General features: G+C 41.5%; 9 protein-coding genes across 12 annotated transcripts; 3 read left to right on the top strand and 6 right to left on the bottom strand.

Annotated features, from left to right (window-relative positions):
- The first annotated feature begins 10,170 nt into the window (after window positions 1–10,170).
- On the top strand, window positions 10,171–27,876 carry gsg1l2b (gsg1-like 2b). Its single transcript, XM_072373213.1, has 5 exons — window positions 10,171–10,650; window positions 11,551–11,598; window positions 13,957–14,109; window positions 24,365–24,476; window positions 25,671–27,876. Exons 1-5 carry the CDS (start codon window positions 10,350–10,352, stop codon window positions 25,969–25,971), a joined length of 915 nt encoding a protein of 304 aa, XP_072229314.1. The 5' UTR covers window positions 10,171–10,349; the 3' UTR covers window positions 25,972–27,876.
- A 3,073-nt stretch (window positions 27,877–30,949) lies between these two features.
- Window positions 30,950–45,574, bottom strand: hs3st3l (heparan sulfate (glucosamine) 3-O-sulfotransferase 3-like). The gene is made up of 3 exons (XM_072373255.1): window positions 44,706–45,574; window positions 32,966–33,195; window positions 30,950–32,266 (listed from the first exon to the last, which is right to left on the bottom strand). The coding sequence occupies exons 1-3, from the start codon at window positions 45,185–45,187 to the stop codon at window positions 31,878–31,880; spliced, it is 1,101 nt and encodes a 366-aa protein (XP_072229356.1). The 5' UTR covers window positions 45,188–45,574; the 3' UTR covers window positions 30,950–31,877.
- Window positions 45,575–73,679: 28,105 nt separating this feature from the next.
- dhrs7cb (dehydrogenase/reductase (SDR family) member 7Cb) lies at window positions 73,680–81,513 on the bottom strand. Its single transcript, XM_072373184.1, has 7 exons — window positions 81,362–81,513; window positions 78,929–79,085; window positions 77,373–77,485; window positions 74,836–75,046; window positions 74,628–74,720; window positions 74,160–74,321; window positions 73,680–74,028 (listed from the first exon to the last, which is right to left on the bottom strand). Exons 2-7 carry the CDS (start codon window positions 79,080–79,082, stop codon window positions 73,820–73,822), a joined length of 942 nt encoding a protein of 313 aa, XP_072229285.1. The 5' UTR covers window positions 79,083–79,085; window positions 81,362–81,513; the 3' UTR covers window positions 73,680–73,819.
- Window positions 81,514–83,952: 2,439 nt separating this feature from the next.
- On the top strand, window positions 83,953–123,547 carry mprip (myosin phosphatase Rho interacting protein). 2 transcript variants are annotated; one of them, XM_072374095.1, is made up of 24 exons: window positions 83,953–84,945; window positions 89,960–90,037; window positions 90,284–90,349; window positions 96,243–96,394; window positions 96,485–96,569; window positions 96,665–96,836; window positions 97,211–97,643; window positions 104,284–104,410; window positions 106,702–106,806; window positions 108,417–108,473; window positions 108,805–108,873; window positions 108,966–109,055; window positions 109,262–109,371; window positions 110,970–111,537; window positions 111,637–111,774; window positions 114,156–114,215; window positions 118,849–118,996; window positions 119,111–119,228; window positions 120,716–120,875; window positions 121,001–121,114; window positions 121,287–121,373; window positions 121,493–121,655; window positions 121,754–121,839; window positions 122,596–123,547. In XM_072374095.1, exons 1-24 carry the CDS (start codon window positions 84,823–84,825, stop codon window positions 122,665–122,667), a joined length of 3,381 nt encoding a protein of 1,126 aa, XP_072230196.1. In that variant the 5' UTR covers window positions 83,953–84,822; the 3' UTR covers window positions 122,668–123,547. The 2 variants fall into 2 exon arrangements, with proteins under 2 accessions (XP_072230196.1, XP_072230197.1); XM_072374096.1 differs by lacking the exon at window positions 114,156–114,215.
- A 1,724-nt stretch (window positions 123,548–125,271) lies between these two features.
- Window positions 125,272–135,658, top strand: LOC140278232 (uncharacterized). 2 transcript variants are annotated; one of them, XM_072373188.1, is made up of 6 exons: window positions 125,272–125,319; window positions 126,555–129,256; window positions 131,538–131,631; window positions 132,080–132,129; window positions 132,244–132,313; window positions 133,289–135,658. In XM_072373188.1, the coding sequence occupies exons 2-5, from the start codon at window positions 126,560–126,562 to the stop codon at window positions 132,289–132,291; spliced, it is 2,889 nt and encodes a 962-aa protein (XP_072229289.1). In that variant the 5' UTR covers window positions 125,272–125,319; window positions 126,555–126,559; the 3' UTR covers window positions 132,292–132,313; window positions 133,289–135,658. The 2 variants fall into 2 exon arrangements, with proteins under 2 accessions (XP_072229289.1, XP_072229288.1); XM_072373187.1 differs by having other exon boundaries at window positions 125,281–125,465.
- Window positions 135,659–137,194: 1,536 nt separating this feature from the next.
- On the bottom strand, window positions 137,195–153,073 carry bsk146 (brain specific kinase 146). Its single transcript, XM_072373820.1, has 5 exons — window positions 152,852–153,073; window positions 143,860–144,125; window positions 143,544–143,746; window positions 142,458–142,649; window positions 137,195–142,377 (listed from the first exon to the last, which is right to left on the bottom strand). The coding sequence occupies exons 2-5, from the start codon at window positions 144,029–144,031 to the stop codon at window positions 141,628–141,630; spliced, it is 1,317 nt and encodes a 438-aa protein (XP_072229921.1). The 5' UTR covers window positions 144,032–144,125; window positions 152,852–153,073; the 3' UTR covers window positions 137,195–141,627.
- Window positions 153,074–154,999: 1,926 nt separating this feature from the next.
- LOC140278883 (uncharacterized) lies at window positions 155,000–192,953 on the bottom strand. Its single transcript, XM_072373971.1, has 48 exons — window positions 192,918–192,953; window positions 192,176–192,302; window positions 190,549–191,360; window positions 190,161–190,350; window positions 189,694–190,064; window positions 189,376–189,495; window positions 189,094–189,291; window positions 188,474–188,614; window positions 186,750–187,010; window positions 185,913–186,093; window positions 184,561–184,727; window positions 184,275–184,415; window positions 184,011–184,189; window positions 183,567–183,739; window positions 182,293–182,517; window positions 182,075–182,184; window positions 181,359–181,574; window positions 181,071–181,197; window positions 180,740–180,962; window positions 180,518–180,665; window positions 180,101–180,278; window positions 179,784–179,961; window positions 179,275–179,401; window positions 179,045–179,164; window positions 178,555–178,702; window positions 178,350–178,462; window positions 176,737–176,887; window positions 176,393–176,641; window positions 176,017–176,226; window positions 171,671–171,852; window positions 171,344–171,527; window positions 168,008–168,150; window positions 167,041–167,222; window positions 165,387–165,646; window positions 165,071–165,302; window positions 164,809–164,992; window positions 163,773–163,899; window positions 163,457–163,537; window positions 162,743–162,919; window positions 162,367–162,647; window positions 161,905–162,053; window positions 161,370–161,454; window positions 160,514–160,628; window positions 157,565–157,696; window positions 157,254–157,472; window positions 156,000–156,114; window positions 155,693–155,858; window positions 155,000–155,621 (listed from the first exon to the last, which is right to left on the bottom strand). The coding sequence occupies exons 3-48, from the start codon at window positions 191,347–191,349 to the stop codon at window positions 155,208–155,210; spliced, it is 8,874 nt and encodes a 2,957-aa protein (XP_072230072.1). The 5' UTR covers window positions 191,350–191,360; window positions 192,176–192,302; window positions 192,918–192,953; the 3' UTR covers window positions 155,000–155,207.
- A 10,840-nt stretch (window positions 192,954–203,793) lies between these two features.
- LOC140278405 (sulfotransferase 2B1-like) lies at window positions 203,794–210,386 on the bottom strand. 2 transcript variants are annotated; one of them, XM_072373393.1, is made up of 6 exons: window positions 210,188–210,384; window positions 206,538–206,749; window positions 204,888–205,014; window positions 204,649–204,743; window positions 204,376–204,556; window positions 203,794–204,157 (listed from the first exon to the last, which is right to left on the bottom strand). In XM_072373393.1, exons 1-6 carry the CDS (start codon window positions 210,324–210,326, stop codon window positions 204,048–204,050), a joined length of 864 nt encoding a protein of 287 aa, XP_072229494.1. In that variant the 5' UTR covers window positions 210,327–210,384; the 3' UTR covers window positions 203,794–204,047. The 2 variants fall into 2 exon arrangements, with proteins under 2 accessions (XP_072229494.1, XP_072229495.1); XM_072373394.1 differs by lacking the exon at window positions 204,888–205,014 and having other exon boundaries at window positions 204,649–204,711; window positions 210,188–210,386.
- Window positions 210,387–217,947: 7,561 nt separating this feature from the next.
- radil2b (Ras association and DIL domains 2b) lies at window positions 217,948–248,099 on the bottom strand. Its single transcript, XM_072373900.1, has 18 exons — window positions 247,495–248,099; window positions 244,895–245,097; window positions 243,185–243,359; window positions 241,022–241,254; window positions 239,656–240,110; window positions 233,510–233,806; window positions 232,968–233,378; window positions 232,448–232,485; window positions 232,115–232,338; window positions 231,634–231,746; window positions 225,865–226,129; window positions 223,710–223,882; window positions 221,558–221,702; window positions 221,294–221,469; window positions 220,267–220,513; window positions 219,989–220,173; window positions 219,272–219,411; window positions 217,948–219,179 (listed from the first exon to the last, which is right to left on the bottom strand). The coding sequence occupies exons 1-18, from the start codon at window positions 247,620–247,622 to the stop codon at window positions 219,086–219,088; spliced, it is 3,702 nt and encodes a 1,233-aa protein (XP_072230001.1). The 5' UTR covers window positions 247,623–248,099; the 3' UTR covers window positions 217,948–219,085.
- Window positions 248,100–255,250: the final 7,151 nt, after the last annotated feature.

The following is a 255,250-nucleotide window of genomic DNA, read 5'->3' as shown; positions in this document are numbered from 1 at the left end:
AAAACGCTGCATAATCATATAATTTAATCCAACATCTATATATATATGTATATATATATACATATATATATATATATATCTGTCTAGTTCAAAGAGATAAGTCTGTAGCATTAGAGTTTTGCTCGTGCAAATGTGCTCTTGGCTGTATCATGAATTTTAAGGGCTGTGATCCCCTTGGACATCTCACAAATTTCCAATTATTTTTTAGGCAACTGGATCATTTCACTGCCTTGTCACTTCTGTTTAGGAGTCAAACTCTGCCAAACAAACTTGGTCGAGCACTGCCTTTTGCCCCCCGGGTGAGCACAGGAGGAGCTCTGACTATACCTGAGTTATTGAGTTATTTCAGCAGTGGAGCAGTTTCTCGGATCCCATAAAAAAAGCAGAGTGTCAGTAATCTGCAGGGAGTGCTGATTAACTTAGAGAGATAATGCAAGGAGTGCAGAGTCAGCTCAGAGTCAACTCTGGAGCAGGGGAATTCTACTAACTTGGTCATACACTTTCCCAAAAAGTTGCAGATAATCTTTTCAGTTAGCCTTCCTTCTAATGCTGAATATTACTTTGAAGTCTTGCCTGTGTTGTTTAAGCTAAGTTATCATGGCACAGGATTTGATAACAGTCTCTCTTCTCTTGTTATTCATTAGGCTGCATCTAAGAAGCAAGAGAGAACCAGGGACAAACGTTTGTTAATGCTGTTTAAAGCAATGAATAAAAAAAGAAAAGCACTTTTGGATGTGGATGAAGCCATTACTAAAATTTGAACTACTTTGTAGCTGAAGATATGATATAGGATAGTAGAGAGTATTCTCCATGCAAATTATATAGTTCCAGTTGACAATCTAATGATTATTGAGCCTTTTGGAGCTTCCGTTGCTTCTTGTTTGTCTTTACACTATCTATAAAGTATAACTCGTTCTTTTTTTATACACTGTTGTAGAGTTATTAGCAGCTGTGTAAACATCTCTACTTTCATATTTTGTGTTTAATTAATTAATAAAACAAAAGAGCAACAAAGAACTCACGATAATATCATCAAAATCTGATTTTGTGACACCCCTTCGCTCATCACAAATAATTGTTTGCTGCAATATCAAAGCTCAAGACATTGTCTGTTTAACCTTTAAAGCTAAACTTTGTCACACACCGCTCACGTTTGGTGTTGTATCCAAGATTTAAGTTCCAGTCACAACCTGAAAGCTAGCATACTTACAAAAGTGTGAGTAGAAAAGATTGATTTGTTCTAGTTTTGCCAACACTGGGGCAGTGCCTTCAGTTAGTGACTTATCACTCTCCTCCAGCAATTATTCCAGCCCAAGTTTCAGTTAAATGTTTGCAAGCTCTCACTTCTGGCATATGACAACATGTGAAATAATTATAAATCTTCCAAAAATAAAACTTTTTAAAAGTGTTTATTTTCATAAATCAAAACAAAAGAAACCATTTGCATAAGCTAAGTTTTGTTTAATTTACCACCAGATATATAGTAAATCCCATACGGTACAGTATGCATGTTACTTCTATACTATGAACATGCAGTATTTGAATATCTACTATAAGTCATGTACGAACATTCTGTAAGCAGCAGCAGTCAGTTTGTAATTCGGCTTCCATTGCTTTCATGATTAATGTTTCGTGTGTAGTTAAAGTATTTGCTCAATTTGTTCACAGTCAGCTGAAGCTGCAGGTGTGCCAGAGAGGGTTAAATTGAGAATAAGAGCAGAGATGAAGGATGAAGAGAGATGAGAGGAACAAGAATAGGTTATGCAGGCAGATGTAAGCATTTGAATTGGAGTGAGACACGGTCACCTGAATGCTGTATTAAACATGTGACCTGCGAGCAGTGATTTATGATATGAAACACAAGCACATAAATAGTCCCCAGATTTGAATTTAAACAGAACTTGTCATTCTGTTATCATGAATTCAAATGTACAGTTTAAGTGGAGACATATTCCATTTAAAGCATTCTACTCAGAACTAACAGAATTCGCGACAAACAGTTTTTCCAGCATGACAGGATTAAACTCCTGGATGGCCCCAGATGAGAAAAAGCTGCAATTCTTTCCTCAGGTCTTAATAAAATGTCTGTGACATGCTTTGGTCAAAATACCCCAGAGAGACAGCAAAGCACTATCCTTCAAAACCAGAAAAAGATCGCTCTCTTGATTCTAACAGGTTTCGGGAGTGACCAACTATACTCCAATCCCCACCTCTCTTCAGTAGCTTGTGTCTTGAGATTTGTCCTACAGCTTCGACGCAATTGTCCGCAACATTCACTTCAGACTTGTTGCAGAGATTTTCAACCCAGACCCCCAGTAAAATGTCCAGATCATCTGCAGTAGAGGTGACTTGCGAATACAGCAGTCAATATTCGAAAGCATTTACTGCTTCTAGGTAAATTGAGTGAGTGTGTGTTCTGGTGAGAGCTGCTACTGTTCACTCACTTCTTGCTACTATAGTGGATACAAACAGATACTTGTAGTATTAAAATGAACACAACAGAGGTCGTCCAGGAGCTTCACTATCTATCTTCAAGCAGCTACTAGAAATCAGCCATTTTAACAGTGTACTTTTCACGTTTTGCTTCCTCTTCACTCTAAACTGACACTTGCTATCAGCCCCCCATTTACCAGCCGTGAGAACGCATCTGCTACAGAAAGTGTCTGCAGAACTGAACTTTCCATCTCCAGTTTGGCTTTGTACAGCTTTGTTTCACTTCCTGCCTGCTTGAAATTAAAAGTCCTGTTTCAACATGACACAAACCTGTTCTCAACTAGATTTGTTTGTGAAACATTTGCATCAGTTCCGTATGCAACAGCTTATTGTCACAACCGGTGGATGGGGGTTGTGCGTGACGTGGTGGAAAGAGGACCCAGCTGCAGATTTAAAGGAATAAACTAGATTTATATTAATAAAGAACAAAAAACGCGACTGAGCCGGATAACAACAATCTAAACTGTGGGAAAGACAAACAAAAGCTATGGCTGTGGAAAAATGAGAGGCAAAAACCTGACCTGACAAAACCTGAAGAACGTGAAACTCGTGGCATGAAGTGAGGAAAAGAGAGGTGAGGATTTTTGCACAGAACTGAGGGAACCAGAACACTAAAATACTGTGGTGAGGTGATTGGGGATGGAGTGCAGCTGTGGAAACAAAGACAGGTGACTTAAATGAACCTAATGACATGACAAGGAAAAACATAGCAAATCCTAAAACCTAAAAAAAACAAGACATGACAAAAAACAAAACCCAAAACATGACATGACACGTATCACATTTGACAAATGCAAAATTCAACAACATTTAAAACAGCATGGTTATTTCATTGAAATGATTTGAGAAAAGTGTTGCAGAATGACCCTCCTCTATTTGTTCATGTCAGCTCCAACCTTCACCATTATAAGAAGCCTGGCTTTTAACCAAAACCTGGTTTTTATTTGAGGAAATAAAGTAAATAAAAAATTTTAAAAACTAAGATTTTCATATTAGACATATTTGCATTTGAACTCACCTGAGAACAGCATTTTTCAAATTACTTTAGCTGACTTTGCAAACTGAGATGTATGACTCAACTCCAGTATTTATCTCCCCTCCTCTTTTACCTGTCTCTTATGTATTTATTTATGCCGTCAGCACAAGGCGCGTGGGATTTTTTCTTTTATTTATCAGGGCCCCCACAAGGTCATCCAAGTGTTGAGACTGTGTGGCTGCACTCGTCCTTGGACTTTTTCCTTTTCCTTCCTCCGGGATAGAAAATGAGTGAAGCAGCTTAACTGGCCCCTGCAACTAGAGATTCCACACAGAGCAAGTCCTCATGTCACAACAGCACAGCAACAACATAGATCAACAGGAAGAAAGACAGAGCCTTGTATCAGGATAAGAAGGCCTGGGGATGCAGGATCAAAATGAGTGTGTGTGGTGGGGGGTGCGTGCGTGCGTGCGTGTGCGCGTGTGTGTGCATGTGTGTGTTTGTGGGGGCGTGCGTGTGTGTGTGTGTTTGTCACGTCCATGATCAGTGGAAACAACCTGATATTGAGCCTGATATCGATTGTGTCTTGTGTCCCGTGGGAGAGACGCTCACACACAGTCAGGTTATGCTAAATGTGACTGGAAGCAGAAGCGGTGCATACATCCCTCATATTAATTATGATGATGATAGTTCGGCTCTGGGAAGAAAATATGAAAGGGGCTGTAATGGAGGGAACTTATTGTATTGCTTCTAGAAATACAACAGCATATTTGTGTGTGTGTGTGTGTGTGGCATTGGTCAGAAGAAGGACACCTGAACGAGAGTATCATGAATTTTAATCTTTGTATTTCTTCAGTGCACTGCTTTGCTCAGGCAGACAAAATTACCATCACAAAATGCTGAAAACCTTCAGACGAGCACACCCTGTGCACATATAAAAAGGAAGTTTCAGATATAAAACCCATCATGAACAGTGACTCAGGACTGTCTGGATATCCTCGGCCCTACCATCACGGACACAGTTTAACTCCCCTCCTCGCCTCCCTGTGCATCTCTGACTGACGGAAAGCTGTCCCACTTACAGTGAGCCAATAGCAGCAGAGCAGTTGCACAAAGGTGCTAGCTGTCTGTTTGTGGAGCGATACAGTTTTGCTGTCTGCAGTTAGTTTCCCTCTTCTTTCATGGGAGGACCAGCTGTAGAAGGTCACAAATGTGGCAGCTCCAAAAAATAAATCATATGTTCAAGAGGGAAAGGTGTATGTGTTTGCAACCGCTCAGGTTTTTGGATTTTATGTCACACCTGTAGTGTAAAAGATCACCAGGAAGGGAAATCTTTGTTTACTCAAATATACAGTATTTAACATCTTTTAATCGGTGTAGTGCCGTTTTCGTAGCGTTTCTCTTGGCTGCACTGATAGATTTTTTTTGTCCAATGAGATTTTAACCTTTATGTGTTGCCAGGGTGAATCTAATATGCCCAGGTTCTTCAGAATCAGTATTGCCGGCTGATGTAACTTAAACTATATTAGCAATGAGACTGTTTCTTCAAACAATCAGATTTCAATTTCGACTTAGCTGGCCCACCATAACATCAGCATTTTTCCCTCCTCTGATTGGAAGGTCAGAGCAAAACTATTACCGCCAAGTTCGACTAGCAGAACACATCTACAGCGATCTGCACACAATCCATTTGAGATAGGATTTGTTACACCTACAATGGCTGACGGAGGAGGGGGGATTGGTTTGGTTTTGTAAATGCTTAAAAACCCAGAAAAGCTAAAGATCATGAGGAGAGGACGACCAACTCCGACGCTAACTAGCTTGTCTCAGTACTATTGATGGTTTCTATAACTGTGACGTCATAGTGGTGGTATTAAGAGGTGGATTAAGTTGGGTAAGTCTCCACTGAAGGCCCAAGATACCAAATGGCCCGTCACTGCTTTTAATTGATACTACATAATAAGATAAATTCTACTCCATCTTCCCAACATATGTCATAATATAGATATATATGAATGTTTTTTATCTGTATGATTTATACCAGGATAAAACAAGAATTTCTATATATAACCAAAAAAAATTTGTGTTGTCTCACTTTTCTAAAGTTTACCTAAATCCTAAACTGGTGATGATGTTCTCTTATACGTTCAGACACAGTGTATAAAACGCATGTTACAGCAGCACAGGGGGCCGGCTGAGAAGTAACAAAACAGATCATTATTTGAATTAACTGCAAGTCAAATAAAAAATCTTGAGCTTTGCTTGTTAGATTAGATATGTAATATTTGCGTTTCTATTATTTAACAGTCGTGACTACAAAGGAAATTTTTTTCCCTGAGTATGTTTATCTGACACTAGAAAAAAAAAATATTGTGTTAGTCCAACAAAAAACCCACCACATGTAAAGATTTTAGTCCAATAGAAATTATCCAAAACCGAGCCTCTCAAACTCAGACAATCACACCCAGTTAATATGGCTAGGTGTTGCAATGCTTAAACATGTACAGGTTCAGCTAGACTCACACTGTTCCAAAGAAGAAGAAGCAGCCCGTAGCAACAAAGAATAAAAATAAAACAGAACAAATGCAGATCAAAACATCCGATATCTCATTCACATATTGTTCAGTTTCTTTTGGCAGATGGCCAAACATGTCAGAAACTGCGACTGAAAATCATCCCTACATGTCAACTTGAGGTCACTTAAAGCCTTTCCAGACTGTTTTTCTGCTCAAAATAAATCCTGGTTTTATAGCTGCAGTGTCAACTGACATAATCAACATCCAAGTTACAGCAGAGATTTCAGCAACACTAGCATGTACGATTATTCCTTTTCACTGAATTTCTTTATTATTTGGGAACTGAGGGTACTAACTATTGCAGTTTTTCAGAAGAATCTCTTTCAAATCTAACTGAATATATGATTTCATCTGCTAAACAGTCTATGGTTGTTGTTTGGTTCTCCTCACGATACCTCTTACATTTTCAATAGGAGAGAGATGTGGACTTCAGGCAGGCCAGTCCAGCACCCTCTCTGTGTATGAAGCCCCTCTGCAGAAGTCGTGCAGAATTAGGTCTGGCCCTGTCCTGCTGGAGTAACCACGGATCTCCTGGGAAGAAACTTCATCTTTTTGGTAGCATGTGTTTCTCCCAGTATACACCCCTGCATCAAAAGGCACCTTCACAGAAATTAAGCCATGGACACTGATGCACCCCTATACCATCACAGCAGAGCCTTAAAGATGCTGACTTTTGTGCATCGCTCTAAAAACAGCCTGGATGTTTTTTGTTTTTTTTATTTTTGGCAAGTAAAACCAGACGTCGGGTTTTGTTTTTTTTTGCCCAAAATCAAATGAAATGTAGACTCATCTGATCAGAGAATATGTGTCCACAGCCTTTCTGTCAATCTGAGATGATCTCCTGTTCACAGAGCTCAGTAGTGTTTCTGTACACAGTTTATGAGCGACTTACAAATGAAGATATAACAAGCTATATAAAGAGCTAACAATAAACTACATAGAGGGAACCCACTAGTCCGACTCTGTCAGAGATGACAGAGTAGAGATAGAGTGCAGGCTTAGAAGGAAGTGCAGAAAGATAAAGTGCAGAGATAGAGGGGGTAGGGAAGTACAAGGTAAGTGCTAGGATAGGAGATGCTCTCTGAAGATCTGGGTTTTCAAGAGTTTCTTGAAGATAGACAAGGACGCCCCTGTTCTGGTGGCGCTCGGAAGGTCATTCCACCATCGTGGGACGACACATGAAAAGAGTTTGGATTGTCTTAGGCTTGGTGTAGGCACTGCTAGACGACAATCCTGGGACGAACAGAGGGACCGAGTTGTGACATAAGCTTTTGCAAGAGCATTCAAGTAGATGGGAGCCGTTCCATTAAGCACTTTGTAGGCTAACATCAGTGACTTGAATTTGATGCGGGCGGCTAAGGGCAGCCAGTGGAGTTCAATGAACAGAGGGGTGATGTGTGCTCTTTTAGGCTGATTGAAGACCAGACGTGCCGCCGCGTTCTGGACCATCTGCAGAGGTTTCATAGTACAGGCTGGGAGACCAGTTAGGAGAGCATTGCAGTAGTCAAGGCAGGAGATGACCATGGCCTGCACCAGGAGTTGGGTGGCATGTTGGGTTAGGTATGGTCTGATCTTCCTTATGTTTAGTAATGCAAAGCAGCATGAACGAGCAACCGAGGTAACATGATCTTTGAAGGTCAGTTGATCATCAATCATGACACCCAAGTTTCTAGCAACCTTTGATGGAGCAAGAGATAGGGATTCAGTTTGGATGCAGATGCTGTGGTGTATGGTTGGTTTGGTTGGGAAGACAAGCAGTTCAGTTTTTGGGAGGTTAAGTTGGAGGTGATGGGCTTTCATCCATGTTGATATGTCAGAGAGACAGTCTGAGATTCGTGCTGAGACCGTGTGGTCGTCAGGTGGGAATGACAGATAGAGCTGGGTATCATCAGCATAACATTGTTATGAGAAGCCATGTGATCGGATGATCTGTCCCAGTGAGTTGGTGTATATGGCAAAGAGAAGAGGTCCCAGTACTGAACCTTGGGGGACCCCTGTGGCGAGGTGGTGCGCTGCAGAAGTGTGACCAAGCCAGGATACTTTGAAAGACCGACCAGTGGGGTATGATTCAAACCAGGAGTGTGCTCTCCCTGTGATGCCCATGCTAGCGAGTATGGACAAAAGGATACTGTGGTTGACAGTGTCAAATGCAGCCGATAAGTCGAGCAGGATAAGTACAGAGGACTTAGCTCTGGCTTCTTTTAAGGCTTCTGTCACAGCCAACAGAGCCGTTTCGGTGGAGTGTCCACTTTTAAACCCAGATTGGTTTGGGTCAAGGAGGTTGTTATGTGAGAGGTAATCGGTGACCTGCTTAAAGACCGCCCTTTCAATGATTTTAGACAGAAATGGGAGAAGAGAGACCGGCTGATAATTCTCCACATGAGTTGGAGGGAGGGATGGTTTCTTGAGCAGCGGTGTAACCTGAGCTTGCTTGAATGTTGTAGGAAATGTGCCCCATGTCAGTGAAGCATTAATCACATGCGTGACTGCTGCAGTTACAGTAGGAAGGTACAGTTACAGTTGATGTATAAATTCCTCCTTATTTAATACCGTTTCTAGTTACAATACTGTATACAGCGCTGGACATGTTGAGTGAAAATAATTTTTCAAGGTATTCCTGAGTCCATGTGGTTATACTGATCATGGTGAGATGACCATGGTTTGTCATACGGTGCGGCCTCAGGGCTCCAAGATTATCCAACAGTGGTTTCTGTGATTGGCCTTGATGCACTGACATTTCCTCTGGCTCTTTAAGTCCTTTTTCAATATTTTGCACTTTAGATGTTGAAAGACCAAAGTTCTTTGTCATTTTGCAGTGGAAAATATTTCTGTGAACTGATCGATGATCTTCTCACAGGTTTTACACAATGTAGTGAGCCACAACCCATCCTTTCTTGGAAAGACTAAGCCTTTGGTGGATGCTCCTTTTATACCCAATCCTGGCACCCTCACCTGTCACCAACAAATCTACTGATTGTAGAATCTTGCTGGCATCAAATTTTGTTTACATGCTCTAAATTCAATGAAGTTGGATTTGTGTCTCTGAATTAGAAATAAAAATCGTCTGCCCTCTTTGCATTTGCATGCGTTTGGTGTAACTATTATTCCGTTACACATGTACTCTACATCGCCAACAAATTTAAATATATCAGCCATAAATATGACATGGACTTAAATTAAATATGCAAATCATGCAATGAAGAGTCTGCAGGGTATTTACTGCTGAGGACTTTTATATGAACTGTCAACCTGATCTACAAAATCCAGCATCAAATCTGAAAAAACGGAAAAAGGGATTTCATAAATTCACCTAGACTAAAAATGTTTTACAAGCAGAGGTCAAATTTTAGTGAGATTAAGAGATCCTTAAATATGGAACTTGTTTTCTGGTTAACATGCATCTTGCTTGAAATATATGACTTGTTTAAGAGAAATTAATTTATGCTTTTAGTTCTCTCCCGCGCCGGAATCTTAGTTGTATGATACAGATGTGTCAACAAGCAATTATTAAACACACTGTTTTCTATTTGGACATCAATTCAACATGTTTTTTGTTGTTGTTTTGTTTCATTTAACACTGAAGAAGGAGTGAAGAAAGAAAATGAAATGCTTAAAGGGCTTATAATTTTCTATTTTAAAGAAAAGATCAGAAGAAACAGTCGGATCTGGTGGATATCAACTTGAAGGTTTTAGGGTGATCTTTTTAGAGCTGGAGCCTGGAGGCTACAATTGATTGTGGTCTTTGTCTGGATCCAACTTTCTGACCATTTACAGGACGTTGGGTCCATCACAAAAGGAAAAAAATACAACTTTTTTGTTGTTTTTTTTCTCCAAAGAGAGTAATTGATGGCCTTCAGGAAGCCCATTGTTTTTGTGTAGCTGCTGAGGTCTAAACGTTCCTGAGAAATAAGTGCAGGAATTTGAATTGGAGACTTTGAAAAATGGCCAATGACAAAACTGTAAGAATGATAGTAAATGTTAATTTGAGCCCATGGAGGTACACACTCCGCTACTCATCTACGTCTTTGCGTGATGCTGAGAGTTGGTGGTGTGTGTGTGTGCTGAGAGGGTGGAGTGCATAAGTGGGGGGGGGGGCAATAAAATGAGAGTGAGCTGCATTGAAGGAGCAGATGTGCGAGGCGCACCATCTGAGCCAGACGCGCTCCGTTAATTAGCGGCGGAAATATTAACGGAATAACCGGATTATGAGGATTTGAGGAAGAGAAGTCACCTGAATCCAGTCTCATACAAGGTGGCCGGGGGGGGGATTAAGTTAGGCGTCGTCACTCCTCCGGGCTACTGTCATGGGGATAGACCGGCGGCGGAGAGCCTCTCTGGCTCTCACCTTGAACTTCCTCGCCTTGTTTCTGGCCGTGTCGGCGCTCACAACCAGCTATTGGTGCGAGGGGCTGCGAAAAGTGGTGAAACCGTTCTGCACCGGCCCGGTCACCACCAAGCAGTCGTTCTGCATCACGTTCAACAGCTCCAACATCAACGACACGCGGCTGGTCCAGTACATCTGGGAGACCGGAGAGGATAAGTACGTGATGAGGAAGTTTCACACCGGCATCTGGTTCTCCTGCGAGCAGAACATCAACATGACCGGTAAATTTGTGTGGGCACCGGGCTGAGTGATGGAGCGCCGAGCGGCGCGCGGGCACTGCGCGGAGAGAAAGGCGCGTTGGTCTATTAACCACTGAAAAAAAATATCTCAGCGTCGTTTTTCTTTTTTTCCTTCTTTTACCAGGACCGAGCAGATTCATGTATTAGCTAATTAGTTGTTGTTTTTTTAAATGACCAAACACATAAAATCTGCTCCTCAGCGTTGACGTTTTGTGGACATCCAAAACATAGTAGATACAGAACTTTTGTTTGGTCCTTGTATGTCCAAAATGCATCAGGTTTTTTTTCAGTAATAAATCTTATATGATGCTATCTAAAAAACTGACACCAGCTGACAAAGTATGAGTCATTATCTGAGAAATCCTTGCGCCTTGGTTTTAATGCCCCCATAAAAGCAAGGTTACTGGCACACTGCGCCTGATATTTCATTTTCTTCACTGTGTGTGTGGAACCTGCTCAGCTGATTTACAGGTCATCTGCAGAAGAGCCAGCTTTTGGCTGTATACACTGCATGTCAACAATATAGGCTACAGAGTTTGGTTTTTGTCTTCAAGGTGCCATAAAAGCATTTGTTGTGTTGACTGTTAGATTTTAGCCCAGCAAACTCCCACCAGAGATTTTCACTGATGGGAGGAGAATGTGTTACTGAAAACTCAGAAAATAAATCCCTTCACATTGGATCAGACTGTGGTTTATCTATTTATTTATTTTTGTATCTTTAAATTCTAAATAACATCTTTATCCCTGTCTCAGAGAGTCTGCCTGTGGCTCCTAACATCAGTCTGACAATATGATGGGATACAGATGAATTTATCAGAATGTTACAGTGTTGCCTGCAGTCAATGCGTGTCAGTTAAATGTCTCATTTACACTCTTTTTCAGGTGAGAAATGCAGAAGTTTCATTTATGTGGCACCACCAAATGAAAGAGGTAAGAATATATTTTATAAGATTTTGTATATAAACATAAAAACATGTTCAGTCATACAGAAAAATTCAGACTTCCTTGCAAGTCTGCAGTTGCCTCACTGGTGCTGAACAATGATTCAAGAATCATAAGAGGCTGAGAAAAGGGACCAAGCAAAGTCAGACAAAGCTGGTTTTTTTCACTTAGATCTGTTGGTTGACACATCTATATAACGCTTGTAATGATAAACTTCCGGTTAAAGTTATCAGGCAATCAGCTTGAAATCAGCAATTCCTTCCAAGCAACACTGGCAGGATTATGCTAATTCCCCTTTTATTAATGTTTCTTTTTCTAATGGGTTTAAAATACTTTAGCCTAACAAAAATGAATGGCTCTTGGGGATATTACACATCTCTGGGTGGAGTAATTACTTGCACCGCTGGGAAATAAGTACACATGTGTTCTTTAAAATCGATTGCTTTTATATCTTCATCTGGCAGCAAATCAGTTGCCTCGGCTCTCCTGCTTTGCTGAAACCTGATTCCTGCTGCATTCCTCTGTGCAAACAGTCAAGCATTGTTCTCATGCGGTCTCTTTTGTTTGGGCTGAAAAGATGCTGTTTTTGCCTGATGAATCTATTTTTTCAACAACCGCAAAAAGGTTTCAACTGAACCATACAAAGAAGAAACATTAAAACAAGATCCAGCAACATTTTCTGGGCGTGAGCTCGTTTAAGGTGGACTACAAAGAGGAAAACAGTCTGGTGGACCAAAATGTAACAGCCTTTTTGGAAATCATGGATGCTGTTGTTTAAAGTGGTCAGGAAAAACCTGGTGTGTCATTGACAATATTTGTTCCTTTGTTAATGGGTAATTACAGTAGATAAATGAAATCCACATTAACAACACATGGCCCCGAACTAGACAGAACAAATTCCTAAATCAAGCAGGAAAGATGAAAATATGTTTTGCTTTATCTTCTCAACAACAACAAAAAAGGAGGCTTGTAGATTTCATATTGGCAGCAGCCTCTAGTGGCCATAATAGTTATAACAGGTGAAGAAGAATATAGTAGTAAAGTAGTTATAAAATGACAAAGTTTGCATTAGGAGGAGGTTTGGGTGGATGGAGGGGCCAACAAAGCACTTGACTTCAATATTGAAACTGCTGTTTATAACTACCTTAACAATGATAATGAACGATTTATTTCTGAAAACCAAAGCCAGATTTAACTAAGCAGGCTGTTTATGTGCATAAACCTAAATAAAACAGAGGTTAAAGAAAGTATTATGTTTCCCCATCTAGAAGATGATCTTCAGATCGCCTTCAGAGGCAAGGCACCAACAATAATTCTTGAAAAAGGCAGTTAATTCCTGTAAGAACTTTTGAGACCCCATAAAAATTGAGAAAAAATTCAGCAAAGAGCTGCAACAGGACCTTCAGTTGATCCATCTACTGTTGGCCCAAGCCTCATTAGAAATGCTCTCCATGGAAGGGTGGCTGTCAAGAAGCCATTCTTAAGGAAGGGAAACAGGGATAATTAAAGAAACTAAATTAATTAACGAAAGAAATGTTCCCTGACCAGGAATCCAACCCGGGCCGCGGTGGTGAGAGTGCCGAATCCTAACCACTAGACCACCAGGGACATGGGCAGTATTAACTCATCCACCTCCAAGCAAGAGATTGTTAGTTTAACGTCCCTCCTCACTCTACAACATATCATATAAATAGAATAGTAGAAATATTGAAGAGATGTAAGAGGAAAGCATTTATCATATGTGCCTGTTTGCATGTAATTGCAATGCCTTAAATATGCACTCAGAACATTTCCTAAGCCTTTCCACAAGCCCACTTCAAATGCATGTAAAGAGATGTTTTACTAAAGTGTGACATTCCATTTAGCTGAAGGATGTAACTATATTCATGGAACCACAATGGGATACTTTGGGTGACAAGCATATTACATCTATTACACAACCTGTGATTAATTAACCACACAGTAACTTCCTGCCCTTGGGTGATGTGAACAATTCCACTGCAGCTTAAGTTTAAATCTGCCGATATTTCATTCTACCATCCACACAGACCTTTCTCAGGATGTTGTGTGTCTCTTAATATATCTTATTTATCCTTTCTCTCCCTGTGAAGGTTAATAATATGGGCTATGGGGGAACTGGTAGACCTTTCGTTACTCATTATTCCTCCCCCTCCTCCCTCTTTTCCATCCCTGCCCTCGTCCTTCACCATAGCTAAAGCTTATCTTTCTTCTCACCCTTGCATTGCACCTCATCAACCTCACATCATTTTCCCAACCATCATTGCGACATGGATGTCTCTCTGTGTTCTTCCTCTTTGCTGTTGCTTTACCAAACTGTCTTCACAGGAGTGCTGTGGCTGTGCATCGTGGCAGAGTGCCTGTACATCCTTCTGCTGGCCACTGGGGGCATCCTCATGTCTCTGGAAGTGTGTCACTTTGGTAACGTCATCGATGGCCTCAAGCTCAACGCCTTCGCTGCCATATTCACTGTGCTCTCAGGTGAGAGGTGTCATGATATTTACCATGTGTCACATAAAATGGAGTACATGAGTCAAGTTTTAGGATTTGGATGCATATGTTGTTATTATTCGTATTATTATAGAAGTAGAATTTGAATTATCTTCACATTTTAAGAAAATTTGGAATTACTATTGTACTATTTTGCAAAAGAAAAGACAAGAATAAACCTTTCTTGGACATTGTTTGTGAAACTGTGTCTACAGCAATATTGGTTGACTTATGCAAGTAGAGCCTATAAACACTGACACAAGTACACTTGTTCAGTTAAGTTTGGATTCTGCTTTTGAAAAAAATGCTAAACTTAGTTATCTTCTACCCAGAATACAGAAAGCCACTGATGTTAGCATGTATGACTCAGCAGAGAATGTGAGGGCACGTCACAATGGTTTGCATTATTATGAGGGAGCTCCATCTTCCATCTTTGCTGCCTGGTTGGCTTTGGTTTAGTTTGGCTATGAAATTGTTCAAAATGGTCAAATTGGTTAGAGAAAATGGAAAAAGAGAGAGATAAAGGTTCTTACCAAGAGAAAAAAAAATGCACTGCAGGAATAAGAGACAATGCAGATCTGTACAATGGACAGCATAAAACCATTATCCTGAAGGTTAGCATGCAGTAAAAAGAAGACAGCCTTGGTGCTAATGGTATCCTTCCAACATTAGGCATAAACAAACATCATTTTACCAACTTCAGTGCAGCCTGACACCAACTTCACTTTCTCACTAGCTGTGCATAGAAAATTGGGGCTATCAAGCCACGCTACCTACAGTATCATCTATTGCTAACATAAATGTTATTTCGACATTACCAGAGTCATTAGCAGCTCCTACACACTGTTGTCACAGTATTGTTAAGACCCATTTACATATCTGGTAATTCTTTAATTTTGTAAGTCACTTTGCTCCTGTTCACACCTACTTTTGAAGGAACTACCACTGTAACGATCCAGTCCAACAGTCTTTTTGCTCAATAAGGTTCCAAACTGAATGAAATGTCTAAGCAATGAATATCTAAACAGTAGCCATAATTAGAGCTGTTCGAATTATCCATTTGTTTAAAGAAGCTTTAGTGCTTCCCAATTATACCCTTTAGCACAGAAAACACTGGAGAATCTTTAATGCAATGAAAAAGGCCAAAATTCTTTCCAACAATCCCTTGCGTCCATTTCTTTCACAGTGAATGTGTCTTCATCCAGTCATACTCATGATATATCCTATTCTACTATCAATATTACCAATAAGAGGAGGTATCTTAAGCACTTTATGGATATCTGGGTACATGTATTGTCAACAGCACATAATCATGTACAAAACAGTTATGAAACAGGTATGTAACTTTACTTAGAGGAGCCGAGAAGGAGGAGTCATACCAGTAAAGTGTAGTATACTAACATTGTAGGAGGGGGGCCTATGACAAAGGGAATTTAGGTTTTCTTTAAGCTACAAATAGTACCGTTTAAAAGGGAAAGTTGTCAGACATTTCCACCCTCGAGATATTAAAGATGAGGGTAAAGCACACAGGTTCGAAAGACCACGAACAGATGAGATTTCAGTGCAAAGTCTTTATTATCTTTTATTTTAAGTCTTCTTTAAAAGAAACAGGAGTTTTCTGGAATAAAATGTAAAAGCAGTTACAAAACTTGAGGTGGGACCATCATCCAAAAAGCAGGTCGCTACCCCTCCACCAACCCCAGCTCAAGGACCATATGGTCAGAATGTATGAGCAGAGCAGACAATTTAAACAGCACATGTCCTGAATTGGGTTAAAGAAATGAAATATCTAAAACATGCAACACAAATTCTCAGAATTCTCTCTGCTGGGCCTTCTCACACCTGAACCTGATCCACTGTGTCCTGATAAAATTCGTACTTTTTGGTAGTAACAAATTTGGATTACTTTAAATATGCAATTCAGAAACAAAGTAAGCACATGTTCGTTTCCCGTTCATTTTAGTTCAACATCAAAATAATTCAGTGTTTTACCCCCCTTCCATGTTGGCATCTGTCCAGTCACACATTCAGGCCAGTTGCTGTCCCAAAGCCCCTGAGAAGATTTTCAGCTAGTTTGCAGTCTGCCTCCAACTCTCAGTGCAGGAATTATAACAATGACCTTCTCACTAATCCATCTATGAAAATGATGCCGACCACCACTCTCTGAGCAGGGAATCAGCAGTAAAAGATACTTGGCTCAAAAGCAGTGACTTGCAGCATTTTACTGATTCACCAGGTCAAATTCGAGGAAGTGTCTGAAACAGACATTTTCTGAAGAGTTGTGTCCCGTGTACAGCCTGGGTCCACGGTTTTACCCCATTCTGTCATATATAACATTTGTGAGATATACACTGTATCTTTTATTAGAAACCTTAAGGAAATAATTGAAGGTGGGTGCTACTGTACAACAACTTTTGAAATTATGATCAGGCAAGATATAAAACGTGACAATACCATTTATGTGAATTTATAATAGGTTTATGATTATTTTGACAAATATGACTCTCCCTCGATGTCCGCTAGCAGATCTGTAATTTACAACTTCTCAAGGGTATCAGTTTATCATAAAAACCAGAACCAGAAACAAACCTTCCTCCTTGTCTTCTTTTGGCCTAATTAAAAAAAAGTGTTAAAGTGGTGGTGTGACAAATATATTTTGACCAAAAGCCATAGTCAATAGTTGGAAAACTACACAATTTTTCCTTTATGTCTATTGTGATCTAAAAGTTGGTCTCTTTTTTGGACAACTTCTGGGAATTCCTTACAGAGACACATGGATATTTAAAAGTTGCTACACTCAAGGCTACATATTGATAAATTTGGTGTAAGAACTGGATTCTCCGAGGCCGACTACAGCTTTGATTTTTGACTCAGAACAAATAAATAATGAACTCCTGCCAGCATGTGAAGCAATGAACAGAACTGTGTTCATGCTCGTTAAATAACACTCAAACCTCTCACTTGCTATTCTCAGCTATTCAATAAACTGTCGATTAGATTTAAACCCAGGAGTTGATAATATTATTCAGTAATATTTACAGTCATAAGAGTTATGTATCCTTTTATTTTTCTAGGAAAAACTCATTGAGATTAAAATCTCTTTTCCAAGTGTGACCTGACCAAGACAGCAGCGTAAAACAAACAACACACACCAAGACCACAAATACACAAACACATAAACAGTTTCATGAAAAATACCCTGGAGATATTACAAAGCATTAAACATTAGTGCGATTACAGGAGCCAAGTGAGTTAATGTCTCAAGTAATTAAAGTAATTAAAAAAAAAAGCTAAAGTAATTACATGAACTAGTTTATAGTTTGCTTGTTTGACTTGTCATTACTTAATTTTCTATGCATTTATTCAGGTTGTATTCTGATTGATCAAAACAGTTTTTGATCAAATAATAAAAAAAAAAATTTAATTTGGTGTTTTACTGCTCATTGGTTTATTTCTCATTCTCACAATATACATTTTTTGACGTTTAACTACTCCTACATATTTTCACCGATTTCAACAAATTTGGTCTCAAATGTTCAGCTCATTCAGGAGATGGGTGCAATATCTTTTGGTATTACTGGCTTTTATACTTTTTAAAATACTTAACTTTTATTCTTCTTGGTTTTTATGAATGAGGAGCCAGCAGAGTGCCGCACTGATAAACTTCAGCTTTGTCTGATATTCAACTACATTTTTCAAACAAATTCCTCTAACTTTCATTCAGTTTGACTTGCAGAAATAAATTCTACCCTAAAACATAGGAGCATTTGTCCTCTTTCAGCCAATGCAACGACCAACGAGCTGACATTTACAGAATTTCAGCTATGAGCCTTGAAAGAAAGCGAAAGAAAGCGAAAGAAACTTTTCAAATTCTCTCAATACCAAACTCTCACTAATGGAAAGTTTGGTCTGACACAGCAGACACCTTCAACTGTGTTCAACTCGCTGCCGTTTCAACATCTTTCACTCCATTGAAATAAAAACTACATTACCTCGTTCCTCTAACCCTTCTGGTGCTGACGGTCTTCAAATTGTTTTCATGTATAATAGTTTTCTCACAGGAGGTCATAGTATCCCTTCAGCCATTTTCTCCTCCTTGTCCATATCTGCTGGATGTGAGCTCATTAAGCCGCAGCTGTTCACAAACTTTCCTATAACTGTGAGGACATCTCTCTTCCACTCCTCTGTTACATATTACACTGCAGCCATTTTAACAATTACTCACATGACCTTTGACCTTCTTTATAGAATATTGTGCTAATTACGGATTTAAGCAACTGCTTTTCTAATAAAATTCCACTTCTCTTTTGCTACTTTGGCATCTTCAGGTGTCTTCATTACTTCGACCTTGAAGTTGAATGTGAGCCCATTTCATTCCAGCCCATTGTTCAAATCAGCTGCTTTGAATGAAACCATATCTTTCTTTCTTCTCTGTGTGTTTCCTTGTTTCCCATTTAGCATCAGTGTTCTGGTGATCCATTTAACCTTTGACTTTTTTTTATGAGAACTGTTCTTCTCTGTATTGAAATGCTCTTTAGCTGCCACTTCTAAACTTTTAAAATTCAATTTAAGGTTCCAATTAAGCTGGCATATCCATTCCATTTTAACTTTTTAGAATGATTTAGCAAACTTTCAAGACTTTTCACTTATTTTCATTCTGCTTGAAATCCTTTTGTTGTTTTTAACCCTTCAGCTCTTCTTTGTTGACACTTCTGCCATTTTTCCAGCCATTTAAACAATTCTGCCTTTTTTCAATCAGCTTCAAATTGTTTCACTAATTTCTTTTTCAACTTCAAATTCCTTCAATCAAGACCTCAGCAAGTTTTTACTGCTAAATTGAATTGTTTTCCACTTTTTTAGCATGGTCAGCTAACCCCATTCAACATTCTCACTGCTGTTTCGCAGGAATAGCTCGGCTGGTGACCACCAATGGGAACTGTATGGAAGAAATAAACAATGGTTCATCACTTCATTTCATACTAAGCTGAATTGCAGAATTGCCCATCAATCACAGCGGCTTGCTTGAGTTCCAAACTTAGTATGTTAATACTTTATACACACACAAACACATCTACAGTGTTATAAAAACAACACTACAGTAAAAGTAAGCTTGCTGACATTAAAACTAGCTTATTAGTAAGCTAAGCTAACGCTGTTTGATTAGTTTAGCTGTAAATGTTAGCTGTTGGTGCATAAATTACTATAGTGGCTGTAAAAGTTATCTCAAGTGGACGACCATGCTGTCTAGTGCATAGGAAAAGTGCTAGTGATGTTGGTGATGTGGCCTGGTGTTCTGAGTGGAGGAATTTTGTAAAGGAAAGTTTCCTGAGCTGAAATGTCCTAGCAGGGCTCAGGGGGTAGGGGTTGTTGTCCATGTAGACTAAAGAACATCCACCATCCTGCCATCCACCAAGTCTTTTGCAAGAAATAGTTAGCTACCTTACAGCTAACTTACACAGATGCCACTAAAGCTGTTTTCACAAAAGAACACCAGAGATTTTCAGGTGAAGAAACAGACAATGTGGCCCAGACCTTTCTGCAGAACAGATAGCAGAAGTAAGGAACAGATAGATCAGGGAAAAGACCAAACACTCACCTGCCTGCACACGTGAAGTTCACAGAGCTGACACCATCTCAGCATATCACATAGCAGCTGTTGACAATCCATCAGTCATCCTGTTATGGTGTCCTCATTTTTGCATTTTCAGTTGACAGGAGTTGCACTCAGAATGCTCCTTTGTGGCAGGAACACCCTTAAATTCAAGTTGCTCTGAGTTTTGTTTTCGTAGCCATACTGAGGGTTTTCTTTCTCCATTCTGACTTTCTTTTGAATTGTAACCGATTCTCTCAACCTTGTCTGCATGTGTTGTATTTTATTTAAATAAAGCTCACCGTCTGGAGAAGTGAGCTGCGTAAACAAGGAACATGAACCTTTTAAAGTGTTGGGGTTTTATCTCTCTGCAAAAAAAAGGAAAAAAAAAGGTTCTGACATTTCATATTGCATCATCTGTCACGGTGTGTAGGCTTGTAAATAGCCTCCAAAGCATATAAGATTGCAGAGGGCTTGCTGTATTGAAATGTTTGAATTTGGAAAGGCATTTAAAAGTTGTTACTCCTTTTAATGGGGTGAGAAGCATGAGAGACACTATGGTAATGAGGTCTAGAGGAAGAATTCAAGGGGCTAGATTAAAGTTTATTACACTTGTCAATTATGCGGCATATAATGAAAATGGAGGAGCTTGGGTCTGAGGTGTCGATGGGAACAGTAGGTGTGTGGCAGCGAGACAAAAAAATCCCTTTATGATGTGAGGAAGTACCTTAAGCTACTTTTGCATGCTTTGCACAATACAGTTAAATATTTACAAATGAAAATGACAGGGAGCATAGCTTGTTAGTGGTTCATCTTGGTTTCCCTTGTCCATGCAACATAATACATTAGTTTAAAAGAATATCCCAAATGTAGTCAGCATGTACACATATTTATATTTGAAAAATAAGCAAATGAGGCACATGGATGCCTATTACAACGTACGATTACACTATTATACAACTGTATAGTGTAATATCCATATATATATATATATATATATATATATATATATATATGGCAACTCCTCCTTTGTTTCCCTGTGAAGGACAGCGTTGGGTCTCAGTGGATGGGGGAGCTGGGGGAGCATTGCTATTGTCATGGAGTGCTGCTGTAAAAACAGGGGTAATGTTGCTTCGCATATTTTTGCGGATTGTACATGTCAAAAAAAAAACATCACATGAGTGCCAGGAGCCAAGATTCCCAGTAGTGCATTGTAACGAGAACATCAATGCTACACATTTGACCTTTTGGTGTATTGGTAGATGTGTTGTTTATGTTTATGCATTTGGCAGATGTTTTTATCCAAAGCAACTTACATGTAGGCAGATAGGGTAAGGGCGTCTTGCCTAAGGAACCCCACAGGAGGTAGTACCTTTCATGAAGGGAATTTGAACACGTCTCCCACACGAAAGGTGGCAATCATACCACTACACTATCCAAGAGTGGTATTACTGTTCAAATGTCCAATGTCCAATGTCCAATGTCCAAAAGAACATTGTATTAGCTGTAGAAATTGAGAGAACAGAAGGAGTTATTCCTTATCACATTTGATGAGTTATTTACTTGTAGAGCTCAGATAGCCTAGGTAGGCCAATAACCAAGCTTGCAGATGGTTGGCACTATCTTGGATTTTACTTGCTAACACTAGCTGTTAACAAATCCCTGTTAATGTGCCTGGAACTTTGAATAAAACGTGGTGTTTATGTTTGGCATGAGAGCACTGAAGACTGATGATACATGTCAAGAGTTCACCAGGAGAAAAAAATGTGTCTGAATATTGATTTTCCAATATCAGTATTACTATCAATATTTGTAAAAGTTTAACTGAGGTTTGTGCACACGAGAAGAACAGATAAATGAGAAACAAGATCATATTTTTATTGAAAGTTCTTCAGCGTCTTATTCTGTAAATACCTCTTGTCTTCATTTTGGTTGATTTTGATGCCCCCTAGCGTAGAATAAGGCTAAATTGTGGTACACCTGAAGGGTATCGGGAGTATTACATCCCCAGTGTAACATGTCCCCATTAAGTGCTTTTTTTCTTAAAAAAAGATTAGTCGGATTGACATTTGCAACTTCACCTTACATGTACTGAAAGTGCATAATTTCCCATTGTAAAATGTGCTGAGACCCAGAAATGTTTCATTCATCCTGACACAAAGCTGTCCCTGATCTGCATATAATTATGATAATGTTGCTCAGGGATTGCTTTGAGAATAAACATGACCATTGATAGGGATGAAATGAGAATTTAGGTGTTTGCTGCTGAATCTGGTGCAGTCCAGGGATTTGGGCGGCTTATGTGGTAATCGGATTGGAAGGCTCCACTTGCTGATTTTTTTTCCTCCTCTATTTTTTGGGCGATACATGGTCGACAGTGAAAAACAAAAATGACATGTAAAAATGTCAAAGAATAACACTGACTGGAGATATGGACGATACAGTTGTAGTCATTAAGGTATGTCTACAATTGTTTCCAGTGCACGGTGGACTCTGACCACTCCATTGTGTTAAATGATTTGTGTGGAAACGTGGGAAAAAGTGGATACATGAGAAAGAGCCCACAAAAAGAGGATCAAAGCAGTTGTTGAGACTCTCAATTTCAAACTGAGCTGAAGTGAAACAAGTGCACAAACTTAATACTTGCCTTCCACTTGACTGAGTTAGCACACAGCTAACAATGTGTTGCTAAATGTTAGTGTTTGATAAATTGTCTTTACGATTGCCAGCCCCTAAAAGAATGCCTCACATTGCAAATTGACTGGATAGGTCTCTGGGGTGGGTTGTGTATTAAACCCAACCCTAGCTGTCATAGTTGTTGATGTGCAGGCTGTCACTTATGCACTGCAGTCCCTGCAGGTGTTTACTGCTTGTTCAACACATGATATATCTTTCTTCCATCCATTTTTCTATTTCTATACACACTTATATTAATGCAGGGGATTGGGGGCGCTGGACCCTATCCCAGCTGCTAATGGGCAAAAGGAAGGATACACCTTTGGATGGGTTGCCTGTCAATCACAGGTTCTTTTCTCTGTCATTAAGCATTTTAACTTGGTTTTAACCATTTCTGTCACTCAGTTTTTTTTCAACTATCATGCTGTAATCTCTACAATCTCTAGGCTACATGGAGCCATGGAATTTAGGTTGAGGATTTCTCCAATAAAGGATGTGTCCAAAAACTACCAACTTGATATAAACATTTGAAGCGAGCCATATGATTTACAGTGAAGAAACACTGCTTTCATTACAGTCATGGATATCAATTGGATTTGAATGAGTTATTTATTCATTCATTTTTATTATCACTTTGGTTTCTCTATGACATTGCAGTAACACCCTTTGCATGTGTATAACCTGGTTCTGCCAATAATCCTTTAGTTATATTATTGGCCAACTATAACTTCTAACCTCAACTAGGTTTTACACACAGTTTTGCAATCGCCTATTTACTCTCAGACAAATCAGCATCCTGTTATTGTGAGCACTGAAAACAATTATAATTGGTTTCATCAACACCCATAGATTTTACCACTGCTTATTTCTCAAAAACTTTTTAGCTTGGCCACAGCTCTTCAATCGTCTGATGTGCTTGGAGTTAGTGTTGCCTTAGTTAAAAATTGGATGGAATTGAGGAAACTTTGTGTTAATCTGCTGTAATGTTCACTCATCCCAGATTCACTCATCCCAATGAGGAACCTGTTGAAACTGACAAAGAAACACTGGCTGTGGCACACATAGTTGACCAGTATTATATTTTTTGACACCATAAATGTATATTGACAAGGATATGTGATCATGGTCAGATGATGTAATCATACACCATTTTAAAAAACAGCATTACCAGGTTTGACTCACTTACAAACCTCAGAATCTGCTGCTAATGTAGGATATACTTTGGCTGTTTCCCTATACCTGTCAGAAAAGGTACTAGCAGATCTTACAAATAAAACAAAACTGGAACTATATTACAAGTGAAAGTGCATTCTAAGGGTTGTTTTTTAAGTGTAATGTACTTTTGGCAAATTTCTGAGTAAGCATCCTTTCCATGTGTCATTCTTTTGAGATTATTAGATTGTTAAAAATGATGCGTTATTCTGCAACTTCTATACACTATCTTGTATTTAAAGAGTTAGCAAAGTGGACTGGATAGTGTAGTGGTATTTCCACCTTTTGTGTGGGAGACATGGGTTCAAATCCCCTGCATAAAAAGTGCTACCTCCAGTAGGGGTCCTTAGGCAAGACCCCCTTACCCTACCTGTAAGTTGCTTTGGATAAAAGCGTCTGCCAAAATGCATAAACATAATAGTAATTCTTAACCTGACCCACCGCAAAGTGTCATGAGTAAAATTTGCAGGATCATAGGGTGGAAATAACAAAAAAGAATACATTTCATATTTAAAATTGAAATATCTGATAACTTTAGAAGGGAAATCCCTTTCCATTAGTGAAGCTGTATAGTGTTTTAGTGGATGTAGAAAGCTGCATGAAGATAACATGTTTCATTCAGTTGATTTGGTTTTCCACATGTACAATTATGTAGTGCAGCTGCTGTTCAGCTTCATGTTGTGCTACACTGCCACCAAGTGGTGACAATTGAGAAGTGAACTGGTTGGTCAGAATTAGTTTCGCTCATTACCTCCTTACATGTTGCAGGTCTGCTGGGTATGGTGGCACACATGATGTTTACCACAGCCTTCCAACTGACTGTTAGCATGGGTCCAGAGGACTGGAAACCTCAAACATGGGACTACAGTTGGTCATATATGTGAGTGAGATTTTACTTAAGTTCTGCATTGCCCTGTTTCATGTCTCTTTGATTTGAGTCTTTAACAGCTTTCCAAAGACAAGCATTAACAACTTTGAGCCTGAGACGGTTTAATAACAATGCGGACAATGATTGATAAAACAGGATGCATACAAGACAACAAAGTCCTTTACATGCAAGGAGTCTTCAAAGTGACAGAAAAAAAACATCTGGGAATAAAAGCATAAAGTTACTCTTATCACAAAATGTGTTCCACGAAAGATGAAACAAGGATTTTTTAGAAGTATACTTCAGCACTCCATCAGCACTGCAGCACTGCAGCGTTGACCCTGAGTGACGTTGCCTGACCTCCAGCAGTTATTGTGAGTATGGAATGTCTTGACAAGGGACTGTCAAGGCATGAATGACACCCTCCAGGAAAGTGCTCACACTTTGCCAGTTTTGTTGCCAAAGGCGTCTGTGGCCCCGGAGGTGGAGTGGCCATCAATATATGACGGATTATAGAACTGAATATGCAGAGTAATAGGTACTGTATAAATTTGTGTGGGAATCAGTGAATGGGTCTTGTGCTGTAAAGCATTCATCAAGACTTCAAAAACACAATATAAATTCAGTACAAAGACACAATAACACAAGAAAGCACTTCCAGGAGCAGCCGTGTGAGGACGTAGACAGTGTGGAAGATGCAACAGCTGAATTATGTTAATATGAAAAGCTGTCCAAAGAGGCATTTTGTTCCTTTGGTTATTGTTTGTCTGCTAAACACTTGTCAAAACATACTTGTTTTTCCTGTCATGCACTAATTATTAAGTGACAAAACAGTCTTGACAACTGATTATGTTCTTGTAGCGTAATTGTTATGTCAGCATGCTGAAATAATGAGAGATCCTTTTTTCGGAAGTTGTTATTTTTGGGAAAACCATGGTTGTTGTGTCAGGATCGTTGAGGAAAAGCTTTCCTGACAATACAAAGTTTAAAAGATTATGCTGGTACTTGCTTATCTTCATCTTTGGCCTCCAGGTTAGAAGTTATTCTTGATATCATTTAGTCGTAGTAAGTAGTGAAATTAGCAGTACAAGTTCATATCTTTTGATCCAAGTTCTAACATTTCCATATTTCAACCTCTTAGATTCAAAACAATAATATCCTACTGAATAAAGTGGCTGACATGAATTTTTTGGCTTTTTTTCTTAGTTTGGCATGGAGCTCCTTCACGGCCTGCATGGCATCCTCGGTCACCACAATCAACCGCTACACCAAAACCATCCTGGAGTTCAAGCACAAGAGAAGGAACATTGAGAAGAACTTGAAAATCAAGCAAAAGCTGCTGGAGCTGGACTCTCCAGAGCAGGTGTGGGACATGTACATCAGCTCAGTGCCGAGTACAGCTGAGGAGCTGCTGGACCTGTCATCAAACGGCCGCAAACTTTCCAACACCTCCATTTTCCTGGACCTCAATGACCTGCCCGATCCACAGGGAGAGGAGTATTGTTAGACGAGTAGGGTGTAGCATTTTCAAACATCAGAATGTCATTGACATGTTCATGTGCGACACAGTGTAAATACTATAGAAATAGGTCATGACATCATGGCTGAGACCTCTGATGGTTTGTTTTTCCACCACAACCCGTGACTAAACACAACGTGACTAACATACTAGCTAAAAGTTAGTTATTTAACAGACACAGAACAAAGTGACCATTTAGTTGAAGTCATGTTTTGGGCCACCTGATTAATGCAAGTCTGACATTTATTTCTATTAGTCTTTACCAGCTCCTAGTAGGTACGATTGGGTCTTTAGCTTACGAGATGTTTCAGGTCCACCAGCGAGTTGCTGATGAAAGCTATAAAATCTTTTAAACTTCAACAATGAGCTAGGCAGCTTTAAAGCTGAAACTAAAGCCTCAATGTTTCTTCAAACTGATGTTTTTCCATCCATTTCTTCAGAAAACTTTATATCATTAGAGCATCATTGACTTTTTCCAACTGAGTCTGATCCAGAAAAAAGTGGTTTATGGCAGACTTTGAATGTTGGATACTGTGACAGTATTGTAATATTGGCTAAGGCACACATCTGTGGGTAGCAGTAAGGTGATGCAGCACTGCCAAATGTAGTTGTAAGCCTACATTTAGTCCAATCAAAGCAAGCCAGATGTAGAGAATCTGGTATAAAGGCGCCATTGTTTTTGTGGTTTCCAACACATGCATATTACACAAAGTAATAGTGGGAATGGGCAAAGTAAGTAGAGATGTCATTGTTTCCTAAAAACCCAAGTTTGCTAAGTACACACATATCCTCACTTTGAAATTTGTTTGTGAAAAGCTCAGTTTTATTACACCGTTTGCAAGTGAATGATAAGTGCAAATGCAGAAGATAAAGTTTGTTTTTGCATTAGAGTGAACTTTGGCCTAATGCTCTTGACACACAGTTGTCGGGCAAGACTAATGCGCCGTCATTAAAGTTGACATGTAAGCAATACAATTCCGAACAAGGGAGGTATAATGACATGGAACACAGGAAGAGGGAGCCACCATCGAGGAACATGCCGCTCTAACCAGCAACTATGTGGTCACCCACAATGCCAGTTTGCTGTGTGTAAGCACACACTGATGCGGCACTGATCCTCTCTATTCAAGTGGAGGTCTCTGTAGAACAGATATCGGCTTTTGTCAATTAAAATGGGATTTTTTTCAATCAGTTTTCTTTAACTTAAGTGATTGGTGGTTTTGGCAGATGATGCTGTGTTGCGCTTTCATTAGTGCAGAGCAAAAGCCACATGGTGTATTCAAAGGGACCGTGTGTGAACATGTAGTCTGAATGGGCCACTATTCATTCTCAATTTTAGAGTTGTTTTGCTGCCTGACAACAGAAATAGAAAAATATGTAAATGAGCAGCTTTTTTGGGGAATTTGGTTCTATTAAGATGCAATATCTATATATTCAATTCAATTATCTATATCATTTATAACTTCTCCTTCTTCGCATCTACAAACATCTATTTTTCCTGTAAGAACCAGTTCCTGCGCAGTTATCAAATGATTCTAGCCAAAAACATGTGACAGAAAAATGCCCACAGATTGAAAAATTCCTGCTTTGATTAACAAATGCCCACTTTCATACCCCAGAGAACCATTACTCCCTCTATTTGGCCTGTATGATTTACCAAAAGGGAACAGAGGCAGCTTAGAAAGGACCTCTTGTTACATTTAACCATTACGTTTCATATTTTGGCTTTCTTAAATGTCCTGAAAAGGCTCTTTATTCTTTGCAAAAAATCAGGGCAATAGCAACCATTGTTGCTACCGAATGTAGAGGGGTCACGACGCCCTGGTCCCACATTCTTTACTGGGATTCACATCTGAATAATTCCTTCAACTCTTTGAGTTCAGGTAAAATAAAGCAAGGCAAACAAAATCAGTGAAGATATTCAAATTTTAAAGTCTGCCTGCTTGTTTTTTTTTTCAATTTAAAAATAAAGATTAGATTTAAAGTATTAAAACTAAATTCTTACTTACTCATTACTTACTCATCATCTCATCTTACTCATTTTTCTCTACTGTCTTTATAGGAAGAGATCAGATCATTTGATATTTCTGGATTATTAGTCAGAGTTCTTGTTTCTATACCATTAACCAACAAGAAACACAATTATAGAACTCAGGTTATAAGGGCATTTCACAAAATGTTTTGCACCATCTGATACCATTTTGGCTCCTTCAGAAATAGATGATAAGTACCTAGACTTAGACATGGTTGTGTCAGCTTTAGCTCAGTCAGTTGAGCTCTTGTCCCTCAACAGCAGGTTAATACATTTGATCACATCTGTTCAGTTAGTAAAATTTTTCACATTTCATTTTTGTAAAAAGCATGCTCTGTTTCAAGGATTAGGTTGTGTAAAATATGAGTATTTGATTAATTATATCACAAATAATACTAAGGTTAGGCTTTAAGTTAAAGCACTGGCTTTTATAACATACTTAATACCTTATCCGAGGAGTTTTTCCAGGTCCTTCAAATATGCCAGTTTTGACTTACATACATGATAGCTTGCTAGGTTATAAAAAAAAACCTAGCTAGCTAACAAACAACATGCCAGGTTACAGCAAAACTAGTAAACATGTTGTTTGGTAGCTAGATTTTTGTTGCAAAAACTATCATTAAAATAACATTTAAAGAATATTTTATTTTCTTAACACCAATGCTTGCTAGGAGATGCTCTGTTGTGGTCAATTGTTTGCTAAAGAGTCAGAAACAACATTCTTTAATTGCAGACATTGTTCCTCCCACCGTCCAAAAACATACATGTTGGGTTAATTGGTGACTCTAAATTGTCCTTAGGAGTGAGTGTGAGCGTGTGTGGTTGTTTGTCTCATTTGTCTCTGTGTGGCCCTGTGATGGACTGGCAACCTGTCCAGGGTGTACCCCGCCTTTTGCCCGATGACCGCTGGGATAGGCTCCAGCCCCCCCGCGACCTGACCGACGGATTGACGGTATAGAAAATGGAAGGATGGATGGATGTTAGTAAGATTAACGTTCAGTAAATCTACTCCTAAGACATAATTGAAATCAAGCCCATGTAAATAGCAAGGTGAAGGTTTGCTATTTCTTCAGCTGTGGTCTAAGTTGTTTACATAGTTATCGAAATAATTACTGATTGTGTTTACACTGAAATAAGTATCCTGGTTTTGTGTCTTATCCTGGTAGGCTATTAATAATGAGTCCAACAGTATTCTGGTAATCTGTGTCTTCGTATCTCACAATTCCAGCAACTATGTCCAGTTACCAACAAGTGCAAGTACTTGGCTATTTAAAGTTTATTTATATAGTTTTACTTATTCAGTGTTTCTGAGGTCCAGACAAGATGTCTTCAAAGACAAAACATGGCCAGGATATTCCTTGCTACGATAATGCTAAATTTAAGCTCCTTTAATGTCTTGTTCTGAACCACGGTATGTCTCTGAGTCCTCTACATTGGCTTTACAGTTGTGTTTAAATGTGTAAAAGTACAGCATTTCTCTGCATAAGCAATACTGTCACAAAGCAAGATTGCTTAAATTGTGTGACTTCAAAAGAATGTGAAGCTGAACAACAAACCAAAAGCCAGAAAGCTCTGTGAAAAGTACACTGAGCTGATCATCTTCCCCTCCACCTTATCTATCAGCACAAGCACTCTCAAGAGTAAAGAGGCTTGGCCCATCATTGGATTTTACCCTCTGATTAAGGTACAAAGCCGCTAAAGCTGTGTGTCAGCTGTGGATTCACATTGTTTGATGGCCCAGTGATAAAGACACCCACATCCGGTAAATTGGAGTGATGATATACTGCCGCCCATGTGAACCACATAGCTTAAAACACACTTTATACCGTATAAAGTAACAAAGAGTCAAGCAGATCCTGGGTTGAAAGTAGTTTGATTGTAGCTACAAAGGAGAGACCTGGGGACTTTGCAGCTTTACCAAGCAAGGATCAAAAATTTGAGTGGAAAGGAAGTCGGTTCCATGGGTGGAGGATACCTGCAGGAATCGTTGAGTGCCTTTACATTCATGCAGCATGCCTCTGATCACACAGCATGCTTAATAAGGGCGACACTGTTTCTCCAACCAACTGCATCAGAAGAAATGTGTTACTGTCTGTGCAAACTGCCAAAATGCATCAGCAGGAGGAGCACATCTCTTTTGAAGCTGTCTGTATGTATTTTAATATTTACTTGATAATGTGGTACTTTAGTTGTATTGACTGTCCCAAATCTGAATCGTAATCTAGGGGTAATTTTAAGTGCATTTTTAAAAGTATTTCTTCACTTGTTCATTTCAAAGTGATTTGTGTCGTCAATAATTTTCCAATTTATTCTGCCAGAATTTAGACCCTGGATGGTGAAACCATTGATGCTGAAGCATGGATCTTTTTTTCTTCGTATGTGCATCTTAACTTATAGTATTTACAGTGGCTCATTCTGTGTAGTGTTCCTTAGTTGTTTAATGTTTTATGTACTATTATGTACAATCCAGTATATTGATATGAATAGAAAAAGTTTGCAAAGATTTTATTCAAAGATAAATAAGAAGCATATATCAAAATAAAGAACTTGTTTTTATCATGTTTGCTATGTTGTTTAAAGGGTTTCATTGATGACCACTAGATGGCAGCATAACCTTAAGTGTTTGGCATGTTACTTCTTCTCAGCATCTGCATAATTTGACCATATTTTTAGCTCATTCATACAGGATTTATCCATCTTTTAAAAAGTTATAATACAGTTACCAAAAAATAGCTCAAGCATTTTATGATATTAAAGTTATTATTCACATTGTTTACAGAGACCACCAGACTAAGCATTCAACAAAAGTTTGTAAAAATAGCAAATAATGAGCAAAAAGAATTGTGAGAAAGAAATGTCTTTGCTTAAAAATAGTTTTATTCTTATGCTTTCAAACTAGTGCAAATACATGCAAACTGAAAACAGACAACCCTGTAAGCAGAAGCTGGAAAGCTTCAAATATCATGTCCACAAAAACGGCAAGTTACGAACATCCCGGCGTTGATTTTTTCTTTTTGATCCTGTTTCAGTTGTCCTCCAGTGGTCCCTTCACTTGTCTAAAGGTTCGGCGCAGTAGACTTGACTTGCAGTGGGATGCTAACCAAAGCACGGCATGCAAATATGCCAAGCGATCCTCACCGGTTCCCCTTCATCCACTTATCCACATTCATTATTCAAGAATACAAAACCACTCAGTTACATCTGAGCTCGTAGAAAGATTTTCTCTCTCTCTCTGCTGTTGTTTGCCACATAAAAGATTCATCCCCCTTTCGTTTGGAAACAGCGCTTGCAGAACAGTACTCAATATGTATGCATTGATTGCCCCTTGAATTCTTAAAACTCTGCACGTTGAAAGCAAATTAGTTGAAAAACAAACTTATGGAAATTTGAGCTTGTAGAAAATGCTCCAGTTCTTGAGTTCCTTGTACAACTACAGCTGACAGCAGGTCAGAATTGAACTGCAGACACAGTTAAATTCTGACACACAAAGACACTAAAAGCTATATTTGTTGTCACTGTTCAACATTTATAAAGCCACATTCTATAACAACCACAGTCTCATTACAACCTCTGCACTGAAATGCTTTATTAAACCACCTCGACTGAACATCTATGATATATAAAATGGCGTGCTTGTCTTTCACATACTTGAACAGGATAACTGATTGATGGACTTGAATATATCGACAATAGCATTTTATTATCAAGTCTCTGAGATGCTGCTTGGCTGGTCAGAGAAATATAATTGGCCCTCTTTTGTGCACTCTTTAGTAGTCTCATCTGTCACAATCAAATGGCAGATTTGCACAGGCTTCTACCCAAAGCAGCCAACAGAAGCTTCTAGTTCTACGCAGTCAAAGGGTCACTGCCATCCAAAGTCTTGTCCTGCTATCTGATAGAAGCGCTGGTTATGGGGCTTGTAGAAATCCCTCAATAACTGAATGATCCCTGGGTCTATAGAGACGTGTGTCCTCCCTTTTGTCTTCCCTAGGCAGTGAGGTTTACTGCTGCCCTCCGGCTTCTTCAGGCAGGGAAAGCCCTTCGTTTTGTTAAAGTAGAAGTGCTTGTCTGTAACTATCCTCTGAAGACCCAGAAAGTCCTGGACTTTGCCCAGTTCTCCAGCCGGGTCTGATATGAGCCTCTCGCCACTGACCAGATGGATCTGAGTCCTGGGGAACCAAGCCAGCCAACGCTCCATGTGCTGAGCATACAGCCCGATCCACAGCGGGCTCCACAGAGAGTCAATCTGACCTAGAGACAAAGGTAGGGAACACAGGAAAAGTCTTTTTTCATACTTTTTTCACAAATGATCACCAGAGATTAAGGACAATGTGTGGAGATGTGGTCCAGTCGTTTTTCCACTTGCAGTTCACATATGTATTTCTGTATGATATATGTGGTATAGGGTGAGGGGAAGTGTCTTTCTAGAGCGCATAAGAAGGCAGGGTATTATTAAAAAAGTACAGACTGGAAAGCAATATACCAGTCACTGTTCCCAGCAAGTAGACTCGCTAACACAGCAGTAAATGCTCCAGAGGATTAGCTGCCACGTTTGCACACTGTCTTTTTTACTTTGGGGCTTAATATGAAACCTCTACTAGAAGTGTAGAGCAAATGCTGGGGACATTTGTGTTCTCACATGTCACCATTTCAGAACATTTCCAAAATATTTTGGAGCTGCAGAGCATGTGTGAAAACAGCTTTTGTTTTTGGAGGCTGTTATGGCGGCACATTAAGGACCAACATGTGAATGTTCTGTTGGATGAATACTTCTGAACAGTTTGACATTAAGGATGGTTGTCCAAAAATAGACAAAAACATTTTGAACCATCTGTTTTCTTTGCACTAATTAATGTGCTACTTTTTCTAAGAGAGAGCAAAGGATTGGTCGAGTGAAAAAAAACAAAACCTTAACCAAACTTGACCATAAACACCGGAATCATAGTGTACCTGTGGTGCGGTTTTTGAAGGCCAGAGACTCAAAGGGAGGGATGTCCGGGGTCTTGGAGATGATCTGCGTGTAATCAGATATGGCTCGAGTGACGGGGTCCCGCACGACCACAATCAGCTTCACATCCTGTGACATGGCATGAACTCTCGCCGGTGCGTCCACAGTAACAAAGTAACGTGGCGTCTTCTCCATGACAATCTGGCCGTCAAGGGCTTTAGGCATCATACTTCTGGAAGTAGAGTAAAAACAAACATGTTCATTTAGCTATCCTTGAATTAGGCTGTTAAAGAGTGACCTCACAGTATTCTAAAATGTACATTATTGTAGAGCTGATGCGAAACGATACAAACGTTTGGATTGAATTGCATTATAACGAATTGGGATCGCCGGGATAGGCACCAGGTATAGCAACGGAACGGGTATAGAAAATGGATGGATGGATAGATGAATTGGATTGACTGGATTATAGTTAGATTACAATCAATGTTATTTAACTGTATGTAATTGGACTTGTTTTTCTTTAAAGTGCCTTGAGATGGCTTTTTGTAAACTGTAAACTATGTTAAATAAAGATTAAATTGAACATAGATTCAATTAGTTGATTACATTTCTCATTCTCAGATATCAGAAGGCAGTTTGGAATCATTAAGATTTCAACCCCTTCTTAATTTAGGCTTTGCGACTTTATTTAAAATCAAAGTGAAGTCCTAGTGATTAATACTGAAATATAATGTGAAAGATTACCTTTGAGTTTTGTGGATGCACAACTCAGAAAGTACTCTAAGCACTAAGATTTTAACCCTAACCCTTACCAAATGATGAACAATGTACACTTTTGACACCCTTCATCTCATGGGATCATGGGAGCCGTTAATCCACAGATTAACCAAGACCAAGAGTTTTAAATTTTCTGTTGTAGTCACACATTTTACTATTCATGTGTAGTAGTTCTATATGTCACGTGAACACTATGCTACAAAAACAACAGCCTGAGCCCAAGGTTAATAATATGCTGCCTCACAGTTTAGAATGATTGATTGTGACACTACTACGATATGCATTAAATATTTCCTAGTGTGCGCACTTTCTGATAATATTTCTTTAAATTTTGATGAATTGCTTAAGTCAATGTAAAGAATAGGAGCATAAGGAAATTTTACAGAGGTGTTTTCATCTATAACAGATAAAAGAGTAATTGTAGTTTTTTAATCTCCTATTTGTGGATGCAGGGTTACATTTCTTCCATGAGTTCAGGGTACACAGATATTATCCTGTAAAGTTGAGTAAATGGTGAGGTTGCCCTGATCTCAGAACATACACTGATCACAAGCACACACGACCACAAACTAGCCCACACTCACTCATTACTCTCTGTGACATACATCATACAAACATTCATGACAGCATGGGGAGTGGCAGAGAGTCCAGTCATCCAGACAAACAGCAGCGCAACATAAACACAGGAGTCCTCCGTTGATGTGTCTCGCTCTGTTCCCGTCTACCTACACGCCAAAGGCCAGCAGATGGGACTCATTTAGAGGTAAATGATTCCAGAGGCCCCGCAGGACTGGCTGGGGCCTTGGGGACATCTGCCAGCACACCTGCCACACACCTGACCGACTGAGCAAACACACACCGCCACGATCACACACACCTCTGAATCAGCACCTCGGCTAATTTAAATTATAGATCAGCCTCGCTTTAACTGCAAGTCAATTCTTAGAATTTTAGATGTAATTTACCAACCTTCTGATACTCTGGCATTCCAGAAATTCATTGGTTCACTTTAAGTGAATAAATACAAAGCAGGAGTTTGCCAATAAAAAACTAATTACTCCTGAGGCATGGTTTAATTTATGTATGAATGGTGATCAGCAGCTGATAAAAATGGCATTTGGCTTTGTAAAAGCATAAAGTATATAAAAAAGTTACTTAACATACACTGAGTTGTACTTTATTGTCAAATAAAGACACAGACACAGTTTCAGTTCATATGGATTCATGAATATCAGATTTAATCCTAAAAAATCAGAACAATAAAGATGTTAAAAGAATCATATCCTCTTAAAACTCACAGAATTATATCAAAACAGTGTAACTATAATTGACCGCTGGCTACAATTTAGACCTTAGGATCGTTGAACTTTTTCAACAATTTTCCCACAACAAAAGTCAAGCTGCAAATTTCCTTAAAATGCAATTAACAAACATCAAAGTGTGTGAGTGTGAATGTGTGTTTTTGTCACCCTTGTGAATAATGGACCGAGCAGCACATTGATTTTTAAAGACATGCAAGTTGTTCCGGCTAACGGTATCAAACTGTATATCAGCATTCATTTCAATGTTTTCTTTGTGTCCCGCTGACACTCACTTTCCTTTTAGCTGTGCTTTGGCTCATCAACCAACTCTTGAGGAAAATATTTCAGTATTTTCACCAGCTTGTCGGCAGTGTTTGTCTTTGTGTATTCTCTGATAACGATGCCAACATAAACAGTGAGAATGAACTGCAAAAGTTCAATTGTTGCTGTGAAACACAACGTCGAATGCTCTATTTAAAGTTACTGATTGGTCATGAAAAATGTACAGAATTCACGCTCATCATCACATGTACAGTGTCTGCTTTGTGACAGCATTGCATTTTTTGGTTGGCTGTGAATGCCCTTGTCTTTTGTCATTTTTTGTGTGTTTGTTTTCCTTTTTGCCCTTATCTCCTATTTTAGGGATGTATCACAAAACTGAGTCCACGAAAATTGGTCTAATGTGTGCTAAATGAGACATTAATAAAAGAAGGATGGAGAGAGAGACCAGAGGAGACACACACATACACACACACAGCTGATAAGGACAGGATGCTCTGACTGTCCTCTGGTATCGCGTCAGGTTTCAGATGCAACTGAAACACAACCTCATATCAATAATATGCTCTCCCCCTAAATCTGACAAACACAAACGCACTCACGCTGCGATTTCATTTGATCTGATCGGTGTGAGGCAGTGCTCACCACCACTTAGCCTGAAGACTTCCCTTTTAACTCCAATACCATGAGCAGGAGGAGCCATGCAGTCTGCTACACACACATACACATACATGACTACATGTGCACACACTGCAAAACACAAACATACACTCATTATTCACTCATTAGTAAAGCCCTCGCTATCATGCTTCTGCTCTCCCCACGGACCCATTTCTCAAATTCTAACACACACACACACCCAAAGGAACATTTTTAAAAATCACACACACACATAAGCACACAAACAATTTGCGGACATGAAGGGTGGGTGTGGCGGATTTTTACCAGAGCCTTTAAAGACTTTGAGTGTGTGCTTGCAAATGTGTGTGAGTCTGTGTCTGTGTGTGCACATCTCAGAGCATTTGCTTAGAGTGTTTCAAATGAAAGGGGTGGGTGACTGATGAAGGAATGATGGGAGTGGATACAAACGCGCCTCCATTAGCAATCTGTCTGTGAATAGCCTCAGAGCCAAGAGCCCCATACCATTACCTAAGCACAAAGAGCTAATTACTGCCCCTAAGAGCACCATCAAAAGAAAAGATCTATTATAAATATGCTTCTTCTTTGAGGTTAGCACAGACGCACTAATTGACAGACAAAATAGCTGTTAGCTTTTCTAATAACTAAATATGCCCATATCATACTTCTGGCAAAGAGAACTTTGTAATCTTGAGGATATGTCTGTGACTTGAATTCCATTTTATGCCTGGATGAATGAGGAAAGTAATTAAGTTATGCAACATTTTCTCAGAATCACAGTGTCATTGGTCGTGTTAAAGGTCACTGGTCTAAGTATAGCGCATTAGTGAATACTTTCAGTGGACCATGATATTTTTAATTCTTTTTTCACTTGTGTGTTGATGCATAGTTACTCCCGAACTGTGTAATATTTTGGTGTTCATTGAAAGAACGGCTTTGTGATTGTACACCATAACTGTATCTCAGAAAGGTTCAGAGAGCTCCAATTTCATTCTTTTCCAGACCGGACCTGAGCAGCTCCTGCCTCACATGCCCTCCACCCTTCTTTCCTCTTTCCACATCACTGTGAGTCTGTCTGCTTGCCCACTTTTTGGAACTTTATGCAGTGAGGTTATTCCTCAATTTAGTGACTTAAATTCAGGCACTTAATTGCCCCAAGCCTATTAAATGAGCTCATGGGGTGGTGCGCTCCTGACAGCTTTAATTTCTTCACATCTTAGCAGCTGTTTCCAAATCGGCCTGTGTATTGGTTTAAACATGTTTCCTTTCAAAGGATAAAAATATTTTATACTTCTACTACTCCCCTACATTCTTCTCTTACCCTAAAGCCAATTACAAAACCTACCCAAACTCTAAGCACCAATGATAGTTGGGTGTGATTTCCACTTCATTCCTCCAGCTGACTCAATCCAAGATTGGCCACCCCACATTCAACGCTGGAGATATGCTGCTTGCCATAAACACCATCCCCTCAGTATTACTGTCCAAATTGAAAACTTTAACTATACCTCACATGCAACATATTTTGGAGAATTTTGTTTTTAATTTGGTATCAGATGGTTAACAGTTATATGATACAGACACTCAGTGAAGTTTGTTGTTAAGGTCGTTTTTCTTTTTTATTTGGTCATTTTAATGTTAAGTTCACATTGTAGTTAGCAAAGAGCAAGTTAGCAAGTATAAGCAGTAAGCACAACCTACTAATGAAAAACAAAGATGAAACAGTGCCAGGAGGCTAGCTGGCTAACAAAGGCAGAGCAATGGAGCTACTTGAGGTTAAAGTGATATCTGCTTGCAACTGGTCCTGGTAAAGGCTTTCCCACCTGTCTCTATAACACACACACTACAGTCACAAATAATGTCACCTGTGCAAAATGATGTCTGGTCTTTACATTTGAAAGCAGATTTTCGAACAGAACTAAAGTGAGCTGAAAAGTGGATTGGCAGCAAATAGTCATGGTTAAGAGACAACAGTTAGCAGAAGCAAAACATGACCCAAAGTCTTTCAAATCAGAGTCACTCACTTTGTAAAGCCAAATGGTTTTGTCACATTGATTCTGCCTTTGTTATTTAAACAAAGAAGTCAGAAGTCAGATTTTCTCCTTTTGCTACTGTAGTAACTTCTGTATGGATTGGGTGCATGCACAGTGATGGAGTAGAATAGGAGTAAGGGGGAAGTAATAACCGCCCCTTCAGTAGAGCTAAACATTAGCAGGTGAATAGGACCGTCTGGAGACACCATGTGTTACAGAGAAATCCCCCCAAATAAGACAACAAAATTAATTGTCAGTTTAAAACTTGTGGATTGGCTTTGTCCTTATACTGCTCATTTACTATTGAGTGTGAGATCAAACATCCAGTATGATGAACACAGGGATTATCCAGTAGCTTATATTAAGCCTCCCTTTGCCTTTGAGGAACCTCTCTTTCGTCGTCCATTTTCCAATATTTCAGCACACTTCCCCAGTGAATTACTTTAAGCCAGCCAAGGCCACTGGCTATTGATCCTAAGGGGGCTTAGGGTGACTTCATATATGTGGTTGCGTAGGGTACACAACTAGGAACAGTGAAGATTATATGTATTGGACTGAGAGTAGTATGAAGGGGTGTATGAAGAGTGGAGGTGCTTCTGACAATGGTAATGTAGTGGTGGGGCTCAGCTGGGACTGAGAGTGGCAGGTGGAGACTGAGGGAGCCAGAACCCTCTGGAGCCCCATCAGTGGCATGCTGTGTCATGTGATGTGTGTTGCGTGTGTGTATGTTAAAAAATGTGAAGCAATTACAATGATCATCACAAGTACAGCAGGACGTAGGCAGCAAAGAATTGGAGGGGGAGGGTGGTTAAGGGTGTGCTGAATCAAAAATGTAAAATCTGTCCTGTTCATCTTCAATGTTTGATCCCAAGATGAAACAATAGCCAATCAGAGAGTAACACCATATTGACTGTGTTCGTTATACACACCTGACTGCTTATTTATGTGTCAAATTTCAGTTGGTATTTGTGTGTTTGTGTGAGTGTGTTACTAGGGGACCACTCATCCATTTTCTCTGTATGAGGGACCATTAAGGGATCAGTCCATTGTGGCTGTGCCCTGCCCACTTCCAGGAGACATCCATCATAGAGGGCCCCTGGACCCCCCTGCCTGTGCTTTTGGTTTCCAAGTCCCAGGGGAGGGCCTTAATGATGGCCAAATCGCCCCACCCGTCTGGGCCTTATGGTGATCACCTTCGATACAGTACAGGAACAGGGCGGACCACACCTGAACCCCAGTGACAAACACAACAAATAATACCCGAACCAGGAGCCAAAATGAGATCTGATCCTATAGCTTTAGTCACCTCACCCACTGAAATGCTATCTCAAAGTCAATTATACAAAATATAGAACAAAAAAGATAAAGAAACCTGACTAAATATATCCACATTTTTTATTGGCTGCTAATTCCAGTCTGCTGCATCCTGCTGAACATTAAATGCTTTGGTGGCTAATCATCTGTGATTTACATGGCAATTTTATTCCAGTGTACAAACACAAAAACCCAAGTGACATCATGTGCTGTGTCATTGCAGGACAAAGCTATCAATGTATGGGTATGAATTTAAAAGCTTCCCATAATGAGTTCAATTTGAATTGCAAATTAATCAGTTCCATTGGAGCAGCTGACTCTGAAAAGACCTCCATTTATGTTACTGTATATGTTGACAGGAATGGTGACACAACTTTAATTCTAACCAATTAAGGATACTCTTTTCTGAGTATGAAGCTTGGGAAAAAGCTTGCTCTCATGAAAAGGCATGAGAGCACTATGTATAGTGATAAGATTATACCCTGTCCTATACTGTTTCTTAACCATAATCAATCTAGCGTAAAATAACACGCCAAAGGCTTAAAATATGAATAAATAACAAGCAAAAAGCACCTGAAATGGTCTACTGAGGATTTGCTGAGATTATGTTGTAGGAAATCCAAAGCATGAAATTGGAATAATTTTATAAAACTCTTTAGAAAGTGGTTTTAATAAGAACAATAAGACACCAGAGAGTACAAATATACTCAAAACCAACAAAACTCTTAAATTAAAATCCTCCTTTGCCATCTCTAAAGTATAGATCGTAGTGCTATTGAGCTCTTAAAATGTTACTAAAACAGTCGAAGAACGAGATGTTTTAAAGAGGAGAAGTTGATACCCAAAGGCACCAGAGGATTCTGTGACAGCATAAGTCATAAAATGAGGAATAGCTTAATCATTGGTGTGTTGGCCAAGTTTTTGTGTGAAGCTGTTGAAAGGCATATTTTGTGTTAGTGCAAACAGCAGTTGTATAGATATTGGTTTAAAAAATTCCTTACAGCTAACTCTGGTGAGATGTGATAGATAAGTGTTTGTCTATCTTTTATGTTCCCATTGTGATTGGGTGATCATGCCTGTATTTTCTTTTTTAATTCACCGCTTTGCCTTTGGCTTTCACCCACCTCTTTCAAACTGATGTTTTTACTAATATTCATATACTTTATGCAGAATATAATTAATCCTTAAAGGCTCATCCTATGCTAGGAAAACTGGTTTAGAGGAGGATGAAATTGAATTAATGATTTTACATGCCATCATCTCCAGCTGAACTTGGTGTAAACATTTATTTTTTGCCTAAGAACTCTTTGGTCATTCTTCATCCTCATCTCCATTTCTCTTTCAGCTTTTATCCTCTGTTTACAAAATATTGTACATATACATGGTACATGGTACAATACATGGTCATCTATGTCATCTATGTCTTGGTGTTGAGGTCATCGCACAGGATAAGAAATTATATGCAAGCCAGTCAAAAACTAAGTTTAAGCCTCGCTCGCTGCATGTCAGCCCTCTTATTCTTAAAGGGGTTGTTCAGATTTTTTTTTCACTGTGACTTCTTGGAAATAACAAGTTAAGGCCGTACCAGTAACTCAGTGTCAATAATATATTGACAAATCTTGCTGAATCTCAAGAGCAAAATACCAGCCTGGCTGTCTAGAGGACAAAACGGTCTCCAGACTGTGACAGAACCTGAAGAAGAGGTAAGGCTTACACACACACACACACACATGACCAGCTCTGATGACAGTCCCCCGGGTTGAAGCAAAGGTCAGTAGAGATGTGTGAGATTGTGGTAACACTGACTTCACCCCTTAACCCCCAGCTACTCTGAGTTTTATCTCTACTTCCTCCATTTTATCGCCCTTTTGTCACCGCTCACCTGTCATGTCATCTTTCAGCAGGAAACACTCATAAGTAAGACGTGAATTTCCAGCTGAGCAATTTTAATGGATTCCTTTGCAGCTGCCCCCCCCCCCCCCCCCCCCCAAAACAGAAGAAGAAAAAGCTCTGTGTAATATGACCCCCGGGTGCCAATGCAAGGGAGCTGGGATGGTTATGCCAATGTAGCATAAAGCTTCCTGCTAATTGTAACAGAAGCTGAGCTGACCAAAGCTAACCACTCTAATGCTGAAGTCAACCCAAGGTCAGGGTGAGGAGATAGCGCTATCGATCCCAGACAGAACAGTAAGGAGGAAACTTCCAGCCCATCTCAAGGCTCATCGCAGCAGTCTTTCAGATTCAATCTCCGCTCCAAACACCATTAGGGGATCTTTGTCAGGGACTCTGATATCAATTGCCTTGGTGAAGCTAAATGTAATTTTACTCTCAAAGAAAAGAGGAGGGATTCTGAGGAAGATACTCGATAGCTGGCCCACTTTAATTTAAAGCAATGTAGTTTAAAGGAAAAATTCTTACACAAAAATGTCACGCTGACCCCGCATGCACAATAGCTGACCCTCCATTTGCTGTTTGGTATGAAAAGTGCACTAATGTCTTCAGGGGTTATTTGGGCAAATTACAACCTGGATCTTTCATGTTCATACTCTTGCCCTAATTCATGAGTAACAATGGCATCATAATCAAGAAGTTTATTTCTGAAATCCATGAGCATGGCATGAAATACAAGCAATCAGACAAAACTACTTATTAGCTCTACCTGAAGAATAAAATGATTCCTCATCATGATCTTTTAAAAAATCTGTCACAGTTTGTGAGGCAATAGACAGATTTTCAATCACTACTGAAGTAAACCTGAAAAAAACCTTTTGAAAAACAGCAAAAAACTAAATGTGAATCAGACATGTTTCCATTGACTGGTTTGAGGTGGATAGTTGCGTGTTGCCAGAGTGCCATAGGTGACATTGTTAGTGTTTATAATTCTGTAGAAGAAGTAGTTTTCCCAACCAGAAACACACCTTGAGGAGGAAAAGACAACAACAAATGTGTTGGACATCCACAAGAGGTAATGGAGAGAGCTCTACTTCAGGCATTACTTACATCTCTAGGAATATCCAGGGAATTATATCATATGGGAAGTCAGTCAGTCAAGTGTGTTTAATGTTTGCTGTTTCAGACCTGAAACCTAATGCTAGTGGGTCATTTCACCTTAATCTAAGATGCATTTTTACGAACTTGTTTCCATTTGCCTTATCCACATCAAGTCTTCCTCCAAACAGACAAAAAAAACACCTCAAGAAACTGTACAAAACTTTTTGCACATTAGTTTTACAGATAACTCTGGCTTCCTCCCACTGTCCAAAAACATGTATGTTAGGTTAATTGGTGACTCTAAATTGTCCTTAGGAGTGAGTGTGAGCGTGTGTGTGGTTGTCTCGTTTGTCTCTGTGTGGCCCTGTGATGGACTGGCGACCTGTTCATTGTGAACCCCGACCCGACCGAAAGAATAAGCGGGTTTAGACATTTCTTTTTGCTAGCTTGGTGGCCAGCTTGTCTGTTTGAGCTGCACAAACGCTTTTAAAAAGCTGTTGTTTTATCCATATTTAGTATTCATGAGACCTGCTGCAAAAATACGTTGAGGATAAATAAATCTCAAGCTACAGCGTCCTCCCTCAACAACCTGACAAGAGTTGTTCCTGGAAATGTTTTGTTCTGGGTAGAAATGTTAGAAACACTCTCTTATCAGACACAAACAGATTAATTAATTTCTTAGTGAACAATTATCTAACTGACCTTTTTTCTTTGCTGTCTTGCCTATGTTTTTATTTGCTTTGTTTAGCATGATAACTGATAGAAATAGACGATTTGCTTCTACATTTACAGACATGATCTGAATTGATCATTGTTTCACAACAACAAAAAAAAACAATACATTTTTACTATTTTTTTTCCCCAAACATCAATAAAAATAGAAAAAGAAGTCCTTTGTCAGTCTGTGTTTATGGGGTGTGTGCTTTGTTATGAAGTGGTGTGAACACATCATTAACTCCCAGTGTAAAGTGACCTGGAGTCAGAGGTCAATTGACAGAGCTGACAGTGATGTCAAGTGGTTCAACACACAACGAGGCCCATCTGGCTCCAGGGAAAGACATGACAATCTGCTGTCACATACACATCACCTGGTGTGACACACACACACACACAAACACAACAGACGGATGGGCAACAGTGGCTTTCCAAGACTTTCAGGTAGGGATTTTCAGGCTCAGTCTTGATCCCACAGCTTTGGTAAGGTGTTTTTTTTTCTGTCTGTGCATGTAGTTAAATCAACGTATAATAACCACAGTGAAAAAAGATATTCATACTGTTGCTGTATCACCTTCATAGATTAAATTGTTACTACAAGTAAAACAGGCTCTCGGAGCTCAGTCAATGATACTATAAGCTGGTTAACAACATGCCACATAGTCACAGATTTGGATCCATTCCCAACTGCAATTTCCCCTCCTGGGCTCTATCACCTGAACCTACCCCTCTGTGTTGCTGAGATGAGGTGCCCCATTTCTTTTGAGATTCAAGAAGTAGCTGTCATACAGCCCAACCCTGCATTGGGTGTCATTTGAATGACTAGCTGACCATGACTGGTCAATTCCCACAAGAAAAGAGCCACATCACCATTGCAAAACAGAGAGATACTGTAGGGCGAATAAGAGAAGAACTTAAGAATCAGCCATAATCTGTCATGTGCAGTCATTCGTAGGTCTGTAGTTACATACAGAGGGCACAGGTTGAACAAGCTAAAGAAAGCCCAGATATCTGAAACCATGAATGTGTTAGAAACTGTTCATTTGTCTCCCCAAATTACCCTCAATCAGTTCTGAGGGGCATCAATCAGAACTGGTTCACTGAGCGTCTACCATGTGTGTACCTTGAACATTTACCAAGTTTTCTTGGAACAGGCGAGAATAGAGCCACATGACAACAGTAACATCTGGCTCCGGCTCCAGAGCTGATTACTCTGCTGCACTCTGAGAACTCATCCTACAGACCTAGTTCTATCTCGACTGTTCAAACACACACACGCACACACATGTACTGATTCACAGATTGACAAAGCCAGATGGCGAAGTCTCTTTGTAACCTAAACCGTCACAGAATAACTGCGGATATGTTAGGGTATGCATGTCTCCCCAAAATTGGGGTGTCGAAGTAGTTTTGTCATATTGATTGCAAATACAATAAAACTAGTGCTTGCATACGACAAAAAGAGATACAGTACGTTTCTTATGGTTTTAGTTCAGCTCTGAATAGATTTTTTTAAAGTGGGAAACACTGCATAAAAACTGGGAAATTGTCACTTCGTATGCTGAAAGTGCCTATTTCTACCATAAAAACACATATTCATATTTTGTAAAAATAAAGAAAGTGCAAACGGTTATCATTTCAGAAGATTCATTCGTAGATTTGGAGGCTCTTGTTGCGTAATGTGTCCATACCTGTACCAGTCCAGTCCTCGCGCATAATGCCGATCGAAGAAGTGTGGCTCGGACCCTAAGGCGCGGATGTCCGGATGGAGCCGCAAGAACTCCAACAGAGCCCTGGTTCCCCCCTTTTTAACCCCTATGATTAGAGCCTGGGGTAGTCTCCGCGTGGCCGTCCATTCTTTCCCCGAGCTGTTCGTCTCCAGCCCGGGACGACCGCTGCCGAGCGCGTTGCCACCTTCCCTGGCAACGCTGGATCCGTTTCTCTCGTATGGCCATCCTGAGCCAGACGCAATGAAATCGCGCGTGGATGACCTGCTTTCAAAGTTTTCTGTCAGTTCCGACTCACGGCCTCCAGTGAGAAGGTAGACCATGGAAAAGCAGAGGATGCTCAGAGAGGAGGCGATGGTGAGCCGGTGGAAGAGCCGCCGCAGGTCGGAACTCGGATGGTGATGATGCTGGGTAAGGTGGTGCTGGCGGTGGTGAAAAGCTGCCATCCCTTAGTCGTTAGTGCCAGATGAGGGGCCATTCTACAACAAGTTCAGCTCACATCCTAACGCCGTCAACATTCTTCTAACTCTCGGAGAGTCTCTGTCAGTGCGCTCCGCAGTTCTTCTCCTCATTCATAGTGCGCCTCTGGAGCGCACTGCGCATCCCCCGCCGGTCCCAAACCAGCTCACCAATTGGCCCGGTAGTAAATAAGCCAAAGTAGTTTTGGCGTGACCCTCAGTACTTGCGCTCACTTACTTGCCACATGGGGAGAAGAATAAAGCTGTGATATCCGAGCCGCGCTGCAAAGGGAGAGCTGTCTTTGTCCGTGTTTCTACTTCGCGGGAATAATCTGCCTCTCTCCACAACGGCTCATCTCACGAGGATTCCTATTCAGGGATATCTCTCCCTCCTCCTGGTGTTCATTCTCTCCCTCTCTCCCCCTCATATACCTTTGATTTGGAGCTCGTGTCCTTGGGTGCGTTTAATTCCACTATCTTTTTTTCTGTCTGGGGAACGCAATGAATGCACCACCAGTGCAAAGACCACCTCAGTTGTACCATTACCACTTATCTCTTGTGACTGATCTGTTGGGCTGGATTATCTGCAACTTTCTTCTGTTTAACAGCCCAACTAATAACCCTGATTCTTACCAATCATTAATCACTCTGATTAATGACCAAATAAACACCTATATGCATTTCCACATCCAGGGACTTATACATAGGTGGACAAGAACTGGTGCCAGTTGCATTTGGGTTTATCAGACTCAGCTGACACTCTCTACTTTAAGACCTTTGCCATAATTGGCTTAGTAATCAGACAGCATTAGATTCTGGAGAGCACCTGCCAATAGCCTGCTTATCTTGACCTCAAACTACCCTCTGCACACTCCCACGTTAGGTAATCATTCACAAAAGTTCTATACTGTACTATATAACCATACAGTGAAACCTTCCATTAAAATATTATATTCCAGTGTAAATGGCACTGGTTACTACAGAATTAATGTGCTGCTTTACGATTCTGATCTAAGAAAAGGTTTGCATATCATAAGCATCCTCTTTCCCACTTGCATCAGCAAGGGTGTGTGTATTGCATTGCAATCTCCTGGTAGGGAGCTCTGCAATGTTGGCTTTTATTATTGCAGAGTGTGGAGCTAAGGTACGGGTAATAGCTCATAGGAGACTCATTAGTCCCCCCTCCAAACCACACCAGCTAGAACAAGTGCACGCATACGCACACACACACATAAACTCACAGACACAAACGCACATCCTTCATGTTCCATTTGGCTTACCCCTGTCATTATCCCATAGCAGATGTGACCCATGGCATAAAACCTCTGCATTGTCCAGCAATGAATAAACAGATCTGCCACCTATATGAAAGTTTGTGTCGTTTGGCCTTCTTTTTATGTTACTGAGACAACAAGCCATCACATGTAATGAGATTTATTCTTAATAAAGCAGGTACATGATAATACAATCTATAGCCTGACAATGAAAATTAATTTGCATTTTATGATTGTTCTTTTCCCACCAAGATGAGATGAGTGAAGACAGAAATTATTAGATCTCGTCTGATAAAACAGAGAACTATTTGTCCTTCTATTGTTATGCTGTCTTCTGTCTCATTAACACTTTCTTGACCCGTTGTCATCACGGGGGGCAAGTTCATTCCTTACTGAAACTACAGAGTTCCACCTCTATGAATAACAAGAAACACAAGTAAAGCTGAGGATGCTCAAATATGTAACATAAAAAAACAACTTTTGCATGGTCCTCACTTTGGTCGAGTAGGACCTTCCCCAAAGCGGAATGCACAAATCATTAATAGTCCTGTTCATTTCCTGCTTTGAAGTGCCAATATGTGAAAATGTTTGAGAGAAACTGTTTTAAATGAAGGAAGATAAAGAATATGTTCAGGCTCATTAGGCCTCACAGGGAAATCAGATAGTTTGAAAGTAAAACAAACCAAGACCAGAAGTTGGCATGATCCAGGGAAGACCTCTAATCTGGTTTTACATCAGCTGGCCCTTTCTGTGAGGAGTTTCTCTTTGTACTCCTTTCCTTTCACAGTCTCTCTCAGAGTGAATGCTTTTTTGTCCAGAGGCTGAACATACAGCCGATCTCTATATGCTCTGTGTTTGTGCCTTGAAACGCATTCCTACATGTCATAGCACATAGAATCAAAAGTCTGATTAAGTTTTAGAAGCAGCCATACATATATTGAAATGGGATTACAGCAGCAGAGTTTGTCAATAATTTCCTGTAGCAACAGAAAAATTATTTACAATTATATCTATTATGTTTTTTTTTAATTATATGAAGTAACGTAAAGCAAAACTCTACAGGATTTGGTGCATATCTACTATATAAATACAAGTGTCATCATTAAAGCATAAGTTCACTTCGGCGCAGAGCATAAATGTGAACTCTGTCCAGTGATGGATCTTATGCCAGTGAATCAGTCATTCCTATGCAGCTCCTAAAATGTCTTGTTGCTAGATATGTACATTTCCTCTTGACATTCAGTACATGTCATTAATGATTTTTAAAAAGCCACAATAAAAGCAGGTGTGTCCACAAAAAAATACAATCATGCTTGGACTCTTCTCAAAAACGTGTCACAATTATGCAAAATATTCTGTTTAGACATTTCAGACATCTTACCAATTATTTTACAGTTGTGTTAATTGTTACAATTATTCTATTAGAGTGATTTCTGGCTAAGACCATTAAACATATCCCTGCACTGTTTAGGAGCATTTCATCTCTTAAAATTGGAGTGTCACTTTTCTAAGTAAATGAACATCCATTACATCTAACTCCATATCGAGTGAGCTCATACAAAATTCCAATCAAGTCTTTTGGTGCCGGACAAATCTCTCTGCATTTAGTTGTAAACAGAGGTTTTAAATGTGGTGTCATTGGAAACATTTCCATGCTGGTGCACATGTAGCGATGCATCTTATGTTGGTGACAGAAATGGAGAGGAGTGCAACAAATAAGAAGGGGGTGAAACCTATGATGGAAAAACCCCAGAGGCATTTAAGAAAAATCATCATGAGTTCCACTTATTCAATAGTGCTGCCAGATTCAGTCTTTTTTTCTGCCTCAACATAACAAACATTTATGACTGTCTCACTTTATTTTTTCAATGAACACCTACATATTGCATATCCAATTATTTCCTGTTTATTTTACCTCCTGACCTCTATCCATGCATCACGAGGCAAGGTCATCAGGTGAGGTTGTGCGTCCTTTGTCTGCGGTCGCTCAGCAGATTGTTCCGTGATGAAGTAGTCGTCTATAAAAGTGTGACCCCGGGGTCAGGGCCAGAGCCCAGACAGTGATTCATTATCCAACACTGGGGTGGCGCAAGACGATTAATACACTCGTGCATCACAATGTATGAAATCAAGAGATTTTAAAAGTATTTACTTGTTTTTTTCCAAACATGAGGATGAGTCACCCCATAATGGTGATGATGACGATGCTTTTGATTTCGCTATCTTCACATTTTCGGTCTGTATCATCAATTTTCAGAAGCATTTTACTGCACAGTGAGCTGCTCTCATATCAACATATTTGTCATCTATCCTACATCTAGTGTGATTCCCCTCCAGCAAGTTTGACTGAATCCTTCATCCTTGCCCTGAGTGACAGCCTAATTAGAGTTAAAGTAATGATTTATGTAATCAAGGCTAAATTACAGCCATAAGTCACTCGGTGGCAAGCCTTATACCTGCAAGCCAATCTCATTCGCAAACTAATGAAATACACCCCCTGACCACTGACCTCATCATCCATTTCAAACATTAGGACCCAGAATCATAATCTCCTAGTATCACATACCATGCTGAAGTGGTTTGTGTGAAGGTTTTTACAAAGTCAGTCCATTTATTTTACCAAAAAAAAAACCCAAAACATATTCTTCTACTCAGCAGCACTAAGCAATTTACAGAAAAGCATCACTGGCTTATTTTGCACTGGCCCATGCAGTATGATATATCTATATATTTTTCCTATACAAGCTATTTTTCATTTTGTCAAACCAAATGTGTAAATAAGCAAAAATGGACACAACAAAGACTACAACTGAAGAGCAGCATATCAGGGGTCATGTGGATGTATTATTAGGTTTCCAAGCGACGCTATCACTAAGGTGCAATGGAAAAAAAACAGAAAGGTTAAGTGCTAATGAGGAGATGAACACTCAGAGTTGTTTTGTGAAAGAGCAAAAAGTGAAAAAGAATAAGGGGTGGAAAATGGAAAAAAAAGGAAACCGGCCTGTTTGCCAACAGTTCACACTCTGCCATTAGTTCCAGTTATCTGGTCAGAGCCCTCGATTTTAATAAGGTGTTGGATAGATTTCCACAAGAGCTGGTGAGAAATGACTGTTAAGACACAGTCAGTGAGCATTAACAGCATTTCGATTAATACAGAAAAGGATGTTAATGAAATCGTGTTATAGAACATTGTTTGACACAAGTTTAGTCTTTAAACTCTAATCTCTGCATTTATGTAATGTGTTTTAATATGATTTGATGGTAAAAAGCTGGATTTTGATGCATACTGACTGATGGATGAACTTGCTGACATGCCTACAGGTTCAGGCATGGTGGTGGTGTTGAAGCATCACTTTTGGCAATCAACAAAATGGTATGGTATTGGTATCCAACTATAATGTTGTGAAAGAACGTATCCAAGACCAAACTATGATCTTTTCCTAACCTTAACCAAGTAGGTCTGATTTCCAACCCTGACTAATTAGATTTAGATTTAACCCTATCAAGAACTTTGTGTTGACTAAGCAAGCGGTTGTGAAAAATAAAGAATGAACAAAACTGAAAGAAAAGCTGCGAATGAGTAAAAACAGAAAAGGGAAGAAAGTGCGGTTGTATCATGGTGTCGAACTAGAACTTCACAGTTAAAGGCACTGTTTGTGTCATCATGCAAACCCAAATGAAGGTAAATGTTTTCTCCTGGTCCATATATGGTTGATATTTGTTGCTGGAAATCTTGACTGTTGTGGATGTTCACTGTGGTCTTTGGATGGTGAATAAACCCAACAGCCAGCTGTCCAGCTTGCTACTGTAAGACATGTTGACTACTTTTTACCTGCTTGCTGACTTTAACATATGGATTAAAAGTTAGCTATAAAAGACTGCTCCCCTTACTCTGACAGATGCTATATCCTTACTGAAAACAGCTTCTTATGTGGCCAATAACAAGTGGGAAACGAGGGCGCGGCTTCTCATGGGTCTAACCCAGCAGCCTACTGAATCTGCTACTGACTACTGCAGCACACTGACACTGGGAACCAGCTGAATTGGACTTTTTTTAGTGTCTGTGTGTGGGGAATATGGAAGCATGATGAATATAGAAAGATCACAATGTGTTTTAGTGAGGATTAATGCACCATATATTTCCTTTCTCTTGAAATTAAAAAATTGTCCAGGCCAGCGTGACAACCCTCACTGGCTGCTCACACAGTCTTGTTTATATGTAACTGGTTAACAAGGCAAATGACTGACAATTTTCTTTTTTTTCTGAGTTAAACTGATAAGTGGTTTCACATGCTTCTTTTGAGCTTGATCTCTTAAAAACAGGTGATGTAGAGGTGTCTTTTGTTGTACCTTGATGTCCTGCTTGTTTTTCCTGAGTTGTAGACCTGCTGGGTCACAGAGTGCTGCCAGAACCACACCCTTACCAGAGGGCTGCACCTCCTGCTCACCCAGCACCTTCTGCACCTGTCAGTGACCCACATGCTGGCCGAGAAGCTGCACAGTGGCCTGGTGAAGAGTGAGTGAGTGAGTGTGTGCATGACAGTGCGCTTGACCCACAGGGTGAACGGGGATCAGAGGAAGGTGCCAGATCAGATCAGAGCTCTCCAAGAAAGGATAAGCTCTACTTATGCTGCTTTTGGGGCAGGGGGGTGGGGGCTTTTCTATTGTGCATATGTGTTCATTTCCTTTGTGTGAGCCCTCTGGCCTTTCATGTGTATATGGTTTTGGTTTTAATGAGCTAGGTGCTTGTTTGACTCCTCTGTGTTGTAGTTGCGATGAGGTTATTGTGTAGGTATAAAATACAGGTCATGCTCTGCTGAGCCACTTCCAATTAAGTCAGCCTATAGGTTGTGAGCAGGTTTTATTTTAGAGCTTTTCAAACGTACAGTGAATTACTACTTCAATTTCAGAGTGTAAAGTCAGCAGGGAAAGAATTTAATTATGATTTCAGGCTTCTCTTGAATATCAGACAAGCTCGTTGGCAGTTAAAGGCTGAATAAAAGAGTCAAAAGAACAGGTTTACAATAGCAAATGTCTGGTTTAATGGTCAGTACAAAAAGCTATCTAAAAAGGTCTGGTAAATGTTTTGGCCATAAAAGTGCATCAGCAAAAACAAACAGAGAAACTTTATGCTTTTTGCTTTATGGAAATCAAACAAATGGGCTTGCATGTTAGTGTGGTGGTTAGCACTATTGCATCACAGCAAGAAGGTTTCTATTTGAAATCTCAGCCAGGGCCTTCCTGTGCGGGGTACTCCAGCTTCCACCAGTCCAAAAGCAGGCACTTTAATTTTATTGGTGATTCTAAATTTACCCTAGATCATACACACTCCCAGAGTTGAGTGTGTATGATCGTTTGGCTCTGTGTTGGCCCTGTAATGGACTGGCGACCTGTCCAGGTTGTACCCTGCCTCTCACCCAATGACAGCTGGGATAGACTCCAATCCCCCCATGACCATGAAGAGGACAAAGCATAAACCATACTTGTTCAGTCTTTTCAGGTGTAAGTAGGGTATCTGCCTGACCTGTTTACTTGTTGCTGGATGTGTGTGTCGTGCTATCTTCAGAACTCAAGAACAGTATGGAGGGTTTAATGGGCTTGGTTAGGCGACCCTAATCTGCCCTAATGCCCTGCTGCAGGTGCTAACGGCGCTATCAGTAAGGTTGCCCTGCCACGAAGTGCAGGAGAGTTGGGTTTTTAACTCCTTAGAATTGCAAGATTAACACAGCTGAGGGGATAAAGTTTTTTTTCCAACATAGAATGATGGACGTTTACGGTTCACTTCAGTTCAAAAGCTAGAACAAGCCTGCAGGTGCTGTACAACTCTCCCTTATCGACACTAGTTTTTCACTTTGGATACTAATGGAATAATAATGAATCGTAATTGCAAAAAGCCTTTCTTTGGGTCTCGATGCATTTTTGATATTGACCCGTCTGCAGTCAGCTGAAGCATGAACACCTCGCCTTCCATATTGATTCAGCTTTTACAAGAAGAACCAGAGGTGTGATGTATTTTTCCCTCGCAGTTTTCTGCCATTAAAACGTGTTATCACACAGACCATGGCAAATGTACGCACTTGCATGACTGAACACAAACACACACATCTGGTAGCAAGACTAACCACCGGACTCTAATCGCCAGAGACAACAGGTTAATATCCCAGCACTCACAGGGAGGGAGTGCAGAAATAAAGTGGATGAGTGCTTAGGAGTGGGAGAGAGGCAGATCAACGGAGGAAAAAAGAGATTAAGACTACCTGCTGGAAAGCATGTCCTCATTTCCACAGGCTTCTAAGCACATCTGCTAACATTGTTTAACATCCCTGTTGTAAAGAGAGCTAGATTAACGCTCCCCTTGGTCTCTGAGAGGTGGGGAGACTATGTAACAACATGGACGTTATCCCAGATAAATCTGTTATCCAGGGTAGTCTACAGGGATATTCTCTGCAAGGGGATTACAAACAGAGAGAGAGTATAGGAATATGGGAGTAATCCCATCTAGTTTCCTGTTTCACCTTGTATAAAGCCTGCCGTCATGGAAAGAAGCACTTCTCCTTTCATATGAAAATGTGTCCACAAGTGTGTTTTCATAAATTTTACAGGCTCCTTTTGTGGCTCACAGTTAATGGATCCCATTTTGCAAAAGCACTTTAGTTCTCTCAATATGCAGAAAAATTAATCCTAACCACCATTCATGTGGTTTTGTTGAAATGGTTGATAAATTCAAACTGTTAGACTTTTATTCTTATCTGCCATGAGTCATATATTTGACCCATTTTCTATCAATCAATGGTTGCTCACACCAACCCTCTCCTGCCAGGATAATGAACAAATCATTTCTTTTCAGGTCAGAAGCCTTTCTCAAAACTTGGCTTAAACCTGGGTTGTTTTTTGTTGTTGTTGCTTTCAACTACCTCTCAATAAACTTTCATAACCTTCCGGAGCTTTTTGTTCTGTAGTGTCTGATGTTTACCACCTGTGCAAAGTTGTTTTGGAAAAATGATAAGAAGTCTGGTAATTACCAGCTGTGTAAGGGAGTCATGGGTATAAATCAGGACATTTTGAGAATAACATACTCCCCAGTTAGTTTGTCCAAGAAGAGGCTCAAACGCACACACCATGTCTGGGCTTTGTGCTTGGTAATGGGAACATGCAACATCTTCAAGACCGCACCCTCAGTAAGTCAGAGATTTTGGGGAATCCCAGCTTGACGCATCTCTCCAGACTTGATGCATCATTCTGTAATTCTGATGTGGACCTGGCTGACAATAAAGGTTTCTGTGTTCGACCAAGTCTGTGTCAGCAGAGTTCTTCCTGCATCATCTACACACAGGCTGTCTGAAGGCGACCATCCCCAATACACCACACTTTCTTATTTCATTACAGCTTCAGGCATCCTTCAGTACCCAATCATGCTCAATAGTGTCAATGCCATGTTCAAATTTCAGCCAAAATAGTGTCCACAACTCCAAAACTGCTGTTCTCACCCATGTCACAAACACACACACACACACACACACCCTGACAGCAGCAAGTAGTCAGAGACTGATCACCCCGCTCATTTAGCTGGCCCCATGGGGCTTCATCTCATTGGTTTCTATAAGACACATATGGAGACACAAATGTACACATGACTGACCACAAGGGCATGTATACACACACACACACACACACACACACACACACACGCACACACACGTGTTTGTTTCTATATCCCCAAGGGGGCATATTGACACAATACATTTCCTACCACCTTATTCTAAACCTAATACTGACTCTAACACTGGAACTTAAACAGATATTTCTGTTTTGTATTTGTTTTTTAAGTGGGGTTGTGTGCAGTACAAGTAAGCAGTGCCTTTCCTTGCAGTAAGAGAATTAAGAAACAAATCCTGTGTTAAAAGCTGCTCAAAAGGGGCCCACAAGATCAGTAAATTTGTAACTGTCAAAAACAACGTGGTTTGAGTGAAAGGTACAATGAGGATTTTTCCCAGCATCACTCTTGCATCAGAAACTTGTGCACTTTGTCACCACATTTCATCAGCTGCAGAGTATTCGTGAAGCAACACCATCCGCTGTCTGTTCCATGACGGTCAAGGTTGCAAACCCCGTGTGGCAACATGTGCAATATGCCACACCATGTGTGTTTATACCTGTCTGATGGACAAGTGATGCAGTGTAAAAATCCACAATATAGCTCTCACTCAAACTGCTATGAACCTTCCGATGTTTGGCTTCAGCTCGCCCATCAGGTAATTATTTGATTCTGGGAACTAATAGCTCTCTTACTAAATTCACCCTCGATAATCACTTTGAACCGATGGAAACCACACTTTGGTCACCATGTTGCCTGGAGGTCCCTAGCAGATGATGTTCTGTCACCTTCTGGACCCCTTAATGATGTCAGGAACAATCACAAACTCACTTAGAGAAGAGAACAGAATTATTCACATCCATGCTTGTTTTATGGGGATTTTTGGCTAATGGATCTGTTTTGGAAATATTCCTTTACAGTTGTTTTTTGCATGCTCCTTAGTAAAGCAGGACACCACCAATTTAGTCTGCTAAATCTTTCTAAAGGTCACCCACCTTTTTTATTTCAGGTTTTGAAGAAGTCTAAGCTTTATTAAGCTGATAAAGATCGGAGGCTTTGATCAAAGGCAATGGAGAGGTGAAGTTTTGCAGGGTGCCCCAACTTTTGCATGCCACACATATCCTTTTTCGCTATGACAATTACAAAATAAAAGAAAACCCTAATTTTGCTTAAAATATTGAACATTATGCCCTTTGGACATCATTTAATATTCTACTCACTTAACTGTGATTTGATGAGTGATGCCTAAACTTTTACAAGCTATGGTAACTATAAATTTACAGCTCTTTATCTTTTGTGATGATGGAACAATTTACACAGTTTATCTAAAAGATGTAATTCAACCACAGTACTAAAAAATAATTCAACTTTGTTGTCAGTCATGGTTGGTTTGAGTTAGACATGAAAAGCAGATGGTTAGGCTTGAATACGAATAGTTACAGATTGGAATCACATCCAGTAAATGCTTCTCAATACAAAACATACTGACTCACATTTTCTGCATCTTCAAGCCTCCCATACACTAGATAACTTTAAAAAGACTTGAAAAAGTTATTTCTAAAGTCTAACGTGTGACACCCTCTCTCCTCTAATGACAATGTCACCTTTTAAATCACAGGGTAAAGATTTAGCAAAGACTCAAGATCTTGCAGAGTCCCTATTTGCAAGACCACAACTGGATATTTGTGAGATCATTTCCCATCTTGCACCTGGTGAAAATTCTTAACAACAATTAAGTCGACCAATAAGCAGCTTTTAGCCATGTCGAGACATGCGTGCTGATGTAATTAGTTGCTTCTCCTTTAGTTCGGTCCAAATGTCACTTTTTGCCACTCTCGGCCACAGCTCCCCCTGCTTCCACTTTGGACGCGACAACAGCGCACATATTGGTTAAAAACTGACAATGTGCCACTGGATGACACAATTTGCATAAAACAAGACTAAAGACTTTGTACAGTGTATGGCCAGCTTTATTGTGACTCTACTACATTTTGGATTTGTATGAACACACCTATCATATGGGGCTTTTTTCAAAAATAAAAAAAATTAAAAATTGTGACATAGCAATCTTCTCTCATAAATAAAGAAATCTGTATCAAAAAACGACATTTTTAAGAGTCTTGATCATTATGCCCTAACGACCCTAATTCCACCTGACACTTCAACGTCAGCAAATTATACTGTGAAATTAATCCCATCTTGTAAGCAGCTTAAGCATGACGAACCATTTTACACATCTTTTGCTGAATAGTTTGCACATGTGTGTCCCCTGTGAATGCCCGCTGCATATTGTTTGTATCCCTATGGAGACAGAAGCCCATCTGACTAAGCTGTAGCATATGCTGCCGTCATCTAATGGACCCAGACATACGGAAACTTGTATGTACATAATAAACAACACAATAAACCAACTAAACACACAGCCTGATTGCTCAGCAAGTGATTTGAATGTTCAATTGTCTTGATCTAGAGCCATTTACAGTCAGAGGCAGCAGCTAATTGAGAACACTGCTCTGTGTTGACAGGCCTGCAGACCTCTGTTTGTCATCACTCAATACTGGAGAAAAAGACAAAGATTGAATTAAGTGATAATACTATGATTTCTGAATGACACCTAGATGTTGTGAATGCTAGTAAGGCCAGCACAAACAACAACACCCAGATATTAACATGGATAAAAAGGAGTATTTCATGTTTTTTTGTGTGGAAGTACCCATACGAGTTGGACCCAAACATGTTCTCTCTGGAAAATTCTTATTTGACATTAACAGTTTAGTTTTGGTGCAGTCTGCTCAGACGATGAGCTCATATCCCTCCTCCTCTGCTTCTCTTAGAGATGGCATTACTGCAGGAACTGGAGCAGCTTGCAGTTCTTTTGGATGTTGTAGAAAATTGTGAAAACAAACTTCAAAAGGGAGCATGTCATTCAAATCAACCAATATTATTTGTCTCCGAAGCAGCCTTGTTCCTGGAAAATGTTTGTAGAGCTAAAATCCCAATCTGCCAATATTTGCCTTCATCTTTAAAGAAAGTCAACATCATCACGAGGTTCCTATCAAAACATGATCTCTCATGAAAACACTTCAAAAAGTGTTACAAGCTTTATATGTAGGAAAATGTATTTTGTTAAAGTAACAGAGGTTCCATGCTATCTATCTATTGAAGGCCTATCTGGAGACTTGAAGCAGCCTTGCCATTATCTACATACTCTAATACTCCCAGAGAGACCTGAGCTGTTTGCCATTATTTCAGCTGAACAGAGGCGATCACAGCCAGCCGTCTCTCCATTGATTCTCAAATCCCCCAGAGTCCAACACAGCCTCTACCATTGTCCCTGTTGTGGTTAGTAGTGAGGCCTCCATCAGGACTGATCACAAACTTAAATTCATCAAATGGTAATATGCTGATCCAGTAGCACCCTGTGTGCCTTCCTACGCAGCCAAAACACAACAACTCTGTTTATTCAAAAGTTAAAACCAAGGAATAAAAGGCTGCAACTGACCATTTAAGTCAACCTGGATTGAAAATCTGTTAATATATGCATAAGCATCACACCTAAAACATCTAAACCAAACATGCTAGTTAGTTAGATAGCCGCTAAGGGCATTGGCTAAAGCTGAAGTGAAGCCGACAGGTGAAAGTTATTTTTAACTCTGAATGTTCAAACCATTTTTGTTAAACTTAAATCTGGATAAATTAGCTTGTTATTCCACATAATTTAATGAATATGGTAATACTTATGATTGATGCAATTGCTACATTTTTTAAAAGTATTTGAACAAAGACATGATTTTTATTGTTTGCCTTCACACACAATGATATGAGATTAAACATGCAACAATGAAGTTTAAAGTAAAGGCATTCAGCTTTAATTTTACATCTTAGATTGCAAATAATGTTTAAGAATCACATATATTTTTCATATTGTCCTTTCTTTCAGTTAAACAAACTAATGAAAAAAGGAGAATTGTGAATCAGCATCCATCCATCCATTTTCTATACCGTCAATCCGTTAATCGGGTAGCGGGTGGGCTGGAGCCTATCCCAGCAGTCGTGAATCAGCATCCATAACTGAAAAATCCTTGAACCTCACTGGGTGCTGACCTGAAAATATTTCGAATCTTAAAAGCAGCCGCAAATGCTATGCATAGCACTACCGCCACCATGTTTGACAAATGAAGAGAGTAAATGCTAGACTGTTTGAGATGGCTTGACGCATGATGACTCTCTGAGAATAACATTGATTTCTTAGCGAATAATGAAGATGTGCAGTTAACAAAAATACAGCTAATGTCATAGGTCTTGGCTTGGTGGACATTTTAACTGTAATGTGGGCAACTATTTGCGGCAGAGCATTGACAAGACCAGTAGAGGTAATTTGGACATCTCCCCGTTGATCTGCTTAGAGCAGTATCCTACCCCACATTCAGGTGTTTGCAGATCCAGACTATGCTAGCTGGTTGGGTTTCCTGTTCCTGGAGTGCTCACAGAGGAGGGGGAACACACACTTTCTGCGCTGGTACTATTTAAGAGTCAGCCTTCTCAACTCAGCTGTTTGCTTGTATCGCCCAGTGGTAGCCCAGTTTATTGCTCACTTTATCTATAGTCCAGCCGGGAGCGGTTATGAGAGTGACATTGGGTACTCTCTTTACCGAGAGGACATGTTTGCAAACCACCACAAAAGACTTAAAGAGGAATTTGTTGAATCTTTCACATGGTTGAATTAGTCGTGTGTACTGGTGTCAACTAGTGTTATGTGTTACTCATTATAGGATAGAATAGACGCCAAAATAGGCCCATATTTTCGGGAATAATGTGTGTTGATACCACATACAGAATGGTATGACAACAAAAACAAGATTGGGTGCTCAAAGAGAGTAACACAAATGCCTGCTCTTGGTAAACGGGTAGATCATTTCAGGACACCCTGGAAGGTTGTTCCCAATCTGCAATATAGGCTTGTGGTAGCTGGTGTTATCTCCTAGATGGTTGATAACAACATTTAGGATTTTGCGCCAGGGTTCAGGTTTTGACGGGAGTTGGTATTGGCCTTATTTGATAAAAAGCAAGCCCATTAGAGAGGTTCAAATGTAAAACAAAATAGAAAGCTTTGTCACTGTATGTAACTTAAACATACAAAATTACATGATTTTAATCTCAATTTATCCCACCTATTTTATACAGTTTGAAGACCGTACCCTTTACACTCTTTTTAAACATCTTCTCACATCACCAAAATACTTGCTGAATAACAGTTTGGTGACTACGAGCACATAAACACCACAGAAGTCATGTCCTTTGCTTCATTATACATCAGTACCCAGTAACAATCACAAAGATTACCCAACGGCCCACATGGCCTCCATTCACAAATCCAAAATAACCTTTCCTGCCTGCAGCAGCAGCGCAAGTCCAGTCAGCCAATCAAAAGGCAGAGTTCCACCAGGAGAAACACAACGGTTACCAGCCGCTCTTTTCATAACCAGTGATCCGAGACCTGTTAGAGTCCATGTAGAAGACACACACACATCCACTGGACCTTTTAGTGGGTACATAAAGAAAATGCTGTCAGCCCTGTGCAGCAGAACAAAAGTCTTCTTAGCAGACAATTAAGAATCCTGCCTCTGCTCTTGACTACATCCATGCCCGCTTCTCTCTCTTTCCCATATTTTCCATTTTCCTACTCTGATCCCCCTCTTCCATCCACAACCCCCTCTGCACCCCTTTGAGGCCTCAATCAAGCCTGTGTAGGCTCCAGCTAGAACCAAAGCAAAAGGAAAAGAGATGGGACACCAAAAAAGTTTAAACAGGGCCGAGTGGAGAGGTGTGAAGTGATGCAACAGAGAGTCACAGTATGAGGCTTTGATCATGCAAAATAAATCTGCAGGAGTTAAGACACCTCCAGTGTGTAAATTCTGTGTGACAGATAATCTGGTTGCCATAAAAGCAATTTCCTCTTCTGTTCTGATGAGTTCCACTGGTGAAGACTTGTTTTACAGATGCAATTTTGCCTTAATGCTTCCCTCAGTAACAATAAAGTGTTTTATTTCACTCTACAGAGTGGAGGGAGGCCTCTTGTTATTGACAGGCTTTTCCAGTTATGTGTAATCTGGGCTTCTGTCTCTTAGGTAAGTAACATGATTTTTTATGCATTTGAAAAAGGACTAAAATCTTCTTCGTCTTTGTGGAAAAACTGTTTTTTGTTTTTTTTTGGTGGGGGGGTGTAAATATAGGCACATATCTTGTTCAGTTGTGAGGTATGTATGTTTTAGGAAATTATCTGGTCCTTCCAGGTCTTAAAAGTGAAAAAATACAACCATCTTTTTCAAAATACAGAAGCAGTGTGTGCAAAACTCAGTTCACTAAGTTTATATCAGTCTTTCACATCATGTGGAAGAATTTCGATTCACTCTTCTTTACAATGTTGCTACAGTTCATTGAAGTTTGTTGGTATTTGTTTATTCACAGCTCTCTTAAAGTCAAACCACAGCATTTCAGTCAGGTTCAGGTTTAGACTTTGACTGGATCATTGCAACACCATGATTCTTTTCTTTTTCAGACATTCTGTTGCAGATTTGCTGCTGTGCTGCTGAGATCATTGTCCTCTTTTGTGTCCCAATGTTTGTCAACCTTTATATGTTGCACAGGTGGTCTCACATTTTACTCTAGAATACTTTGGTATACAGAGGAGTTCATGGTGGTCTCAATGGCTACAAGGTGCCCAGGTCCTGTGGCTGCAAAACAAGCCCAAATCATCAGCCTTCCACCACCGTGCTTGACAGTTGGTATGACATCCTCATGCTGATATGCTGTGTTTGGTTTTCCCTCCAAACAAGTTCAGTCTTTTTCTAACTTTACTGTCCTGAACTTTAACATTTAACATGCTATCTAAGGCCTGTAGAGTCTGAGATGTAGCTCTTAGTTTTTGGTAGAGTTTAGCAGTTTCTCTGAGAATTACACCATCTGACATTAAGATAACCAATCCATGGTCGCGCCCATTGGCAGCTGGGATAGGCTCCATCCTGTGATGTCCACTCCTGGGAAGATTAGCAACTGTCATTGATATTTTTTACTTGTGAATAATCTTTCTCTCTGTAGAATGTTGGACTCTTAAGTATTTGGAAATAACCTTATAACCCTTCCAGATTGATGGGCATCAACAATTTGTCTCTGAGATCATTGCTGCTGTCTTTCCTTCTTGGTTTTGTATTAACACACACCCGAATTCTCCAGACCAGCAAACTGACACAACTTCTGATTTTATAAAGGTGCCAACACTTGCTGATGATCAGTTAGATGTTTTTGAGTAACAGCACCAAGCTACTACTTACCCTCTATATTCCTATGGAAGACATAAGGGTGGATTTGGAGCTTCTGACACTGAATTTCTGAATTTTAGCTTAGTTTTTGTGAAATGAATAATGTCGTGGTGTAATTATTGTAAACTATGTAAACATCTAATATGTCAGTCTGCATTGAGAAACATTCACACAAACCATAGGAACCTGAAACCAGATCTAAGATGTGAACACCATGCTTAAACTGAGTGAGCATAAGACTGCATCAGTGTGTTTTCCCTTCTAACCTAGCCTACGTGAGGTCATTGTGGGCAGTGAAAGAGTCCCACAGATATGATCCTTTGGAAGATGATAGGTATGCGGCAGCACACACGCAGGCTGGATCTGCGTTGTGAAGTGGTGCATGAAGAGTCACAGTTCTTTCAAAGAAAAATCCAATCAAGTCTTTTAAAAAGCGTCTGCCACTCTTCAAGTCTTGCTGGGTCAGATTGTTGTGGCCCGAAGAGGCCAAGAGGGTGAGGACCTGAGCCGGGGTCAAGGCATCCAGCGACGGCAGGCTTTAGAAATCCATTCTTGCCCGGTGCCCCTTCTGTTTCATTAGCCACCCCATCTGCCTATTATCACCCAACTCTAATTTAGACGAAGAGTGCGAGAGGGTGTGAGCCTGTGTGTGATGGTGGGGGTGGTTTGGGTTCAAATTTGTGAGTTCAGATTTGTTTGCCAGCTTGTGTGTGTTTGTGTATTTGTGTGTGTGTGTGTGTGTGTGTGTGTTCTCCATCTCCCAGCCAGGCAGGATTCCTGTGAGGCAACTCCTGCTTTTCTTCCAGTGAAAAAGCAGCAGACCTAACGACCCCACTCTAATAGCACAGTGTCAATATTGTTGCATTTAGATTCCCATAGCTCTCATATAATATGCACTAACAGGGATGGCTCATCAGAACTCAATACCCAGAAGCTCAGCAAGGTGGCTGTGGCACATCCACACCAATATCATGTTTCAGGGTGTCAACATCTTTTTTTCTTTGTTAGCGTCTTTCTTTTTTACAGCTTTGCTGTTATCTTTGTGCTTTCCATCCTGGCGGATCTCCGTTGAAACCACTGTGTTGGTGTGATGTATGTGGCAGCAACTGATGCAATTAGCTCAAAATTTAGTTATGTGAGCAGCCAGTCCAGCCTCATGGAAAAACATGAAACAGTCACGAAATAGAAAACTTTGTATTTGAGCTGATTAAAACTAAATCTATATTTTTCCATGCTTTCCTTTACGACTTTCAAAGTGATATATTGTACTGGGACATCTGATTCGTGAGTCCAGCACATTTGTTTGTGTTTAGTTGAGGAGATGGGAACATGAAAGTATATTTTGTTGCTATCTGTCATTTCAGGGTCAGTTTTAATACAAGTATAATATGTGTGTTCTTCCTTTACTCTGAAAAATGCACCTTAGAATGTAAAATTCAAACTGACCAAAAGCAAACTAAGAAGGAAATAGGTTACAAAATACAGCCTTTTTTAATGACTATATAGTAAAAACCATCATAGTTTATATTAAATATGGTCATTAAAAAAAAAAAAAGTAGGATTATTTTTCTGACATGCCAGTAAACAGTTGTCCACAGAAGTGAATCACTTTAGGTTCATCAAATTCAATCACCGGTCAAAGGATTTATCTTTCACTGTGTATAAAATCTTGTGTTTAAATTTGGTATTTGGGAAACATAAGTGCATTAAAACTACCAGTTATGGTTATACATGTTTCAACTTGAACAATGTACTTATAACAGCAAAGAACTTTATGTGGAACTCATACACTTCACGCACCTTCACTTATCACCGTCATGGCTTCAATGGGAAGAATCATATTCAGTCAGAATGCTTTCAGTGCTGAACTCAATTGTTGTTTGTCAGCTGAGAGTAGTCCATTACTGTCTTTTACATGACATTGTTGGTGTGTCTTTCCACAAATTACATGGTTATTTTCCCCATAGTAGATGTGTGGTCATATTCACAAACTTTACTAGCCAGCAAGACAATTGTGATCACACTCTATGACAGCTTAGTGCACAATCTGACATTTTCATTTTGAGACTATTGAAGTGAGTGTGTACTGCATGCAGTGCACTACATCGAAGAGAACGTACATAAATATCCATAAGTAGACGGAGTGCCTTTCTTCTTCAGTTTACTCCAACTCTTCTACTCCTCATTGCACCCCTCACAAGTTAAAAAATATATATTTTCTTATAGAATTTCTAGGTTCCACATGTAAGGAACTGAATTCAGCCTTGCTTCAACAAGGACCAACCCACGTATCTATATGTTACAGGTACCAGTCACCCAACCAACATTGGTCTACATTGACTCAAGGTGGTAACTCTGACAAGTTATTATCACTATGAACGTGTGATTATGGTAGTGTTATTTAAAAGGCAATCTACACAGATTTTCCCCTTTAAAAAAATTCATTTTAAATTCATATGACAGTCATTTAAACTGGGAAAATTTATGTCAATCCTGGCTCCCAAAAACTTGCTTAAATACAACAAAATGTTTCTCCCTGACATGTTTCAAAGGAAATACAATGTTAATTATGTCAGATTTTTCCCACATAGTGAAAACAGGTTTTGCAAAGCAGAAGCAAACCCACGGCACTAGTTTGGTGGTTACCAGATTTTGTTATCACTCTTTTTAATAGTCTGTAGAGATGCAAACCAGCATTGAGGTGCGATGATGCCTTGTCTGTTATGTCATTATTTATCCTAATGTCTTTCTTTAACCTAAAGTGAGCTACAAACTTACAGTAGAATAACTTAGAAATTAGTATTTCCCTACTCTGAACCAAGAGGTGTGAACCCCTGCACAAAAACGTACACAAAGAAATAGATAGTTATGGTTGGAAAACAAGTTGAACGTGTTATTAGTAATTTTTTCAGTGGAGGTTTATCTCCATTTTGCCAATGAGAAAATCTCTTTCGTCATAGGTTATCCCAAGCATTTGGCCTTGCTTCCCCTCATGAGAGGGGCCTTAAGATGCTACTCGTCCTCTAATACCACTACTACTTAGCCTTATATTGACTTGACTAATGCTGATTGAAGGTTTGCTTTCTTTAGCATGAGTTAACATGGGAAATGCCACTAATCTGCTTCAGTTCAGAGCAATGCTGAATTTTTCGTAACATGTTCTTCACTTTACACGTCAGAACTTCTCGTGTCTTTAAATTTCTCTAAATAAAGTCAGAAAAAATAAATCCAATTTACTTTGATGACAGATGGTGAAACTGTCTTTGATAAAACTGATTTCATTCAACCATTCCTGTGTCAGTCTTGGATATTCTCTTTCTAGGGAAGTGTAGCCTACAATCGTTAATACATCTCCTCCAGTTTTTCCACAATTTTTCAAATATGTACAAAAATTAAATTCATAGTAACGGGCTTAGATGACAAGATTTTTTTCTTAGTGGGTAATAAAATATCACAATTTTTTTGTGTCTGTTGTTGAAAATAAGACTTGGTTATTTACAAGGAGAGCAATCAAGGCAACACATCAGCCTATTCCCTGACACTTAATATTGAGTTACCATCTAGTACATTGACTGATGTGCAGACAATCAATTGAGACCATTAAACTTTATTAACATTTCCTACAGGACTGAGTCAGATCATTAAGGGATCTGGCGTGACGATATCCTAAGAGAAAACTGTGAGTAAAGTCATGAATAAAGTCCAAAAAGAGCCATAATCTCATCTTTTAAACTAATCCTATTCTATTTTTTGGAACAAATACTCAGGATTTGTAATTTAATTTGTTTTTTGTTGCATTTGCACATGAAGGCTTTCAGTTAGCTAATACAAAGCTGATTTAGATATTTCTGGCAATACGAGCATGTGTGGTCTCTCTTGATTTGAGTTTATTTGAGGGTCATGAGAAACATTAGAATACTTTTCTACCAAAGAAAAAGAAAAAAAAGAAGCAGAAGAAGATAAAGGATTAAACATTAAAGGTCTCTAATCTGTAACTGGCAGCATGGTTTATTCTTGTAGATGCTGTTGTGTCAGTGGATGAAAGAGCTCTGAAGTCCAGAGATAAAATGCAGTGCATGCTGGGATTTATGAGAGATTAAGGCAAACTTTCCCTTTAAGATTCAAAATGTGTAATCTTTAACTCAAAACAAGACTGAAGGATTAGGAAGACTTCTAAGACTAAGAAAAAACCTTTCAATGACATGTGATGCTGTGATTATTATTCTTTGACAGAATAGTTTAATCCTGTATAGTGAATTCAGGCTGACAGGTTTGGTTTGTACAAATTGTTCTATTTAAGTTTTCAGTGCATTGCACACTGTGTCAAAACAAATGTATGCAATGGACCTTTTGGATATCATTTTTGAGAATGACTTAGTGTACAAATAATATGGATTTTATTAAATGTGTTTTGCTGTTAATTCTACATTTGAATTATCTGAAATGATTCCATAAAATCCTAATTAGGGGAACTAAGCAGTCACTCTCAAGCGTAAAATGTTTTTGGTCAGCTGGTCATTGCCCTGTTGGTTTGAAGCCCAGTATTGTTTGTTGAAATAATTTTGTTAAGGTTCTTTTAAAGTGCAAGTCCAACGTTTTTTTTAATATTCATTCAAAGTTTTAAGTCTGGTTCTGGCTTTACCGGCTTGACAAATATTTGGCACAGTACTTTAATGAACCACTATGTTTATCAGCTAGTCGTTATCTTTGAATGTAGGCTATTTGCTGTGCATAGTCATTTTATTTGATTATTTTTTACCCTGAAAACAAAGTAAATTCAAGCAATATTCTTCCTTTCTTTTATAAGGGAAGTCAGTGTATTACTTAGAGAAAAGAGCAGTCAGAACACTCTCAGTTTAGACAATCACAAAGATTGTAACAGGAGCAAATAGCTACTCAGAATAGTGCCACCAGAAGAGTGCATCTTTCACCATCTACAGTCCATGGGATTTCATGATGCTAATGGGTCAAACATGCTAACAACCTATAATCAATAGTACATTCCATTGGATCATGCTGGGAGGCACACATTCTGTGGCTGGTTGCCATAAAGCTGATTTGTGGTTTCTGGCAATTCAGGAACTCAGTGCACTACTGTAAATAAAGAGGGAAACTGATAAAAAAAATATACCACAGCTGTGCCAATCAGACTCACCTCGCTTTGTTCCCTGAACTTCTGCCAACTGTTCTCGCCCTGCAGTCGAGCCAAAGCCTCACCCTTTTTTATTTTGTTTGCTCCCTGAACTTAACGATTAGGTTTAATGCAATATCATATGATAAACAGACAAAGCAGAAACTGATCTGAGAGGGATGTTTGGCTTTTTTAAGTGGGATTGTTTAAAGTACCCATGAATAATTGGTACCTGAACACTCTCAGCTTGAAAAAGTAGGGAGAAACTCTGACACTTATCTAAGAGCTGCTCAGACAACGGTCCAAGCAAACAATAATGTATGTTACAGATTTATACATGGGATCATTTTGGCTTCATACAGGCATTTATACTGGCACCATATTTTTTTCAACCAAAGAACACCCATGTTGTGCTGATAGTGCAGAGCCACCATGCAAGTATTTGACTCTTAGCTGCACATTACCATCGCAACACATATTCTACAGTTGAGAGAGTATTGTGCCAAAGTATATCCTCTTAGACCAAAGTGACTCAATGTAAACTTTCACAATCAAGTGTTCACCCTGGCTGTTATAAGTTTAGGAGGTTTGAGTTATTTTAGATCAAATTAGCCCTTCTCCTGTATAGAGCAGTTGTTAGGTTGGCTCCACTGTCAGAATTCCACCTTGCTACTCCAAACTGAGAGCGCTCTGGCTTCCGTTTACTGCAAATAAGGCTACGTTCACACTGCAGGGCTCAATGCTCAATTGCGATTTTTTTGCTGAGATCCGATTTTTTTGAGTGGTTGTTGACATAATTTAAATGTGACCGCCATCAGACTCCAGTGTGAACAGTCTCTGGCCCTAAAGTGACCCAGAAGAAGACGTGACGTTACCTGCAGCGTGCTGTGTTTATGGTAAAGTAAATATGGATGCTACAAATGTCAGGATGTGCATTAATTCTGAAGTTGTTGTGCAAATCGAAGATGACAAAATCATGACTTAGCAATAAAGCGAATGGGCAAAAAAGTCCGATTTGGACCACTTTGCCTACGGGGTAAAGGTAGCCTAACATATGAATTACTCATAAGTACTACACTCAACCCAACTTTAAAAAATTTGTGATTGAGTAGTACAAAATATGCCTGGTATAACAGAAAGAAGATTTTAGCGAGGCAAAAGAAAATTGTGCCAGGGTAGAGCATTCATTTAGCCTGGTGCCTATCCCAGGTGCTCCCAGGCAGGGTACACCCTGGACAGGTCACCAGTCCGTCACAGGGCCACACAGAGAAAACAAGACGAAAGCACAGCCAGACTCCGGAGTACCTGGAGATAACCCCCACATGCATGAGAAGAACAGTCAAACTCCTCACAGAAAGCATCAAGCAGAGATTTGATCCTAGGTAGACTAGTTGTGAGAAATAACTTTTCACAGTTGGTGAAAGATTCAAAGGACCCAACAATAAAAGGGGAATGACTATATTTAACCATTTAACCATCAACAATGTTGATGTTTTTTCAGTTCCCAGAATAGTTATATGTTGCAGGATATAATTCTAATATCAAGAGCAATAACAGATGGACAAAGAAGACATTACAGTGATGCTCAATTGTCCTCTTTCATCCAATATTTTAAAGTAAGAGCTGGCCCCTCTGGTGCTTTATGTGAAAGCTTGGGAAATCATTACCATGGCCTCTGCATAACCTCTATAAGTCTGGTTAGTGTCAATAACCTAGCCTTTAAAAATTGATAAGGGTGATCACCTCGCTCATAGAAAGACCATTTTTGAGCAGCAGACATCCGTATGAGGTTATTCTCATATATAAGTCATGCCTCGCATTCAGGATACATCATCCTGAATGTTGCTTCAGGACAATCATCTTTACAATGTTTAGGCCTTATCAACATATTGCTCACAAGAGAGTCCAGACAGATAACTGAGAGAAGCTTTTAGGCTTACATCATTCACAGATACTGCTGCACACCCCAACGGTTTTCAGTTTGATTTACCTATACATAGAAATAAATCTGACAGCTGATATTATACAACAGGCTCATGATCTCTCTGGATAGTCTTGTTAGATAATTATTCATATGTGGGGCAGAGCCATTGTCACACACACTGAAACAGACATGGTCTGGCAGAACTACATGACATATGTAAATATCAAAATGCCAATTTGAAGAGTCCGGCTGAGTTCTTTGAGGAAATCCTTCGTGTTTGACATGTGGAAATGTCACAGAGCTGCATTTATTCATGTGAACATTAGAGGCGCATTCCTGTCCCGAGGCTCCAGAGACAAAAGATGTAGAACTCCCTAGAGGAGAGTGACCTGGAGGACAGACCCACGCATACCAGCTGGACTTGACACAAATAGTGTCTCCCCCATCCACCCACACAAATACACAATCAGTGCTTGGACCAGATCTGCAGAATTTACCCTGTATTTATTTCTCTATTGTTACAGAAATAGATGGTCATCCTTTGGGATATGTTGTTTCTCATATAATCTGCCGAAGGTGATAAAGAACAGAATATACATAACATTCAGAGCACATGGAAGAACATTGATCTCAGCTGTGAGGTAAAAGTTCCTCTCCGGCAGCCCCGAGGTGATGAGTGCTATAAATCTATGAGTGACACGTAATTGCATGTTTTCCATCTGTGTAAACATCACGACTGCCTGGGTCTGTGGCATATATTCACTTGTTTTAGAGGAATGATTTTTTTATGAACAAGTTTAAGATTCTTTATCTTTATTCTTTATTCATTGTTATTTTATATTTCACTGCAACAGTCAAGCATTAGCAGAAGAAAGTAGTCATTTTGCAGAAGAAAAAAAAACCTTGATCAAAAACAAAAGCCTGTAAAAAAGCTTCCAACTGTATAGTGATCCAGCTGAGAATTCACAACTGACTAATCAGATAGTTGATTTTATACTGACACAGTATATTAGTATTCTAAGCAGAATAAATACAAGGCGACTTAGGCATAAAAGCAGTCTCTGCACAGGCTCTTCATAAGCCAAACTGTCATTAACAGGGATAAGTTGCTGCCACCTAGTGGACACATCCAGAAAATACAGTCATTTTTATCTGCGTGAGAGGCTCAAATGCAAAATGATAGATATAAATAGATATATAAACTGCAACATTTCGATCATTTTTATGCTTATTTATTTGAATAATTGGAGGCCTGTGCCCAACTATACCTTTATAAATGACAAAGCCCGTGCTTCTACACCTATCTGGAGATGAACGATGTTAAATCTTTCCTCAAACTTTCCTGTGTAACTGCTCTTTTCCTGTGTTCTACTTAGCGTTTCAATGTGTGTGAGATACCCTTCAAATAAAATTTGCTCTCATGTAAATTCATATCAAGTACTTTGAAGAATATGGTAATTGAGTACATGCTTCAGTAAAACACCTTTAACTTTTTTTCTGCTACATCGAATGCAGCGTGTCCAATGAGAGAGCTAACCAGACGACTGGTAAGACTGTATAGCTGAGGAGTAAGATCCCCAGTTTCACTGAAGCACTTGTCAATGAATCCTTGGGTAAAACGCTAAACCCTATGATGCCGTCCATCAGCGTGTGAATGTGTGTGATAGAGAAAAAAGTAATGCGGCCCCAGTGTGTAACTTTGCCAAAACAAAGTGTAATCTGACTAATTTATTAGCTTATTGACTGACTTATTTTCAGTCTTAGATGCTTCTCTGCAGCTTCCCACCTGCTGCCACCCTCCCCAAAGCACATAATATATGTGTCTGCTGCAAGACAACCCAACTGGATAAATCAATAAAACAATAAATAAAGCTATTAGATATTGTTTGTTGAATATTAGATCTGACTTCATTTGTCTAAATCTCTACTGGTCGATGACTTGAGTGGCGATCATCTTATCGATTGACTTTGTCTTACAGAGACCAAGCAGCAGCAGTATTAATGAGTCACCTCCCTTGCTAAAAATTTCAGATTCCTTGAACCACAGGGCGGAGGAGGAGTAGTTGTTATCTTCAGATCAATTTTAGACCCAAGATTAACTACAGCTCTTTTGCATCCCTAACTCTCTGTTTCTCTCACCATGAGTGGGAATTAAAAAGATTGTTGTTTATCGCCCACCTGGCTCTGTTTCTCAGTTTCTCTTTGAAATTTCTCGAGTTTCGAGTGATGAATACAGACTAATACAGAATAGTACAGATTACTATAGATGTTTAAGATTAGAATATCACCATTAATTCTACATTAAATTCAACTGACTTTTTCTCAAAACAAACACATCTATATTCTGTACACACCCACAGACTTCTTTCATCATACCCGTGATCTTGTTCTAACACTCACTGAAAATTAGTAATTAGCACTATTTTCTCCTAACCTTTTTGACCAATTTTGATAATCTTTAAATTTATATTACTTGACTACACAGAGAATGCTGTAACCACATTTAAGGAATCATTGCCATGCGTTAACATAACAGAGGCCATCTCCTGACTACACAAGTTGATTATATAGCTGACAGAGATACTGCTTCAGTTGGTACAACATTGGATGATGTTTCAGGACACTGAAAAAGAAGGTAATCAGTCAGAAGAGGCTGGCTCCTTGGTTAAATTCTCAGCTATGTGCTTTAAAGCACACTGCAAGAAAGCTGGAAAGAAGATAGCGTTACACTAATTTAAAAGAATTTCCCTTATTGTTGAAAGATAATTCATTAAGAAATAATGAAAAATATATATATAAAAGCTCTTTGCAGAGCTCGAACTGCTCATTATTCATTATTACTTAGAGAGGAGAGGGGCACATGGTGGTGTGGTGGTTACCTCAGGAAGAGGGTTCCTATTTCAGATCTCTTTGCATGTTCCATACGTGTGGGTTCTCAAAAGGGGATGGCTCACCATTCTCCAAGTTTGTGTTTCAGTTCAGTTTTTATTTATTTATATAGCGCAAAATCACAACCAATGCCAACTCAAGGCACTTCAAAGAGCCCAATTCAAGCCAGTTTTAATCCAATTCATTGTAATACATTCCTAATCCAGAGTGATGTCAATTCTTTACCTATTTTGAACAGTTTCAGCAGTTGCCCTAGTTGTCTTGTTTCCTTAATGTGGACCAATAGACTGTTCTGAAAAGCGGTAACATCTTTCCCATGCAATGCATCTTCTGACATGATTTTTTAAAGGATGAGAAGCTACTGTGCATAAATAAGGGTTCTTTAACATTTTGCCAACTAAAACATTACAGCAATACCATTCCCAATGGGAGGCTCTTTTCCATTTACTTCCAGGTGGTGATTTATTGGCAAGGCAATGTATTTTACTGCATATTGAATAACTGAACATTTTCCAATATCTACCATCATGTTTCCCTTAGGAAGTTTTAATTCTCATAAATCCTGCCTCAAATACATGTTTAACAAAACAAACTTGCATTTGGCAGATATCCAACGCAACTTTGAAGTCAGGAGCGCACTGAGGGCCAAAGTGGGGATTAGTATCTTGCCCAAGGACACAAGTAAACTGCAGATACCGGCAACCCTCCATTGAAGACCTCACAGAGGTTCAGTTGCCTCAGTTTGATAAGTACAAACTCCATGCAATTCAAGTGAAATAGTACATTTGCATACAGCCATTCCGAGCATCAATTTTGTACAACTAGAATGATGATGCTTCACGACGCTTCAGGGCTCTCTGTGCTGTTCCAGGGATTTCAACACAGCAGTGACATCTACTGGTGTGTAAACTGTACAGGAGCCTTTTCAAAATGGGGCCAAAGACATAAAAAATTCCACCCATCCATTTTCTACACACGCTCAAGTCAACTCAGGGTCGTGGGGGTGCTGGAGCCTGAGCCTAATAAGCTATTTGTTAAGACTTAGAGCTCTTATGAAAATATGAAGTCATCAAAGGAACTGCATATCCCTTTATGGTAGAATAAGCTGAAGTGGGAAACCATCCTGTGGTCTGAATCAAGTTTTTAAATTGATTTCTTGACCAATGCATCCCCAAGATTAAAGAGAAGAGAAGCATCTGTGGTGGTCTTGGGGGCATCGGTGCAGTTTGAGTTCCAAAGTCACGTATATGTCAAGTTAAAATTTAGACTATACAGTATAAACACCATTTTAGAGGAACATTTGTCATCCAGACAATTGGCCTGCTTGCAAACCTGAAAAAATATGACAAAGGAATTACTGAGAGTCTGAAATCCTTCACTAGTGAACAAAGTTTCAGATTCAGATCTATTTCCACAGGTTTCCATGAATTTTCAAAATAAAGAGACAATTGTTGGAAAAAAATGGTTTGGAGTGCGAAAAATGTTAAAAAAAAATTAAAAAAGATAACTGAACACGTATCTGCAAATTCCTAGCTTCACTAGACAGGAATGCTATTAAAAAAACTAAATTATTCATTTGGAAGAGTAAAAAGAACAAGCTATCTCTCTAAAATAGTGCAGTACAAATGTGACCAAGATGAACATTATTACAACTATCTGAGTTGGTATTTGTTTTGTAATCATCTCCAGCGCCTCCTGAGCCCACAGTAAATCTGATCCTGTCCTTTTGCCCATAGGATTTTTTAGTTTTGTGGCTGGATTTGATCAATTACAAAACTTAGCCTTTAAACTGAGTTCAATAAAGAGGCAAACAACAATATATATGTTTTCTCTTCTTTTCTTCTCTTTTTACATCAAAGATTGAAACTGCAAGACCAATACCTACAATAAGTGCTTGTCCTGTTGGGTTCCTTTGATCTGACATGTTCAAATGCAACATTCAAAATTGTATTAACAATACTGAACTACAACAAATGAATTACTGTATATTTTCTTTTCTCCTTAGACTGGACCCACTGTATGCTTTTTGCCCATCAATAAAAAGCAGACACACTGGGACGAGAGCCAGTAAATGCATTGGCTAAATAATCAAATATAGTTCTCAGAAGTTAGTGTAGTTCGAAACTGAGGTGGAAAAAAGGAAATAATTAACTTACATGAATCAAGGGACCTAAAACATTCTAAGTAATATGCAAATTTATCTCTCTAAGCACTGGGTGTGTCAACTGATAACTGATTGCTTCTGTGTAAGCTAAATCAAATTTGTAAGTTGATTTTGTTTGAATTTGGTTCCTCTGCCCCTCACGGGCCTCATGTATGGTCAAGTTGATCTCTGTCATATCAGTTCAGCAGTTATCCTAAACCAGCTTATAAACATACATCAACTAGTATTACAAATCAGCCTCAAGCTTTCGGGACATATTTTTTCATATTTGATATTTCCAAACAAGCTGCGCTCCATCTCACATCTCTTGTGCCCTCTTGTTCTCCTATTGCATCTGCTCAGCCATCACTGAGTCCTTCACTCCTGCTCCCAGCACAGCAAAGAGGAAGGGTGGAAAGAGGGAGCGGAGGTAGAGGGCCACCCTGGGGATGGGGTGGGCCAGCACGACCTCCTTCCTCTTCCTGTTCACCGTTTGCATAATCTCATTGGCCAGGACTGAGGGGCGCACACCATGGGTCATCTGGCTGGCAATAACTGTGGGAGAACAAAGGGTACATACGGATCTATATTTGACTACGCATAAAAGTAAAAAGAACATTTAAACCATTGGTACCAGTGTAAAGATTGGTCTTGTATCATTCAGTTGCCTCAGTTGTTTTACTCACATGCAACCAGGGCATTTTGTTTAGGTGCAGGCTGCCTAACTGCTGGCGGGTCAGACACGTTTATGAAGGTGTGACTAATAATGCTGACAACAATCCCGTACTCCTCCACCTCAGCCCTCAGGCAGTCGAAGAAGGCCTGCGCTGCATGTTTAGAGGCCGCATCTGACAGCAAACATATTCATACAAAGGCAAAAAAAGGTGGAGTTAGTCTGTAAAGAAATCTCATTCCATTCATTAAACAGAGCTACTCTGACACCTCGGTAGGTTTTCTATGTGACTCTGTATCATCCATAAAATTCGCTGTCAAACTGTTTTCATGGATGAGTTTTTTTTGAAGAAAGCAGTTCCAAAGTTGTATTAGTGTTGATAACAAAAATATTAGAACAGAATATGGATGAGCTTTTGAGGGATTTATTAATGCTGGAGTGGGACTTTAAATTCTTGTAACAGCTTCAGTTGGCAACTTACATGAGCTTCTGAATGGGACAGCCAGTCTGCCCTGGATGCTGTTGACCAGTAAAATGTGTCCCGATCTTCTTGAGATCATTGTTGGAAGAACACCTGACATTAATTTAGATTTGTTTAGATTATCATTGGTATAAAATCAGTGAAAACAAACTCAAGCCAATAGTAGCCTACTTGAAGGTGATTTGAAAAAACATAACATCCTGCCCACCTTTGGCAAGAGCGCTTGGGCCAAAGTAGTTGATGTCCATGATGTTTCTGTCCAGTTCCAGAGAAACACTTTGAACAGGAGCTTTCAGTTTCATGCTACTGTTGCAGATCAGCACATCCACATAGCCGTAACACTCCATCATCTCAGCCACCACGTCATCCATGCTGTCTATATCACTGAAATCCAGAATCACCAGCTTGGGGGCATATGTCTAGGGAAAGATGGGTGTTGCTTAACTGTGTGAGGACGATACATTTAAGTGTATTCAATTCAAGATGATAACATACAAAATATGAAAGAACTGCCCGAGAGATGTTTTCCACTGATGGAAGGTCTTCAGAAAAGATGTGAGGAGACTGATTCTACTCTCAGGAAATAAAAGTCTCTCATTCCATTTTCCTGTTTACAACAGTTTCTATCAAATGCCTCCCCTTGACTCCTCTCACTGTCATTTGTCTAAGTTGCTCCCACCAGAAATGCAAACACAGGGGGTGTGGGATTTGATCAAATAGTGTATTTTGCTCAGGAACCTTCCAAACCAAGTGAAATGAACAGAAAGTATCTGCATGGCAGCCATGATAAGAGCTGTTCAAAGTGGTTTTCCGACTCTCCAAATGCTGAGGAGCTCCAATGCTTCCTTGAACATCTCCATTAGTATGAGATACCATGCATGATTTTTTTACAAAAGAAAGGATATAGTTCTATCCCACAATTCTTTGCAGCCACAACTGTCATAGCGATGCTCGCTAATTTTCATCCAGTCAAACTAACTTTTTTGTGGAAAAATATGAGGACAGGAGGACTTTTTTGGGATTTTTTCTTTCGACGATTGATGATTAAGTAACATTCTATAATATAGAATATCATAATAGGATACATGTGAGATCTATGCAAAATGACAAAACAAGGCAAGACTATGAGGCAGGAAAACCAGACTTATCTTTGTGCAAAGCATGGAGGGATAGTGAGGATTCTGCGGTGACTGAAAGTAAACCAGGAAGCTAAATACTGTGAGGGGAGTGATCAGTGACATGAGGTGCAGCTGTGAACAATTAACCAGGTGACTTGAGTGAACTGAACGTGACAGGGGGAAAACATGACTTGAACAAAACATGATTAAACATAAACTGTGATATAACATAAACAGATAGGGCAGACTGTGACATTCTCAGTATTTTTGAGTTACTGGTTTGAATCAGGATTTATTCTCTGTTTGTATGAGTCTATTTTTAATTTGCCTTAGTTGTTATTCTTGCTTTTGTTTTCTGTTTTGTCTGTTCTCTTAGTTTTGTCTTGCCTCAGTTCTGTATTTGGTCTATTCTTAGCTTATTCTGTTTCACATGCTCACCAGTAGTTGTCCTCAGTTCCCTGTTTGGTCCTCAGCTCCACATGCACTTGTTGTGAGTCTTTCACATCTGCAGTCACTTGTCTCATCAGTCCCTTATGTATTTAAACTCCATGGTTTTGCTCAGGCTTTGTCAGATCCTCGACATTACTTTCATCAATGATCATCTTTGCAGCTCTGTTCCTTTTTTGTCTGGTAAACTCCCTGTCTGGCTGTTTTATATAATCTTTTGTTTTCCTAGTTTAGGTTCATGGTTTCTGTTTTTTAAATAAAGACTTGAGTCACTTCCAGATTGTTGTGTCCTGCATTTGGGTCCTTGATAACCTTTTCTCCACCAACATCGTAACAAAAAGATCACTTTCTGGCCGATCTTGTGTGCATGATTACTTTGGACCTGCCCACACCTTTTTGTTGTGTCTCAAAGTAAATAACTATGTGAATAGTAAATTTACATATTACCCCCCCAAAATCTGTCACTCCCCTTTCCTCATGGTCAACTTTGTTAATTGAGACATCTATCAAAATATTTACGAACACTTTCTGGGTCACAGGCAAGAGAACAGGATGCTACACTAGATGAGGAGACAAAAACTAGATAAACAAGAAAACAAGAATGAAACATAAAGATGCAGAATTTTTTTCTTTTTTTTAATTAAATGCTGTGTGGGCATGGTGTAGTATCGCCAAAGTCCTGGATAGGATAAGTTAGCTATCAGCAGTAAAAACTTCCCCAGTGGTAAACTTGCTTTATGTCATCTACAGCTACCTCAAGCTGCTTCAGCTGCTCTGGCCTGTGTATTGAAGACACTTGAGGACAGTGTGCTGTCAGACAGGATATCCTGCTATTGTGTTGACCAGAGGAAATGGTGATCTGGGAGGTGGCGACAAAGCAGTATTGTGATAAAAAACAAGGACAGATCCTGATATTCTCAAACTATACCTGCTGGCTTCGAGGATTTTTTTGTGACAAGAAGGACTTTGCTTTCTGTTTAGAATTGTCACTTTACTGTCAAAGTTTATAGCCAGTCATTAGACATGATACTGGTGCAGCCGGTAGTGAAAGATTTGTTACAGGACGGTTGCCAAGGAAAGTAATTGGCACACAAAAAAATTATGTGAGTTCAAAGAGTTTGGTGTGTTTGTTTCAAACAGAAGCAAATTCTGACATGCATTTTTTATTCGATTTCCTCACCTCTCTGGGGTCAGCATTGCCAGTCAGAGAGTCATACAGAGACTCCAGTTTATCCCAGCTAGTTCCACATAGGATCAGTCTGGCACCACTTTTATGGAAGAGATGGGCACACTCTGAACAGAAAGGAAAACAAAAACATGTTGAATACCTTCATAAAAAAAGTGTCAAATAAAAAATTTTATTGATACATTTGCTTATTAGCTTAACTTAGTTTAAATGCAGTTTGCCTGGTTCTGTCCAAGCCAAGAAAATGCATACAACTTCCTAATCAAATATGATACAGGGTCACATAAAAGGATATTTTTTAGGACAAGCATCAGTGTAGCTGTAGCTACAGGGTATAACTTTTACATTTGGAGCCATCCAATTCAGCCTTTTCAAGCTAAACAAACTGGTTGCTGGCTGTAGCTAAATATCTAATAGAATAGAAAGATATATTGATAAAAAAAAATTCAAAGAGATTAAATATTCCTTTAAATATGAAGCTGCTTGCTTAGCTTAACATTAAGACTAAGAACTGGGTAAACAGTTAGCCTTGCAGTTAGCCAGACATAAAATCCAGAAGGTAACTGGTCATACCTCTAAACAAAGGCCCTGTACAGAATTGAAATATTTGATACTGATCTCTTACAATAGCGTTCACAAGAAGACCCATATGACTAAAACTAAAAGCTCCAAGTTTGTGCACCATTTCCCGTGTTCCCATGTCACAAGATCCTTTTAAGGCTATAACACTTTTTTATCTTGTGTTGGTTTTTAAGAAAAATGTAGTGTTTGATGAGAAGACTCAATACATTTATATGCCTAGTGGAGTTAAGTTACGTTTGGAGTTGCTGATCTCTTTCACAACAAACAGTTTGGTTGGTAGCAAGAAGTAGGTAGTGAGTGAATTGGAGCTGGTCTTTAAATTTTGTAAATTAGAGTTATTACTTTTTTTTTACTGGCTACTTCTTTTTATTTTGTATACCAGCATCTTGTGTTATTTCTGGGTCAAAGTCTGGGACAGGAGTATTGCTCATGTGCAGGAGGCCAATTTGACGCTAGTTGGGTGTATGCACGCAATACTATTTCGACCCCTAACTGCATTAGGGGTCGAACTAACATTGGTCGAACTAACATGCTTACATATGCTTCTCTGGTATGACATGACTAACACAATAATTTGTTTTTCTTATACATTATAAATGTACTCACTACTAGCACTCTCTGTTGCCTAAATATGATGCTAGAACCAGATATAACATAGAAAACAGCTTGGTTCTGCCACTTTTAATAGTCTCCCTTTGTCCTGCATGTAATTCAGTTTATGTTAAAACAAAGTATGAAATCTTTTTTTATATAATTCATCAGCAAAGTCAGTACAGCGTTTTCCCACTATTTTCTCTCTTTATGCTATACCTATTACTAGAGAAAAAATGGCATAAAAATTGCATCTAAGTTAGTTGTCTCTTAACTTTAATGAAAATTCATGGATCGTGCTTTTATGTGACATTGTCCTGGAATTCAGTGTAATCTAAGCAAGGTTAAACATTCAAAGCAAAAGTAGGATCATTTACCAGTTCCCACCCCAGACACAGCATCAGTGATCACTACTACTTTGTTTCTCACTACGGACTTGGACATGAGCTGCATGACCTGATTGTAGATGTAGTACACCCCCGCTGCAAAGACTATCAGCAGGGGCAACACCATCACCGAGGGAAGGTCCATGTTCTGCAATGAAGAAAGTAGAATGGTCGATATGGAAAATTAGACTTGCATGCATTGAAAAAGCCAGCAGTCTTACTGACAGGACACATGATCTGCTTGTAGGCTTTCCATGGACACAAGTACAGTGTCAATTACTGTCACAGAAAGCCAATCTGATTGAAAGTACATGCAGAAAAGCTCAAAGCTGAGCACCCTCTCTTTAAAAGTTGTTCCTTATCCGTAGCTGCATTAGTCCTTTTTAGATAAAGATCACATTATAATGTGTTATAATTGGCTTTGTTCTTAGACATTATGTGTTCATATTCTGTATGTCACTAAACAATCTATGTTCCTATTTTGTACATGTCCACTCTGCTCATACAACACAATGTATGTCCAAGACTTTAGGATAACATAGCAGGACAAAATAACTGGGTCAGATAAAGCGTCACAATTTATACAGATAGGTCTGGTACATTAGATACACGCCAAAAACAACACTCACACACACACGTTGTTTATCACGTCCAAAGAACATGACAAGCCTGCTCATGTCACTGAAAACTGGCCAATTATACTCTGTCAAGTGTAAGCGCAACCTCTGAGATGAAGGTGAACATAAATATGAAATGTTTCTGGATATCGGGACTCGGCCTGACGGATTTCCTGCGAGAACTCTGTCCCTCCGAGTCCAGCGCTGCCATATGCTTTACATGTAACCACTAATAAATACTTTGTTTAACTTAAGATTGCTCCAGCTTGTTCTTGGGCTTCCAACGAAAGAATCGGGCTAACAATTGCAGCAAAGAGAGCACCCTGGTTTTGCTGCTGTAACTTGCCTTTGCTTGTTCATTCTGACCAAAGGGAGCTCTATGTTGCATCATAATAGTAATATATAATAGTAATATATAATAGTAATATATAATAGCGTCTGCTTTCAAGGAGTATGCCTGCATTGCAGCATTAACAACGTTAACAAATTGTATATCCGGATTCACATGATCAGTGCATTTTAAGAAAACAGTCACCATATTGTCTAGATTTAGCACATCTAGTACAGCTGTCTCTCAGAAGCAACAAACAGTTGTGTGACTCAACAACAGCAACATTTTAAAGCTGAAGCTATTGTTGAATGTTATTTGTCTTGTCAAAACGTGGAATGATGTCACACTTAAGTTGACCACGTTCCAGTTGTAAGTTGGAAAACTAGCCAGATTAGCTCGCTGATCAGGCTTGCTATTATTACCAAAACGAGTTGATAACAACACATTACACTCTACTTTGTGCATACAAATAAGGGCCAGCTCCAAACCCATAACCATCATATCTCCATTTCAAAGTAGTTTCAAAGAAATTTTGGGAAGAAGCCTTAATAGACCGTTGGCACTCTCATAACTTTGCTAGCAGTTTTCTTATTTTTTTTCTATGATACCAATTTAATAGTATTTTACTTAGATACTCAGGTTATGTTGTTTTGTACAATTACAAATTAAATACAAGATAACTGAATTGAAATGCTACTGTCGTAGTATTGGAGTGTGGAACACACAGTCTTCAAAATGTGGGTTAACAGATAAAATCAAAAGCTTAAAAGCACTACTGGGTGGTTTTGTTGCCTTGGAAACAGAGCCAAGCTAGCTGTCTCCACTTAGCTTGGATAATTAGGAACAGTTAGCTTATTAAGCCACCTTCAGTCCTAAACTAAGCTAATCAGTTCCTCATCCCGCTTCATGTTTTCTGCATAGGAATGAGACCATTGTTCTTTACATCTAACAGTTGAAAGGTCTATTTTTATAATGTCAGTATTGTCTTGACATGTCAGATAGACAGGTCTCTATTTGCCAGCACTGTGGCAAATTATGATTTTCTGCTTCGTGTGTTAAACCTACTGAGGTAATGGTCTGTATTTGGATGCCTTGCTAACACACTTACCATGTAAAGTGAGTTTGAGGAGAAAGGAGAACAGCTAAATATATTCTGGCTATGGTGCCACCACTGAATGTCTTGCACTATGTCACCAATGGGATGCTGTCATAAGATACTCAAAAGGGAGCGACCAAGGAGCCTCACATTTATAGCAATGAATGACCCTACTTCTCCTGCTTGGAAAACTCATTAAGATAACCCCTTATCCATATTAAAAACTCATGATAACACTAGTTCCCAGTCCAGCTCCATGTTTGGACTAACACATGATTGAGGTTAGTCAGACTGTGCATGCACATTTATAGCAACCACCCAACAGACGTACACACACACATACACACACCTGTAATCTGTGTTATTATTGGTTCACTTACGGCATGGACAAGGAGCTAATCCTTCAGCGGGACTGGCTGTTGTTTTTTTCACCTGGATTTAGTTAGATAATAGAGACCCTTCTTTTCCCCCTGTGTCTCTCATCCATTCACACAGCTCTGCGCCTCTGTGTCTGTCCCACTGCTGTCCACTGGACCACCTTGCTTAGAATAGCCTTCGCTTGGGTCAGCCATTAATACGCACATATGCAGTGTGCAGTATCTGAAGCATGTTCTTTTGGTGCCAGCATGAAGGGATGGAGTGTCTGTTCCACTCTGTATTAGGTGACAAGGATAAGCATTGTGCTGTTGTCTTAAAGATAAGTGTATAGTTGTGTTTTATAACTGATAAATTAGACTGTTATCAATAAAAATATCTATAAAAAGAGACCAAGAAATCATTACAGTTAGCAACACGAGGAAATAGCTTTCCTCTGGCTGAAACATTGGGTTTATTATTACTTTTATTATTTTTTTATGAAAAAAGTTAATAAAATGGGGCTGCATATGGTGGTGTGGTGGTTAGTGCCATCACCTCACAGCAAGAGGGTTCCAGGTTCAACTCCCAGCTGGGGCATTTCTGTGTGGAGCTTGTATGTTCTCCCCATGTATGTGTGGCTTCCTCCCACTGTCCAAAAACATGGTGTCTCTAAAATTGTCATTAGGAGTGAGTGTGTGCATGTCTGTGTGGCCCTGTGATGGACTGGCAACCTGTCCAGGGTGTACCCCACCTCCAATCCAATGACCACTGGAATAGGCTCCCCCACCCCCCCTACAACCCAGACTAAGCAGGTATAGAAAATGGATGGAAAGATGGAAGTTATTAAAATGACAAAAGTCAAAACAATAAAATGCAGGAAATAATTACTGTTTTTAGCAATTTGTACTACTCTTGAGAACTTTTGGCTCTCATTATAGAATGGCTTTAAACTCGATTTGATAATTACTTTGCGTCAGTATTCAACAAATACAAGTGCAAAAAATTACTTCTATAACGTTCACTGACCATCACTGACCGACAATTTGAAAAATTTATGCCAGTAACATTTAAAAAAAAAAGTGGTTTAGAGATTTTTACCATTGTATTACATCAGCCTTGAATTTGATTTTTTTGTGGTTTGGGACCTAAAAAGAGTAATTACTGGAGTTATTCAAAGGAATCTGAATCCAATTTTGATGAATACAAGATTTCAGCTTGTCAAGTGTTGTCGGATTCTCCTCTTAATAATTTTCCATTAATTTTCAAATTGAGACAGATGTGGACTACAGGCGGGCGGGTGAAGCACTGAGATTTCCACAGGCACACTAAATCTTTTCACAATATGATTCACTATTGATACTGAAAGGACAAGATTATTCATAATCTTGCATTGGAAACTATTCTTTTTTAACTTACTGATGACTCTCTGACAGAGTTTGGCACAAAGTGGTGAACCATCATTGCTTGGAAAGACTAAAACTTTGGTGGATGCTCCTTTTATACCCAATACTGACAACCTTATCCGTCGCCAATTAATCTGTTTTTTTGTAGAGCGCTCTAGAATGTTTTTATTGCATATTCTTTAAACTCTTCTGTCTTTCTTTTCCAGTCTGTCAACATTTTAAGTGTGTTTTTGGAATCCAATTTTAAATGTGTATATTTCATGTTTTCTATACCTATTGACATGTAATCAAATTAGTAAATGAAGACACTGAAATTTATTTATTTTTAATCAGTTAAATGTTCAAAGTCATTTTTAAAACCGCATTATTGAGTATTTATTGCATATTAGAAATTTCCCAACTTTTCTGTATATTTAAAATGAGGTGTGGAATGGTATTGTATATACTTTGCATAAGAAAATGTGATGCACTGTCACAGTTTACACAATTCAGCAAAAAGTCATTAGAGTCCATCCCATCGCCACCAGCGACAAGGGTAAGTTAATACATCAGTAATAGCAATTGAGTTAATAATATTATTAGTCCCACAGAAACCTTTTTTTAACCTAATAATTACTAGTGCTTATGATAATCTAATATATTTTGTTAGCAATACTGCGAGTGATTACTCAAGTGATGTATGGTAATTTGAGGTGCCTGGACTTACTTTACTGAATACTTATCACACACAACATGACCTGCTGTATTTTAAATAGTTTTAATGGGGTCCTCTTCGACCAGCTACAGTATAAAATGGCTTCAGTATTAATTGCATCATATATAAAAATAGTGCGAAATTTTGTGTAGATACGACGGCTTGCACTTTTAGTTATCACACACTTAAGTTATCATACAGTTATCATACAATAATTATTCCTCATTTCAATAAATTACTTAAAACTCCGAACTTCTTGTTGATAATCATTTGAATGCAGGCCTACTTATCGACCTTCTTTTAATTTTCTTGGCAGCAGATTGTTTTGCTTATTTTACCTCAGATAAATTAAGACATTTTATTTTACCTTTTTCCTACTATATATGCCGCTTAGATATTAATATTATTTGTTCGGTTTTTTTTCAGTGTAAACAAAAGCTGTAACCTCGTCCGAACTAATGGGAGGCGACAGTGCGCATTTATCGCGAGATCCTGTAGAATTCCAGGCGCTTGTGTGTTCTCCCTCACCACTCCCCCTCACTCCGCTGGGAAAGAAGAAAATAAACCCACTGCTGCTAACCAGGCTAGTTATGGAACCAAACCTGAAACACTAATTTTCTCTTTGTGACTGGCCAAGTGTCGGTTACCCTGCATGCACTGTTTTCAACCGGGTGAAAAGCATTTGAAACGGTTGAATTTTCTGACCGACTTTTTTTTTTTTTTTTTTTTAAGTCAAGTTGAAGACGCCAGCCAGAAGAGGATTTCATTAGCTGGTGTATCTACCCGCTAGCCAAGTGCGCTAACCGTAGCATAGCAAAGAAGCACTGGATGAACTTCGCATGGACCGACTGCTGCGAATGGGATAGTAGCCTGCTGCTTGACTACTTTCCTTTGGGTTGGGTCTTTGTCACGGGAGTCTGTTTTACTTCATGGACGCTTTCCGCCCGCAGTTGGAAGGCAGCAACTGCATGCATATGTTTTCTGTGGTTTACGCCACCGCGTTATTGATCTTGAAATCCACTGGCAAGCTAACAGGATATTAGCCACCTTCTCTCCACTTCGCTTTGTGGTTGCAGGCCATGGACTAAAAAGCATTCATCACTGACTGAGTGATGGGAAGGCTGGCTTGGTGGCAGCTAATTATTTATTGGGAGGCAGCAGTTGGATACAGCTTAGCTGACAAACGAAGCTTTTAACACTAGAATTGTTGTTTGTGATTTTTTTTCTCTTCTTTTCTTTTAACTTGAAAATGCATCGGAGTGCTGGAGCTTTTTCCGAGTTGGGATAGTGGAAACGCACAAGAAAACAGCGGGATTACAAACTCCACCGCTGATAAAGGCCCTCGAGAGATATCGCTCCATTGAGTTTAAGAAAGTGCCGAGATATCATGTCTACCGCAAAAGAAAACCCCTGCAGGAAATTCCAGGCGAACTTCTTCAACAAAAGCAAATGTCAGAACTGCTTTAAACCACGGGAGCTGCATCTACTGACCGACCAGGACTTGACCCAGGTAAGCAGTATGCTGCGCGAATAAAGATGGAAGATTAACAACTTCCTTTAGCTGTTCAGACGTCTTCAGTTTTGTGCCAGTGGAGGGGATACTGGACAAGAACTGCTGCCAGAGTTTGGAGAATTGTTACCAGCGAATAGCACCAGCTGATCAGGCTCAGAGAGCGTAGGGTGACAGTTTCATCCTCATAGCTTGAGAGCTTTAACACTTTGCCATGTTGTAAATGAAGAGGATGGGCAGCCGCTCTGATCGGTTAGACATCAAGGTTGAGCTGGAGCGATCAGCGGGATGTCATTAGAGACAATCCACTTTGTATGTGATGCAATCAGAGTGCTGGTCCGTTAAACATTGGGTTTAAGTTGGAATCTTTTGGGGTCTGAATCGTAAGATGTCTAACTGTCTCTTAACTTCTACCCGCATGTGATCGTTGATGGATGAGGCTGCCTGATTGATTGTGTAAACTAAAGCTGTTTTGGGTTGTCAGTTGGCTGCGTTTTCTCCTACATTACAGCTTAGTGAACACTCTGTGGAGGTTAAAAGGGACTTGAATGAAGACCAGATAAGATAAGTGGAGCAAAGATAAACTGAAGCTCCATTCAAGCTGTGATCCTATACTAAGCGTGTTTTGTTTTTTGTTTTTTTTGTTTGTCTTTTTCTCTCAGATCATTAGTTTAGTCTGTGTTGTATCCTGTAATTGATCCCAGATGAGGCCCTTGAATGCAGCACAAGAACCAAACAGCAACGTCAGCATCCTCCTCTCCCCTGTGTGTGTGGGAGGGGGGGGGCGCATACTCACTCTCTGTTTCAAAAGTGTGTATCACTTTCAGCGCCCAGTTAGTGCAGTTTAACCCTTCAGATGCTTGAGTCTTATGGTTACATCACTTCCTCTTATCCCCCTGTTGACCTGGCCCAGACTCTCCCACAACCCGCATGGCGGCACTTGGAACCAGAGAGGCTTACTGCCTCGGCATGTCCTGTCCTCGCTCATCTCTGTTGTCCCAGTCACCCGCTGGCTTTTGAAAACGGCTCCAGTTTGTCCACTATCCAAACAGTCTGCAGGGAGCCTAGTTGCACAAAAAGGTTTTGTGAGAGTTCTGTCTTCAAACCAGTTAACGCTGCCAGACCGTTACTGACCAGTATTATGTAACAGCACATAAACAGTATTAAACTTCTGAGCCTTGCTCAACAGGTCTAAGTTGAAGGGAAGGATTTGCTAAATGTTCCCAGTGTTCTGAAACTGATACATGCTGGCTGAGGAGATAAACTCAATATCCCAGGGAAAAGAAACTACAGTAAAGCTGTCCTTAACTCTAAGTGAGTTTGAGTCCTAAATTAAATGCCGGTTTATCAGAGACCAAAGGGAGCTGAAGATGGAGCTTTGAAACAGATAGTCGACATTGACAAGTAAATGCAAATGTAAGAGAGCTTAATGTCTGAAGCGCTGCGTCCAATATAAACAGCCTTTCTGTTGAATGCTGCTGGAATAAAAGGTGGGCTGGGGGAGGGGCTGCTGCTGGAGACTGAGTGAATTCTTTTATTACAGTCCGTGTTCTCCAAAAGGAGTTTTCATTCCTCTCACCAGATCCTTTGCCGTTGTCACGGTTTTCCCACAATCACACAATTAGGTTGTCCCAACTGTGTGGATGTGTTGGTCAGGCCTGACGGACTCTTCATCTGAGAGCAGCGATCACGCTGTCCAGGAGAGGTGGTGGAGGCAGGACAGTGATGGAGGTGAAGGTTTGCACAAATGTGTGAGAGGCAGGGATATAACGAAATCTAAGGAGTGGGGGCAGGAGTCTCAGGGAGAGACAGGAAGTGCGGGGTCGGGGAATCAGTATAGTTTCCCAGAGGCTGCTGCTCAACATCCCACAGCTGGAGCTTCTGATGCAGCTTCTGACTGCAGGCTGCACCTCAGCCTGATAGGCTGGAGTTAACAGACACACTTTTCTGGTCAGGGCCTTTCTTTTTTGTGATAATGTGCCGACTCCCATAATGGTCCTATGGTGTCACACCCAGCTCGGTTTGTTTTCGTCACCCCCGAGGTTGGAGAGTGAAAACAGAACCCAGGCTTGATTGAACCCACTCCTGCTCTCTTTATGTGCCTGTTTACATGGCATAAGAAAAAACTTGAGTTATCGTGTTGTTCTAACCAAAACAGGACTTTTAAAATTAACGTTAACACAGTCGTCCAACTGAAATTGTATGAAACCAAACTCTGAAACACGTGTGTACACACCACTTCAATTCAATCTTCATCCTTGTTTCAGCGTACATGTACGTGAACAGAATCACGCACAGATGTCGTCTTTAAGTTACTTGACTGGTGATTTTGTCCGTTGATGCTGCTGTTATAAAATCAGGATTTTGTTAGAGCAGAGCAGTCTGCTCTCAATGCTTTAAGCTACACTGACACTTAGCCTTGATGGGCTGATTTTCAGTAAAAGTTTCTGACTCGTTAAGCTGTCTGACCAAAGAAACTCCAGCTTTGTTGGGAAGTTAGCTGTATTAGAATCCACTTACACGTTACTGTAGTTTAGAAAAGATAATGGAACTAGATAAAAGATGTCTTGTTATGTGTAACTATGCAGGAGTGATTGGATACCGATCCACATTGTTTGGTTGGGTTAGTTTGGTTTTAGAACCTCGATTTCATACTATTTTGTTTGGACTAACACGTTTTCATGATTTAGAAACTCCATTTTTACTCAGAGTAACAATATTTCGCTTTGTTTTTCCAACCATTCATAGCTGGCTGTTAACCAGGTCTTTTATTGTCTGTAAGTTGTTGTTTGGTTGGTCTCAGTGCAGCTATTTCTATATGTGTATGCTTTATGTGTGTGTAGCTCAGTGAGTTACATGTTTGACTTCATCATGAGATGATTTGATCTGATCCCGGGTCACACACGCTTATCCTTACAGAGATGGCTAAAGGCTGTCTCCAGTCCTTACTGTCCGGTGTTGAGTGCTCTCGGTACCATACACAGCGATGTATGGCTGAGGTTTCCAGGGGTGCTTTAGTGGATGTGCCAGGAGTGTTTTTTTTTTGTTTGCTGTGAAGTGTCATGGCAACGGTTGAAGCTTGGAGGCATTCTGGTCAGCTGTAGTCCACAGTAATGCATTTTCTTTCTGAAAAGCTTACTCTGTGCTGTATTTGTACTTAGTGTCCACACCATTTTACTGTTTAAAAGACCCCTAAGATGGAGAGTTTGGAAATGATGTCTCACACACACACACACACACACACACACCTTCACTCACTGTTTGAGTTTTATCATTCAAGCCTTCACATCTCTATCTCAGCGTCCACTTCCTGTTTACACCAGCAAATGGTGTATGCTCACTGTACACACTTGGGCTCCCTCTGACTAACACTTTTCTTGGCCTGGAAGCATTTGTAATTGAAATGAAATTGTTGATTGTTTGTTGCTCTTTCATTAAAAGTGAATTTATAGTCTATATATTGAAGGTACAAATGTTGGCTGCATGCAGCCCTCCACCGCTTTCCCTTTCCCTTTCCCTCACACATGGTACATCAGCCCCTCTCCTCTTTCACATCTAATCAGTACATTATCACACCATGTCACCAACTAGATTTACCGTTTTTGAGACTTTTTTCTGTATCTTTTAACATCCCTTTTCCTTAAAAAAAGTGCCCACAGAAAAACTTTGAACCAACATTGTTTGCTTTCTATGTATGATGTTCCCTGTCTGCCCCTCACTGCTCCAAGCACAGAGAAGGAGACTATGTATTGGTTTGTTACATAATGATCAAACAGGGCGCTTTACAGCTAATCCAACGAACAGGCAGGCAGATTACAGCTGACCAGGATGTGAGTGTGAGGAAGAAAGAAGAAAATGAAGGTATTCTATTGCCTCCAAATACTGAAAATGTTGGTAAGTTCATGGCAAAGAACAGACCTTCCCTACCCCGCAATATATTGACCAAGGAAAGTTTGACTAGAAAAGACTTTTGTTGGGGACTAAAGCTTAGTCTTTAATTAGATTATTAATTCCAGAAATGCTGCTCCTCTCTTCGTTCATTTAAAGTAGACCAATTTTTAGCTTGTCCACATTGGTGTTGATCACGTGACCTGAACTGACAGGCTCTATAAGGACAGGGAGGCTCGCCGCCTGGCTGGAAGGGTTTCACTGAGGTGTCAGTTGAGTGCTCGTCTTCCCCGCTCTGTTGTGTCCTCCAGCTGCAGGACATCGGGACACGTGTCCCATCGTTTAACATCCTCCCTCACATTCTGTCTCCGATTTGATTTATGAGCCTCACTACTTGCCTCCCTGGCAAAATAACCTTTTTAATGGGTTCAGCTCACCAGAACCACCTTTAGAGGCGCGTCCATACACGTTCAACCAGGCATGTATAGATTTATTGCAGGCATGCAGTGACACGGAGCAATAACAGGGCCAGCATTAGAATAGCTGAGTAATAATTGACTGCCTTACCTTCCAGCAGAGTCTTGGGTTGGGTTTGTGGAAGTGGTGGAGCGAGTGAGTGTTAATATGAGAGCTGCCTGCTAATGGTTTACAGTTGAGGCAGAAAGAGAGAGTATAAGAGAGCAGTTTTAAAGAGCCTTTTCGTTGCCCTGTAGAGCAGGATCTGTGTTTAGTGTTTCCATGTCTTTTGTACTTTTGCACGGAGGTATTCGCACAAGTCAAGGAGATAAATCTTTTGTTTGGGTTTGTGTGTGGATATCTTATGTGCTTTATGAGTATAATGCCAGACAGTCGGTTTGTCACACTGGTCTCATCTGTTTTGTAGCGTGTCCTCACATAGACTTGATTACACCATGAGGCTCACAAACTGGTTGTGTGTGACTGCGAAATGCACTGCAAGAATATAGGAACATCTGGATCCCTAAAGGCCTCTTTCAATTAAATTCAACCAGCTTCTCTCACTGTCTCGAGCTCTCCTTTCCCTCCCCCTCAGCTCACACTCTCTTCCAGTTTTAATGATTACCTAAATTGGTGTTTTTTCCTCCTCTCCCCCTCTTTTCCTTTACAGGCTAAACCTATTTATGGTGGATGGCTGTGCTTGGCCCCTGAGGGAACCGACTTTGACAATCCAATGCAGAGATCCCGGGTAAGAAGCTGTGATTTTGTTCAGCAAAATGGTTTTAGAAACACATTGTGAGCATATTTCTGCTCAGAAGCCTCCCCCAGTTAGCAAAAATACTGAACAGGTCAAGAAAAATTAGGTTAAACACTAATGCCTAATTATTTTTGCTCCATTGAGAAAAACAGTGCATTTGTGCTTTGTTTAAACTACTTACTTTGAAATGAGGCAACTCTAATACCCATTTATGTGCCCATGTGTTTCTGCTTACAGAAATGGCAGCGGAGGTTCTTTGTGCTGTACGAACATGGCTGTCTGCGCTTTGCCCTGGATGAGTCGGTGAGTGCACGCTGTCCACGGCTGGCCCACTGTCTGCTCTTTTTGTTAAGCTGAACCTGAAAGCTGTTCCTTTCCTTGCTAACTTGCATCAAGTTAGCGCGAGTTCTGGGTAGTCAGAGGTTTTGGGTAGTATAGTAGGTGTATTTTTCCAGAGTCTAAGAACCTGTTTCTGCTTGTACGAACGTCTGCTTTGGTCTCAGCCCCATACAAAGTGAAGGATCTGTGGTGTTTAGTCAAGGCAGACGAACTCACTCGCAGTCCTCCAGAAAGTTAACAGCGTGTTAACCCTCTGAGGTGATGCTATGTGTAGGGCTATTTCTCATTGGTTGAAAGTTAGTTTGATCAAAGAGTGGCCAAAAAGAGGAGAAAGCGCTAAATACGCTTCCACATCTTTGAACAAAGCCGCATGGATGAAAAAAAGATCTACTTTACATTTGCAATTAGCTTCTCTCCGTCCTAAACTGGGTTTGTGTCCTCTTTGACTTCTGTATCTTCTAAAATGGAGCAAAGCTAAAGGACCAACAACAGCACCAACACAACCAAGAGTACCCTACACTTCAGATTTTTACTCATATTTCAGAGACTGCCCCCGAATGGGAGCAAAATGCTGTAACATGTAGGCATGTCTTTGCAAGAGCGGTTGCAGAAGAATGCTCAAAGCATGAATCAGCAAACACTAGTCTTGTTTCCCATTCATTTTTCAAAAAGCTTATTTTGGAGTTGCACAGTAGAAAAGGTTGATAGAAATTTGACAAAACCTCCACAGTTTCTCAAAAATACTTTTTTTAAAATGCGCCATCGGTCTTTGTGCGCATTAACGGTTTAGTTGATGGGGCACCAAGGGAGATGGTGACATCCTTTGCAAATAAGGGTTTTAGTCACACAACTGATCACATGAAGAATATGCTCTTTCTGCCTCTTTAGAAGAAAAAAAAGGCCAGTGCTCAAAGATGGGACAGAATAATCGCAACTAAAGCAACTGGAGTATATTCACAGACCTCTTTTATTATTATTTTTTTCCTTGTCTTTATTGAGACGGCCAGTTTTTTTTTTTCAGTTTGGGACCACTACGTTGTTTATAGCAGCAATGCTGAGCATAGCATATACTTCTGCCCTCTGATAACACTACACAGTCTAATTTGTTCAGTGAGATTTCTAATCTCTTGTTAAAATTGGTTTGACAATAGGATGAAAACACAGTTCCTGTCACTTTTGGCTAAGAAGCTGTCTGAGCAAGAAGTCGATTTTACTTTAGGTGGAAGCCTAAAGTTAAATAGATTTTCCTTTGGTTATTTCATCCTCCAGGTCACATATCTGTGACTTTAAGCCGTGTTTCTCAGCATTTTAAAGCCCCAGATTCTTCTTGTGGTGGAACAGCTTCGGTGTGTTGTGTGGCTACAACACTCAGCAGAGCTACATTTATGTTCACTGTTTATGGTGAATACCAAGATAAGCACTATGGAGATCTGCCTGGGAATGCGATGACGATACTGCACGTCTCTCTGTTAGACGGCTAACAAAAACACAGGACCACAACGTCAGCTGAGCTGAAAATGTGCTACCTCACCGGAAAACTTCCCACGCTCGTTCCTTAAGGGGTAAATAGAACACAGTGGCGCTGCAGGATTATAATCGGTTCTTTTAAAGCCCATAAAACATATTTGGGAAACAGACAGCAGCATCAGAGCCTTATGATGTGTAGAAAAGAGCAGCTAAGCGTTGGTACGTGCAGCAAAAGGCTCTGAGAACTACAGAGAGGAAAAGCCTGGGAAGTCGGCTCTGCCCACTGCGAGCCTCTTGTTTGTGGTGGTAGTGTGTCGCCAGGGGAATGTGACACGGGTGACCAAACCCATGCCGGCCGATCAGCCTGGAGATTAGGCTGCTTGTGTGCAAACACTAGGGGCCACACACTGCCTGCTCGCCCGTCAGAAACACACACTCTGACATGTGTTGTGAAGGAAACCCAGGGCCCAGTTCAGGATAGTTTTCAACTTGACCTTAAAGTCTTTATTTGTATATGTAGGAGACAGACTTTCAGCAGGTGTGTCCCTGTGAGTGAGCGGGACCGTGATGGGAAAAGAGATGAGCTGATTTAACAATAACTCCACTGCGGCTTTGTTGTGGAGGCCAAACGTTTGAAGTCACACTTAGAGAATCTTTCTCTGCTGCTAGTGATGACAATCAGAGGAAACTGGCGAGAAAGCCAGTGCGTGTTTCCACTGTGTAATGTGTTTCCAGTGACACCCAGGCTGGTGTGCGGTGGTGTTTTCCTCTTATTGTAACAGTGATTCCAAAACTGTCTGCCTCATTGTCCTGTGCTCTTTTCATCTGCTCCACAAGGCAGGAAAAGGGGGTCAGGGAAATTGCCGCTTTGTGCTTCAGACCCTGAGGATAGGAGCTCTCCAAAACCTCTGCACTGATAACGACTTGTTAACGCTCTTGATCTGATCAAGCTCATCGTTGTTTACTCAGTGGCTCCAACCACCAGCGGAGGGCAGATAAGATGTGTTTGAGGTCAGGGTTTAGCTTTACGTTGACATATTCCGCTCCTCACAAGCTTCACGCAGGCTGCATCCACACTCTCTTTTTCTTTTGCTCACATTATCTCTGCTTTTATTGCTGCTCATCAACAAAGCAGCTCTGTGAAGTTTCTTCCAATGTGGAGGGTTTTGTTATTGTTTGTAAGTCAAAAACTCCAAAGTTTATCTCAGCAAAGTTCGCCGGATCCACACATGACCGCACGCTCCATGACTGGTGGACAGATATGTAAAAGCAGGAAAGTTTCCCTTTAACGGCTCGAAACATTAACGCAGGAATCCATAACAGTCGTGTTTTGTTTGCTGCTAATCCTTCAGTTGTAACTGTGAAGATGTTTGTGTTTACACTTTATTCCAATGTGAAATATCCAAGATGGATCCAGATTGAGTAATTCAGTTGCCTTTTTTGGCTGCATTGTAAGCTTCTTGTAACATTATTTCACTGAATATTACAACAGTGCTTGAAAGGACATTTGGTCCCATATTGATGCCCTAAACATTTGGTTGTTGAACAAGCTCCAGGCAGCGATGACATTGTTTTCTATTTTTTGCTGTGCAGCCAGCAGTCTGTTTGAAACGGTAGCCCCTCAAAGCTAAACTATTCGCACCACAAAAAGGGAAAGATGCTCTCCTATTTAAAGCAGCATTCCTCCTTCAATGCCCTTATTTGGTGAACTGCAGTGTACTTGCAGGCCGAGGACCACAGAGCGCAAGAGAAAGGGAGCGCTAGCCCCCAAAACTCACAGAGGAAACGTCAGATGTGCCCCAGACACAGACATTCCTTACACACAGCACCAGGCTCCGCTGATGATGGCAGCCATAATGCCTCTGATCGCACAACACTAATAGTTTAGCAAGTACATCACTCTCACATGAGATGAAGAGAGGAAAGTGAGACAACCGGATTTTTCCAGAAGAATGGAAACTGAGCGAGACCACCCTGAGAGAAAGGTCGATGACCATGAGAGGAGTCTGAAGGAGACTCTGGCTGCTCCACATCACGTTTTAGGAACTAAAACACAGTTCTGTTTTCCATCCTTTGCTGAAAATAGCTGTGTAACACATCTCTGCTGTTGGTTTTCCTTAATGACTGGGCTCGCGTCCCCAGAATTGGGCTCTGTCTGTTAAGTTTTGATGGAGGACGCAGTGTGGAGGAACATGCAGCATATAAAACAGCAGTCTCCTCTCCGGCGCCTGCTGCGGCAGACTTGCCTTTGGCTCGGCCTGTAAAAAGCCTCCTGGAGGATTTATATCATTTATGGAGTGGGTGCACTCCACTTAGGTCCGAAGCTGGCCCTCTTATTTTTGTTGTTTAGTTTTTACACTTTTATGGCAAGTTTACAGTTTGACTTTGGCTCTAATAAAAACAAAGATTTCAACATGGACAGTTACCATCGAGACATCCTTTTTGTTAGAATATAGCACTTAAATGTCAATTTCCTTTAGGCTGTATAGTGTCTAGTGTCGTTTTATCTCATGTCAACCTGAAGTCTCTGTGAGAAAGTCATTGCTTTTAATAATATCTCATTGCAAAGCTAAAATTAGTCAGCTCTGTGGATCTGAGACACAATTGGAGGATACAGAATTGGCCCAGTTGTGTAGAAGTGAACCCCGGGACAATTGACTTGAGTTTGAATAGTGGCGTTGGCACAGACGTCTCCTTTGTTTTGGTACCAGTTGCACATAACAGTTTCTAAGCAACAAGTGGCTTTTACACTGACAGCACCGGGATCAGATGGACTGGCCCATTCAGGCTCCACCTAGCAGCAACAAATAACAGAAAAGCCAGTCTCAGATACACATCTGCTCGATCTCACGCGCTTCGTGTTGGACGTTTGTAGAGGTCAACAGTTGTCGGCTCAAACATGACACAGTTTGATAGAGCAAACCCAGTTTTAATGTTTTATTTTTCAAAGGCTTTTAGGTGTTTGATTGCTGAAACGTTTTACAAACGGGGTGTTATTCACACAGATAAATGGGACTGCTGTGCTGTGGTGATACAGAGCATTCTCACAGCAGGGACTTTGAAGGGACTCTTGCTGGCCTTTACAATTAGATTAAATGAGTTAATCACAACATCGCTCTATACTCCTCAAATCTAGCCAAGTTTGAGATATGTGTGTGTGTGTATGTGTGTGTGAGAGTAAGCTGAATAGCAAGTCATGTGTTTTATTTACTTTAGTGCAGTACTTTCCTCTTTGTTTCCGCTCGTCTGTCGTTTTCTCTGCTGTGTGGAGCCATGAACTCAAAACAAACAGATGCATATTGAACTTTTACACTGTTGTCCCATCGTTGAATACATTTGGTCTGAGCTGTGACGGCGATCAGTGTGTTTTGTATATAAAACGCATCACAATTGTCAAAACAGTTGCTGACTGATGTCACGGTCATTCTGTAGGTTATTGATCAGCAAACAGTCGCAGCTGTTGGTTACAGATGATGGTTGGAAAGGAATTCACAAAGGGACTTGATTTTCCTTGTGTAATTCATTACAGTTGTTGATAGTCTGGACTGTCTTCGGTTTCATCAGCACTTCTGTAAGGCCTGGATAAATGTTGCCTTTCTCAACTCACTCTCACACTTCATCGTTAACGTTCTAATGGAGGAAATTCTTCCACAGCGTCTGAGTTCCTCAGGACGACGCCGTGTAATTGCCATATTTGGCAGCTCCTGGGGGTTTGCAGGCAAATCTTTATAAAACTGGATCTGTGTTCAGTGGCCATAAAAGGAGCTTGAAGGAGCCCGAGCACCTGTTAAACATCTGTTGCAGCCGTAGCCTGATAAGAGAGCAGCAGGATTCCGAGCAGACGAGGAGAAGGTCGGAGAGGAACGTTAGGGGACTTCTTCGGCCTGATGTTAACAAGACAATACAGGCACCGAAAACACAGAGAAGTTTGGCTGGTGTGTGCCGTTTCTACTACAAAGAGACTGTGCTTTTTTTTTTTCCCCCAGTGGTCGAGCTGCTTCACAATAACACACCCAGCCCTGTGTTCTTCACTGATCTCACACACAAAGCAGCTTTAGTCTGACATCCTGTTGCTGTCATCTCCCCTTTTCACTCGGTGTCTGCTACAACCGAAAGGATTTACACGGTTACCACGGTGTCCGTACAGTACGAGCCTGTGAAAGCTCTCTGCGGCACTGAGGCATGTTTTCCCTCGACTCTGTTTGAGTTTCGAACTATATGGAATGTGATATCAGTGTTTAGTCGGGCACACGCCCATCAGACGCGCAAACACACTGGTGGGAGGACATGGATGAAGAGCAATAACATCCCTTTTAATTTTCCCCCCTTCATCATGTAGACTTATTACATACTGTGATAAAAGCTCATTTGTCATGTTTGTGTCCTCCAGCCAAGCACGCTCCCTCAGGGCACGGTGAACATGAACCTCTGTACTGACGTCATCGATGCCGAGCCCAAAACGGGTCAGAAGAACTCGCTGTGCATCATCACCCCCGAACAGGAGTATTTCATCAGAGGAGAGAGTAAAGAGATCATCAACGGGTAACGCGTCTTGGTTTGTCAGGGGACAGTTTGGCGAAAGGCAGAATGTGAATGCAGAAGCATCAGAAAGACTTGTCTGTTTATTTGTAGGTGGAGCGAACAGTTGATTGTATACCCCCGAACCAACAAGCAGAACCAGAAGAAGAAACGTAAAGTTGAGCCAGCGACCTCTCAGGTAGTTTGCACTGAACAAAAATAGTCAGAGTTCAGTGTCTGACTCCACCTTACGAATTTCTGTTTTTTTTTAATTGCCCGTTTGTTCACATCCAGGAGCCGGGTCCAGCCAAGGTTGCAGTGACCGGCTCCGGAATCCCAGAAGCGGAGAAGGTTCCAGACTCGAGCTCCATCATCTGGCAGGAGGAGCTGAACCAGAGGGAAGCTGAGGGCACGGCAGTGTGGGCTGCTGCTGACCAGCCCTCAGGATCCCCACTGTCCCCTGCAGGTAGGGGGAATTCTCAAAATGATTCGCATGTTTCAGTGCGTCAGCAATCTTACAGTTGCATCTGTTTGGTATTTTCAATATTCAGTCATTAGCAAGTTGGTCTCTTTAATAATGGATTCATCATTTGATGTGAAAATACCGGAACATACTAAAGTGATTCTGACTGTTTAGTTTTTTAAAAGACCAAAATAAGGCATTTACTGCGTACGTTTCTACAGCTCTCTCCATGTATGTCCTTAGATAGATGTTTGAGGACTGTTTTCCTGGAGTAGGAGGGAGTTAGTGAGCTAATTGGCAACAGAAGGGAGAAGTAGTAATCAGTAATAATCCACCAAATTATTGATATCTGTGCCTTCCCCTTATCCCCATTCTAGGTGAAAGTGCATCTGTAGGCCAGGCCTCTGATGCGGGTTCAGTCAACGGTGACGACGTGGACCGCGGCAGCCTTCCATTGCATGGTTCCGTGCCTCAGCCCCCCAGTGACCTGCTCTCCCCGACAGGCTCCTGCTCCAGCTTGGGAGGGGTCCCACGCTGCCACTCTCCAGCACCCAGCGACCCCTTTCCCTCTGGCAGCTCTCTGCTCTCGAACGGCTCTCACATCAGCGGCTCAGTCAGCTCTCTGGACTCGGACGCCAGCGGCAGCACGGTCACCAGCACTGACAGCCACCCAGCCGGCCACAGGGGCGGCCATCATGATACACCACGAGCCCGGCGGCTGGAGGCAGAGGCCAGAAAGGCTGAGAGGAGGAGCCGGTTCAGGAGCCCTGACAGGCAGGAGAGAGAGGCCGTCCTCAGTCCCGAGAGGAGGTCAGTGACTCTTCCTTATGTGTCCATCTAAAGCTGTTCCCACTTCCCGTCGTAGCTCATCTTTCTTTACTTCAATGAGTTCCCTGATGGCTTTTTAGAAGACACTTAAAGAGACAGACGTGCTGAATGTGTCTACTCTTATTCATTAATTGCAGAAACCAGCACTTTTAACTGAAGCTTTGTATAGCTCATAGACTGAGTGCAGTTCTACTCTTTGTTTTAAAAAAGAATAATAATGGAGAGTTGTAAGGCCAGAGACAGAAATTAGTTCACCCCATTGTACTTAGTCCTGGATCTCTACAGATGGAGGCTCCCAGGTTTCTGTAATGTAATAAGTGGAAGGGCCAGTGAGCACTTAAATCATTCAGATTATGGATATGCATATGGCAGCATTTTAAATTCACTTCCTTGGTTCATGGGAGCCATTATAGGGAGATGAGAATGAGGAGTGATGTGGTCCCTTTCGGCTCATGTTTTGAGGCTGCCTTCAGCTTTTTTACTGTCACCATCATCTTGATCTTTTGACTGTACACACTATACTTGTTTATATGGCAGCCGTATCCTGGTGGGGGAGTCAGGGTGGCCCGTCAGATCGTGAGCTGTGGTGAAACTCTTACTGTAATGTTCCTACGTTTTATACCGTACCAGTCAGGAAGCAATGCAGGTTTGCTGCCACTGTATGTCAGTGGGTGGCATACTGAGTTTAACATGACGAGGTGACGAGAAGTCACGCCGGGCGGCGCGTCATAGAGCGAATGGAGGAACTGCATGAGCATGCAGGTGAGTGTGATAAACCTCTCTGTCCTCTCAGACAGGTGAAGCACGAGATAAACCCCTGATTTAACCCGATGAACCAGGTTACTGGACTTCTTTCTTGGAACCTGGGATCTGTGTTACAGACACTGGTCTGAAAATACTTGAGCTGCTGGTTTATCCTTTTAAAGACATGCACACACACATGCACGAACACGCAGCGCAGTGACACACTAAGCTTTTGATGGGCTCACAACTGGTGTGGTTATAATGTGAGGGAGGAGGAAAGGCTGGATTTGATGAACTGAAGATAAAGTGGGATTTGCTGCGCTTTGAGCATGGTCTTATATGTGTGTTTGTGGGAAAATTGGTTACTTAACAATCACCCCTCCCCGTCCTTTCTTTTTTTGGAAGATCGTATAAATGCAGAGGTTCTTTACTTTCCATTCTGTAATCTGCCTCCCGGCAGAGATGGCAACATTTCAAACCATTCCAGTATGGGATGTACGGGTGGAGTGGTGGTGATGGTGGGGGGAGTCCTCTTTTTTCCCCTCTGATCCAGTTTCCGGGTAGCATTTAGATCCCTCCATCTCTATCGGGCCTGAGAGCAAAAGGAAGAGAGGAAAGTAGGTGGCGTGTGCACGTATTGCCCCATAAATACGTAGCCTCGGTGGTCCATTTGGACCAGTTAGGGAAGGCAGCCTCGTTTTCTGGAACTTGAACCCCTTTCTGATATTTAGCTCATTGCGCAAATACAAAGTTGAGTTAATATGTACTGCAACAGTCATCCGATTCCTTGCAGTGTGGAGCTAATGAGATAAGAACATCACAACCCAGAGGTCTCTGGGTCTCTGTTCAGAGGTCTCTGAACAAGCTGCAACTGAGTGGGGGCCTTTGTTGATGTGATTTACCAGATTTTGTTTTCCACGTTTACTGTCATCAAATACATTAAGGTACTCCACAAACACTCATTTAAAAAGACGTCACTTTGACATTTCAGCCACTCTCTTTGGAGAATTGCCATTGCCACGGTTTTTGTGTGCAGGTTAAAGTTAAAAGTTAAAGTCTTAAATGACAAGAATGACATTTTTCTTGATGTTTACTGAGAGGTGATCCTTCAGCGTCCATGGCTGTCGCAGCTGACTTTCATGACTGGTGCTTTAAAAAACAGGGAGAGGAGTCCTGTGAGTTTTTGCCATCTAGAACCAATCAACCCTGAGATCATGGTCAAAGGCGGGTGTTTCTAATGGCTACGTATTCTTTTCAGTCAAAGGACATCCGTGTTGTGCCAGTAGTGCACAGCCACTGTCGGAATAATCAACAAATGTTCTTAAGTTTACAAAATGTTTACGTTTATGCATTAAAGTGGGGGGTAGGTAAGTACAAGGGTAGGAGATGCTCTGCAAAGAGCTCGGTCTTCAAGAGTTTCTTGAAGATAGACAGGTTCTTGTAGCGCTCAGTAAGTCATTCCACCATCGTGGAACAACACATGAAAAGAGTCTGGATTGTCTTGAGCTTGGTGTAGACACTGCAATACGACAATCCTTTAACGACCGGAGTGACATAAGCCTTTGCGAGCTCAACGAACAGAGGGGTGGCGTCTGTTCTTTTAGGCTGATTGAAGACCAGACGCGCCGCCGCGTTCTGGACCATCTGCAGCGTCGGCCGTTGCAGTAGTCAAGGCGGGAGATGACCATAGACTGCACCAGGAGCTGGGTGGCATGTTGGGTCAGGTACGGCCTGATCTTTCTTATGTTTAACAATGTAATGCGGCACGATCAAGCGACGGCGGCAACATGGTCTTTGATGGTTAGTTGGTCATCAATCATGATACCCAAGTTACTAGCAACCTCTTACGGAGCAAAAGATAGGGATTCAGTTTGGATGCAGATGCTGTGGTGTATGATTGGTTTGGCTGGGAAAACAAGCAGTTCAGTTTTAGAGAGGTTTAGTAGAAGGTGATGGGCTTTCATCCATGTCGATATGTCAGAAAGAGATTGGTCTGAGATTCATGCTGAGACAGTGTGGTCATCAGGTGGGAAAGACCGATAGAGCTGGGTATCGTCAGTATAGCAGTGGTATGAGAAGCCATGTGATCAGATGACCTGGCCCAAAATATAGTGCCCATGGAGTCCAAAGTGAATTTGCTCCTATCACTGCAAGTTTAGGAGGTTTGAATTATTTTAAATGGACACATTTGACACCTTCATTCAACTTAACTGGATCTCCAAACTGAGAGCACTCTGACCCCTGTCTGCTGCAGGTAAGATACGAACGACTCACAAGTGCATTAATACAGTGGATGTTGGACTGCTCAGGTTTTTCCTCTTTAGAATTGTTCTGTTCACGGGTTCCTGCCACAGCTCTTCACGGTGGCTGTACAACAGACATCAAGAGCCAAGTTTGACTCCGTGAGCCCAATCAAAAACACCACGATTGGGACCCTAACTTTGGGACGTCCCTAGTTGTAATAAAGGCTTCAGAGATGTAAAATCTGTGACTGCTGATTAACATGTAGTCCTCGTGGGCTGCATTTCAGTCAGTCTACGTTCTGTCCTCTTCAGTGGTGGAGGAAATATTCACATTTTTACACATAGGTAGAAGTCCTTATATAAGTGATCAGTGGAAGCAGCAAATAGAGTATTGCAGTGAAAGTTCAAGTTTGGCCTTCTGATCTGTTGTGATAGAGGTATGACATTATTACGTTATTGATTTAGAAAAGTCAGTGTAATATGATGGTTATAAAAACTATGATAGATAATATTGTCGCAGATAGATGTGGAACCTGAAGTCTGAACTATTTCATTTAGAGTTTTAGATATACATCTAAATGATTGTGAGATGATTAGAGCAACTGATTTAAATTAGACCATGAGTGATGTTGTCATCGGCTTTATGGAGAATTAGTGTAAAAGTACAATATGAGAGCACAGGGTTGGAAAAAAAGCAAACCGATACTAGTATCATATGTTACTGTTGTTACTGTGTTACATTTTCATATCAAGTCCATCTGTATGAATTTGGGTTTTGTTATTCAGTCTAAGTTTGGTCCATAACTCCCAGCCTTAGTAGCTCTGTGTTAAAGTTTGATTCAGTTGGATTTCAGTGAAAGAGGAAACATTAGACTCATACATTTGTCATGGTGGCCCTTCTGAAATGTATATTCTGACAGGTTCTTGTCAGTCTGTCTGAGAAATGGCTTTTAGATCATACAGTGGGTGTTTGGCCCCTACACTGCTGCACTCTCATTCATTTCCTTGTAGGGAGAGCAGCGTTAGCAGAAGAAGTCCCCAAATATGGGCAACATTTAAGCAAGAGAGTAATACAATATTTCCCACTGCCTCTCGCCCTCTTCCTCTCTGTAATGCAGATTTCTCTGTCACTGAACAAAAGGCCTGTGTGGGAGCGTGTCCGAGCAGGTGGTGCACTGTCACAGACTTAAGATGGTTGCAGATGGACACTGCTGAGTGTGGGCTGTTTTTGGTTCTGTGGTTGAGCCCTCATGGTTCCCCTGAGATGAAGCAGTTCTTCATCAAAGGCCCATTTCAGCCTAATCTGATGCAGATGATGTCCATCCACCAATGGACTGATGGCCAATGACAACTCTTATCTTGGCCTCTAGGACTCTTGTGCATTCTAGCATTTCCATTTTAGACAATTAACCATTTTCAGAGCATGAAGTCATATAATATATATAGTCACATAATGACTTAATTTAAAAGAACAAACTTTGATAACCCAATGATGTCCTTCTTGAAATGTGTGCCGTTTGTGCAGATGATGTTATGATTTAACAGCATTTACACATTGCCTTAAAGCCTTACAAGGGAGTAAAAGGGAAACAAATTATGAGCTTGAACCAAAAGGATCTGATGGCAGCAGCAGAATCTGTAGTTTTATTGCTTTGTCTGCTAAAAATAACCATGGAAGCAGAAGTTGTTTTGATTCCAACCAAATGTGATCCATTTAAATTTAGAACAGACTTTCTGTGCTTGAATCCACACAGCAGGTTAACTTCATATTCAAACCCTGTCCAATCACAACAAAAGGCCAAATGTCCACCGAAAAAGTCGGTTTCCACTGCTGGAATTTTATGAACCAGATTAGTACCCAGGAACTAAATGGACTGCCTCTGTCCTCAGTCCTTTTCCCACACACAGCCAAATCTTGGCCGTAGTACTTACGAGGTGCTTTCAGTCGGCAGGAAATGTTTCTTTTTTGTGTTTAAATTTTCAACAAACTGACAAAGACAATCGTATACTGTGTACCAACATGTGACTACATGCAGCGAAGAGACAGAAACTGTATTAACACAACACACAGTGAGTTAATTACATCAAATGGCAAAGAAGAAAAGGGATGTACAGGATGTGGCATTGAGTGAGATGTTGGTTCAGAGAGTGAGTTCAACAGATATTTGAATAAAAAATATGCACGTGTAGCTTTAAATATGCATATCTAGAGCCAAAGGTATAGAAACCTGGCCAAATGTACAATGCCACAGGGCTCAGAGTCAAGATTGTGGAAATGTTGGGGATTTTATGAATAATATGCATTATAGTGTTCCACAAATTTTGTTCCTCATTATAAAGGTCTGATGGCTGAGACGCAGCGCTTTCCATGGAAATCATTTCTAAGAACGTCTGCAGCCACAGTCCATCCTGCAGTGGATCTGCATCCTTCCAGTGTATCGCAGTCAGTCTTTTATCCGCCACACGTCCAGTTAGAAGCATTTGCTTCTGGACAGGCCGCAGCCCAAAGAAAAGTACAAGCAGCAATGTCACCTGAAGATTATTTTACTGCATGACCAAACCATACGATAAACGTTGCCCTCATCATGCTTGCAGCACCAACAAATATCTGAATCAGTTGTGCTCGTATCGTGTCGTCGAACATGGGAAGAATATCCTCTGTGAATAAAATGATCGTTTATCATTCTGTTCTTGACTGATTTGGATATTTCTTAGACATAATCCCACTCTTCAGTTTTTAAGGGTCTACCTAAATCAGCTGCCCGGTTCCTTTGAACTGAATTTCCATTATTTTCTGATCTGTTATTTGATAATTTATATACTTTTGATGCAATTTAGCTTTTTTGTCTGTCAATTGTTTTAAACTTGCTCTCAATATTTGTTGGTCTGGGTACAACTGAGGCTTCTCCAAAGTATTTGCTCAGCTGTATCTTATCTGTACATATTTTAAGAAGTCCTTGTCATTGATGTGGTATGCAGCTTCAGGCTGAGCAAAAGTTCCTGATGTCCCATCAAATGGATTTCTCATATCCTCCAAGGTAAAAATGCCTTTGGATTTCCAAGTGGCAGACGGCGGGAAACTTCTCATCGGCACCTGTTCTGCTACCTTTTTTTGTCTGCACATCATTAACTATAGCTGATTGTACTTCATAAGAATCAATCAATTTATTTATTTATTTATTTATTTATTTTTTAATCATGACATATGATACCATAATGGACAACGCTGCACACCCTCACACATAACAGTGATCTAACACTGAGGTGTGTTCAGTTAACTCGGCTAACGGTGTGTTAGCTTTGTAGAGCATGGACACGAAACTTATCAGTACATTACTGCTTATGATATTAATGAATTAGTTCAGAAAATCATTAGAAATAATGACTACTTTTGGGACGTTGCCTAAATGCCTCTTTTGAGAAAAAGACGAATACTTTCTCACTTATCTGTGACAACCAGCTGGTCCCAGAACTGATTAGCTGCTCTAAACGGAGGCAGATGTTTGTCGGACTGCTGGAGAATTTTTTTCCTTTAGCGCTATTCATCCGTCTCGCCGTGTTCTTCTCAGATGGGTGTCGGTGTGCAAATGTATGCTGTTTCGCTGAAGAACGCGCGTGTGTGTTTGTGCTTGCAGTCGCTCCGGTGTTATCGAGAAGTTGGAGGCCTTGGAGCTGGAGAATCCGGAGAAAATGGAGGTGGAGGAGTCGGGGCGAAGCGGAGCCAGACAGGGCCGCAGTGAGCACAGACGCTTCCACAGAGAGGTAACGTGGCTGCGTTTGTGTGCCCACATCAGATCAAACAGTGCCAGCATTGTGCAGCAGCTTACAATAGATACTGTGACAGTTGTGAATTCTGATCTTAAACATTATCACATGGCAGAAACAAAGTTCTCTCTTTTTTTCCTTCTGGTTTTTAACACCCCCTATCTCCCCATTCTTCCTCCTTCTCCCTTCACCCTCTTCCCTCCATCCTCTCTCTCTGTCCTGTCTTTGTTTTGATTTTGGGTCAGAGGTCAGCAGAGTTTGCTGTATTCATTTCCAGTTTCCATTCTTTGGTGGGATTCCCCTGGTGATTACACTTCCCTTTCCCACCCCGGCCCCCTGCCCTTAGTTAGAAAGGCTCAAACCTGACTTGTTTGAGCAACACAGAGACCCAGCCCAGTAATGCGGACAAAGTCCGTTTCTAGATCCTTTGTCAGGCAATGCACAACTGAAAATATGCCAGGGCTGCTTGTGTGCTTCGTACTGTACGCAAATATCTGAGCTCTGTTCTTCTTACCGTTACTTTGAGACAGTTACATATAGAATTAGAGCTAGCTCGTTTATTCACGCACCATCTTGTGGTGACCCCACCTTGAACGGCTGCGTCGTGTTCCGGTTGCCTCACCGTCACCAGAGTAGTCACTAAAGACACTTATTATGATTCCATCAGGGTGCGCCTCTATAATTCACCTGGTAGAATGTGCAGTTGCTGGCCGTTGTGGGGGTTGTCTCCCACCTTCTGTCACCTCTTCACTGTATCAGTCAAAAATAAAGGACATGGAAACCGGGTAAAGGTGGACAGAGCAGATGACCCAAGCAGGAAGTCGAGTCTTTGTGTCGCTTCCCTTTCAAATATGACATTACAAGATCGAGTGCTACGTCAGCGCTTTCTCTACCACTACCAGTGCTCGGTTTAGTACGTTTAACACTACCAGTGCTCGGTTTAGTACGTTTAACACTACCAGTGCTCGGTTTAGTAAGTTTAACACTACCAGTGCTCGGTTTAGTAAGTTTAACACTACCAGTGCTCGGTTTAGTAAGTTTAACACTGCCAGTGCTCGGTTTAGTAAGTTTAACACTACCAGTGCTCGGTTTAGTAAGTTTAACACGACCAGTGCTCGGTTTAGTAAGTTTAACACTACCAGTGCTCGGTTTAGTACGTTTAACACTACCAGTGCTCGGTTTAGTAAGTTTAACACTACCAGTGCTCGGTTTAGTAAGTTTAACACTACCAGTGCTCGGTTTAGTAAGTTTAACACTGCCAGTGCTCGGTTTAGTAAGTTTAACACTACCAGTGCTCGGTTTAGTAAGTTTAACACGACCAGTGCTCGGTTTAGTAAGTTTAACACTACCAGTGCTCGGTTTAGTAAGTTTAACACTGCCAGTGCTCGGTTTAGTAAGTTTAACACGACCAGTGCTCGGTTTAGTAAGTTTAACACTACCAGTGCTCGGTTTAGTAAGTTTAACACTGCCAGTGCTCGGTTTAGTAAGTTTAACACTGCCAGTGCTCGGTTTAGTAAGTTTAACACGACCAGTGCTCGGTTTAGTAAGTTTAACACTGCCAGTGCTCGGTTTAGTAAGTTTAACACTACCAGTGCTCGGTTTAGTAAGTTTAACACGACCAGTGCTCGGTTTAGTAAGTTTAACACTGCCAGTGCTCGGTTTAGTAAGTTTAACACTGCCAGTGCTCGGTTTAGTAAGTTTAACACTGCCAGTGCTCGGTTTAGTAAGTTTAACACTGCCAGTGCTCGGTTTAGTAAGTTTAACACTACCAGTGCTCGGTTTAGTAAGTTTAACACGACCAGTGCTCGGTTTAGTAAGTTTAACACGACCAGTGCTCGGTTTAGTAAGTTTAATAACAAACAGCCTGAATGAAATGCTTGTTTCTTTGCCAATACTTCACATTCAGTCATTTTTGTTTAATCTTGTTGACAGGCGAGTGGAAAAAAGCCACAAACTTGGCTTTGACATGATGAACGACTAACCCTTCAGCACTGGGTCAGAAGCAAACCGTGGGGGGGTTTCACCTTGGACGAGAAGCTGGAAAACACAAATATGACCAGAGTAAACTGGAAGGGACATGACGCATGTATTTCAGGTGTCTTGTCCCTTCTGAAACAGCTAGCATAGCGAGTATCTCGGTAATTAACCAGCAGGGAAAAATCTTTTCCCCCCGTCTTCATTAACGCGACTTCTACGAAGAAGTACTGAGCTGCTAAAACATTCCAAGTGTTATGAGGACGCAATGTATAAGCGATGTAGAAAAGCACGCATGTTTGTGTGTGTTGCAGGAGCAAAGGCATGACATGGATCGGGGTCTGGACTTTCCCTCCACCCTGCCCCCTCTGAGGAGAGCCAAGTCTTTGGACCGCAGGACGACTGAGTCGGTCATGACGGTGAGTGCTCTGCTGAGCTCTGTTCTGACATGTGAATTTACACTTAATGATATTATTTATTTATTTATTCTTTAGCAAAGAGAAAACAATCATTCATATACGTTACTGAATATGCTGCCAGTAGAATTTACATGCCTTATACTGCTATTCAGGATGATGTATACAAATAATTGTCAATTTCCACAACAGGAGACATGGAACGAGTCATTCAGAGTGAGCTTTGCACAGCCGTTGCACATCGCTCTCGCCTGTTTTGTGTTTGACGCGATGCAGGTAGCGTGCAGCGACCCTTTGGCTGAGAAGCAGCTGCCGTAATAAAGCTGGAAAAGACTGCGGTTTCGGGTGATTGGTCTCAGGCTGTTGTCACATTCGAACACAGGAGATGTTCAGGAGAAAGTGCAGACGATTTGATCCGGTCCTTTTCGGCAGATGCTGTTCACACGTTACGTCACAGCAGCAGGAGGCTCTCTGCTGGAGAAGCGCTTTAATGTGCTTTCGGATCGTTTCACGTTGTTCGTAGTTATGTAATGCATTATTTTGCTATAGTTTATTTTTGACAACCTAACCACAAACATCTCAAAGCTGAGCCATGCTGCTCCCAGACAGCCTTTAAAAGATGAGGAGCTAAGAATGAACGCTGTTTGATCAAGTGGCTGATAAACGAACAAGCTGAGATCTGTTCTGATTATTTCAAACTTGATGCTAGAATATTGGATGGTCGGTGTGTGTCTGTGGCCTCGCAGACAAAGCCTCCCCTGTTCTGCTAAGCTGTAGGATTCAGGGTCAGCAGCAGGTCCAGGGCCTCGGCGGAGTGGGTTATTGTTGGGGCTGAGAGGCGAGATCTGCTTAGGTAACGGCAGAATTAAACGTTGAGAAATGTCTCGGTGCAGCATCACACCCAGCGACTGCACTCACATATGCCAGCATTGTGAGCTCGAGTCTCATATCAGCATGTCTCCTTTGAGTGATGAAAACCAGCGTTGATACGAGTGGATGATTTATTTCTGTTATTTCTGATGTTTCCTTGGCCTTGGTGGTGTTGTTGTTGTTGGCCAAACCTCCATGCTGCAGGGGGCAGTGCAGCCGCTCTCCTCTCCAGGTTATACTCCTCATTCATTGCGTGTGGTCTGTCCTCCCATTCTGTGCTCTGTGTGCGTGTTACTGTATGTCTTGGAAAAAGTACAGTGTGTGTGTGTGTGTGTGTGTGAGAGACTCACAACTTACCACCGCTTCCTGTGGTCACCATTCACGTGGATGTGTGTGTTGTTCCCACGGCAGCGTTGAGCACTTGGGTTTCTCAGCCCAGCAACACATCTGGCAGAAGTTGTCCCTGCTCAGTGGGCCACTCCATCCCACTGGTGGGGTCAACCTCTACCACCAGCTGACTGAGTGAGCATGTTGTTGCTGCTCTTTAATGTTTTGTGCCGTTTAGCAGCTGTTCCTGGGAAAATATTGTGTTGTGTTTGTTTTCCCTTCAGCTGAAGGTAAGTTGTCGCAATGTGCTGCTAAAAAAAAAAATCTGGCTTGGACTCGCATGTGAAGTCATCTGGAACGGTTCCCTTGTGTTTTTTGCTCACTGGTGTCTCTGTATCCTTTGTTTTTCTTTTTAGCCGGATTTGCTTAACTTCAAGAAAGGATGGATGGTGAAGCTGGACGAGCAAGGCCAGGTACTGAAAGAAGAATGTGTTAAAAAGAGCTGAAGGTTTCTTTAAAAGCAAAAATATGGAGTCAAACAAGTTCAAACTGCTTCTGAACTCTGGGGTGTCTGTGGCAGTGAATGGCCTTTACTAGGCTGTGGTCACACTTTGATGTTCCATCCTCAATGGACTTAAAAGACGAGGGTGGAGCCGGAAAGCTTTGAAAGGCATCTTTATATGATGTACACAGAGGGAAAGTCCAGGTTTTATTGACTGCTGGGTGTTCAGTAGGTGACCGCTGCTTTGCACAGCTCCGTGTTTAGACATCGTGAAGCCAAACTTCTCCCCGTCCTTTTTGCAGTGGAAGAAGTACTGGTTCGTGTTGACGGATCACAGCCTGAGATACTACAAGGATTCGATTGCAGAGGAGGTGAGTTAATTCGTCTCACGCTGTCATCTTTTTTCCGGGTCTCTTTGAATGCCTCTTTGTGACGCCGTACATGTTGTGGTTTTCTCCCTCAGGCCTCTGACTTGGATGGGGAGATTGACCTGTCCACCTGCTACAGTGTAACTGAATACCAGGCTCAACGCAATTACGGTTTTCAGATTCATGTAAGAGGCTTTAATGCTCCCGCGTCCCCTTGAACTTTCCACTGAAGTGAAAGCCTTTACACATTGTACCCAACAGTCCTGTAATAAATACTTCTTCTCTGAAACCTCCTTCCACTTCCTCATACACTCAGATATGTAAAAAAAATCTGTATGATAGTCTTATATCCTTTCACGTGTTAACTTTTCTGGTCATTGTTCATGTTTAGACCCAGGAAGGAGTTCACACTCTGTCGGCCATGACAGCAGGCATACGCAGGAACTGGATCCAGGCGGTCATGAAGAACGTCAGACCCTCCACTGCCCCCGATGTGGCCAGGTCAGTGGTTCCATAAATGACATCAGTGCTCTGAGCAGCAGCTTTCCAAACACTTTTACACCTAACTGAGACCAACAGGCCCTGTGCTGGCTTCACATCAGCCACATTTTGGAGCCGGACGTGACCCTTTTAATTCAAAGAATTAGAGACTCTACATTACTGTGCAGAAGTCTTGAGCCACTCGTCATCTCTTTGCATGTTCCAGGAAAACAGGAAAAAGGTGCAGCCGTTTATTGAAATATGTGCACAGATAACCAGCTTGAAAGTCAGTATTTGGTCTGAGCTCCTTTATTCTTCAACACAGCCTGAACCCTCTGAGACAGGCTTTCTGTCTTTTCTTTAAGGAGTCTTCAGGAATAGTTCTCCAGGCTTCTTGAAGGACATCCCAAAGCTCTTCTTTGGATGTCGGCTGCCTTTTGTTCCGTTCTCTGTCAGATGATCCCACACTGCTTCAATAATGTTGAGGTCCGGGCTCTGGGGAGGATTCATCCCTCCATAAGACCTGCTGCCACTGATTTTCAGTCCACTTCTTGTGTCATTTGGCATAGCTCAGCCTTCTCTCCCTGTTTGCCTTTCTTAAGAATGACTTCTTGACAGAGACCATTTCAGACTGTTAGCTTTTTCATAGATTCATTAAAAAAATTTGAAGTGCCTGAAGAGATATTTAAAACTGGTTCTTGGCTGAGTTGTCGGTTATGTGTCGACACAACACGGGTTCATCCCTTGAGTTTGGGGCCTTTTTAAGCTTGAATTATTATTACACACAGTGTTGGTCAAGTTACCTGGAAATAGCAATTAGTTACTGATTACTTCTCCAAGAAAGTAAGTTTCTCAACCCACTGAGCAGGGAGTTTATCGGCATTCCTGTGCCGACTTGCTAGGTGCTTGCTCAGATTTGAGGTGGAATGTTTTTTCTGTAGAATTTTGTCACTTTTTACAGAATCTTAACTCAAAGTAATGTTGGTACTTCTAAGCATTAACCGCTGCATGGTCCTGCTCTCTCCCGTGCTCCATGTTATCTCTTGTTGGTCTTCACACACACTGACGTCGCACCACTCATACGTGATGGTCACGAGACACCCTCACAAACAAAATCACGGTTCAGTAACGAAGCCTGAAAGTAACAGTATCCTAATTACTGTTTTTGCCATTGTTATGACTCCTTACTTGATAAAAGTAATGGGATTACAGTAACGTTAGAAGTAACGCGTTTACTGGCCGTCACTGTTAATACATCGCACATTCCTCTGAAAAAGGCCAGATACAAACACTGGACTAAAATTATTAAAAAAGCAGCCGATCTTCAAAGAAAAACTTTGAAGACCTTCAGAAACCCTGGAGAATTGTTGCTTCCTCTGTTTTCTTGGAAGCAAAATGTTAAAAAAACGAAGGGTTGCTACTGCACAGAGCTACATATGTGTCTATGGACAGCAGCTCAGGGTTACTGTGGTTACACATTTCATTCTTTGTGTTAATCCCGTCCAAACAGAGATGGATGAAATTTGTGGCTGAGATGCCAAAGATGTTAGTGGGTTTTTGGGTGACTTCCATGTCAGGCATCAAAGGGCCTTCATTTACTTTGGTTCGCTGCCTTTCAGCTCGACTGAAGATCACGGCTCCTTCTCTCCTTTGGAGGGTCTCGTCAGACCAGATGTCACTCAGGACTCTCTGTCCTCTGAGGCCTCATCTGTAGAAAGAGAATCTGCTCCCGGCGCAATAAAGAGCAGAGCACGTGAGCGCAGACGAGAAGGCCGCTCAAAGACCTTTGACTGGGCAGAGTTCAGGCCTATAGCCCAGGCTCTGGCTCAGCAGCGGGCGCAGGAGGCCGAGAGCCTCCAGGCAGACATGAGCGAGCTGGAGCGCAGCCGGAGAAGAGAGGAGAGGCGGAAGAGGTATGAGACCGGTATGAGTTCGGAGCACACCACCGTTACGGATGGAGGAAGGACAGACTATGAGAGTGCAGAGGGAGGCTCACACACAGACTCATTAAGCCCCACATCGCTGGAGAGGCAGCAGAGGGTGGAGGAGGTGATCGAAGAACACTGGCGACAGGTGGAGAAGACACCCGTCCGAGAGGAGAGGAGGGTGCCTCTGCCCACCACCGTGTCTGTGCAGCCCAGAGAGACTGTAGAGCTGGAGCAGCTGCTGGAGAGTTACAAGCTGGGGGTAAGTTTGCCTCGTACGTGTTGTTGTTCCAGCTGCACAACTTCAACTGTCTGACAGAGCTGATGATTTTTACGGTCGCAAACATTCTGACTCCTGCAGATAGAGGACCTGAAGGCTCAGTTGGAGAGCTGTCACCAGCAGCTGCTCGACTCAAACAAGCACAAGCAGGAGCTGGAGCTCCAGCTGAGGATGGCTGTGGCGAGAGAGCAGGACATCCCCTCCGGTTACATCTCTCCGGTGAGTTTTCACTCGGTTTGCTGTAGTTTATTCTGCTGTAGTGGGAAGTTCTACTGTGACTTTCAGGAATACATTCTCAGCTGGGCAGTAATTTCCATCTCATGTTGTAACACTCTTTGCATGTTATGTTATTGTAATAAAACATGAAACAAACTGACATCGAAGCAACAGAAAGTCTCCGGTCATGTGTCTTTTGCATGAGTTCATTGCATGTGATAAACAGTGAAATCCTGTTTCTACATCAGCTTCTACTAGTAAATTTTCTCTCTGTGCGTCAGATGTCTGTACTGAATCTGAACTCATGCTCGTGGTTTTTTCAGTACTACATTGAGTACGGACCAAAGAACTGTACTTTTGTAGTTGCTAATGTGACTGGCAGAGGATTATTTCACTCTAATGCGTTTTTCTGATGGGACGGCTCCACTCTCCTCTGTTTCATTTCAATGTGGGTGTAGTCGGCTGCGTAGCATCGAGAGGATTCCTGCAGACAGATGAAATATCCACGTCTTATGGTTTGAAATCTGTGCTCTTAGATTTGATTGGTTTCTCTCCTCAGAGGACAAGGAAGTGTGCGCACATTCAGATTTTCCATGTCAACATTTAGTAGCCGCTCGGTTCCTTTGAAAATGAAACTGGGTAAAGCCGGGTCACACCATGTGACTGTGAAGGGCCCCAACTGCAAACGCATAAATAGGAATAATCATGCTGCTGGTGCACATTAAAGTGCAAATGTAGGAACATGTAGCAAGAACAAGGTGTTTGAAAAAAGTTCTACAGTAAGATTTAGATCCAGGATGAGTTTAACAGCAGCAGCGGTGAGATCTGAAATCTAAGTGCACCTGAGAGACCACAGCCCTGGAATTATGAGCCGAGGATCAGGGGAACTCTCATCCGTCAGAGAGAAATCCGTTCCTGGTTTGAGGAGAACCAGTCAGCAACTCGGTGACATTAGCTAACGAGTGAATTTCACAGGACTGTTGCAGTTTGTCACCAAGTAACAGACTGTTACAAAAATAACCCGGATAAACCCGGATGATAAATCAACAGAGAAATGAAAGACGAGCAATGAAATTAGAAAAGAAACGCCCACAGTTTCTGTCTCTGTCAGACTGGATTTCTCACTGTTGCTCCTCTGGTCAAAAAAGTCCAGAAAAGAACTTTTCTCTATGATTCTGCATTTATGCTTTGAAAAAAAACCGCACATTTCCAAAAAGGACATCCTGCAGCACAAGATTTTCAGTGTTGACAGTTAAGCACAGAAACTCTTCTCATGTCTCGTCCTCTTCACTTTTCCTCCCTTCCTTTTCAGTTTTACACATTCTCCTGATCGTGTGATGACCGCACCTTTACTGTCACGTGCCATTCAAAACAGATGAAAAAAACCACAGAAATGGTCATTTCAACATTTCATTTTCCATCTTATCTTATCTTTATGTCCATTTTCAGTTCACATTTCATTACCCACATTTAATGACAGGCTGAGCCCTTAAAAGAGTTCAGCGTTGACGTCATGTTGGAGTGATATTATCCTTTGTAGTCGCTGGCAAAATAGCTGCATTTCTTTCCATGTTTGACCAGATAATTATAACCTCTTGTCATGTATTCTAATTATTTGCATGCACGTCGGATTCTTCTCATCTTCTGTTCATGTCTGTGGAGACCATCCATTTGTTATTCTGTTTGCAATTGCTTTTCTATAACTAAGCATTGACCTAAATATACCATGTTGAATGCATTTCAGTGGCTGTGTGTCGATGTACGGATCGATTCGCCAGCGCGAAGCTGGATCTTTAGGTTGAAGCACCGCTGCCATTGTCGCAGTATACCGCAGAGTATGCTTTATGCCATTTCTGTGTTACGTTTTGTCTTGGAAATCAATCATTTCACTGACCTAACATTTATTGTGGAGGGAGTTGGGATAGTATGTTTGAAGAATCCGACTTAAGTTGGATAATAGAATCTCAGAGAGGAATTGCACCGGTGTAGACATGAGTTTGGACCAGAACCTTCAGAAATATCTTATAAGACCTGGTATGCCTTCCATTCTTGAGTAAATCTTCCAGCTGAAACTAATATTGCATTACTTACCCCATGAAGTAACATTTAACCATGTAATGCGCATGCTTTGTTGTGATTAACTAACCCCGGACATTTAATCTCTTTTCTTTGCTTTTAATTTACACAATTAAACTAAAAGGAATTTTTAATAGGTTTGAAATCTTTGTTTGTTTTATTTGGGATTATGGGGAATTGCTAGTTGTAATGACACTTTCAGAATGTTAAATAGTGGGAAGTGATTTGTAGTTAACGCTGAGAATTATTAGCAAGCTTTGTGTCTCCCCTGCTGTGTGTTAACCAACTGTCTGGTCCCCTTTTCCAAGCTGGAGCACCCTTTGGGTCTGGAGGCTGATGTGACGCCCCAGACGAAGAGGCCTGAACTGGTTAGTTCTCAAGCACAGAGTTTAACAAAGAAGTACCAGGAGACCAAAGAGCTCCTGAAGCTGCAAGAACTGAAAAAGCGCAGTATGCAGGCACAGCTTGGCCTCACGCTTTCTCACCTCCCCATCACGGAGCCTAACTTTTCTGACCCCCAAAAAACACCGGCGCTGGAAGGCCCTCCCCCTGAACCTGTCCAAAAGGCAGTTAGTTTCTTGCTCCAGGACAGCACAGAGGCCATTCAAGAGCTGGAAGACCTTATAAATGGTCAACCTCTGACTCTGGAGGAGTTGGGAAAAGTTCTGAAATTCCGTAGCTTAAATCAAGAGAGTGCTGGCAAACATGAGCTGCAGAAGCTCTTAGAAAGTTGGAGGTGTCAACAGGAGATAGAAAATGAAATGATTCAGAAGAGTTTAGCCAGAGCAGGAGAGAGCATACGACAATACGAAGCCCGTCTTCTGACCGTGGAGGATATCATGGGGAGAGTTCAGAAACAAAGTTTTGACAGCCCCTACGGTCCCTTGTCCAAAATTGAAAACCATTCAGAGATGAATGATATGAGCAGTGGAGTGTTCTCTCAGAGGGTGGAGCTTTTAACAGGCGAAAACAGCGCATTGAAACAACGATGTCAGGAGATAGTGAATCAGCTGACAGAGGCCGACAGAGAAATAGACAGACTTAAAGCCGAACTCATCAGCCAGCAGGGCGGCAAGCAGCATCATCTCGTGGTGGAGGAGCTGAAACGACTGAAGGCAGAACTGGCTGAAAATCAAGCTAACGCCATCGACCGCGAGTATTACGAGAGAGAGCTGAATGAGAAGTCTCTGAGGCTCCATGAAGCGTTGGTTACCTTGGAGGAACTTGGCAACACCCTTAAAGACACTGAGAAGAAGCTGCAGTTAAAGGAAGCCACACTGATAGGACTCGGTTTTCAGGCAGATTACGAGGACGAGGAATTGCACCCAGAGAAGGAGCAACTCCGAGAGCTGCTTGAAGCTTCACAATCAAAGTTTTTTGAGACTGAGGCAGGCCTTCAGTCTGCAGAGCAACACTGTCTGGAGTTAGAAGCAAGGAACAATGAGTTGGTCGCACTGAATCAGGAAATTGAGAAAGTCAGCAGGGAGAAGGTAGAAGAAGCAGAAAAAGAAGTGAGGATGTTACGAGAGAGCTTAGAAATGAAGATGGGTAGAGACAAAGAGAATTTTGTTGAGAGTCTGGAGGCAGGAGAGAAGCAGGTGGATGATAAAGGAGTTTTCCAGCAAGTAGTAAATGAGATTGAGATGAGGTCTGAGGCAATAGAGAAAGTGGTAGAGATTTTAGCAAAGGTAGATGTCAAGGTAGAGGGAATGCTTGATAGTTTAAAAAGCACTTTATTTGGTTCTTCAAAACAAGAGCCACTTTACATGACTAGAGAAGACATGAGTTCGGTGTCAGAGTGGGAGTTCTGGAGCCAGCTGTTGAGCCTCACTGAATCAAAATGTGACAAAAGCAGACAGATCTGTGAACCGGGCTTGGTCGAGCAGTTGATGGCCCACAAGAACCTGCTACTGTTGAAAAGGAAGGTTTGTTCACAGGCAGATACTGAGAGTGAGATAGTCACGGATTTTGCATCAATGTACAGCTGGCTCGACGATGAAACAAATGCTTGGGTTCTTAAACAGTTGAGAGAAACCTTGGAGGCGAAGGCACGTGATTTGAGGCAAATTGCTTCCGGTCTGAAGCTGGACAGAGATGACGAACTCCTGTCTTCGGTTCTGGCAACGTTTGAAATTTGGGGGCGACAGAAGCAGTCTTCAGAATATCTGCTTGAATGCCTCAGAGAAGCGCACATGATGTATGGGATCATTAGGCTGAAAGTCCAGCATGAAAAAGAGCTCAAGCAAAATCAAACAGAAGTACCAACTCTTAGCTTTGATTGTCCAAACTGCCCTAAATTGAGAGAAGTTGCCAGCAGTCTCCAGTCGAAACTGGAAGATCTTCAGGATCAACTGTCCGGGGCCTCTTTGAAAACTGAAGGGCCACAAACGTTGATGCAGATGGAAGGAGAGCCCATGGACTCAGTGGATAAAACCAGCGAGATTCGTGACATGGTAGCCGATCACAGGAAGGAGCTACAAGACATCAAAGACGGCTATGAGCAGGAAGCAGAAAGGTTGAGGCAGGAACTTGCAAAAGCCAATGAGACACTTCGCCTCCGTTCGGAAGAGAACGTCAAAGAGATCAGTTCGCTGACGAGCTGCATGGAGAGCCTGAAGAAGCAGCACGAGATGGAAAGGAGGGACCTCATGCAGAGGTTTGATTGGGAAATGGAGGAGTTGAGGAGCATGATGAGTCCTGCTACCCCAGACAGGAATAGACCAGATGAGCACGCACCGCCGCATCACGCCTCAGCACAGACGTCGACTCTGAGGGAGCGCATTCAGGAGCTGGTGACCCAAGTCTCAGTCATGACCGAAGAGATGAGACGGCGTGAAGAGCAGGGTGACATAACCACACTGCGGCTGAAATACGAGAGAGACCTGGAAAACCTAAAGGTGGAAGCGCTCCTTGTCCTTGTCGTCCTCCCATCTGTGATGCCCTTTTCCTTTGTGGCATTCCCAGATCCCCCTTCCTTCCCCTACCTTTACTCCCCTTAATAACACTGCTCACACTCCTCTTGCTCTTTGTTCCATAAACCACTTATCGTCTGTGTTGCATGGAAACTAACCTTCTTTAGGGTTTACGTAGCCACTGACGCAGCTGTAGCTGTGTACTGAGGAACTCATTTAGTCGTTTCATCTCCATCACTCGAAGAACTTTGAATTATTGAGAAAAGCCATTAGTCAAGAAAAGATGTAAGTTTCTGTTTGGCTATTACATATGAGCACCTTTCTCATTTTGAATGAGTTCCTCTATTGATAGTTCCACGTGCTTACAGTCTAAACTTGCCTTTAGCACATTTTACAGCGTTGAGCAAAGAACTGACCCTTTGCGACGTGTCGAAGGTTTATCAGTGTTGAAGAAGTTTTAGAAATTCCCTTTTTAAGCAAATACTGACTATGACCTCAATTTGGACATGTTTGAACTTTTCCTACTAACAGTTTAACTTAACGCCCTGCTTTCACTAAATGACAGTCATCTTAATTCCTGGTCCACTTACCAGCTTTTTCCTTTCAGCTGCGTTTCTGCGCTGTTTGCAGGTAGTGCTCTGCTCACACGTCGCTTGCAAGGTAACTCTGTGATTAGAGCTCATAATGCTGCTGTTAAAGGTTTCAGCTGAAATGTTTAAACACTTTACGTACCACAAATTACTACCTACATTTATTTGTGAATAAAAACCTCTACAAATCAAACTCGGAGGTATTTGCGTGGATGGACACAACAAGAGGTACGTGAGCAAGGTTGCTTTGACATAACTGACCCTTTAAGCCGTGGTGAGATCGAACGCAGCTTAAAGGTTTTCATAAAAAACCAGGTCGGAATTCTTCTTTTCTCTCCTTACTCATGAAAGGATCTCCATTTGCTTTCCTGTCATTCCATACTGTTTGATTCCTTAAGTCCTAAATCTATTTATACATCTTTATTGGGAACAAATAAGTGTAATTGTGGTAATTCCTAAAGGTCAGAATAGCCTTAATTTAAGGTTAGAAGTTGTTATTTAGTCTAATAAACAAATCGCAATGATTTCGTTTTACACATGTTGGATACTCGGATTTGTCTATGCTGGACTTGCAAGTCTGTGCCCCCCCAATGACGCAGAACATATTTACCCAGCAGATACGTAAACTCACATACTTCCAAAGGTCTAATGTCAGAGCAGGAAGTTTATACTCGTTTCATGGTGGTGGGTGAGGGGCACATTTCAGCTCCTCTTAGTTCCTGGGTCTGTGCTCCGAGGGAAAGGTTGATCCCTGTGAAAACACACCGGACCTCCATTTCCCATGTGTGTCTGGACTTAGACCGGGGCAGAGAGATGGGAAGTAGGCCTGGACACAGCCGTTGAATGAGCACTCAAATTAGCTGTAGTGAACAGAGAACGGAAGCTGGGCTGGGCTTGACGTCAGGCTACTGGAGAGGCCATTGGAATGCCTTTCTCTAGAAACCAGCAATAGAGTTGAAATTTCAGCAATGGGGGATTATTGTCCTCTCTGTTTGTTCTCACTGATAGACTGTGGGTATCTGTACTTGCAGTGTTTCTGACGCCCAGTTATTCTTCTATTTGTCCATCATTGTAAGCAGACCTTCCATCAAAGATTTAGCCGGTAGGCAGATGAGGATTTGTACACCAACTGCGGACTCCAGGTGCTGTTTATAATCAGGATTTTTTTCTAAGTACCAACAAGAGTCTGGATGTAAACAGGAAATGGCAGCTGTTCTTTCGAATACACTCCTTTCCAATTGTCTTGTTTTTTCATTGTAGTTTGTATCCTTTCATCCTAACACCTCTTGTCCTCAAACAGGCTCCACTTGCTCAAGGCTGACAGGCTCTAACTTTGTTTGGTGGAAATAAATTGATCTTAAATGGCGAATGAATGGCTAGGATGCTTTGTTTTTTTTCTTTTCTTCTCCTGTTCAGCTTATATGAGCAAGAGAACCTGCTGGTCCATGTCCAGATGACCTGTAAACTCACAGCTGCACCCCACTCGTTCTTTGTTACAGGCCACCTGTGAGCGGGGCTTCACCGCCATGGAGGAGTCCCACCAGAAGGTGATTGACGAGCTGCAGAGGAAACACCAGAGAGAGCTGGAGAACCTGCAGGAGGAGAAGGAGCGGCTGTTGGCAGAGGAGACAGCGGCCACCATCGCTGGTAAATACTTCGCAGACAAATTGCTTACGGAATATGTCCTTTTCAAAAAAAATCTACCTGTCATACTGGTCCTGCAGCTGTTAGTGAAGATGTTTGTGTTTTCTGCTACCTCAGCTATTGAAGCAATGAACAACGCTCACCGGACAGAGCTGGAGAAGGAGCTGGATAAGGCTCGCAAGGCCAGCAGCAACGCAGAGAATGCAGATATGGAGGAGATCCACAGACAGCACGAGTGAGTCCTGCCCCCTGCTACAGAAACACAGGGTCAGGACCATTGTTGGTCAAGTTACTTGGAAATAGTAATTAGTTACTGATTACTTCTCCAAGAAAGTAATCCAGATACTTTACTGATTTACTTCTTTTCAAAAGTAATTAGTTTCGTTACTGATTACTTTTCTAAAACATGATGCACAACCTGAGTAAGCTATGAAGCAATAGACCGATCAGCCTAATTCTATTCTTTCTGCATATTCCATCATTTACAATTGACATAACAGCTTAATAATAAACATAATAATCATTATGTCGTATTCTCTCTGCAAATGACTTCCTCTGTGGTAGCTTGACGCCGCTTTTGGTCGGTATATTTTCTACGTAGCGTCGGAATGATTCAGAGTCTACAGAGGAAACGGACGATATGTCCTTAACAATATAGCCAGCGACTAGCTTCTTCAGTTCAGCGGCGCTAAGTCCTGTCGCTCTTAAGTCTATTTTCACCTGTTTAGCAGGAGAGGGGCCGTCTGAGGTTTTCCGGGTGGAATTTGATGTGGTAGCCGCAGCGGGCATGTCAGTGGGGGGGGGGATCCAGGAGTTTTTCAATGAGTTTCACGTGCCGTCATGCGAGGTGCTTGCTCAGATTTGAGGTGGAATGTTTTTGCTGTAGATAAAATTTTTCTTCCCATGCAGAGTGTACAGCTGACGCTAATGTTTTTGTCACTTTTTACAGAGTCTTAACTCAAAGTAATGTTGGTACTTCCAAGCATTAACCGCTGCATGGTCCTGCTCTCTCCCGTGCTCCATGTTATCTCTTGTTGGTCTTCACACACACTGACGTCGCACCACTCATACGTGGGGTCCTGGTTAAAGAGGCGCACACACACAAAGGCTGTTGTCTAGAGGGGAGATCAAATTTTAAACTACCAGCGTATGCGTGTGGTAACAGTGTTTCAGCACAGAAAATGAAGAAGTAACCACTTATGTGTTGGGTTTAGAATTTCTGGGGTAAGTTGGATTGTTTTGTGTAATTTAAAATGAACAAACTGCACAAAAAGTACCAATTTTCTCTCAATATGAGCTTTTAACCGTCACTTAAGCTTATAAAAGGACTCATCAGAAACATGGCTGTCACTGAGGCATCGTTGTTGGTTCTGTGCGAATGAAAAAGCTCTGCTGCGGGACGCTGTCCTCTCACAGCTGATTTAAAGATCAAACTGTACACTTCTCACTCACGACTTGCTGGGACATGCGTTGAACCGCTGCAGTTTTATTTCTCCTGCTTGTCTTTGGAACCGAAGCTTCACCTGGTGACGTGTGTAAGAGCAGGTTTTTATCAGAGCAATGCCGCCAGTTGAATGAGGGGACAAGAGTGATGGGTGGAAGGCTGAAGCAGCTGTGACACATTCGGTCGCAGACATGTCAGGACGGCAACGACTAGCTTCCTCCTGAAGCCACGCCGCTGGTGTTTTTTCTTTCTCAGCATGCCGCTGCGTTGTCTTTCAGGGAGGAGCTGTGTTCCTTCCAGCGGGAGATCGAGGTGTTGTCGGAGCAGTATTCCCAGAAGTGCCTGGAAAACGCCCACCTGGCCCAGGCGCTGGAGGCTGAGAGGCAAGCCCTCAGGCAGTGTCAGAGGGAGAACCAGGAGCTCAATGCGCACAACCAGGTGCAAACACGCACAGCTCACCTGCGCACAAATATTTGCTCACTGTTGAAATTGTTGGGTCACACATGGTGCATAAAAAACTACCTGCCAAACACTTCTGAGCTTCTTCTTTGTAATGTGTTTAGGAGCTGAACAACCGTCTGGCAGCAGAAATCACAAAGATGCGCTCCATGACATCTGAGGACGGAATGGGAGACACAAACACCACGATACAGGGGAAGGAGCTGTATGAGTTAGAGGTAAGGTTCAGTGAAGCGCTTCCAGAAGTGTGCATGAGATCGTGTGCAAAAGACCTGAAAACAAGTCTTTACTGGAGCGGTTTTAAGCAGCAGCTGTTTCCCCTCAGGAAAGCAGCTGTGAGAGCAACTTTAGCATCATCATCATCATTGTCATTTCCTTCTTCTTTTCCAGGTGATGTTGAGGGTGAAAGAGTCTGAGGTTCAGTACCTGAAGCAGGAAATTAACTCCCTCAAAGATGAACTCCAGGCAGCCCAAAGAGTAAATGTTCTATCATCTTATTTTTCTGTTTCAACAGGTGTCACCCACCAATTAAAAGCTGGATGAGGCATAGAAAAATGTGTGTCGTGTGTCTAACGAGCCACGTGATGTGTTTCCAGGACAAGAAATATGCAACGGATAAATACAAGGACATCTACACAGAGCTGAGCATCGTCAAGGCCAAAGGAGAGCGGGATCTGGGCCGGCTCAGGGAGCAGCTGCAGCTGGCTCACGAGGCGCTCGGCGAGCCGTCGCCGGAAGACGTGGAGCGAGGAGGATACGGTGTGAACACGCACTCAGGAATGCACCGTGTGCCACGTGGTAGCTCAATCCATCACACTTGCTCTTTTAATGTCAACTGACACATTTTCCCCTAACAGATATCATGAAGTCCAAAAGTAACCCCGACATCCTGAAGATGGCAGCCGCAGCAGCCAAACGTTCGGAGCGCACCATGCGGTCAAAGGTAGGTGAAGAGGCTAGTTTAGAGTGACATGAATCCTCCACCCCACAGGAGCTCTCATTCAACTCTGCCACCCATTAATGTCTGTGCTGAATCAGCAACGCAGCAGCTGTCAGGCCTGTTTTCACCTCTCACTTTGAGAAGTACCTTCAGTCACTTGCTGCCACCTACAGGCCGCCTGTAATATTGCATGCAGCAGTGCATGCCCGAGGCTGCATTTTATTCAAATCCATGTTATGACTCCATCTGAAGTGCGGTTTTGTTGCAAATGAAACGCCGCAGTGCTCTAACACACACTTGCCTGGTGTGTTCTCCCCCTTCTGTCCTCAGTCTGTGAGTCGAGACATGCCCTGGGACAGTTAGAGCAGCTGAGGCCTCCTCCCCCTTCTCCTTTAGGTAAATGAAAGCAGACGCACCCACGGGTGGTTTAACACACCCTGTTGTTCTCCACTCGAAAGATCCAAGTCACTACTGCACATTAATATGCACAAATATCCCACTCCTCGGAGACTTAGTGGGCAGTGAGGGACTGTGTGTAACTTAAAGTAGAGGAGTCGAATAGATTTTTTAAAATTTCTTCATTTGAATGTCTGAAGTTTACTGCTTTTTGTCATTTTTGGGCACCGCAGCGTAGAAGGTTTTCTGTTAAATTTGGTGTGATGTGTGAGACCCTGGTATTAGATAAATAATCACTGGAACACACACGAGTTCATCACAGTTGTCAGTAACACTGCATGTTTCCTCTCTTCATCCCTCCAGAGTCTCAAAGAAGGACTGACGGCAGAGCAGAGACTCCACCTGTTCGAAAACAAAGACGCTAAGGAGTTCTGACAGCGACGCTTCATGTCTGCCTACCTTGCTGCATGTTTAGAAGCCCACTATATTTTAGCTCTGTATTGACTTATTTAGTAACACTACACACTGGTCACCGAACACAGATCATATATTATTAAAGAAAACACGGTATGAAGTTTGAATTTCATGTCTAGAGTTTGCATTCCATGCACTTCAGTTAACTGTGACATTTTTGTATTGTTTTTGGGGTTTTGTTTCCCTCTCTGCCATGTCTTACTGTAAATACTGTTTTTAAAATGAGCATCTGTCTTGCGTACACTAAAACTATGACTGTGTAAGCTACTGTTTTAACTCTCTAGACTGTTGCTAGCCAAAGACCTGAATGTGGTGTCGACTGGCTGAACACAACTGCATATTGATAAGCGACACTTTCAAAAACAAAACCATAGGAGTTAGTCCAGCATTCGGTCTGCATGTTAAAGCTCCGTTGTCACGGCGCGGATGGACGCGTCGCTCGGTAAACAGGCTTTGGAGCAGAAACGCTCGTCCGCATTAGAAAATAAGCACTACCTTTCCAAATGAACTATGCTCTCTGCAAATCCCTCAGAAAAATCTGATTCCCCTGGAAAGGTGACAGCTGAATGCATACTGACTATAATTTAAATATATATATGAAAAGCTATTTAGTTTTTTTTTTTTTTTTTTCCTCATTGCAATCATTGGCCCAGCTGTATAGGAGTTGTTCAGGTTGGTTTATGTTTGTAGTCTTGTTCAGTGGCAGTCCCTTTGTATTTATTTAAATGGTTGGGATTTTTCTTTTTCATTCCCATTCCTCTGTACTCTGTTATTGTAAATATAATGCAAATATACACCAACTGACGACAGGTTTATTAGCAATAAATATTTTTGCACCCTTTTCTGCGTCTGACTGTTCTGTAAGGGTTTTTTCTTGTTTTCCATCTCATGACCTTCTTGCTTACCTTCCAGCTCTTATCTCGCCAACTTCTACCCAAAATCTGAGCGTCGAGTACGTACTGGTTTGACCCTTCAAATGGTTTGAGGGTCAAAACTGGCACGTGTAATGTTCGTCTTCGTTCAGAGGCTGTTGGTGACCACCGATCTGGTTTTGCCTCAGTAATCTTACCTATTTGTGCCTATTTTATTGTTGTTTAACTACATTTCAAATTAGTAAAAATCTGCATCAATCTTGTTCTATGTCCAGTAAAGCGTTCTCACAAATTCAGGGCATGTTTTTAGGACTTTCTGTCAAAATTAGGAACTCTTAAGGACTCTTGAGAATCTAACAAAGATTCCTTTTTGGTCTCCCGAGACAAAGAAACCCTTTGGGCAAATGTCCAAGGAGCATGTGCTTTTTACCTCAGTGATGCACAGCGGTGGCAGAATAATCCTACGGGAGTGTTCATTATTACAAGGGACAGGGAGACTGGCTGTGATTAACCATGTAGCTCTGCGATAACCTAAGGAATACAAATCTGTATATGCTGGATAAGTGTGACCGGTTCAGCTGGAGTGCAGATTATGTAGCTCTTCATCTTGACCTCTAAGAGGAAAGGGCACCCTCACCGTGCCTTTCCTGCAATGATGGAAAACTAAGAGTAGGGCCATGGTGAGTAACTGGAATTGAGCCATAAACCCTACAGGACATATGAGGGTGGAGTTAAAGGTCCTTTACTGGCCCTTTCTATCGGATGTTAAAAGTTAGTAAGCTACCTAAATTCATGTGCCCCGTCCTGTAGAAACTCGCTCTCAAAGATGGAAGTTGCAGCAACATGGACTGCGTTGAATAATAAATAAAGATATTGGGACATGCTCAATAACCAATAACCATTAATGGCTCTGAAAAATCGTGTGAACCACTTTTGGTTCTTTTCAGTGGAGCAAAGTAAGGGTTTGCCTGCTACCTGCTCCTTTCCCTCTAACCGGCAACGAAGAAGGCCTTGAAATAATTGCGAAATGCTCGAAACTGTAATGCGCAAACTGATAAGCACCAGCAGTTGCTCTGGTGCTACATGAGGAGACAGAGGGCAGCAAATGAAGTTGTCCTCGATGCTGAAAAGCCTATCAACCCAGTAAAAAGCGAAACCAGTCCCGTTGTACTTTTTGTCTCAATATAAATCCTCCCCGGAATTACAGAAAGTTCTCGTAAAAAGTTGGGTCCCTGACGTCGTTATTTGCAAACACCAAAGTTTCGATTTTTCACATCTTACTGCTTTTCTCCCATAATGCCTGTCTTTTTCACAGCTGAGTGTCAACTATTTCACCGCTGCTCAGTTTTCTTGTCAAGCCCCCCGGAATGAGTCGGCTAACAATGACCGCAGTGCCAAATAATGACTATTCCAATGAATAATAAGAAGAAAAAACATCTTCAGCTTCATTCGAAGCATGCTGCTTTACCAAAGGATTTCTGAAACTTTAACAGCTGGATAATGAAAAAATGTCCGTCTGAACTGAACAATGGGTGGCCGAGTTCCGTGATACTAAATGTATCTTGTCATTTCCACCTTGAAAATATTACATTTGCATTTTATAGAGTTATTTTTTTTTATTTGTAAAGAAAAAGGCACTAAAAAAGTACTATTGTTTTATTGTGAAGAGAATTCCCGGAAGTCAAAGATTATGTCTAATCAACTTGACGTTGCTGCTATCAGAATAGTGTGTTCCTGGAAAGTGAGTAGATATTTATTTAATTAAGGGCTTTCTCTGTTTTAGTTTTATTGGGAATTATAAGAACTGAGGTGTTGTTGAAGGAGATGCAGAGTGGGATGGATTCTTAACTGGACGTTTCAAAACGCTAAGATTTCCCCCCCGTCCGGGTAAGTTTTGATCAGCAGCACAGCACAGAGTACTACCTCCGTACTGTCTTTGTCTCATGCAGCCGGGCCTTGCCCCGATGCCTACCGTTCTTAGCGGAGAGAAGGTATTGCCGAACTCCATCAAAAGTCATTTGCAGTTTAATGTTGTGTGGTTTGTCGTTTAATTTAGGCACTTTGTACGGTCAAAGTTTATTTTCTTTGATTTGTCAAGATCTGCTCTACAATTCGTAATTGTTTTAACACCACAAAGAACTCTATTTCAAGCAAAATAGTTTATTTTTCAGATTGCGTCGGCCCTTCTTCCTGCAACAAAGTTACGAACGGCCCTAGTAGCTGGTAACCAGTTGTGTGCATTATTCAACTATACAAGTTGTAATTTTATCGGAATAATTACACTTTACAGGAAGTAGGCATTGCCGAAATGAGAAGTGATCGTAATCAATTAGTGGAAGTTATCAGGGCACGTTCTTTGGTGTATTACATATTGTTTGGAGCAACAACTCCGTTTAAGCAATTAAATATATAATGCAGTTAGACGTAAGGGAACGCGACCGTAGCTAAGCCGGGCCTAGCGAGCATGCTAACATTAGCTGTGGCTAAGCTAACTAGCAAATCTGACCTGTCAGCGCTGGTAGTTTAAAAAAAAAAGTTGTTGTCGTCCGGTTGTACGGAGAAACATTGTCACTTTAATCTAACAACTTAATACAGTAGACATTTGGTGGGAGCAAGGTCAATTGGAACAAAGCCAAAATATAAATTGCCAGGTAACCCTTGCTATGTTCTGGTGTGAAAATGACAATCAAGTACACGCAAGTTTCCTCGTTAATGTTAGCGGTTACATTGCAGAGATGGTAGTTTAACTGTCTCCTTGACGTCTCATCCTAAACATGTCGAATAACACGTCAACAAAGTGATAGCTCGAACTAAAGTTTTAAAGTAAAAAAAAAACCTTTTTTTATTTTTTGTAAAGAGCCTCTGTGTTTAGAAAACCGACTCTTGTGAGCTAGTGATGATATTTTTAGAAATATTCAGTGTGTTCTTACATGTTAAACATAAATATCCTTTTTTCCACTTTTACATCCTTTCCAGTTGTTATGGAGCAGCCACCTGGGAGCTTGGACGATCTACAGCCTCAAGATGACTCTACCTCCAACATCCCTACTGTGACTGACCTGACCAGGAAAGGAGAAGATTGCTTCCTTAGCTCCACTGCTCCCGATGCCCTGCGGATGGGCAAGAGCCCTGGCTGGTGCCCAAACTCCGGGACCACCAACGCCGGATTACAATTCTCAGAAACTGGCTCTTCAGACATCACACTTCAACCAGGGGATCAAATTCAACCAGACAATGCCTTCTCCCACACTACAGTCACCCTCTCCTACGTGAGCAGGTCTCATGTTTTCACCACTCACAACTCCCTATCTCGACATTCGCCTCTGTACAGTGTGCCGCCTATCAGCAAGTTCTCCCTCCACCCTCACTGTGACACAGATAACGGGCTTGGGGAGACGAGCTGTGCACTGAACCAGCATTACTTGGAGCAGACGGAGGAGTCCATAAACCTTGCCACTCAGACAGAACTGTTTCACACATTGTCTCAGCCTCAAGTGAAACCAGAGAATGATGGTGCTGCAGGTCTACCGCAGGAGCCTCTTGGGTTTAATGGAGAAGTCATTTCCTGTGATGAATTCATAGAGAAGCCCCTACAAGAAGAAGAAGAAGAGCACAGCGTTCCTCTGGAACATGGCAAGGGTTTGGAGAATGGCGAACTTGATAGCCGGTCAAGTTCCAGAGCATGCGCCGATTCCTCAGCCGAAACTCTCCCCCCTGTCACAGGGGAGGATGAGGAGAGAGGGGGCTCTAAGGTTCTCATAATTATGTCTAAGAAACAGGACTCTATGGTGGTCTCGGACAGCACAGCTGCCGGAGACCTGTGTTCATTGAGCAGGGATTATAGGAGTCCTCTGGAGGATCCCGTTTCCCCATCCGCTACCTCACTGGAAGATGTAGATGATGTGTTCATCCTCCCTCAGGCCTCCAGCTCACCCAGTGCTGAAAACTCTTATCTAGAGACTCCTGAGGAAGTGGCTTGTGATTCCTCGAGTAGAGAAAGGTCAGCTCAGCCAAGCTCTGGCGTCAGTGATAGCGCCACAAGATTAAACTCGAGTGATGAGAGTAAACAGCCAGCCCATAGACGTAAGGCCGCGTTGGAACCTTTGATTGACTTGACAGACGATGTTTGTGTGTCTGATATTCTGGAAAACAAACCCGGTAGTGTTGTTCCTCACATCAATGGGAATGCAAAGGTGCTTGAGAGAACTCTAAAGGAAAGGAAACTACCAGTCCGTACTGGGAGAGGGACTCGGCTGGAGGCCATAGTCATGAACATAAATTCAAGCCGGTATAATGTGTCACGATGCATACTCGCCAATAAGAAAGCCAGTGCCTCTCAATCAACAGCACACGATTCCACCTTTGGTTCTCCAAAGAGGAATGATACTCTATCAGTGCGCAAAGGGAGAGGCAAAGTGAAATCTATTTTCTCTGTGAAAACAGCCAAAAGAAAAGCAGTAAAAGTGAATAAAAGTAAATCTAGTAATGTTAATACTGACAGTTGTAAAGACTCTACCTCTGATTCTGAACTCTTCAACAAGACGAAGAACCAGCGTAGCAGCTTACCTCCAAAAAGTCCTCAGTTTGCAAGGTCAAAGAGAGAACCGGTGGACCCACCACAGGCCAGCATCTTAAAGTCTAAGAGGAAACCTTCATCACAGTCAAGTCCTCAGTCTGCTGTGCTCAAAAACTCAAAGACAGAGTCAGAGCCACTCAATCAGCCTGAATCCTCTGTGGAAAATAATGAGTCAAGAGTTTCTTCCCCAACACCACAAGCAAAATCTCCAAAGAACAGTCAAGACAAAACCAAAAGTAAATCATCTGGTTGCAAAGCATCTCCCTCTGCCAAGACGAAGGCTAGCGCTCCTAAACGAAGGCGGAAGAAACGCAAACTGTGCCAGTCTTCCTCCATCTTCTCCCCCAAAGAGCCCGAGATCAAGCTGAAGTACGTCAACTACAAAGAGGAGAAAAGGGACGTGAAGCCAGACAGTTTCTCTCCGTTCATCCGCGTGCAGCGCCAGCAGGCATCGCCATCATTGTGCACTGTCATCAACTACCCCGAGGAGGTAAAGACGCAACACAAGAAGCGCCAGCCGCAGCAGGCTCACACCAGCGGTTTTATTTCTGCAGTTATACCCAGCACTTCCTGTCTGCAGCTGGGCCGGGCCTCCAGGCACAGCCAGCACCAGCGTGCTCTTGTCTGCTGCCTGTGTGGCCACTCGGCTAACGCTATTGACTTGGGGGACCTCCATGGACCCTACTACCCTGAGGGATACCAGCCAAGCGCCAAAACACCCGTCAGCACATCGGGACTCAAAGAGGATGGGGACAATTACAGCGATTCAGACTCTTCATCCTGTAGCTTGAGGGGCAGTGGGAGGAAGTGTGCCATCACGCCCACACCGTGGGCCCTCAAGCAAGGAGCTCAGCTGAAGCAGAAGGTCCTCCAGGGACGCCGCAGGTGGGCCGGAGATGGTGCCGGCAGCCCTGCAAATAAGCAGGCTCGATCAGACACTGGTTCTGAAGATGTGGAAGACTGGTACTCCCCACCTGTTCTGCCTCTGGAGCCCTGTGAATACTGGCTCCATGAAGATTGCGCCATCTGGTCTGCAGGCATCTTCCTTGTGAAGGGAAAAGTCTACGGTCTGGAGGAGGCCGTAAAGGTGGCCCAGGAGACGGTAAAGCTGCTCTTTGAGCTTGTTCAATGAATGCTGTGTAGCACAATTACAGATGATGTGGTTGAAATAATGGAGCAGGAAGTTGATCAAATATCGTGTCGGTTGTTTTCCCTGCCTCAGGGATGCTAAAAGTTTTTAGATGTGCTCGTACCTCAAAGCATCAGGTTGCAGGAATAATGCAGGATTATGTTTATTAGAAAAGGGCTGGAAATAATTGGTGCAGACAAATTCTGAGACGCTGATTTGTTTTGAACTGCAAGAGGCTCCCACACACTGACCTTTTCATTTTCTTTACAACAGTTTAACCAAAACTGAAGATGGAAATTTAGCACAATATGTCTAAAATGATCTTTCGCTGTAGTGATTCACTTGCCAACATGTTGCAATAGTAAAGTCTCTAAACTTTCAAGCAATGAGTTGCAAATTGTGCAATGAAATTTAATAGTATTTTACCTTATAATTTGTCCAGTATGAGAAACAAACAAAAAAATGCTTCTGGCGGGGGGTGGACTTGGAGCATTTTTATGAATCATCTGTTTGTGCACAAAAAGTTATTGACAGACACAAAGTCTGCAAAGTCCTGCAAAGATAAAGCACTGCACAAAAGTCTTGAACCATCTCTCATTTCTTTATATTCGGAAGTGAAACAGGAGATATGTGCAACAGTTTTTGTCCAACTTCCTCAGTTTTTTTTGTTTTTTTTTAAGGAAACACTGTGCACACCAAGTTTGGCTCATTAGGAATCACGTTGTAGGTGAAAAATACAGCCATTGTGGCAAGAAAAAGTTGCTCAAGACCTCTTTAAAAGATTACAAAAAAGTCTGACTGCTTGGAAGTAAAATCTAAAGAAATTGTCAGTGGCGCATGACTTTTTTGTTTGATTAAAATGAAAAATTAGGTTTATTTTATAAATGGGACAGTGGTTACAGTTCTATAAATGCATCGGTCTGATCACAAAGAAACAAAGTGTACAAACGGAAGACTAAGAAAAACAGGAGCGTTAGCACATAGTCAATCATTGGCCAAAATTTCTATGAATTAATCACTTAATAGTTGCCTCTTTCACATAACCGCTGCGCCTTTTATAGGTGAAAAAAAAGACGTCCTTGTTAATCCGTCGCTGTTCCTTCTCATAAATCACACATACCACACAGAGGCGGATCAGCCCTCCATTGCTGTGGCGTTAAATGCATATAAAGACAGTCAGTGGGGTTACATGAGTGCCATCGGATCGGATTATTGGCTAAATTACAATAAGACAGTTATTCAGTTCATGCAGACACCTGAATCTGACAAAAAAACGGATCGGATCGCTTTACTCGCGATCGGATTAAGACCCCGAGATAACTCGATCCGAACGTGCACGTAGACCGCAGACGCACGTTGTGGACTGGATTGAGCGTTCTGCGCATGCTTGAGATTTTTTTTTCCCGGGTTTATCACCCGGAAGTCGAAGGAGACGATATTACTGTTGTTGTCGCATACCCCAACTATAGCTATAATCGAGTTAATCTCATCATGTAGACCCACTGAGTGTCACGGAATCGGCTGAGTAACGACAGCACCAAAGCACACAGAGGCAGGATTGTTTAGCCTCTGGTGCTACCTCGCTTGCCGTATCAGAGGCAGATTGACTTTGACCCTCCCCGGCTCCTCCTCTTCACTTGCACACTAACAATTTCTAGCTTGAAAGGAGCTAGTGTAGTCGCAAGAGTGCATGCAGGGTCAAATAACTGTCATGTCAGCTTTCCTCACAAAATATCTTTTGATGTAGCCTCTTCTGCTAAATTGTTTTAAGAGTTCAGTGTTGGTGATTGTGGACAGCTCAGCCTCGGTTGGGCTACAGTAGATTTAGTCCCTGCAACCACTAACATACTATAAGTATTTATAAATGTGCTGCTAGATGTCCCAACAAACCTCAGATTATTGCTGAGAAATCTGTTAGGTTTAATGATCAAGAACAAGTGGAAAGATATTGAGATTATTTTAGTGTAATGAAAGTGATTACCTTAAAAAGCCCATACAAGTGCTGAAAGGCTGGTAATAAATGTACCTTTAGAGGCTCCCCTGGTCTGCTGCTCAGATCAGGGGTTCATGGTTCTTTGAATATCTCATAATTTAAAAGTACCAAAGGCAATGTTTAATTTCCAGTCCTGTAAATGTACAGAATGCAATGATTGCAATTAATTTAAAATATTTTTCAGTGTTGTAACACAATGTGTCGCATTTAGAAACGGATCTTTTTAGAAAATATGAATGTCGTCTTTTGACCTGTTTTCAGATGTGTTCAGCGTGCCATCATCAAGGTGCTACACTAGGCTGCTTCTTTAAAGGCTGCCCTAACAAGTACCACTACAGGTGTGCTCTGGAGTCAGGTGAGTGCTGATCCAATGAACATGGGAGGATTTCTCCGGTCCTTTTCTGTTCCGTTTTGGCTGAAAGTGTGCATGATCTCCTTGTTTCTAAACCAAATTTGTACTTTGTAGGCAGCCATGCATGTTTAGCTCATGTTGGGTTTGAGTCTTTTTGCCTCTACCCTGGTATAATGAGGGATCTATGGAGATGGCACTGATTTGTTTGTGCTATCTGCTCCTCTCACCTGATATTTCACATTCAGCATGTCTTATATCCCTTATGAAATATGAAGCAGAATATAGAAACCACCGACTGAAGCTACTGTGTGCGAGTGTGTGTGCATCTGGAAATAACCCCTTTGTAAGGCTGTCATCACTTCCACCAGGCCTGAACTTGCATGTGTGGGTGGTTGAACCCATCGCATGAATCAGTGTGGCATCTTTAACCGTTCTGTTCTTGTTTTGGCAGATTGTGTACTCATTGAAGACAATTTCTCCATGAAGTGTAAGAAGCACAAGGTATGCACCCACCTGAGAAAACCTTGATGTGTTCCTGCTGTTGGAGACTATTTGGGAAAGTGTTGAAGCTGATAAAGTTTGATATAAATATTTTGATTTCTCGTCTTTTCTCAGAACAAAACATTCAAAGCACCTCCAGGGAGCCGATGGGACAACAGGTGACACTTAACAGGCACCTCATGAGGTGAGTACATTAGATGTGCAACACCTGCAAGCGTTTCTAAACGCAGACCTATGCTTATGAACAATGTTTTGAATGAGATCTATAAACGCCAGCTGCATCTAATCTATAAAAGTCGCAGCGAACAGGTGAATAAAGCAGTGAGCAGTTCTTTGCTCTTGCCCAGCAGTGTTGGTGCTGGAGCTACAGCCGTGGTGGTTGAAACGTAAAGAACTAGTCTGTAAGTTATGACTCTGAACCAGCACTGTAACGACTTTGATGGAAAAGGGGCAAGTTGGGCCAAATGTTGAGCTGGAAAGGCTTTGAGGAAATCCTTCAACCTCCAGTGTCTCAGAAGACACGGTGTTTGCCGTGCTCCTAATATTTTTAATAAAACTTTCACACCACAGTGCTCTGTTAAACCTGAACAAAACTCACTATGCATAAAACAACCTCTCACGCTGCATATTCTGTTAGGGCAAGCGGCTAACATTAGCCTTTCTCGTTGCTGTAGTGAAAATGAGGCATTCAAGTTACTACATTAAGATGAAGAGTTATCACATCTTAATTAAACTGGATAAAAACCTTCCTGCTGTCAACAGGGCTTATATAAAGAAAGATGATCTAAAGTGGCTAATCACATGATGATCTAATCGCATACAACAAAATGAGAAAAACAGCATGATTTTGTTAAATCGACTTGATCACCTTGCACCCACCTAGTCTGTGATTTGGTCTTGCCAAACATTTCATAATAAGAGGCCAGGTTTTTCATTTAGTCCTGTTTTTTGTTTTTTTTGGAAGAAATATAATAATATGACCCAATTTCTGTTGATTTATCATATGCTGCTGCGGATATTGAAGTATGACTGACATGAATGCATCTTCCAGGAAACTGACAAAACTGAGATCTTGTTATGATGAACCAGTTAACTTGATTAAATTCTGTTCTCTCAGCTTGTTGTGCATTCTTTCTGATGATTCTGTTTCTACCCACAGACTCACTTTGCAGCATCTTGCAGGAGTTCTTCTTCCCCTCCCTCTGCTGGTAACCGTGGCAACTGTGGACCAGGGGTCTTCTGACTGACAGCTAGCACCAACAAACCTTAACTTCACCCTCTGCTCTTCAACTGCACTGTTAACCCAACGCTGTGGCTGGAGGAGCCCAATCGCCAACACCTTCCTCAGTCCAGTCTGCCGGTACCAACGCCACCTGTGGACTGAGGAAGACTGCTCATAACATAACATAACATGCTGAATTTGTCACGTGGGTGGTTATTTATATGGGATTTTTTTTCTCCTTGGATTAAATATGAATTACAATCAAAGATATTTAATTTTTTAAAGATTTTCTAAGTATTTGATTATATTTGGTTTATTTATTCCTGAACTTTTTCTTATTGGCTTCTTTAGCAGTTGTCAAAGAAGTTTAATTGTGTGTGTTTTTTTTTTTTTTTTTTTTTTTCCTTTTCTGTTTTTTAAGTTATTGGTAAAGTAGTTTGATGTTGAAGTCTCAAGCCAGTTACGGAGATTCTAGTTTGTTTAAATAACAAGGTGGGAAAGACAGAAGTGCTGCCCTCACACGGGGTGTCATAAAATGCAGCACCTTGGACCATCACCCATGGCATTACCTTTTTTGTCTCCTCTGCAAAAGTCGCCCAGATGGCAGTTGTGCTAAATATTGGGCTCAGTTAATGTCATAGAGGGAGCCGTTCAGTATGTTTTGAATGTATTTTAAGGGGAAGCGTTTGGGCCTGTGCTCCAGCTGCAGTATTAACTTGTTGAGCTGACTGCCTCCCACCCTTGTGTGCTTCAGGCTCTCATGTGGCTCTTGATGCCCGCAGGTCACACTTTAAAGTCCAAAACGGCCTCATCTAACCGTCAGAATGAAACGGCGTGTTTTCTTTTTGTGTAACTCTAAGCACTTTGGCCATGTTAGGCTGGGAGCATTTAAACATGCCCACGTTGTGTTCGCCTGCTCTGCCTTTAAGTCTCTTTATCTTTAAAAAATTACTGAGTACCGTCATGGGTTAGTGAATAATGTAGGCTTAGTTCTCCCCCCCCTCCTCGCAAGTGAAGGGTTTCTTTTTAAATGCAGTTTGAGCTGCAGTCAGTCCTTTTTGTCCTGCTTTTTGCAGCACCGTTTTTCCCCTTTGGAACATAGAAGAGCACCCAACAGCAGAGTGGCTCTGCTTTCAAGGGATGTTACGCTTATTTCTGTGCTAGGAATTTTAGGTTAACATCAGTCTCCAGTTCAATAGGAATGTTAAACCGTTTCACATCTTGACTTGGGCCTATAAACGGTGCATTTGCACCTGAATCTTTGTGAAAAAGCCTTATCTGACAGAGGTTTATATGAGTTTTCTTTCTTACTCTCACTAGCTTGTGGTGCAACGACAAATCAGTGGATGTATGTACTCTGTGTTCCTCCTGATGACTGAAGGCAGCTTGCAGGCACATTTCTGCTGCAGACTTTATTGTCGTAGTATCAGGCACAGTGGCCCCTCGCACCACGCAGGTGCTCGGACTCTGGGAACCATGTTCTGAGATCAGTGTGTTCGCACCTGCTGAATCGAGTGTAAAGGAGAGAGCTTTTCAACATTCAGCCGGCCTGTTTGAGGAAATCCGTGTGATAAATGTTACTGTCTCTGTGTACTTTTACATTAGCACCATTAGAGGCAGCGTCGGGCCATCTGAGATCAGTGTGTCACAGAATATCCACACAGGCAGCTGAAGCCTTGGGCTGCTTGGTGTCTCACCAGCAGCAAAACTCACACAAACCCAAATCTCACCCTGAAAACACCACGGCTCTTCCATTTGTGCCATCTTTATGTTTACTTCATTTTTTGTTTTGTTTCAATGAAACAATGAAATTAAACTTTCTAAGTTGTGTCGGCAAGCTTGGAGTTTCTCTGCAATTTTTAAAAAGAACATTTTTCACTTGCAATCAACTTGTACCAAATACAGATGTTTTGTTATGACAAACTTAGAGAGTGTTTGCATTTTTAAAATCCTTTGTCCGTGTGTTTATCTCAGGGCTGAATCTCAGATATTGTAATGATTTTGTTCTTTTTTTGTGATTTGTTTCTCGTGTTAACCCCACCTTGACTGGAGTATTGATACATGTAGCAGGATGATTTTCTGCTCGGATGCAAAGCCTCGTCTGTCTGGTACACACTACCCCTTACATTCCTACACATCCTCCATCTCTCAGTGCTGTGGTGTTTTTAAGTTTAACATTGGACTAATGCCAACGCATTGTTATGTTGTCAACGTCTTATGTTACGGGAAGTTTTTGTACCGTCTTGCTCACCTCTTGGAGCAGAAGAGGTCTTGTAATTGTCAAAATTAAATATTTTGTTCAATGTTCTGGTTTTCTGTTTGAGATTTGTTATGTATTATGAGGAAATGCTTCATGTGGCTCTTAGAAGATACAGCTGAGCAGTTTTTATTTATAGTCTTTACGTATATTTGAACATACTCCTTTTGCAGTGTAAGTGATGCATTATGCTTGCTAACAAACTGTTTAATTACTACTAGAAATTCATCTGTGCTCAATTGAAGTTTTTACTGGTAATTCATCATTTAATGATTGGATAAATGATCATTTTCTACAATTCAACACAGATAAATGGAAAATTAACTTGACTATAAATGATAGAACCTTTTTCTTTGGATATTAGTGCCTAGTGATAGTAGTGAAATGTATGACCTTTACCCAAACAATAATGTTTACAGGGGTGTACAAAAATATTCACCTGCCTTGGTGTTTTCTTAAAAAAATTTTTTGGGGGGGGGGGTGATATAAAAAATCAAAAAAATTTGTCTGACAACTCCTAATCTTTCATTTAATTACATGCCCTTTCTTTCCATCTGGGTCATTAACTGCTACCTAACTGCTAACTGCACTACAATATGTCTGAATTTAAGTTAACGGTTTATTACACCCACTTATCTATGATACTGAGAGAAAATTCCAGCTCACAGGTTAGCTCGGCACTTATCACCATCTACAGCCTTGACTTAATAAAAGTGCAATTTCATGTGTTTACTGTGTTCATTCTCGTCCTCAATTGGTTCTCAAGTGAAGAATGCCCTTGTTGCTCCATGTCATTGCACACATGGAGAGAACACGACAAACAACTGCCTGAAGCAAAAGTGGTATTAGTGTACAATTCATTATATGTAGCATTTACTCTCGAGTTGTTTTAGATTGAGAAATTCACTCCTCTGTGACCACCTTCTGAATAGCTTGAAGCTTCCCCGTCAAAATTCTTCACATTATTTTCCAAATTGAGAGAGATCTGACTACTGTCCATTGAAGGTAAGACACTGACCACAACTCCACTAAACATACCCCACAAGTGTAACCCCACACAGAGGGCAAAAAAATCCCTTTCATAACAAGTAACATTCACGTCATGCTGTTGTTGCTCTTGCTACCAGAAGAGCAACAATACCCCAGAAGCTACCCCACCACCGTATCGAGCTTGCAAAAACCGATATTCAAATGAATTCAGAAAATGCTATACAAAGTCTATAAACTACATAAAACCATTAAAAGTCCAAGTGTGCATTCAAGACACAGTTACTCAAGCTTTAATAACAATTAGTTTATCATATAATTTGTTTATAATAATAAATCCATTTCTTAATCGGTTGCTTCAGTTATTAATTTGATTGTGTCTTTAAATAGGGTTGCATAAAATGAAATTGTTTTTATTCTTTATAAAATTAAATGTCTGAATTCTTTAAGGCCTTAATGTAAACCTGCCCCTGCAAATTAATCAGAGTGCAAAACAAGCTGTTGCTTAGAGAGCAGCATCACTTGCTGCTTTGTTTGTTGTTAATGCATAACAAAGAATGTGTTGAGGTTTTAAAAAAAATAAGGACAAAACCCAAATATCACTCCAACAAGGATTCTCATTTTATTGACTAAGTCTGAGCTTACAGGAAGACAGTTGTATTGCAAAGACAAAACTGGATGCAAGTTCTAGTGCTGTGGTTATCTACTCACTAAAACGTCACTAAAATCATGATGCTTTGAAATACGTCAGAGACAACTGGCACTCTATTACAACACGTTATGATATGGATGAGATGATGAAGCAGCAGTGATTGACTCAGACACTTTGGGTGGTGTGTATAAACTCATGTATAAGTAAGGTTTCGGTCGCTTAAGCATATTGCTACTGTTATCACTTATGATTTGATAACCTAAAGTTATTCTTTACCTACACTTAAGTGACATCCTTTTTTTAGAATTGGGTAAAATTCCAGGCAATGTTGTTGGAGGTGCAAACAACCTAACAGCAGGCACTGTTTTACATGTTCAAAACAGTCAAATTAAATTACATCTCAGTACTCCTCTACAGATTGCATGTAAGCTGATGAGAAGCATTAGTTATTTTCATACATGATGCATGTTTCTTTATGACTGCTGCAAGGAATTTAGATTTTGTGACACTAAATAATAATAACAAAAACTGTTGACTAGATATAATCTGGTGTAGTCTGTGTACTCTTATCTGCCAGGATTCATATAGATTCGGTGCTTTAACACTAAATAGTGAGCAACATATTAGTCATAAGATCGGGCACACAATTACCTTTTTGTCTTACCCTCCGACATAATGGTGAACACGTCACCAATGCCCAAATTTGTTGCAGAAAATATTTCAAGATGAAATAATGTCGAAATTAAATGAAAATTGTTCATATTTGAACAACAACAACAACAGTTGTACTTACTTTAAGGAAATGCAGAAATCTACATCTTGATTTTTGTGTGTGGAACTGTGCCCCAGGACAAACCATTCTTTTTCACCAACTGAGAAGACTGTCGTTGTAAAAAGGCCATCGAACTTCCTTTGTTACACATGATATACAATTGACTTTTTTATTTGTGTAATTCATTGGGCCATTATTTTTAGACACTTAAGACCAAGGTTAGATAGTCATAAGGTTGAGAAAAATCTTGGCTGCATCGATTGATTCAATGTCTGAAAGAGCATATTACTACTCGGTGCGAGTGGCTGCCTGATGTGAGTGATGCATGCTCAGAATGTCAGTTGCACAGGCAAAAAAATAGCCCTCCCCATCCCTTACATGACTAAAGAAAAAACAGATTTCTTGTCATTACCCGATGTCCAACAGACACTCTTCGTCTGTGATTTCTTGGTACTATATTGTGGTATTACATTGCTATGATAGCAGTACACTTAGTAAATAAAAAAATTAATGAATTTCTGTTGTACCAGCAACTTAAACGTCTAGCTGGGGTAAAGTCAAGAAACATGATTACTCAAGAAATAAATCACTTCAGTAATCCATTTTACATTGATTACGGATTTTGTTGCCAGATTTCAGCTAAATCCCGTTAAATAGTTGGTATCACTGTGAGCAACTTATATCGGGCAGTGACATACATTAGCCAATGAAATGAAAGACCTCTTTATGGTTTTGTAAGACAAATATGAGCTAAACGTGAAATTTCCCATTTCAAAGAAATGAGGCAGGAGGACTCAAATTTTCAGAATATGCTTCAATGCATCACATCAACAAAGAAAAATAACTAAGTTAAGTAGCCAAAAACTACATAACTTAGCTTTTAGCAGGAATGGTTCCACAATTTAAACACACACACATACATACATACAAAAAAAGAAAAATAAATAAATCATCAACAGTCTGACAAAAAAAATCCAGTGTGTAAAATGATACGGTACGTTAGCAACAAGCTAACATAGTTTTTGCTAAAGCAAGAGGCTAGCATGCGTTGCTGAAAACAGACCATATGTAATCCAACATGTTTGGGTATTTTGAATTCAGATAGAGAAACTGGTGATGAATGAAGCACAACACTTCCATAAAATTAAGGCTAAGAGCCTCCTTTTAAAAAACTGAAATACCTGAATGTGCCAAATAACTTTTAACATAACAACACCAAATCTGAAGTCAACTGTTAATGAGACAGTTATAATTACTGAATGTATCTTTGATTTACAATTACTAATTTCAACAAATTTTTCAGTCATTTGTCCCAACACTTTTTTATTGATAAAATGTTGCATTAGCTTCAACTGTATGGAATAACCAGGGTTTCATGGTGAATACTGCAGTGAAAGAAGGACTCGATGAGGTCACTGATGGGTTTCATATGGTCATGTGAACCTCATGTGCTGGGGCTGAAACAGTAGAGTACAGCCTGTAGCCGGTGCAGCCTGTAGCAGGCTGACAGGGGAACGAAGAGCTGGATAAAACAGCAGGGCCACAGTGTCTGTATCAGGACTGTCCTTTGTTCTGAGTCAGAAGACCACCAGTGAGGTCAGAATGTGTCACAAGATGTAGTAATCTGCATATCCACTCACTGATCCGGGAGCAGCTTTGCAGAACATGATAAAAATGCATGATGTAGATGAGTTTCGTAATCCTCAGTCGGGCATTTCTATGCTGAGGCTGCTGACTTTCACAAGATAAAGAAACATGTTGTTTGCAGCTACTTTACATCTACTGAGTACTACAGCTTGTGACAGGAAAAACACTGAGCAGGTTTTCACAACAGAGCTTTTTAGCACATACAAGTTCATGCAGGTTTATGTCTGGAAAGCAAAGCATATCAGCCATTCCTATGCATGACCCAATGCTCTTTTGTTTTTTCAAAATGATTCATGTGATATTCATGAAGCATCAGCTAGGAATGGGTTACTTTTTTGCCAATATTTGTAACTTTGTAAAAATGAGATAAAAAGTAAAAACACAAAAGCCTTACTACCTCATTAAAGGCCTTTGAGTAGCAAATCTTCTCTTTGAACATCATACCTGTGATATAAAGTCAAGCCTCTTGCTCTTTGTCCACATGCTTAATTCCTTACTTTATTTTTTAAATTTTTTTCTTGTTTTAAAGTTGGAGAGACGATTACACAACATTAGTACAAATACATCACAGAGAAAAGAAACTAATTATTGTTCTGATTTTTTTTTAAGCCCTAGAATGTCTCATGAGTCCATAACACTGCTATTTGCTCTTGGACAGAATGCAAGAAATTGTGCTACTGCAAAAAATTCACATCACGACATTTTTACATATCTTTTTCTTTTGTGTGTGTGTAAAGCCAGTTCGAATTTTTCGTGAAGTGTGAGCTACTGTCATGCAGTTTATCAAAGTTAGCTATGGAGTGATTTTTCTTCTAAACTGAGCTGAGGGTGATCCTTTTTTTTTCTCTAAGATAGGTTCAGCTTAAAAGTTTTTACAGAAAACAAAGAAAGTTTTTTGTAAAAATTACAATGAAAACAAAAACGGCGCGGACGGAATTATACGGTAAAAGCTGCAAAGAAAAGCCACACGAAGAAATTCAGGAGTGAGTAGAAAAAAATGTCTTTCAGCAGTGACTTAGATAAATCTGTCATGGAGCACAGAGATGTTGTAAGCCTTCTCGCCCACACTCGGGCTCATGCCAGTCGTGGTAGAATGTTCCATCTGAAATCTATCGATCATTTTACACAATGTACCATTGTTCATACCAGCAGCCAACCACAGGTGATGTACAGAGACGTGGATTTGGCACCACGAATCCTGAACGCCGTCTTACAATGTCCAGTCGAATGGAAAACAAGGAACGCTACCTTACAAAAAAAAACAATAGAAAAAATAGAGTTTGTAGATTTTTTAGATTTGAATAAATAATAAAATTCTCAAAAGCAAAATAAATCCACTTCTATTAGATTCATACTTATACAACACACAGCAATACACACAAACACACTCACGCTTTCACATTTATGTTACAGTTGAAACATTTAAAACCACCACTTGTTCCTTTTAATAAGGTACTTCCTTTGAGCTCTGTTTCAGTCTTCTTTAAAAATACAAATCCTCTGTCCCTTGGCTTCTTGAAAACTTCAGCGGTCGCATAGTCACACAACACCTTGCCGCTTTCTTCTTTTTTTTTGCTAGAAGTATTGCTTTAAGAAATACATTTTGGTTTTCTTTTCCGATGGTTTTTAGTGACAGAACCTCTAATGAAAGAATTATTATTTTTCAAGCCTTGCCTCAGAATTGCCCTGTGGTGTATTTGAACACATAACTGAATTCACAAGTGTAAACAGGGCTTCTTTTGGTATCTTTTGATCTGACCAAAAACCCTTCCTCACGAGGAATGTGTGCGTTCCGCAAAGACGTTCTCTTAAGTCTTCAACATGTGTGCGCTTCCTTTCCAAGATGTTTAAAACAGGATACATGTTAGTACTTAGTCAGTTTCTTTTTCAGTGCATGCACAACTATGTAGTTGAATGGGAGGTATAAAAGTGTGAAGTGGTGTCACAACGTTCAGATGCTCTCAGACGCAGATTTCTATGGGTGTCGCCACCAGCATGCGGCCACCTGGAGAACTGTTTTCTCGTGGCATCCGGTCGTAACTGTTGGTGGATGACACAGAGCTGTTAGTGGACACAGACACAAAATGGTGTCCACCGCCTGCTTCCATCATGCCTCCTTTGGCTCCGCCACCACCGCTCCCCCTCTCCACCGCCATTGGAGACATGGGAGAGTGGGGCGAAAGCGGAGAGCGAGGCGACAGAGTCTGCTGCTTCATTCTCTCCACTAGAAGTTCCTCATCTTCCTCCCCAGATGAACATGTTGAGATAATGCCTTCCACCTCTCCTCGCGGACTCCCTGCTCCACCGCCGCCGCCAACCCTCTCCCCGCTGCTTCCACCTCCTGCGTTGCCATTGTTGTTATCATTCTCTGCATCCAGCATCCAGGAGTGGCTGAAGTACCCAAACACCTCTTTGACGGAGCACCGACGGTCCTGCTCCACCGATAGCAGTCGGCGGAACATGCGGAGTGCCTGCTCTGTGAAGCGTCTCCACTGCGACGGCACCGTGTTTGTTCTCCTCCTCTGCCAGCGGATGAACTCCTGGTAGAAAGAATCAGAGGGCAGCGCCTTTTCCCAAGGGAAGTTTCCCGTCAGCATGCAGAAAAGCAGCACCCCAAAGGCCCAGACATCAGTGCTGTAGTCCACACAGAAACCCTCGTGGCGGGACGCATCACAAAGCTCTGGGGCCGTGTAGGGGATGGTTCCACTCACCTGGAAGTGAAATCAACAGGTCACAATCATGGGAGATACAAGACACGATAAGAAGTCAGAAAAATTGAAAGGTTACTCACTCTTTTCACTGGTGAGCCAGCCCGACGGGTCATGCCGAAATCGGACAGCTTAACTTTTCGGCACTCTCGGTCAAAAATTAGAATGTTTTCGGGCTTGATGTCCCTGTGTACCAACTTCTTACAGTGCAGATAGTCCAGAGCTATGGCTACTTGGTGCACACAGCGCTTGGCAACTGCCTCAGGAAGACCAACCTTAAGAATAAGAAAAAAGGAGAGTATAAACAGTACAGTTAGGCCTTTTCAACTGCAGCCTTTGATAGAGGTTACTTCAACTTTGTATTGAAAAATCATCAATCATACCATGGTATATACATAATACTAAGAATAAGTTAATGAGTAAAAAATAAAAGGTTTAACCTTTTGAACACTGTGATAAGATATTTTTATTTAAAATAAAAGGCATATTATGAAGAAAATCAGCCATCAGTGCTATCTACTATGAAGAATTTCTAAATTGAAACAGGCAAGGTAAGACAGCCTATTTGGAGAAACCAGTGCCAAGAAACTGACTACTTGCAGAGTAAACTTTTGGCATGCTGCAAAAGCGAGGCCAAGCAAGAAGCTGCGAACCATGCCAGCTGACTGAAAAATCACTCCCACCCGAAACCAAAGTGCTAGGCTGGCCAGGAGCTAGCAGGGCCAAATCTCAGCTGGGAAAGCTAGCATCCAGTTGGCTTGCCCGGTTAGCACTTGGCAAGTCGGGAAACCCAAGTGAACTACTACTGGGAGCACTGAGCTAGCTAGCAGCTCTGACATAACCTGGCTCCTGGAGCTACTAGGAGTTAAATTCTACACTATCAGTGACTTATTAGCTGTTTCCAGCAAATTAGCTAACTAGGTTTCTTGAATGTCACATTTTTCATCAAAGCTTGTTACACGTAGTTCATGCAACTGTTGAAAACTGATGTGTGTTCTGATACTACCACTTGAAATTGTAGTTTTTAGATTCTACCCTTGGTGTAACACTAAGTTGTTGTTGATTGAAACTGATAAAACTACTTAAAACCTTTATTTGGCACAAAGCCTCTATCCAGTCTAATCAGTTTATTGGAAACAGTAATCAGAATGACAGGTGTAAACTGGCACCTGTGGAGGAATGATATCGAAGAGGTCTCCAGCCAGAGCGTACTCCTGCGCAAACACGTAGTACTCGTCTGTCTCAAAGGCTATGCCAAACATGTTGATGATGAAGGGGCAGGGAGACAGGTAGAGGGAGATGCTGTACTCCCGTAGAAAAGACTTCAGCTTGGTTGTCTTCTTCTTTAGGAACTTCAATGCCATTTTCGCACCTTTCGAAAAGAGACATAAGATTTTCTTTGCTTGTAAATGTTGGTTCTTTTATACTGTTTAACAGCAGCATGTTGTACAATGTGTGTGTGTGTGTGTGTGTGTGGTCCCTCACCTCGAAGTCTGTGGACGACCAGATCCACCTTGCCGTAGGTGCCCTTGCCCAGCTCCCTGATCACCTCGTAGTACTTGTTGACCTCAAGCCTCTCCAGATTTTGGGCAGCAATCAGCTGCAGCTCGTCCAGGATGTCCATGTTGGCTCGAGAAACCAGCGGGGAGGAGCTCATGGTGGGGACTGCTTCAAATGATGGACTGGGGGCGGGGAATGGCAAATGGACACTCAGGCAGGACAGGCACAGCAGTAGCTAAAAGCTGGTATCACTGCAGAGACACAAATAAAGACATCTTTAAAACGTAACTAAGTTTTTTCTTGGAGAAACGTGTTCCCTTGGTTGTTTGCCATTTTAGGTTGGAAACGGTTATTGAAAAAGACAAAAAAAGAGGGTAAGTGAGCAAATATTCAAAAACCTCAGGACCAGAAGACATGAACATTTTGAGAGGAACAGTTTTTTTTGTTGTTGTTTGTTGACCTATGAATCATTCAAGCATAAGTAGCACCTAACTCAAGGGACGAACCAGTACAACACTGGTTCACCACTTGGCAGAAAACCAATTCTAAACTAGACATTGAGTGAATTGATGCACAGATCCCCCATTTTGCTGGCAATATGTGAAGAAATGAGGGGTGGCTAAAGACTTTTGCACAGCACCACATGGGTTTCTTATATCAAAGGTGACTGCTGTCGCTTCAAGAAGTCTGTGAGTTGTGAAGGAAAATGTAAAAAGAACTTGTTATTTGTCTCCATAAAAACACGCTGTTCATGAAGCTATGGGCATGCAATGGAAACCTCGAACTTGTTAAATTTAGGATATAAATGGAGGAGCGTGAAGTGTTTGTACTATTTGTGTTGGTTTTCAAGGTCAGCTTTGCACACTGTGCTGTTAAGCTCCCGGTCTGCCTTTGGGATCTGCTGTGTGATCATCACTGAAAATGCTAATTATCTGCAGAGAAGGCTTAAGTAATTCTAAATGCTACTCGCCAAGGAGGGCTGCTGTGAGCTGAGTCACACACACACATGCACACACACACAAAGACAACCAGCCAACAACCAGTCTTTTCCTGCAGATCCATTCCCTGCTGCAGTGTGATTATTCTTAGTGATTGCTTTCTTTTTTTCTCCTTCCTGAGCTGCCGGACCTGCCAAGTCCGGACCCACACTCTGTAGACCCAGGCACATGTGGAGAAATAACGTCCACGCACACTCATTACATAACCTGATGTGCTCAGATAGTTGGACAGTTCTCATATTTACAGCACCTTCCTTATCATCAGCACACACCTCTGCCGATCTCCTCATAAATCTGACCTTTTCCACACATCCTGCACAAGATTCTTTTCATTCCTTTCCATCATCTGATTTTGGGACGTAGAAAGACATTCCGATGGGAGTAGAGCAGCTGCGAGCTGCCATAACCTGCCCCACCACATAAGTCATCAACACACACAGCAACACTAGTTGAAGTATCGTGTCATCCTCTCCACAGGCCTCTGTGTTCCTCTGTGGATGTGGAATATTATTTTGTGCAAAGTGGACAGGAAGAGAAGCTGACGGAAGCAGGTGAGAAGGGATGAGTCAGTTTGGGTGATACATGAGCGCACAGAGAGGATGTACTGTAGCTCTCTCTCTCTCTAAAGCATGTGATAAACACACACACGCACACACACATACGAGAGAGGACCGGAGTTGTGAGCAGAGGGGGCCATTTGTTTCTGTCGGGGATCAGAATCGCTTACTTTAGCACCGCAGGATACATGCAGAACTGTGTGTGTGTGGATGAAAAAATAAACCTGAGTACCTGTTCAGTGGTGAAGGACGTAAAAGGAAAGTAAAACTACTCAAAACTGAGAAATGTCACCAGATAATATTACACAGTTAAATCATATAATTGGTATTACTTCTGCATTGACATAAAAATAGGGATTTTATTGTTGTAGTCATCTTATTTTGGACTACAAACCCTATTCATAAAAACTCAAAATACACGTATATCTTTCATTTGTGAATCAGTTTGAACCTTCACTCAACAAACTGAAGTAAACATTTTCAGTGTTTTCACTGACCAAATTCATTGTGTTAAGTCTCAAAAACTGAAAGCAGCGATACGCTCAAATAAGCTGGAAGAGAGGGAAAGGAAATCAGAGGAGTTTACAGAGCACAAAAGTAACAGCGTTCTGGAAGATTCTACTGTCAGCAGATTAACTGGTGACAGGTGAGGGTGTCAGGATTGGGTATAAAAGCTGCATCCACCAAAGGCTTTGGCAAAGCTGTGCCAACTCCATCACATAAGTGAGCTCCCAAAAATACTCTGTTCCTTCAACAGCGACAAAACATAATGTTGTGATATGAATCTGAAAGTTTGGGGGAAAATCCGTGTTTAAAGGCCAAAGGCTGACACCACTGTTAGTTATGCGTGACCTTTAACCCCTCAAGCAACACGGTCCGCTGCTGCATCTGTAACCTGAAACTGAAACACGAGCTCACCTCAGATGGACCGAAAAACACATGTTCTGTGGAGTTCAGATTGCTTTTGGGGGAAAGGAAGGTGCAAAAGCCAGCGGTCTGTGATGGTACGGGGGTGCATCGGTCTCCATGGCATGGACGACTCGCATATGTGAGAGTAACAATTAAGCAGAGGTGTATACTGGAAAAGTATGTATTCAGTATATATAGATAGATGCAAAATATTTCCGTAGTCGTAGTAGAGGGAAGTACCTGTTTCCCTCTGTGATTTAGCAGAGAGGAAATCTGTTTGGAAATACTCATAAAGATCAAGTTCCTCTGATACTGGAATCATGACACAAATGTGTCTGTTTATAAAAATGTGTGTAATTATAAAAGCCATCACTATTATCCATAGCTGAAGCATTTTTTAATTAAGCTGGCTGTGAATTTGCTCAACAAGGATTGGGTGGGCGAGTACAGATATCCGAGTTCCCCAAAGGGTCATTTTGTTCAAGATGTTCAAATTTAAAAGGCATCAGGAGCAAATGAACAGATTACACTGAGAAGTACTGCCAGATGAATTAAATAACCAAACAGAATACAGCAGCAAAGCAGCTCAAAGCATAAAGAATACACACAGGGATACCGATAATACTCAAATGTAATTTTCAGTTAAAGATACTGACGGCGGGGAATGTAACTACAGTAAGGTCAAGCCGATCTGATGCAAACAGTCACAAAAATCTAGTTGCATTTGGCAGCTACATCACATGGACACATGCAGAAAGGTCACTGCTGCTTATGCATTCACAACATTTTCAGATGCCGATGAGATGATGCAAGCTGAAAAAAGTATCTGCAATCTTTTCTGTTCAGCACACCAGCTCAGCTGCAAACCCCACAGTAAGAATGCAGTCTAATTTGATCTGAATTGGATTCTAACTGGATTTCAATCAGTTGGATTGAACTGGACTGTAAGTAAGTGGAATTGCACTGAACTTGCTTACTCTAGCTTTAAATACCCTACACGACTCTGTTTTTGTGAACTGGAGCTATACAAGTAAACCGAACGGAATTTAAATCAATATGGATTAAGAGTGCTGTGTGAACCATTACAGCTCATCAGCAAACTGAGCAGAATCTATGTGCTTTAACTGTGCAGCTGCTTTAATGTACACAGGATTTCCCAAAAAAGCACTACTGATACCGAGCAGCATCTGAAATGAAGACGACTGCGCTGAATCCTGGAAGAAGTCTGAGAATCTTAACTACATGAAACTATAATCATCTGAAATGTGATGTAACGAGCTCAACTAAGTCATGTAATGGAAGCACACTCAGGAGACTCAATTTCCTTAACCTTTTTAAAAGTACACCCCCCCAGTGAGAATGAAGACTGAGCTGAATACAAAGCCTCATCATGATATTCAATCAGGATATATTTAGTATTCAGGCCCGATTGTGGGGATGTGTCTAGACACGATTCTCCCAGCATACACCAGGTCTGTGTTCGTGGCTTCAATGGAGATCGTGTGTAACAGCCAGCTGCTGGGTGTGCTAGCATTTACCGTAAAGTGCTGGCTCTCCATGTGGAGAGTATGTATGCGAGATAACTGCGTGTGTGTTCTTGTTTTCTCTATAACAAACCTGGAAAACCTGGAAACCAACTGGCCTTAAGCGATCCAACAGCTTAAATGTAACATAAACATTTCTAAATGTCTTTGAGCGAGCAAAGCTTGATTTTGTGATTACGGTCAAAGTTACGTTAAAGGTAGAGTTAGGGACTTAGCTGTGATGATTAGGATTAGGATAAAGGACTGGAGAATGAATTATGTCAATTACACCATTAAAAAATTCTCATTAATGTTTTAATCTGGCTTTCAAAATACATGTAAACATCGTAGTCCAGTTGAAATGATACTAAAACGAAGTTTTTCGAATGTTGTCCAACACATCCAGTATAAGTTGGATAAGTTGGTATATAAGTGGCAGAAGAAGCCAGTACACGGAAAAAGAGGCGAGTAACAACAAGGAACAACCACAAGGGTTAGCGTACGTTTCATTTGCATAAAAAAGTGAACAGGGCAGAAAAGCTGTCCAGTTCACAGCGCAACATGGTGCCAGTTTATGGAATGTTGGTAGCGCCACAAAAAATAATCCATTTCTGAAAGAATAAGAATATAAACCAGGAATTATAGACACAAACAAATTAAAAGTGTGGTGATTATACAAAAAGACAAATAGAGTAACTGCAGTTACACAACTGAAGCCTGCTTTTTTTTTTTATTTCAGTAAATGCCGTAGCAGCCTGTCTAAAAGAAGCAGCTTGAACTACCATGACATCATCCATTGGTTAAGGCACAACCATTTTCAAGTCTCAAGTCTTCTCCAGCATGCTTCCCTCTCTTTCAGGTATATCGTCAATGCAATTATAACACCACCAGCACATGAAAACTAAATCTAATGAAGCAGTATTTCATGAGAGAAGGCGACGCTTTTTGAATTTGACCCCCAGTCTGGTCGAATGAAATAAGCAGATTATCCCCCATATTGAAAGATAAAGAGCGGCCTCATTTATAACCATTAGAGAAAATGTATCATAGACAATTACAATAAATGACGAATTGTTTGAACTATTCATCAAGCTCAAATGCCAAACACGTGTTGGTTCTTGTGTGTTGTGGTGTATCTTCTTTTTCTTCTTTCCCTCAAATTTGTCATCATCTATAGACTAAACAAAAGTTAATATTATAACTGCTAATATCAGGATCTTTAAATCAGCTATTCGATCCATCAGGACTGTTTACTGTTTTGAAAAAATACACCGTGTTCCTTTCGCCCGACAACAGATCCCCCCCCGCCGCCTCCTCGTGTCTCCTTTTTCAACGCTGACACTGTGCCACCAGGTTTAAGGCTGTGTGGAAACGACCAGGGGCCGCGGCTGACTAAACCCCAGACTGCTTATGCAACCAGCGGGCAGAGCAAGCACATTCAGCGAGCCAAGGCGATGATCACAGCCACGTCCACCCCCGCTGATGCAGCCATACTGCCCCTCCAACAATTACAGCAACACCATCTTCATCATCCTTCCCCCCCCCCTGATACATGTGCAGCAAACACACACACATTCCTGTGTTCTGTGTGACGAACTGCAGCAATGCAAACACAATTTGTCTTCTGTTTACAGTGTATATGAGAGAAGATAATGAGGGAGGAAAGACGAAGACAGGAATACGCATTGACAAGGACCGTTGAACAGCAAAGCACCAGTTTGTGTGTGTGTGTGTGTGTGTGTGTGGGCGAGATGATAAATACACTTCAAGCCAACACCACCGACTGATATGATAGCAATGCAGATTCCCAGTTCAGCAGACTTTTGACCACATTTACAGATTCATCTAAAGGTCACAGGGATCTATGTTTCAAGTCTCCTGCTCCTTTAATAGACCTTTAATTGCTGACCTTAATTAGAACTGTAAGCAGTTCCAGTTCCAGCTTTTATACAAATGTATGCTAAGATGTTCTTCCATTCCAGTCATTAAGGCTGTATTTGGATTGTCCTCTCATTCCCTCCCCCAGTTCATAGTGTTCACCACAGAGAGGCCCCACGAGGGGTTAGTGGCAGACAGGTGCTGATGCATTTCGGACACTGCTTGAACACTGCAGCGATTTAGAATCATGCGCTCAATATTCACCTTATGGTTTGGTATAAGCAGAAGCCAGAAGAATATGTATAGGTTAAATCTGAGGTGATGGACAGCAGAGTTTTTCAGTTTTTCAATAGGAGCACGTTGGAACTGACATCTCTCTGTGTGACATAAAACTTTATGATGAAAGACAATAATATTCAGTACAGCAATTATTAACTAATATTACCCACAAAAGTATTTAAAACCCTATCAACGCTAACACAGATATTTTACAAGACAAACTTTGTCCTCTGCGTTTGTGCTTCATCCACATGTAAATGTGCCTTTGAATCACAAAAACTGAGATTTCACGAACCCCTTCCAGGGTTAAGATTTTTTTAAAAACTCCAATTTCACTTAATCAACGTGTACGTAGCAAATGAAAAAAGGTTTTGGGAGACCAATGATGTCTCAGGCCATCTGAACATGCATTCAAAACCACAACTATTCATCAGCTCCTCGACCACTTTAAAAACTATCCAGAGGAGAGCAGTCAAGGCCTTAATATGTTACTTGTTTATAGAGCCACGGGAGCCGTATTGCTGTAGATGGCATCCAAATATTCAAAAAATGAGCTACATGACAAATCATCCCTAAATTGTTTACTCTTTCAAAGGAATAACTAGTTTCAGTTATGGTTTCGGGTTATTCTGTGACGAGCCATGTTGAAACATTGAGCTCACGCATTTTGGCGTTAACATCAAAGTTCTTTGCCAAGACACGAAGATTGTGGCTCTATCCCAGTAAAATGGCTGATCTGGGCTCCCACAAGTCCAAAAGTGACAAACTCTCTGCTGTGCTCAGATTATAGACCAAAAAGCAAGTTCTGATCCCCTGTTACAACACTTTGTCTCTGATAACTACAAAAAGAACATAATCATCTGCATCTAAGCATTCATATGCACACAAAACTCTGGGCCTCATAATGACATAATTCCTCACCTAAAAATGTCTGACCATTCTTTGTTAATAGTGTTGGAATCTGGAAACAGTCCAACCTAACAAAGTAAGTGGTGTCTAGTTCAGTATGTTGACAGTAGATGTGATTACAGTTAAATGTTGCTGGTCGTCCTTATCGTGGACACTTAATTGGGCCCAGACAAACTAACACTGGCACCATAGAGCTGACATTGTCAAAAAATGAGAGCAGAAACATACAACCAATGTCAAAAAACTGTAAGATCATTCAAAAATACAGACAGCTTAAACATTCAAGTCTGTATAAAAATTCAGGAATATGAAATAACATTATCAGTCATTTTCCTGCGGTTGACATTTATCATTTATTCACCTTTCTTACGTCCACACCGTGTTGCAACACAGTATAACCACAGTAGTCCTGAAGGAACAGACCGAAACAGAACAACTTGCTGGGGGTGGGTAGGTGGGGAGTCTTAAGATGGTTGCATTGTGCAGCTTGTGCCACTAGATTCCACTATATCCCCCTCACTGGACCTTTAAATTACCCTTCTCTTAGAAAAATGCCTTTTTGAAAGCTCTGGATGCCGTTGTATTCAAAAATGCATCAAATGCATAATTCAATCTGTATTAACAATAAATGAAAAGAATAATTGAAATGTAAAAGAGTGCAGTAGCGCTGTTGCCTCACAGCATGGACATTGCCAGTTTGAATCCTGGCCGTCGCCTCTTTGTAAGAACTTTCCATGTTGTGGGCGTGTGTGTGTTTTGTTCTATGCTTCTTTCAGCATCCATCGGGTTAATCATGGATCTGAAATGAACCGAGAGTGGTTAACTGGTGACTAATCAAAGGTGTAACCGGCCTCTCTATCTTTGACAGCTGCGATAGGCTCCTGCCCCAGCAACCCTGACCAGGATAAAAATGGGGCTTTGGGGTGATCAACACACTGTCTCTGAGTCCCCCCTCTACTGAAGGCTTTGGTCAGCTCCTTTTTTCCCTATGGTGTCAGTCATGTTGTCGGGTCTACTTGTGTCCTCACAAAATCAGTATTTTGATGTGATGCAGACAACCAGAAGTCCAAATGACTGCCGCTGCCAGCAAAACGCTTGTTGGTCAAGTATCTGTTGAGTGCCAGGCAGTCTATGTAACCTACATTATGATCTGTGACTCATCATGCTGGAGTGTTTGTGTATGTGTGGTGAGTCTGCCTTTTATGTACCATCAGGGAGCTTAGGCTCACTTTGATCAGCTGTGTCTCAGGTTTAACACACACACACACACACACACACACACACGTATGCAACCAGACAACCTCCCACAGTGCCTCAGAATACATAAAGATGGTAAATTTGATCACAGGGCAAACTATTTGACACAACCCTTCATTTCTGTTTGGAAGACACTAAAATGGGCGTAATGTGAACCAGTGAGGCGGCTGCAGCCACACAGGATGTAAACATTATGGTCCTCCACAGCCTCTCTGTGGTATCTTGGATCTCAGCAGGAATCTGTCCCCAGACTGCACTAAATCACAGAAACCTCCTGTCACCTCAGTTCTCCAGCGCTCAAAAGACAGGCGACACATCCGTGCACATGCATTAACCGCTGCAGACACCTGACAGCCCCCCCTCCCCGACCTCCAAAAAATAAAGAATGCATGATGAGGGGAAGGGTGCAGGGAGCTGTGTTGTGATCAATAACTAAATCCCCAAACACAACCAGATACCGTGAATGCCGATATTGTTGTTTGCTGGTGATGGATGCAGCACCATTCAGGAGGTACAGAGCGTTGCGTTCAGTGTTTCTACTGCTGCACAGAATGGGCCATATCAACCATGGATGGAATAAAACACACCACAGTGTGACATGTTGTTTCAGAAGGACTGGGTGCAGGTATGGACTGGGCAGTCAGTCCGGATTTATTCCGCTACTCACCCCTCAGTTGGGTTCCATATGGAGGCTGTGAAGTCCACCTTGTCAGCCCAGACTGTTGGTAAACACACGGGTAGAAGTGAGCGCATGCTAACGCCAGGTGAGCCGGTAGAAACGAACGATCGAGGCAAGAAGCTTCCGCGAAGCCGTGTGTCGCTGCATGTGTCTCCGTGCATCCTGCACCCCCCTCCGGCTCTGCGTCCTATTGTCTCCGCATCGCTCTGTCCGCTAGGATGGGAGGAGAGGAGAGGAGAGGGGATGAAGGAGCAGGGAGGAAAAGCCCTCCCCCTCCTCACCGCTCTGGCCAATCACAGCGCTGCTCTGCCAGGCGCCGCCGCTGCTCGCTGTCTCCGTACAGACTATGCTGCCTTCAGAGGCTGTCGGAATTATTTCTTTTTCAAGACCGCAAACAAAAGCAGGAGAAACTTGTAATGTTGCTGCATATTGAATGTAATATTCTAGAGTTTTATTTATTTATTTATTCATTTAGGCAGCTTCAGCGGAGTGCTGGTCAGAGCTAAAACTATGCAAACTGCTACAACACCGGCAGCCATGACTGGTATCTGGAAAAACCTGTTTCTGATGTGGAGATTTTCAGAAGGGGAATGTCCTGAAGTGCAAGACTTTCTTGTTGGGGCGCATCATACCCCCGTTTACCCTTCAAGTCCAGTGCAAATGGAAGACTTCACATGTCAGCTGCACCAGTGCCTCAGACAGGCAAGTCATACAGGTACAGGTCATTTGACTGCCAGGTCGGCCATTTAGTTTTTATTATTTCCATTTAGCAAAATTAATAGCTGATTTGAAATGCCACAAGAACATTTTTTTTTGTGAAATACAATAATGTGTTATAATACTTTGTTAAAGTCCCCTTTTAAAGGCTTGTGGAGTGTTAATTGTTCCTTCATATTTAAATATTTACTGTCTAAACTTTGGGAGTATTTCTTCTCTGAAAAAAAAACTCACCTTGCTCTGATTGGTCGGCTTCAGTGGTCTTATCTTTTTAAAACTCAAAAAGGCGGTTCATTGGACGTAAAGGTGGTATAGCCCCGAGTGCAGGGTGAGTCATTCAATCAGTTCAGCATGTTGGATTAGTGCTGCACCAATCAGGGAAAGCGATTATTCTGATTGGCTGTTCAAGTATAGTTGGTATAGCATAGCACTACAGCCTAGCATTCACTTTATTAGTTACACTGATTATTCAATTATTTGGTTTTAATTATTTATTAAACACCAATAAAGCACTTGCATTATAAGTTCTCAAATACATAGTTAAATAATTGAAAGTTTAATTTACAAGCTACACCTGAATGCAGCATGGGTCTAGTACAAAGGGGCAGCTATGTATGCCAGAAGTGTCCCACTTCTAATCTAAATGTGGTATTTATGAGAACAAATATCACGTTTGTTCTTTTCCTCTATCAGGACATTGCGTTTCACTGGGTCTGTGAAACAGATTGTGAGAAAACGCTCTGTATTTCACACAAAAATCTTATTTCATGACCTCAAGAAGAATTATACTAACACATGCTCTGAGGCTTAATGTTCTGCTCTTGATACAGTCGGTACATTTCTCAAAGACTGGTCCTATTGAGGACACGTTCACTGATTACCGAGGGGTAGCATTTATTGCTGGGTGTTAAAAGGGGAGGCGCTTTCCCCCAGAAGATGTTTCTGATCTCTCCACCAACGCTTGTCACGAGGGTAATAAGTGCCCTGCTTTGTAAACAAGAGCATCCTACAGCAGTTACACAGACTCTGGCTGTCAAACAGGGATCTGTGAGCTACAAGGAGATAACACGACATTTCAGCAGGTTTTGGAAGGACATTATAATACATTTAGACATTTTCCCCTGCAGAATCCACATGTTCACAGCTGGGCAGAAAAAAGTTTGGTCTTTGAAGAGTTATAATGATATCTGGAGGAGCCCGGTGAGGGGCTCACATCGAGGATGAGCTCTGAGGGCGTCTGCTCGCTCCGTGTGACAGTTTAATCACCTGAAATGATGGCCGCACGTGACGACCCTGGCCAATCAGCTTCGGTTTCGCTCGATTCACCTTAACGCTCAGCTTTCATCATCTTCATCTGTCAGTGGGGTTAAGATGGCAGAACCAGTCAGTGCTAAAGATGTAGACAGCAACTTCTTCAGCTGGATGAAAAATTTTATTTCAAAGGAATGTTGCAGTATAGGTGAGTAATCAAAAGGGTTAAAACACTCAGTGTGGCCACAAACGCTTTAAGGATGAAAGTAAATGAACAAACAGTGGGATAGACTTTAAAAGACATACAAAAGACTTTTTTAGGCCATGGTGTTGTAAGTTGGAACAGTGCAAATATCTCCCCAGCCTTAAAAAGAAGCTACACAAACAGATAAAGTGCCAAGTCTTTGGTGTGGAGATGCTGTGCCAGATTCTGAATGCGACAGAGGCGCACGTTCTGGGCGTCCCCTGCGCTGTACACTCTGAATATGTGGTAGCGCTCCTTCTCCTTCAGTGCAAAGTCCAGCTCGTTGGCGGAGAGGTGGATGAACGACTTCTCTTTCTTTATAGTCGACTTCACCTCCACGAACACCACCCCCAGCGGTCCAGCAACTCCGAAGGTGAGCTTGAAGTCGTAGGGCTGGCCGCTCTCTCCGCTCTGATTGCACCACAGGACGTGCGTGGGCCGCCCGGGGTCGCTGCTGTCCCTCCAGTCGCACAGGAAGGAGTTGACCAGCTGCTCCCCCCACTCGCCGATGGTCGCCACGTCCATCGGGTCGTCGGATAACACAACCTATGGAAGAAAGGCGGGATTAAAAAAGCTCGACTGCGGACAAGCCGCTACTGAAGAGAGAATATACTGACGGTGGTGGGCTTCTGGCAGGTGAGCTCCATGTCCTCCAGCGTGGCCTGTGAAGGCTGCAGTTTGTTCCAGAGAGGGAAGTCCAGACTCAGAGGAGGACGCTGAGTCTCTGCAGCAGCTGCAGTCCCTTGGAAAGTACCGGAAAGCACCACAGCTTCAGGTACGGCTCTGACAGAGACACGAAACAAAGAGTTGGGAGGGGGACAGACGGTGGGTAGCACAGGGATTATTTACAGATGTTGGTGAAAACCAGCATCACTTTTCTACATGAATATTTCAAATGTTCTGAAATGATGAATAGAAGCCTACAGGCTGTTTGACGGTGCTTGGTCGCCTTGGACAGGCTCTGGTCTGGGAGCTGTGAGGTGCTCCTCTCCACCCTCAGCTTTGTCAGATTCAGCGGTTTCACTCTGTTGGCCGCGCTCTGTCAACACCAACAGAAGAACAGACCATTGACTGGATGAGCTGTGTGAAAAATCCCACCGTGCAGGAGAGTTGAAGTTTTTTTGTGCATATTTTCACATGAAGTGTGAAAGTGACAAACAGCCTCCCTGTATGGTGTGAGCAGCAGTGCATTATGGGATCCCAGTTTCTACAATCAATGGACCTAAAACAGCTTTCTCTGCATATTAAATCTGCACTAATTCATTTTCAGCCCCATGGGAACAAAGGAACGGAATACACACATTTTCCCATTGTGAGACAAAAGTCAGTATTTGGTCTGAGCTCCTTTATCCTCCAACACAGCCTGAACCCTCTGAGACAAGCTTTCTGTCTTTTCTTTAAGTAGTCTTCAGGAATAGTTCTCCAGGCTTCTTGAAGGACATCCCAAAGCTCTTCTTTGGATGTTTTCTGCCTTTTGTTCCGTTCTCTGTCAGATGATCCCACACTGCTTTAATAATGTTGAGGTCCGGGCTCTGGGGAGGATTCATCCCTCCATAAGACCTGTTGCCACTGATTTTCAGTCCACTTCTTGTGTCATTTGGCATAGCTCAGCCTTTTCTCCTTGTTTCACCCAGGAATAGGACCTAAGAATGAATCTATCATAGATAGTTTTATAGGTCTGACACTTCTTCTTCTGTCCTCCACTTTCTTTAAGCACACACTGCTGCTATAGGCCAAGTTTCAGCTGATAGCTCTTTGGGAATCACTTTGTAGGTGCAAAAATACGGTTTTATGTCTCTCAATTTATGTCTGTGTTATCTTTAGACAAGCTTCTAAAGAAATGGGAAAGAATGACTTGTCTTTGTGACTGGCTGCTAGTGTCTATGCTTGAATGATTCAGTCAGTACAAAGTGGTTTAACCAACAAAGACACACGTTTGAAAATGGTCAGGAACAAGGGCTGGACTGAAAATGAATGAAAAGGCAGCCAACAATAAAACTTTGAAAGACCTTCAGAACGCTGGAGAATTATTGCTCAAGAACACTTTAAAAGATTACAAGAAAGTTTGACTGCTTGAAAACAAAATATATAAGAAATGAGGGGTGGATCAAGGCTGTGCAGTACTGTAACGCTCAGGCAGTTCAAATACAGGTGATGAGCTGCTGAGGGAGTTTAAACCTGGAGGCGCTGGTATGTTGGCAGCTGCAGTGTGAGGCTGTCCAGCGTGGCTGACGACTCTCTGTTGGTCTGCAGGTCTGATGCTGCTCCTGGGCGGCTGGTTTCCCTCATGGCTGCCTCCTCTGGGGCTGACTTCCTTCTCTGGGTCCCGGTCTTTAGGACCAGCAGGGGGAGGCCACATCTTCATGACGGCCTCAACCACACCGCTGCCTGCCTGACCTGGTGGAAGTCGTGAGAAATGAAACGTGGTGTTTAATCACAATGAAAACAAGCCATATTTTCATTTCATTCTCAACAAGCGCATCGACTACCTGCGCGGCTGTTTCCTGTATTCAGTATAGATGCTCGAGGGGGCCAGCAGACCAGTGTTTGCTCCCCATCGGCTTGAGCAGGGTGAGCCGGCTCCTCGGGCGAGCTAATGGAGGAGTAGCTCCTTGACATCACTGGTGGAGAACAATTTCAAGAGTTGAAACCAAAGAGAGAGAAAAGACTGGATCAAATTATGCACATCATGAGCCAGTTTCAGGACTCTTATGTCATAAAAACAGGTTTTGCAATGAAAAAGCCTTTGATCATAGTAATCCTTGCGGATGTGTGTGTGTGTGTGTGTGTGTGTGTGTGCTCTCTGCTGCAGTGTGGGATCTGCTCTTCTTGGTCTTTGAGCCTTGGCAACAGCTGCTCCTTTATGTTGCCACACACAGGACTGAACAAACCCGAATTAGCATATGTGAGAAAAACACCAGTTATCTGTGCCGTGATTGTTTGTACGAGACTGAAGAAAATGGCTGAATGTTATGAAATGATAATGGAAATCGGAGCAGGGGTCACAGAGAGAACTGGAGGATCTGCAGATGTGAGACAGAGGAAGCAGCAGCGAGTTGTTGGAATTCGTCTCATGCTCCAGTTTTCGCACCGACTGTATTCTGCATTAAACTGGGGAGTCTCTCCCACTTTAACTACAGATGCTTTACTCTTGAACTGTTGTGTGAGCAATAATTTAGGACTTTGTTGCATTTTAATGAGATTGGTGCACCAGATAGCGTTAAACTGATGTATATCTGCCTGCTTTTTCTTCAAACCGACTTCACTTTGAGGCTCAAAGCATAAGGCTGACGCTTCCATCTGTCTTTAGATGCTTTCTCACTTTATAACATGTGGCAATGAGCCCCAAACCCACTGGTTCTGTGTCTGGTAAATACTGTTTAAACCCCAAAAGTTAACAAGTTTGATCAAATTCAATTAGTACTTCTATCTGTAATTTGTTAAACTCATTCAGAGATAAGTCTAATGGAAATTATTTGAAGGGTCTAAATTATTGAATTTAGAAAATAGACACAAATGTAAAAATCTGATGGCGGCAACACACTCAAAAAGTTGCGAAAGACGCAAAGAAAGACATCTGTAGAACATAACAGCATTCTGGAGGATTGTACAATCAGCAGATTAACTGGTAAGGGTGTCAGGGTTTGCTACAAAAAGAGGAATACCTTGGAAAACCATCTTTTACTCAACACAGACAAACGCTGCATTCAGAAATGTGACTTGTTCTCTGGACAGAGCTCATCACAGATGGACAGAAAAGCAGTGTGTGTTGCACTTTAATGGTACGCTTACAGTTCAGATCGGTCTAATGAGAACGAATGGATCATCAACAATGTCATTAAAAGGATTACAGTGAGGTTAGCCAGTGAAGATAATGAAAATCATTTTTTTGTCCATTTCTTTGTGTTGGTTGAATAGAGGTTCAAACACAGGAGCAAGGGACACATTACAGCATTAAAGCGACCTGTACCGTGCAGATTCTCTCCCACTGGGCTAAAGCATCAGTGTCTGGACATATGGAACCCATGTTTAAGATAAAAAGAAAAAATTCTCCACGCGCTTGATGAAGGCAGGTGTGTTCAGCTGTATCTGGGACTGAAAACATGATCTGCTGGGATCGAAAGGGTCTTTACTCCGCAGATGAGAGCTTTGAGACGGGCTTTGGAAAGTGTCAGTCCCAGATACAGCTGAACACGTCCTCCCCTTCATCCAGAGTATGGTGAGCAGAGATTACTGATGTTTTCATCCTGTGTTTGTGCTGTGGAACATTGTTTCCGTGGGTGACGCAGTGTTAGTTAACAGCCATATGAATGCCAGCAAGCTCTCCCTGCTGTAACATTCTGTTACATGGAAATGATCAATCGTATCTACTTCACCTCAAAAAGCATCTCATTGTATGTTGTACTATGTAGAACGGCAAGTGACAAATAAAACTCTTGACTTCATATCAACAAACTTCCCTTTTTGAAGGTAAGTCTGCTGATCTTATTCTTCTTGTCAGCAAACTCCATCAAAACAACAGTAACAGCTGTGCGTGATGTGAATCTAAATCTAGTTATAATTGATAGTCCTGTCCCACAGAGTTCCACAGTTGCAGTTAAAAATGCACCATTGGGACAAGCTCACATGTTTCTTCACTGCTAAGAACACACAAAATGTAGTTTATTTAGCTTCAGTCCCACACGCTGTCCCTGCTGCCACATACAAACACACAGGAGGTGGAAATAGCCCCAATGAAAAACACCCTTTCTTCCTGTTTTCATGATATCTGCTCAAATTTACAGCAGACAATTGTTGGACTATTATTCTTTTCAAAAGATGAAACTAAATGATTAAGAAAGATTTATGAATCCAATAGGAAACCACAGAGTAAAGATATCTGAAATCAGCTTGATGCAATTTGTTGATAACAGGAATCATTAAAATATTTTCTATCTTCTATCTAATCTTTCATTTCTATAAGTTTGCTGACATGAACTGGATGACCTACTGCTGATAATGAATTGTGCAATGTATATCTATCTTTCGCCTAAGTGTGTGTTTGCACATGTTTTATGTCATAATGGGGACCACAAAAAGGAAAGGACACCAGCTTTATGGGGACTTTCTGTAAATGTGAGGACCAAACTGCAATCCCCACAGGTGAATGTGGACCCCAGGAAGAATAGTCTTCATTTCAATGAAGACTAATGGGGATCCAAAAGATACAATAAACAATTAAAAATACATTTTTTGAGGGGTTAAGACTTGGTTTTAGGGTTAGGTGTTTGAATTTGGTTATGTTTAAGTTGAGGGTTAAAATCAGGGGGAGGCATTCAGTTGTCATGGTGAAGGTTAGGGTAAGGGCTTAAGGAACTGACTGTCAATAATCACTGGTCTCCCTGTGGGGCTATAGAAACTAACAGTGGCGTGTGCGTGTGTGAGAGAGTGTTGCATACCTCTGTCCAGGTTAAACTCTGGTCTGATAGGCTCTGGGACCTCCCACTGCTCCTCCTCATTGGGCAGCTCTTTGATGTCCTCTTTGTTCAGGAATCTACTCAGGGCTTTTCGATCCTGCATGGACATTCATTACATTTACTTAGTTAGGGGCAATATGCGCAAAGCTAATATTTAACATAAAAAATAGTTTTGAATCAAATATGTTCTAAATGCTACACTGGTATAGCTGATTTTTTCTCATGGTGGAAAATGATGAGGTTTGCAGCGCAGACTTATAATTACATGTAAGACACTGGGCAGTTTTGATGATCTACTTAACTTAATCTGCCAGCGTGATACATTTTCTGGAATAGTCTAATCGGTAATGTAATAAGCAGATATAATATGTCCAGAGGCAGATCTGTTCACAAATTCCTCTCATCCTCTCATATATGTCACAGCTAAACATGACTAAACTGACAATCATTAAATCCTTTAATCAAAAGGTGAAAAATGACATTTAAAAAGCCAGATATGAAGTAAAACACTCAAATGATTGATTGTGAGAAGCAGTCTTTGCCCTGCTACATAAAGAGGCTTCAGAAGAAAAGCATCAAAGCTGAGGCCTGATGTGAGTGCCTCTGCGGTGCTGCTCAACAGAGAGGAGGGCAAGTTGCCATAGAATATAAACGTGACTCCCTTCAGGGAAAAAGCCATTACTCGTAGCAAGTCAGCTCTGCAGTGGCGGTGGTGAGTGTGTAAGTGTGCGTGTGAAAAGATAGAGTGACAGGATGTGAGACCGAGACCGCGCTAAGGCTTTTTTCACTGGATATGGATTAGTGATCAATGCATACCGAAGGACCGTGTATCACTTACGTTAAGGGAGGCTATCAGGCCGCTCAGAAAATGCATCAGCTCTTTCCTGTGGCTGCTCTCTGCGCAGAACAGTTTCACCAGCTCCCTGAAACACACGGAAACAACATTACTAGGTACTGCCAGATTCTGGAACTCCAAAGATTTTAGTGTTCCCTTTATTTCTTTTGATCAGTGTAGTTTTAAAAATGGCCTTATAACCCTTCCCAGATGGATGAGCAGCAACAACTGCTTCTCTAAGATCTTTGCAGATGTCTTTCCTCCATGCTACACCTGAATATTCCAGACCAGCTAACTGCCAAAACTACTGTTTTTTCAAGTAGTTTTACTCACCACAAACTACAAAAAATAAATTATCTCTTAAATAATCTGACTCTGGCTTCTCAGTTTAGAAAGTCCTGGCACCTGTAAATAATCCATAATCCAGGTAAACTGTGGAAATTTCACCTTTGCTCCTCCAGCTTTTGAGTATTTTTATGATATTGAATCAATTTGACAACAGGAGTGAGTGCTGAGGCTCCTTCCATCAGACACAAACCTGCAGATATCCAGCTTGGCATCGAGGTGATCTTTCTGGATATAGAACTCCTTCTCGTCCTTCAGCAGGCAGATGACATCCTGTATCTCTATCACTGGATCCTTACTGTCAGGAACATCCAGCTGGTAGCGGATGTACAGCTTACCCACCTGTAGGCAGTTAGATGGCTACTTAGAATGTACATTTGTGTTCACTGTGTTTCTACACTGCTTCAGCCTTTGGGAGGGGTGTACTTAATGATCAATGTAGCTGTATTCTGTATCTATAAAGTGTGACCACATACTGAGCTCCTGTCTAACTAAATCAGTCGCTGGTAACACAAAATCCAAAGTGAATGACAGACTGAAGGCCCACTATTTTATGCTAGTAACCTTGATGGAAGTTCATGGTCAGAGATACGTGCTGAAAATCTGCTTTGTGAAAGGTACAAGAGGTGAAAACTCCCTCAGAGTCCCTCCTTACCTGTCCGAAATAAAGGTGCTTGATTTTGTGTGCTACATTCCTGTCCGTCAGCTCCGAGTAGACTTCACCCAATTCGTCATGGTGGTAGAGGAACCTCTGGATGTAGGGGACGACCGTGCGCACCATGTCCTGCATGGACGGACAGGGCCTCAGGTTCTCAGTAAGTGGCTCCGATTTGACACAGTGGGAGAGCTGACGGATATTACAGATCTCCAGAAACAAACGTCTGTCCTTCTCGTTGAAGGCAGGCATTGTTGCTCGGTCCTCTGCGACTGAATGACCTGATAAGCATTTATACAGCAACACTGAGACTCTTCATTCTCTCTTTTAAATGATTTTCTAACATAGGCAACACAATGAAGTAGCAGCAGCATACCAGCCTTGCTCCTGGGAGCAGTCCTCTTCTCTGCTGGAGGCAGGTTGAGCAAACACACCTGCTTGCCAGGTTTGAAGATCTTCTCCAGCTCTTTGTCATCACCGATCATGGGTTTACGTGCTAGACTCACCCAGCTGTTATCCTTGGTGGGGAAGACCCTCTTATCAGACACCATTCCTGAACACAAAGCAAAAAGACACACGGACAGAATGAGCTCCAGACATTTAGCACCTGACTTTGGTTCTCGCTGTGCTGGTCAAATGATTATTGGATAAACATTCAAAAGACAGATGCTTGCAGTATGTATCATCGGACACATTTTCCCCTAGCAACCCTTCTTCATTGCTCCCCAACAGGCAGGTGGGTGGTCACCTCATTTTATACCCATCTTATGGAGCAGAAAGCATTAGAATGCACAATTACAATCATAATGTGCACATAACAGTTTTTATCTATTGTTTCATCCACATGAAAAAGCCTTTTCTCCTTCAGACGGTGTTTCCTACAGTCTAAAGATGACTTCAGTGCTGATGTGATTCTGCACTGCAGACGTACAGCTAACTGCTTTTAGACTGCAAAGTGAAGTATTTCCAGTAGTAAATTCTCCCCAGCTGTATTTAAAACATGTGGCGCACGGACAGCCAGCTAACAGAAAGTCTGTCAGGCTGAAAAGGTAAAGATGGCTCTGGTGTGTTTGCCATGCATGCCACTTACCTTTCAACGTGGAGCAGTAACCAGGATTGAACTGAGGGATGTTTTCCTGGTCTCCGTGCACTTGAAACTTACACTTTTGAGCTGTTAACAGAAAGAACGACACTAAATTACCTCACAATCTTATATCATCGTATAGTATCTTTACTCAGAGAAATGAGGGAAGATGGAGCAAGTTACATAAGCACAAAGACATAAGAGTTGGTGAGCAAAGACATAATGAGCTGCTGACAGATGGGACAGAGTGAGTGAGGAAACGCAAGACAGAGAATGTGAGAAAATGTCTGAAACAAAAAGCTGGCAATCGAAATGTTCGTACCAAGTCTGGCATAGAGTACTGATACATCCTGAAGGACCTCAGCAGTGGGTATGGGAGATGAAGAGCAGATGAGTTCCAACAAGCCGACGTACTGCTTCATCGTGGGGCTGTGATCCACATTCAGCATCTATACATTTGAGACATCAGAAATTCATTAATCGTCTGCATTAGTGCGCTTCTGTAATGGGCAAAAAACAGAGTTTCAGCCGAGAAAGAGCCACGAGCCTTCATGGTAACTTTTGTCCATAGTTCAATTACATAAATGCATGAATAAATATGACTAAGTAATAATTCCACTTCTCTTCTGCCACCATCTCAAAACATCCGTGTTAGCTTAAAAAGCAAACAAGCTACCACTAACTTAGCTCTGATTTCATTTAGCAGAGCAGGAATTTACAAGCCTGCTTTAATCTTCCCCTGTTTTTAATCAAGGCACCGTGAGGGCGTCATAAATCTGCCGCTGTTGTCTTTGTGCTGCGGGACAACAGGAACTGAACAGCAATAACTAAAGAGGGAAGGGGTTTGGTAAACAATTAGATGACTTAATGAGACTCAATGAGTCACATTTTACGCAAACAGGAAGATGATGTGAGCTGTCAATCGCAGTAAGAAAAAAATGTGTCCTGGCTGAAAACTGAAAGTTAGACTAGCTTTAAAAAGCACAAAGTGTTCGATCTGTTCAATAAATACTAACTAACTTCCACTCTGTGTCTCTGTCATCACAACTAGCTGTCCAGTAATTTACTGGTCTTAGAGGGCTTACAGTGACAGGGAGACTCATTTATAAATTCCACATACCATTACACATTTCACAGCTTATAAATAGTAGGAGATCTACAGGATTTAAGCAGCTGTTTGTGGAGATTAAGCTTCACTAGGCAAGGTCCCAGGCTGACGTGAATCTTGTGTGAGTGTGACTCAGCCAGTGTGAATTTAATAGGATGGAAATTTGTTCTGTGCTACCTGTTAGTAAAAGACATCAAATATACTTCCACAAAGGCTCTCTGTGTGAACTGGGCTCGACGGAGCGGCTTACTTTGAGGAAGAAGTCTCTCATGCCTTCCAGCTGGCTGTAGAAAGGAGCCAGGACTTTGGGATCCTGGATGGGGCTGTCTGGCCTGTGGGTCAGCGGTCTGTAACGCTGGAACATGGTGGTCGTGTCGCTCCAGCACACCTCTTTCAGGTGGTAGAACCGGCCTGAACACCACTTATCATTTGGTCTGTGGAAACAAAGTGCATTGGTGACGTAGGGGATCAAATTTTGACAATAACCTTAAAAAAAATAGTTTAAGACACACCTGCTCTTCTCTACGAACACAGCAGGAGTGTGCTGGAACAGCTCCTTCAGGCGGCTCGGGGGACAGTTTGTATGCAGAAAGGTGTAGACGTTGTGGATGTGCTGAACTGTGGTAGTGAAATATGCTCCCTGTGCCTCGTCCTCAGGGTGCTCCTGGTCATCGGCCTCTGGTCTGACACACCACTCCTTCAGGTACTGAATCAGATCATCCACTGAGACACTCTCTCTCATCCCTAAAAGACGAGACAGATAGTAACAGCGAGCCCATCGTGTAACGGCCTCAACCTGCAACAGCAATACAGTAGGGACATACTCACCTAAAGCTCTGCTGAACTCACTGGACTGTATGTCCACATAGTAGACGTGAGTCCCGAGGAGGTCGGTGACTTCAGGTGACGTCAGATAAACCGAGCTTGGACAGAGGTACTTCCTCTCTTGCCGTTCTCCCTCCAGCGGGCGATAAGCTGGCACCCATTCAAGACGGCTCAAGAAGTGGTAGAAGGAGGACCTGGTGTTTTTGATGGGTAGTCCATCACCGTCCACCACCTGGGCTGTGAGGTACTGAGAGTAGCGGTGTCTGCAGGAACGGTGGAGGAAACGGTCAGAACGAGGAGCATAGAGCATGCAGCCTCACAATGATGGGCTAGATTTAATGCGGGGCCACATATCTTCAGGGATTTGATTATTACAGATGATAACCTCTTCAGCTGTTGCTCAGTAATCTTGATTGCTCTTGTGACGACTCCACAACATTGCAGGAGTGTGTGACCCAGATTCCCCTGAAGAATATTCAGCACACAGCAGCACTGGAAGCGCTTTATGATCGCAGTTAAATGCACTGAGAGATGTGACATCAAACTGATTGGTCAACTGATCGTTTGTGTGCGTGTCCTCACAGAGTCATGGTAAAATATAAAGGAAAGGGAGCTTTTCCATGTTCACTGCATTTGTATTAAAGGTTAAAGGTTGTATTAAAGGTTAAATGTTAACACTCTTCCTATCTCGCTTTTTGCTTTGCTCTTTACAACAAATCTCATTTTATGCTAAACAGAAAACTTCTGGCGTTCTTACGTTTCTCCACGAGTTAGACCTTGGAAATTTCATTTTCCCGTTTGTCACTGAATGCACCATCAGTGCAGCATTGGTAACTGCTGTTACGACAACAAACATCGGTGAAATAACCCATTTAAGCAACAGTTCTTTAGGTTAGCAGCTAAAAACAAACAAAATCCAGAGTTAATGGAACCGGCTTTTGACGGAGAAATTACAACCCAAGTTCTCATGGTGACAGTAACCGTGCAGACCGTCAGTAGAGACAGATGTGTTCGCACACTCTTCCCTTCTGGGAACATCTGGACATGCAGAACAGTTAAGATTGCACACCTAAAACGTCTGCTGTTGATTCTTAAATTTTTTGCAAACTATGCTGCCGAGGATTCAGATAAAGCAGAGCAATAAAAGCAAAGCTGGACAGGGGATGGCATGCGTCGTGCAAAGCATAAATCATGAATTACCTGAATCATGTATATATAATGGTGAGAGTAATTCACATAGGCATGAGCAGCGTGCACCGGTCCCCCGAGTAAATCTGTGAGCTTGGTTCCTGACCTGAACTGCTGTCCGCTATTCACACACATCTATTACAGTAACTCACATGATCAGAGTGCACTTAAAGCAATTTAATCCAGATTATCAATCTGATCTCTAACTATGTCAAACGCAAGCATAACGCTGGCGTTTTGTTTTTCTCCGCAGCAGAAAAATATTTTTTAACACAGTAATCACAGAAGGAATAATGAGGATTACTACCTGCACCCAACTAATCCCTGATACATTAACATAGCCATTAACTCCAAACACAATAGAAGTCTATTGAATCTTTTGGTTGCTAAAATGGGATGATATTCAGTGGACAGAACATGACACAGAAGGAGAGACATGTTAAGTATGTTCCGTGGAGTGAGTGTTTACCCTGTGTCCCAGTTTGTCTCCAGCAGCTCCAGCAGAGCCACCCTCTGCTGCAGGAGGACAGATCCAGGCAGCTGGGCTGTGGCCAGGGCATGCAACTCCTCACAGGGGTAGTCATCGATCAACCAGTCCTCCCCTGGGTGTTGGTGCCATGTTGCACTTTCAGCTGACCAAACACTGGAGGCCTGATGGAGGAGGAAGGGAAACATTAATAATGACATTTCGCTTAAGTGTTCAAATGTAGCTGAGGGCAGCGATGACAAGATGGTTCAAAAGAGTCATTCGCACTGATTTATTTCATTTGTCAAGTACTCTGCTGCTCAAGTCCAACCGGAACTGAGAATCTAATTACAATGACTGAAATCTGATGCCCCCACAGTAGCAGCTAACACAGAAACAAACAAACAGAGGCATTTTCCCAGGTACTTTGAACAGAAAAAATAAGAAGTTTGACATTTAATTCTGTGTGCTGCATCTTTAAGTCAAAGCCACACCAGTGCCATCGCTCCAGCGCTACGTGGAGGCAACAGTGGTCGCACGATGACAGACGGCATCATCCCAAATCCTTTGTTGTTTCAGCTCAGGCTAAAACAGGCATCAGGAACGTGTGACGTGCACAGCCTCAGCTCCGTCTGTGACACATCCCATCAGTCACCTGCTTTCCCTGCTCATCCTCAGCTTTTGATCTCTCTAGTTGTGGCGTGACTCAAAATCCTTTGCATCTTCATCCTTTAATCAGTACCTTATTTGTCATGATGACTCACAGATACAGAGGTGCCTCTGGTGTCCACGCAACCAGCAAATAGTGTGTCCTTACACAACCCATCCATACCTTTTCATCATGTGTGCTTACACACAGGCTTACCACCACCTTTAGTCTTTTTTTGTTTGTTTGTTCCAATATATTGCATGTTGACAGCATGAGCTGAGTGTTTGTGAATAGCTGTGGTAACTGGGATGTCCTTCCTACCAGTTCTTCAGAGCTGAGCGTTCGTCTCTCTTTGCGGATGATGAGACCGTCCCTGACCCCCAGTCGGCTGAACAGCTCTCTCCATCCTGCCACATCACCATCTGTCTGCACATAACAGGGACTCAGCAAGACCCACTCACAGCCTGGCGGAGGGAGAGCAGACAGGCAGAAGGAGAAGGTCAGGGCGTGCAAATGCTTACCTTCTGATATCAGTTTTTAAAGCAAGGTGTAACATCAGAGGGGTGAAATCCCTTTGCAATTCATCCTCAAAATCCAATATAAAACATAATCAGAACTTGACATCATATTCTTTTATATTAAAGATCTTAAAGCTGGGCTGAGTTTAACACTGATTTATCTCTTGAGTGATTCTGAGTTTTTTTACAAGACGAATAGTTTAAAGTTTCCCTTCAGCAGTTTCTAATCAACTAAAAACTCATAAAAATTTTACATTTCAAAGTTTTTGCCCTGAAAACAAAGCAAAACACTTTCAGTGTTTGAAAAGGCTGAGACTGGACTGTTACTGAGGTGTAATTCAGCTGTGCATGTTTCCAACAGAGAGCCATTGTACGTGGAAGCATGATAACGGTAATGGCTCACTTTATATTGCTTTCAACAAAATTGGAGTCACAATATCTGTAAAAATGTTATTATTATGTTTTCCATAATCCAACTTTATGTACTGAATGTTAAATAAATGCTCAATAAAAAGAACAGTTTTAAGCCTTGAAATCAGATATGCAGTTAACCTCCTTGCTGGACCCTGGATCCACCAATCAATGATCTCTCCGGCCAGGCCTGTAGCCATTGGTGCACAACACAGGCTCCCACCCTCTGTCGTTCTCCCTGGGGCTTCGGTGCAGGGGCTTCCCAGCACTTTCATCACTTTCTGTGTCTGACACTTGAGGTTTTTGCCTGCACCCAGGTCCTTTGGTGGGTGCAAAGCCCTCATTGGTCTCCTGTGCTTTGTTAGCCACCAGAGGACCCTGCTTTCTCACACTACTTCCAACCCAAAGCACCTACAAATCCACCGATCCAAACACCAATATAGATCATTTGCTCATACCCATTAAATGTGACCCACAACCCCATCTTGTAAAGTAAAAAATAGGGTAAAAGGACGAAGGACACCATTCTCAAGTCTGTCCTTTAATGAGCCCCAGCATCAGCCATGGACGGCGCATCGCACAGTGCTTCCAGTCATGAAACAACTGCATGAAACGCATTCAGAACCAACACACAACCAACAGTTTTTTCACCTCTGAGTTACGTTCAGTTAATACGCTCAACTTTTTTGCTCCTTCCTGGTTGGATTTAGCCAACAACTTCCCAAGGTTAGAGTTCCAAATCCAAGCTACTTGTTACGGATCAGTAAAAAGATAATCTATCGCCTTAATGAGCGCCATTGAGCTGGTTGCTTTGGTAACGTGTAAACACAACACATTATGCAAAATCTTGTCACTTCCTGGTGGGCTTCAATAAATAACAAAGCTGTGAGCTGCGGTATCTCCAGGGCTGTTTCAGGCCCGGAAGATGGAGGATGAAAGTCTACAAATACAAGTGTTAAGCAGCAGCTACAAACAGCGGCACATGAGAAGCAGGCAGCCAGTATCACAGTTTAAAGCAATTTTTTTTTACAAAAGTACAAATAATTCATGTCTAAGAGGACTTTATGTCATGCTTTATTAGTTACTCGTTTAGTTCTAATTAACAAAAAACCGCCAAGTTGTCTTTGATGTCTAAGAGTATAATGGATGAGGATCTCAACCTGAGATGTGTCAGATTATCAGATGGTGAGTAGTGAAAACGCTGCATCGATTGTCTTCAAGCACAATCATCGCACATCATTTTGTCCATACTCTCTCCTTCGAAGCACAGGTTGAGTGTTCTGATCCATTTTCTTTTCATATTTTCACTCCACTGCCACTTACATAACACAGACACTCAGTGTACCACATTCAGTACTCCCCTGCATCTCATGCTTGCTTTGACCTCAACAATGGAAGCAAACGCTCCACCAACAACAGAAAACACACACACAGATACAGAAACACACAAATGACTACCACCGTTCACCCACAAGTTTTGGTGACTTGTTTTGATTATTTTAGTTGACTGATGTAGACACTGAACTTTTTCACTGTTTTTATTGCACTGACACCGTCAGAACGCTTACATGACGTTAGAAAAAGTCTAACTTTAACCAGAATATAAATATTAACCAATTCGACCAAGTCAGATTTCTTAAAGTTGGACCAACACACCCAGATAATGCGAACCAAATCACTCCTGCATGTATCTATTTATTCGGACTCAAACTGGCTGGTAAAACTAATGAATCTCCTTCGGGAAAAGTCAAGTTTAGAGCATGTAAGAACTGTATGAAGCTGTAAAGCTGTCCAATTAACCTTTCAACATGGTAGTAATCAGTCCACGGCTAAAGTTTTGGTAATTTCATAGTGACTGAGATTTTCAAACCGGGGTCTCGGTCCCCCTGAAGACAGCACCACAGGCCACAGGAGGATGTGAAAATTAGATTTGCTCATTTATGAAATCATAACACGCTTCCTGGATTATCAGCAGCCTGGGTGAGGATGAAGCGCGTCAAACACTGCTGTTGTTGCACACAGAAGTGTTGGTTGTCTCATAGACTAGAGTTTACTTGCTTTAAAGTACTGCAGGACATGCAAAAAAAAGCAAAAATCTTGAAAGAGCAACCTAATTCTGTAGAAGCAGCTGACTGATGCGTTTTAAAACATCAGACCTGATAAGACACATTCACTCTCCCCAATGAGACCAACAAACAGATGCAGAGTCCCGAATCAAGTAGTACAGAGTCAGAGAATGTAAAAAGTGGAGCGACAATCCTTTCAGCAGCAGATGGAATGTGGGACAGCGCACACCAGCTGATGTCGGCGCCGCTCATATTGTTCATATGAGAGGAAAGTAAGTCCCGTTTTACTGATGCTAACACCTGTCTATCAAAAGACATATTTCCTCTACATCTAAAGCCTCATGGATGTGGAAAACCATACCTGTGATGATGAGTTTACCTTCAGACATCTTCAGGAGAATGCATACAAAAACTTTTTGGATTATCAAAGGACTGTACAAAGATGTTGGAAAGGTTGGGAAACACTGATTTAATAGTTTAACCCCCCAATACTAACAGCGGAGTCAAAAAGATCAATTCCACTGTCATGTTTCATACCAGGACGAGAAAAGCAGTGTAACTGAATGGCCTGATCGAGCTGCAACATGTCCCAACAGAGCTGGTGAATTTACTGAGTGTGCTTTTTGTTGTGTCAGTATCAAAAAGCGAAGTTGTCTCCCTACCCGGCAGTTTCTGTGTCAGGTTGATGTTGCTGTACTCTTCAGAGAAGTGCACCCTTTCAGTGGCCGGGCAAAGCAGACCCCTGCAGGTGAGGACGGGTACTGCGATGTCTGAGTACTCCTGGCTGGAGGAGGAGTGCTGCTTGATGAAAACCAAGTAACTCACAACCACCGACTCAGCCTTTGACTAGTGTTGGAATCAGCAGGAACAAGAAGGCAAACAAAGAGGGAAACATATTCAGGGCAGGGTAGCACTGCGTGGAGGGTGAAAATGTCAACAAATGACTTCTCAGTGATATTTTCTGATGATGAAGTTGTTGTGTGTGTTACCTTCCATTTGTTGCTCTTTATTGTGGGATAGATGTGCTGCTCCAGCAGATCCTGCGGCTCCAGTTCATGAACTCCAAGCCTTTTGAGCAGCACCCGGACCTGCTGACTTTCGAGGGGCTCCAAACAGCTCAGCAGAGATGGGTGAACCACATTTAGATCCTCGTACAAAGCAGACAGTGGTCCTTTACGAAGACAACACACAAAGCCCATAAGTGTAGTAGTACTGCGGTAGTGAAAAGTACTGCATTAAGTGTTAACATGACCACCATGAGGAAATGTACAATTCCAAGTAATTTCCTTTTAGTTATCAGTGCGAGATTCAGTGAATTTTGGCCTGAGAACACGAGCACATAGCAAACAACTCAAACAGCAAACCTGCAATGACCTACTTTTCTACTTTCTGAGGCTGCCATCTGAAGCCGTGATTCCCCGCTGATGTCGGCGCTGCTCAATATTTCAGAAGAATGCTGTTTAACTTAGCTGTCTCTCTGAAGCTACCACACTCATCTCTGTCCACATCACTTCACATTAAAGCCCAGCCTGAGGTTGGCGGACTGCGCTGCCACCAGCACTCCTCGTGTCCTTGTGTTTTCACGGTAACTTAAGAAGGGAAGCTTTCACAGGTATATTGTTCAGATTTATGTGAAAATGCCAGCTTTCTTTGTTACAAAGCAGTACAAAGTGTAAGAAAGAAAGTACACCTTTCAATTTGAGAACATGAAGTACATACAGTACAACCTCAAATAATCAACAACACGTGACATATTACGCACTGTCAGTGTTTATTTAACAAAAACTAAACCAAAATGCAGAAGCACTTTGTGAAGTGCCACGTGCACTGTTGCGTTCACTCTTTCCACTCCTTCAGGGAGGGTCTATATATTTTGTTTATATTTGGGTTTTGACGAAAACCGGAAGTGATTTTGTTAGGAAAATAAAACGAGAAGAAACGGGAAAAAATGGGAACTTGTTCGCCGTCATTAAAGGAAGCATACCAGCTACATAAAACGAAGGAATATGTTAATGTACCTTCTGAGATATTGCCCAACGTGGTAAGTTCCTTTTGAACATTGTAAACATTCGGGAAATATGATTTTTCTACATAGGTTGTTTGGCAGACAAGCATTAAGCTACTGAAATATACCAGCAGTTTCCACGAGTTCTGTACATTGGCGGCTCGTTAGCGATATGCTAGCACTTGTTTATTGCACCAAACAGATTGTACTATGATGTGTTCAGAGTAAATTATGTGTGACTTATAATGTTGTAAAATGTGGGTTGAAGAAGACTCAATTTTGGCTGTGATATGCTCATATGTTTGCAGTGAAATTTAAGATGTATGGTTTAAGGATGTGTTTATTGGAATGTTATAAAATACTATGTCAAATATTGTAAATTTATTTGTTTACAGTTTAACCGGCTTGACCGTGTGTTTCACAAGGCAATAAACAACAACAACAAGGACTGGTTTATGTTATTCGTAACATGCACCCTCTTATTCAGCAGCTTGTAAAACCACTTTTAGCAGCAATAACTTGAAGTCATTGTTTTGTGTATGATGTTATCAGTCTCTCACATGGTTGGGGAGGGATTTTGCAGGGAAGCTGCATCAGCTCATTGAAGTTTGTCGACATCTGTTTATGCGTAACTCTTAAGATCATCTTAAGCCCAGATCATCAGCCCTCCACCACCGTGCTTGACAGCTGGTATGAGGTGTCTGTGCTGATATGCTGTGTTTGGTTTCCTCCAAACGTGCTGCTGTGCATTATGACCAAACATCTCCACTTTGGTCTCATGTGTCCAAAGGACGTTGTTCCAGAAGTCTTGTGCTTTGTTCAGATGCAGCTTTGCAAACCTAAGCTGTGCTGCCATGTTCTCTTTAGAGAGAAGAGACTTTCTCCTGCAACCCTTACAAACAAGCCATACTTGTTCAGTCTTTGTTCTTATTGTGCTGTCTTGAACTTTAACATTTAACATGCTAACTAAGGCCTGTGGAGTCTGAGATGTAGCTCTTGGACTTTCTGCAGTTTCTGGGAAGATTGTAAACTGTCTTGAATATTTCCCACTTGTGAATAATAGTTATCTCTGTAGAATGATGGACTCCAATTTGTTTGGAAATAACCCTTCCTAGATTGATGGCCAGCAACAATTACTTTTCTAAGATCATTGTTAATGTCTTTCCTCCTTGGCATTGCATCCTCCTGGCTGCTACGTACCCTCTTAATTCTTATAAAAGCAGGAAGGATGGACTTGGTTTTTAGCACTGCTCCTGCACTTTATTAACTAAATATTGACACTGTGTAATATGTGTTGTTGTTCATCGAAGGTTGTACTTACCTCATTTTAACCAAATCTATTTTTCTCCTAACTATGTTTTCCTGTTTTCTACATGTGTAGTGAGCATTCGCTGTGTTTGCAGTACACGCGTTCACACGTCAATGACATGGCACGACATCTCTTAAAGAAATTCTACAGTGAATTCATAAAGAAAAATCCTGTCAAATGTGGCCTTCTCTCAACCAAATCCTTCTCTCCACCCAATGGAGAGTCTTTATGGACCAAATAAATCTGTTGTTTCAGCTCAGAGAGCTGTGCGGAGCGAAACTGTATTTATAAATGAAGTTTTCAGTATAATTGGACTGATGATGAAATGTGGACAACCTAATGGGCCCATAAGAAAGCCAGGTGGTTGTATGGTGACGGCAAAAAAAAAAAAAGGAAGGAAAATGTCTTGTAAAGACATCCAACCACTTAGCCTACACGATTATTAAAGACAGCAAACTGCAGAAGCAGAATGCTGACATCAGAGTGTGAAAATCAATTATTCATGCTTGCCATTCTAAAGCTCTGCTTTGGGAGCTGTTTTTGAAAGTGGTGACGCACAACGCGGATGGCGTTCCACCGCTTTTGTGTCAGCAGGCTCTGATCTGAGTGGCTGCGCGTTTGCTTATTCTTAGAAAGAGGTCAAGTTGGTACATAGTCTGTGTGCAGATCTGTCACACACCTACCTGGGTGCCCTGAATGTCTGTGCGGACTGAGTTGCATATCAGATGCAGCTTTAAAAGCAGATCTATGTCTGCTGTGACGGAAAAGAGAGTCTGAATCTGTTCTACAGCAGGTTAGCGTGGCTGTTTGCCTGAGTGTGATGGTGTAAATATGAAAAAACCTTCGGGTATTTCCTGAGCACAGAATGGTACATGTGCCCCTCTCTGTTGTATATTTATCATTTTTTTGTTTTTCTTTGTCAGTTTAACAAATTTTTTTAAAACTGGGTACCTGTGAAACTGAACCAAGCTTTCCTTTCTCAGTTTGTTCTGTGGGCTTGCTGCAGTTATCAACACACGCACATCCATACATTCTTTGCAGGTGCAGAGCAATAATTTGCACAAAAACAGAGTAAAGAAATGCAGCTGCAGCTGTCATGCTGCTGTGAGCTGCTTTTTGGGGCCTGTCTTTTTAAGCGATGGTGCAGTTTTTTGGGATCTCAGCTGCTCATCATGCTGAGAGGACCAACACTGTAGCAAAGCTGTAAAAGCAAGTTGTTTTACTGGAAATGTGTATAAACCTATGTGTGTGCACAAAATGCACCAATAAACCAAAGCAGTATGACTACTGAAAGCGGAAATGAGAGATGCTGATTATTTTTTTACAATGGCACCTGCCTGTGGGAAGCAAAAAAAAAAAGAAATGAATTATGAAACTAGTGTTTGTACAACTGCTCTGTTCTGTGGTGGTCAGGCCTTACCAAAAGTGGTCTAAGAAAGGAAAAATGGGGAACCTGGTAATGGGTGGCCAAGGTTCATTGATGGGTCCAATCCATAAGCTAATGTAGTTCAAATAGCTGAAAACGTTCATGCTGATTGGGACAAAGAGGTGTCATAGTGCATCACAGGTTGCTGCGTATGGAGCTGCTTAACCACATCATGCTGACATGTATGCACCATCAAAAGTGCCTACAGTGGACACAAGAGTATCACAACTGAACTAAAGAGCAATTAAGAAGGTGGCCTGGCACCGAGATGCATTATGGGAAGAAAGAAAGACGGTGGGGGTAGTGTGACGCTTTGAGGTGCTGACTTACACGACTTAAAGGATCTGTTCTCAGATATCACAGCATATCTTCTGAGGTCTACTGGAGTCCAACAGGCCAGAGATATTTTGGCGTGTAAAGTGGACTTAATTAACTCAATATTAGGCAGGTGGTCATGATGTTATGGTAGATTGGTGCTTATTCATTTCTCTGAGGTTTCTCTAAGTTACCATGTGAAATAACAACTGAGCAGGGCTTCAGATGGATATTCTGCAAATGAGCCACTCACACAGTGAGACTAAAGTTATACATTTACCTGTCTTAGCTTTAGCTTTTTTCTTAGTCTTGGTTTCTTCCAAGGGAAAGAAGACTCCCTCTCCACATAATGCCACCACACGTCCATCAGCCAGAGGGATTATGGGTAGATCTCTGAGGTTTTGCAGGATGGACTCTGCCTCTCCGTAGCCATGCTCAATAGCTCGGAAGTTACAAACCAGCAGCCTGGCCAGCTGACGAAGGCCTCCCTCTGGAAGCAAATACTTAGTCAGCTTTACAGAGCAAATGGGGATAATAGGAAGAATAAGAATAATTAGGAGAATGTCAACGGCTTCCAAATAAGCTTTTATGGTTTAACAGTGAACACACATGACAGCAGCACACACTGGAAAGCCCTAAAACCTGTCTGCACACACCTGAATTTATGCCCTCTGCTCTGACCAGCTCCTTTGCCATCTCTGTGGTTACCGTGGTGACATCTGATCCCCTCAGGTATCGGACTCCCAGGTGAGAGAGCAGAGAGGCAGGTGGGGCGGGGCTTAGACCCGGATGGAGATAAGACAGAGACAGATGCCTTTCTAGCTCATCCCCGCCGATCACGTTGCGGATCACAGCGTCCTGACACACGGCCACTTGGGACGGCAGCTTGAACACGACCTTACCATCTGGGAGAGGAACATTTGCAGTTACATGTGGTGGGTTCATATTCTGGCGGGAATCTAAGCTTTTCATTTCCACAACCTGCTGGTGTGAGTAATACCTGAGCTGAGTGTCGGCAGGAAGGCCTCGCCTTTAAGCTTCTGAATAATCTGCCCAGCGACAGGCCTGAAGAAGTCCAACACTTCGTCAGGGAGGGGGACAAACTGCAGGAACAGGCAGAGGCCCTTCAGCCCCCTGAACTCTGGGTGACCCTGAAACACAATGGGATGCACATTACAAAAGACAAACAATGGGCAGATAAGTGTGACTTACAAAGAGGAACACACTCTCTAACTGTAAAGCTGTTATAATCGGCTTTGTTCTTAGACATGTATTCATATTCTGTATTCTTCTAAATAAGCCATGTTCCTATTTTGTACTTTTCCACTCTGCTCATAGTATGCAATGTATGTCCACGAATGGTCCGAGACTTTAAGGTGGCATAACGGGACTGAATAACTGGGTCAGAAAAAGCTTCTCCATCGGGTCAGATAGATCTGGTACATTAGATACATGCCTAAAACAACACACACACACACGTCGTTTATCACATCCAAAGAACATGACGAAGACGGTGGTTGGCCTGCTCATGTCACTAAAAATTGCCCAATTATACTCAGTCGGGTGTAAGTACAACCTCTGTGAGATAAAGGTAAACTTAAATATCAAATGTTTCCAGATATCGGGGCTCGGGCTGACGGATTTCCAGCACTGACATACTTTACCTGTGACCACTAATAAATACTTTGTTTAACTTAAGATGTCTCCAGCTTGTTCTTGGGCTTCCAATGAAAGAATCAGGCTAACAAAGCGCTCTTTCATATTTATCTAATTCAATTCAATTATCATTGCATTAGATTAAACAACTCTCATCTGTTCTGACTATAATTAGCTGTTCATGTAAGAGTTCTTCTGTATTTACCTGCTGCCTTGATTAACTAGGGCTCTACTATTAACCATCATTAAATCCTTCTGTTTAACACCCATGTTGCCAGTTCTTTCCTCTCATTTCTGTTTCTCAAAAGAAACAGTCACTGTCAAACTCCTGTCAATAAAATTCAACCCTTCCACAGTCTCTGCCTGACATTATGAGCATCCTGGGTGATCCCATCCCATTAAGGACACTTTGAAAAACAACATACTTTCGTGTACTCGCAGCTATTATTAGTTATTAATTTAGTAGGAGGTTGTAGGCCAACAGCACAAGAAAAAATAATGTACTTTAAAGTGACTGTGACTGTAGCCTGTCAGCCCCACATTTACATATATCTTATATTTATGAGTAAGAGGTTGCCATCAACTGAAGGGCAGCTTGGTGATTCTGAGGTTGCTTTTCAGGATGAAAAAGCTCTTACAACAGAGCAAAGAAAGTTCAAACATTGCATTTATTTTCCAAACCCACTTTATCATATGAAGGGTCATTTTTTTTCAGGAGAGACGTTTCAGCTCCACGACACGGCCAAAAAACTCTCCAGATCTTAATCAGATTGAACATTTATAGCAGCAATTGAAAAAACATGATCCATGACAAGGCTCCATCCTGCAAAGCTGATCTGTCAACTGCAGTATGAGACAGTTGGAGCCCGACTGATGGAAGCCTTTAATTCATAAAGCCATTAAGTAATTAAAACTCCCATAAAAAAAGCAGGTCTCATAACTGCAGTTATGACTTACAGTGAAGACATCCATAGCCTGGAGGAAGAGCTTTGGTATTTCTGATCGAAGCCACTGGTTCCAGGAGCTGTCCCTGTCGACATCTTCCCGCGAGGAAGGGATGTCAAAGTCACCTAGAGAAGAAATCAATGGCATCAATGAATTATAGAGCTTTTTCTTAAATAACAAACAAACCAACCATGCCTTCTGATGTCTCCATTCTCACCTTGGATGATGAAACGAAAACCAAAACTGCGAAGGGGCAGGTAAGCAAACACTGGCTGCTTCTGAGGCTGGCACACAACATCGCCCTCTGCAACGTCACCGCCAAGCTGGAAAGCCAGAGCGAGCTCGGTCGACTCAACATCTTTGATCTAAAGGGGAAAAACATCAATTACAGAACAGACGCAACAGCTCACAACCCGGCTGACTTCTCAGAGGAGTGACTTTCAGTGACTGTCAAATCTACAGTAAAGCTGCTGTAAAACTGGAACAAACACTTTTCTCTCGCTCTGCTTTGCTCCTTCTCATTTAAATCCAAACAGCAGGTGGCTGCCTCTGGGTAATGGAAGAAGGAAAATAGCCAAAGAAGAAAGAGAAGTGTGGATCAAAAACTGCTGGCTGCCATTTATATTACTGTGTGGAGCAGAACCCCTTGAAAGGGTAGGAACGAATGACAGCTTGTTTCTTAAATCTGAATCAGACATGCGCATCACCTTCTTGGAATGCAGGGTGGTTTTGACCACCAGCCAGCGCTCGACGCCCTCTGTGTGCTCCACCTCAAGCACATTGTGACTGAGGTCTTTGCGAGTCATGCTCACAAGGTGTTTCTCACTCTGACAGGGAAACAGGAAGGGAGAAAGACACAAAAGGTTTTGTTTTCAGGTTGGTGGACATTCATATCTTACAATGACTGCATTGATGTCACCGGCAAACAATGGCACACCTGATTGTAGATGGTGATGGAGCGCAGGCGGTGCAGGAAGAGCAGCAGGGACGGGTGCACGTCGTGAAACAGGTTCCTGGTCTGATGGCTCCCAGAGCGCAGAGGGAGGCAGATTTTGGTGGTCCAGCTGAAAAGAAAAGCACCAGACAAACCATCAACAGGAAAAACTGGAAAAGTTCCTACAAATCCCATTTTCCCAGGAGAAATAAACACACTTTTATTCAACTGCAATGTGTCAGGAGCTACTTGCTTTGGAAATTATGAGCTTTTTTTGTTTTAATGTGTTATCCTGTGTGTCATTCAACACAAATACTGAGTCAACAGCAGGACCAAGAACGTGAAATAAAGCAGTGAAAAGCTGCGGGCTGTAACTTCATGCATTTCCTCATGAACTTTTTTCATAGTTTGGTATGTCTCAGTAGGAAAAGCGCAGATGTAAACAATGATGGATGACTTCCATTTAGCTGCGTCAGAGTGAGGGTCGTGTGATGGTGCACGCTGGCTCCAACCTGTGCCGCTTTATGTCTTTGAGCTGCGTGTTCAGAGGCCTCTCGTTTTCAAGCCAGTGGGGGAGGATGTATCCCATGGGGCCACAGTTCTTGTCGAAGCGCAAGTGGAAGCCATTGGAGTGGATCTCGGGACAGTCCGTAACTTTAAACACTGATTTGAAGCCGATGCCTTTTTGGCCTATACAGAGGAGAACAACCAGGATCATCGACACCATGTTGTTGTTTTTTTAAGTACAAAACTAATAAAGGTTGATATTTAACAACAGTCAGTTGCTTTGCTTCTGATGATGGAACAGATAGATGATTCGCATAATTACCAATGTATCCAAACGTGTGTTTGCCCTTGGTGCTGCGACCCACATCACAGATGGCCTTGATGTTTCCCTCCTGGAAGCCGGCCTCATTGTTGAGGACGGTGATGCAGTCTCTCTCCACAACAAAGGCCAGCGCGGGAACAACACCGGCCTCTGACGGGTAGCTGTTGTCGTCAGCATTCTGAAAAACAGGTTCAATGAAATCTCAGACTTCATTCAAATTCATTGGGGCAAAATCAAAGAGTCTTTTTTTCATTCAGAATCCAGATCTGAGCTGGCTTTTAGCTTTGATAGAATTTCTCACATTTGAAGGAACGTAACATTTGGACGATTCTATCTTTCAGTTGGCACAGAGTGGAATCCATTTTGCTCTCTCCATTTCAACTGATTTGAAAATAATTCATCTGTAAAAGCAGCCACCTGTATGAGCTCCAGGACAAAGTGTGTGTCTTTGCTGTAGAGTTCAGTGGAGAGGCGGTCCAAGCTGCGGCCCAGCCTCTCCTGGTGGACCTGCATCAGCTTCTGGCCCTCTGCGTTCAACTCCACCCCGATGCCAAACTCATTCTTCCTGTCAGGAAAAAACAATCAGCTTTATTTTTTTACTAAATCTGACACTTACCTAGACAAATAATGTTGACAAACCTGATTTCTTCAATTATGGCTTTTTGGAAATGGATTGCGGCCTCTGGCAGGCAGCCAGCAGCATTCTTTTCATCAGCGTCAGACTTTTCGAGCTGTTCGTCACTCTGAGCTCCTTCGGCTTCGCTGCTGAAGTCTGAGGTTTCTCCGTTGTGAAAGGAGGCCAGTTCATAGAGCTCCTCCCCATCCTCCTCCTCCTCGATCTCTACATCGTGTTCACCGTTGACTAGAAAGAAAACAAAAAAATTGGAAAAAGAAGAAAATTGGTACCATCCTTTGTTCACTGGAAGAAATTCTCATCGTGTTTTACATTGCAGTTGACTTGTTTGGTCACCTTGCTGCAGGCTCTGGTTGAGCTGGGAGGAAACAGAGTTGGTGTCCATCATGTCATCTTCAAGGTACTCGTCTTCACTCATATTCAGGCCTGACAGACTGCTGCTCGCAGAATCTATCAAATTGGACTGAAGTCATAGAAATTTGACAAGTTTACCAGTCAAAACGCATGACCATCAAAGTCAATTTAAAGCAGTGTTATTGTTTTCTTCAGGCTGTTGTTTATTATCTTCAGAATGTTTGACACTTTCCAGACATTTTCATGTTCTTTTACGACTTGTATTCTCACCTTGGCCTGAACCACGGGAGCCGTGTATGTGTTACAGTTTTGGCTCTGAGGTGGGTTCAGCTTTTTCTGGTAGTCTTTGACCCAGTCTGTGACGCCCAGGAGGATGCCGAGTCGATGCAGGCAGTTCAGGTGCTTTGGGTCCGACTGAGCCACGGCGATAAGGACCTGTTTAGACTTGGCCTGGCCCAAGACACGGGAGAAAGGCTCCAGGAACACCTGGATGAAACAAAGGCGCCATTTCTGAATCACGGCTGCAACAGAGAAGCACTGTTTGATGTTGATATCCCTTTATGCAAAACCACCAGAGCTTTGGCACAGATAGGGGGAAGTCTGAAGTGACTGAGTCACAGATGGTACGGCAACAGCAACCTGACAACAACCACCTTGTCAGTAGAATGAATTCATGTACCAGAGGTTCCCATTTGTTTGGTCAAGGAGACGTTGTAAAGTGTGTCCGGAAGCTGTTTGCTCCAGAGGAAAGTATCATAATTATACATGCTGAGTATTGACAGTTCAAACTAAATCAGCAGCGGAAGACTCCAGACTAAGTTTTCTCTGCACAGAATGATGTAACACAGCTCCAATTTCAACTTCCTCTTGAGTTCTTAAGCAAAACGAAAACAAGCCTCAACATACAGCATCCTCTCACAAAGAACCACTGAGCTGTAGGATTTGTCTTTAATAAGACATTACATGGGCAACGCAACGTGACTGACCTGCTGTAGGAGAGCCTGGCAGGTTCTGGTGGGGATTCGTGTCAAACAAGCCAGGAGGAAATTGGCCACTCTGCTGTAACACGTGACATCTTCTTCAGCCCGGGAGAGATCTAAGAACACACACCTTACGTTGGTGACGGCACAGTCATGCTGCATTTAAAAAGCATCGATCCAGCTGGACATATTTCCTTGCTGTTTGGAAAAAGGAGCATCGCTACCTTCCACAGCCACAGTTGCAGCCAGAGAGCTCTGCATGTGATTGGCCAGCAGAGCTGTGGGAGCGTTGTCAATCCCATCCGCTATCACCATGGACACAAGGTGGCCAGCTGTGCCAACGGGGTCGAGGGCCACGGCGGCACATGAGAAGTGTTTGTCTCCTGTGTCTGTGGTGATCCTCAGCAGCACACCTGGTGTTACCTCCAACGCTGCCAGGCCTGTATTTGCTGTGATTCAAAAAAATAAATACAAATTTGAATATTAGCCGCACAAAGTCTTATCCCTTCGTCATAAGGTGAGAGTCGGTGGTTCCAGTTAGGATGGCTGTAAATTCTTCATCCTTTGAAAAAAATAAGACCAGGATCAGTCATTACTGCTTGTATTAGAAATCCATAAAGGGTCTATATCGATAAAGCTTTCCCACAACTTTGAAAGGTATTTTACACCATATGTGTGGCACCACCCTGAAGTCCATAAGCCGACAACTTAAAAATACAAAAATGTGTCCAATTATTGCTTAGGAACTGCAAAAAAGAATGAATAAAAAGGGACGAAGTTTCAGGAATAACTACACTCAGTGGATTATTTTCTGCTGCTGGGATAGAGTTGGGGATCATCATCAGCACAAACTTTTATCAGCGACAGCAGGGGTTAGCAGATACACCAGTACACCTCTGTGACTGCTGGACTGAGTCTCTCCCTGCCCTGCTCGGATGAATCCTCAGCGGGACTTGCAGGCCATGAGAATGTAAGAAGCACAATTTAACAATGTTGCTACTCCAGAGCTGGAATGTGGCTGAAATATTCAAAACGTGCAGACTTTGCTTTGATTAAAAGGAGCTCTGTTTGATCTGTTGGTGTGATTCATTTGAGCTGAGCTGATTAAATGCATTGGTTTAACTGCTCATATTTGGCTGAGTTTCCTCAGAACATAGGTTTGCTTTTGCTTTACTCTGATTTTAATGTGAATCATCAAAATCACTCAACCACATCTCAACCCAACAGCTTTGGGAGAATTTGGGATGAATGTGTTGGACAGCACTCATCTTTTGATTCCAGTCACTGCCAAGCTCCTCTGAGGCTGTTGAATGCTACATGGTGTCTGGACATGTAACCGAGACACTGGTTTTTCATTAAGTTTGTCACCTGTGTGAATATAAGCTTTTCAATGCGGCATGTTGCATCTCTTCTAATAACACATCCCGTTAAACTTGAGAAATTTGACATGAAATGAGATGTGACGACCGCACAAAAACACAACGTGGCTGACGCCTACCTGCATTTCTTTCTATGAAATCTTTGAGGGCGCCATGAAGGGGTTTAAAGATCAGCTCCCACTGGCTCCAGTCATTCAAATCTTCCAGCAGAGGGCAGGAGAGCAAGCTGGCCAGCGCCTGACTCTTGGACATGTCACCTAAGCGCCCCACAGACTCATATCCACTTTCAGCGCTGTTCGTGTGAAACATGTGACACACAGAAGGACAGTCAGAATGACAAAGACCTTAAATGGCGGAGGGTTGTAGCAAGTATATTATTTTACCAAATTAATCAAAACTGAGAATCTTCACTTTGTTGCAATGGTCAAAATGGACAGGAATGTTACATTTAAAAGATGCTCTGATCAAAATAAAACACATACCGCAGCTAACTTTTATCTATTCTTTCCTTAGCTTTATGGAAGCGCATCACTAAATCACTTAAGGGAGGTTACTAATATAACCTTGATTTGCTGTGTTTGGCCAGCAGGGCAGATTCATAGTAGACCGGGCTCTGTCCTCCTCCCAGCAGATCTTTTTGCCGTTGGACTAAGCCGGCCAGCATGTGCAGGGTACCGTAGCCCAAGTCACGACTGTCCCGGATCCTGTAGTGGGACCTCAGTGCTGCTTCAATGTGAGAGAGCTGGGGGGGAGATGGCAAGGTGTAAAGTGTTATTTTAGTGCTTTTAGAGTTTTTGTCACGGTGTTAATGCCGATAACTGACTCACTTCATCTGGATCGGTGGAGGTTATGCTGCCGCACTGCTTGATGAATTCAAACACATCCTGTCTGGTGGGTCTGAAACCGCTTCCAGAGACTTCTGTGTTGCTTCCCAGAATCAAAGCAGACCCGAGTGTGTCCTGCAGCAGCTGCACACAACCAGCGAGAGACAGCATGTGAACAGTGTAGGCTGCTATCACTATGGCAACATTGGGAGAGCTTCTAAAGGGTGATGTGATAGTCTCAGATAGAAAATTTCTCACTTATACGAAAACACAAAAATCATAGCTGCACCTGAATGTGCTTCACCAGGAACTCCAGGAAGGTGCCTTGTTCAATAGAAAGGAAATCTTTGACATGGAAGTGTTTGCTCAACTGTCTCTCCAGACTGGCAATGTTGGCCAGAGTGATGGCTGAGTTCTGAGCAGCCAGTTTGTCTTTCAGGAACTGCTTCACTTTGGCTGAGAGGCACAGAGCAGACATATCTGTTATTCACAGCCACCAGAAGATAATATACAATCTAAGCATTCGGATCTGTGCAAAAGTCTTGAGTCATCCCTCATTTCTTCATATTTTGCTTTGGAACAGCCAGACTTTTCTTTATAATCTTTAAGGTGGACTTGAGCAACCATTCTACGGGCTTTCTGAAGGTCTTTCAAAGGCCTTCTTTGGACACTGGCTGCTTTCACTGATTTTCAGTCCAGTTCTTGTACCTGTCTATTTTCAGAGGAATGTGTGACCTATTAATCATTAAAACATAAAAGAGGCTCCTAACTCAAGGCAAGAATCGATGTTTTATTTACACATAACAGACAGCTTAGCAAAGAATCTATTTGAAATTGTATCTTTCGGGGACTGTTATACTACCAGCCTGAAGCCAAGATGCATAATTTGTTCTTCAGTTACATGCATGAAAAATTCCAAGGAGAGTTTGACATAAAATGGTGTTTTTGCACTAACAAGGTGATTCCCAAAGAGCTATTATCCAGAAACATTGCATGTCTCAGCATGGTGTGCACTCTGTCCTTAAAACATTTGAGGAAACTGAACAAGTGGAGGACAAAAGAAGAAGAGTCGGGCCTGAGAGATGCATCTGGACCTTCAGCTGATCCATCTACTGTTCACAGAAGCCTCATCAAGAAGCCATTCTTAAGGAAGGGAAACAGGGAGAAAAGGCTGAGCTATGCCAAATGACACAAGAAGTGGACTGAAAATCAGTGGCAACAAGTCTTATGGAGGGATGAATCCTCCCCAGAGACCGGACCTCCACATCATTGAAGCAGTGTGGGATCATCTGACAGAGAACAGAACAAAAGGCAGCCAACATCCAAAGAAGAGCTTTGGGATGTCCTTCAAGAAGCCTGGAGAACTATTCCTGAAGACTACTTAAAGAAATGACAGAAAGCTTCTCTAAGAGGGTTCAGGCTGTGTTGAAGAATAAAGGAGCTCAGACCAAGACTTTCACTTCAAGCTCATTAGAATAGTTCAAACTCTTCTTTTGCCTCAAATTTATGTTTGCCCGGTTCAATAAATTACTGCGCCTATTTCCTGTCTTTTTCCTATGTGACAAAAGACTTTTGCACAGGACTGTACATGATCAAACAACATAATATGGATGGCAGAAACACTATTTCCTGTATATGAACCTTCACTGGGGGCAGATGTGGGTGCCTTGTCCACGGTTTTCGTTTGTTCTGACGTTTTGGAGGTCTTGTCTCTGAGCACCAGGTCCTGTGGAACAGACAGGGAGCCTCCGCACACAGCAAGCTGAAACAGAGCTTTTGCCAGCCTGTCGTTTGACACCTGTGCCAGGAAGCTCTCGATGTGCTGGATTGGAAGACAAAACAAATCAACCTGCCACTCCCAAAGTAAACACCGACTGCGGCATATTTCACGTGGGCAACCGTGACAGTGGAACGTTGTCACAACAGTCGAATATTTCCCTGGCATAAACTTTAGCTGCTGATATGGCTGATGTGTGTCCTCTGGTATTCATTCTACAAAAATGAAAGGTGTCAAACTTTTACATCCTTGTGCCATATGTGTGTGCACTGGGTCTGTTTTTCAAGTTTCCATCTCAGTGTTAGGTGCAAGAAAATTAACTGATAAACTACTTTAATGAAGAAAATCAGAGGTTGGTCCTAACTTTAACGTGAAGCCAATGCACATCACTTAAATCTGGCTCTTTCTTGCACCTTCTTTAAGGATGAGGAGATGATGGGTGACATTCTGTTAATGAGCTCAGAACTGGAGATCAGCTCATCGCCGACAGGCTTAGTGGAATTAACACCTCACACTTCTTAGCAGCACATTACGGACATGAGAGCAGAGTGTAAGAACCCCTAAGGTGCCAGAGAAAAAAAAGGATAACAATAACAAGAAATGGACACAAGATTCCTAAACTGCTAGTAAGCGAGTTCTTCTTTTGCGTGTGGGCAGGAAACACATTGAACAGACTACATTTATCAGTGTGTGGCACCCACCTTGGCCATCTTAGGGCTGAACACTCCCACTGCGCTTGACAATACTGCCAGCACCACATCGCCCGCCGGCATAGAGGCGTACTTTGTCCTTAGATCCGAGCTGCCTGCAGAGGAGAAGGAACCTGCGCCTTGCACCTGCTCCAAAACGCTCTTCTTGATTTTTCTCAGCCGCTCAAGGGTCTCCTCCTCCAGCTCTTTTTGAATGACCTCTCTGGCCTGCTCCAAGATCATGTGCTCAATACGGCTCACCTTCATTAGGGTCTTTAGTGAACACAAAAGTCAGAGCATTAAATAAGCCTGTAATAACACAGGGTACTTTCGCCGTTAGACCTGCAAAGCTGTTTGCTGTGTGTGGTAAGTGTTCACCAAATAAGGCTTTCGTGCCTCTACTTTTAGACTGTGGTGAAAAGGTACTTGAACGTTAAATATGATTACCTTCCATAATGCACACTCTACAAAGTCAAAAGAGCCGGAGTTGCACCGATCGCACACAGGTACAAAATTAGCAGTGGTGGAAATTTAAAGGGTAAGGGAAAAGGGTGGAATGCTCTCTCCGGGTCGGGAATGAGATCCTTCCCCAAGTGGAGGAGTTCAAGTATCTCGGGGTCTTGTTCACGAGTGAGGGACGAATGGAGCGGGAGATTGACGGGCGGATCGGTGCGGCGTCTGCAGTGCTGCGGGCTCTGCACCGACCCGTCGTGGTGAAGAAGGAGCTGAACCAGAAGGCGAAGCTCTCTATTTACTGGTCAATCTACGTTCCCATCCTCACCTTTGGTCCCGAGCTGTGGGTAGTGACCGAAAGAATCAAATCGCGAATACAAGCAGCCGAAATGGGTTTCCTCCGCAGGGTGTCTGGGCTCTCCCTTAGAGATAGGGTGAGAAGCTCAGTCATCCGGGAGGGGCTCGGAGTAGAACTGCTGCTCCTCCGCATTGAGAGGAGTCAGATGAGGTGGCTCGGGCATCTGGTTAGGATGCCCCCTGGACGCCTCCCTGGGGAGGTGTTCCGGGCACGTCCCACTGGGAGGAGACCCCGGGGAAGACCCAGGACATGTTGGAGAGACTACGTCTCTCGGCTGGCCTGGGAACGCCTCGGGGTCCCCCCGGAAGAGCTGGAGGAAGTGGCCGGGGACAGAGACGTCTGGGTTTCTCTGCTCAAGCTGCTGCCCCCGCGACCCGACCCCCGGATAAGCGGCAGATGATGGATGGATGGATGGAAATTTAAGACATAACAGAAAATCTAGAAAGATGGGCTGCTTAAAATAGAGGGAAATAAACTGGAGTGCAAAGTTGCTTAATGGACAAAACATAAAGTTTGTTTTTAAAATGATACTCCATGAAAAATGTTGATCAATTATCGTATTTTCCGGACTATAAGTCGCACTTTTTTTCATAGTTTGGCTGGTCCTGTGACTTATATACAACTTATATGAAATGAGATAAATACAACCTCAGGTGAACAACACAGTATGCTGTGTCATTCCTTATTCAACAGAAACTAAAACCAGGCGCTCGCACGGGCTGATGTTCAATAGTCAAGCACCCGGCTGATGTTCACCCTCTTAATTCTTGTATAAATGGCTGGCATACTTTGAAAAACCATAACTGAAACACTAATGCTACTAAACTGGGGGATCATCTTTCTTTCCCCTTCTCCTATGTTGAAACTTCACAAGCAAAGAGAGAGAAAAATATATCTCTGTGGACAATAATGTGATGTCTCTTACCCCAATGGGCAGGCCGAAGCTATGTATCCTGATGCCCAGCTCGTAAGGAGATTCACAGTTGTAGTGATCAGCCAGATACTGCAAAAACTCAGCCAGATCCAGCTTTTGTTTGGTCTGCTTCCGCCTGAAAGTGCGAATTTGCTAAACACAGGAAACAGAATATTCCGTCAGGCACACAGTATCTTAAAAGTGTAATTAGCAGAACCTCTAGAAAATCTAACACTATAAATTATTACATTTCTTGATTATTATCAGGAACTAAAAATGTCATCAGTTACTTTTGTTGCTCTTTTTTTTCTTCTTTTCAACTCAGACGAAATGTACCCCTATGATCCAACATGAGTGTGTGTTGGTGTGTTTCTTTGCAGAGCCATCGCACTTTTTGCTTTTATTTTGTCTTGCACCTTTAGGGCAGAGGGTGTGTGGACAGCCAATAAAGTAAAACTGCCTTCACACACACGCGCACACACCCACATTAATGCTCCGTCAGCAGACTACGGACAATTGCAAACACATATACAAAATGTCTCAATATTCTCCACTGAGGTCGAAAGTGACTAAATCTGTCATTTCTTCAAACCCTGTGTTGCATAATGAGACACTACTGCACTGAGTTGTACCTTTAAGATATCTACGGTCTCGACCTGGTGGATATCATCGTCCTTAGTGTTACTGTCAATCTTGAACATGCGGTGTATGAGGGGGAGTTTGCACAGAGGCCCGAGGTTCAGCTCCTCGTAGCGCTTCTTGTCCTTCAGGCCAGCCAGTGACTGGCCGAGCTCATACAGGGTACAGATGGACGTCACTGCCTCAGTGCACTAAGAGAAAGAGGAACAAAGTTCTCAACATTGCAACTTAACACTCAGACAAGAATAAGTCAAGACAAAGAGGTGTGCACCCACCTCTATGAACATGTTGATCTCTCTCATGAGGTACTGAAGGTCTTTTAGAGCTGAGAAGCTCCAGGGGTTCAGCTTTCTTGGGTCCAAAGTGGGAACCAGGACGCACACCCGGGATATCACCTAGATGCAGGTGTGGAGAGCAGTGAAAGGACAAAGGCAACATGAAATACAGTACAATAAATATTAGCGAGGAAGCTTAGATGTTGCGCTGCTTGGCCAACAATTATAAATGCAAAACATCTGAAGTCATATCTGAGTCCCTTTCAGATCACAGTCTTTCTTTCCCTCCACCCATTTTCTCATTTTACTCTTCCTCACTTTTTCTTTGGTAACCAACTCTCCCTCTTCAGCGATTTCTCGTATCGCACTCTCCATCAGACTGTTGATCATGTCCTTATCCATGGCCCTGTTCCTCCTCCTGCCTGTTTGCTCCTCGTCATCTTCTTCCATGGCTTCCACTGCTCGCATGTTCCCTCCATGGACCTCTCGCAGCTGTGCGTGATAAGCTTTCCTAAAGACAGGTGCGCTGGCTTCTCTCTGGTTGGTATCCCTCACTTTGCTCTTCTGCTCTTTGGTCAAGCTCCTGTTGGACCCCAACCCCAGCGCTGGGAACTCAGAATCAGTGAGGAGGTTGGGTCCAGCTGCTAGCCGCTGCTCTCTTTCAGGCTCTCTTGGAAGATTTTGCGCTGCTGTGGGAGAATATGGCAACACACATTTAAATAATGGGTCAAAAACAAAGTTTTTTTTCTTTAAGTATGACACTAAATGTGAGCATGTTTGGCTACCTTCAGTTGTTTGCCACACATTGGTCCTGGGAGTTGCCGCTGGTTCAGATTGATCAGGCAGCTTCTTAGCTTCCCAGTTGTCATACAGAGACATGTACTGACTCAGAGGAAACTGTTCCCTAAACAGCCGAAAATAGCAGGTTTGGAGTTGGTCCATTGATGGAGCAGTCAGCTGGTATCTCTTTAGCACCTGGAAAACATCAGGGAATTTTTACATGCCATGTGGTTTTCTCAAACTAGACCTAAACTATTCTGTTGGGGCACTGGATTGTTTGGCTTTTTCTGATCTCAGAGTCATTCGAATAACATTCAAGTATCAACATAATAAACATCATATTTGGATAAAAGATGCACATAACGCCTCTATACATATGCTGATGTAACTAACCTCCATTATTCTCTGGTACAGCTGCTGTTGAGTCAGTTGCTCAGCTGGTTTGGATGCACTAACGAGTGAGTTACCAGGAATAGATTGAGCGGAGGATGAAGAGTCAAATGGAATCAAAGGGGTGCCGAGAACGTTCCCTCTGGGCTGGATGAGTGGCACCCTGCAAGGGCTGATGGTATCCCACTGTGACACAGGAACAGGAGATGCAGGGCTACAATCCCTACTAAGGGAATCTGGTGTCTGTGGAGTTGCAGGTCTGCTGTCCTCTTTAGCTTTTGTTCCAGCTCTAGGCTGATTTTGAGCCAGGTAAATCTTATGAAACACCACCTCCCCCATCACACCTAGGTCTTTTTCCAAAGATGCTACGAGGCAGGAAATAGTTTTGAACCCCAAATGGCCTAAGGTTAAGTTCTGGTGGTATTTCTGGCTGTAGACAATAGACAATTTCTTCAGAGGAATGCCGTCTGGATGCTCTTTCATCATGGCAACCACTTTTTTCAGAATGTTCCTTTTACTGTCTTCTCGAGACTTTGCCGATGCCCCGGCCATAGCTGCAGCTCCACTTTCAGCTCCAGCAGCAGTCGGAGTTTGAGGACAATGGTCCCTATGAAACACCAGTTTCCCCTCCACAAACAGCTCCTTTCGAGAAGCTACCAGGCTGGCCAAGGAGTCAAAGTGTAAGGCACGGAAAGACAGGTTAGTGTGGTATGTCTGGTTGTAGAACATGGACAATTTTTTCAGTGGGATCCCGGCCGGGTTCTCCTTCACCAAGGCCACCAACTTTTGCAGATCCTCCTCCATCTTGAGTAATGCTAAAAGGGGGAAAACATACCACCATTTATCCTCAAACCCTTTAACTGGACTCTAATCATCTGCAGTGGTGCTTTTACTCTACTTATAGGATGAATAAAGTATTTTTTCAATTTGATTTAATTTAATTTATTAAAATTCTGGAATATGTAACAAGAAAAAAAAAAACATTGGCACCCAACAGCTTTCATGGACACATTTTAGTCAGTACTCTCCTCACGTCGATATGCATGTCAGTATCAACAAATACTGTATTTGCAATATTACATCACAGGGCTCTCTATGGAGGGCTAAAATTGCCAAAATAAAAATAAAGACAAAAATACATAAATGACCTAATAAATAAATGAATGTGCTAGTAAACGCTACTAAAATAGAAATGCATTTTTGCAATAATGAATGTGTAAAATGTGAATCAATATTTCTATTTTAATCTTAAATAATCTGCATTCATTCAGCTTTGTGTCAATATCCTTATTAATTTACTTTGCCCTTTAATTTTCAGCTCATTGAGTTAACCGTTCATATATCTTTTCTTCTATCCATGCGTTTCTTTTCTCTATTTTCTTTCTTAGCATCTTCTCTTTAATTAGTTATTTGTTTGTTCAATTTTTTGCAATGTATTTTTGGTTACAACATTGCAGATTTTCGATTTACAGGTATCTTTTTTTGGATGGTTTCCTCTCCGCCTTTTCACTCAATCCATTTCCCTCCATTTCCATCACTTTTCTGTGTTTTTACCTTTCTGAGTGTGTTCCTGCTTTGTTATGCAAATGAGGGGAGGGGCTTTCCTTCAGTGTGTGTCATGAGCTCTCACCTATTGCTTGATCATCAAGTGCAGAGAACCTATTCAACAAAATGGCAGCAGCAACCACAAAAGCGCAGCCTCGAGCGTACAGTCTTTGTTGATGGTTTGGTTTTGATGAAACAGGATTCCCATAACACTGACAGAGGAAACACATACGGTAAAAATGAATATATGAATAAATCAAGGATAAATCATTAAATGAAAATACCTAAATTAATAAATTAAATTGAAAATTAAATGACAAAGTAAATAAATAGGGGTATTAACACAAAGATAAACAAATACAGTTAAAAATGAACGCAGAAATATAATTTCATCTCACACTTTAAACTTTCATTCCTTATAAAACATTTTTTTTTATTTTAGTAGCATTTATCGGCACATTCATCTATTTATTGAGCTTTTTGTGTTTGCAGTGTGTTTCATTGCAGTCTTCCATAGTTGTCAACACAGCCTTTACCAGACTAAACTGTTACTGTGAAGCACTTTGTTTTGGTCAGGTGTGTTTAAATGTGCTGTATAAGTAAAGGTAACTTGACTTTCTACTCTTAAACTAAGTAGGTAATATAGCATAGCATTAACTAGCACATTAACTAGTAAGATGCATTATTTCCTTTATCAAAAAGGCCCACTCAAATACAACATCATTTCAATAGCTTTTCTTTATGACTACACAAACAAAGCTAATGGTACAACAGCTAATGTTTACACCGACATACACCGACAAGACCGTAAACAGCAGTTATCTTACCTCTTTTTCCAAATGGCAAGATTTGTGGTTCACTTCCTCCAGCTGACTCTACTGTACATAAACCAGAAGCCTTCCTCTTTGTGCTTATATACCCCCTCCCTCCTTTCCTGCTCTCCTACTCTGTTTCACTTTAGGGAGGCTCACAAGAGAAACGAAACCAAAAGCAACTGCCATGTGCATTCAAGTCTATGGCTGACTGTCAAAAGTAATCACAGTCTCATTTTCTTGGAAAGGACTACGCCTAACCACGCAGGTGACAAAAGATCAGATGGAACCACAGAACTGGCAAAACAGCTGGGTGCAGTGGAGCAGGAAACAGCCCGTCCCTCCATCATGTTGGTTTGAAGCACTAACTCATTTAAATCTCTGCTTCTCCGCTCATAACAACATTACTAATGACTCAGTATTTAAAGGGTAAGAATAAGTGGTCTGTGAGTGGATACAAAACGAAACAGAGGGGAAAACAAAAACAAGCGTGAGGGGTGATACTGTGAGAGGGAGGGAGGGAGGGAGGGTAAAGATACTGGCAGCTCTGAGTTTCACATTCCTGGCTTGCCTCAGCTGATTCACCACAGCTGCTCTGTAATAAGCCACGTGACCCGATTTCAGCACTCAGTGGCTCTGTCATTAACAACAAAGAAATAATAATAAAAACAGTACATAAGGAAATGTAACCAGGGTTTTAATGAAGTAATAACAATCAATTACAGTTATGTCAGTGTTTGGAAAGGTGTGTGGATGCCAGTTGAGTCACATGTTACCACATCCAGAACCCAACCTCTTCTGGTAATTTAACCAGAATAACAGGCTGCCATTTTGCATACTACATTCTGCCATGTGTCCTCATATCTACCATTGACTTCTTTGCTCTTTATTAATCTTAGATGAAAGTGCACTTTTGAGCTCCTTCTTGTGTAGATGTCACGTTTGGGATTACATTGCTAAGATGTCAACAAAGCCCATCTACTATTATTAATTATTAAATGAAGGAACTGATAACCTACCTTGAATGAATCAGTTTACTTCTGAGCAGTCCAGTGCATCGTATCGTCTCTGTTCTGACTGCAGGGCTGGAGCTTCAAGCATGGGGGAAAAGCGACATGATGCAAATGATGCATGGTAAAAGCAGAGGAGAGATTGGCTGCTTATTTATCGCAGAGTCGGAACTGATAAGTAAAAAACATTCGAACACAGAGGCATTCTATAACCTGTTGAGCACGTGTGAGTCGCTAAATACTGGCTCGCTGGCCTTGCTTTTTACACGCTGATTCTTCCCACCCAACAGAGTATTAAATGTAGTGCTAACAAATGCAGAAATGTATTATATCCCCACAACTATCTTTATTTTATTCTACTCAAAAACATCTTGCCAAACGAGGGTAAAGTGTTTGCTATGCACCTTTACAAGCGAAATTAATTGACTTTTTCAGTCAAACAGAATTGCAAACCAAGTGGTGGAGGTTTAAAGCAGCTGGACAATAATGTAATTGAAAGAAATCGCGTGCAACTTTCATTATTTGAAATACCCGGGCCATATAAGGAAAGTAGAGCTGGTGAAGAGCAATTACATGCTAATAAGACGTGGGAATTCAGTAGTGGGACCAAACAATTGCACTAACTAAGATACTTTCTATCTACCTGTTATTGTAGCAGCTGCCCTGTTCTGCAGTTTTCGGATCTTGGTGTGTGCCTTGCTTCAAAATCCTCATTGCGTAGAAGAAGATAACCATGGCAACAGGAGCCTTGTATTTTGGCTAGTAGACCTGACATGCTAGCTAACGTTAGCAAATCAATTTTGAGGAACTATAACTTGAATATAACTTCTCAATATTTATATATGTCGTTTATTCATGGGTATTAAGATGACCCGTGTTACAGCACTGGTGCTTTAGAATCTTAATATTTTTGCAATTATTTGCCATTTAAGAAAATAAACTACTTGAATGGTAACGTTTTAACCTGCTCTAGAGCTAGCATGATGATGCATTCGCGTTGCAGAGAAATAGCGTAGTAAATTCGAAGGACTACTGAAGAAAAATTAAATAAATTGTTCATAATGTTCGGTATGAAAAAACATCTAGCTATTTATATAATCTATCCGCTGGTTTTCAACGGCTGTTTTTAACTGTACAAATTAAGTTTCAATTCAAAGGTTTTTAGAGAGATGCATACTGATATATAATCCGACGGATTTTCTTCTTGGTAACTTGAACGTCGCTTTATGGAAACGCAATTGTCTTGTGTTTCCTGAACCTCTTCTGTCTCAAAACGAATGCTACCCTGGTACAAGCCATTTTATTTTCTCAAATACAGTTCTGCGTCAGAACATTTCAGAGTAACTATTTCAGATATTTAATCATTTCTATTGTTGGCTAATAAGTCGTTTTTTACTCCGTGTCAGTTTTGTAATAATAATATTAATACGAGTGTACAAAAGTTAGCAACGAAAGTGTTTGAAAATATGGAACTTACTGCAACATGTATATGTATCGAATACATCGAAAAACTATCATTCCATTATGATACAGAAGTCAAGTTGTAATTACAGATGTAGGTTAGTGCCAGACCTAAAGTCAAGATTTTAAGTAAATGACTTTAATCTTTGAAATATCCCGTTGATGTTGAAGATCTAAAGACATTTAACTAAATACATGACTCTTTGAGTGGCATTCTGATCCACATTTCCAAAGAAGTGTCGAGAGCCATGCGCACACAGTTCAAAGCAGACAACCAGCGTTCATTTTATTTTTATTGTATGTACAGTGGGCATGTGAGACAATACATTTCTGGCTTAATAACATTCAGGTATTATCATTTTATCACAAGACTGAAACATATTTTCTTAATGGCAGTATTTTATGATTGACAGGTGGGCAGTACTTTGCTCTCAAATGCGAGCAATATTTTGAGCTCTCTCCTATGAGTGTTTATACTCATTTTGGATTTCACAAGAATTTGCCAAGACACTCTAAAGTCACACCATGGCACAGAAAACAAAACAAGGTGTATATTGCGTTTGGTTGTATTCCAGCAGATAGCAGCATAGAACAGACCAACATAAACTGTGGTAACAATAAAAAAAAGATAACTCATTCTGTCAACACATTGGCATTAAAATGTTGCATGATGCAGTCATGAAAAGGTGCGTAGCTGATTTTTAAATGAAAGCCAAGGCTTTGGTCTTGGTGTATACCAAAGGGATGAATGTAGTCCTGCTGCTTCGGGAGTCATCTTGCTGCAGATGTTTCCAGACGATCTCCACGGCCTCGGTAGTGAAAAGTGAGGAGATGTCAAATGACCCAATGGTTTCACCTGGATGTTTGATTGTGTTTTGCTCCTTTTCAGTCTTTTCAAACAAAACATTTTCCGACATGCTGAGGGAATTTTAGAAGTAAACGTTTTCTAAATAAAGGTGCATCTTGCAAATGGTTAATGTGTCAAGGTTTTGATTTTGGGTTGATCCTATTGGCTCACTTGACCATTAAATCGATGTCGTTGGATGTTTTGTTACACCCTTGCTCTTCGTCGTCACAGTGTCTGAAATGGGACTGAGACTCCATCCCTCACTGACACTTCATGGATTGTGATGTCGTGGACTCAGTTACAGTTTCGCTCTTTAAAGCCATTCTTTTCCTGTAGGGTAGATGTATCGCACCGGCCGGTTGATAAGGCAGTTATGACTGGAACCTACTTACAGGTGCAAAGTTTAATGGAAACTGACAGTTGCAGCAATAGTAGGATGTAGCTTACACATTTCTTTTAAGTTGTTGCTACAGCATCTTTCATGACTTCCACTGATCTGCAGGTAAAGGCGGAACTTCATATTCACTTATCATGGCAACAGACTACAAGTCAAGGCTTTCTGTGAGTTCATTGAAATGTTCTTCTTGGTTGGAGTATTTCAAAAGATTGAGGTGGAGTTTAAAAATTTTGGGGTAATCTGAAATGCACATAAGGTCAAAAATATATGTGCAGATTTAGACTTTTTGAATGAACCACACTTACAGGGGACATTAGTAAAGTGTGATTGGAAAATCCAACACTTTCCTGCATCTGTTAAGGTCAGGACCTTCTAACAGGGCGACAATGTTGTTCCCACAGCATCAAGGCTTGACAATGAAACAAAAACTAGGAAATGTGATATTTACACTGCCTGAACACAGTGAAAGGTTATGATGTGGTTTTCATGGTTTTTGGGGTTTGAAATTCCAACAATTACTTGTTATTAATTACTAATTGTTGGACTTACAACAGTGACACAATCCCTCTCATCAGCAACATGGTTCCAGGATTTAAAAAAATAACTTTGAATTTCAATTAATTTGACCACAGAACAGTTTTCCACCTTTCCTCAGTCCAATAATGTTACAGACCTGTCAGTTCACCTAATTAGCTGCAACATGTTCCTCGAGTTGTTTCAATACCATTTACTTTACAAGCTTTTTGTTAATATCTTCTATGCTCTGTTGTGAATAAAACACAAGTTTAGAGGATGCAAATAATTGCATTCTGTGTAAGGAGGATTTCCTGGGCGGCCGTTCAGTTGTCATCAAGACCAAGAGTCAAAGTAGATGAGGCTGGAGTCAATGAGACTGGAAGCAAGCCTCTTTAGTAGAGAATTTTCTTTAATACATCGTACACCCATTATGGCAGGGCGTACGATTTCACCATTAGCATTTACAATGGCGATGGAGATAGTTATTAGAGCTTCCAAGTGGGTTGTAGGTGGAGAGAGACGACAGGATGGCATGCGCCTTACACCAATTAAGGCCTACATGGATGATATGACGTTGGTGACAACAGCAGTGCGATGTATGAGGAGAATACTTGAAAGACTTAATAAAAATCTAAAGTGGGCTGGTAAGAAAATCAAACCTATTAAGTCTAGAAGTATCTCAGTAAGTAGAGAGAAATTAAGTGATAGAAAGTTTATAATAGATGAACAAAAAATTCCAATAATTAGGGAACAAGCAGTAAAGAGTTTAGATAGGTGGTACCAGGCCACTTACATGATAGAGAGCAGGTAGTGCAGTTTCGGAAAGATGTTGCCGAGGGACTGGATAGAATAGATCAATCAGGGCTTCCAGGAAAGTTTAAGCTGTAGTGTCTGCAGTTTGGATTGTTTCCTTGGTTGATGTGGCCACTGTTTGTGTATGAGATTCCATTATCTGCTGCAGAAAAAATGGAAAGATTAGTTAGCTTTTACATTAGGAAGTGACTAGGTGTTCCTAGATGCTTAAGTACTGTGGCACTGTATGGGAAAGGCATACTATAGCTCCTAGTATCAAGTCTAGTACAGGAGTTTAAATGTACTAAAGTTAGGACAGAGCTCCTGTTAGCTAGGAGTAAAGATGTGGTAGTTAGTAAGATGGTTCCAAACCCAACCAGGGGGAGGAAATGGAATCCAAGAATGGCAGCTCAGGAGGCAGAAGCAGCTCTTAGACATACAGAGATTGTGGGTAATATTCAAATAGGCCGGGGAGGCTTGGGGCTTGGCCCAGGCAAACCAGTGTGGAGTGAAGCAAGTCCCAAGGAGAAGAGAAAGCTAGTGGTTGACCAGGTTTGTAGATATAAGGAAATGTTAAGGGGTACAAAGGCAGTGGCTCAGGCTCCTGTGGAGTACGGAGGAAAGGAGTATTAGATTTTTGATAGGGGCAACATATGATGTATTGCCAACCCCCCGGAACCTAAAACTCTGGGTAAATGGAGACCTGTTATGTTCGTTATGTTTAGGTACTGCAACTCGAAGGCACATTTAGTCAGGTTGTAAGGTTAGTCTGTCACAAGGCAACATAACCATTATTAAGAAGCTTAGCTGCAGGTATTCAGTTTGTGGAAATTCAGTTTGTTGAAGAGGGAGAGAAAGTTAATAAGGAGGCAAGGCAGCTTAGACAACGCTTGTGAATGGGAGATGCAGGTAGATTTAGGAGGGAATGTTGTTGTTCCCCAGGAAATAGCCTCTACAAATCTAAGGCTTGACATAGTCATGTGGTCTAGGAGTAGAATGAAAATCTATATCATAGAGCTGACTGTTGCTTGGGAGGAATTAGTGGCAGAAGCATATGAAAGGAAAGGCTTAGTTATGTGGAGTTAGGGACAGAAGCAGAGCAGCGAAGATGGAAAGTTAGGATATGTCCAGTGGAAGTAGGATGTAGAGGATCTGTTGCAAAGTCTGTTGTCTCATTGTTGAAGGAGTTGGGTGTAAGTAGACAGAGTGTGAGGAAAATGGTGAATTAAATGTCTGATGAGGCAGTAAAGTCCAGTCAATGGATTTGGATTAGAAGAGGCAATAGTAGCTGGGGGCCGAGCAGGGGGAGCACTTAGGGTAAACAGATGCTTGGAAGAAGCAAAGAAGAAATCCAGGATATATTTTAGTGGAGGGTGTGACCCATAGACGTATATACATAGATGCAGCATTGACTGCTGCCACTCACTAGAGGGGCGTGCCTACAGGGCGGCCATCTTGGTACAATGCTACTCCTCCTACAGCACATTACATCTATGGAGGAATGGTGTTTCGACACAATAAAAGTGATCACAAATCCCTCAGTTGTCAAGCTATTTTCACAAGGTTTGTTTGTCAAACATCAGACATGACAGACAGACATAGATAGAACAAAAATAACCCAGAAAACATTCAGGTGTATTCAGGTCTTTATTTAAAAAAAACTATATAAAAATATTCCAATTAGTATTTCCATTTTACCAGAGTAGCATTCAAGCCTGTCTTTCAGCTCTTCATTTATGAGGTTTTTCTTTCTCAGATCCTCGAACATATAGAAAAGTGGGAGAAGCAGGCAAAGCATAATTGTGGTCCTAGTGGACAGAGGGATGGAAATATTTTGTGATGTTTATAACTCATCACTCACTGATGTAGCTGGTCCACATTCTTAATTTCATCCCTAACTCTCACTGTTTGCACCCTGGATATGAGCTAAACTGTCTGAGACTAAGTGACAGGGACATAACACACTACAGTATGTTTTATGTGTGTCTAAAATGAGTGGCAGAGAGCAAATGTGATACAGGTTTTAATATGACCAGGGCCTTGCTGCTCTCATGAGTTTGAAAAATATTACATGCAGATACTCACAACATTAGAATGAGGTTCAGCTTCAGGGAAATGCTGAGGCAAGTTCACTGGAAGAAAACCAGCATTTTTAAAATATCCAAGCACCCTGTATCATAGCTACATGTGTGACATTTTTAACAAATCAATACGTTTGGAAATCGGTCCAAAATTCAGCGAATAGTTCTACCTTAAGATTGAGGAATACCTCTTTCCTTCGTCAGTTCATGCACCGATGCCTCTGCTTGCCCTGTATCAAGATGGCGGTGCTTTAGGCATGCCCTTCCACAGTCGATGCGGTGTCTATGTATATATGTCTATGGTGTGGCCCATGTGAGCCTTTTGAAACCAGGTGGCCGTTTTAGGTGAGTTGGCCTGTATGGCCTTGTTTTTTATGGCATTTTTAGTGATTGTAGGACTGTTTAGGTGAGTTTGTCTGCTGAATCTGCTAGTGTGTCTTGTCCTGTCTCCACATCTGGCACCCTCTATAATTTCATTATCCCCTACCCGAACCAGGGTTTGAATCCCATTCCTACATATCTTTACCTCTTCTGTTTCTATCCCCTACCCAAACCAGGGTTAATATCCCCACCTGCTATGACTGGTGTGCAGTTAGTGAGAGGCTGGGGTAGCTTGTGGTTGTGGAAAAAAAAAGATGGTTGTTGTGGTGTGAGGAGCAGTGATGGCTGGCATTAGGGGAGTGACTCTGGGATGCCAGTGATCACTGTCCAGCCTCCTGGAGGTGTCGTTGGCCCAACTAGACGAAAAGGTGAAAGGTGGTTCCCACCTGATGACCCCAATGACATGCTGGTCAACACTGGTCACTGGTCTATATAGGGATTATGGGTAATTATTTACTGAGTCTGGTCCATTTTCTTTTGCAGCACAATTTTCTTTGGGTATTCTTTGAATACGGTGTACACCGGGTCATACAGCTCGCATGCATCAAAGGTAAGACCTCGAAGAAAGAAACCAGGTCCTGTTTATACTTAAGGTACGTGCAAAACTACACGTCTGAATTTAGGTGTTATTTTCTTCATATGGTTTCTCTAAGGAAAGTGCAGACATACTGGTGTCATATGTTTTCTCTGAACACACTAGTTCTCTAAACACAAGGCCATACAGCATCAACCAGGTCTGGCTTCTCCCAAAACATACCATCCATTCTGTCTTTATTAACGTTTTAAACATCAGCCCAAATGATCTGGAACTGGGATTGTGCAAAAAAAAAAAAAAGAGTCAAGAACAGAAACAATCACGAATCTTTCATTCTTTCATTACTGTAGCTCTCTCTCATACCGTGAGGCATTAGATGCACAGGTTAGTAGAATTGGAAAGGTGTAATAACAACAGATAATATGTCATACCGCAAAGTATACATTTTACAGTCGGGATTCAGTGCAGCTTTTATCAGCTATGGCATTAATGGCTGATTTTTTGCAAAAAAAAGAAACCCCTGCAGGATTCTCACAGGCACACAGGCTGAAGCTGGCTTCTGATACTTTATCTTTAGCACAGTTTGCAGTTTTATGGTTACCATGTATCTATACATTCTGTGTCATCCCTCACAGAATATGACCTGTAGGTTATAAGAAGGAAAGGATGTAAAACAAAGTGAGCTGGAGAGCCACTTTACAGAACTAGTGTCTTTCAGTGTCAGTGTACAAATATTTCACAACATTTCGACTTCTACATGTAACTTCTTCCTTATAAGGTAATAATGTAAGCAGCATATGTACTACTGTGATGTGACTGACTGTTTTGTTCTCAAAATAGAAAAAAAAAAGCAATACATGATGTCATGGCACCATCTTGCTCTGCAGTGTAATAATAAACACTGCATCTGATTGATCTTGATACTGTTGCCTTTTTGCACTATTTACAGCGCTGAATTTTACTTCCTCTTCAGTCTGTACAAACGTGAAAAACAGTTGCATATCACAAATTTAACAGGAAATTCTTGGTTGTTTTTTTCTACATTTATTTTGAAGCTAGTAGGACACTTCCAATGACTCGTTCCTTTGGACATTTATAGTATAGTATAGCTAATAATTTCAATTCATATGTGCTATCACAGATTTGCTTTCTACAGGTACAAGAGCAACAGCTAGTTTTGACTCCAGTAAACTACTCCTATCATCTCCTGATCTACACAGAGCTATGGGAGAACCCTCAAGTAAAAGGCAACACTTACTTAAAAAAAAAAAAGTCTGGTTCTTCTGAAGGTGTCTTCCTGTTACAGAGGAGTTGTCTTTTCCACTGTCGACTGCTGCCTGGTGCATGCTTGGTATATTTTAACTGAGGAATGGAGGTGATCTGTTGGGTTCAATAACTGACTCACTTTTATAAGTTGCCAAAGTATAATACTGTGACAATGATTCATACTGCACTGTGTTGATTTGAATCTCACGGAACTGAAAGAAAATGGGCTGAACTGGATTATAATAAATTGGCTTTAATTTGATACAACTGGATTGTATTCATTGGGCTTGTCTACCTTCTCCGTAAAGTGACATCTGTTGTAAACTGGCACTTAACAAACTGAACTGAAGCAATTGCAGAGACCCGAGTCCGATCTCCTCTTCTAACTGTTGGAAATTTGACAGGATTTGAATCAGGACTCTTTATTCTGTGTTGTCAGTAACTGGAAACGTCCCTGAACTTTGGTTTGGTAAATTTGTTTAAACTGTGTGCATGCAGGGCAGCAGGTCACATGCTTTACCAAGAATTAAATTAAAAGTGTTTCTTGTGGTTTCTGAGCTGTGACTTGCTGAATTTGACACCGAGCCTCAAGCTCATGTACACTCCAGCCAATGTAACAAGGCTGTGGATTCCTGCAACAAGAACCATTAAACTGCTTACTTACCATTCAAACAGGTCATAATTGATTAAATATAGAGTACCTGGAGTAAACCCACACGTGTATTGTAAAAATAACATAAACAAACCAAAGGATAAGAAAATGAATTGTTTTTTAAAATATACATTTATTAATTTTGAAATGGCATTTTCAAACAGTTGGGACGGGGTATTTTGTATCACCACGTAGCACCACCTCAACCAAACACCCTGTACACGTTTGGTTGCTGAAGAAACCACAATTAGCTCTGTAAGCAAAATATTTTCCCATTTTTGCTTGTTATTGGATTTCAGCTGCACAACATTTTGAGGCTTCTTTCTTGTATTTTTAATTTGAATAAGCTTCACATGTTTTCAGTAGGTAAAAACTCCACAGAGCCATACTGTTGAAGTGTTAGATGGCGGCATACGTAGCTCCAAAACCTGCTTACATCAGCATTAATGATGACATCATGCATGCTTTAAAACAACACTAGAGAAGTTTGTGAACCTAAAAGCATTATGCTTCTGACTTGTTCTGAGGTAGACAGGCTTTGGTTATGCACATTTCCTGGCTTGACACTACCCTACAGCACCAATGTGCTGAGATACCGCAGTGCAGATACCGGACCACATTGTTTTCCTTTACAGTCACTTGACATTTTTGTGGGCTTTTGCATGTGCAGGGCTCTCATCGAGATTTGTTTTCATTACAGTGGCGTTACATTCCACAACTGTAGGGAGAGCCACAGAGCAAAGAATTTGCCGTATTCTCTAGCGTTACTTTCACGCACCAAAATACCAAAATGTAAGCTGGCTTTTGAACTGTGTTCTGACAACAAACCTGGTGGTTCCCCTCCTCACTGCCGCAACCATAGTCCTCCAAAGAGAATTACTACTTTTGATCGGTTTGTCTTTTAAGTATTTTCAGTTTAAGGCAGATTATGCAGAATATTCCTGAAGAAAAAAAAAATTACCCGAAACAATCCCTCCTATGACTCACTAAAAATGTGTGATAGCGTGTATTCTATAAATACACCTCTCTTTGTCTTAATTTCCCTTGTTTCTTCCCATTTTGATGTGAAACCTTTGGACAGCAGGTGAGCAGGCAACAGCCAACGACAGCAGTATTCTGCACTGAATCCAAACCTTTTTTTAAAGATGGGGTTGTACTTTCACTCAGATGTGCTGTCATATTTCCATGTATCCTCGTTCAGATGGTTTTAATCCCATGCAAATTTATATGTGACATCTTTCATTTTGTCTTTGTAAACGGAGTCAAAGTACTCTGCCTCTGATGCTGTAAGCAGGTTTTTCCAGTCTCCAGCTATTCCTGAAACAATACAAGAGAGGAATTATAAATTGGTTGTAGAATATTTGTGCAACTGTATTCTTTTTAATCAACCATCAAATGCAGTATGTAATATGTGTATACAGTAGCTGTATACTGTTGGTGGTCATTTACAGTTAATTTGATTTCCATTGTTTTAATTTTTAAAGAAAAAAACATTTAGCCAAAAACAACATTTCATGTTATTAGCTGAAACTTACCTTTTCTGAAGAACTCAGACTTGGTCTGGTCCATGATTTCACGAGGAACTACTGAGTAGTTGGACATGTTGTTTTGCTTCATGTTCTCGAACAAACATCGGTCTGCGATCTTCTCTATCACCTCAGCATCCAAAGATTTCTCCAAGAACTGAGTGATTCTGGTCACAGAGTCCTTCAGGTCCTGCACCACAGATCACATGTTCACACAGTTAGTCCCACTGTGTGACTGTATCTTCTTATCAGACTTGTTTCAGAAAAGCATTTAGGTCTCACCATTATCATCTCCTCATAGGAGATGTACATTATGGACTGCTTGTCGTCAGCATTCAGCCAGCTCTTTATGTGATCAAACCAGGAGCCAAACATCACTAAAGGAAAAAAATCTTTTACATCAAATGCTTTCTTCACATCAATCATGATTAAAATTGGTACCAGATGTGAGATATAGTTGACTTGAGGACTGCTGTGACTAGGTGTAATAAATCATAAATGAAGTAATGAGCTAGAACAACCTTGTCCATCGAGGAACTTGCGGAGGAACTCGCCCTTTGTTCCCGGGCTCACCAGGAACGATGCCATCCCGTGATAGTGAAAGGAAGATGTGAACACGTCTTTAGGATTCCTCATGACATAGATCACCTGCAGAGGTTACACGACATCCACTTTGGAAACTCCATTTTCGTTCTCCAAAACTGATACTGAGCTACTCAACATTAAGACTGCTGCACTGCATTTACAGTCCTTAGAAAAACAGTCAAAAAGTGCACCCTCTGTCAGCTGCAAGATTTTATTTTAAACCATCTGGTCCTTGCCAGGTCTTAAAAATAACCTGACCTAACCTAAACTGACCTAACCTAACCTAACCTTAAATAACCTCAAATGATCCATAACACATGACATATTACACTGTGTTAATATTTAAGCTAAAACTAAATCCATCCTTACTGCTTGCAAAGGAATTAAGAGTCTAGGTAGCAGCAAGGTGCTGTGAATCAAATGCACTTGATTAACTGGCCATCAACATGTGTGATGAGCTCTATAAAAGCAAAACAATGTCCTTTCGAGAGATAAGACCAAAGTGGAGATGTTTGGTCATAATGCACAGCAGCACGTTTGGAGGAAACCAAACACAGCATATCAGCACAAACCCCTTATACCAACTGTCAAGCACAGTGGTGGAGGGATGATGATCTGGGCTTTTTTTGCAGCCACAGAACCTAGGGAACCTTGCAGTCATTGAGTCCACCATGAACTCCTCTGTATACCAAAGTATTCTCGAGTCAACTGTAAGGCCATCTGTCTGACAAAGACATTGTGTCCCAATTTGGGTCATGTATCAGGAATATGATCCCAAATACAGACACATTTTTACAACAGAATAGCTTTTATATCTATTACCAGAGGCATCGGTGTGTGCAGAGACATTGCAGGCAATTTCTGTGCCAGAATAGGCCTACAATAGAAAGGTTGGCCTCGATGCAGCAGTTTGCAGGTATTGCAGCCAGTGTGAAGCCGACCTTGGAAATGACTGGAAAGGTGTTTTTGTCATCCTGAGGTTGCTTGCGGACGAAGCAGAAAATAAAGCATTCCTTAATTGTGAAGCCACATATTTTTTCTTTTTTTCTAATATGCCCTTCATTGGTGACTTTGGGTAACCTTTGAGGAAATAAATATGACGTCATCAATTACTTTCAATTAACACTACAGTAGAAAACGGACGTACCCGTGCTTTACTATACTTCTACTTCACGCTACTTCAGAATATAAAAAAAGGGATTTTTACCTTATTACAAATGTCTGACAGCATTAGTTGCTAGTTACTTCCTCAAATTGAGATTTTGTTACAAAACGTATGTAGCGTTTAGAAATATTGTGCAAGTTTTTGTTAAAGATTACTTTCTAGATCAAAGGACAGCTGAAATGGTTTGAATTCAATTGGTTTAATTACTTTTTATTGTTTGTGGCTGTTTCACTCAACAATTTCAACAACTTATTCATAAAGTCTGTCCACACAATGTTGGTTATCAACTATAGACTTAACTATAAAGCTTACAACTCAATCTCCAAAGTGCTTTTAGTATTCAGTCATATCATAGATATTAAAAACATACACTAAATCCATGATGCTCAATGAAATCTATTCCTGTCTGTGGCACATTTACCTTTGGCTTTACTTCAAAGAAAGATGGTGGCATCATGCTGTAGTGGAAGTGCGTTGAAAACATGCGTGGAGATGGTCTTTCTTCAAGGTTTAAAATAGGGGCCCGAACCTCCTCCAGAAAGGGAACACGGTCCCAGTTATGAAGAGTCTCCACAGACTTTGGATCTCCTCCACTTGTGATCAAAGGGATGATCTCCTTCATCCAAGTTGTACCTACACAAAGAGAACCAAATAGTATGAAAAGTATTGGAACAGTAATGACATTTTTCTGTTCATCCTGTTATGTTTTTTCACAAATTAATTAGATCATTTAGACAATAACACCAATGAACCACTGGGTGTACTAAGTACTCCAGAGATACAGTTACTTTGGGGATAAAGAGCAATGCACGTGTGCAATTCTCACATAAATATTTGTATTTGCCATAAATCCATTAAATGTTTTGAAATGTCTGACAGAAAAATCAGTATAACTTTTGTAAATAGATGGAAGAATATTAGCTGATGCAAGTCCATTCGAAATAACCAAAACATATCACCAGAAAATACTTCTATAATCCATTTTCACATGACATGCCCTAAGTGATTCATACTTCATGCCCAAAGTCATTAGCTTGGTGGAGGACACTGTGGAGGGGATGTTTATTGTTGTAGTGGCTGTAGCTCAGGAGGAAGAGCAGTCGCCCACCAATCGGAAGGTCGGTGGTTCGGCTCTGGCTACATGTTGAAGCGTCCTTGGGCAAGACACTGAACCCCACGTTGCCTCCTGATGTATCCATCAGGGTATGAATGTGTTTATGAATGATTAGAAAGCACGTAGTTATGTGTGAATGCGGCATGCAGTGAAGCACTTTGAATGGTCCATTAGACTAGAATTTACCATTTGTTCACCAAAACAGAATATAATTTCCTCCTTTAACGTTGCATACGTCTCGCCCTCTGTCTACTACAGAACTGGCCTTTTTTACCAGTTTGTCCAGGCGTCTACAGTTCTTGTCTGTAGTACAACTCCCCCAGCAGACAACAGCATAGAACAGTGCACTCTCAATGATAGTGTGATAAAAAATGCATATCATATCACTACAGGCATTGAAGGACCTGAGCCGTCTCAGGAAGAGCTTCTGTACATTGCTTCTATGTTGGCAGACCACTCCAGTTGATTATCCAGCAACAACCCCAGGTCCTTCTAGTCCGACTCGGACTCTGAGAACCTCAGGGAGGGGTTTCCTGCTAGTGCCCAGAGTCAGGACTAAACAAAGTGAGGTTTCAGTTTTAAAATCTGGAACAGTCTTCCAGAAGATGTGAGACATGCCTCAACTCTGACAATGTTTAAATCCAGGCTGAAAACAGTTCTACTTAGCTGTGCATATGACAACTGAAAGTATTTTATCTGCATTCTTCGCTTTTAATTTAATTAATTAATGATTATTTTTATGTTTTTTGGAATGATTTTATTTGCCTTCTTGTGATTTTATGTAGCTGTAAAGCTCTTTGAATTGCCTTGTGTATGAATTGTGCTCTTCAAATAAACTTGCCTCGCCTTGAACAGTCTCTATCTCTCCTCTATTAATGCAGACTGACTGGTGTTGAGTTTTAGATCTTCTGAAGTCCACCACCAGCTCTTTGGTCTTGGTAGTGTCCAGGAGCAGACAGTTCTTTTTGGTCCAGCCATTGAAGGACTCAACAACGTCCCTGTACTGTCACAGGACGACCTGTGTGTAACAACTATGTGGGATTCAAAAGCACCTCTTCAACTTCATCTTGAGTTAGGAGAAAATTCCAGTAGAAGACACCCTGCCTTGTTCCAGTACCTAAAATGTCTCATCCATCTGTCCTCAGTGACTACAGACCATTTGTTCTAATACCCTGCATCATAAAAGAACAAAAGTCCTGGAGTAAATGTTATTGGCTGACCTGAGTAAGCAAGTGAACACCTTTCAAGACCCTATCTGCTTGCTTCAGCGAGCCAATCTTCGTATGGACAAACAGGCAGCATTGTTAGGATCATGTTCTTTGATTTCTCTAGTGTTTTTAATACAATTCAGCCTGTACTGTTATGTGAGAAGTAATAGAGGTGGATGCATCCACAATCAGCTGGATTACTGACTACTTTACAAACAGACCAAAGTTTGAGACTGAAGGGCTGTGAGTCTGAGAGGGTGGTCAGCAGCACAGGAGCATCATAGGGGACTATACTCTTTCCATTTCTCTTAACCCTACATTTCAGATTTCCTCTCAGTCCTGTCACTCCAGAAATATTTTGCAGTTGCTGGGTGTATCTGATGGACAGAGTACAATAAACAGATAATCACTTTGTGGCATGGCGTGGGACCAAACCATTTTTTAAGGAAGTTTAGGTCCTTTCAGCAAAATGCTGCAATCTTCTATATTCTGTGGTGGGACGTCAGCATGAGAGCCAGTGACACAGCATCTAATTTGTTCATAGCCCAAAGAAACTGAACAAACTTATAAAGAAGTCTGAATCTGTGCTGGGGACCACAATGGAGCCCCTGGGGCTGATTATGCAAAGACAAATGTTTCAAAAGCTGCTCAACATAACAGACATTGCTGCACACTGTCTACATAATAGTTACTAAATAGCATAGTGTGTTCAGTCAAAGGCTTTTTCAGCCCTGCTGCAACAGAGAACATGACATGACATTTCTCCCCACAGCAATAACTCTACACAATTAACCTTTTACAATGACTAATGACTGATATCTGTTACTGATTCTTTATGCAGCAAAATTATTTCCTTTTTGGGAGAACAAAATATCCTTCAATTCAATTCGATTTAATTTAATTCAGCGTCTCTGACCATGATTCATATTCTAATAACTATTTCAAATGGGAACAAACAAGAAAATGAAGAAAACAAGCAACAGAAGATTTCAGTACAGAGAGATATTCCAATGTGTGAAAATCAGATCATGTAAAAGAATGCCTTGATCAGCAAATCTGTGATAAAACTGAAGCAACATATTGTATAACAGCTTCAAGAAGACTAATCCTTTCATAACATCAAAAGTCCTCAATTGTGTTCTACAAAGAGGGACGATTTTGTGCAAAACAAGTAAAAGGAAATGCAAATTAGCAGCAGAATTTGAATATCTGCAGAAAGAATGACACTTTTTTTTGTAAAATTGTAATCATAACTGGGCACCGTCTGGAAAAATGTAGTCATGGGACTTCAAACAAGCATGGGTCAAAACATGATGAGTCCAAAATAAATAAATAAGATAAAAAAAATAAAAATAAAATAGTATTTGTGCAACTTAAGCAGCCTTCCATAGTTTGTCATGTTTACTTTTTTTAAATGGCCACGTACTTCGTTGAAAAAAGACGCTGGTGCTTCGGAAATAAATAAAATAATTTAATTGATCCGAAGCGGGGTTTTTTCCCCTCTTTTTTTCTTCTTCCTCTTCTTCTTCTTCTCTGACCGGACCGGACCCCTCTCTGTCTTGTAACAGGCACACCGGGAATCCTGCCGACATCGCGATTTGGCTGAGGTGATGAGGGGCAAAAATATCTCTGCTCACGATGAATATGCTGCACGAAATACCACCAAACTCGAATTGGTAACTCTGTGTGCATGTCGGACGCACGACGAATATCTTTTAAGATGGATACGTGGAGAACATTCCTACTCACCGGACTTGGGATAGGTTACAGTGACAATATCATCCGGGCGAAATGTAAACTCTTCATAGTACTTGAGACTTTCCGGACTATGTATAACTGAAGGCAGATAAACGCCTTTGTAGGGCATGTATAACTCTGCTTCTGTCATGGTTTAAAGCTGTCACCAGCTGGAGCTCCTCTCTACTGAAAACTGTCGGACTTTGAACGTTGCTCATAGTCTGACACAGTTGGAGGCTACATGTTTAGTCTCTTCCGGTCTTTTTAACTCTTTGCCTGCAGCAAACGTAGTGTGAACATATCCTCATTCCAGCAAGGGTAAACGGTAAGACAGCACCCAAAAAAAGTGTGAGGCACCCTTAAAAGATTAGCATCTAACTGTATTAGAAGCAAAGTGCCAAAAGAAAAGCTGTGTACTGCAGAGAACAATAGCATGAATATACTACACAAGCCAAGTGTTACCCAGATGTAGGTTTTTAGAGTTTTAAGAAAGAAAGTGTTGAGAACTCCTCTTTTTTTTTTTTTGGTATTTTGCTCCCACACATGAGCATATAGTTCTCCAGGGTTTCTGAAGGTGTTTCAAAGTTGTTGTTTTTTTTTTTGGACATTGGCTGCTTTTTCACTCATTTTCAGTCAAATCAAATTTGATTTATATGGCACCTTTCATACTTTAAAAGCAACACAAAGTGCCTCACAGAGGCTACAAAACAACCATGATAGAACATACCAACCCTCCCACCCCCATGAATACCCAGAGAGACACGGAGACAAACAGACACACACACACATGCACAAATACACTGAAACAGTCCCGACCCGGACAGACGAGAGGCCCCACACCAAGGTGCAGAGTCCTCCAGCCACCCGGGCCAGAGCAGTCCACAGGACAGCACCCCCCTCAGTGGACCAAAAGCAGCTCCCAGTGTGGTAGACCCCCATGAGGAAACACTGGAGCTAAAAACTAAAACAGCAAAATAAGATAAAAAGGTGTAAAATGAACAAAATAGATAAAAGCTTTTCAGCTCATATAGTTAAAATGTCTAACTAAAACATGGAGTTTAAAACATATTAAAATTATATAGAACAAAAATTAAATATGATTAAAAAAAAACGTTTGAATAAAAGGAATAAAGAAAATCAATAAAATTAAATAAAAGCCTGATTTAAAAGGTGAGTCTTGAGGCTGTCCCACAATCGGGGGCCATAATAACAAAAAGTGGGTTGATGTGGTGAAAGTAAGTCTGATAAATAAGAAGGCCCAAGACCGTTAAGACATCTAAAAACCAGTTAAAGAACCTTGAAATTGGGTCTGGTCTCTTGCCCTGACCATTTTCAGAGGAATATGTTTTTTGTTTATTAAGCCACTTGACACTGATAAGAGCCAATCAAGCATAAAAAAGGCACCTAACTAACTATTCATACATGCATACATATTTGTACAAATGTAATTTCTTCATATTATCCTTTCAAGGAGACAGACTTTTTTCTTTGGGCGTTGGCTGCTTTTTCACTGATATTCAGTCCAGTCAGTCCTACCTGACAAGTGAATCATTAAAACATAAAAAAGACCCCTAACTCAAGGGATGACCCAGTGTTATTTCTACACATAACAGACAACTTAGCAAAGAACTCAAAGAGCTTTTAGCTGAAACTAGGGAAATCTCAAAGCCTCATCAGAAAAGGTGGCTGTCACGAAGCCATTCTTAAGGAAGGGTAACAGGGAGATTAGGCTGACAAATACCAGTTTGTGTTTAATGAGAAAGGCTTGTCAAACTTAATCAAAAAATGTTTTTTCAGTCACACTGAAAAGCACTGAGCTATGCTTAATTTTTTATAAATCTAAAATGTACCCAAAATAACTAAGTGACAGCCCTCTGAGTCACTGCCCACATCTTGAATTAACTGAAATAAATAACATCCATAAAAAGACACAACTCAGAACTATGTTCTGTGTTCGAGCCACTAGGTGGCGTGGAAGACAGGGATACAGTTACCAAGGTTACCTCTAATCCCATTTCCTTTGACCATTCTTGCTGCTAGTCATGTGCTTTAAATAATCAGATGAGCCTTGCAGTGGTGTGTTGACTGTTGGATGAAAACTTTTACATGGATCTGTTGGGGTTGGATGGTGATCCTGAGGCAGAAATTCTATTCTTTATCCTTTGTTAAGAACCACCAGAACTAGAATTGTTATAATTCTCTAAAGAGTCAAAGAAGGACCTGTATCAGAAGGCTTTCAAGAGAGCATCAGTGACTGGTGTGCAGGAGTACTCGTTGTTCAGGGTGTTGGTGCCAGGATCTTCTCCCTGGAGGAAGCTGGAGGCCCCCGTACAAACCTTCTATAATTAAAGCTACTGCAGATCTCAAGGGCAGGTGCATGGGGTGCATGGGGCCATGTTGCAGTACATAAAGACGTGTGGTTCATAGACCATAAAGCAGGAATTAATTGTGAGTTTTGCCAAGTTAAGGAAGCCTTGCCACCCCTTTGGCTCAGCTGCCCCAGACTGGGTCGAGGTCAAAGTTACTTTAGTAGTTAGGATTACGATCGGGAGAAATGTGTCCTGGGTCAGGGACATTTCTGCCCAAGAATCACAGGTGTAGAGCACAATAGAACTTTTCATTATATGAAGTGTGGCCTTCAACAGTGTGGTTATAGATGATTTTGCCAGTATTAAAGCATATCCAGTCTATAATCCATGTTTAAAATAATGTTGATTTAGGAGACTCTGGTTATATCTTAAGAGTTTAAGAATTACAGTGATCTTTGCCATGAGATCATGGGCATGCCTTTGCATGTCCTTTTAATTAAAGCATTTTAAGCTTGTCATGACTTGCCAGATGCCCGACATCTCGGTAAATGACAACATGACTTGACGTGTTATAGCTATGCTGTGTCATGACGGCAGTCTCCAGGATGTCAAGTTATACAGAGTATAATGTATGTAGTAACATATTGTCACCCTCTTAGAATAATGACCTAAGTAATTTTTTTGCCTTAATCATCTCCTCATGATGCTGGCCACCTCTGGTAAAATGGCCTACATCCTCAGTTGAACATATATTGTGATTCTACACCTGTGGTATAATGGGCTATGTCAAGAGTGTGACTTAGGCTGTTTTCTTTTCTTTGCCTAAGTCAAAAGGTAAAATGTTAATTAGGCAATTTTACAAGCTTTTCAAGATGGCTGCTGATTCAAGAAAAATGAATACCTACCAAGTTGCTGAAGTTATTTCCATTATTCAGGGCTCATCCCCTACTGGTAAGTGATGAGGTTTACTATAATATGGGCTAGGCTATAAATATTGCAGTTTTTCATTTTTATCCTGCATTTTAGTCAGTAAAATAGCTAAGTCCGTAAAACTAGCATTTAGCTAGTTTTGGCTCCAGTTTTGGGGGCAGTCTTTTCAAACAATATTTAATCCACAGTTTTGTCTAATCTTTGCCCATAATCTGATTAAAAAAGACTTGAATTTTGTTTTTCAATCTAACAGCTAGAAATGATGTGTTGAACTAAATAATTACAAAGGATCCTTATCACTTTTGTGCTTTTATGTAATGAAAATCTAATTTTAACTTAATATCAGTAATCATAACCACATTTGACCGATATTGTAGAATGCCTGTTGCACAGTGGAGACACTGATTGTGCACACCACTTTGGAAATCCCTAATGTTGCTTAGTAAAAATGATCACACATTCATAACTGTACACCTAAAATGGATGAAATGGTTTTCTTTTTTGGTAGGAGATGAACTTGACAATATTGATACTGATCAGGCCTCATCAGGTGAAAGTGGAAGTGTCAATGAAGAGATAAAGCCCCATGTACCAAGCCAAGACTCTGTTTCAGATGGAGCACAAAACACCTTAAACACTCCCTCTGATGCCAAATGCCAAGCAGAAACATCATGAAGAGGACATGTCTGATGATTATCTCATTGGTGATCCAGACTATACCCCACCCTGTGATGAGTCCTCTGCTCCTGAAATGAATGGATGTTGATTTAAACAATATGGTCAAAAGGAAGAGAGACAAACGCCTTAGTCCAACAACATGGAAGTTACATGAATCCAAGGTGAAACATCTTGAAGTGATAGCATAGAAGAGCAAGGGTGGCAAAGAAATAAGTTCAAAGAATATGGGTCCTTCCTGCAACTCGAAGTTCTGTCAGCGAGTCTCAACTCGAGACTGCCAAGTCATCACAGAAGAGCAGCGGCAGTGGATTTTTAAGAAGGTTTGGGCAATGAACACCTGGGAAGAACGTTGGTTGTACATCACCGCTTTGGTCAAAAGGGTTAACATAAAGCAAAAGAACGTTGCTGAGGGATCCCGACGTAATTCATCATTGTCCTACCACCTGAAGCTTCAAGATGGAACAAGTCTCAAAGTGTGCAACTTTGAGACTTGTTTCCTCTACTCTGGGTCTCCCTGAAAGAATCATTACACACTGGCTGAACAAAGGCATCATCGACCAAGATGAATAAGCGGCAACACCGCTGTGTTCTGGACTTTAGAGTGGCAAGCATGCAAAGCTAGAAGCTGATGTCAAGGATTTCCTTAAGGACTGGCTGAGGGACCTGCCCACGTTGATTCACACTACTGCAGAAGCAAAGAGACCCACAACGAAGTTCTTGCATCCAGGCACAACCATCTCCCAACTACATTGTGAATATCAACAGGCAGCTGCAGCCACTGAAGTGAGGGCCGTTGAAACATGATATTTCACAGATGTGTTCCATGAAGAAAACAATTCCGTATTCATTTCCACGAAAAGATCAGTGTGATGTTTGTGTTTCATTTAAGCATGGGACTATCAACAAGGCTGAATATGAAGCACATGTCACCCAGAAAGATGAAGGAAGGCAAAAGAAATCACATGACAAGGATTCTGCAAACAATGAGAAGTCCATTTGGACAATGGACTTGCAAGCTGTGCTGCTGTGTCCAAAAACCCAAGCCTGTATTACAAAACAAAGCTCCAAATCCATAACTTTACCCTCTTCTACTTAAGATCAACTACAGCTACAAATGTACTGCTACATTTGGGATGAATATGAGGGCGACCTGAGTAGTGAGGAATTTGCACACCTTCAATATCACCATTTTGTAGGTGTGATCAATAATAATCCAGATCTCAAGGAGATCATAGTGTGGAGCGACGGTTGCGGTTATCATGTGGGGCAAATGCATTTGTCTGAGCTTGAAAGGAAATATGGGGCGCTAATAACTCAGAAATACCTTGTTGCTGGGCACAGACAAATGCAGTGTGGTGGCATGCGTAGGACTGTTGAACGTAAAATGGTTACGATATCTTCACCCCAAGAGACTATGTCATCATACTTCAGGCATGATGATTTCCTGAAAATGGATGGATCTTACTTCAATAGCATCAGACCCGGCAAAAAAGCTGGAGATCCAACTGTCCACAACTTGCGGGCTCTTCAGTTTAGCAGTGAAGGCAAAGTCCATTTCAAGCTGTCCTTCTCGGACGACTCTGCTTGGGAAGCACTGCCACAAAGGCTACTGGAGCCAAATGAACCAATAACATGGGGAAGAATGTCTCCATGTGCTCTGCCCATCAAGGAAAGAAAGTTCCAGGACCTCCAGTCAATGAAACGAATCATGTCCATCAAGTGTCATAAATAGGCATCATTCAAGAACCCTGCTAAGAAAAGCTAGAGGGGGAAGTGGAAAGATGTACATTTACCCACAGCAATATGTTTAGTTAGTTTGTTAGTAAAGTTTTATTGTTGAATGTGAAGAGTTTAAAGTTGCTTAAGTCCCAAAGGTATGGTCCAAAATTTGCTGAAGTCATTTATTCCTGTTAATTTACACAATTGACAGACATTGTTATTAATGTGTCAATAGCAATCTATTGTCATAACCTTTTTGAGTGAGATTATTAATAAATGTCATATACTCAATATTTGGTTCAGATTTTTGTGTTTTCTGAAAAACTTTAAAAAATGACTCAGGCCATTATTTTAAGAGGATATGGAACACATGAGATATGTTGTAATGACTGGCTGAGTTATTCAATCGCTTTCCTGTGAGAGCAAGATGATTGATGACACATGAATCATGTTCAGTCTAGAGTCAAATTTGTTTGAGTATGACTAAAAGTAAACACAGAAATTACAGTATTCTATCTGATTTTTGTTTAAAATTGAAATTCCATTGTGGATTAATGTTTTAACATGTTAAAATATGACAATTGGAATGTGTTTGGTTAACACTGTTTATGCATTTGACAGAACCTTTTGCCCAAAGCAACCTACACTGGTAGGGTAAGGGGGTGTTGCCTGAGGACAAGGAGGTTGTACTTTTCATGCAGGGGATTTGAACCCAGCTCACCCACATGGAAGATATCAATCCTACCACTACGCTATCCAATCCATCACTGTTTCAACATGCTGCCCACGCACTTGTTTTTACTGAAGAGAACAGGGCGGGGAGCCCTATACAGTAAATGAACCGTCACATGCTGCCAAAGGATCATGATGTACTATTATGAACTTGAGTGTATATGATGTATAATGACAAAAATATACAGAAGTTGTCTTTGGGGAAAGACTGCCAGGAAAAATGGGAGTGGAGAGAGCCCCTGAAGGGGATTTTACAGTGTTACAAATGTTGAGTTTAGGTTAAGGAGAAATCTACTTTCTGACATGCTGCCTGCATCTCTTGCACTTTAAAAAAAAATGTTATGTGGCTTTAGAGTGAAACACAGATAATAACACCAGCAAGACAATATATCAATCATATTGTAAAATTGTAATGGTTGTTTTTCCATTTCTAAATGAAACCTGATTTTTTAAGGCATTAAGGGCAATTTTGTATTATTACTATTATTATTACAGTAAACTCTTGTGAAAGGTCTTTCATTTCACCTTTATTAGACTATATGTTGAGCAAAAAAAATATGAACTAAATCTAATTTGTTTGAATTTTAAATCAAGGCGAAAACATATTAAATGCCTTTTAAGTCCTAATGCTTCAAAAATATCGTTTTAATGTTAAGTCTACCAAAATGTAGCTTTCACTGAGTTTTTAAATGGCGGACATCAGTTATTGTGGAATCTATGATGTTTCAGTGTTGCCTATAGAAAGAACTGTGGTCGGGTTATCTGAAAGATGGTCCAAAGGTTGTGGCTGGTGGAGATTGATAATGTAGTTAGCAAATTAGATATTCTAGACAGTCAATTTATGTGTTTCAGTGAGACTCAAATGCAAAATTTCTAAATGATTGGTTGGAAAAGTTGGAAAAAAAGTTGGCAGTTGGAAAAAAACGGTCACTTATAGACACAACTCACAACAAACACAACTCTTGTAGAAACTCCTCCCCTCATAGGACAGTTCGCACAAGGCAGCTAACCACATTTATTTTTTCTTATTTCAGTCCATTCCATTTTCTTTTTTATTTAAAAATGAAAGTGCTGACTGATGATGCAGAGCCTGATGATAAAAAAAAGTGTAATTGCTCAAATATTTAGGGTTCTCGATATAAAACTGTAGGGCTATGACAGGTAAAAGTATTTTCAAAGATTAGAACCACTTACGTTCGTATTTTTAGACATTTTTGTGTCACCATATTTCAGAATGAGGACACAGTATACCTGCAAGTGCGATTTGAATAGCCCCGTCATTTTATATGTTGTGACACGTCACAAAACAATGTTTGAACTGAGTGAGAGTTTAGAGGAATGTTATTCTTTTCTTTTGTTTTTTTTATTTGTTGTTGTTTTTAAGTCATTAGCATGCTCCTGTATTAGCTTGGTTAGCTAATGCTGGCAAAATACTGTACATCAGCCATCAATTAAAAAGATGCAAATATATAGGAGTAAGGCTTAAGAATTATGTTGAAAAAAATGACAACAACACCAAAAATAAATAAAGAATGTACAATATAGCATCAGCTAATTGGGTCAGCTAAATCAGCAACATATAGTTGACGCTTGCGTAAAACCAGGATATAATACATACATATTGTTGAAAAAGTAAAAATATGCATAAAATCTTTTCCAACATTTAAAAGGATGCCATGCTTGAATTGAGTACAGGATAGAAAACAAAAGTGCTAGCACTAGCATTAGCTGCCACACCTGTGGTAACATAAAAAAAGTTTAAATTGAAGGGCTTCCTGTTTAGTAATGTTTACAATCTGTGTTAATCACAATTATCCTTCAATTCACTTGATTTCTATCAGATATGTGTTTTGTTAAATAAAAAAATGAAAGAAAAAAAACAGTAAAATTGTGACATGTTTTTATGGTTTGACATAAATCAGCACGCATCCAATCACTGGATCCACATGATGAATAATAAAAGTATAAAAATCAAGCACTAAAGCAACAACAGAGCAATTTTAAACTTGCACGTGTCTCGTCAATGATGCGTCCAGCGGTCATCCTTTGTTTTCTGGTAGATCTGCAGTGTGGTAGCATCCTTAAAAGTGTTATGGTACATTTCGGCACTGTCCCATGTGTGTTGTTGTGTGTGACTTCTGGCTTCCTCTTGTGGTGATGTTAAGAATTGTTGCATCGAGGACTTTTGAGTTTAAGTTCCAATGAGAACTGAACTGAATAGTGGTGTTGATAAAGCAAATGACAGCCCTGAGGTTTGAATCCAACCTCAATCCAACAACAGCCAAGGCATTTAGAGTGGTCTAAGGAATACTATATACCATTTGACGTTCAAAACACATCATTTACTGGAAAGCAGTATAACAAAAACGTCAGTACTATCACGAAGCTGCAAAACTATGCCGAGCATCTTAAACTATAGCTCAATCATAGTGCATTTTTGTCCTTTAAACATCACCCATACCCTCAACTTGAATGTTCATCGATCTCTCAAAGCCAAATTTCGTGCTGATGGTGCATCAAAAATCTCTCAAAAAATGCAGTATCAGCATTCAGTCTGTACAGCTGTAGTCATGCAGTGTGATCTGGCCACCAGTAACCTCAGTCTGTCGCCTGATGACTGGATCAGCTCCCTTCCGCTGATGGAGGCAAAGAGTTGGACATGTGCTGTAAGTAAATCTGTTCAATCAAAATTTAAAAGTGAAATATGAGCCATTGCGGGATTTCTCACCTCTGGTAATCCAGTCCAAGCAGACTGACTCCATTAACAGCCAGGATCCTGTCGCCTGGTTCCAGCTTCTCACACTGGGCTGCAGGAGAGTCTGGGACCACTGCACGGATGAAGATGCCCTTCACCTTCAAGGACGTGGCCTGGGACATGTTGTGAGAACGTCAAATTCTCAGTCAGGCTCAGATATGACAGCTCCTCACTGTAAAGTTTATTTAGCTGTCCCTCTGATGTCAGAGGGATAAATAAAAGTTGTTGTTCTTTTTCAACATTTTGTTTCTTACAGGATGATGTTACCATGATGAAATTAAAGAATAATTTCTATACTCGTAGAGCCCCTTTCAGGTCACAGATACAAAGCATTTCCCAACAGCAAAAATTAAAACAGGATCAAATAAAAAGGGATAAAGAGAAAAAGTCAAAGTAAAAATGAAGAACACAAGAGTAAGAAATTATTAGAGTGGCTTATTAGCTATACATCACAGAAGTTTATTTTGTAACTCCCCTTTCTAGGCACTGGTCTTTTTCTGGATACAGTAAAATAAATAAATCATCATCTGATGCTGAAGAGAAAATGTGGTATTTTGGCTGGTTTAAATTGGATTCAAACTTGACTATTTGAAGGTCTAAAGTTCTTAAAGGATAGCCATCTTTCACCAGGAAAAGATTTTATCAGCTGCTGGTGTTCTTTGTGTTTAGCTTAAGTTCCTGTTCACTCACCCTTGTGTCTACCAGAGCCAGACCAAGTCCTCTTTCACCTCGCTCCAGCTCCAAGCTAAAAACCTCATCATTACTGTACTCTGCCTCCTCTTCCTGTGCTTCCTCTTCCTCTTGTAGCTCCCCAAGTCTTGTCACACTACTGCAGTCTGATCTCAGTGCAGCCAGACATTCAAACACTAATCCACCTATGGAGGAAAAACAAAAAAAGAGAAAACATTCAGCCTCATTTTTAAAAAGACAAACGAAAGAAGACCATGGGTGTAAATGTGTTCCAACACCTTCACTGTGTGGATCTGCAGCAGAGGCCCAGGGAGCTGTCTCACTGCCACACCTCATCATTTGATGCTGGTCAGCCTTCACCAAATGAACAGGATCTATTGTGTGCGGGCTGTTAGGTGGGGTGAAGAGACATGCGGGGTCCAGAGCTGATCTTGTTACCTCACTGGTCTCTGTGTCTCTGGTCCGCAGCTCAAGATTTAATAGCTTTTGGGACAAAATGTGTGCACCGCCGCAGCTGAACTCTTCCTGTTTGGGTTTAAAGAGAGGAGATGATGGACATAAGACAGCAGACATAGTGGAGGGAGGATATGATTAAGTCATATGACAATGTATTAAAGTTTTCAGAACCGGTGACACCCTTTGACACGGTGGAGGTGGTGACTGAGGGGAGGATGGGAACAAAATTCTCATCCCAAAGGATGAATGAGCTCCACCCTCTGAAGGACAGTCTGAGATCACTGAACAGCTCCTTTCATACTGTTCATGTACATACCACACATTCCCCACTGTGGGACGAATAAAGGTTTGTCTTAAGCAGACGTTACTGTAACATTTAGCTTGTGGTATCATTGCTCTTGCTGCATCAGAGTTCCTCCAGCTGGGCAATAGATTCTCTTGTCAGTGTTTTATTCAGGCAGTTTCCATCAGCCTTGTGCAGCTCACTTTATCAATGTGCCAAGACTGCCACCTTGTGGGTTTTCTTTACCCAAGCAAGTTTTTATGTATTATTTGGTTAATTGCACAGGCGGGAAATAAAAGTGGGTGAAACTTTCGAAACCTCACCCCTACATATTATTACATAGAGAATTACAATAGAAATGGCCTACTGACAATAAGCTTTCTGACTGTTCAAACATGCCTACTCGGATGGAAACATGGTAGATCTTTACCCTTGAGGTCTTCACAAAAATGTAAATGTAAATCTTAGAATTCAGCACCACTTACAGACACGTTTCTACTTAGCTGGATGGGTTTTCAAATATCGTGTGAAAATCAAAAAGTTGAAATGAAATCTTTTGTTTGTACCTGGTGCTCAGCTGTGATATCTAACTGTGAGTCAGAAAGGCTGGAAATAAACTCTCTGAGCTTGTGCAGCTGTTCTCTCAAAGCCGAATCTGTCACTGGTCTCCTGAGCTGAAGCTGGTAACCTTCATCAGGAAGCACCAGAGGATGGTGAGTGTCAAAACTCTCCAGGATATCAGCTGAAGAAAGAAAAGTGCATGGTAAAAATAAAGGAAATGACAGATTAACACTGCTGATCATCACATTCGTAGCGTGACGATCTCTCACCAGTATTTTGTACTGCTGCTCCATCCTGTGCTGATGGAGTCCATGTATGTCTGCAGGGAGATGCTGGGCTGTATAAACTCAGCAGGTGGTTCAGCTGGGCCGGACTCAGGGCAGAGTAGTTAGAACGAAGGGATAACCAAGATGTCTGTATGTGCACACACACATGCACAACAATGGATAAAAATATGCCTGAAGAGCATCAAGATGCCAATAAAACATCAAACTTAACTATGACTGACTTTTTCTTTGTTGTAGCCACATGAACACATTTAAAAAAAATATGTAACAGTATGAATTTATAACATCTTAAAGAAACGATAGCATCTTTGTGACCTCTTCAATGTGACAAGAAATTCATGAGTAAGCCTGCACATGTGCAGGGCTCGAACAGAGATTAGTTTTTTCTTTACACTGATGCCAAAACAACTGTAGAGGGAGCCAGAGAGCAAACAATTTGCCAAATTCTTTAATGTTGCTTTAATGTTCATCTGGAGCATTTCTGTGTGGAGTTAGCATGTTCTCGTTGTGCCCGTGTGGTTTTTGTGCCGGTACTCCCGTTTCCCCTCACAATCCAAAGATGTGTGCGAAGTGGTGAATTTAATCTTATATTGGCCTTCGGGTGACAGTGAGCAGGCATGGTTGTCTGCCTCCATTTGATGGTGTGACCTCTTTCACTCTGTCTCGTCTACTTGTACAAACACATTAGGAAACGGAGGGAAAGCAATGAAACAAAATTTTAAGTGAGAAGTGAACATAGAACGTCTAAACAAGATGAACATTACCTTCGTTTTGATTTGTTGCTGCTGTAACCGTACTCGCTGGTCATTGTAACGTAAAATGTAATGCATCAACAAAATCCCAAGAATCTCAGTTTTTCAATTATATGTCAGCCGATGGTCCGCCGGCAAGCTTTCAAGCTGTTAGAAGCTTAAATGTGCGTACCTTCATCAGGAGACACGGACTGACAACAATTCATTTTTTGCTCCTTTACCTCTCATATTGCATCTGTTAAAATGTTTAAAAATTCCACGATAAAGGGGACACCGGCAAATCTGAAACATGCTAAAGGAGCAATTAGTTTTTTTTTGGTTTGGTTTGTTTTGTTAGGCGGGGTTGAGTAAAGACCTTATGAGTTCTCAGTGCCTTCCTGAAGCAGACAGCGGTAAGAGCGCTCTCTGTTTGGAGAATCAGAAGCTGTCCTGATGGAAAAGTTAAAGCTATAAGCTTTACAGAAAGGGCCAACCATTTAAAACAGTTTTCCTGAATATGCACATGGAATTACCGTTACAGAATGACTGTTTTAATACAAGAGGGAAGTAAGTTATAAGAGGGAAGATCGCCCGATAGTTATTTTTCAGTTTGACTGTAAAGCTAATAGCTCATTAGCTTCTTCACTTCCTGTCACACCTTGCAGTCTTATCTCCAAAATCCATCGCAAAACTATAGATATTTTAGTGTACTCGAGGGAAATTCCAGAGAAGAAAAAAAAAACACTTTAATATGAGTAAACCTGCAGATGTTCTCTTTGTTGCTCGGCTGACAGCTGACTGTTTGATGTAGGCTACGTGTTTATTTGCATACAGAGATCTGATCAACAAGTGGTCACTCAGGAGGTAATGGAACGCCAGGTGCGAACACACATGTTTTGAGCTGTTCACTTGTGAAGGAATCACCCAGGACAAACGTAACCCCTAAGTGTGAGCAGGTTGTTTTCTGTTATTGTTTCACACCTGGTTTCAGCCACTAACTGCCACACATCTGTCATATCAGTCGCCATCTTGGTTAGTCTCTGCCAGTGGTGTGTTTTGTTGGTTTCTTATGAAAATTATTCTTTTTTTTTCTTCACCTGCCAGCCTTCTGTTCATGAGTCTTCATTTGGGTCCTACTATTCTGTTCATCCTGTGAAAGCTTTTTGGAAAAGAACAGGCTTCCTAAGAAAAGGTGTTTCAAGTGATTGGGCAAACCATTGATTATTGTCTAACAAGGGAAATATCTTTTCATCTGAGGACATCGTTCAGCGTTGTTCTTCTTTCACTGAATACATAAATGTCTATAAATGATCCACAGATCCAACTAGAAATCATTTTTATACCGTACAGGATGTGGGACAAATGTTTCTCTTTTATTTTCATTTCTTTATGTAGAATTTTACCTGCAGTAAATTCTTTCTTGGTGTAGCCAACAGGTTGATAGCTGATGAGAGTGTGTGTGTGTGCTCCAAGGCTACTTCTCCCAGTCCAGCTGCATGGGCCCAGTCCAGGAGCAAGTCCAGGTTGGCCCTCATTCGCACGCCTCTGGACCACTGGTAGAAACCTGGCTCTGAGCCTGCATGCACATCAGGAGAGAGTCGTCTTTGAAAAGACTTGATCTGTTCATCATCATTGTTCAGGCTGACAAGTTGGCACTGGGTGCTTTGTAGACTTTCATCAGATTTAGGAACAGGAGGAAAAAGACAGACCTCCTCATGTTTGTTTTTTTTCTTTCGTTTTTTTTGTCCACTGGCTCTGTTACAGACTACTTACGTTTTACTGTGCACCCTTCATACTTCAAAAGTATTACAGAGGAGAGAAGTAGGCAGGTTCTGTAGCAACTGCCAGGCCTCCACAGTACTGTACATGGCCTATTGAGAGCAGGGCTATCAATGCTAAACATGACTATGGGTTTGAGCTCATAGGGGTTTTGAGCTCTTAACTGTAGCTTTGAGTCTCTTGGTTAACAATGTTGGTTCACAATGAAAAAACTGTTAAGAACATGCAATGCACGTCACGGGTCAAAGTATTGTAAGACTGTTTCCATTGTTAAAGCAGGGAAGAACAGAAAAAGGAAGAAAAAAAATCTGTCTGCTTCAATGAACAGCAACAATCATGGGAACTTATTAAGCAACAGATTAGTAAATCAGACCGTAGATCATTGTCACACAGCTAGACTATGTTAAGAGCGTTAAAGCTCTCAGGAATCCTGTCATGAGTGAAAAAACTTGCAGGCAAAATGCAGCTGAAGTTAATCCATAATGAATGAAATGCGGAACTCTCAGTTAGGGTTACAATACACAGTATAAAACCAAAGTGGACCCACTGGAATCTGGGAAACCAAAGATGAGTCACTTACAAGTATCTATCACTCTTTCTTACTCTTCACATTAAAATTCCCAGTCTGTGACAGAACCCTGCAGGAATGGCAAATATGGTTCTATTGATTTGATGAGTGTTTGGTCTGGACATTTGATTTGTGAGCCAGTTTTGTCTTTTGGAACAAACCGAGTTGGAATGAAAGGCGGTTGGATAAGCTGTTACAGTAAACGTACTGTGATACAGCTATCATGTGTTACAAAACAGACATGTCTGATATCAAGTGCTTGTATCTATAGATGCAGTACATACAGTCATGTGAAAAAGAAGATACATTTGCTTTTCTAAAGTTTTACTTTGTAAGACATTTTAAGTCCTTACCAGGTCTTAAAATGTGATAAATACAACCTCAGATGAACAACACATGACTAAAAACTAAAGTCCATTCCATGATTCAAAAGTTTGTAGAGCCACCTTTCGCTGCAATATTTTGAAATAATGTTTCTTTAATGATGTCATCAGTCTCACCATGATTCTTTTCTTTTTCAGACATTCTGTAGATCTGCTGCTGTGTTTGGGATCATTGTCCTGTTTATGATTCAGTTTCAGCCAAGCTTTAGCTGTCCTCACATTTGTCTCTAGAATACTTTGGTATTCATGATGGACTCAATGACTGCAAAGTGCCCAGGTCCTGTGGCTGCAAAACAAGCTCAAATTGCCTGGGACATCCACTCCTGGGAAGACTGAATGTTCTCTCTGGAGAATGATGGACTCCAAATAGTTTGGAAATGGCCTTATAACAGTTTCCAGATTGATGGGCAGCAATCTGCTGCTGCTTCTCTAAGCTCATTGCTGATGTCTTTCCTCCTTGGTATTGTCTTAACACACACCTGAATGCTCCAGACTAACAAAGTGACAAAACTTCTGCTTTTATAGAAATGCTCGCTTGCTGATGATCATTTAATCAAGTGGATTTGATTAGCAGCACCTGGCTGACACTTAGTCTTTTAATTCCTATGCAAGCAGTAAGAGTGGATCTTAAAACTTTAAAACTGATAAAGAAAGAAGCTTCTTTTTCACATGACTATGGTCCTGGTTCAGTGGATAAAGATGGGGTAACTGAGTTTGGCGGATTATAGGAGGGCCAATTAAATCTTCAACTAAAGCTGCACAGTGTTTGCTAGTTTTGAAGGTTAAGCTGTTAGCATACTGCTGGAATCTGGGCTCTGATGCTGGTACCTCTCTCCATGAGGGAGTTGAAGAGTGATGCGTTGATGAAGTAGAAGAGGTAGCCGATGAGCTGAGAAGAAATCTCTGGGTGGACCTGAGTCTCTGAGAGTAGCGTCCAGCTCTCGTTCAGGACCTCCACCACCTGCTGGATCTCCCCAGGGACATGTAGCTCACCACTACCCAAGACCTGAGCACTGTCGCCTGATGCTCGCAAGTCCGAATTCTCCATGAATGGGTTGCAGTCCAGAAGGCCCGGCAGGATTGGGTAAAGGAACTGGTTGGACAGAAAGCAAGCTCATACTGATTAATTTATCCATGAAGAGTTGCAGACTGTTGACCATTCCTGTGGGTTAATTTGAGGTTGGAAAAGTTAACATTATGCGGTGGATGTTCATATCACAGGGATAAACTAAAACATGTAACCCTCCTACTCCGATTTCAGACCACCCATATCACCTCTGCATGTCTGTCGTTCACGCAGCACCATGGCTGATTAATGATTAGTTTGGCACAGCCAGCGGTCGCAGACGTAAAGACAAAGTTTCGAACATTTCCACCCTTTCATCAGAAGGTCTTTTCCTGTTCGTCAGAGAGAGAGCCCGGACAACCACAGCTTTGTTCCAGCTAATTGTACGCAGACATCCCCCTTCCCCTCCAATCTCACTCTTACACCCACAAAGCATCCGAGGCCAGTGCCAGCCATAGATCCGCATTCCTAAAAAAAGCTGAATATGGCTCTGAATGTGGGCTTGGCATGGTTCTGCAACAAGAACTGCTGAGTGAAGAGCACTGAAGGAATCCACCCTGAGCAGATCAGTTACACTTACTGTAAGGCCCCTGAACACAGACAGGAGACCTTAGCAGCCACAGCTCCCATCATGCATAAGACAATAGACTAAACGTTTGGCCAAAGTGTTGCTGGTTGGAAAATGTCGCACAGAGGAAACAAGCCAGCTAGGATTAATTCTCTCAACAGCATCAGATTCAGGGATAACCACATGCATCTGTGGCATGTATTAGTCCAGAGTTTTTTTTAAAAAAACAGTGCATTGTCTGCTTATATGTGCATTCTTTATGACGGACAAGTAAACAGACTGCCCACAAGCCTGTTAAAGTGCGCCTTTATTCATCACTACATGTCTTCTGTTGGAATGGCGACTCACCAGTGGCGCCTTTTGTTTTCAGTACTTTAGCAATAACCTTTAAATCAGATGGACAAGCATGAAATATCTGAATATACACATTTAAGAAACTCATACTAGTTCTGACATGATTTAGATGTGTGAAGATGGAAGACTTCTCGTCTAAACGTCTGTCTTGATGATGAGCTGAGAGAGAGGGAGGGGAAAAAAAGCTGTGTTTTCATATCCCTGCTGACCACACTACAGAAAGTGTTGCCAAAAATCCCTAAATTCTGCAAAGAATTAAGAAAAGAATTGGGTTTTCGTTTGGGTAAAGCTGCAGACTGACTCCTGTGACTTCATGACATTCTTCACGGATCTAAGCTTTCTGTGATGTGACAGTCATGATGGATAACACAAGTGGATTAGCCGGCGGGACTGAGAAAAATTAAGAGTGTGTCAGATGAAAGCAGACTAAATCTGAAAGCCAGACAGTCCAAAGAACAGAAGAAGAGCTTCATCTACCTCCTCATTCAGCCAGCTCCGATGAGCTGAGGCCATTTAGTGTTTGAGATTTTGGCTTGAAAATGACTATCAGAAAGGCTTTGGGATAAGCACAAAGGGGCACAATAAGTCGCCAAAAAAGGTAAGCTAAGTGAGCTGAATGAGCTGGACATCAAATATCACACAGCTCCAAAGTTCAAGCAACAATCATAAACTTTACATTTCCTGATTATTTATGGATTTACTGACAAACCACATCTGGAAGCCATTTGGGTCGTCAGGCTGACTTGCTGAGAGAAGTGAATGCTACATGAGATCAGGTAGTTAGATAACCACATCCCCCTGCACTGAGCAAAAATGTGCTGCCTCAGACTAACAGGACAGCAGCTATTGAGGAATTCCTATAGTTTCCTCTTTAGAAAGTCAGTGAGCTTAGTTGCTTTTTGCATGGGAAACTTATAGTATAAAGAACACTTAAACCTGGTGCATCAGGCACCAAGTCCCTATGAGTTCCAACTGGCCCAACATGTAAGACCTGGGCTTGGCTGCAGCTAACATCGTGGCAGACCACTAATGTTGTCTCGATACTTGACATGTCATAGCCCAGCTCTCTTTAAATGGACACTGCTGGTTTGCATCATCCAGGTCATTGAAAGGGGAGTGTATATCTGACATTCGTCCATCAATCAGCTATTTCTTGTTCAGTTACTGATAGGGGAGGAAGAACTGTTGACAGGGTGCGTTAAAAGTCATTGTATGAACTTAAAGAGGCCAATCTTTCCAAGAGCATTTTTTTGGACGGCATTTTGACACACGCCCACACAGCTCCACTGGAAATTTGTCTGAAACTTTCCTGGGCGCACATCCATGGGTGTGGTGCTGCTTCAGTGAAAATGCACATAACTGGATACTGTGGCCACAAGGAAATATTATTTTCTCTTTCTCAGGGAAAACTGAGAGAACAAAGCACAACATAAACTCAGTTCAAAGATATACAGTAAATGTACTAGTTTATATTCACTTTTAGGAGGCCTTGATATTTTGGGAAAATGGCTAATTCACTTTTTCTACATGGAGCTGGTGAGATGAGATGAGAACGAGCTCACTCTCACGTTAGCTAAGTGCGCTAAGTATGAAGCTAAAAAGCAGACAATGGTTATTAGCTTTGCTTAGCTTAGCATAAAAGCCTCCATTAGCCTCGAAATTTGGAGCGGGGAATTATGTATCACTAGCTGGATTTTTTCACCGACTAGGCCAGTAATTATGAGCAATAGAAACCGATACAGATTCATTAAGCTGCATTTTGTTGATTAAAGCACTGTAGCAACAGAGGCTGAACAATACTACGTGTGTGATAGATTTAATGGGACACAAACAGTTTATTACTGCAGCTACAACCACTTCTTATGTAGCAGGCAAGTTCGGTGGGCTTATCATTGATCCTCTGGATCCTCTGCCTACTGCCATCATTGCTTGGTTTGATATAGTCTTTAGTGTTTGGTTAGAAATGATTTGGTTGAGAAGGGAGGAAATGAAGAAAAGGAAAAGGAGAGAGAAAATGGACCTTAGCAGTAATAACCGATTTGTGCAGCTGAATGCAAGATCTGCTACTTCATAAACCTGGATTGTGCTGAAATCCCGGTAAAATCCAACCCTCCCTTTTTATTTCGCCAGTTTATTAAAGTAAACATATAACAAAACTTCCAAATACCCACTGCATTATCATGTGCTGTGGATTTTAAAAGTCCCTATTGATAAGTTAGATAAAAGATGTATCTCAATCTCAATTTTTCTTTTATTACTTCCGATGCCCATGGACATGTTTAACATTGGTTATGAGGAGCAAAAATGAACCTAGACATGATTTCAGAGACTTATCCTACAATTTGAACATAAAACACTCTCCTGAAGTTAGAATTCAGGGTCTGTGCAGACAAAAGACAGCGTCAGAGAAAGTAGGAAAACAATATTGCACTTCACATTCTTTTTAGGATGCTATTACTCAGATATTATATGTGGCGGAATTAAACTGTTTGCTCCATCCATTAGTTCCAAAACAATTCATATTAATTTCAGCAAATACTTTGCATCCACTTTGGAAACAGGCTTAATTAGCTGAATCAATTTAATTAGCTGATATTTTATGCACTTGACAAGCCTAGAGAGGTTCATTTTGGATTCAGTAGTTATAAATTATGTTTTGGATTAATTTTGTCACCACAGCTAACTAATAATGACCACAAGACACAGACAGTCACAGTGACACACTGTTTTGTGCACTTTCTGCTCGGTTATTACCAACCAACGATGTTGTACTGAGTTCTTTTGGACATTTTAAAAAATGTAAGGATGATTTCCATAGAAAGTCTTGGCTAGCGCCTGCCCTGCTTTCGCCACAATTTTCACAAAATTGGTGTTTCAGCTGCTACTTTAGTACAGAGCAATTAGAATTCAGTTAGCTTACCTTTCCACTGAAGGCAAGCAACCTATTGAAGGTGGAAACAAGACTGATGAGTGCGGTGAAACCTCTTTTCCAAAGCGTGTTGCTGCTCAACTCAACCTGACCCTACATATTTTTGGTGCCAGATAATTGTCTCTACACTGTTTCCCACTTCAGTTCATATGATTTCAGTGCAGGCAGGATACTGCACGGTCAAATTTACACCACCCATGGATTTCTAAAGCAGGGATTTGCAAACCACTTCCTTCTTCTGGGAAGAAGAACATGGTCGTGGCAGAACGTCTGCAGACAGCACTGATCCTGGTTTGTGTACACGTGACACTTCTCTTTGAAACATCAGTGTTTTGGTGCTATCTTTTAGTATTGGCTCAGTTTGCTTGGAGTCTTCATTAAAGTGGCAACTATAAAAGAAACAGCTGCCAGGTACCTTCGACATCAAAAACCATCTACATGGTTTTGTAGAAAAACTCGGAAACTTTGAGACATGTAGGATTGAGACGTAGGATTGAATAGAAAAGAGCTCACAAAGGTAAATAAGAATAAAAAGGCTGTAGGGTCTGAAAGATGAAACTACAACCTGAAAAACGCAAGGAAACTGTCAAGCTGAGAGAAACTGCTGAGTCACTGATACTTCTATGTGAAGTTATTACTTGCAGCAATGTAATGACTTATAATCATTTGATGCACTGATAACCTGAAAATATTTTTACTGGCTGAGTATCAACTGTTCTTTTTGTGAACTTTCAGTGTTTTACGTATGAAACCACAACCAGCTGAAAATCAGTCAAACACGGAGCCGCTATGTGCCAGAGGAATTACTCTGTGATTTTTGACTGGTGTACAAACGTGCCATCTGGCTGTTATGTTACTCTCGCTTAGTGGCACGGTACTTAACAACCTGTTCAACAGATGACTTACGAGGAGACGGTGCCTGAAAGAAGGACCAGTACCAACTGTCTGTGGCCGAGCTGCAGTTGTAAGTCAATTGAAATAAAACTGCCAGTCAAATATTTTTCTATATGTTTGGTGTGCGGTAGTCTGAGCTTAGTTGTGTGCTTGTGCATGCCGCTGTGAGCTCATTGGCTTTTTCACTTTATTCTCTGGTTATATTGTGCTTGAAGCATTATTGAGGACGACTGATCTAAAACTGACCCTGCAGCAGAGAGACAGGTGTCACCTTGTAAGAAAACCTGTTTTGTTGCCTTTTGAGAGCAAAATCTCTTGTATTTCAGTGACTGACTACTATTCAACTAATCAGCTAAAAATAAAAAAGCTACATTGCGAAGTTTCCTCCGGTATGAATAGTATTCATCCTCCACCAACACTTACACACAGACGCACAAAGGCCCTCGGTGTCCTGTCTCTCCTCCAAGTCACAATGACCCCAGTGTGGTCTGGTAATGTGGCCGCTCAGTCTATTAGAAAGCTGTCAGAGTGGCTAACTAGACTCTTTATTCTCAGTCCATCTCTGATTATTTTCCTTTCTTAAGCTGCACATCTCAATCATCAGTGAGTGAACAGATGAAGCTGTTACAGATTCAAACTCCACTGGCCAAAATGTTCTCTTTATGCCAAAGTAAGGTAGTTTAGCTTCATGTGCAAGGCAGCAAATATAACCAATTCTTGAGATTTTTTTTTTTTATTATCTCCAAACAAATGAATCTAGAGAAGTAAAGCACAATCATCTGTTACCTTGGTAATGTAGTAGACACACTGCTGGAAGGCAAGCATGATGACTTCCTCCAGGACAGCCATCGTCTCCTCGCTGGCTGAGCGGACACAGGACAGACGAAGCTCCAACAGCACTGAAAAGAATATTCCCAAATACGTTTGTATCTAAAAAAATTACAATATGTGAGTTTAAAATGTGGACTGTGATTAAAGTTAGGCTAAAAAACTTGAAGCCTGACTGATGAATTAGTTGGGAAGTAGTACTGGCCAATAACAGATATATTGTGTTTTGGTAAAAATGCTGCTGTTATTTGTACAAGAATAAACTTTTTTGGTTTATTTTACATGTTGCAGGAAAAAATGCCTGTGATTGTCTAGAAATAATGGAATTACATAACCCGTGCAGTTGTGCTGCTCTGACTAGCGGATCTGTGTAATCAAGATTGGGATTTAAGGTGCTGTTAGAGCAATATAATATTACTATATCGCCAACACCACCAACCTAAGTTCTCCACTTCCTTGCCTTCATCATCGTCCCACTCTTCTTCCTCATGTCCCTGCTCCTTCTGGTTTCTCCACTCCAGGATGATAGGCAGCTGGTGCTGAATGAACTGCAACAACTCCAGACTGTTGGACATCCACACCACCAGAGGGCGCAGTCCCAAGATCAGCTCCTGCAGACTGAGAACCTGGAGGTCTTCAAGGATTGTACCTTTACCGCTGAGACTGAAGAACAGGAGAGAGAGAAAAAAAACAGAAACTAAACAAATCAGCAGCGCTTACTGTGAAAATAAAAGTAATTGGTGGCAAAAGAGAAACAGTAATGTGTGCTTACACTTCAGGTTGAACTGCAGCTAGGTCCTTAGTGTGCTCCTGCAGGAGAGGAAACCATGACAACTTTCATCCAAACTCATCTTTTCCATTCACGGTAGCACTTGCTTTGATTGGTTGTTGTACACAGTTGTAAGAGCGCATCTACAGCTGAAAACCTTTTTTCTTTTTTATGTTTACGAGCAGCAACAGGGAAAAAAAAACCCAAACCAAAATGTCTGCGCATTTTCCCTGAGCGTCTCTGGTGTTCATGTGTAAAAAGAAAGTAGGTAAATGGTAGTAATGATGCTCCTTTACTTAATTCAAACCCTTACTAAAAAGCTTAGAGGACAAACTCATTGGGCTTCTCCAACTGAGGAACAATGTACAGTGTTGCTGCTGCCATTTTTCTGGTTTTGTTTCTATCTGTAAACATGCAAAGATGACAATCGTAACACGAGCTTTGTAGTCCTTCTCTATTTTTCTGGATTAACGTGAAATCTTGAACATGAAGTGCGTTGTGACCTTGTCTTTTCCCAACTCACCCACATGGCACTCTGAACTCCACTTGCAATAAGCAGCAGGAGCCTGCGGAGGTCTGAGGTGTGAAGACACGCTGACGAATACTGAAGACACACGCCCAACAGAAAGGACACAGTCAGCGGTGGTCTGTCAGTGACAGTACCTCCCATGGCTACAATCTCCTTGACAATGCAATCTTCATTCTCAGCATCGTAGTTCAGAGTCAGGCTGTGGCCTTCAGCTGATTTTAGAAAGGGGGGAGCTCTGTTTGGAGGCTGTCTCCAGTTTGAGCTCTGGAAGGAGGTGCAGGTTGAGATGCAGCTGTTGCAGAGGATCACGTCTGTAGCCTGGCTTCCTGTGGCTGCAGAAGGGCTGTCACTCAGTATCCAGGGAGCAGCAGACAAGCTAGGCTCAGGAGCAACACCGTTAACATCCTGCATTTCCAAGACAGAGACAAGAAATATGAAGCAAGAGTCTCATACATGCATCTAAAAAACTACTGTTATGAAGGCACGCCGCAGTATTCTGACAGCTTTCTTTGGAAAAGGCCAGCATCTTACAGTACCTTGTGCATCAAAGCTGAGGGATCTTTAAAAAGGAACAGGTACTGCTGTCCCAACCCAATAACATCGCCGGGTCTTAGCTGCACGTCATTTCTCAGAACTTCACCGTTCCTCGTGACCACAGCATCCTTACAAGGGCAGAGCACGATGGGGCCACCAGCACTGTGGCGATGGAAGTAGCAGTGCTTTGGGAGGACGTCGGTGGCAAAGAGAAGGATGTCAGCTTTTGACCCGTCTTCAGGATGACTCTGTCGACCAACAACAATGTGTGGGGCCGCCAGGAGGTAGATGACAAAATCCTGAAAGGAGAGAATAACGGGAAGTTACCCGACAATGACTGAACTGAAACAACTCTCCAACTTTCTGTTTCCAGCACTGTCACATCCTCTTCTTCTCCCAAGGATTTTTACTGATGACACAGTTCCATAAGTGCTGATCTCGCTGTTATTGTTGCTGTGAAGTATGACTGGAAGAAATCCAATCCCAGAGTTGCGTCACTTCATTTGTGCAGTCTTGTGAAAAGGTTTTATACATCAGGATACAATGACTGAAAAAAAAAATATCAGCTGATCCTCAGCAGGTCTTCAACTGAGGTAAATACAGCCTCTATTGAGCAACAACACACAGAGCATAAAAAAACTATGTACACCCCATCTTCAGCAGCAATAACTTGCAGTAATGGTTTTCTGTATGATGTTATCAGTTTCTCACGCATTCTGGAGGAATGTTGCTTCTCTACAATGTTATATAAGTTCATGGAGTTACACAAGCATTAGTCCCAGCACAGCATTTCAATCTGATTGAGGTCTGGACTTTCACTGGACCATTGCAACAGCTTGATTCTTTTCTTTTTCACACATTCTGTTGTACTGCTGTGTTTGGGATCATTGTCCTGTTGATGATCCAGTTTCAGCCAAGCTTTATCTGTCAGAGAGATGGCCTCACATCTGACTCTAGAATACTTTGGTATACAGAGGAGTTCATGATGTGGCTGCAGAACAAGCCCAGATCATCATCCCTCCACCACTGTGCTTGACAGTTGGTATGAGGTGTTTGTGCTGATATGCTGTGTTTGGTTTCCTCCAAACGTGCTGCTGTGCATTATGACCAAACATCTCCACTTTGGTCTGGTCTGTCCAAAGGACATTGTTCTAGAAGTCTTGTGGTTTGTTCAGATGCAGCTTTGCAAACCTAAGCTGTGCTGCCATGTTCTTTTTAGAGAGAAGAAGCTTTCTCCTGCAACCCTTCCGAACAAGCCATACTTGTTCAGTCTTTTTCTAATTGTGCTGTCATGAACTTTAACTTTTAACATTGTAACTGAGGCCTGTGGAGTCTGAGATGTAGCACAGTCTGACCCTGGGGTGAACTTGCTGAGATGTCCAGGGAACAGCCTTATAACCCTTCCCAGATTGATGGGCAGCAACAATTGCTTCTCTAAGATCATTGCTGATGTCTTTCCTCCTTGGCATTGTCTTAACACACACCTGAATGCTCCAGACCAGCAAACTGACAAAACTTCTGCCTTTATGGAGGCGCTATGGAGAGTTTAGATAAATGTTTGTAACTTAAATCTTTCCTTTTAAAATAAATAATTTCCCTTTGTTTTAATCACCCTGCAAGATAATTCCATAAGATATCAAACCTTAAGAGAAGCATGTTTGGGCAGAATGAAATGCCTGGGAGATAACTGGAATGACTTACAGGAAGACTTGCATGCACTTTGTTTCAAGTGATAAGTGTTATTTTGTTTTCATTAGTCAGTGGTCAGAAACTGTATATAAAATATGGACATAACCAACGTGACATCCATTTGTTTTGTGGACTACCAGTTTGATGCCTCGACTTTGGTATGGCAAGTTTATTGAACTTCCTAAGTGGCTTCACTTTTCGGAGCCCCTGGTTATGTCTGTCTTATACAAACAGTCTTATGTCAGTGCCGGTAGTACATTTTCAACACTGTTTTATTCTGGTTTTAGCTTGTTTTTAGAGGAGCAGACATATCCAATTCTGTAAATGTTTGTGTTCTTAATGTCTCCAATTTCAATGCAGTTTTTATAAATGGATTTCTGAGGAATGTCATCATGCAAGCAGATTTCATTTTTTTTTTTTCTTTTTTATTAGAACCAACCTCCTACTGAACTTTCAGTAGGAGCTTTCACAGCTTACTGAACTAAGCTGTGAAAGATCTTTTGTGTAGTGAACTCCATAAACTGCCAAAAAGATGGATGGAAATTGTTCAAAAATCCCTTTGGCAAGAATAGAAAAATATTGTGGATCCAGACCAGTGACAGGACAAATTGGGGTCCTGATGGCAATGGAAGTCTCTGCAATGCCAACTTTGTGACTCAAAGTGCTTAACTTTTTTCTATACCATAAAACCTTTCACTTATTTTAAACACTGGACTTCTCAATTAAATGTTTATATTTATCTCGACATGCGGCTAATGATCATTTAGACAGCTCTAAAATTAATTTCTGGTCATAAATAGTGTTGACATCCAGTGATATCTCACCATATTCGCTGACTAATTCATTCGTTTAATCAGGCCTGTCTGAGCTGCCAAAGCCTCCACAACAGCCAGTGCCAGCAGTTGTCTCAGACGGGGCTAGCTGTTACACGTGTCTTGTAAAGCACATTTACTGTAGCTGTAATTTCTGGTGAATGTGCCAGCTCATAAAGAAACCTCGTTGTGAACATTATAACTTTGACTTATTGGGCCTAGTGATTCCAATGTAAAAAAACAAAACAAAAACAAAACAACAGCGAGGTAATTCAAAAGTATTTTGTCAGCTTACATTGTACACAATTTTATATTAAAACCAGACTCCCAAGTCATTTTCAATAATTTAGTTATTGCATAAGTCAACAAGCTTTCATGAATATAAAAATGCATTTTCAATAAAAAAAAAAAAAAAAAAAAGATTAGAATCTTGTGGTCTGCAGCCACAGTTCTGCCTGCGGGGTTCGTACGTTTAAAAAAAAAAACAGATGGTGGTGGTCAAATATGAAACCGGAGCGTGTTCAGAGAAAAAAAGGTCTTGCTGTTTCATGTGGTTTCCCACCGGGTGTTGTGTTTATTCTTCCCAATGACAGAGTGAATGGTGCATGTAGACACAGATTCTGAGCCTTTTGCCCCATTGTCTCCAAAGTAAATATTGGGACCCATATTCTTTCATGCAGTACACAAATCTTTTCAACATTTAGACTCATCACTCAGCCTAACAAATAACTTTACTATACTTTGCGAAAGTCTTGAGCCGCTCCCCATTTCTTCGTGTGTTTCTTCGAAGGCGCCAGACTTTCTTGTGATCAATCGAAAATGCTTTTCAGCAAGAGTTTTACAGGCTTTCTGAAGGTCTTTGAAAGTTTTCAGGGGCATCGGTTGCTTTTTCACTCATTCTCAGTCCAGCTTATGCAGCTGAACATTTTCAGAAGAATGTGTTTTCTATTTGTTGAGCCACAACGCATCCTTCTCACATAAAAAAGTCACCTAACTGAAGGGATGAAACAACACTGTGTGCACACATCACATACATCTTTATAACCAAAGCGATTCCATGTTTGACCCTCCCTTCAATGTATTCTGAATTTCTGCTGAAGAAAACAATGCAGGGTGGCATTTCATATCCACTCTAACTTATTTACACAGTTTCAAACAACAGCTGGTATTTGTGAATGGCCTCAACTCCGACTGGTGTTTCCAAACATGACTTTAAATGCATATGTACTGGTGATGTAAAATATTAAACGGCAGCAAAATGAGAGGAACATTTTAATTTGTCTGATTGGTCTCCATACTCCTGCCGCAAGGTCCTGACATAGATCTAATTTAGTTGTTTTATTCATTTTGTAAAATGTGCTTTTAGTACTATGAAGGTTTTCATAGTCTCACTCTGTCTGATCATGTGGAGGTATTAGAATTATGGTCTAGGTCCAAACCGGATTAGGCAAGTAATGTTTTGTTAAACCCAGTGAGGGCCAAGCACAGTGTGCAGTGGTTATTACATGACGTGTGTCTTTTCCGACTGGACAGATATAACATGCCAAGTTGAAACTGACAAATGACCTGTGTACACCTTGTTTATATTAGTATTTCTCAGGGGGAGACTGATTATGAAGGGACCTTTGGCAGAACAACTGTGACGCACAACATCCCCACAGGGTTGGAGAATTAGCCTGTCTGTCTCCATGTGTGTGGCAGTTGTTCACTGTTAAAAACCCACTGGTAATCATTCCGGAAGCAGTGTCAGGGTTGTCCTCTTCTGTTTCCTGATCACTGTTCTGACTAACAGTTTTTCTACATACAGCTTGCTGACCTTTGCATAATGGTTCTTTCCACTATCTTTTTACATGTCTCTAGATTAATTGAACAGCATTTCAAAGTATATCTTATAGTAGGTAAAAGTCTGATATCGCTTAATCTAGTGCAATGCAGATGTGAATATTTTGTAAATAGCCCATATTATCTTGTGTCTACCAAATGTGATATGTTGCTTGATGTTGAGAGTCTGATATCATGGGTGGAGGGAGGGAGCATTAAATTTTTTCTCATCGGATCTAATACTAGTTCCTATCTGGAGAGATATTCAGTAACTGTGGGTAGATCAAACATATTTACTCAACAGCCACAGCTTTGTTTGGGCTCATTTATCTAGTATTTTAGCCTTTTTGAATCCCTTCATAAATGTACAATTCTGTACCAACTGATTGCTTTTTTTTTATTTGTCAATAAGATAATAAAACTTTTGGTAACGAGAAAGACATTCATTAAGTAAATCTGAACACATTAGAAGCCCGCTTCTGCTAGCTGGATAGATGCCATCATACAAATTTAGTTACAACATTCTTTACATTTTAAAATCTTTATTTTAGAAGCACCATTGGTAACCAAATTTCATAATATGTAACCAGTATTCAGGTTTTAAAGAGCTATGCTACCTCACGGTGCTTGCGCATTTGTATGTCATCAATGATATAGTGACAGGAGACAGAATTTAACGTAATAAAAACTTGTTATTTGCTATATTGCCCAGAATTGCTATTGCTCATTATGATAACATACCTATAAAAGTCTAGGTTACGTTTGCTAAAATGGGCATTTACTTTTAGACAAAGACAAACCAAAAAAGCTTTGTTATTGCCAGCAGAAACTGCAGAAGCTAGAATGCTACAGCTAACGAAACAACTACCTCCTTAATAATCAAACCAGCTCTGTTTACAGGTAACTATGCTGCTGTTTTACATTGTCAGGAAACCATAGCTACATTCAGCCTCTGCATGTCTTTATGCCTATTTAATGTTTCTTGAATATTAATTTAATTTCTGCTTTGTTTTTTGACACACGGATGATGGGCCATAAGCTTAATCAACAAAGAAACAAGAGCTTGTCAGTGGTGTAGTGGTGCCTGGGGAGGTGGGTATACTCTAGCAACTGGGCTGATCCCATCTATAGTTAGCTTAAGATGGCTGCAACGTTGTACAAGTAAAAACGTCCCAAATAAAACGTTACCGTTGCTCTTTTATTGCAGTTAGTAAGACATAACCAGTGAGCAGGAAAAAAGATCACAGCTGCACATATGTGGGCCATCAGCTGAAAGATGTAACACCACACAGCATCTGTGCTAAGGAGATTTATAAGAAGTTTTGTATTATGTTTAGCAGACGCTTTTATCCAAAGCGACTTACAGATAGGCAGATGGGGTACGGGGGTCTTGCCTAAGGACCCCTACTGGAGACAGTACCTCAGATGCAGGGGATTTGAACCCAGATCTCCCACATGAAAGGTGGCAATCATACCACTACACTTTCCAGTCAGTGGATTATTTGTGCTCTTTGTGACATTTCACTGGGAAGTACTGTTTTTTTTAAAACATTGTTATGTCTTTAAACGATAAGCTCTTTTGTTTTGTAACTCATGCTTGATCACTGTACACATACAGTCTGTCTAATGCTTTTTAGGATTTTCCTACAACTGAAAAACACCACCCTTTCCAGCCAAAGTCTTTCAGACAATATTTCTGACTCCAGTGCCACACTGCAATGTGTGAAGAGCCTGACAGGCGTGACTTTCCTTGATGCTGTTACTAGGCTATGATTGGACAAATACCTTTGAGTGTCAGCTGCAGAGTGTGTGTTTGGATGAGATACCTGTGTAAGGCTACAGCCCTGCAGCAGCAGCAGGTAGGGACAGTCATGCGGGGGGTGAATGGAGTACTGTGTGGTGTTATCGTCGCTGCTCTCCGTCTCCTCCCTCTCCGACTCCTCTCCTTCCCGCTCGCCTCTCGGCTTGGACACACAGAGGGTCTCTGTTTTGGCCCCTGACCCGCCAACCCCCTCGGAGGGAGCTGTGAGGCTGTGAATGTGATTCTGTTCTGGGCTTGTTTTGAGGCACTCGTAGCTCTGCACTGAAGTGTGACTGAGGCTGTCACGCCGATCTTTGACACATGCATTGTGATCAGTGTCACTTTTGGTCTCAGTGTCTAACAGATCCATCTCACTTTTGCTCCTCCACAGTTTCTGGCCACGACCCATAGTCCTCTCTACGAGGGTGGAGGTAACTCTGGAGCGGCTCTTCTGCAGCTTACGAGCCTGGGCATTGATACCTAACAGGGACACAAATAATCAAATAAGAAAGCTGGGAATGGTGTTAAAACTAAGTGCAAATTAAGCTGCTGTATAAATACATCATGGCACAGGGGTGATGGAATGTGGTGATAGAGCAACACCCGTTTTTTTTTCCTGTAGCAAGGTGAGATATACGAGTGCTCGGTCATTTACACATGGTGTGCTTATGCCAGAGTCAACAAGGAGAAGCCCATACAGGAAGCAGAGCTCAGTGGAAAGAAAGACAGAACTCATGGAAATAAAAAGAATATGTCCATCCCCTCAGCAGGCATCCACAAGCTGACACTGATAGAGACCGATCACATGCTGTGCCATTCATAAAAGCAAAACACATAACAGGACGCTGGCTTACACGACCACCACAGCTGTGTCAACCACAGCTGGGCCCCCTGTAGAAATGATTGCAGCACTGACAGAAAACGGTCCGCCCAGCATCTTTACAGCACCACGCTGTGTTTGTGTCAAGCATCTGTGGAAAGTTCTGGGTGTTTTTCAGTCAGATCATGCTTTATAAATACGAGTGGATCAGACATTTTGCCATGTGAAGAGTTTACAGCATTCTGCTTCCAAGCGCAAAGTATTAAAGAAGGGGTGCGTCACATAAGAAGCTTCATTAAGCCACAGTCTGCAAACTTCATTAGGTTACAACTTGTAACATTTTAATGGCAACAAGAATAGAATCCACGTTTGTAACAGGAATCAAAAACAAAGAAAACAAAGTAGTCTGGCTGATTTTCACTGGAAAAACAGCAAACCACATTTTTACCCTGAGAACACTATAACTGGCTCTAATGTTGCATTTGCTTCATTGAATGTTAAATGCTCTTATTCGTGATGTGGCCTGTAGTGAAGCGATCGCTCCCTAAAGCACCCTGGGGCTGAAGCGTACCAGCAGTGACGGTGTCCTTCTCTTTGGCTGTCTTCTCCTCTACCAGACTTCTCCTCTGAATCTCGAACCGTCTTGCCAAACCCTCTCTGGGTTTCCATAGTGACTGTAGAAGGAGGGGTTTTTCGTGGTCGCCCACCACCCGGAAGCCTTCTGTGCTCCACTGACGGTTGTCAATGGAACCGATGGTGTCACAGAGAACATAGGACTCAGCCTCCTCCTTGCTCAGACCATACCTAGATTAGATAATGGAAATAACTGTATTGAAAGGTACCATCACCAAACCCAAAGTACTGTAACAGTTGGCAGCAAAACATCCCAATTCTACTGAAAAATAAGTATGCCATGAGCGTAAATCTAGCTGTTATAATCCAACAACAGCGCCTTTCACCTAAGTCTTCTTTAGTTTTTACTGGCTGTTTGTTTAGGTTTAGGAAGCTCTTGTCCATCTGCAGATTTCAAAGTTCTTGTGAGATCAAGATGAATGCGCTCATCAAATCTACTGGACATTCAAAAAAAATCTTTCAGACAAAATCTTGTTCTTTTCTTTATAAGATTGAATGAGGCTTTTAAATCATAAACGTAGCTAAATTAATTTTAATGTGTGTTTGAATACCTAAACATGTTTTCCTAAACTTAACCAACTTTTAATACCTAACCAAGTGCTTTTAAGGAGCAGTGGATTAGTAGTCATACAATGAAGTAACAGTACAGTGTCAAGTTGGACTTATACGCGGGTCCCTTTACATCTTAAATGTGTTTTATGAATGTAGCAGCCAGCCTGTTAATTAGCAGATCTTGCATTCAGCTGTGGGATTCAGTTAATTCCCATATGGGCCATCCTTGGGTAAAAACATTACCAACATAGCATCTTCTTCATAGGGCTGGGATCGTGTACTTGTTAAGCCAATGGTATTGTAGTCAGCAAATTTGACCACACAACAGCGTTCCTTTAGCGTTTTAGCTTTAGCGAGAGTAAATTCAGGTTTTCTCTACTTGACGCTCTTGCTCTGCTTTCCATTAGCTCCGACTTATCTGCCTTCACAGAGGCTAAATGTTGTTCTGTTCACAGCTGGAAGCGAGCTGTGTCTGTTTGTGAAGTCACAATGTGGCCATGTACCAGCTAAAGTTAGCAAATATGCTCTAATAACTTAATCAAAACTATAAATCTTTTTTCCTTCTGACAGTTGAAAGCAGCACAAAAACCCAAACAAATCCCAGAAATATCGTCAAACTTTTATTTTTCCATCCAGCAGACTCAGGCAGAATCAGCAGGCTCATTGGAAAGATTTTTTTCTGATAACAAAATGATTATGATGATCTTATTTTAGCTCCATTTTGACTTCCACAAGCTCCTTAGGTGCAGTGGGTTTTGAATAGCCGTGTGTTATTCGTTATGAACAACACCTAACACATAACATAGTGAAAAACCACAAGAACATTGATCGATGCACCTTTAACACTTTAGATAAATAGATTTGGCACGGGAAATTCCCAGCTCCATTCCAGAAGTAGGAAAAGTGGCATGCATTTGTTTCTTTGAGCGAATTAGATCCAAGTCATATATGAATGTTCCGTTAACCATCACTGCAGGACGAACATGAACACATCAACAGCCATAGTGCTAACACATCACCAAATGAATTATGCTGAATCGACACACTGTAACTAAAAGTCACTGCTAACGTTTTCACTGAAGAAGAAGAATAATGATTTGTTCCTTTCTACGAGCTGAATACCGCTTGCATTAATCATCCCATTATGAGTTTGGCTAAAACATAAACAAAGACTGACAGACAGAGGCCGCCTCAGAGTCCGAGCCAGTGCTGGCTGTCTTTCACACAGATCCATGGTTAGTGTTAGACCCTTTTCAGAACTACTTACTAAACTCTTTGGGCACATGCACACTGTCTACAGTGTGCTGCAGTTACAATAAACATAACGGGTCGACTTTGTTAATCTAAAATAGAATAATCACACCGACATGAGAACGCTAACCTTTGATCAGCTGCCAAAGCGCCATAAAAGCGGTTGGACCAAAACAGTTGCAACTGCTGCGATATACAGAGCACAAAGGTGCACTGCAGCAGAGGAAGCTGGAGAAACATAACTCTCCCTGGGCAGACACACATCCACATGTGGCAGGCAGATAACACATGGTCTCACCGTTCAAGGGCCTCCTTGACGAGCTCCTTCGCGCTGGAGAGTGTGGTGGCCAGGACGCTCTTATAGTGAGCACCTTCACAGATTTCATTTCCAAAGATCTTCAGGATTCCTGGGGCGGTTATCTGATTGGACAGCTCAAACGGGTCATCCGCTTGTAGAGGATCTGCAGAGACCACTGCACACACGACCAGACATTAGAAGAGGTTTTAATGACGAGTCCCAGCTGTGCTTCAGTGGCATTTACGCAATACTGTATTTCTACATTTGATTCCAAAGACAGTCACTGGATACTAACTTACTATTTATATGTCTCGAGGATGCCACAGTTTGGTCGCGAATACACAATAAAACAAAAGTCTAACAGGAAGTAATGTAAGACGTGCACTGAAGGATGCACTTGTTTGCCCACATTAAAGAAGTTAAGTTCTGCACTTTCGTGAAGTTTAGATGGATGGTTTTAGGTGGTTGAGACATTTGAACTGTTCCCACACTGGATTCAGCGATTCTTTGTCACTTGTAAACCGTCCCTCCATTGTTTGCCGTAACTTGGGTTACCCTTCCACATTTCATCCCTTCCTCCACACCCCTACAGTGACACAGAGTACTGTGTGAGTACTAAGCTGCCTCTCATTTCTAAAACCTTTTGCTTCCAAGCAGCCAGACTTTCATGTAATCTTTTAAAGTGTTCTTGAGCTACAGTTCTCCAGGCTTTCTGATGGTGTTTCAGAGTTTTTCTTTGGCTGCTTTTTCATTCCTTTTTCAGTCCAGTCCTCATACCTGACCATATTCACAAGAATGTATGTTTTGCTTGTTGAGGCATTTAACACTGACATGAATCATCTGAGTATAAAAAAGGGATGAACCAGTGTTGTGTCAACACAGTAGTTGCATCTATAAGAAATATCAAAGCATAGCACAGTTTGACACACACTGAAAAGTATTTTTGCACCAACATTCTAAAACTTAGGGAAAATGGACAAGTGGCGGACTAAAAAAGAAGTGTCAAGCCTAAAAAACTATCTACAGCAGATGAACAGTATCTGAAATTGATGTCCTTAAGAAAGGGTAAAAAAAAATCCACCAAAGATCTGAGAGATGCATCTGGACCTTCAGTTGACCCGTGTCCATGGAAGGGTGGCTGTCAAGAAGCCATTCTTAAGGAAGGGAAACAGGGAGAAAAGGCTGAGCTATGCCACATGACACAAGAAGTGGACTGAAAATCAGTGGCAACAGGTCTTATGGAGGGATGAATCCTCCCCAGAGCCCGGACCTCAACAGTATTGAAGCAGTGTGGGATCATCTGACAGAGAACGGAACAAAAGGCAGCCCACATCCAAAGAAGAGCTTTGGGATGTCCTTCAAGAAGCCTGGAGAACTATTCCTGAAGACTGCTTAAAGAAAAGACAGAAAGCTTCTCTAAGAGGGTTCAGGCTGTGTTGGAGGATAAAAGCAGCCATACCAGATATTGTATTTAAAGATCATTAGAAATGTTCAAACTTTTTTTTTACCTTACATACTGTATTTCTATTGATGTTTGCACATATTTCAACAACTCAGTTTTCCTGGTTATATATTTAGAAATGAGAGGTGGCTCAAGACGTTTGCACAGTACAGTATCAGTGTTAAGATGCTACACATCATCAGCACCCCTCCAATGCTTTAACAGAATCCCAGTCGCAACATGCAGAAAATAAAATCAGCTGGACGTACTGCTCCCTGTCCTGGCTTGGACAGACCGCGATGACCGGAGACCCGCAGACAGCGCCATGGAGTCTGAGTTGGGGGCTTGGCCGCGGAAGAAGACACCCGAGAGGCGATTGGCGTGGCGATGGATTCGACTTTTGCTGGGCTGTCTGACGGCCACCCCGTCGGCCGACCTGCGGATGGGTGAACTGCCAGTAGATGAGGCTGACCTGAAGGAAGAAAGAGCGGAGGAAAAAAAAGTGACTGACGATCAAGGCAGACACATTTGTGTTGTTTGAGCAATCAGGCGACCAAAGCTGAGAACAAGCGGCAGTGCACAACATCAAAAAGAAAAAAGGTGACTTAGAAAAGATGCAGAATACATACTTGTCTGTTCCCAGCTTTGGTCTCCTTCACCATGCCTCCTTCAGCTCTCCCTCAGTGCATAACTGAAATAATGAAGTGTTGTTCACTCCTGAACAAGCCCCCTAAGCTTCTTAGAGCACTGGTTCAAAGGTTCTCTGCAGTTACGCCACAACATTGGCATAGGATTTAACCATTTCAAATTCTGATTCTGTTAGTAGTGCTGGTGAAAGCCTGTGACATAAAGGCCTTACAGAGTTATGTCATGTGAGAAGCAGAAGAGTTGTTCGTGAATCAAACAATTGTGATTAGAGGATGAAAAGAGCCCGACCAGGTTCTGTGAGTTTGAAATGTGCTTGTATCCATAGTTCTGGTTTCCAGAAAAGCTCTGAATAATGAAGAAAAACACAAATCAGTGAATTTGTTCATTTGTTCAAGCCTTTAATCAACAAATACAAGTCCGTAGAAAGGATTGATAGTGTCCTCACTGACCAACGTCACTGCATTTAGAAGCGAACGGTAAACGAATCAAGAATTTGATGCCAGCAACCCTAAAAAAAAGTTGGATTAAAGGCACATTTCCTGCAGGTTTTTTAAAGAAATCTGTGTCCATTCTTTCTGAAATGTTTCAGCTGCTCGACAGTCTGTGGTTGTAGCCTGACTCTCCTCTTCATGATGTTCCATACATTTTCAATCGGAAACAGCTCTGGAATGCAGACTGAGGTCTGACATTGTTCTGCTGAAACAACCACACACCTCCCAGGATAACGGTCAACGGTGCCTTCACACATATGAAGTCTTCCCTGCCACGGACACTGATGCACACCCCTACCATCCCAGACGCTGGCTTTTCTCTGATAACAGAATGGATGGTCTTTATCACATTTGGCACGTAGGACCAGACGTCAGTTTTTCCGAAAGCAGCTGAAACGCAGCCTCATCTGACCACAGAACACACGTCCACTGTCTTTCTGTCCGCCTGAGATGAGCTTGTCTCCGGAGAACTCAGCAGTGTTTCTGCCCAGAGTTGATATATAGCTTCCTACTTGAGTAATACAGTTTCAGATTACATTTCTGGATGCAACAGTGTTGTTGAATGAAAATGGTTTTCCAAGGTACCCCTAAGCCCATGTAGTGAAACTGGCCTTTGCAGCATGACGGTTTCTCATGCATTGCGAGGGCTCAAAGGTCATGAACAAAGTTGTTCTTTCTCAAACTCCCTTAATCTTCTCATGATATTATGAACTGTAGATGTTGAAAGATCTTTGCAGTCTTGCATTGAGTTTCTTTTAGATCTTAACTCATTCTCACACATTGAAATGATTTTTTTGTCATTGCGGAAGGTGACAATATTTAAGGGAAGAAAAAATACAACAGGGTGTAGAAAACAGCTTCTGACAAGCCAATAGTAGCCAAAAGTCAATGTGGAAGTGCATTTGTACTGTACGTATTGATGTATGGGGTGTATCTTTGATAACAATAATAATATTACTCATAATAAAGTATCGAAAATATTAACATTTAGGAATGTTTCGAATTTTTCAAGAACATTTGCTCCAGACTCTCTGCTGGGATTTCCCACTCAGTCCACAAAGTAAAATCTCAGGAACATCAGCGGGTGAGACAGTGTGCGAACATGTCAGCAAATATTACGAAGCATTTGCTTCACATTTGTTTGCTATTGTGGAGTCTCACCTGCCGTTCGCAACACGTTGTAAAGAAAACAGTGATTTCTACGGCATCATTTCTGCATCCTGAATGCTCCAGACAGTCAGAAAAAGACCATATTAAACAACCCAGGGTGTACGAATCATTAATTTCGTGACAGTTTCACGAACTGCTTTGAGACTGGGTTGTATTAAACTCTGTAAGTTCTCTTGAACATCTCCAGTGTTGTGTGTGAAAGGCTTTATTGTTGGTTGGTCACTGATTCTCTGGTGAAGTTTAGTAAAAAGTGCTAAACCACAACTCATCTCTGCTTGATAAAGATGCTCCTTTTATACCCAATCCTGACACCCTCACCTGTCACCAAATGATTGTGGAATCTTCTAGAATATTGTCAATAAGTGCAACGAAGTTGGTCAGTTAAGACTCCGCTCCTCTCTTCTTGTGTCTTTTGAAAAATGTTTTTGGTTGCATTTTAGAAAATTTCCCAACTTTCTGTATGTGACGTTTTGCAGTTAAGGCTGATAAAAGTACTGTATCAGAACTCATTTGACCAGGTTGAAGCCGCTGTATGTGTTTCCTTAGCGGGTCATACTCACTGCTGAGAACCATCACTGGTCTTCCTCCCCAGCCTGGCAAAGCGTCGCTTTGTTGAAGCAGCAGGGAAACCCGGTGGTCTCGGGGGGAGAGAGCGCAACTCCTCAGAGGAATTTTTCATCTCATTCATTCCCGTCTGATTCTTTCGGCAGTATTCCTGCTCAATTCCCACTGCTGCAGATGTTAGCTGAATGTAAAGGGAGACTTCTTCGCATGTCCCATCAGGGCGCAGCTCGTGATTCAAACTGCTGCTTCATTCCAGAGATGTTCCATTCAGGACACGCGACGCAAAGCCATTCAGCTGCTGCCTCGCTTTACGCACTCCGGAACAGGCGCTGCAGATGTTTCCAGCCCCCCGCCAGCTGTTGGAGCTGCTGTTGATAGGCTGATCAGTACAACCTATTCTCTCTCTGAGCCGCTGAAACATGATCCGACTGAAACATATTTAGCTGAGAACAGTCCAGAAAACGGACAACTCTGACTGGTTATGACATCCGATTTATTCCGCGCGCTGCCAAACGAGGGAATCTGTTTCAAATTCAACCAGCTCTCCAGATGTGCCTCGACAGCGCAGCTGCTTTGAGGTTCCAAGCGCGCGCGCACACCCTCGCACGCTCGCACAAGCTTTCAAAGAGGAGCACATTCATAAGAGATTGTTCCATTCTTTTTCTTTTTAAAAAAAAACTTTTTTTAAGCCAACAATATTCAAGCAAACAAACACACCAGCCAAAGGAACAAAAACGATTCCGAAGAGCTGAATGAAGCGATCAGTTAACCATTTCTGTGTCTGCCACTCCCTCTTCTGGCAACAACTGAGATCAGAGCGTTTCTATCATCAGAGCCTTGTGTTTGATATGTGTTACAGTGAACGCAGGCACAGTTTCTGAATGCAAATTCTCCTCTAAATTACAATTATCGAAGTAAAACCTCTGAACTGTCAGTCTGTTACAGATCAGAAGGGTCAAAGAGGTTACACATGAAAAATGTTGAGGGGGAAACCAGCCTAAGACAAAGGAAGGAACCAAAATATCTGGAGTCATTTGGACGGTCAGCTTCTTCCAGAGGCTAAATGGTACAGGCTTTATATGGAATTCCAAATCCCATTTTCAGAAGTCCCAAGTTTTTCTTTTTTCTTTTTCCTTTTACAGCAACAACACACACACATCGCTGACCGGCTTTATTATATGTACACAGTGTAGATCTTTGTGCTGGCAAAACACTGAAAACAGATGGACACAAATGACTTTTAGAATATATGTGAAACAGGGTTGTAGAAGATTCTACAATCAGCAGATTAATTGGTGACAAGTGAGGGTGTCATGATTGGGTATAAAAGAGGCCTCCACGAAATGTTCGGTCGTTCCAAACAAGGATGGGGCATGGATCACCACTTTGAGACTAACTCTATCAGAGAATCATCAGTAACTTCTGTCAGTGTCAGCAGAGCATGATTTTATGAAACATCTCAAGGAGTCCTCAGGCAGAACTGCATAAGAAGCTTTAATGCCATCACAATCATTTTGCCCACATGGTCACTGGAGTACCTTGAAAAATCATTTTTACTCAGCACAGTCAGCAGAAGCATCCAAAAATGTAACCTGACATTTTATTACACATGGAGGAAGCTATACATGACCTGTGTACAGAAACGCTGCCGAGTTGCCTGGACAGGAGCTCAGATGGACTGAAAGACAGTGGACGCGTGTTCTGTGGTCAGACGAGTAGCGTTAATGAAGAACCCAACTTACAGTTATCTACTCTGACCACAAGATGGCGCACTGCCCTCAGAAACAGCTGTGGCACCTTCAGTTACCTTCTTGCTGTGTTGTCTTTCAAACTAAAACAAATATTCAGATTAAATCATTGTGCCACACCACTAATAGTGCGTATATTCAGTTTGTAGTTAGTTTAGTTGTTCTGTGAAAGTTTTTTCTAACTATACATTTAATTTAAAACTCACATTCTTCTTCTTTTTTCTTTTTTTTTTGTGACATCCTGTCTATCACCAGCCAGTGAGCCAGGGCCAGTAAATGGGCTTACGTGGCTCGGGGTGGAGCCGCTCTGTATAGACCCTACTTGCATAACATGATATAGCTGATACCTGAGAACCTGTGCCAGCTCACACAGAGCAACGACAACTCAGGACTTCCCTTATAAATCATGCTAAGTTCTCCATTGTGCAGCTCCCCTGCCAGTTGGCTTCCTTTACTTGCAATTCACCTGAAAGAATATCTATCCAGTCACAGGTGGAGAAGAATCCTCGTGTGGGCCAAGGTCAGCTCTTCTTAAAACTAAGGAGAGCAGAAGGGCTTAACGTCTTGTAATCAGATCCCCTATAGAACAGGGAAGAGTGACACCTGCAGCATGAGGCCTGAGGACTAAACAAAGCCTGGTTTCTGCTGCACTTACAGCCCATACAGCTGCAGTATACACCCTGAATCAGAAAAAGTTGGGATGGTATGGAAGATTTTTACATTTACTTGAATTTTTACTCAATTGCAATAAGTGTAAATTCAAGTTTTGTCTTGTCAACCTATTTTAATATTTTAATATACATCCTCTTTTGCATCTCAGATCTGCAGCACGTTCAAAAAAATGTTGGGACGTTCCAGTTTATATGTCTTTGTGATGTTGCAGTTACTCTCCACAAACCCATTCTGGGCCATGAAGAATTTCAGCTGTTATTTTGTCCTATTCTTCCTGCAAACACATATCCTGCTAACATTCTCTGCTGAGGACAGGTCAGGACCACAGGCAGGCGGGCCAGTCCTGTACCTGTACCCTCCTTCTCTTCAACCACGCCTTTTTTATGTGTGCAGAATGTGGTTTTATATTGTCTGGGTGAAAAAATGAGTGATATTGTTGCTAATAAAAGTCTGGAAGCTCCGACCACAGAACTGGATTCCACTGTGTGAGCCCAGGGAAGTCAACGTCTCTTCTGGACCAAGTTAACATGAGACTTTTTTGCTTTTTTTTTTTTTTTTGCTCTGTACAGTTTTAAATGGCTTATTTTTTGTGTAGCTCTGCATTGTTGTGCTTGACAAAGGTATTCCACAGTAGTCCTTGCCCGTGTGGTTAAGTCAACTACTGATAAATGATGTTCTCTGGGGGATCAGAGATCATGGCTGTCCAGCGAAGGCTTGATCTTTTGCCCTTTACATAATGAAATTCCTCCAGACGGCTTGAGCGGTTTAATGATCATTTGTACTGTAAAAGGAGAAGTAAACAAATTCCTCCCCAACTTGCATTATGGAACATTGTTTTTAAACATTTCACTTAATTTTTTATCACACATTTGGAGATCCTCGGTCTCTCTTCGCTCGTCAAAGACTCAGCCTGTCATAGATGTCGCTTTATCCTAAATCATCATTACATCACCTGTTTGAAATAGCATCATCATCATTTTTAACTCATTGTTTGCCCTAAAGTGCCACCAAAACATTAAATATCTTGAATCCATACTTTCTGCAATGGAATAAAAGTCAGAATGTGTTTCTCTGCTCGTCTCCACTCTGTACAATTCAGCCTGACCCCGAGGTGTTGGAAATGCAGTGCATGGCCTTGGTATTTTTAGCTGAATCTCATGTTTTGGTAGAAAACGGATAAAGAGCCACCACATCTTGAAGATTAACTGTGAACTCAGCTCAGTATCTCGAACTCCTTATCTTGGGCTCACACATATAAACTTGCTCAAGTGCAGCCTGAAAGGAGACAGGAGAGGCAGTCATTGGTCCTTTTGTTGCTAATGTCCCCGTGTTCTCTGTGTTTTTAAAGATTTATTATCTTTTTTTTGCATTTTTCTGATTTCGTTTGGCCATCTGCAAAGCCTGGAGGCAAACAGGAAATATGGGGTTGGAGAGGAGGATGTTGATTGCAGTTATGTGGCACGAACCGTGTCAGTTCAGCAGCTGAGGCGCTCCTCTGTGACGTGTTTTAAAGCAGGCTTTAAATAAGGCTTCACAAGTGTGTGTCGTAAGTATACTTACCTGTACTGCTTCAAGCCGAGTAGTCTGTACAACATGGAATCAAAGTGAAAGGCAATAATGTCAACAGCTGGAGTAAAAACTCATTCAAATGAAGTGATAACGGCTCATAGCGTCATGGATAACTCTCCAGGAAGGGACCTTATGCACAGAAGTGAGTGCAACAGGTGCAGCACCATGCACTAAAATCAACCTGTCAGCTGGGAAATTTCATCTCTGAAACTGCAAACAGTCTCTCTTTTAAAAAAAAAATGAAATTCACAATGGAAAAAAACCCAGAAACATCTTATATGCATGAAATTTCTTTTGAGTTTGAACCTTACTGTTTTGTTTTTGCTCAGATTCTGCTCCTTCTTTCTTTCTGAAACACGGGTAACTGAAGCCACATGAGGTGTTACCTTCACATCAGCTTGGCCTGCAGTCGAACTTCTGTGAAATTACCCAAAACCGAGTTAGGATAATATCAATGATCTTACCTGGAAAATTCCAATACGTCAGTTTAGATTGATTTAAAAAGCCCGGCAGAGGGCGCAGCAGAGAGGTCTCATGGAGAGATTGCCTCCCCAGAGCCCAGACCTCAGCATTACTGAGGCAGTGTGGGATCATCTGGACAAAAGGCAGCCAACATCCAAAGAAGAGCTTTGGAATGTCCTTCAAAGAGCCTGGAGAACTGTTTCATAAGCTTGGCTTGTCTCAGAGGGTGTGGGCTGTGTTCACACCAAATATTGACTTTCAAGACCATTAGAATTGTGCAAACTCTTGTTTCCACATTTTTCAATAAAACACTGCACCTACTTCCCGTTTTCATGACAATATACAAAGAAATGATGGGTGGAGCAAGACTTTTGCACAGTATTGTACATGGTGTGAGGCAACATTTCAGCACCGTGACGATTACATCAGATTAGACATCAGATTGGCTCTATGTAAATAAAACTGAATTGAATCGGATTGAATTAGGTTGCTCACAGTCAAGAGAGAAATTATGATAAAAATCTCAGTTTTTCCTGATTTTATGAGATTTTTGTGTTTTTGTAGGCCGTGTCGCTGTTTTTGTTTCATCAGTGTTAAGATCATCCGACGGTGGCTCACCTTCTACATGTGCAGCACATCCTGAAGCCCTGTTTTCCTGTCTCTGTCCACAGTGATGGTGCATTTAAGGTTACACGCAGGCCTACAGCTGTGAACTTCTGCCTGAATGCCTCCCATGAGGACACAGACAGAGCACGAGAGCCCCAGCAGCAGCTCAGCGGGCTGGTGATGCTGTGCAGTTATGCTGCAAGAAACCAGAGCCGAGATTCAGCGTCAACAAGCCCAGAGCACTTGACGCCACATTATAACAGATATAAGTCTCTGTTTGAAGGCGCTGACCTCAGAACCACCCTCCCGTGGCTATGACTGCCTCCTTACAGTCACGATGGGTCACAAGCGAAGGCCAGAGTCCCCACAGTGATCAATATCTGAAAACTTGACTGAAACCTTATTCATAAACGCGCTTCACAACAACAGTTTGTTTTTAGGAATCACAAAGACAGGTCAGTGATAACAGAACTCATCTGAAATCAGACGTCCAAGGTTCAGTTGCCTGTTAAACTATATGTGTCATCAAACCTTCATTGAGGGCCAAAAACTGAAGTATTGCAGTGGGAAAGGTTAAAGGAAGCAGCAAAACTGGGAAGTCTGATTCAAATGAGTTCCGTTTTATTTGTATAGCGCCAAATCCCAACAAATGTCATCTCAAGCCGCTTCAAAGATACAGTCCAGTTCATTGTAATACAATCTTAATGCAATCAAATCAATTCAACGTCAAATTAGTCCAATTAATGCAAAGCAAATTAAATAGAAAACCTTTGCGAAGTTGTCTGTTCTGTGGAGACACAACAGTGGTTGGTCCCCTGGGTTAGGGGACTTCTTTAAAGATCCAATCATTCGTGCGTACCACAAAAACAAGCAGGACAGATATGTCTCAGTTCCGCTCAGGTCCAGGGTGGACTGCTGGCTGTGTTTCAGCTGCTAAACATTCCTGACGGTGCAGACGGAGCAGCTGTGCAAACGAGAGCTCCCTGGAGGGTTGGTCTGGGCCATCAGCCAGTGGCTGCGCTGACGGTTGTCACCGTACGAATGCATCTGAAGACACGCGGTGTTCTGCACGAGATGTTGGCCCCGAATTATCACCCTCCACAAAAAAAGTAAACCACTTTAGTGTATGCTTATATTCATATGAATGGGTCAGAATGTTCTCAGAAATCTAATAAATACAACCTTAGATGAGCAGCAACACATGAACTATTAAACAGTGTCATAATTTATTTGACAAAAACTTGAAGTGGTGTGTAAAACTCAATAAAGTTACATCCCATAATTCAACAGCTCGTAGCAGCAGAACCTTGACGGGACTTTTTGCGTGTCGTGTAATCACTCTGTCACTTCATTGTGGAGGGATTTTGGAGCACTCGTCTTTACAGCATTTGTTTATCCACAACTCTTTAAAGGTCTCACCGCAGCAGTTCAGTCAGGCTGAGGTCTGGACTTTCACTGGACCATTGCCACACCTTGATTCTTTTCTGTTTCACACATTCTGTAGATCTGCTGCTGTGTTTGGGATCATTGTCCTGTTTATGATCCAGTTTCAGCCAAACTTTATCTGTCAGACAGATGGCCTCACATCTGACTCTAGAATACTTTGGTATCCAGAGGAGTTCATGATGGACTCAATGACTGCAAGGTGTTCAGGTCTTGTGGCTGCAGAACAAGCCCAGATCATCAGCCTTCCACCACCGTGCTTGACAGCTGGTATGAGGTGTGTGTGCTGATATGCTGTGTTTGGTTTCCTCCAAACGTGCTGCTGTGCATTATGACCAAACACCTCCACTTTGGTCTGGTCTGTCCAAAGGAAATTGTTCCAGAAGACTTGTGCTTTGTTCAGATGTAACTTCACAAACCTACGCTGTGCTGCCATGTTCTTTTTAGAGAGAAGAGGCTTTCTCCTGCAACCCATCCAAACAAGCCATACTTGTTCAGTCTTTTTCTAACTGTACTGTCATGAACTTTAACATTTAACATACTGACTGAGGCCCGTGGAGTCTGAGATGTAGCTCTTGGGTTTTTCCACAGTCTGACCTTGGGGTGAACGAGCTTATCAGCCCTCAATACTGGAATCTGTAAGGGACGCAAACAAACATGATCTGACAAACTGATATGGAAAACTGACAAATACACATGCCAAGTTGAAAAAAAACCCGCAAACCACTGAACCAATGCTCGCAATATCTCCAAAATGCAGTAAGTACACATTAACATGTTCTAAAGTAAGCTGCAGTCTACACTGAACATACTGGATTGTTCTTTGCAGCAAATACACTGTAATTAGTTTATAATAATCACATGGCAGGGTGTCAGGGAGCAATGCAATCATTGAAAAATGAAAAGGGAAGAACGGGCCCTTTAACACACCTTTTGAAACTGGTCTTTTCAGCCACGCAGGTTGGAATGTGCAGTTAACCCCTAAATGAACACGGCCTGAGGTGTAGGTGTATGTCTTTGTCAGACTGTGAGTGAAGCCTATTTATTTTGTGAAACACCGCTGTCGACCGGTCACCTCTCACACACAAAGAGATCGGAGCAAAAACTTTTTCAGACATAAAATGAACCCTTGATGGACTGAAAGTAAAGTGCTGTAAAGAGAAAAAGGAATCTTCTAATCAGCACACAGTACCTCATGGTAGGATGATGCAAGTATCTTAAAGCTGCTTCCTCATGTAATCCCAGACTGATA

The sequence above is a fragment of the Leuresthes tenuis genome, unplaced genomic scaffold (genome assembly GCF_036924035.1).
Source record: "Leuresthes tenuis unplaced genomic scaffold, fLeuTen1.0.hap1 SCAF_20, whole genome shotgun sequence".
NCBI lineage: Eukaryota > Metazoa > Chordata > Actinopteri > Atheriniformes > Atherinopsidae > Leuresthes > Leuresthes tenuis.
This window is presented reverse-complemented; position numbering and strand designations above follow the sequence as displayed.

What these genes read in the sequence shown, in the direction of transcription:
- gsg1l2b (XM_072373213.1), top strand. Translation starts at nt 10,350, where the DNA reads ATGGGGATAGACCGGCGGCGGAGAGCCTCTCTGGCTCTCACCTTGAAC. An exon ending in GGCACCACCAAATGAAAGAG is followed by an intron (nt 11,599 to 13,956) that starts GTAAGAATATAT and finishes CTGTCTTCACAG; the next exon opens with GAGTGCTGTGGCTGTGCATC. An exon ending in GACTACAGTTGGTCATATAT is followed by an intron (nt 24,477 to 25,670) that starts GTGAGTGAGATT and finishes TTTTTTTCTTAG; the next exon opens with TTTGGCATGGAGCTCCTTCA.
- hs3st3l (XM_072373255.1), bottom strand. Translation starts at nt 45,187, where the DNA reads ATGGCAGCTTTTCACCACCGCCAGCACCACCTTACCCAGCATCATCAC. An exon ending in CGAGGACTGGACTGGTACAG is followed by an intron (nt 33,196 to 44,705) that starts GTATGGACACAT and finishes CTCTACTTCCAG; the next exon opens with AAGTATGATGCCTAAAGCCC. An exon ending in CTTCAAAAACCGCACCACAG is followed by an intron (nt 32,267 to 32,965) that starts GTACACTATGAT and finishes CTTTGTCTCTAG; the next exon opens with GTCAGATTGACTCTCTGTGG.
- dhrs7cb (XM_072373184.1), bottom strand. Translation starts at nt 79,082, where the DNA reads ATGGACCTTCCCTCGGTGATGGTGTTGCCCCTGCTGATAGTCTTTGCA. An exon ending in GCAATGCTGACCCCAGAGAG is followed by an intron (nt 75,047 to 77,372) that starts GTGAGGAAATCG and finishes ATCTTTCCCTAG; the next exon opens with ACATATGCCCCCAAGCTGGT. An exon ending in CCCAAGCGCTCTTGCCAAAG is followed by an intron (nt 74,721 to 74,835) that starts GTGGGCAGGATG and finishes AATTAATGTCAG; the next exon opens with GTGTTCTTCCAACAATGATC.
- mprip (XM_072374095.1), top strand. Translation starts at nt 84,823, where the DNA reads ATGTCTACCGCAAAAGAAAACCCCTGCAGGAAATTCCAGGCGAACTTC. An exon ending in TGGAGAGTTACAAGCTGGGG is followed by an intron (nt 111,538 to 111,636) that starts GTAAGTTTGCCT and finishes TGACTCCTGCAG; the next exon opens with ATAGAGGACCTGAAGGCTCA. An exon ending in GACAGCGGCCACCATCGCTG is followed by an intron (nt 118,997 to 119,110) that starts GTAAATACTTCG and finishes CTGCTACCTCAG; the next exon opens with CTATTGAAGCAATGAACAAC.
- LOC140278232 (XM_072373188.1), top strand. Translation starts at nt 126,560, where the DNA reads ATGGAGCAGCCACCTGGGAGCTTGGACGATCTACAGCCTCAAGATGAC. An exon ending in TAAAGGTGGCCCAGGAGACG is followed by an intron (nt 129,257 to 131,537) that starts GTAAAGCTGCTC and finishes ACCTGTTTTCAG; the next exon opens with ATGTGTTCAGCGTGCCATCA. An exon ending in CAGGTGTGCTCTGGAGTCAG is followed by an intron (nt 131,632 to 132,079) that starts GTGAGTGCTGAT and finishes TTGTTTTGGCAG; the next exon opens with ATTGTGTACTCATTGAAGAC.
- bsk146 (XM_072373820.1), bottom strand. Translation starts at nt 144,031, where the DNA reads ATGAGCTCCTCCCCGCTGGTTTCTCGAGCCAACATGGACATCCTGGAC. An exon ending in GGTCGTCCACAGACTTCGAG is followed by an intron (nt 143,747 to 143,859) that starts GTGAGGGACCAC and finishes TCTTTTCGAAAG; the next exon opens with GTGCGAAAATGGCATTGAAG. An exon ending in TCGATATCATTCCTCCACAG is followed by an intron (nt 142,650 to 143,543) that starts GTGCCAGTTTAC and finishes CTTATTCTTAAG; the next exon opens with GTTGGTCTTCCTGAGGCAGT.
- LOC140278883 (XM_072373971.1), bottom strand. Translation starts at nt 191,349, where the DNA reads ATGGAGGAGGATCTGCAAAAGTTGGTGGCCTTGGTGAAGGAGAACCCG. An exon ending in CTCCCGTGGTTCAGGCCAAG is followed by an intron (nt 181,198 to 181,358) that starts GTGAGAATACAA and finishes CTATGACTTCAG; the next exon opens with TCCAATTTGATAGATTCTGC. An exon ending in CCTGCCGACACTCAGCTCAG is followed by an intron (nt 176,642 to 176,736) that starts GTATTACTCACA and finishes TTCCTCTCCCAG; the next exon opens with ATGGTAAGGTCGTGTTCAAG.
- LOC140278405 (XM_072373393.1), bottom strand. Translation starts at nt 210,326, where the DNA reads ATGACAGAAGCAGAGTTATACATGCCCTACAAAGGCGTTTATCTGCCT. An exon ending in TGTAACCTATCCCAAGTCCG is followed by an intron (nt 206,750 to 210,187) that starts GTGAGTAGGAAT and finishes CTCTTTGTGTAG; the next exon opens with GTACAACTTGGATGAAGGAG. An exon ending in CCTATGAGGAGATGATAATG is followed by an intron (nt 204,557 to 204,648) that starts GTGAGACCTAAA and finishes TCTGTGGTGCAG; the next exon opens with GACCTGAAGGACTCTGTGAC.
- radil2b (XM_072373900.1), bottom strand. Translation starts at nt 247,622, where the DNA reads ATGAATGAGATGAAAAATTCCTCTGAGGAGTTGCGCTCTCTCCCCCCG. An exon ending in ACCAGTGATGGTTCTCAGCA is followed by an intron (nt 245,098 to 247,494) that starts GTGAGTATGACC and finishes TTCTTCCTTCAG; the next exon opens with GTCAGCCTCATCTACTGGCA. An exon ending in GTCAAGGAGGCCCTTGAACG is followed by an intron (nt 241,255 to 243,184) that starts GTGAGACCATGT and finishes TATCTAATCTAG; the next exon opens with GTATGGTCTGAGCAAGGAGG.